This window comes from Sturnus vulgaris, unplaced genomic scaffold (genome assembly GCF_052056855.1).
Source record: "Sturnus vulgaris isolate bStuVul1 unplaced genomic scaffold, bStuVul1.hap1 Scaffold_87, whole genome shotgun sequence".
Lineage (NCBI taxonomy): Eukaryota > Metazoa > Chordata > Aves > Passeriformes > Sturnidae > Sturnus > Sturnus vulgaris.
The window spans coordinates 3,437,704-3,724,255 of NW_028276756.1; the positions used below are offsets into that span (position 1 = coordinate 3,437,704).

At 50.7% G+C, this 286,552-nt stretch overlaps 4 protein-coding genes and 2 non-coding genes across 6 annotated transcripts; 5 read left to right on the plus strand and 1 right to left on the minus strand.

Moving 5' to 3' along the window:
- The first annotated feature begins 34,332 nt into the window (after nt 1–34,332).
- Nucleotides 34,333–204,024, plus strand: LOC148217326 (olfactory receptor 14A16-like). The gene is made up of 2 exons (XM_088158733.1): nt 34,333–34,688; nt 202,933–204,024. Exon 2 carries the CDS (start codon nt 202,956–202,958, stop codon nt 203,886–203,888), a length of 933 nt encoding a protein of 310 aa, XP_088014859.1. The 5' UTR covers nt 34,333–34,688; nt 202,933–202,955; the 3' UTR covers nt 203,889–204,024.
- On the plus strand, nt 117,926–118,858 carry LOC148217327 (olfactory receptor 14I1-like). The gene has a single exon (XM_088158762.1). The coding sequence runs from the start codon at nt 117,926–117,928 to the stop codon at nt 118,856–118,858; it is 933 nt and encodes a 310-aa protein (XP_088014888.1).
- LOC148217328 (olfactory receptor 14J1-like) lies at nt 122,213–142,483 on the plus strand. The gene is made up of 2 exons (XM_088158763.1): nt 122,213–122,328; nt 141,608–142,483. Exons 1-2 carry the CDS (start codon nt 122,213–122,215, stop codon nt 142,404–142,406), a joined length of 915 nt encoding a protein of 304 aa, XP_088014889.1. The 3' UTR covers nt 142,407–142,483.
- Nucleotides 159,088–160,020, plus strand: LOC148217329 (olfactory receptor 14J1-like). Its single transcript, XM_088158764.1, has one exon. The coding sequence runs from the start codon at nt 159,088–159,090 to the stop codon at nt 160,018–160,020; it is 933 nt and encodes a 310-aa protein (XP_088014890.1).
- LOC148217330 (small nucleolar RNA SNORD45) lies at nt 179,583–179,666 on the plus strand. The gene has a single exon (XR_015801123.1). It is a non-coding gene; the product is annotated as a small nucleolar RNA SNORD45 (small nucleolar RNA).
- A 44,372-nt stretch (nt 204,025–248,396) lies between the features above and the next one.
- On the minus strand, nt 248,397–248,480 carry LOC148217331 (small nucleolar RNA SNORD45). Its single transcript, XR_015801124.1, has one exon. It is a non-coding gene; the product is annotated as a small nucleolar RNA SNORD45 (small nucleolar RNA).
- Nucleotides 248,481–286,552: the final 38,072 nt, after the last annotated feature.

Sequence of the window (286,552 nt, forward strand, 5' to 3'; positions counted from 1 at the left end):
CTTGCAAAGACAATGAACATTAAGCATTCATAGAATCATGTCACCCCCCTTCTAGTTAAAGCATCCTCTTGTATTTTTAATCTTAATACTTTAATTTTAATTTTAATTTTAATTTCCCTCTGTTTCATCATGAGTTCCCCACAGTGTTCCAGTGATCTCCATAGAAGGAAAGAATCAAGCCCCAGTGGTGCAGGGGCAGTCACCAGAGGACAAGGCCAGCCAGACTTGACAGTACTGCCAGATTTTGCCTGGGAGCAACCCTTGGATCTACAGTATTTCAGAGGTGGAATCCCAATTTCAGACATGGACACATGGAGGACATGGATGGTTCTTTTCGACAGGAAGGAAAGCACAGAACACCGATGTTTCAGGGACAGATGAAAGGCAGACATCAGAGGCCAAGGCCAGACAGGCCTGGCAGCTTTTGTCTGAAAGCAACTCTGGGATATAGGGAATTTCAGAGATGGAATCCCAATTTTGTCCATTTCTCTGTAGATTAGAAGGATGGTTCTTTTCCATTGGAAGGAAAGCACAGAGCCCCTATGTTTCAAAGGCAGATGAGAGGTGAATCCTGGGAGGCAAAGCCAGCCAGACCTGTTTGTCCTGGCAGCTTTTGTCATGGAGGAATCCTTGAATATATGGAATTTGTGAGGAGGAATCTCAATTTTGACCACAGACACCTTGAGAAGGACAGTTCTTTTCCCCTGGAAGAAAAGCCTGGAGCCCCAGTGTTTGCAAAGCAGGGGAGAGGCAGCCCCCAAGAGGCCAAGGGCAGCCTGACCTGCCTGTGCTGGCACCTTCCAGTTAACATGCCTTGGTTCCATGAGGCCCTGCAGGGTCACAATGTTCCCCTTGCTTCTGTAGTGGCACAATGGCCCAATGACACCATGAGGTCCTGCAATGTCACAATGGCTTCATTCTTCCACAGTGCCCTGATGTGTCACAATGGCTCCTCTACACTACAGGCTTCACAAGGTCAGAATGAACCCTTGGTCCTTGGGGCCCTTGAGTTTCATAAAGCTCTCCTTGATTCTATGAGGCACCAGAGTGTCAGAATGGTTCCATGAGGTTCTGCAGTGTCACCATGGTCACTGTCAGAGGCTGGATGAGATCAATGTCCCAGACATCTGGGGATGAGCTGTCAATCAGTCACACAGTGGGGTGGTGCTGACCCAGGCTCTGATTGCCCCAGCAATCACAAGCCCCACCTGGGGGAGGCCCACGAAGGCCCAGGGGCTTAAAACACAGAGCAGGCGCTCAGCCCATGGTCCATACCCTGCCTTCTCCTGGGGTCTGTGTCTCACCCACACTGGAACCCTAGGAGCTGGGAGCCATGTGTGTGTCTTTCTGTAGAGCTTCTGTCTTTCTGTCTCTCTTTCCTTCTAATGCTCTTTATATGGAACACCATTATTTTTGGGCACCGCAACGACCTAAATGTTTAAAGATTTTGAGGTTAAGTGGAAAAAGTTAATGAAGTTTCTGCTATGATAAGTGTTTTATGTTGAGTTGGATGTTATATTAAATCCTTTTCCAAAGTTCCTTGGTTTTCTATACCACTAAAATTTTGTGTCATTTTGACCTCTTGAGAATATCTGTCTGGGGTTTCTCCTGTGCACTAAACTCAAGTAAAGGAACCTTTGGTCACCCCCAGCATTTCAGTGTTCTGGGGTGTTCCAGCCCTGCAGGCTCACCATGGCCTCTTGTTTCCATCAGGCCCTGCTGTGTCACACTGGCCCTTGGTTCCATGAGCATCTGGAGTGTCACACAGCTTGATGACATTTGTCCTTGCTGCCCCTGCCATCCCACTGCCCCAGCAACAGCCCCGAGCCACCCGTGAGGGACAGGCCCTGCTGGGCCAGGCCTGGGCTCAGGCCTTGGCCTTTCTGCTTCCTCCAGCCAGCCCAGGCCTTGCTCAGCATTGCAGTTCCCTGCTCACAGCCTCGGGCTCCTGCAATCCTGCCCTCAAGGATCTGCTCTCACCAGTCCCTGGGGAGCCTTTGGCACTCCCTGCCCTCAGTGGGGCCACTGATGCTCCAAGGGACTTGGAGTTTTGCTTCTGACTCCTGGAGCAGCTTCTTCAACCTTCTCTCAGTGCCTGAGGGTCCTGCACTCAGCCCCAAATCCACTGTGAGGATGATGAAAATACAGAAAGCCTTCAGGAGCTCTTTGTCTTACTTCAGGGCTTGTGCAGCTCATTGGAGTCAGTTTGGAGTTCTGTTAAAGAGAAGATTTCAAAGTGAGCCTTATCACTTTTTTTCTTTAATCAAGTGAGTATTTTGTTTCAAATTACAGTTCAGAGAAGAGCTGATAGAAGCATTTCCCAAGTGATCTTGATGCTGAATGTCTCCTTAGGAGGTGTGGGCACACAGAAGAATGAGCCCCTTGCAGGCTGACCCTGTTTGGACAACCTGCTCCTCACCCCCAGCCTCACCATGTCTGACATCGCCCACCTGGGACTGACATCCCTGTGTCCTGCAGCAGAACCTTGTCCCCTGAGCTCTGCAGCTGGGTGTCCCTGCCCATTGCACCATGTCCCACCTGCTCTCCTCAGGGCTCTGCCTGCACACAGACCCAGGAGAAGTTTTCCTGTTTGTGAGGAAAGAATGGAAAAGCCTGAGCAGATTTCCTAAATAACAAGCCCCACTCAGGAGCCACATGCTCAGTCCAGGCTGTCTGGAATGATGTCTCCTTTCTACGAGGGACAGTGTGACCAGCAATGATCTCTGTAAGCAGAATTCTGAGTCTTTCAGCTGAATTCTCGGTCCCTGTCCTTTCCCTGGGTCTTTGTTCTAGATGGAAGCTGCTGGTGCCACCCTCACCTTTAATCTCACTTTTGAATGCAGACAGATGTTCCCAGGTGTGTTAAGCAGGATTTGCTCAATATTTATGCAAAACTTTTGTGTTCTGGTGGAGCGAAGGGGCCATTTTGACACTGAGGGGGTAACATGGAAGCAAGGAATCAGTTGTGACACTGGGGTCCCATGGAATCAGGGGCCATTTTTACTCTGCAGAACCAACACAGCTGCTGGACCTTTCCTGATTTTGGGAATCAGGACTTGACACCGAAATTGTAGAGAGTCTTGCATTGCCAGCTGGGACACATGGTGGGGATACTTCCTCCAAACCACGTGTACCTGATCAAGACAGGTTCCAGGTATAAATACACATTGATCCCACAAGCCCACACCTCCCTGCCCACCCATCTCCACCTTCTCCTGCTTTGTATTATAATTAGCTGTCACACCTCCTGGAGGTTGTGTTTGGTGGTCTTTGGGATGAAGGCTGTGTGTCTTCCTCAGTAATCGCTGTTTGAGCTCTGCTTTTGGGCAGGTGCAGTGGAGGTTTGGCTCTCCCTCAGGTCAGCTTGTCCCACTCAAAACCACCTGGCTGGTCCTGGCCTGTTTCTGGAGCCACGGTTTCTGCTTTGTTGGGTTTGTACAATAGCTAGGTCTTGCTTTGCTGAGTTTTTGCAATATATCTTCATGTTTTTTTCCTGGTACCTAAGTTCCAACGTGGTTCATTACCTACTGTTTCTGCTATGTGTTCTATTTCCCCTCCTCTTGCTTAAGCATATTATATGCTTTTAAAATTTTGAATTTTCAAAACCATATATGTTCCCCATCTCATTTCCCCCCCTTTTCTTCTAAATGATGCAAATTCTTTTGCTTTCTATGATACCTATCATACTCTTGATGACTGTCTTTACCTAATTGATTCGATAACAGGATGGGCATTGTAGCCATTCTTCGTGACTGTTTCAAATTCCAGAAAATCATAACCAAGAACAAAACTTAAACTCATCAGAACTAACAAAACTACTATCAGATGGCACAATCAGTGTAGAAACCCTGTTGCAGTAGGAGACCACCCAAAAAATACATCCCACCAGTGGTGAGATGTGTCTCCCTCCAACCTTCTATGGTCTCCTTATAGTCTGTCTCATGGTGTATTGTGATCAAGATCTTCGTTCCCATACGTCTAATTTCTTTAAGAATTTCCTGAATATCTCTGTTTTAGTAGCTCTATAACTAGAGTGAGATTCATTCTTATGGGCACAGGCAATACATCCTGCACAGTTGTCATGTTTGCCTTTATATACTGATGTGATACAACAGGTGCCCAATAGGAGAAATTGCACCCCTCAATTCTGACCAAGTTACAAATGCACAAATCAGATTGTGTTTCCTTTATAATGAGCTCATCCACTATTATGGTGGGGCATGCTGTTCTGAGGCATACACAACCCTGATCTATATATACCAGCAAGGTTGTCTGGTTGACTGAACGGATTCTGAAGAGACAGATGCTTTGTTGTGTATCCAGGCAGATATCTCGGTCATTGTTCACATTTCCTTCACATACAAACCTCAGTTGTTTTCTTGTGGCACATAGCTCTATGTTAATAATCTGCCACTTCCCTTTAACCTCTTGTGCCCACGTTCTGTGTTCAGATAGATGTAGCACAGTTCCTTCATGGTTTAATTCTAAAAGCCTTATTTTCACATCCCTGTATTTTAAACCTGAATTCAGAACAGTTAGTGAAGCATGTGTCGCAACATTCAGTACCAATTTGAATGGGTTTTATAAGTCCCTGATGGAATCCTTCCTGAACAAATGCAAATTTGCATCCCCAGACATCTTTCCCTGTCCAGACAGTTGTGTTTGATATTTGTAACATCTGCCACAGAGACTTAGGAGAGTCGAAGTCAGAAGCTTTCCCCTGACACATATAAATGCCAGTCCCATTGTATATAGGAGGTCTTGCACACATGTCTGCCATAGCCATGGCTATGATCATCAGAGCCACAACTTTCCAGCTTGCACCTGCTTGATTCTCCATGGTGACTGTGAAGCCTTTTTGATTCCAGTGTGATGTATCTGTGCTGCTTGTTCTCTGATCTTGATGGCAGTGAAGGAGGTGAGGAGCACCTGGTATGGTCCTTCCTACTGTGGTTCCAAAGTCTTTTCTGTGAGAGACTTCACATACACATAATCTCCAGGTTGTACATTATGTACTGGTCCATCCAATCCCCTACACCAGCTTCTTTATACGTCTCCTGATATTACTGAGTTGCTTCCCTAGGGCCACCATGTATTCTGTTATAGTTTCTTCCCCTATTTGTGCTGATGTTCCCTTCTGTATTGCATAAGGTCTCCCATACAGGATCTCAAAAGGAATCAGCCTTTCCTTTGCCCTTGGTTTAGTTGGGATGTGTAAAAGGGCTAAAGGAAGGGATTGAGGCCAAGGCAGATTGACGTCCTGTCCTAATTTAACAATTTGCTGTTTGATTAAATGATTCATCTTCTCCACTTGTTCACTTGACTGGGGATGATATGAAGGGCTGGAAGGAGGATCTGGGGACCTCCAGGCTTGTCAGCCTGACCTGGGTGCCTGGTGAGGTGATGGAACAGATCACCTTGAGTGCCATCACAGGGCACCTACAGGATGGCTGAGGGATCAGAGGCAGCTCTCTCAGCCTGGCCCCAGAGCAGAGGAGTTCCAGCCCTGCAAATGTCCATTGCGACACTGCAGGGCTTCATGGAACCAAGGGTTGATTGTCTCCCTGTGGAACCAAGGAGACCCTTGTGACACTGGAGTTCCTCATGGAATCAAGGGGCCACTGTGACACTGTGAGGCCCCAAGGAGAACATTGTGAGACTGTGGGGCCTCATAGAGCCATGGAATTCCATTGTACCACTAAGGGTCCTCATGGAACCAAGGAGAGCATTGTGGCATTGCAAGGGCTCATGGAATCAAGGAACCCTTGTGATACAGGGGAGCCAAGTTTCCATTGTGACATTGTGGGGCCTCAAGGAACCAAGGGGCCATTATGACACTTCAGGGCCTTGTGAAAGCAAGTGGATCATTGTGACACTCTGGGGTCTTGTATAGCCAAGGGCCAGTGTGGCACTGCAGGGTGTCATGGAAGCAAGGGCCGTTTTAAAGCTGCAAGGCCAAGCAGATCATTGGGACACTGTGGACCCTGATTGAACTGATGAGAATATTGTGACACAGTGAGATCTTATGGAAACAAGGATCCATTGTGACACTTTGGGGTCTCATGTAACCAGAAGTCCAATTGTAACGCTGCAGAGCCAAGGAGATCATTATGACACTACAGGGTCTCATGGAAGCAAGGGGCCATTGTGACACTGCGGGGCCTCATGGAACTGAGGGTCTATTGTGACGCATGCTAAAAATCGGAAAAAATAATAAAAACTGCTTAACACCAAGGGAGCAGTAAGAAGCAGCATTCTTTATTCAGCCAGAGGCACAAGGGGGGATAGCTCCTCCCAAAGATGTGCATGCTGAGTACAGGAAAGTTCCTGCTTACAGACTGTATTTTACATACCTATTCAGTGTTACACAGAAAAACCTTACATAGGATAATCCTTTCCCTGAAATCATCAACATATTTTCTCTCCCCTTCATAGATGTGTTCTTCTGTACTGGGGGTCTTCTGTACTGGTGGTTGGTGATGCCACAGTCACACCTGACTGCCTGGTGAATTGTTTAAAGTTGGATCAACTGGAGCTGGTCGCTTTCCAATTCTCCTTCTCACACAATGGGCATTGTGCAGTTCCATGGGCCAGTGGTTTTTGAAGAACAAGCATTGTGTGTGCTCCCCAGGTGGAGATGGTTTTTCATCTGGTAACACCCCCCATTTAAGGCTTGTGAAGCTTCTCTTCTCTTCAAGCCTTTCTAATCCTCACATCAGTGTCTGCTGGAATTCAATCCCCTCCCCATCCCACAGCAGCCCTGCCTTTCCCTCCTCCAGCCTTGGTCTCCAGCACAGCCATGGAGGCTCTTTGAGCTCTTGAATGTTCCTGCAGGCACAAAGGCCAGCTGAGCTCTGCCCTTGCCACAGCCAGCCCTGCCCAGCACAGGCCATGCTCAGCAATTCCTTGTGTGTGCCTGGCCTTGCTGTCAGCCCCGGCAGCGGCTCCATGGCCCCTTTGTGCCACGCTGGCCCAGCCATGGTGGCCCAGCCCCTGTGCAGGCCCAGCCCAGGACAGGAGCATTGCGGGTGGGAATGGCCCCTCTGCCGTGGTGCCGACAGCAGCCCTGGGGCTCTGTGCCCCATGGCCTCCCTACTGGGCAGCCTCTGCCAGCTCCTGCCCAGCCCGTGGCACCTGTGGGCCTGCACTGACAGCCCTGCCCCGGGCTCTGCCGGGCTCTGGGCCAGCACAGAGGCCGGGCAGGGCTGGCCATGGCTGGGAACAGGCCCTGAGCCCCGCAGGAGGATGGAGCTGGGCCACAGCCAAACTCAGCCCAGGCCAAAGCTGGGCTCAGCAGCCAGGGCTGGCAAGGGCTGGGGACAGAGGCTGGCACTGACAAATGTCCTGGGCCCCCTCCCTGCTCTGTGCATGCCACCAAGGGCACAGAGCAGCCTCCTCTCTGGGCCACTTGCCTGTTTGCAATGCCTTCCTCAGGTGCTGGCCCTGCCCCACAAGGCCTGGGCTGAGTCCTGCTCCTGCCTGCTCAGCCAGGCTGACATGGACACTGCTGCTTTCTCTGGCAGGCTCTCTCAGGCCAGCCCAGCTCCCTGCAAGCTGTGCCAGCTGCCCTGAGCTCTGTGCAGCACCAAGGGCCTCTCCCCAGCACAGCCCAGCCGGCTCTGGCCCCACAGCTCTGCTCAGGCCAGGGGGCTCTGGGCAGTGGCCCCACGGCCTCAGCCCCTGCCAAGGGCACAGCAGCAGCTGTAGCTCCGAGAGGACTCAGCCCCAGCCATGGGGAAGGTGCTTGGCCAAGGCAAAAGGAGGCTCCCTGGGTACCCTGCTCCCCTGTCCCTGAGCTCCTGAGAGCTCTGCAGCCCCTCCTGCCATGCCATCTGCCCAGGCCAGCACAACAGCCCCGGCCTTGGGGCCCTCCAGAGCTGCTCCTGCTCCAGGCCCAGGACCCATCCCAAAGCTGGGATTCGCCATTGGAATGAGCTGCCCAGAGTGAGTGTGTCACCATCCCTGGAAGTGTTTCAGGAAACACTTGATGTGGCATTGAGTGCCATGGTCTGGGTGACAAGGTGGTGTTGGGTCACAGGTGGCACTTGATGCTCTCCAAGGTCTTTTCCAGCCTGGGTGATCCCGTGATGGCTGTGACACTTCAGGGCCCTGGGGCAGCATGGGGCCTCATGGAACTGAGAGGACCAGAGTGACACTGTGTATGACGTGGCACCACAGAGCCAAGGGGCCACTGTGACACTGTGGGGCTACATGGAAGCAAGGAGTCCATGGTGACAGTCTGGGTCCTGGTGGAACCACAGAGGCCACTGTGACACTGCAGGGCCTTGTGGAACCAAGGGGCCATTGTGCCACTGCAGAACCAAGGAGAGCCTTGTGAGAGCCTGGGGACCAATGGATTCAAGGGGCCATTGTTCTATTGCAAGGTCTCTGGGAACAAAGGGAACAATTGTGACACTGTGGTGCCCCATGGAACCAAGGGTCCCTCTTGACACTGCACGATCTTGTGTAACCAGGGCTCCATTGTGACACTGCAGCACCAAAGAATTCATGGTGGCACTCACAGAGGTCATGGAACCAAAGCTCCATTGTGACAGTGCGTGGCCCAAGGATCCAAAGGACATTGGGACACCAAGCAGTGCCATGGAACCAAAGGGACATTGTGACAATGAGAGACCTCATGGAATCATGGAGATGACTGTGACACTCCAGGGCCTCATGGAACTGTGAAGACACCAAACTGGGTTTGAGTGTTGATCTGCTGTAGGGTAGGAGGGCTCTGCACAGGGACCTGGACAGGCTGGATCCAGGGTCCAAATACAACAACATGAGGTGTAAGAAGACCATGTTTCAGGTCCAGCAGTTTGGCCACAAGAACCGCTGCAGTGCTCCAGGCTGGGGAAAGAGTGGTGGGACAGCAGCCAGGCAGAAAGGGACCTGGGGACACTGATGGACAGCAGGCTGGACAGGAGCCAGCAGTGTGCCCAGGTGGCCAAGAAGGCCAATGGCTCCCAGCCTGGATCAGGAATGGTGTGGCCAGCAGGAGCAGGGCAGTGATTGTTCTCCTGTGCTCAGCATTGCTTCGGCAACAAGGCTGGTGAGGGGTCTGTAGCACAAGTCATGTGAAGAGTGATTGAGGGAGCTGGGGATGTTTATCCCGGAGAAGAGGAGGTTTAGAGGGGACAAGGTGGTGTCAGAGCACAGGTTGGACTCAACGATTTACAAACTCTTTTCCAGCCTGGCTGATTCTGTGATTCTCTGAAACCACCCCTGGAGCAGTTGCAGGATGAGCCCTGGGCCTCCTCTTCACAAGGTCCAGCAGCCCAGGTCCCTCAGCTTCTCCACACAGCCCCAAAGCCCATCCTGTCAGTCCTGCAGAGCCTCTCCAGCCCCTCCTCATTGCCCACAACAGGGAGCCCCACACCCAGACACAGCAGCCCAGATGTGCCCCCCTGGCCTGTGGTGCCTCTGGCAAGGGAGCAGCACGAGGAACTGCAGGACCCTGCAGACAATTCCTGAAGCACTTGGAGGATGATCCTGCTTCCCAAGTGATGTTCCCATGGTGCCAGATCAGGAACTGAAATGGTGAGTGGGGCCAGAGAGGAAAGGGCAAACAGGGATGGGCTGTTTGCAAGGGAGGGGACAGGGATGGGCAAGAGGAAAAAATCTGGATCAAGAAAGAGGAAAGAAAGCAAAGGAGAAGCCAAGGAAATGCTCAGGGCATTTTAGGGGTGGCTGCCAGGCAGCCCTGGCTCTGAGCAACAACATCTGCAGTGGGACAGGAAACTCACAGCTGATGGGAACAAAGTTTCTGGCTGACTTCAGAGGCCACGACAAAGCTGAGTGGTTTCCCTGCTGTCCCCCAGCCCTTGCTGGCCCCAGGGGCTGATGGCATTTGTGCTCACTCAGCTCCATGTCCCCACAGCAGCACCATGGGGGTGCTGAGCCTGCTGTGTGCAATGCAAACAGGGGCTCCTGAGCCAGTGCTGCCGTGTGTGTGCCTGCAAGGATGCGGCTCCTGTGTGAGCTGGGGGAGAGGCCAGGGCTGCAGAGGGGGGATGTTGTTGGCAGGTGCATGAGGACGCTCTGGGACGCTGCCCTGGGGTGTCCAGTGCAGTGGGGATGGATCAGCCCCTGCTCTGCTGCTCCTTGCCAGGGTGTCCCCCTTGCAGGGAGCTTGCAGAGCACCAGCCATGCTCTTTGCCCCCAGCCTGCCCACGGCCAGCCTGGGGCTGCTCCCGGGGCTTTTCTGTGCTCAGCATTGGCCTGGCCAAGTGTTGTGGAGAGAGCCTGACCAAGGAGCCTGGAGCCCCCAGGCCCTGGCCTGAGGCATCAGCGCTGCCCCAGCAGTGCCCATGGCCTGTCCCTGCTGCAGCCCCAGCACTGCCACCCCCAGGGCTGTGCCCGGCCCCGAGAGCACTCAGGCCCTGCAGCAACACGAGGGCCAGGAGGGCAGCGGGGCAGTGGCACGGGAGCAGCACTGGCAACACCAAGTGCTGCTGCTGCTGGGCACAGCTGCTGTGCCAGCACTGATCTGCCCCAGCTCTGCACACAGACATTTCTGCTGCAGCTCCAGAGAAGGGAACAAAAGGGGCATCTCTGGAGAAAACTTTGCTGGGAGATCCTTTAGTTCATATATAGCCTCCAAGAGTGCAGCTCCTCATTGACAGAATCTGTGGCCAATGGGAAGGGTGAGAGAAACAAAATGAGAAATAACACGAGCATAGGCTTATCTTTGTGGACAATATAGAAAAACTAAAACAAAGGAAAAAGAATCCCACAACTAACAAAACAAGAACTATCAAAAATGGCTATTATTTATGTGATTTTCATTATTTTTCTGGAAGTTTAATGTCCTTGAAACCCTCCAGTCATCAGTCTCCACATTGCAGCCTTGAGCTCCTGGTTCCTCAGGCTGTAGATGAGGGGATTCAGGGCTGGAGGCACCACTGAGTACAGAACTGACATTGCCAGATCCAGGGATGGGGAGGAGATGGAGGGGGGCTTCAGGTTAGCAAACATGCCAGTGCTGACAAACAGGGAGAGCACAGCCAGGTGAGGGAGGCAGGTGGAAAAGGCTTTGTGCCGTCCCTGCTCAGAGGGGATCCTCAGCACAGCCCTGAAGATCTGCACATAGGAGAAAACTATGAACACAAAACAGCCAAAAGCTAAACAGGCACTAACAGCAATGAGCCCAAGTTCCCTGAGATTTGAGTGCGAGCAGGAGAGTTTGAGGACCTGTGGGATTTCACAGAAGAACTGGCCCAGGGCATTGCCATGGCACAGGGGCAGGGAAAATGTATTGGCTGTGTGCAGCAGAGCATTGAGAAAGGCACTGGCCCAGGCAGCTGCTGCCATGTGGGCACAAGCTCTGCTGCCCAGGAGGGTCCCGTAGTGCAGGGGTTTGCAGATGGACACGTAGCGGTCGTAGCACATGATGGTCAGGAGGGCAAGCTCTGATCCAAGGAAGAAGAATATCAGAAATACCTGTGCAGCACATCCTGCATAGGAAATGGTCCTGATGTCCCAGAGGGAATTGTGCATGGCTTTGGGGACAGTGGTGCAGATGGAGCCCAGGTCAGTGAGGGCCAGGTTGAGCAGGAAGAAGAACATGGGGGTGTGCAGGTGGTGGCCGCAGGCTACGGCGCTGATGATGAGGCCGTTGGCCAGGAGGGCAGCCAGGGAGATGGCCAGGAAGAGGCAGAAGTGCAGGAGCTGCAGCTGCCGCGTGTCTGCCAATGGCAGCAGGAGGAAGTGGCTGATGGAGCTGCTGTTGGACATTTCATCATTCTAGGCATCGTGGCCTGTTGAAAAAAAAATGGACAAGCTAGGACAGATTCCTTCTAGTCAATCATGTGCAATTAATTTTGGAAACCTCTCAAAGCTACTACTCTTCCTGTGGGGGAACTTCCATAAAATTTCATTTTTGAGATCGGACTTTTGCTGCTGATTTGTTACTGCCTTATCTTCAGCAGTGCTCTCAGTCTGAACACTGAGGAGCCCAGAGGGAAGACAGGGCTTTCTGAGCCCCAGTGCAGGCAGTCCTGCTAGTCCCACAGAGCTGCTCCTTGCTTTTCACAACTCCCTCTAACTCAGGGTGATGGCATTTAAATATTCTAGAGAAATAAAGTAGCCTTTTAGAATGATCTAATTTCAAAATAGAGAGAGGGAAACGAAGGGTTGTTCTGGCTCTCTGCTGCCTGGAGTTGTGCTTACTGGGAGCTGTTTCTCTCTATCCAAGCCTTGTCACTGCCAGTGCTGCCAGAGCCCAGCCCAGCCCTTGGGGATCAGCTCTGCCCTGCACACCCCTCCCAGCACAGGGCACTGCCCAGGACCATCTCCCTGCCAGCAGGGCCTTAAGGGCAGCTCACACAAACAGAGATGTTGCATGCCAAGGTGCTGCTGCTGCTGTCTGTAGGCACAGGAGGGTGAGGAGGCACTTTGTGAGGGAGATGGGAGGCAGATGTGCTGATGCCCAGGGGGACAGTGCAGGAGTGTCAGTGGCACAGACACACCTGACAGCCCCTTTTGCCTTGCCTTGAGGAGAAAGCTGAGAGCAGCCCTGGCCATGCAGCACCATCTCCACAGCAGGAGGAATCTGCCCTGATGGGGGTGGCTCCTTGCACCTCCAACTTCTCCCCACAGTCCATGGGGAGCTGCCAGGCAGGCTGAGAGCTGTCCCTGGCAGGTGGCACAAGAGCCCTGAGGGCTGCAGGAGCTGCTCTGCAGGACAGCCCTGGGCAGCCCTGGCTGCAGCCCCAGCTTCAGCCCCTGCAGCCGTCCCTGGCAGCAGGAGCCGTCCTGCCCTGTCCCTCTCACGGTGCCCAGGGCAGCCCCCTCTGCAGCACATCCTCCTCCTCCTCCTCCTGCTGTGCCTCAGAGAAACTGGGAGAGCCCTCCTGACACATCCCCCGGGCCGTGGGCTGTGCTGGCTCCAGGAGATCCCTCCAGGAGCACAGGGGACATTGCCCTGCACCCACACACTCACCATGTCCAGGGCTGTGAAGATGTTTCCCCAAGTGCAGTCTCAGCTCAATGTCTTCCCAGTCCTGATTGCCTTGAGCCTGTCTGTGCCTGGCTCCTGTGCCCTCAGTGCCTGCAGGCAGTGCCCTCAGCCCTGCTGGGCTGGCAGAGGAGCTGCTCCTCAGCAGAAATGTCTTTTTGAAGCTTCTCTTGGTTTACCTTGGGAGCTGCCTCTGTGCCAGGAGCCCGGCCCAGCTCAGCAGCACAGACACAGCACAAGGACTTTAATGAATCTCTTGAGGCTTTAGTTTGCTTTACATTATAATCATTCCCTGAGAGAGTGTTCAAAAAACTTTTCAAGAACTAAAATCTAAATTAAAATACTGAAGTTTCTTCAAGTTTTAATGGCTCCCACTGTGAGACATGACTATGAAAGTGTTCCCTATTTCCAGTTAGAGCAGGAAATTCGAGGCAGAGATGACAGGTGGGGACAAAGAGAAGCCAAGTCTTGGTGCCCTGGGGCACAGCAGGGTCTGTGCCACCAAGGGCTGGGAGGAGACACCTTGTCCTGAGCCACTGGGGCCTCCTGGCACAGCCCCAGCAAGGCTGGCCACTGGCACCCCTTGTGCTGCCCTCAGCATCCCCCCACATCCCAGTGGCCTCAGGGATCTGCTGGGACGAGTCCCTGGGGAGCCTTGGTCAGGAATGGCCCTGGGGGCTCCTTCATGCTCCCAGGGACTGCAGGTTTTTCAGAGCACTTTGGGTTTTGCTTTTGCCTTGAGTCTCTGAGAGCTTTGTGCAATCCTGGCCTCCAATTATCTGCTTTAATGAGTCCCTTGAGAGTCTTTGTCAGTAACAACACTCAGTGGAGCTCATTAATGCTTCAAGGTACTCAGGGTTAATTTAAATTCTACTTTTTGACACTGGGTCTCTGAGAGGTTTGTGCAGTGACAGCTTCCAATTATCTGCTTTAATTAGTCCCTTGAGAGCCTTTGTCAGTAATGATACTCAGAGGGGCTCATTAATGCTTTGAGGTACTCAGTTTTTTAAGGAACTGGGCATTTTTCTTTTGACACCAACTCTTTTAGTATTTTATGCAATGATGCCCCCAATTATCTACTTTAATTAGTCCCTCGAGAGCTTTGTTTTGACACTCAATGGGGCTCATTAATACTTTGAGATACTCAAAGTTTTAAAGGTACTTTGGATTTTCCTTTGAACACTGATTTTCTGAGAGGTTTTTGGGAAATTCTGGCCTCCCATTCTCTCCTCCAAGGAGTCCATGAGGAGCCTGTGTTAGGGATAGACCTAAGTGGGACCCATTAATGCTTTGAGACACTTTGGGTTTTTCTTCTGACTTGGACTCCTGGAAAGGTTTGTGCAATCTCCTCTCAGGCCCTGAGGTTCAAGGGCTCAGCACCAAATGCACCACGGGGCTGATTGGGATCAAGCAAGTCCTGACAAACCATGGCTCTGCCTTGATTGCCCTCTGGTCTGGGGTAGTTCATTAACAAGATTTTCAAATCCAGTTATGGAGAAATAATTTGAAGAGCTTCTTAGAAATATTTATTATTATTTTCAAGGGTGCATTTTATTACTGTTCTGTTTAGAGCAGAGGTGATTGCAGCATTCCCTGATTGGTATTGATGCAGGGTCTCTCCTCAGGAGGTCTGGCCTGCTCACAGAACCTCTGCCTTGAGGTCTGACTCAGTGTGCACAACTTGCTCCATATTGCCCAACCCCATCCTGTCTGTCCTCACTCACCTGGGACCTGCTTTGCTTGGAGAATTGACTGCACTCAGGCAAACAGTGGTTTTCCTTGTGTTTTTGGAAGCAATCTAAAACTCCTAAGTTTCCTCACTGAAAACTGACACACTCCTCAGGTGTGTGCCAAGCCCAAAGTGCCATGGAGCAGGTTCCCCTTTCCCCAGCTCAGAACCCTGCAAGGAAGGTTTGAAGCCTTTGGTCTCCTTGGTTCCACAGGGCCCTGCTGGGTCACCCTGCACTCTTGGTTCCATGAGGTTCTGTTCTGTCACAATGGAGATTTGCGTCCATGGGGCCCCACGGTGTCACAATTCTCTTTCTGGTTCCATGAGACCTTGCTGTATCACAATGGACTTTTGTTTTGTTGAGGTTCCATACTCTCAGCAATGGTCTCTGTAGTTCCAGAGTGTCACAATGGACTCTTGGTTCCATGTGGCCCCACAGTGTCACCGTGGTCTCCTTGGTTCCACAAGGCCGTGCAGTGTCACAATGGCTCACAGGTTCCATGAGGCCCCACAATGTCACAGTGGCCCCTTGGTGCCATGAGTTTCCCCAGTGTCACAATGGTTCCTTGGCTCCACGTGGCCCAGGTGTCTCACAATGGACTCTTGGTTCCGTGGGGCCCTGCAGTGTCACAGGGGTTTCCTTGGTTCTGTAGGGTCACACTGGACACTGCAGCGCCCCCTGCTGGCCGGGAGGACCTGGCACAGTGTGAGCACCTCCTGGTGGATGACCCCTGCAACTGTGAATGGCTTGTACTGGTTTGTACTGGTTTGTGCTGGGATGGGGTCCAGGGTGTGCTGGGACGGGGCTGAGGTCATTGGGTTGTACTGGGTTATACTGAGAGAGGGTGTGTGAGTGTCTGGGTGGACCTAGCACTGTGTGTACTGGTTGTACTGATTTATACTGGTTTGTACTGGGATTGGCTGCTGGGGGGCTACTGATTTGTACTGGGTTATTCTGGGATGTGGTACAAAGGGTGACTGGTTTATGCTGGGTTATACTTGGTTATACTGTGTCATACTGGGTTACACTGGTTTATATTGGATGGGGTGCTGGGGGTCACTGCGTTATACTGGGTTATACTGGTTTATATTGGGATGTGGTCCTGGGGGTGACTGGATTGTAGAGATTTATACTGGGTTATTGAGGGATATTCTGGATTTTACTGGGCTAAACTGCGGTGTCCTGGGTTATACTGGGAGGGATCTTGGGGATGCTTGGCACTCCACTGGGAGCAACTTCTGGGGATGCTGGCCTTACTGGTTTATACTGGGATGGGGTTTGAGACCTACTGGGAGTGACTTGAGTTTGGTCTGAGTTTACTGGTTTATACTGGTGCCTTCCCAGTATAAATCTGGGGGCTCCATACGAGGACCATACGAGGAACCCCTAGACTACACTGGGACTGGGTTTGGGTGCTTGAGGCCTTACTGGTTTATACTGGGATCTGCTGCCATGAGCCTCAGGAGCTCAGGAGTGGCTCCAAGTGCTTACTGATTTATACCGGTGCCTTCCCAGTCCACACCTGGGAACACTGGTAGGCACTTGCAGCCAGGCAGGACCTCAAAGCTGAGCTGGCCTTCACCAGGGCCTTGCTGAGCCGCAACTTCTCCAACTTGTCGGCCTGGCAACACTGCCTGGGGCTGCTGATGGCCACCAGGAACTACGGCAAGGGCACTGCCCCCTGGAAGGCTGAAGGAAGGTGAGGGATTCCTCAAAAAATCTCCCACAATTTTACAAGATCCCCAAAATTGTCCAGCTTCGTCCTCACCTAAAGTGGGAGCTGGTGGGTTCTTTTGGGTTGAATGGGTAGACCTGGTGTTCCTGAAACTCCATTGACTTCATTGGGTAGACCTGAACTCCTGGATACCTGGGTGTCCCCACTGAGATATTGGGGTTTCCCCTGCTGCCACCCTGAGATTCTGGGGTGCCTCCTTTGCCCACCCCAGAGCTGGAGCTGCTGCAGAATAACATCATTATCAACCCCATGGACCAAAACACCTGGCTGTACCTGCTCTGCATCCTCTCCGGAGGTAACTCAGGTCTCCCTCTCACCCCTGATGTCCTCACCTGGCGTTTTGGGGTACCCCTGAATGTGGGGGTGCCCACCGACAGCCCCGCAGCTGCCAAGGGTCATCTATGTCCATGTCGACTGGGAGGACGGTGGCCATGATGTTCTCCATAATCTGTCAGGGTGAGTCAGGGCACTTGGGTGCCCCAAAAATAGCTGGGATATCCCCAAAATTTCTCTGGGTACACCTGGATACTGCCCAAAATCACCTGGATCCCTCCCAGCAATCACCTGAGTACACCTGGGTATCCCCAGAAATCACCTGGGTACCCCACACAATCACCTGGATACACCTGGTTACCCTTTGGACACCTGGATCACCCAAAACTTATGGGGCCCCCCAGAACTGGCATCCCTAAATCCTCAATGCTCTGACTGGGTAGACCTGGTGGCCTTAAATCCCTATTGACTTTAAAGGAGAGACTTGGTGTCTGTAAATTCCTATTGAGTTCAATGAGGTAGACCTGGTGTCGTATTTATCCCCATTTATCTTTACTAATTACCTCCAGTGGTCCCAGTTATGCCCCAGGGCTCCCAATAACACCAGTGCCCCTCTTTAGGCGTTCCCGCTGCTCCCAGTTTAACCAGTAACTCTTCCTAATCAAGCCCTATCAATGGGTAGACCTGGTGTCCCTAAATCCCTGATGACTTCACAGGGGTAGACCTGATGTCCCAAAATTTTTAATACTAAAAATCCCAAATTTGCCCTTGAGCTTCCCAGGTTTGGGGCTGAAAATTGAGATTTTTGGGCTTACCTGGAGGCACAGCTCCAGCATGGAGAGCAGGTGAGGGACCAGGGATTTGGGACTGGCCTCCAGGAATTCATCCAAGACATCCAGAGCATCAGCACTGCAATCCTGGAGTGGAAATTCCCAGACTTCAGCCCAAGATTTCCCCCAAATTTACAAAAATTTCCCCATTTTAGGACCAAATTCCACCAAAATCCCATTGACTTTAATGGAAAGACCAGGTGTCCCTAAATCCCTATTGACTTTAATGGGATAGACCTGGTGTCCATAAGTGCCTATTGATTTCATTAGTCATGTCTGATGTCAAGAAAATGTGCATTGGGAGATTGATATTACAAGAGATGGGGCAACTGAGAGACGTTGTCAAAGATGGTTTATGGCCTCATGGTGTCAGTCTCATAGAAGGGTGAGACATTAAAGCTGTTACATCCAACACCAAACTATCAGAAGCCTCCTCATTCTTAGTTACAATGCCTTATGTTAATTTTTTAGCCAATCAAATAATTCTGTGAAGTTTGCCAGCATCCTTTTACACCAATCATTAATTGCTTTCCTCATGGCTTTGCAGTAATGTGTCATTTTTCAACCAATCCTATAACACTTCACAAACCTACATTGATATATCTTAAACTTCTAATTAACTTTATAACAGGTTCTATTGCTAAACTTTACAATCTTTTACTATCTTATTTAACATACTGCTTTGCTTACATATTGCATATTTCTGTTTGCTTACAACATATTTCTACTTAAACTAAAAACTTATATTTTTTATACATATTTTGCTTTTCATGCTCTGATTCCCCAAGCTTTCTCCAAGGTCTTAGGTCAAACCTTGGATCCATCTCAATCTCTGAGCCTGTATGCACCAGGCCCTGAGAGCTCTCCAAGCCTGCATTTCCCACACCACCTGTCATCTCTGCCTCCAATTTCCTGCTCTCACTGGAACCTGGGGACACTTTCTCAGTCGTGTCCCTCAGTGGGACACATGAACAGAATCAGAAAATCTAGAGTTTGATTCTAACTGAATTCTTGAAATTCAAACCAGGGTTCTGCCTTGATTTCGTAAATCTGGTGCAGTTCATTCAGTAGTTTTTTAAACTCAAGTTATGGCAGAAATAAGAAAAAGACCTTCTTAGATATTTCTATTCCTATTTTCAAGGCTGTATTTTATTACTGTTGTCTTTAGAGCAGAGGTGATTGCAGCATTCTGTGATGGATATTTGTGAGAAATGGATTTGTAAAGGAGTATCAAAGCCTGACTGAAAGCTCACACAGTCTTGTACATCTGGGTGCAAACTCTGAGATAAGGTGTGCTGACTCAGAATGGCCCTGGAATAGAGAAGACATTGCTGAGCGGGAGATTGAACTAGAAACAAGTTTCAAACAATGGCCTTGCAAAAAGACCAGATATTTTGGAGAATTAGAACATGAAAGATGCATTGTGACAAGAGCACATGGGGTAGAATACTAGGTGATTGATGTTAGAATTATTTCCACCGTTGTGTGGCAAAAGCTAATAGGCTGAAAAGCATTTCTAAGGTCTTGTAACCAAGAAAACACTTGGGTTTTGATGGCATAGCATGGAGTTTTACTCTCTTACGTTTCACCCTTCAAGGAGAATGATAATGGAAAAATTTTTTTTTTTAAAATTGCTTCTCAGTTTCCCCGTCTCTGTAGAGCTGGGATTTTCCAACAGTTCTGAGTCCCTGGACATCAGTCCCTGAGAGGGAGCTGAAGGAAAACTTCTCAAGAACTCAGTCATATTCAAACTCCAAAGTTTCTTGAAGTTTTAATGGGTCCCACTGAGGGATATGACTGAGAAAGTGTCCCCAGGTTCCAGTTAGAGCAGAACACTGGAGGCACTGATGACAGGTGGGGACAAACAAGGGAAAGGGGTCTGTGATGCTGAGCAAACCTGGATGTGTTTCAGGAATGCCAAGGGCCAAGGGCTGAGCCCCAGCCCCTGGCAAGGCAGATCCTGTCCCTCCCTCATTGCTCAGGGCTCTTCCCGGGCCACTGGGCTCTGGGCATGTGCAATGCCAAGGGCAGCACCATGGGGCGGCCCCTGCCAGGCTGCTGAGCAGGGACAAGGAGGCAATGAGGCCCCAGCACAGCAAGGCTCACTTGTCCCCTGCTGGCCTCAGGCCCAGGGCCAGCCTGCATGGCCCAAGTGCTGCAGGAGTTGGCTGTGTCAGGGCCTTTCAGCTGCTGCCCATCCCTGTGCCCTCTGCAGCCCAGGCTGTCCTACGGTGTCCATGCCCTGCGCCTCTGTCCCTGCAGGCTGTCGTCATCCCCCGGCTGCCCCACCTCGCTGGCCCCTTCCTTTGCTGACAGCTCTGCCTCCTGCCTGCCTCTGCCTGCACACACAGAGCCTTGGGCTGCTCCAGATTCCTTCTGGGGGATGTGCTGCACCCCAGCCCTACTGTGCGAGAGAAAGACCTTTCTCCTTGGGTCCAGTCTGGACCTCCCCAGCTGCTCCTGGCATTAATTCTTTCTTTTTCATGGAATTCTCTATTATTTCAAAGGGATCCACCATCCCTGAAACCGTCCTTGAAACACTCCCAGGGCTCTCCTGTGCTGTCCTCAGACTCCATTCCATTAAGCAGAGAACTTCTGTGTCCCTATACAGTGATCATGTGCTTGAGGCCATGGGTGCCTGGACAAGAAGGACAATTCTTCTCTCTAAGAAGGAAACTACAGAACCCCAGGGTTTGTGAAGGCAGATCAGAAGCACTCACCAGAGGCCAAGGCAAGCCAGACCTGTCTATCCTTGCATCTTTTGTCTGAAAGTAACTCTTGGATATTTGTGGAGTTTTGCATGTGGAATTCCATTTCAGCTGTGAGTCCCTGGATTGTAATGACAGTTCTTCTCCATGGGAAGGAAAGGGCAGACCCCCAATGTTTCAGTGGCAGATGAGAGCTGGCCCTCAGAAAGCCAAGGGAATCTGACAGCTTTTGTCTGGGAGTTATCCTTGGTTATAAGGAATTTTGGAGGCAGATTCCCAATTTTAGCCATGGACCCCTGGATGTGAAAGATGCTTTTTTCCATGGGAAGAAAAGCACAGCCTTCCAGTGTTTTAAAGGCAGATGCAAGGTGGCCCCCAAGAGACCAAGGCCAGACAGAGCTTTCTATCCTGGCAGGCTTCATACGGGAACAATCCAAGGACATAATCAAATTTGGAGGAGGAATCCCAATTTTGGCCATGAACCCCTGGATTTAAAGGACATCTCTTTCCTACAGGAAGGAAAGCATTGAATGCCAAGGTTTTAGGGGCAGATGAGAAGCGACCCTCAACATTCCAGTGTCAGCTGGACCACTCAGGTGGCCCTTAGGAGGCCAAGTCAACCAGACCTGTTCCATGTTCTTGGATCCTTGGGGCCCTGCAGCATCATGATTCTCCCTTGGTTCCATGTGGCCCCATAGTATCACAACAGATCTTTGTTTCCATGAGGCCCAGTAATATCACAATGTTCTCTTTGGCTCCACAGTGGCACAATGGCCCCTTGCTTCCATGAGGCTTTGCAGTGTCAAAATGGTTTCCTTGGTTCCATGGGACTGCACAATGCCAGAATGACCCCTTGGTTCCACAAGGCCTGGCTGTGTCACTGTCCTCTTGCTTCCATGGATACCCAGAGTGTCACACTGGGCCCTTGTGTCCATGAGACCCTGCAGTGTCACAATGGTTGCCTTGGTTCCATGAGGCCCTGCGGTGTCACAATGGCGTCTTTATCCATGGGCCCCAGAGTGTCAGAATGGTCTCCAGAATTCCATGAGGCCACACAGTGTCACAATGGCCCCTTGGTTCCATGGTGCCACACAGTGTCACAATGGCTCCTTGGTTCCGTGAGGCCCTGTGATGTCACAATGGTCTCATTGGTTCCATGAGGCCCTGCAGTTCCACAATGGCCCTTTGGTGTCACAATGTGTAACAATGGTACCCTTGGTTCCACAGAGTCAGAATGTCCCCGTGGTCTCATGGAGCCCCACAGTGTCACTACGATCCCCTTGATTCCATGAGGCCCTGCTGTGCTAAAATGACCCCTGTGTTATACCAGGCCCTGCATTGTCACAATGGCCCCTTGGTTCCAATGGGTCCTGAAGCGTCATAATGGTCTCCATGGCTCCCTGAGGCCCCACAATGTCACAATGGGCTTTTGGTTCCACGAGCTTTTGTACAACCACCAACGATCTCCTCGGTTCTACGGTGTCACAATGGACCCTTTGTTCCATGAGGTGCCTGGCCTCCCACAGCCCCTCACAGTCTCCCACAACCCTTCATAGCCCCTCATGGCTCCTCAGAGACCCTCATGACCCCTCACTGCCCCTCACAGCTCTTCACAGCCCCTCAGGACCCCTCACAACCCTTCATGGCCCCTCACAGTCCCTCATGGCTCCTCCCAAAGGAGAAGGGGTCGGGCCCTGCTTGTTCCCCTTTTATTTTGGTCCCTTCAGAGCGATGAGTAAAGAAAGGCTGAAATGGAGCCTTTCCCCAGCGTTTCCCTCGGGGTTCATTGCAGGCTGAAGCTCTGTGCTGGCGCTGCCCCAGCACCAACATCCCTGCAGCCCCCAAGGCCTTTGCTGTCCCCTCGTGTCCATTCCCTGTCCCCGAGTCCCGCCCGGCTCTGGCAGCAGCAGCAGCCGCAGCGCAGTGGGCGCCGGCCCGGCCCAGCCGGGGCTCCCGGGCAGGAGCAGCAGCAGCGCTGGCCCCTTCCCACCTGCTCCTGCCTCGGCTTCCAAGGCCTTTGTCCAGGGCAACTCTGGAGTACAGCAACAATCACCCACACACAGCCCTGATTCCTCAGGGCCCGCCTGTGCTGCCCTGACCCAGCCTGCAGAGACAGAAATGATCGGGTTCCAGCGCTGCTTTCAGACCTGTTTTACACACCCTGAGCTGACAGCAGGAGGCTGTTGTTGCCTTTGCCTTGGGAATTGTAGTTCATGGCTGCTCTTGACCCTCTTCTGTTTGCCACTTGAATTTTATCCTTAATACTGCAATTGCCTTTTTCGATCAGTGCTATCCAGAGTGCTTTTGTGATGGGGAACTCGGGCTGTTCGTTGCAGCCATCATGAGTAGCACATCTTGTATTGCTCACAAGTCCATGAGCACAAAGTCAAGGAGAATTAAAGCCACACAGGCCACATTTGCAGCACTCAAACACAGCCCTGTTGCTGGTGCTGCTAAAATAGAAGCAGCTGACAGAAGCCATCACAGAAATTGCCATGGAGTGTCAAATAAAATGAAAAATCCAGCAGGACAAAGAGAAACCAGACCTCTTCAACTCGCTTCATTGTTCCTTCTGAGCAGCAGCATGAAATGGAGATGCCCAGAGGTATTTCCAGCTGCTGCTGATGCCAGTGGGAGCCCAGCCTGCTGCCCAGCCCCAGCGGGATCCTGAGCCCAGCCCGGGCAGCTCCCGCAGTGTCGGGAGCTCAGCGCACGCGGGGCCAGGCCCAGAGCCCCGGGCACGGCCGCCCATTGCGGGGCAGCGGCGCAGGCGGAATGTCCTGAGCCCAAACCTCCTGCTCCTGCCACACAGCGCCCAGCCTTCTCCCCCTGCTCCTCCTCTCCCAGCACGGCACAAATTCCAGCTCTGAGGAGGCTTCCCCACACAGGCCTCAGGCTCCTCTTTCAGCCTGAGTGTCCCTGCAGAGGAACACGGCATCTCTCAGGCACTTCCACAAGCTCAGGGTTCTCATTTCATGGGGAATCTGGGATGGAAATCCCTTGCTAAAAAGGACAAAAGCAGAGGGAATGAATTGGAAATTATGAGGAAAAAATGACCCTTCTTACAGACTGTAAGGGTCGGTCCGAAGTTCCCCTCAATTTTGCCTCCCGACCATCACAAGGAGACCTCGAGGACCCCCACCCAGGCTGACTCCAAACAATGGTTTCCTGGCCTGGCCAAGGTGGATGCTCATGACTGTGTGCTGGTGTATTGTGTTCATTGGACTGTGCTGTTGTGGCACCAACCAGAGGTTGTGTTGTACCAACTGAGGACTGCTTGACCGTACCTGTCTCCTGCAGCACCACACAATGGTCCATAAATCTTCCCACCTCTTGGCCAGAGGCCACTCGCTTTGGAGAAGGACTATAAAAGAGCGACCCTCTGGAAAAGACCCTTTGAGATTTCTCCACTGATGAAGACCCGTCTACCCCCTGCAGAAAACCCCTGAGATCTCTCCACGGATGAAGACTCGTCTATCGGATGACCCATGAGGACGCCCGTCTCGTCTGTTGGTAGCTCTTTTCCCATCCCCTTCTTTTCTTCCTCTCTCCCTATACTTTGTTTCCTATACCTCTCCCCTTTACCGTAACTCAGTTGTTGGCATTTGATGAAATGCATTGCTGTTGTTGAATAAACTGATTTTCTGCTGTTGAATAAACTGATTTTGTCTCCTGCATTTTGCCTGTTTGCACTTTTAAGATCAAAAGAACCATCATGACCCCCGCTCTGCATTAATAGGGGATCGTGACACCTTCCCTGCGCCCTAAAAAGCCCGGTTAGACCTCCCCAAGTTCCCCCAGAGTGCTCCCGAACCGTTCACGTTCTCTCCTGAGGACCTCAAATCGCGGCTTGGATGCAAAAGTATCCCCGAATTGCCTTCCCGGGCCCCCAAACACCGAGCTACTTCCGGGACTACAGCTCCCATCATGCTCCGCGGTACCCGTAGCGTGCCATTGCAGCCGTGATGTCATCTCCTGTCATGCCCCACCCCTCACTGAGACACTTTGGAGCTGCGCCTACAACTCCCATGGTGCTCCTCAGCTCCTTTGAACCATGTTATACCTGTGATTACAACTCCCATGAACCCCAGCGCCCCAGAGAGCCCCGTTAGAGCCTCCCAAGTGGCCGCCCGGATCCCCAAGTGTCCATCAGAATCCCTCAGTGCCGCATCGAATTCCCACCCGGCTCCCCCAGAGTGGCCCCTTTTACCCTGTCTGAGAAAACGATTAAAAAAAGCAGCACTAAAGGAGTAAAAATAGGACTTATAAACATAGAGGGAGGAATCAATACCCAATAGTGGTTGAGAGGAATGTTGAATTTGTCTTTACAAATGAGTTGTGGATCAGCCTGTAGATAAGGCTAGCACTGAGAGATAAAAGAAACAATGGGATGGATTCCACTGATTGATGAATGGAAAGAGATATTTGCCTTTACAAACAAAGTGTAGGGCTGCTGATAAATGAAATTGGATATCGAAAGATGAAAGAAGCAACGGGGGGAAAACTATGAATTCTATAAGAATTAAAAATTAAAAGGCAGGGTTATACATTAGAGGGGAATTTCAGGTATCAGGCGTTCCGGGAAGTCTGTGCCTCTCAAGTACCTCAGCCAATGGGGAAAGAGAGAGGGAAATGAGGCCGGGAAAATAGGATAAAAAGGAGGCTGCGTCCTCTGAAAATTTGAGAGATCCCAGGGGAATGTCCCATGGCCTCTCCCTTTATTCGAATAAAGCAAAAAGGACTCCTCTGTCTCCTTTTTGGACATAAACCTCTGGTGTTTGTGGATTAATTTTCCTGACAATTTGGGGGCTCGTCCGGGATCTTTCCACCGTCCGGGGTGGCGGGCGGCGAGCGGAGCTGAAGGCGCCTCACCCAGTTTCGGTGATCAGCTCCCCTTGGTGCCGGCCGGCACCGGGCGATTGATTGGGTTCCCGAGACTGTCCAGGAGACAGGCGAGTGGCGGACCAGGGGGGTCCGTGAAGAGTCCGTAGGGAGGGACTACTGAAAATCTCACCGGTGAGTAAAATGGGATCTTCGGGGAGCAAACCTGGGAGGGCACCCATGGAGGGTAGCACAGGTAAAACGGGGCACCCAGAGAGGGTTGGAAAGGTGAAGCCGCGAAGGGGCCCCGGCAAATGGGATGACAATCCCATAATACCCCCGGAGAGTCCCTTGGGGTGAATGCTGAGGTCTTGGGAGAGATTGTATATTCACCCAGAAGTAACTATGGAAATGATGGTAAAATATTGTTATTTTGTGTGGCCAGAGTATAAGTTGGCAAGGGGACTTATATGGCTACTTATGGAACAGATAAAATTCATTTGTGTCGAATTTTCTGAAGGTATTTAGAGGAAAGTGGTGAGGATTGGAATGTTTTTCAGCACCTTCCCCCGTCTTGTCCTCCAGTGTTGCTAGCTGACCCAGAGCCAGCTGCAGGTCGTCTGTATCCTCAACTTTCAGAGCAAGGGGATCAGGGAAATGTTATTCCTACAGCCCCACCTGAGAAGGATAATGGTGTAGGGGGAGGGGAGCAGCATGTTGTATCACCCCCCAGAACTAGAAGAGGAACTCAGTTTAGGGCATCAGAAGCCCCCCAAGAGACAGGGGTACACCAGATGCCACTCTGTCAAGTTCCTTTGGGGGGTCAAGGGGGAGGATTTGGGTTTGTAATTGTACCACTCACTACCCAGGATATAAGAGGGTTGAAAAAAGAATTACCCCCATATTTGGATGATCCCATAGGGGTGGGGGAAAAGATAGAGGAATATTTGGGAAATGCGGATTATACATGGAAGGATTGGGATTTTCTTTTGGGAATTTTGTTTGAGTCATCAGAGAAACGAATGATTTTGCTGAAAGCTCGGCAGCTGTGGGAGGATGAACACCCACAAGCAGCAGGGGGGGCTGGACCCAATGCACCTACGGTGGGTGATGCCATCCCCCAGGCAGACCCCCAGTGGGACCCAAATAACCAGGCCAGTCTGGCTCACCGTGATTGCCGTGCTTATTTGATCAGGGCAATCAAGTCAGTGGCTCCCAGAACGAACAACAGAGCTAAGGCTCTGTCGTTAGAACAGGAGAAACAGGAAAGCCCTCATTGGTTGGAGAGGATTAGGGATGCCTTGAGGAAGCACGGGGGGATGGATCCTGAAGGGCCAGCCTTCAACACATTGCTTAAGGTGCAATTTGTTACTAAAGCCTGGCCTGATATAAGGAAAGGGGTACAGAAAGATGAAGAGTGGCAGAATAAGCCTCTAAAGGAATTGGTTAGAAAACCGCAGCAGATATGTGTAAGAAGGGATGAGGAAAAGGCAGAAGCTAAAGCAAAGATAATGGCAGAGTTTTTGCAGCCCCAGAGGAATAAACCGCAGGGTCCAAGGGGTCCCCAGGGACAGAGGGGACGGGGTCGGCCACAAGGAAGTGGCAGAGGGATTCCCTCCTCGGCAGGGGACAGCCGACCCAAACAGCGGCTGGGGAAGAACCAGTGTGCTGTCTGCAGGGCAGAAGGGCATTGGAAAAACGAGTGTCCGCAAAAACAACTGGACCCTCAGGAGGAGGAAGTCCAGAGAATAATAGAAATGGATTGTTAGGGGTGTCAGGGGCTCCTATTATACCAAAGACCCACCACTCAAGAGCCCTTGATAACTTTTAAGGTGGGTCCGGATCGAGAGGAGGTGTGTTTTTTGGTAGACACGGGGGCGTCTCGGTCCACCTTAAATTTTATACCTAAGGGGGGGAAATTGTCAAAAAGATCCTTGGTTATTCAAGGAGTAAGCGGGAAGGATGAGCGAGTGCATTTTATTCAACCGCTGTTAATAGATGTGGGGGACAGATTTGAACTGCATGAATTCTTGTTTGTTCCTAATTGTGATTGTAATTTACTGGGAAGAGATTTGATGGCTAGAATGGGAATGCAAATTAGTATTGTACGAAGTGACACGGAGTCTGAAACTGTGATATCTTTGTGTAAAATGTCTGAAAAGGCTTATGCTAAAATAAATCCAGAAGTATGGGCAGCTCCAGGGAAATATGGGAAACTGGACATAGAGCCTCTCCAAATTACTTTGAAGCAACCAGGACAAGTGGTGTCTAAAAAGCAATACCCTCTTTCAAGGGAGGGAAAGAAGGGGTTACAGCCTGTTATTGAGTCCCTGCTAAAAGCAGGTCTTTTAGAGCCGTGTATGTCTCCCTATAACACTCCTATCCTGCCGGTTAAGAAACCAGATGGAACCTACAGAATGGTGCAGGATTTAAGAATAATAAATGAGATTGTCAAACCAAGGCATCCCACAGTTCCAGATCCATACACAATCCTAAATCAAATCCCTTCTTTACATCAGTATTATTCTGTACTGGATTTGAAGGATGCTTTCTGGGGGTGTCCAATCACAGAAGATAGTAAACAGTATTTTGCTTTTAAGTAGGAACAGGAGGAAGGAAGGAAAATGATAAAACAACAATTGACATGGACAGTACTCCCTCAAGGATATACAGAGTCACTAGTTCTGTTTGGGCAAGCTTTGCAGAAAATATTAAGAGAGTTTACTCCACCCTTAGGAGTCAAGTTGTTGCAGTATGTAGATGATTTGCTCTTATCAGGGGAACAGGAAAAGGTGGTTGAAGAGGCTACTGTAAAGCTGCTTAATTTTCTTGCAAAAAAGGGACTTAGAGTATCCAAAAAGAAAGCACAGTTAGTAGAAAAGAAGGTCAAATATTTGGGACACATTCTGTCCGAAGGGTTACGGTGTATTGATCCAGAAAGGATACAAGGGATTTTACAGGTACCATTACCCCAGACTAAAAAGGAGTTACGGCAGTTTTTAGGGTTGGTGGGGTACTGTAGAGCATGGATCGAGGATTTTTCTGTGGTGGCCAGACCTTTATATAACTTTTTAACTCAAAACAGTCCTAATGTTGTGGTATGGACACCAGAAGGAGAAAAAAGCTTTAAGAAATTAAAAGACAAATTGGTTAAGGCCCCAGTCTTGGCTCTTCCAGACGCAGAAAAAGAATTTCAGCTATATGTGGATGTCAAACAGGGTCATGCTAAAGGAATTTTGGTGCAAGAGCATGGGGGAACACGGAGGCCTGTTGCCTATTTCTCTAAGTTGTTAGACCCGGTGGCCAGAGGCTGGCCCCATTGTCTGCAGAACTGTGCAGCCACAGCTCTGATGGTGGCTGAAGCCCGAAAGCTGACAAGGGGAGGGGATCTCATTGTTAAAGTCCCACATCAGATTAAAGCTTTGTTAACTGAGAGAGCCTCTAAGTGGATGACGAGTGCTCGATTATTACAGTATGAATCTTGTTTAATGGAACAGGAGGATTTAGAATTTAAAGGTGGGGAAATTTTTAATCCAGCCTCTTATTTAAATGGACCTGGAGAAAAGGGGGGCCAGAAAGAAATCCATGATTGTATCCAGGTTATAGACCTCCAGACACGGGCTAGGGAAGATTTACGGGATATTCCCTGGCCTGAGGGAGAGAATGTGTTCATTGATGGGTCCTCCAAGGTGGTAGAAAGGAAACGATTTACAGGATACTCTATCGTGAATGGGAAGCAATTAAAGGAAGGGGGGAGGTTACCACACACCTGGTCAGCTCAGACAGCAGAGCTGTACGCGCTTGTGAGAGCCTGTGAATTATACCAGGACAAGACAGTAAATATATTTACTGATTCTAAATATGCATATGGGGTAATACATGCATTTAGAAAACTATGGGAAGAAAGAGGTTTATTAAGCTGCAGAGGAAAGACATTAGCTCACGAGAACTTAATCTCTCGCCTATTGGAGGCAGTGAATTTACCAAAAAAGGTGGCGATAATCCACATTAAGGGGCATCAGGCAGGATGGTCGGAGGAGGCAATAGGAAACCGACTGGCTGATGAAGAAGCTCTCAAAGCTGCATTGTTGCCAGAAGTCTCTAAGATCCTGCCTATGCTCCCAGTAACTGCACCGCTGCCAGAGAAACTCTCTTTTCCACCAGAGGAACTTGAGATAATTAAAAAGAGTGGGGCAGAGAAAAGAGAAAATAATTGGTTTACAAGGGATGGTAAGCAGTGGATACCAAAAGCTCTAGCCTTACAATTGTTAAAACAACTTCATGAAGGGAGTCATTGGGGCTCCCGAGGACTGGCAGAAGCCTTCCTCAAAATGAACGCTGCTGTTGGTCTCTTTAGCCTGGCAAAGCGAGCCACTGAAGGGTGTTTGACTTGTGCTAAAGCCAACAACAAAGTTACAAAGAAACTGGCCAGGGGAGGGAGGCGTTGGGCAGTACGTCCCTTCCAGAGATGCCGGGTGGATTTTACTGAAATGCCTCGAGTGGCAAGATTTAAATATCTTCTGGTAATAGTATGTCAATTAACCAGGTGGCCAGAAGCATTTCCAACTGTGTCAGCAACTACAGGATCAGTTGTTAAAATATTTTTGGAACAAAAAATTCCAAGATATGGGATGGTGGGAGTGATAGATTCAGATAGGGAAACTCATTTTACAGGAAAAATTCTTCAAGGAGTTATGACTGCTTTAGGAATACGGTGGAACCTCCATACCCCCTGGCACCCACAAAGTTTGGGCCAGGTTGAGAGGATGAATGGAGAAATAAAGAAACATCTCCTGAAGCTGGTGATAGAAACTAAAATGCCGTAGGTACGGCTCCTGCCCCTGGCTTTAGCAAGGATAAGAGCCAGACCCAGGGGAGATATTAAATTATCTCCCTTTGAATTGATCTTTGGAATTCCTTACCCTTGTAATTCTCAGCCGAGTGGGGGGATAGAGATAAGTGATGTGTATTTGAAACAATATGTGGCTCGGATACTGTCTCTTGTGAAATCTCTTCGACAGGAAGCTCAGCTGGCACAGACCCTGCCTTTGGACTTTGCTGTTCACAACATCCAACCAGGACACTGGGTCCTGGTTAAGGAGTGGGAAGAAGCACCACTGGTGGCGAAGTGGCGTGGACCTTTCCAGGTGTTGCTGAGCACAGACACAGCCGTCAAGACAGCTGAACACGGGTGGACCCATCACACTCGGGTCAAGGTCTCTGCAGCCCCAGAGATTTGGACATCTCAGCTGGAGGAGAAGGACGGGAAGCCGCGACTGACACTCGGCAGGAGTGGACTGGAGCAGCAGCCAGTGCGTCGACATCGGGGGAAGCCTCGTGTGCCCACCCACAGAGTGCCTGCTAAAATAGTCTGTGTGGGCATCCCTCCTCTCAGATCTCCAGTCACTGGGGGCCAACCCTTGCTGTCATTGTTTTCTTTATGTTAAGCCGTTTCTGTGCCTTCGCTCGCCACAGGTGGTGTGAAAGACAAAGTGAAAGTAAAAATTAAGTTAGGAAATTAGATTACACAATCAGAATGTTTCTCTTAATAATGTTACCTTTATATTATCAGTTAGGTTGGGGCCAAGAATGGGAAAATAATTTTTTGAACTTAGGAGAAGAAGTAGCAAAAACCTTTAACCTTATCAATTGTTGGGTCTGTGGAGGGCCAGGGGGATCTGAAAACTGGCCATGGGTGGCCAGCCCAGTTGAACCTAAATGGTGGATTAGCACCCTGAGTGAGGTCCGTAATGGAACAGGATTTTGGGATGAAGAAGGAAGTCCATGGCGGCTTCATTCTTCTGAAAGAGGCACTTACTGTCTAAATAGGGCAGGAAGCATATATATGGGAAAAAGCGTTTGTGACTGGACTTTATCTTTAGGTTTAGATTGTTGGACCCCCAACTGCCTTCCTTATGATTGTTCCAGATATCAAGGCAGATGGAATCAAACGCATGTTAAGCTCACAAATGGTAGCTGGGTAAAATGCTCCTATCATAATTACCAGAAAGATTTAAAAGGCTGTAAAGCAGTGGGGAAGGATAAGTTTTTTGATCCCTTATTTTTAAGCTGTCCCCGAGATAATTCCACAAGTAGCACACATGTTATCCGTGACTACCAGTGGAAATGGCAACATCGAAATGGAACTCGAACCCTTTTTAATAGGTTCTGGTCCAAATCTAACAAAACAGATCTGGGATGTAACTGCAGGTGGAAACCTCATGTGGGAGCTTGGAAATGCAACTACTGTGATTCTTATGGTGGGGCGACCATTGTTGGGGGACCACTGGGCCCAGGGAGTAAGCTGTATTTTGACTCTCCAATTGACCATGAAAATTGGGAAGGTCCCTTTGCCAATGGGACCTGGGCCTTAAAGGGGCATTACTGGATTTGTGGCCAACATGCATATCGCAGGTTACCCCCAAACTGGTCAGGAATATGTTATGTGGGGTATATCAGACCACTGTTCTTTCTGCTACCACAGGTTCAGGGAAATCACTTAGGAATCAAGGTATATGATGATCTAATTAGAGAAAAGCGGTCAATTGATGTATCCCTGGCTGGAGGGAGCACCCAAAGATGGGGTGATGATGAATGGCCACCTGAACGAATCATACAACACTACGGACCAGCCACTTGGAATCCTAATGAATTCATATCAGGTGCCAGAGAACCCATTTATAATCTAAACCGGATAATTAGGTTACAAGCTGTCTTTGAAATAGTAAGTAACCAGACAGCTACAGCTCTTGACCTTCTTGCTGACCAGGCTACTCAGATGAGAACTGCAATATTTCAACACCGAATGGTATTAGACTATTTATTAGCAGAAGAAGGGGGAGTGTGTGGCAAATTTAACGACTCAAACTGCTGTTTGCAAATAGGTGACAATGGAAAGGTGGTGAAGCAAATAGCAAAAGAAATAAGAAAATTAGCTCATGTGCCAGTCCAAACATGGAAAGGATGGGAATGGGACATGTTTTCTTGGCTACCTGGTGGACTATGGGTTAAACAACTACTTTTTTTTCCTCTTATGTGCTGTAGCAACTCTAATATTTTTACCATGCATGATCCCTTGCTTAGTACAACTTATTCAACATGTGATCAAAGGGATGCAGGTAATAGCCACGCCTACTGATCCAGAGATGGTTACAAAAGGACAGAAATTGATGTCACTCCAAATAATTACAAAACCAAAAAGAACTCAGGAACAAGAAATTAAGTCAATGATAGCTAAAGTTTGTAAAGACAATTATTAAACAAATAAAAGAGGAGGGATTGAGAGGAATGTTAAATTTGTCTTTACAAATGAGTTGTGGATCAGTGTATAGATAAGGCTAGCACTGAGAGATAAAAGAAACAATGGGATGGATTCCACTGATTGATGAATGGAAAGAGATATTTGCCTTTACAAACAAACTGTAGGGCTGCTGATAAATGAAATTGGATATCGAAAGATGAAAGAAGCAACGGGGGGAAAACTATGAATTCTATAAGAATTAAAAATTAAAAGGCAGGGTTATACATTAAAGGGGAATTTCAGGTATCAGGCGTTCCGGGAAGTCTGTACCTCTCAAGTACCTCAGCCAATGGGGAAAGAGAGAGGGAAATGCGGCCGGGAAAATAGGATAAAAAGGAGGCTGCGTCCTCCAAAAATTTGAGAGATCCCAGGGGAATGTCCCATGGCCTCTCCCTTTATTCGAATAAAGCAAAAAGGACTCCTCTGTCTCCTTTTTGGACATAAACCTCTGGTGTTTGTGGATTAATTTTCCTGACAGCACCACTGGGAAATGGGAACCCCCTGGATGTGCATGGCTGCACCCAGTTTGCAAATACAGCCAAGGACAGTGACACTGTGACTGCCTGGGAAATTATTCCGGGTGTGATGGCCCCTGACAGGGCCACCCCAGAGGCTGCAGGGCTGGACCTTCATGCATAGGAATTAATTAGGATAAATCAGGAGCAAATGAGAGTTATAAATACTAGAATAGGAATTCAGCTTCCTCCAGGACACTTTGGTTTGATGATTGCTCACTCAAGCTTGGACATGAGATTGTTCATGTCATGGGAGGAGTACTTGGTGCAGATTATCAAGGAGAAATTAAAGTAATTCTGTTAAACAGAAGTGAACAATTGGATTATTCAACCCCATATTCAATTGTGGAATTATATCAATTATTGATATTGCAGTTTTTAAAACAACTGTGAGAAAAGGACATCCCCCTCAAATCACTGCTGTTGATGGAGATAAAGGGTTTGGATGCACCAGTCCTAATAATGGAGCCAGAGTGTGGGTGCAGAGGCCCAATGGCCCTCCCAGGCCAGCTGAAGGAACAGCTCTGGGCAAAGACAACACTGTTTGACTCCTGAAACCTGGGTGAGAACAATGGGAATGTGTCCCTGCAGCCAAGTGTTCTGTGCCAGAACAAGTGGATGTTATGGGATATTGTTTTACAGATCCTGCCAGACCAAATCTCCCTGTTTGCCCCAACAGCTCTTTGGAAAATGATCCATGGGGCTCCATGTGAAGGCTGATGTGACACTGAGGATGTGGAATTCCACACGAATTCCAGCCAGGAGCCTGGGTGTCCTCAGGGACTGGGACCTGGCACCTCTCCAGCCAGAGGGGAAAGGAGCCCACCAAGCCTTGTCAGCCACAGACAGCACAGTAGAGCTGAACAGCAAAGGACCTTGGGGACATTATTCTGGAATTAAAAAGGCATCAGCTCTGTGGGCAACAGAATTATTGTTCCTAACCCAAATGAGACTGAGAAAAAAGAATGAAGAGCCGTGTCACTAAAGAACTAAAATCTTGAGTATCTCAAAGTATTAATGAGCCCCACTGAGTGTCAATACAAAGCTCTCAAGGGACTAATTAAAGCAGATAATTGGAGCCATGATTGCATAAACTACTGAAAGAGTTGGTGTCAAAAGGGAAACTCCAAGTACCTTAAAAAAACTGAGTACCTTGAAGCATTAATGAACCCCACTGAGTGTTGTTACTGACAAAGGCTCTCAAGGGACTCATTAAAGCAGATAATTGGAGGCCATGATTGCACAAAGCTCTCAGAGACTCCAAGGCAAAAGCAAAACCCAAACCTTGAGTATCTCAAAGTATTAATGAGCCCCACTGAATGTCAATACAAAGCTCTCAAGGGACTAATTAAAGTAGATAATTGGGGGCATGATTCTATAAACTACTAAAAGAGTTGGTGTCAAAAGGGAAAGACTTGACATTTCTTTGTCCTCACCTGTCATCTCTGCCTCGAATTTCCTGCTCTAACTGGAACCTGGGGACATTTTCTCAGTTGTGTCCCTCAGTGGGACCCCTTAAAATTTCGAGAAACTTCAGCATTTTAATTTGAGTTCTTGAGAAGGTTTGGAACACTCTCTCAGGGAATGATTATGATGTAAACAGAACCAAAGCCCCGAGAGATTAAATAAAATTCTTGTGCTGTGTCTGTGCTGATGAGCTGGGCTGGGCTCCTGGCAACGAAGGAGAGTTTCAAAAAGACATTGCTACTGAGGAGCAGCTCCTACCTGAGAGGAGTGAACCAGACAGAGGCTTAAAGCAACTGCAAGGACAATTCTGAGTTTATTCATGGAGAAATCTTCACCTCTTCTGACACAGTAAGTCTCTGGCTGCAGGGATCTCCTAAAGCTGATCCATGAAAGCACTGACATGAATGTAAGGATGGTTCTGCTGCTATTTCTGGTTTGGGGAGGATGTGCTGCAGAGGGGGCTGCCCTGGGCACCGTCAGAGGGACAGGGCAGGACGGCTCCTGCTGCCAGGGACGGCTGCAGGGGCTGAAGCTGGGGCTGCAGCCAGGGCTGCCCAGGGCTGTCCTGCAGAGCAGCTCCTGCAGCCCTCAGGGCTCTTGGCCAGCCCAGCCCATGTGCCACCTGCCAGGGACAGCTCTCAGCCTGCCTGGCAGCTCCCCATGCACTGTGGGGAGAAGTTGGAGGTGGAAGGAGCCACCCCCATCAGGGTAGATTCCTCCTGCTGTGGAGATGGTGCTGCATGGCCAGGGCTGCTCTCAGCTTTCTCCTCAAGGCAAGGCAAAGGGGCTGTCAGGTGTGTCTGTGTCACTGACACTCCTGCACTGTCCCACTGGGCATCAGCACATCTGCCTCCCATCTCCCTCACAAAGTGCCTCCTCACCCTCCTGTGCCTACAGACAGCAGCAGCAGCACCTTGGCTTGCAGCATCTCAGTTTGTGTGAGCTGCCCTTAAGGCCCTGCTGGCAGGGAGATGGCCCTGGGCAGTGCCCTGTGCTGGGAGGGGTGTGCAGGGCAGAGCTGAGCCCCCAGGGCTGGGCTGGGTTCTGGCAGCACTGGAAGGGGACAAGGCTTGGATAGAGAGAAACAGCTCCCAGTTAGCACATCTCCAGGCAGCAGAGAGCCAAACCAACTCTGGAGGAACTCCCTCCTCAGATGTGTAGAGAAAGAGACAAGGGTTTAAAGACACTGACTTTTAAAATGGAGTTTTCAAAAAGTTAACTTAATTTTTCCAGAACATTTAAAATGTGATGACCCTGAATTAGAGGGGGGGCAGTGATAAGCAAGGTGCAGCTGTGTGAGACCAGCAGGTCTGACTGCACTGGGACACAGGGAGCCCAGTTTTCTCTCTGAGATCCTCAGTGTTCTGGCTGAAAGGAATGCTGAAGATGAGGCAGGAACTCAGGAGCAGTAAAAATTTGAATTTAAAAATGAAATTTTTAATGAAGTTCCCCCACAGGAAGAGAAGCAGTTTTGAGAGGATTTGTAATTTAATTGCACATGATTGACTGGAGGAAACCTATCTCAGTTTGTCAATGTATTTTTTTTTATTCAACAGTCCATGATGCCCAGAGTGCAGAAATGTCCAACAGCAGCTCCATCAGCCACTTCCTCCTGCTGCCATTGGCAGACACGCGGCAGCTGCAGCTCCTGCACTTCTGCCTCTTCCTGGCCATCTCCCTGGCTGCCCTCCTGGCCAACGGCCTCATCATCAGCGCCGTAGCCTGCGGCCACCACCTGCACACCCCCATGTTCTTCTTCCTGCTCAACCTGGCCCTCAGCGACCTGGGCTCCATCTGCACCACTGTCCCCAAAGCCATGCACAATTCCCTCTGGGACATCAGACACATCTCCTATGCTGGATGTGCTGCACAGGTCTTTTTTTATATGTTCTTCATGTCAGCAGAATATTTTCTCCTGACCATCATGTGCTACGACCGCTACGTGTCCATCTGCAAACCCCTGCACTACGGGACCCTCCTGGGCAGCAGAGCTTGTGCCCACATGGCAGCAGCTGCCTGGGCCAGTGGCTTTCTCTACTCTCTTCTGCACACAGCCAATACATTTTCCCTGCCCCTGTGCCAGGGCAATGCCCTGGGCCAGTTCTTCTGTGAAATCCCACACATCCTCAAGATTTCCTGTTCCAAATCCTATCTCAGGGAACTTGGGCTTCTTGCAGTTACTGTCTGTATAGTACTCGGGTGTTTTGTGTTCATTGTTTTCTCCTATGTGCAGATCTTCAGGGCTGTGCTGAGGATCCCCTCTGAGCAGAGAAGGCACAAAGCCTTTTCCACCTGCCTCCCTCACCTGGCTGTGGTCTCCCTGTTCCTAAGCACTGCAGTGTTTGCCTACCTGAAGCCCCCCTCCATCTCATCCCCATCTCTCGATCTGGCCCTGTCTGTTCTGTACTCAGTGGTGCCTCCAGCCCTGAACCCTCTCATTTACAGCCTGAGGAATCAGGAGCTCAAGGCTGCAGTGTGGAGACTGAACACTAGATGGTTTCAGAAACAGTAAACTGCCGGCCAATTTCTGAAAATCATTTGTAATAAAAGTCACCTTTGATTCTTCTTGTTGGTTTGCTTGTAGGTTTGTTCTTTCCTTTCCTTTCCTTTGTTTTAGCTTTTCAATATTGTCCACAAAGAAATGTCATTATTTGTGCTGTATTTCCTTTTGATTTTCTCCATCTTTTCTGTGACCCAGAGACTGTGTCAAAGAGGGGCTGCGCTCTTGGTAACTTTAAATAAAATAAAATAAAGGATCTCCCAGCAAAGATTTCTCCAGAGATACCCATTTTCTTCCCTTCTGTGGAGGTGCAGCAGCAATGTCTGTGTGCAGAGCTGGGGCAGATCAGTGCTGGCACAGCAGCTGTGCCCAGCAGCAGCAGCACTTGGTGTTGCCAGTGCTGCTCCCGTGCCACTGCCCCGCTGCCCTCCTGGCCCTCGTGTTGCTGCAGGGCCTGAGTGCTCTGGGGGCCGGGCACAGCCCTGGGGGTGGCAGTGCCGGGGCTGCAGCAGGGACAGGCCATGGGCACTGCTGGGGCAGCGCTGACGCCTCAGGCCAGGGTCTGGGGGCTCCAGGCTCCTTGGCCAGGCTCTCTCCACAACACTTGGCCAGCCCAATGCTGAGCACAGAAAAGCCCCGGGAGCAGCTCCAGGGTGGCCGTGGGCAGGCTGGGGGCAAACAGCATGGCTGGTGCTCTGCAAGCTCCCTGCAAGGGGGACACCCTGGCAAGGAGCAGCAGAGCAGGGGCTCATCCATCCTCAGTGCACTGGACACCCCAGGGCAGCGTCCCAGAGCGTCCTCATGCACCTGCCAACAACATCCCCCCTCTGCAGCCCTGGCCTCTCCCCCAGCTCACACAGGAGCCGCATCCTTGCAGGCACACACACGGCAGCACTGGCTCAGGAGCCCCTGTTTGCATTGCACACAGCAGGCTCAGCACCCCCATGGTGCTGCTGTGGGGACATGGAGCTGAGTGAGCACAAATGCCATCAGCCCCTGGGGCCAGCAATGGCTGGGAGACGGCAGGGAAACCATTTCGGTTTGTTGTGGCCTCTGAAGTCAGCCAGAAAGTTTGTTCCCATCAGCTGTGAGTTTCCTGTCCCACTGCAGATGTTCTTTCTCAGAGCCTGGACTACCTGGCAGCCACCACCAAACTGCCCTGAGCATTTCCTTGGCTTCAGCTTTGCTTTCTTTCCTCTTACCTTCTCAAGATTTCTTCCTCTTGCCCATCCCTGTCCCTCCCCTGCAAACAGCCCATCCCTGTTTGCCCTTTCCTCTCTGGCCTCACTCCCTATTTCAGTTCCTGAGTTGGCACCATGGGAACATCCCTTGGGGAGCAGGATCATCCTCCAAGTGCTTCAGGAACTGTCTGCAGGGTCCTGCAGTGCCTCGTGCTGCTCCCTTGCCAGAGGCACCACAGGCCAGGGGGGCACATCTGGGCTGCTGTGTCTGGGTGTGGGGCTCCCTGTTGTGGGCAATGAGGAGGGGCTGGAGAGGCTCTGCAGGACTGACAGGATGGGCTTTGGGGCTGTGTGGAGAAGCTGAGGGACCTGGGCTGCTGGACCTTGTGAAGAGGAGGCCCAGGGCTCATCCTGCAACTGCTCCAGGGGTGGTTTCAGAGAATCACAGACTCAGACAAGTTGGATAAGACCCTGGAGATCATCCCGTCTATCCTGTGCCCTGACACCACCTTGTCTCCCCTGAGCCCTTTGTTCTCCAGGATCAACAACCCCAGCTCCCTAAACCACTACTCAAAGCACTTCTATTCTAGACCCCTCACCAGGATTTTTGCCCTTCTCTGGACACACTCCACACCCTCCATGTCCTTCCTAAACTGGGGAGGCCAGGAACTGGACACAAGACTCAAGGTCCAGTGTCAGCAGTGCTGAGCACAGGTGAAGAATCACTGCCCTGCTCCTGCTGGCCACACCATTCCTGATCTCATCCAGGTGCCATTGGCCTTCTTGGCCACCTGGGCACACTGCTGGCTCATGTCCAGCCTGCTGTCCATCAGTGCCCCCAGGTCTCTTTCTGCCTGGCTGCTGTCCACCCACTCTGTCCCCAGCCTGTAGCCCTGCAGGGGTTGTTGTGGCCAAATTGCCGGACCTAACATTTGCTCTTGTAAAACTTCACCTTGTTGGATTTGGGCTTTGGATCCAGTCTGTCCAGGTCCCTGTGCAGAGCCCTTCTACCCTCCAGCAGATCAACACTCCCAGCCTACTTGGTGTCACCACCGTTCCATGAGGCCCTAGAGTGTCACAATGATCTCCATGATTCCATGAGGCCTCCCAGTGTCAGTGTCCCTTTGGTTCCATGGGAGCCCTTGGTGTCACAAAGTCCCTTGGATCCTTGGGCCTCAGAGTTTCACAATGGCACCTTGATCCCCCAAGCCCCTGCAGTGTCACAGTGGATCCTTGGTTCCATGAGGTCTCTCAATGCAGCAATGCTCTCCTTCTTCCACAGTGTCACAATGGTCTCTTGGTCCCAAGGGGCACCACAGTGCCAAATATGTTTCCTTCATTCCAGGAGTCCCTGAGGAGAAACACTGGCCCCTTGGTTCCATGGAACCCTGCAGTGTCACAATGGCCCCATCATTACACGAGGTCCCACTCTGTCACAATGCTCTGCATGGTTCCCCAAGGCCCTGCAGTGTCACAGTGACCTCTTGGTTCCATGAGGGCTCCGAGTGCCACCATGAATTCCTTGGTGCTGCAGGGTCACAATGGAGCCCTGGTTACACAAGATCCTGCAGTGTCACCAGGGACCCTTGGTTCCATGGGGCACCACAGTGTCACAATTGTTCCCTCAGTTCCCAAAGTCCTTGCAATGGAAAAATGGCCCCTTGATTCCATTGGTCCCCAGGCTCTCACAAGGCTTTCCTTGGTTCTGCAGTGGCACAATGGCCCCTTGGTTCCACAAGGCCCTGCAGTGTCACAGTGGCCTCTGTGGTTCTACCAGGACCCAGACTGTCCCAATGGACTCCTTGCTTCCATGTAGCCCCACAGTGTCACAGTGGCCCCTTGGCTCTGTGGTGCCATGTCGTACACAGTGTCACTCTGGTCCTCTCAGTTCCACGAGGCCCTGCAGTGTCACAATGGCCCCTTGCTGCCCCAGGGCCCTGCAGTGTCACAATCATCACAGAATCACCCAGGCTGGAAAAGACCTTTGAGAGCATCAAGAGCAACCTGTGACCCAACACCACCTTTTCACTCAGACCATGGCACTCAGTGCCATCTGCAGTCTTTCCTTAAACACTTCCAGGGACAATGACACACTCATGTCCCTTGGCAGCTCATTCTAATGCCCAATCACCCTTTTTGTGAAGAATATTTCCTAATGTCCAGCCTAAACATCCCTTGGTGCAGCTTTAAGCCTGTGTCCTCTTGTCCCGTTGCTGTTCCCTGGGAGAAGAGCCCGATCCCAGCCTGGGTCGTCAAGAGCGCTCCTTTGTAGAGATGTTGTGAAGTCTTCAGGACTCGTCCAAGTTAGTAGCATATCCCGGAAAACAGAGACAGAGTCAGACAAAGAAAGAATAAGGGAGAGGAAAAGGAAAAGAAGAGAGAAAGAGATAAAACAAAACAAAACAAATAATAAATTCTCAAAATATACATTCAATTTTGATTACAAAGAAATAAGCAATTTTGCAATTTTTTGATTACAAAAGAATAAGTAACTGATTTTGATTGCAAAAATACCACACAATCAAAAAATAAGCAATTTCAGTCAATAGTTCATCTTGTGTCAATAACTTTAGGGATGTCAACAGTGACCGATTTGGGTATATCTATCACAAATGCCAATTGTGCTAACTGTTTCATCATTCTCCAATTCATAATGTATAGGATTGCTGATAAAACAAAACCAATTAAAACCAAAATCAAGACAACAATGGTGGGATGACACAATTTGTTCAGGACACCTGTAGCAGTAGGTGACCATCCAAATAGAGTATCCCACCACCTGTGTTCAGCATCTGTCTTTACTCTTTCCAAAACACGATGTATTTTTTCCACATTGTGATGAACAGCTATTAGAATTTTCTGTCCGTTTTTCTTGATCCTCTCCAAAATTTCGATCAGATCTTGGTGGAGCAACAATTGCTTCACCAGAGAGATGTTAATTCCAATTGGAGTGGGCAATAGATGGTGGATCAGTGTGTAATTTGACTGCAAAAGGTGGTAAGAAGTAACTGGAGCTACATAGGAAAAATCACATCCTGCAATTCTAGTAAAGTTGCAAACACAAAGATTAGAATGATTTTTAGTATCCACTACCAAATTTTCTATAAAAACACTATCACAAGCAGTTCTAAAGCATGCACATCCATTGCCTATATATACCAGTACTGTTTCAGGAATCATGTTTGGATGAATTTCAAAATTGCAAACATTCTGTTCTGTGTCCAAGCAGATATCTTGAGCTCTGATTGCATTACTTTCACAGATAAACCCTTGTTGTTCCCGGACAATGCAAGTTTCCAAATTGACAGTTTGCCACTTCTCATCAATTTGACAGGCCCATTCCCTATGCTCTAAAGGATAGAGAATGGCTCCATCATGGTTCAACCCCAGTGCAATGATGGGGAATATTGAATGCACTGAAGCATTACGAATTGTCAGTACAAAGGCTGTGGCAGTGTTTGTGCTGGGCTCATAGGTAAAATTTACTAAGTTCCACCAGGACTGGAATTCTCTTTCAAAATCGGTGGCACTGTCCCAGACTATTTTTTGAATTTCAGTGGGAAAAGTGCCTTCCTCACCTTCTCTTCTATTTGAAGGAGCAATCGACTGTATCCACAACTGGGCCTGGATACAGCTGAGACACAGAGAGATGTTATTTTGAGTAGCACCAAGTGCATCGATTATCAATTTGTGGTCATTTACGTTTACCTTTTCCCAACTTGGTAATATGTTTGATAACAACCATTGTTGGGTTCCCAAAGCTGTTAAGGCTGTTTGCAGGGGCTGTTGTAATTTGGTTACATCTCCAGCTGTGGTAGCCAATTTATTCATTAGTACTTCTGAATCGATGCTATTCAAAATTCCCAATCCTGTTCCCACAACACCGGTTATGTCTCTTGCCATTCGTTTTTTAGAAGGATTCTGTTTCCACAGCCAGGTTATCCATCCCTGAAAAGAAGTCTGTAGAAAGGGTGAACAAGCTGGCTGAACTTCTGAGACATTATCTAATTAGATAAGGTCCAAATTGAAAAATTGTAGGGCTCAACACAACTGGTGGTTGGGTAGTAGGTGTTACAACATTAACATCAAGTTCCCCCCAGTATTTTGTATCATTTTTTCCACACACGATTTTATAGGAAAATTGTATAGCAGTTAAGTTTAACCAACAGTCCTAATGATGAATTTCACAATATAAAACACGGCCATAAAGTCCTGTGCCATAACTGTATGCAGGTTCGGTGAGGGATCCAGCCACTAATTTACAAGTTATTGTGACATCATCACCTTGTGTCACCATGAAAGGAGGAAAAACCTTGTTTTTGTCATCCAACACTAAGGGGGTGCTTCTTCATGTCCCTTGGTGTTCTTCTGTGAAAAGTAAACACAAACAGAGTCTGCCTCCAGGAGGCAGGAGATTAAAATGATGGAACTATCCAGTGTGTAGCACGGACTGGAATTCTGTTAACTTCCCAATCATTTTGCTGCTGAGAAGGAGGCCACTCTGTACCTCCTTTAAACACAGCAAAAGGAGGCCACTCTGTACCTCCTTTAAACACAGCATAGGAGTCAGTGTAGATGTAAACAAGAGAGATATTCTGTACCTCAAGTCAGAAAACACTCCAAACAACTGTCAGCTCCCCAGCCTGAGAGCTGCCTTCTCGCTCAGTAAAAATTTGTTCACCAGCAGAAGTGGGGAGGGCTACTGCCCTGTATTTCCCCACCTTTCCCTCTCGTTTGGCAGAAGCATCAGTGAACCAAGAATTTGCTGATTGTTCAGGGGAGAAATGAGTGGCTACTTTAATTACCAAGGCAGGTTTGTCATGGCTATTAGCCAAGCTCTCAGTTTCTTGTATTGCCAGATTTTTTACAGCTCTTTCTATCACTGAGAAGATGTTACAGTAATGTTTTATCTGGGCATACCACTTCCCAACTGAGGATCTCTGGGCCACCCCGTCACGGGGAGGGGTCTCAATAGTGACTGCGATGTGTTTTCTCCAGAACACTAATAATTCTAGAGCCTGTTGGATCTCTTTCCTGAATTCAGGCAATTTAATTTGATCCAGGGAGGTTAGAGTATCAGGTGGAATACATGTCATACCTCCTTTCCACCAAATTCCCCAAAACTTCACCTCCTGAGAAGGTTTTTGAATTTTCTCTGAGGAAATTTGCAAATCAGGGTTTTCCAAATGAGAGATTATTTTTTGTTGGGTATCCCCCACTACTTTTATTTCATCCCCTCCCACCAGAATATCATCAATGTATTGATAGACAGCTGTATTGTCAGGTTTGGGTATCTTTTCTAATTCCTGGGCTAAAGTGTGGTGGGCCAAAGTGGGGGAATGTTCAGACCCTTGGGAAAGCCCAGTCCAGGTGAACTGCTTTGGCTCAACTCCCAGAGCCTGTGGAGGAGATTGATTTGGTGCATTGTTCAGAACTTGTGGAGAAGTTTGCTCTGGTACACTGCCCAGAACCTGTGGAGAAGGTTGCTCGGGGGGTGCATCACTGATATAATCATATTCTATTTTAATCACAGGTTTCAAGTTGGAGCAGCAGTGTTCCCCACAATTTTTCATCAAAATTGGGTCTTTTGGAGAGTACATTGGATTAATGTGAATAGCTTCCTTCTCCTGTGTTCCTTTTGGTGAATCAGCATGCTTTGAATTTTCGTCCCATTCTTCTCTTAAGGCAGCTTTTAACAAATTATTTTCATCTCGCAACAAATGGTTCTCATTCCTTTCTTGATCTAATTGTTTTTGCAAAATTTGAACAAGATTTTGTAGAGAGTCTATAATTGTTCTTTCCTCATTTCTGCGCTCAGAGCGAGTTTCTATGGCTGCCGTAAGACAAGCTCCTAAAACCGAGCAGAGCATGGTTTTATCTTTGCCCAGTTTGAACTTTGACTCATGTTGCAGAGAATATATTCTATCAATCACATTCTCCAGATTAAAGCAATTATTGTTCGCCCATTCCTCCCCACCTTGGGACGGTCTGGCGCTATACTTAGCTAATAGAGCATAAAATGCAGTTTTATCTGTTACAGTGGAATTCTCAGTCATTTTGTGAAGGGATAAGTAAAAACCACAACAGGGAGGTCTATTGCTTAAGTTACCACACACAACGAAACAGCTTCCGCTGTGTGCCCCCCTTCGCTTCCCTGTGTGGGTGAAGAGACCAAACTACTTGGGAGGCACTCCTTAGTTACCAAAACATCAGGTTGTCTCTTCACTGCACCAAGTAGTCAAACATCATTAACAACAACAACAACAACAACAACAACAACAACAACAACAACAACAACAACAACAACAGTGTCCTGCCTTTTGCACCAGTAGATCTTTTGTGAAATTCTGACGACAGAGCCCTCAAGCGAGTCTGGGGATGCTCCACACCAAGGTGTCTGCAGTCTGCGGAAAATCAGAAAAACCACCCTTGCTTTCTAGACAGGCTCACCCATCCAAGGTGGCCAGCTAGGTGTGGGTGGAGTAAGACTTCCTTCCCCTGATACAGACTACACACAACCTTGCATCCCTTCTGTCTGCCAGAAAATCCTGTCCGTCACGCCAATTTAATGTCACGATCCGCTATTAATACAGAGCGGGGGTCGTGATGGTTCTTTTGATCTCAAAGGTGCAAACAGTCAAAATGCAGGGGACAAAATCAGTTTATTCAACAGCAGAAAATCAGTTTAATCAACAGCAGCAATGCATTTCATCAAATGCCAACAATTCAGTTACGGTAAAGGGGAGAGGTATAGGATAGGGAAAGGGGAAGGAAAGGAAGAGATGGGAAAATAGCTACCAACAGACGAGACAGGCGTCCTCACGGGTCATCTGATAGACGAGTCTTCATCTGTGAGGAGATCTCAGGGGTCTTCTCCAGGGGGTCTTCATCAGTGGAGACATCTCAAAGGTTCTTTCCAGAGGGTCGCTCTTTTATAGTCCTTCTCCAAAGCGAGTGGCTTCTGGCCAAGAGGTGGGAAGATTTATGGACCATTGTGTGGTGCTGCAGGAGACAGGTACGGTCAAGCAGTCCTCAGTTGGTACAACACAACCTCTGGTTGGTGCCACAACAGCACAGTCCAGTGAACACAATACACCAGCACACAGTCACGAGCATCCACCTTGGCCCGGCCAGGAAACCATTGTTTGGAGTCAACCTGGGTGGGGTCCTCGAGGTCTCCTTGTGATGGTTGGGAGGCAAAATCGAGGGGAACTTCAGACCGACCCTTACACTTTTAGCACTGTGGGAGCTCATGGAACAAAAATCTATTTTGACAGAGTGGGGCCACATAGAACCTCTGGTCCCTTGTGACACTGCAGGTCCAAGGACACCATTGTGGCACTGAGACACCTCATAGAACCAAAAGTCCATTGTGAGAGAGAAAGGCCTCATGGAACCAAGGGTCCATTGTTACACTGTGGGAACTCATGAAACCAAATGTTCATTGGGACATTGCAGGGCCTCATGGAACAATGGAGACTTTTATGAAACAGAATCACAGAATGAATGAGGTTGGCAAAGACCCTTGTGATCCTCAAATCCAACCTATGACCTAACATCACCTCATCAATTTAACCATGACTCTGAGTGCCAGGTCCAGTCTGTTTTTCAATGCCTCCAAGGGTAGTGACTCCAGCACCTTCTTCCCTGGGCAGAAGATTCCAGTGCCCAATCACTCTTGCAGTGAAGAATTTTTCCCTGATGTCAAACCTAAACTACCTCTGGCTCATCTTCAGACTGTGTCCTCTCATTCTGTCAGGTGCTGCCTGGGAGAAGAGACCAACCCCCACCTGACTACAGCCTCTGTTCAGGTGGTTGTAGAGAGTCTCCCTGGAGACCATTGTAGCCATTGGGGCCATTGTAGCACGGCAGGGCCTCATGGAATCAAGGGGAGCACAGTGACAGTGTGGGGCTCCATGGGACAAAGGGGCCATTCTGACACCGTGGAACCAAGGAGAACTTTGTTACAGTACAGGGCATCATGGAACCAAGGAGACAATTTTTACAATTTGAAACTATTTGAAATCAAAGGACCATTGTGGCATTTCAGGGCATTTTGGAACCAAGGGGACCCTAGTGATACTCCTGGGCTCAGTGGAACTGAGGGGCCATTGTGACACTGTGGGGTCTCATGGAATCAATGGTCTGTTGTGACACTGAAGGGCCTTATGGAATCATGGAGACTATTCTGACACTACAGGTGATGCCTTGGAGTGGCTGTCAGGAACGGAGGCTAGAAATGGTTAAGAGAATAAAGTGGGTATTTATTAAAGGCTTTCAATAGATGCACCTTCGACATTCAAAAGCCTCCCAGGGGCTACACCCAAGATGGATTGTGATGATGAGTTTTTCAGACAGATTTAAGTTTCGTCTGTTTGCATGTCAGGGGTTAATCTTCCAATTACAGCTTCAGGTAATGAAGTCATACTCCCCCAGTTTGTCCCCCTGCAATTCAATTTTGTTTATATTTTTGGGGGCCTGAGGCTGTAGGGTGTCCTTGATTTTTAGAGGAATTGATTTGTCTGACCAAAAGGTGAAGACACGTATCTAACACTTTATATGGAGTTTAGAGTTATGCCCATATGCAGTAGAGGATTTGAAAAATATAAAGTCTAAAATCTTAAGGCATCACTGGCCTCACTGAATCAAGGGGCCACTGTGACACTTTGTGACCTCATGGAACCAAGGAGTCCATTGTGACACTATGAGGCCTCATGGAAACAAGGAACCATTGTGACACTGTGGGGTCCTGTCGGGCCAAGGGGTGATTGTGTCACTGTGGGGCACCACTGAACTAAGGAGCTCATTGTGACACTAGAGGGCCCCATGGAACTGAGGATTCATGGAACAGTGCAGGACCCCATGAAACCAAAGGTCCATTGTGACATTGCAGGGTCTCATGGAATCCTGGAGGCCCTGATGACACTTTGAGGCCTCATTGAATCAAGGAGCCCTGTAGGGCCTCATGGAACCAAGGAGATCCTTCTGATACTGTGAGTCCCCATGGAACCAAGGGTCCATTGGAATACTGTGGCACCAAGGAGACCCCTGTGACACTGCAAGGCCTCATGGAAACAAGGCACCATTGTGACACTGTAGAACCCCATGGAAACAAGAGGCCAGGGTTACACAGCTGGGCCTCAAGGAACCAAGGATCCAATATGGCACAACCATTGTGGCACTGTGGGGTCCCATGGAAACAAGGGAACAGGTAACAGGTCTGGTTGGCTTGGCCTGACTGGTCCAACTGCCCTTGGCATGTCGAGGGTCTCTTCTCATGCACCCCTGAAACCCTGGGGCTCTGGGATTTTCTTTCAAATGGAAAAGAACTGCCCTTCTCATCCAGGCACCCATTGGCAAAATGAGATTTCCCTCTCCAAAATTCTCAATATCCGTGATTGCTGCCAAACAAAAGTTGCCATTTCCAACACTCTGGCTGCCCTTGGCTTCCTTAGAGCTGGGTCTCACCTGTCTTCAAACACTGGGGCTCCATGCTCTCCTTCCTCTGGAAAAAAAACATCCCTCTTGCAGAGGCACCCATGGCAAAAATTGGTGCTTTTCTTCCAGAATTCCTATCTGCAAAGGCTTCTGCCAGACAAAAGTGGCCAGGACAGATAGGTCTGGCTGGCCTTGGCCTCTGGTGCCTGCAGTTCATGAAGCCATGAAACACAGGGGATTCATGGATTCCTTCCTGTGGAGACCATGGTGACACTGTGGGGCCCCATGGAACCATGGTGACCATTGAGACACTTTGGGGCCTTCTGAAATGAAAGAGCCATTGTAATACTGTGGGGACACCATGGATCTAAGGGATTATTGTGACACTGCAGGGTACCATGGATCCAAGGGACCACTGTGACACTGTGGGGACCCCGTAGAACCAAGGACACCACTGTGGCACTGCTGGGCCCCATGGTGCCAAGGGGCCGGTGTGGAGCAGCAGGGCTTTGTGGAACCAAGAGGCCATTGTTGCATTACAGGGCCTGGTGCAGCCAAAGGGCCGTTGGGATCCTGCAGGGCACCATGGATCCATGGAGACCATTGTGGCATTGCAAGGCTCCATGGAATCATGGAGACCATTGTGACACTGTGGGGAACCAAAGGGCCATTGTGACACTGCAGGGCCTCATGGCAGCAAGGGGCCATTGTGACACTGCAGAAACAAGGAGAACATTGTGACACTCTGAAGCCCCATGGAAACAAGGTGAGAGCCCAGGAGATAAAACCCACTGCTGTCAGCTGAGCTGTGTGACTCTGCAGGGCCAGGACACGTTCCAGCAGGTGTGTGCTGCTGTGCCAGTGCCCTGGCAGGGATCTCACACAGGCAGGGGCAGCACTGAGGAGCTTGGTCTGTGGCCTTGGTGGCATGGCCAGTGTGAGAATGTGCCCCAGGGCTTTGAGCATCCCTCCAGCCTCTTCCATCAGCCATTTCCAAACCTGGACACTCTCCCCACTTTCTTGGTCTGTTTGTTCTGTGCTTATCTCCTTCCTCCTGCCCATTTCAGCACTGCTCTAGGGGCAGCATCAGCCCTGCCCGGGCTCCCTCCTCACCCAGCCCTTGGCAGAGCCCAGAGCAGGGCTCTCTGTGAACCCTGGCACGGGATGTGGGTGCTAGGACTGGACACTGAGGTGTGGAGTGGACACTCTGGTGGGGAACATTTGCCCACCCAAAACACTCCCTGTGCTGTGCTGTGTCTGATGAGGGGATGTGGGGGCTGTGCTGGCCAGGGGGGCTGTGCTGCCTCAGGGACAAATGACAGGCATGAGCCACAGCACAACGACCAGGAGGTGGAAGTGAGGACAAGGTCCAGATGAAGAATTCAGAAATCTGCCCTGAGCGTGCAAGGGACATTTTAAAGCTACAAGGCCAAGCAGGTCATTGGGACACTGTGGGGCCTGATTGAGCAGATGAGAATATCATGACACAGTGAGAATTTATGGAAACAAGGATCCATAGTGACACTTTGGGGTCTCATTTGACCAGGAGTCCAACTGTGGCCCTGCATAGCCAAGGAGATGATTATGACACTACAGGGTCTCATGGAACCAGGGGCTCATTGTGACACTGCAAGTGCCTATGGAGCCAAGGTGACCAGTGTGACACAATGAGGCCCAAAGTTCCAAGGAAATTCGTGACACCAAGGCCTCCCATGGAATCAAAAGGGATATTGTGACACTGGGAGGCCTCAAGGAATCATGGAGATAATGACGATATTCTAGGGCCGAATGGAATTGTGGTGACACCAAGTTGGTTTGATATCACCAGTGTCAATGTCCTTCCTAAACTGGGAGCCCATATCTGGACACATCACTTGAGGCACAGCCTTAACAGTGCTGAGCACAGGGGAAGAATCACTGCCCGGGTTCTGCTGGCCACACCATTCCTGTTCCAGGCCAGGTCCCTCTGCAGAGCCCTCCTACCCTCCAGCACATCCACACTCACACCCAGCTTGGTGCCATCTGCACATTTGCTGATGCTGCACTCAATGCCCTCATCCACATCATCAATGCAGATATTGAAATCCACGCTGGCTGCCTCTGATCCCTCAGCCATCCTGGAGGTGCCCTGTGATGGCACTCAAGGTGATCTGTTCCATCACCTCACCAGGCACCCAGGTCAGGCTGACAGGCCTGCACTTCCCCACATCCTCCTTCCAGCCCTTCTTGGGCATGGGCTCACATTGGCACCTCCAGTCCTCTGGCACCTCCCTGCTGAGCCAGCACTGATGAGAAATGATGGAGAGCAGCTTGGGGAGCTCATCCAGCAGTTCCCTCATCCCCCTGGGATGGATCCCATCTGTTCCAAGGGACACCTGTGAGCATCTGAGTGGCTCAGCATGTCCCCAGCTGCTTCCTCCTGGATTACAGGGGTCTGTTCTGCTCCCTGTCCCCATCTACCAGCTCAGGAGAACACTTGGCCTGAGCTCAACCTTTCTTACTGTTGAAAACTGAGGCAAGGAATGTGTTAAGTACCTCAAATTCTTCCTCATCTTTAATTACTATATTCCCAACTGCATCCAATAAAGAACTGAGGTTTTCCTTGTCCCTGCTTTGGCTATTAATATATGTATAAACATTATTTTCAGTATTTTTCAAAGAAGCAGCAACGTTAAGCTGCAATAGAGCTTTCAGCTCTCTCCTTTTCTTCCTGCAAGATTTAATAACATCCTTAAAATCTTCCTGAGTTGCCTTCCCCTTGGTCCAAAGCTGATGCACCTTCTTTTTTCCCTGAGTTCCTGGAAAAAGCTTCATGCCCAACCAGGCCAGTCATTTTCCTTGCTAGCTCAGTTTTGGCATGCAGGACAGGCTGCTCCTTCTCCTTCAAGATTTCTTTCTTGAGGTGTTTCCATCCTTCCTGAAAGCCTTTATTTTTACAGGCTGTTTCCCTCAAAGAAATCAGTACCTGATTTGGTTCTCTCCAAATCTGCATCCTGAATAGGCTGAAGTCTGCCCTCCATGATTCCACTGTAGAAGTTTAAATGATAGCTCTCCTTTTTTCACAGAATATTGAAAACTGGTTTATTTCATGGTCACTGTACCCCAAACAGCCTCTGACCACCACATCTCCCACCAGCCCTTCTCTGTTTGTGAACAGCAGGACACAGAGCTTTCCTTGGGAGTGTTCTAAATGTTCTCCTTACTCCTACTTTAGCCATTAATGTATTGAGAAAATAATTTCTGTTATCCTTCACAGAACGGGTCAGGTTAAGTCCTAATTGAGGTTTCACCTCCCAACTTTTCTTTCTGCATGATTTAACAACATCCATTAATATTTCCTGAGTTACCTGCCCCTTGGTCAAAAGGTGATGCACCTTCTTTTTTCCTTGAGTTTCTGGAAAAAGCTCCATGCCCAGCCAGATCAGTCATTTTTTCCTCGCTAGCTCACTTTTGGCACAGAGGTACAGGCTGCTCCTGCTCCTTCAATATTTATTTCTCGAAGTGTGTCCATCCTTGGATCCCTTGGATCCTGTCCATTCCTTTGTTTTTAAGGGCAGCTTCCCCTAAAAAAATCAGTACCTGATTCAGTTATCCCCAAATCCTCATCCTGAAAAGGCCAGTCTGCTCTCCATAATTCCAGTGTAGAAGTTTTGTTGATGCCCCTCTTTCTCTCACAGAATATTGAAAACTCGATTATTTCATGGTCACTCTACCCCAGGCAGCTTCTGACCACCACATCTCCCACCAGCCCTTCTCTGTTTGTGAACAGCAGGACACAGAGCTTCCCTTGGGAGTGCCAGTGTTACCAAAAATTCAGCAAAATAAACAACTCCTTAACACCAATGTAGCATTAAAAAGCAGCATTCTTTATTTGGCTGGATACACAGGGGGACAGCTCCTCCCAAAGCCGTGCATGCTGAGTACAGGAAATTTCTGTTTATATTCTGTAGTTTGCAGAATTATTCATTGACTGTCCTGGACTAAACACACAAATGATAATCATTTGCCCACAATCATGAACATATTTCTCCTCCCCTTTACCCATGGGTTCTTCTGTCCTGGGGGTCTCTCTGCTGGTCCCTGGTGGTCGTGGACCCCAATGTTCCAGTTCAGCCTGGCTGAGCTGGCAGGACACTGAGGCTGGGGAAATTCCAGTTCTCTTTCTTACACAATGAGCATTGTGAAGTTTGCAGAGGCCAGTGGTTTTGGAGAACAAGAATTGTGTTAGCTCAGCTGGGGTGGGCAATTTATCATCTGGGAACATGAGGTCACAGAGTGGCTTATGGCATCATAGACTGGGTTATGAGAGGTCATTGAACAGCTATGACATCATAGGCTGGCTGTGTGACATCACAGAGCTGACTGTGACATCACAGGGCAGAAGTCTGACATCACAGAGCAGGCTGTGACATCACTGGGCTACTTTGTGACATCACAGCAGGGGTGTGTGACATCACAGCAGGGCTGTGTGAGGTCACTGGGTTGGTCACTCTGTCCCAGCCCCCCCTCACAGTTGCCCCAGACAAGTCCAATGCTGTTCATGCCCAGCAGGGTCCCCTGTCCCCCGGGATCCCCCTGCTCCACCTGGAGCCACAGCCTCCCCCAAGGATGTTCCACAAATCAACCCCAGAGCCTGACACGGGGACAAGGGGCCAGGGCTGTGTGACCAGGACATCAAGGCCGTGGATTATCCAGGTCACTGGGGCCTGGTTTGGGTTGCCCAGGGCAGGAAAGATGTCTGTGAGCTGGAGCAGGGTGAGGGAAGGGCCTCCAAGGTGGGGCTGGAGCCCTTTGGCTGTGAGGAGAGGCTGAGGGAGCTGGGCTTGTCCAGCCCGGAGCAGGGAAGGCTGAGGGGCTCCTCATGTCAGCAAGGACAGGAGGAATTTAAATGACTCAGGCTGGTTTCAGCATTTCCTCAACACCAAAAGCAGCTTGACTTCCCTTTCTCTATCTATCAATGAAAGCTTTATAAATGGAACATTTTTCATGTTTTTTAACCACACTCCAGGCAGAGCATCCTGATGCAACAACTTGATTGTGTTTATATCATCACCTGTGCCTAAAATCGATTTTCTACGGAAATCCTCTGTGGATGGTGGCTGTGTCAGATGCTGCTGGGATGTCCAGCATTGTTCAGGGAAGAGTTTCAACCTTTATTAAATTTTATGATGTTTACATTTTTATGTTAGCAATGAAGAGAAACCTTTCCCTGCCTTTCAAGTCCTACCAGTTCCTGACCCCCAAAGGACACAAACCTGATGAGGCAGTGGGGATCAGGAAAGGGCAGAGCCAGGGATTTGGGGTGGTTGTGAGCCCAGGGCAGGAGCCAGCCCTTGGCCTTGCTGAACCTCATCCAATTGTCCTGGGCCCATGGCTCCAGCCTGTCCAGATCCCTCTGCAGAGCTTCCTGCCCTGCAGCACAGCCACACTCCCACCCAGCTTGGCCTCACCTGGACACTGACTCAGGGTGCCCTCCATGGCCTCGTGCACATCAGCAAGAAAGAGATTTCACTGCCCTGGCCCCAATCCTGAGCCCTGGGGACACCCCTGGATGTGACTCCATTGCCCAGCACTCCTTGGCCAGGACTTCTGTTTTTTATGGAGCTGTGCCTGGCTTTATTTTATTTGCTGACAAGAAATGAACATCCCTCTGTGTCTCAGGCAGCTCCTTCTCCAAGGAAAGCAGGTGGGAGTTGGTGCCAAGGAGCTGAAAGCTGCAGGCACAGCCTGGAGGGGAGGGAGCTCAGATTTGCACAAGGCTGCTCTGAGTGCCAGGGCTTGGATGGGGGAAATGGTGGGGTGGGGGTAGGGACAGAGTGTGATTGATTGTCAGCCATAAAGGGTCTTGATTTTCATCTCTGTTCAGACTGCATTAGGAGGGGCTGGGGATCAATATCAACTGGAGATTGCTGATATCAGTGCATAAAAAAGAAAATAAAAGTAAAAAAAAAGATATTCTCTCTTTTTGTCTTTAATTGAAATATATTTTGAATGGAGTGAAAGCTTAGACAAGTCCTGCCTTATGTTCAGGTTTCTGGCAGTAACTCTGTTTCAGGCGACCTGCACACCAAATTGCTTTTGCTCACAAGAGAATGGCTGATGAGGTCTATTATAAAATGAATTATTTACTGAATGGACTCAAGATTAACAGACAAGACACTTTAAATGGAATACTTACTGCACAGGATAAACAAAAGAAGCCCAGGTAGATACAAACACCGTGCACAATAAAGTTCCCTATATTACAGCTAGTGAAGGAATAGCAGAGATCAGGAGTCAATGTAACTTAGCACCAAACTGATGAGGGAGTACACATGGAGCCCTTTCACTCAGCTTCCACAAAAGGAACCACAAAGATGCATCCAGACTTGGGAGAGAAGCCCTACCTGTTTGCAGGGACTATGCAGAAGATTTCTGCTTGGTGAAAGTTCTGTGTAGCTTTTCTAGTTTGTAAAGTGAAGTGTGTGTCACTCAGAAATTCAAGGCTCATCTCCCTTCAGGCTGCTCTCAAGGCCAGATGTTCATGGTCAGCTGGGAATTCCACCTCCCTGGCACCAGAGAGAACTCAGGACAGGACAGATGCCGGGCCTGGGTTATCTCAGCAATTTCTGAGAGGGGGAAGATGCCCTGAGTGATGGCCCCAGCTGATGGACAGAAGAGATGAGCTCTGCTGGGCCATAGGGGAAGTCCTGCTGCAGGAACCTCATGGAACCAAGGGTCAGTTGTGACATTGTGATGGCTCCTGGAACCAAGGAGACCATGGTGACACCAATGAACCTCATGGAACCAAGGGGCCTTTGTGACACTGCAAGGCCTCAGGGAACCAAGGAGTGCAAAGATCTCAAATAGTCCTTGCAGGGTTCTGCCTTGGATAAAGGGGAGCCTCCTTGTTGGCACCCTGGGCATGACACACACTAATAGAAAGTGTCTGTTTGTAATGGGGAAAGTTAGGAGTTTTAGATTGCTTCGAAAAAAACAAGAAAACCCTTGTTTGCTTGAGTGCAGGCAGTTCTCCAAGCAAAGCAGGTCTCAGGTGAGTGAGGACAGACAGGATGGGGTTGGGGAATGTGGAGCAAGGTTTTGCACACTGGGTCAGACCTCAAGGCACAGCTTCTGTGAGCAGGCCAGACCTCCTGAGGAGAGACCCTGGATCAATATCAATCACAGAATGCTTCAATCACCTCTGCTCTAAAGAGAATAGCAATGAAATACACCCTTCAAAATAGGAATGGGTATTTCTAAGCAGCTTTTGGAAATATTTCTCCAGGACTACATTTGAAAATCTTCCTAATGAACGGCACCAGACCACAGGGAAATCAAGGCAGAGCCATGGTTTGTCAGGACTTGCTTGATCCCAATGAGCCCCGTGGTGCATTTGGTGCTGAGCCCTTGAACCTCAGGGCCTGAGAGGAGATTGCACAAACCTTTCCAGGAGTCCAAGGCAGAAGAAAACCCCAAAGTGTCTCAAAACATTAATGGGTCCCACTGAGGTCCATCCCCAACACAGGCTCCTCATGGACTCCTTGGAGGAGAGAACTGGAGGCCAGGATTGCCCAAAAACCTCTCAGAGAGGAAAGGAAAATCCAAACAACCTTTAAAACCTTGAGTATCTCAAAGTGTTAATGAGCCCCACTGAGTGTCAATACAAAGCTCTCAAGGGACTAATTAAAGCAGATAATTGGGGGCATCACTGCATAAACTACTAAAAGAATTCGTGTAAAAAGGGAAACTCCAAGTACCTTAAAAAAATGAGTACCTTGAAGCATTAATGAGCCCCACTGAGTATCATTACTGACAAAGGCTCTCAAAGGACTAATTAAAGCAGATAATTGGAAGCTGTCACTGCACAAACCTCTCAGACACCCAGTGTCAAAAAGTAGAACTTAAATTAACCCTGAGTACCTTGAAGTGTTAATGAGCCCCACTGAGTGTTGTTACTGACAAAGGCTCTCAAGGGACTCATTAAAGCAGATAATTGGAGACCATGATTGCACAAAGCTCTCAGAGACTCCAAGGCAAAAGCAAAACCCAAACCTCGAGTATCTCAAAGTATTAATGAGCCCCACTGAGTGTTAATACAAAGCTCTCAAGGGACTAATTAAAGTAGATAACTGGGGGCAGGATTCTATAAACTACTAAAAGAGTTTTTGTCAAAAGGGACTGACTTGACATTTCTTTGTTCCCCCCTGTCATGTCTGCTTCGAATTTCCTGCTCTAACTGGAACCTGGGGACATTTTCTCAGTTGTGTCCCTCATTGGGACCCATTAAAACTTCAAGAAACTACAGCATTTTAATATGAGTTCTTGAGAAGGTTTTGGAACACTCTCAGGGAATGATTATGATGAAAACATTTAATGAACCAAGAGATTCATTAAAGTCCTTGTGCTGTGTCTGTGCTGCTGAGCTGGGCCGGGCTCCTGGCACAGAGGCAGCTCCCAAGGTGAACCATGAGAAGCTTCAAAAAGACATTTCTGCTGAGGAGCAGCTCCTCTGCCAGCCCAGCAGGGCTGAGGACACTGCCTGCAGGCACTGAGGGCACAGGAGCCAGGCACAGACAGGCTCAAGGCAATCAGGACTGGGAAGACATTGAGCTGAGACTGCACTTGGGGAAACATCTTCACAGCCCTGGACATGGTGAGTGTGTGGGTGCAGGGCAATGTCCCCTGTGCTCCTGGAGCCAGCACAGCCCACAGCCTGGGGATATGTCAGGAGGACTCTCCCAGTTTCTCTGAGGCACAGCAGGAGGAGGAGGAGGAGGATGAGGATGTGCTGCAGAGCGGGGCTGCCCTGGGCACTGTCAGAGGGACAGGGCAGGACGGCTCCTGCTGCCAGGGACGGCTGCAGGGGCTGAAGCTGGGGCTGCAGCCAGAGCTGCCCAGGGCTGTCCTGCACAGCAGCTCCTGCAGCCCTCAGGGCTCTTGGCCATCCCGGGCCATGTGCCACCTGACAGGGACAGCTCTCAGCCTGCCTGGCAGCTCCCCATGGAATGTGGGGAGAAGTTGGAGGTGCAAGGAGCCACCCCCATCAGGGCAGATTCCTCCTGCTGTGGAGATGGTGCTGCCTGGCCAGGGCTGCTCTCAGCTTTCTCCTCAAGGCAAGGCAAAGGGGCTGTCAGGTGTGTCTGTGTCACTGACACTCCTGCACTGTCCCACTGGGCATCAGCACATCTGCCTCCCATCTCCCTCACAAAGTGCCTCCTCACCCTCCTGTGCTTACAGACAACAGCAGCAGCAGCCCCTTGGCTTGCAGCATCTCAGTTTGTGTGAGCTTCCCTTAAGGCCCTGCTGGCAGGGAGATGGCCCTGGGCAGTGCCCTGTGCTGGGAGGGGTGTGCAGGGCAGAGCTGAGCCCCCAGGGCTGGGCTGGGCTGTGGCAGCACTGGCAGGGACAACGCTTGGATAGAGAGAAACAGCTCCCAGTAGGCACAACTCCAGGCAGCAGAGCCAGACCAACACTTGGTATGTCTCTCTCTCTTGATCAGAATAGAGCAAAAAAAGAGTTTAGAGAAAAGTGTTTTGAAATTGGAGCCTTCAAAAAGGCTTCTTTATTTTTCCAGCACATTTGAAGTGTGATGACCTTGAATTAGAGAGAGGTATATTAAGCAAAGGGCAGCTGTATGGGACCAGAAGGTCAGATTGCACTGTGTCAAAGGTAGCCTTGTTTCCTTCTGGGCTCCTCAGCATTAGTGCTGAGAAAAATGCTGACAATGAGGCAGGAACTCAGCAGCAGAAACTCAAAATCAAAAATGAAAGATTTTAGTCAAGTTCCCCCACAGGATTAGAAGCAGTTTTGAGAGGATTCCTAACTTAATTTTACAGGATTGTCTCAAGGAACTGTCTCCCAGTTTGTCAATGTGTTAACAGCCCACAACGCCCAGAGTGAGAAAATGTCCAACAGCAGCTCCATCAGCCACTTCCTCCTGCTGCCATTGGCAGACACGCGGCAGCTGCAGCTCCTGCACTTCTGCCTCTTCCTGGCCATCTCCCTGGCTGCCCTCCTGGCCAATGGCCTCATCATCAGCGCCGTAGCCTGCGGCCACCACCTGCACACCCCCATGTTCTTCTTCCTGCTCAACCTGGCCCTCAGCGACCTGGGCTCCATCTGCACCACTGTCCCCAAAGCCATGCACAATTCCCTCTGGGACACCAGACACATCTCTTACACTGGATGTGCTGCACAGGTGTTTTTCTTTCTGTTCTTCATCTCAGCAGAGTATTTCCTCCTGACCCTCATGTGCTACGACCGCTACGTGTCCATCTGCAAACCCCTGCACTACGGGACCCTCCTGGGCAGCAGAGCTTGTGCCCACATGGCAGCAGCTGCCTGGGCCAGTGGCTTTCTCAATGCTCTGCTTCACACAGCCAATACATTTTCCCTGCCCCTGTGCCATGGCACTGCCCTGGGCCAGTTCTTCTGTGAAATCCCACACATCCTCAAGCTCTCCTGTTCACACTCATACCTCAGGAAATTTGCAGTTTCTGCATTCACTAGCTCCTTAGCAGTCATCTGTTTTGTGTTCATGGTTTTCTCCTATGTGCAGATCTTTAGGGCTGTGCTGAGGATCCCCTCTGAGCAGGGACGGCACAAAGCCTTTTCCACCTGCCTCCCTCACCTGGCTGTGGTCTCCCTGTTTCTCAGCACTGCAGTGTTTGCCTACCTGAAGCCCCCCTCCAGCTCCTCCCCATCCCTGGATCTGGCAGTGTCAGTTCTGTACTCAGTGGTGACTCCAGCTCTGAATCCCCTCATCTACAGCCTGAGGAACCAGGAGCTCAAGGCTGCAGTGTGGAGAATGATGACTGGAGGGTTTAACAAAGAGTAAACTCCTTGCCAATTTCTACAAATCACTTGCAATAAAGTCATCTTCGACAGAACTTGTTTGGTTTGGTGGGTGAATTTTTCTTTTCTGTCACTTGCCTTAGTATTTTATTATATTCCACAAAGAAATGTCATTTTTTGTGCATTATTCCATTTTGTTTCTTCCCATGTTTTTTGCAGACCCACATAGTGTCACTAAGGAGCTGCCATCTCAATGACTTTAAATTAATTGAAGGCTCTCTCTCCCAGTAAAGTTTTCTCCAGAGATGCCCCTTTTGTTCCCTTCTCTGGAGCTGCAGCAGCAATGTCTGTGTGTAGATCTGGGGGCAGATCAGTGCTGGCACAGCAGCTGTGCCCAGCAGCAGCAGCACTTGGTGTTGCCAGTGCTGCTCCCGTGCCACTGCCCTGCTGCCCTCCTGGCCCTCGTGTTGCTGCAGGGCCTGAGTGCTCTCGGGGCCGGGCACAGCCCTGGGGGTGGCAGTGCCGGGGCTGCAGCAGGGACAGGCCATGGGCACTGCTGGGGCAGCGCTGACGCCTCAGGCCAGGGCCTGGGGGCTCCAGGCTCCTTGGCCAGGCTCTCTCCACAACACTTGGCCAGCCCAATGCTGAGCACAGAAAAGCCCCGGGAGCAGCCCCAGGCTGGCCGTGGGCAGGCTGGGGGCAAACAGCATGGCTGGTGCTCTGCAAGCTCCCTGCAAGGGGGACACCCTGGCAAGGAGCAGCAGAGCAGGGGCTGATCCATCCCCACTACACTGGACACCCCAGGGCAGCGTCCCAGAGCGTCCTCATGCACCTGCCAACAACATCCCCCCTCTGCAGCCCTGGCCTCTCCCCCAGCTCACACAGGAGCCGCATCCTTGCAGGCACACACACGGCAGCACTGGCTCAGGAGCCCCTGTTTGCATTGCACACAGCAGGCTCAGCACCCCCATGGTGCTGCTGTGGGGACATGGAGCTGAGTGAGCACAAATGCCATCAGCCCCTGGGGCCAGCAAGGGCTGGGGGATGGCAGGGAAACCACTTGGGTTTGTTGTGGCCTCTGAAGTCAGCCAGAAAGTTTGTTCTCATGAGCTTTGAGTTTCCTGTCCCACTGCAAATGTTGTTCCTCAGAGCCAGGACTGCCTGGCAGCCACCCCCAAACTGCCCTGAGCATTTCCTTTGTTTCACCTTTGCTTTCTTTACTCCTTCCTGATCCAGCTTTCTTCCCCTTGCCCATCCTGGTCGCATCCCCTACAAACAGCCCATCCCTGTTTGCCCTTTCCTCTCTGGCCTCACTCCCTATTTCTGGTCCCATATTGCCACCATGGGAACATCCCTTGGGGAGCAGGATCATCCTCTAAGTGCTTCAGGAATTGTCTGCAGGGTCCTGCAGTCCCTCGTGCTGCTCCCTTGCCAGAGGCACCACGGACCAGGGGGGCACATCTGGGCTGCTGTGTCTGGGTGTGGGGCTCCCTGTTGTGGGCAATGAGGAGGGGCTGGAGAGGCTCTGCAGGACTGACAGGATGGGCTTTGGGGCTGTGTGGAGAAGCTGAGGGACCTGGGCTGCTGGACCCTGTGAAGAGGAGGCCCAGGGCTCATCCTGCAACTGCTCCAGGGGTGGTTTCAGAGAATCACAGAATCAGCCAGGCTGGAAAAGAACTTGGAGATCACCAGGTCCAAGCTGTGCCCTAACACCACCTTCTCTCCTCTGTGCCTCCCCTTCTCCAGGATAAACCTCCCCACCTCCCTCAGCTGCTCCTCACAGGACTTGTGTTCCACACCCCTCACCAGTCTTGTTGCCCTTCTCTGGACACACTCCAGCCCCTCCATGTCCTTCCTAAATTGGGGGCCCAGAACTGGACACAGCACTCGAGGTGCTGCCCAACCAGTGCTGAGCACAGGGGAAGAATCACTGCCCTGCTCCTGCTGGCCACACCATTCCTGATCCAGGCCAGGAGCCATTGGCCTTCTTGGCCACCTGGCCACACTGCTGGCTCATGTCCAGCCTGCTGTCCATCTGTGCCCCCAGGTCCCTTTTCTCCTGGCCACTCTCCAGTCACTCTGTCCCCAGCCTGCAGCACTGCAGGGATGGTTGTTGGTAAAGTTCAGGGCCCAGCACTTGAACTGGTTATACTCAACTTTATTGGATTTGGGCCCTGGATCTAGCTTGTCCAGGTCCCTCTGCAGAGCCCTCCTACCCTCCAGCACATCCACACTCACACCCAGCTTGGTGCCATCTGCACATTTGCTGATGCTGCACTCAATGCCCTCATCCAGATCATCAATGCAGATATTGAAATCCACGCTGGCTGCCTCTGATCCCTCAGCCATCCTGGAGGTGCCCTGTGATGGCACTCAAGGTGATCTGTTCCATCACCTCACCAGGCACCCAGGTCAGGCTGACAGGCCTGCAGTTCCCCACATCCTCCTTCCAGCCCTTCTTGGGCATGGGCTCACATTGGCACCTCCAGTCCTCTGGCACCTCCCTGCTGAGCCAGCACTGATGAGAAATGACGGAGAGCAGCTTGGGGAGCTCATCCAGCAGCTCCCTCATCCCCCTAGGATGGATCCCATCTGGTCCAGAGACACCAGTGAGCATCTGAGTGGCTCAGCAGGTCTCCAGCTGCTTCCTCCTGGATTACAGGGGGTCTGTTCTGCTCCCTGTCCCCATCTACCAGCTCAGGTGAACACTTGTCCTGAGGACAACCTGACTGACTCTTTGTTGAAAACTGAGGCAAAGAAAGGGTTAAGCATCCCAGTCTTTTCCTCATCTTTGGCAACAATATCCCACCAAAAAAATAATGGATTTTCTACTTGTCCCTCGTTTTGCCTTTAATGTTTTAATAAAATAATTTCTGATATCTTCTGCAGAAGTGGCCAGGTTATGTCCTAATTGAGGTTTCACTTCTCTTAATTTTTTTTCACTTCTCTAATTCTCTCATTGGCATGATTAAAAAATATCTTTAAACCCTTCCTGCTTTGTCTACCTCTCTGTCCAAAGCCTCTTTTTTTCCCTGAAAAAGCTCCATGCTCAGCCAAGCCACTCAGTTTTCTTGCTACCTCACTGATCACTTTTTGGCACAGATGGACAGGCTGTGCCTTCAAGATTTCTTTCTTGTAGTGTGTCCATTCTTTCTGGAATCCTTTGTTTGAAAATGCGCTTTGCCATAAAAAAATCAGTACCTGATTTAGTACTGTCAAAATCTGCATCCTGAATAAACTGAAATCTGCTGTGACTCAAGTGTAGAAGTTTTGTTGAGGCCCCTCCTCCTTTCAGAGGATATTTAAAAACTCAATAATTTTATGGTCACTGTAGCCCAAACAGCCTCTGACCACCACATCTCCCACCAGCCCTTCTCTCTTTGTGAACAGCAGGAGACAGAGCTTTCCTGGGCAGTGGGAAGAGAAGGAAACCTCCCCAAAGTGCAGCCTGGAAGGTTCAGCTTGGAGGTGAGGAAACAGAAAAGCCCCTCCCAGGGCAGAATGTTGGTGCCCGAGGTGTCCCAGCGTGAGGCTGGGCCATGCCATGGCTCTGTGTGCCAGGAGCCGGCAGCGCTGGGTGCAGGGAGCCCAGGGAGGGCACAGCAATGCTGGGCTGAGAAATGCTGGGGGGGACAGCGAGATGGGCGTGTGCAGCCGGCCAGGGCACAGGAGCAGCACGCACAGGGGGCACAGCCTGCAGGAGAGATGGCCGAGGGCTGGGCAGGGCTGGCAGGGCCAGAGGCACCCAGGCCTTTGTGCCCTGGGCTCGGGCAGGGCCTCTGCAGCCCCACAGAAGGAACTTTCCTGGCAGGGGCTGCACTTTGCTTCTGCCTCGGCCCTCCCTCAGGAGGCTGGCAGGGCTGGCAGCTTGATGACATTTGTCCTTGCTGCCCCTGCCATCCCACTGCCCCAGCAACAGCCCCGAGCCCCCCGTGAGGGACAGGCCCTGCTGGCCCAGGCCTGGGCTCAGGCCTTGGCCTTTCTGCTTCCTCCACCCAGCCCAGGCCTTGCTCAGCATTGCAGTTCCCTGCTCACAGCCTCGGGCTCCTGCAATCCTGCCCTCAAGGATCTGCTCTCACCACTCCCTGGGGAGCCTTTGGCACTCCCTGCCCTCAGTGGGGCCACTGATGCTCCAAGGGACTTGGAGTTTTGCTTCTGACTCCTGGAGCAGCTTCTTCAACCTTCTCTCAGTGCCTGAGGGTCCTGGGCTCAGCCCCAAATCCACTGTGGAGGTGATTAAAATACAGAAAGCTCTCAGGATCTCTTTGTCTTCCTTCAATTGTCTTCAAGTCTGCAGGGCTTGTGCAGCTGATTGGAGTCACTTTGGAGTTCTGTTAAGGAGGAAAATTTCGAAGTGCACCTCATGATTTTTGTTTTTATTCACTTGAGTATTTTTTTATTTTTCAGTTCATTGTAGAGGTGATAGAAGCATTCGCCAGGTGATCTTGATGCTGAATGTCTCCTTAGGAGGTCTGGGCGTGTAGAAGAGTGAGCCTGACACTGATTGGACAACCTGCTCCTCACCCCTTCAGTCACCATGTCAGACATCGCCCACCTGGGACTGAGTCAAAACATTAAAATAAAACTTATTAATTTTTACTTGGAATTAAAAGGTACCTATTAATAAAATTTTAGTAATAGTTTTTTGTTTATACTAATATTGTTCTATATTTTTCTTACTTCTATATTTATGTAAAAAAATCAATACATTTTTAGCAAGCAAAAAAGATTTTGGTCATTAGTTCTAAGTAACACTATTCCCATCATTAATTAATTTGGCAATTGACCACTATTGGGTATTGATTCCTCCCTCTTTATATTTATAAGTCCTATTTTTACTCCTTTAGTGCTGTTTTTTTTAATCATTTTCTCAGACAGGGTAAAAGGGGCCACTCTGGGGGAGCCGGGTGGGAATTCGATGCGGCACTGAGGGATTCTGATGGACACTTCGGGATCGGGGCGGCCACTTGGGAGGCTCTAACGGGGCTCTCTGGGGCGCGGGGGTTCATGGGAGTTGTAGGCACAGGTATAACACGGTTCAATGGAGCTGTGGAGCACCATGGGAGTTGTAGGCGCAGCGCCAAAGTGTCTCGGTGAAACATGGGGCATGCCCGGAGATGAGGTCATGACTACAACGGCATGCTACAGGAACCGCGGAGCATGATGGGAGCTGTAGTCCCGGAGGTAGCTCGGTGTTTGGGGGCCCGGGAAGGCATTTCGGGGACACTTTTGCGTCCGAGCCCCGATTTGAGGTCCTCAGGAGAGAACGTGAACGGTTCGGGAGCACTCTGGGGGAACCTGGGGAGCTCTAACCGGGCTCTTTAGGGTGCAGGGAAGGGCAGGAGTTTTAGGCGCCAGATTATGTTATGTGAAACTCAGAAGCCGCCGGGGATGAGAGGAGATGAATTCCCAGAAATGACTGTAACGGGAATCTGTGGTGTTGGGAGCATTCAGGGGATCTGGGGATGCTTTTAGGGGGTCCCGAATGGGTGCTGTGGAGGCACTTCAGAATCCTGGAGAATCTGGGGGACACTTAAGGGACATGTGGGGACGGATACCGGGGTTCTGTGGGGCGTGGGGCATGACGGGCGTTGTAGTCCCAGCTCCAATGGGGTTCTATCGGTCCGTGGGGCATGATGGGAGTTATAGGCAAAAAGAAAAGATGGCGCTGACACCAGGCAGCACCCCTAAGGCTCGATCCCCGGCGCTGATTGTTTGCAGGCAACGATGGGCAGAGGCGGGAGGAGCCCATTCAACCCCTCCAGTCCCTCCCAGTACAGCCCAGTTCATCCCCAGGACAGCCCAGTACAACCCCAGTGCCCCTCCAGGCCCTCCTTGTACACTTGAGTTCATTCCTATTCCCTTCCAGTTCCCCCCAGTGTCATGCATAGTATGCCTCAGTGTCCCCCAATCTTCCCAACACTGTTCCCAGTGTGATAAATGTGATTCGTGCTAATTAAATTGTAACTATATTAACAAAGTTGTATTTACATGAATAGAAGACAATTGTTACAGAGTGAGGGGGGAGATGGGTGAGACAGGACACAGGACATCTTCCAGATGTTGGGAGTCGAAGAAAGAGGTTGGAAGAAAGTCAAACAAGAATAGTAGAAGGACGTAGGTCTGACAAGCAGCATCTAGAAATAGAAAGTTTTGACCTTGAAATGGGCCAAAATGGGATGATTCCAAGCATGGGACTCAATTAAAGTCTTGTTATGGAAAACATCTGCTCAGTCACACAGTGCACCTGCGCTACCTGCAGGTCACACCTCGGTCACTGATGAAGACGATGAGCCTTCATCGGAAATAAGACCCTCAAAAGGATGAGAGACCCCCTAACCCATTATAGAGCATGCACTGTACACACAGTGACGGAGATTTTAGGAATAGAAGGTAGGAGGAGTTTTCTAGAACCTTCTGTAGCCTACAGTATATAAGTGGGATTGTTAGCCTGGATGCTTTGGTACGTGAGGAATGGGAGCCGCTCCCTGTACCCCCGGTCAGTTTTGCTTATGCTTTATATGAACCTCAATTATACTGAATTACTTACTGCCAAATTTAGTATATTCTCAAATATATGCTCTTTGATTGTATTCATCTCCAATACTTGTATTCATTTATAATGGTTACTATTAAAAATTTGCTGCCACAGTTAATCTTGTTGTTTGATAACTTGGAAAACTAGAATATCATTCATAACAGATTAAAACTCCAAAGTTTCTCTTAATTTTAGTGTGTCTCACTGATAAACATGAAGGAGAAAGTTTCCCAAAGGTTGAATTAGAGCAGAAAATTGATGACAATTATGTCAGGTAGGAAAAAATAGGGTAAGGGAGGAAAAGAAACCTCTGAAGAATTCAAAGTCAGATTCAAACCCCAAGGTTTCCTGAAGTTCTAATAGGTCTCACTGAGGGACATGACTGAAAATGTGTGTCCAGGTGCAGGTTTATTGTTTTTATGTTATAAAGTGCGGGTTTATTGTTTTCATGAAATATTTATAAAGTGTGGGCTTACTGCTTTCATATTACAATTTTGGTGAGGATTGTTTCTTTTTTCCGAATGAAGCAGAGAGACAGGACTTCTGAGTTGCTTTAGACAGTGCGATTTATTTTTTTTCTTTTCTATCCAGGCAGAAAGGGTAAGTTTGTCGTACAAATGGTCACAGCATGACTTAGAAGTCACAAAACTTATGTTTACAGGGTTTTTTCAGGATTTATTAATGAATAAAACAATGTCAACAAAGATATTTCTGTTTTTAATTCAATACTAAGATATTTCGTCTTACTGATTTATAAGACAGTGAACTTTCTTAGCAAATTATATCCTGACACAGAAACTAGCATTTCTGGCTCCACAACTCCTTGATCCCTTTGTCAGTACCTTTATTTCTTCTCTTAAATTCTAAAGCTAACCCTATATCTACTTAACTATGTTTAGTTCTAAGCTTTGCCTTACAGACCCTTGCATTTTGAATTCTAACACAGCAATAAATTGACTTTGCTCTGGATGTTGCCTGCAGCCTCCATCAGCTCCAGCTGAGCTTTGCCTTTCCTAAACACATGAACACACTCTCAGGGCAGATTTCTGAATTCCTCCTCTGTACCTTGTCCTCACTTCCACCTCCTGGTCGTTGTGCTGTGGCTCATGCCTGTCATTTGTCCCTGAGGCAGCACAGCCCCCCTGACCAGCACAGGCCCCACATCCCCTCATCAGACACGGCACAGCACAGGGAGTGTTTTGGGTGGGCAAATGTTCTCCACCAGAGTGTCCACTCCACACCTCAGTGTCCAGTCTCAGCACCCACATCCCGTGCCAGGGTTCACAGAGAGCCCTGCTCTGGGCTCTGCCAAGGGCTGGGTGAGGAGGGAGCCCAGGCAGGGCTGATGCTGCCCCTAGAGCCGTGCTGAAATGGGCAGGAGGAAGGAGATAAGCACAGAACAAACAGACCAAGAAAGTGGGGAGAGTGCCCAGGTCTGGAAGTGGCTGATGGAAGAGGCTGGAGGGATGCTCAAAGCCCTGGGGCACCTTCTCACACTGGCCATGCCACCAAGGCCAGTGACCAAGCTCCTCAGTGCTGCACCTGCCTGTGTGAGATCCCTGCCAGGGGACTGGCACAGCAGCACTAACCTGCTGGAACGTGTCCTGGCCCTGCAGAGTCACACAGCTCAGCTGACACGAGTGGGTTTTATCTCCTGGGCTCTCTCCTTGTTTCCATAGGGCTTCAGAGTGTCACAATGTTCTCCTTGCTTCTGCAGGGTCACAATGGCCCCTTGCTGCCATGAGGCCCTGCAGGGTCACAATGGTCCTTTGGTCACAATGGTCTCCATGATTCCATGGGGCCTTGCAATGCCACAATGGTCTCCATGGATCCACGGTGCCCTGCAGGATCCCAACGGCCCTTTGGCTGCACCAGGCCCTGTAATGCAACAATGGCCTCTTGGTTCCACAAAGCCCTGCTGCTCCACACCAGCCCCTTGGCACCATGGGGCCCAGCAGAGCCACAATGATGTCTTTGGTTCCACGGTGTCCCCACAGTGTCACATGGGTCTTTCATTTCAGAAGGCCTCAAAGTGTCTCAATGGTCTCCATGGTTCCATGGGGCCCCACAGTTTCACCATGGTCTCCACAGGAAGGGATCCATGAATCCCCTGTGTTTCATGGTTTCATGAACTGCAGCCACCAGAGGCCAAGGCCAGCCAGACCTGTCTGTCCTGGCCGCTTTTGTCTGGCAGAAACCCTTGCAGATAGGAATTCTGGAAGAAAAGCACCAATTTTTGCCATGGGTGCCTCTGCAAGAGGGATTTTTTTTCCATAGGAAGGCGAGCATGGAGCCCCAGTGTTTGAAGACAGATGAGACCCAGCCCTAAAGAAGCCAAGGGCAGACAGAATGGTGGAAATGTCAACTTTTCTTTGGCAGCAATCACTGATATTGAGAATTTTAGAGAGGGAAATCTCATTTTGGCAATTGATACCTGGATAAGAAGGACAGTTCTTTTCCTTTGAAGGAAGGCCCAGAGCCCCAGTGTTTCAGGGGCAAATGAGAAGAGACCCTCAACATCCCAAGGCCATTTGGACCAGTCATGCCAAGCCAACCAGACCTGTTACCTTTTCCCTTGGACCCATGAGCTCTGCAGTGTCACAGTGGTTGTGTCATATTGGATCCTTGGCTCCACGAGGCCCAGCTGTGTCACACTGGCCTCTTGTTTCCATGGGGTTGCACAGTGTCACGATGGTCCCTTGTTTCCATGAGCCCTTGCAGTGTCACAGGGTTCTCCTTGGTGCCACAGTATCCCAAAGGACCCTTGGTTCAATGGGGACTCACAATGGCAGAAGGGTCTCCTTGGTTCCACAAGGTTCTGCAATGCTCCTTGATTCAACGAGGCCTCAAAGTGCCATCATGGTCTCCAGGATTCCATGGGGCCACAAAGTGTCACAATAGACTCCATGATTCCATGAGATCCCAAAGTGTCACTATGGCCCCCTGGTTCCATGGAGCCTCAGAGTGTCACTATGGATTCCTTGGTTTCATAAGGCCCTGAAATGCTACAATGGTCTCTTTGTTTCTCACAGACTCAAATTATAAAAATGGCCTCCATGGTTTCATGAGGCTGTGCTGTGTCACAATGGAGCCTTAGGTTCCATGGTGCCCCATAGTGTCACAATGGTCTCATTGGTTCTGCAGTGTGACAATGCCCCCTTGGTCCCTTGGAGCTCTCTGTGTCACTCTTGTGCCCTTGGTTCCATGAGGCCCTGCAGTGCCACAATGGTGCTTTGGTTCTATGTGGCCTCAAAATGTCATCATCATCTCCATGGTTCCATGAGGCCATTCTGTGTCATAATGGCCTCCTTGGTTCCATGATGCCCTGTACTGCAACAAAGTTCTCCTTGGTTCCATGGTGTCAGAATGGCCCCTTTGTCCCATGGAGCCCCACACTGTCACTGTGCTCCCCTTGATTCCATGAGGCCCTGCTGTGCTACAATGGCCCCAATGGCTACAATGGTCTCCAGTGAGACTCTCTACAACCACCTGAACAGAGGCTGTAGTCAGGTGGGGGTCGGTCTCTTCTCCCAGGCAACCACTGACAGAAGGAAAGGACACAGTCTGAAGATGAGCCAAGGGTACTATAGCTTTGACATCAGGAAAAAATTCTTCACTGAAAGAGTGACTGGGCACTGGAATCTTCTGCCCAGGGAAGTGGTGGAGTCATGGTCCCTGGCAGCCAAAAAAAGTCTGTATGTGGCTCTCAGAGCCCTGGTTTAGTTTTTGAGGTGATGTTAGGTCACAGGTTGGATTTGAAGATTTCATAATAGTCTCCATTGTTCCATGAAGCCCTGCAATGTCACAATGGACCTTTGGTTCCATGAGTCCCCACAGTGTAATCACAAAGCCTTGGTGCCAAGAGGTTTCTGAGTGTTGCAATGACCCTTTGGTCACAATGAACTTCTGGTTCCATGAGCTTTCATACACTCAGCAACAGCTCTGCAATGTCACCATGGACCCTTTGTTCCATGAGGTTCTGTAGTATAACATGGTCATCTTGGTTCTGTGAGGCCCTGCAGTGTCACAATGCACCCATGGTTGCAGGAGGTTCCACAGTGTCACCATGGCCTCCTTGGATCTGCAGTATAACAATGGACCATTGGTTCCATGAGGCCTTTCTAGGTCACAATGGACTTTTGGTTCCATGAGGTTTCTCAGTGCCACAATGGTCTCCTTGGAGCTGCAGTGTCAGAAGGGACCAAAGGTTCCATGTGGTCCCACTCTTTCAAAATGGATTTTTGCTCCATGAGCTCCCACAATTTCAAAAGGCCCCTTTGTTCCTTGAGGTTCCATAGTGTCACAGTTGACTCCTTGGTTCTGTGAGGCCCCACTGTCACCAAATCAACAAAATATCAGAATATGACACTTTTAAAAGTACTTTGGTTCTAAAAAGGGCATCATTTCTTTCAGACCTCAGGTCCAATGTGGAATAACTACTAAACTTATGTAGACACATGATAATACAAGTGTGTTGCTTATATTCAGTGACTACATGTGTATTACAATTTACCCATTTCCATAAAACCCACCCCAAGTTACCAGGTTGTGTCCTTGTTTGTTCTGTCACTCCACCTTTGAGCCAGATATTTTCTTCTTCTCTTCCAACCATCCTGGCTGGGAAAGCAGCCCCTGCATGCCTTGTTCCTGTGCTAAAAATTCACAGGCACAGTAAAAATGGAATGAACTCTTTTTGGTGTCAAGGCCAAGGTTCTGTGCGTCCAGGCAGAGGCAGGCAGGAGGCAGAGCTGTCAGCAAAGGAAGGGGCCAGCGAGGTGGGGCAGCCGGGGGATGACGACAGCCTGCAGGGACAGAGGCGCAGGGCATGGACACCGTAGGACAGCCTGGGCTGCAGAGGCCACAGGGATGGGCAGCAGCTGAAAGGCCCTGACACAGCCAACTCCTGCAGCAAGGGCTCCTTCCCTTTTCTGGAAGAGGCCTCTCTCATCCATCCTGTTTGCACATTCTTGCCCCTCTATCTGATCTTGTAGCCTTGCTCTTTCCTCGTGTTCTTGCAAAGACAGCGAATTTTAAGCATTTATAGCATCTTGTCAACTCCCTTCTAGTCAAAGCATCCACCTCTATTTTTAAATTTTACTCTTTTATTTCAATTTTTATTCCCCTTGTTTCAGTGTCACAATGACTCCTTGGTTCTACAGGCCCCACAGCTTCATCACTGACCCTTGGTTCCATAGGGGTCCTGAGTTTCACAATGGTCCCCCTGATTCCATGAGGCATCAGAGTGTCACAATGGTCTCTTTGGGTCCATGAGGTTCCATGGTGTTTCCATGGTGTCTTTGGATCTGCTGCAGTCCTTGTCACAACTGACCCTTGGTTCCATGAGGTTCAGCAGTGTCACCATGGTCGCTGTCAGAGGCTGGATGAGATCAATGTCCCAGACACCTGGGGATGAGCTGTCAATCAGTCACACAGTGGGGTGGTGCTGACCCAGGCTCTGATTGCCCCAGCAATCACAAGTCCCACCTGGGGGAGGCCCACGAAGGCCCAGGGGCTTAAAACACGGAGCAGGCGCTCAGCCCATGGTCCATACCCTGCCTTCTCCTGGGGTCTGTGTCTCACCCACGCTGGAACCCTCGGAGCTGGGAGCCATGTGTGTGTCTGTCTATAGAGCTTCTGTCTTTCTGTGTCTCTCTTTCCTTCTAATGCTCTTTATATGGAAGAGTTTAGGGTACCTCAACAATGTAAGTGTTTAAAGGTTTCTAAGGTAAAATGGGAAAAGTTAATGAAGTTCCTGCTATAATAAGTTTTTTATGTTGACTAGATGTTGTATTAAATCCTTTTCCAAAGTTCCTTGATTTTCTATACTTTGCCAGCAAAACTTTTATGTCATTTTGACCGCTTGAGAATATCTGGCTGGGGTTTCTCCTGTGCACTAAACTCGAGTAAAGGAACCTTTGGTCACCCCCAGCATTTCAGTGTTCTGGGGTGTTACAGCCCCCCAGGCTCACCATGGCCTCTTGTTTCCATCAGGCCCTGCTGTGTCACACTGGTCCTTGGTTCCATGAGCATCTGGAGTGTCACACAGCTTGATGACATTTGTCCTTGCTGCCCCTGCCATCCCACTGCCCCAGCAACAGCCCCGAGCCACCCGTGAGGGACAGGCCCTGCTGGCCCAGGCCTGGGCTCAGGCCTTGGCCTTTCTGCTTCCTCCACCCAGCCCAGGCCTTGCTCAGCATTGCAGTTCCCTGCTCACAGCCTCGGGCTCCTGCAATCCTGCCCTCAAGGATCTGCTCTCACCAGTCCCTGGGGAGCCTTTGGCACTCCCTGCCCTCAGTGGGGCCACTGATGCTCCAAGGGACTTGGAGTTTTGCTTCTGACTCCTGGAGCAGCTTCTTCAACCTTCTCTCAGTGCCTGAGGCTCCTGGGCTCAGCCCCAAATCCACTGTGGAGGTGATTAAAATACAGAAAGCTCTCAGGATCTCTTTGTCTTCCTTCAATTGTCCTCAAGTCTGCAGGGCTTGTGCAGCTGATTGGAGTGAGTTTGGAGTTTTCTTAAGGAAGCAATTTCAAAGTGTATCTCATGATTTTTTTTTTTTTAGTCAAGAGAATATTTTTTTACTTTTCAGCTCAGAGAAGAGGTGGTTGAAACATTCCCTGGGTGACCTTGATGATGAATGTCTCCTTAGGAGGTGTGGGCACACAGAAGAATGAGCCCCTTGCAGGCTGACCCTGTTTGGACAACCTGCTCCTCACCCCCAGCCTCACCATGTCTGACATCGCCCACCTGGGACTGACATCCCTGTGTCCTGCAGCAGAACCTTGTCCCCTGAGCTCTGCAGCTGGGTGTCCCTGCCCATTGCACCATGTCCCACCTGCTCTCCTCAGGGCTCTGCCTGCACACAGGCCCAGGAGAAGTTTTCCTGTTTGTGAGGACAGAATGGAAAAGCCTGAGCAGATTTCCTAAATAACAAACCCCACTGAGGAACCACATGCTCAGTCCAGGCTGCCTGGAATGATGTCTCCTTTCTACGAGGGACAGTGTTACCAGCAATGATCTCTGTAAGCAGAATCCTGAGTCTTTCAGCTGAATTCTCTGTCCCTGTCCTTTCACTGGGTCTTTGTTGTAGATGGAAGCTGCTGGTGCCACCCTCATCTTTAATCTCACTTTTGAATGCAGACAGATGTTCCCAGGTGTGTTAAGCAGGATTTGCTCAATATTTATGCAAAACTTTTGTGTTCTGGTGGAGCGAAGGGGCCATTTTGACACTGAGGGGGTAACATGGAAGCAAGGAGTCAGTTGTGACACTGGGGTCCCATGGAATCAGGGGCCATTTTTGCTCTGCAGAACCAACACAGCTGCTGGACCTTTCCTGATTTTGGGAATCAGGACTTGACACCGAAATTGTAGAGAGTCTTGCATTGCCAGCTGGGACACATGGTGGGGATACTTCCTCCAAACCACGTGTACCTGATCAAGACAGGTTCCAGGTATAAATACACATTGATCCCACAAGCCCACACCTCCCTGCCCACCCATCTCCACCTTCCCCTGCTTTGTATTATTATTAGCTGCCACCCCTCCTGGAGGTTGTGTTTGGTGGTCTTTGGGATGAAGGCTGTGTGTCTTCCTCAGTAATCGCTGTTTGAGCTCTGCTTCTGGGCAGGTGCAGTGGAGGTTTGGCTCTCCCTCAGGTCAGCTTGTCCCACTCAAAACCACCTGGCTGGTCCTGGCCTGTTTCTGGAGCCACGGTTTCTGCTTTGTTGGGTTTGTACAATAGGTAGGTCTTGCTTTGCTGAGTTTTTGCAATATATCTTCATGTTTTTTTCCTGGTACCTAAGTTCCAATGTGGTTCATTTCCTACTGTTTCTGCTGTGTGTTCTATTTCCCCTCCTCTTGCTTAAGCATATTATACACTTGTAAAATTCTGAATTTTCAAAACCATATATGTTCCCCATCTCATTTCCCCCCCTTTTCTTCTAAATGATGCAAATTCTTTTGCTTTCTAAGATACCTATCATACTCTCTATGACTGTCTTTACCTAATTGATTCGATAACAGGATAGGCATTGTAGCCATTCTTCGTGACTGTTTCAAATTCCAGAAAATCATAACCAAGAACAAAACTTAAACTCATCAGAACTAACAAAACTACTATCAGATGGCACAATCAGTGTAGAAACCCTGTTGCAGTAGGAGACCACCCAAAAAATACATCCCACCAGTGGTGAGATGTGTCTCCCTCCAACCTTCTATGGTCTCCTTATAGTCTGTGTCATGGTGTATCGTGATCAAGATCTTCGTTCCCATACTTCTAATTTCTTTAAGAATTTCCTGAAATCTGTGTTTTAATAGCTATATAACTAGAGTGAGATTCATTCTTATGGGCTCAGGCAATACATCCTGCACAGTTGTCATGTTTGCCTTTATATACTGATGTGATACAACAGGTGCCCAATAGGAGAAATTGCACCCCTCAATTTTGACCAAGTTACAAATGCACAAATCAGATTGTGTTTCCTTTATGATGAGCTCATCCACTATTATGGTGGGGCATGCTGTTCTGAGGCATACACAACCCTGATCTATATATACCAGCAAGGTTGTCTGTTTGACTGAATGGATTTTGAAGAGACAGATGCTTTGTTGTGTATCCAAGCAGATATCTTGGTCATTGTTTACATTTCCTTCACATACAAACCTCAGTTGTTTTCTTGTGGCACACAGCTCTATGTTAATAATCTGCCACTTCCCTTTAACCTCTTGTGCCCACATTCTGTGTTCAGATAGATGTGGCACAGTTCCCTCATGGTTTAATTCTAAAAGCCTTGGTTTCACATCCCTCTATTTTAAGCCTGAATTCAGAACAGTTAGTTAAGCATGTGTCACAACATTCAGTACCAATTTGAATGGGTTTTATAAATCCCTGATGGAATCCTTCCTGAACAAATGCAAGTTTGCATCCCCAGACATCTTTCCCTGTCCAGACAGTTGTGTTTGATATTTGTAACATCTGCCACAGAGACTTAGGAGAGTCGAAGTCAGAAGCTTTCCCCTGACACATATAAATGCCAGTCCCATTGTATATAGGAGGTCTTGCACATGTCTGCCATAGCCATGGCTATGATCATGAGAGCCACAGCTTTCCAGCTTGCACCTGCTTGATTCTCCATGGTGACTGTGAAGCCTTTTTAATTCCAGTGTGATGTCTCTATGCTGCTTGTTCTCTGATCTTGATGGCAGTGAAGGAGGTGAGGAGCACCTGGTATGGTCCTTCCTACTGTGGTTCCAAAGTCTTTTCTGTAAGAGACTTCACATACACACAATCTCCAGGTTGTGCATTATGTACTGGTCCATCCAATCCCCTACACCAGCTTCTTTATACATGTTTCCTGATATTACTTAGTTGTTTCCCTAGGGCCACCATGTATTCTGTTATAGTTTCTTCCCCTCTTTTTGCTCATGTTCCCTTCTGTATTGCATAAGGTCTCCCATACAGGATCTCAAAAGGACTCAGCCTTTCCTTTGCCCTTGGTTTAGTTGGTATGTGTAAAAGGGCTAAAGGAAGGGATTGAGGCCAAGGCAGATTGACCTCCTGTCCTAATTTAACAATCTGCTGTTTGATTAAATGATTCATCTTCTCCACTTGTCCACTTGACTGGGGATGATATGGGGTATGTAATTGCCAATCTATACCTAAAGCATTACTAACCTGATGTACCACCTTTGCAATAAAATGGAGCCCTCTATCTGAAGAAATGGCAGCTGGAACCCCAAATCGTGGTACTATCTCTTTTACTAATGTCTTGACCACTTTTATGGCCTTGGCTGTTCTAGCAGGGAAAGCCTTAGGCCATCCTGAAAAGATATCAGTTAATACCAGTAAATAACGAAACTCTTGGGAGTTCTGTGAAGTCTCTTTGCCATAATTGGTCAGGTACATTTCCCTTCGCAATTTAACCCATTTCCAGCTTTGTTTTTAGGATTAGTCTGGAGGCAGAGATCACATTGTTGAGTTACCTGCTTCACTGTAGTGTATCAATTTCTAGCCATGATGTTTTGATTTAAGTGTTCATACACAGTCTCTGGTCCCCAGTGTCTTTTCCTATGCTCCTCCTTTATTACAAACCATATTAGATGGCCAGGTATGATTACCCTTCCTTCTGGGCTAGGGGCCCACCCCTCTTTACTGTATGTCTCATCCAAATTTGTAATTAGCTTCAGATCCTCTTTGTCATAATTTGGTTTACCCTCAAGGGAGATTTTCCTGTCTGGGATTAGAGTTCCTTCCAATTGTACCTCTCTTTTGGCTGCTTCTTTTGCCTCCCTGTCTGCCAGCTCATTTCCTTTTTCTGATTCCAAGTATGCCTTTTAATGTGCTCTGATGTGCATAATTGCTATATTCTTTGGGAGCTGTACTGCCTCCAGCAATTTCAGAATTTCTTATGCATGTTCAGTGTTTTTCTTTTGAGAGTTCAGTAGCCCTCTTTCCTTTCAGATTGCTCCATAAGCATGCATAGCCCCAAAAGTGTTCTTTGGATCCAAGTCTATGTTCACATTCTCACATTGGGTCAATTCCAAGGCTCGGGTCAAGGCGATTTTCACATTTTGTGCAGAGGTATTGACAGGCAATGGTTCTGACTCTGTTACCTCATGGCTGATGGAGATGCCATATCCTGCATGCCTTTTGCCATTCAGGACACTGCTACTTCTGTCCGTGAACCAGTCCTCTGCATCTTCCATAGGAACATCCTTCAAATCCAGGCAGCTTGAGGATGTTGCTTCAATGGTTTCCAAGCAGTCCTGGTGTACTGGTTCTCCTGTGTTTCCACTGAGGAAAGAAGCTGGATTGACAATGTTAGTGATCACAATCTCCACATCATCCTGTTCTACCAGTATGGATTGGTATTTCAGGAACCTCTGTGGAGAAAGCCACTACCTGCCCTTCACTTTAAATACTGCAGACACTGTATGGGACACCAACACAGTCATTTTTTTGTCCCAAAGTGAATTTTCAAGCTTCTTGGATATTTATAACTACTGCTGCTACCACATCCAGGCAACCTGGCTATCCTTTTGCAGTCACATCCAATTGCTTGGAGATGTAGGTGACTGCTCTGTGATATCTAAATCTAAATCTTGTGCCAATACTCCCAGGGCGATTCCCTGTTTCTCATGAGAAAACAAAAAGAAAGGCTTACCCAGTTCAGGGAGTCCCAGAGCTGGAGCTGATATCACGGCCTTTTGCAGTTGTTCCAAGGCTCATGTGGCCTGTTTGTCCCATTGCAGATGCTTCTGTTCAGAGTTGATCAGTGCATACAGGGGTTTAACAAGCAACTCGTAATTATAGATCCAAAGGTGACACCGCTCAGTCATTCTGAGGAAAGTTCTCAATTCTTTCACAGTCTGTGGTTTTGCTATTTGGCATAGAGCCTCTTTTCAGGCTTGCCCCACAATTCTTTGCCCCACATTAATTTCATATCCCAGGTAAGTGACTTCCTGCTGCATTTCCTGGACTTCCTTCTTAGACACTCGATGCCCTTGGAGCCCCAAAGAGTTTTAGAGACTCACCGTCCAAGGCATGCAAGTGTCTTCTGTCTCAGTGGTGATCAGGATGTCATCTCTGTATTGTAGCAGTCTCCCCTTCCCGGGTGGGGTTTCCCAAGACTCGAGATCCTTGGCGAGTTGGTTGCCAAATATGGTGGGGAAATTCTTGAATCCTTGAGGCAGTACAGTCCAAGTGAGCTGGGTCCTTTGTCCACTTTTCCATTCCAAGGCAAATAACTTTTGGCTGGCTTCATGGAGAGGGAGGCAAAAGAAAGCATCTTTCAAATCTAAACCAGTAAACCAGGTTAGTTAAGGTGTCAACACTGTAAACAAAGTGTATGGGTTTGCTACTACAGGACATAAATCCTCTGCTATTCTATTGACTGCTCTTAAATCCTGGACTACTCTGTACGTTCCATCAGGTTTGTGAACTGGTAATATGAGAGTGTTAAAATCAGATTCACATTCCCTTAACAGACCCCATTGCAAGAATTTTTCTATTACCAGCTGGATTCCTTCCCTACCCTCTCTTTTTAAGGGATATTGTTTTATCCTTACTGGTCATTGTCCCTCTTTAAGCTTTACCTCTACTGGTGATGCATTCTTAGCTCTTCCTGGCTTCTCAGTGGCCCACACACCAGGGTACACCTGGTTGATGATATCTTCACCGATTTTTCCTTCTATGGGAACCTCATTATTTGAATATATTCTTGAGTATCCACCTCCAGAGTAATCTCCCCTTTTTCAAATCTGATGGTTGCATTCAATTCTTCAAGCAAATCTCTTCCAAGGAGTGCATGTGGTGAATTAGGCATGTATGAGAATTTATGCAAGCCTTAGTGTTCCACAAAAATAAGCCTTTTCAGCTTGGCCAGTGGCTCCCTTAACCATAATATAATCTTCCCCCACCTGAGTTAAAGCTGTGTTTAAAATCGAACACATTGCCCCTGTATCAATTAAAAATTTTATTTGCTTTTGGTATTTTCCTTCCCCTGGCTTCATTATAACCAAGGGATCAGCTAGGGAAGATCCCCCTGGTTCCTGTCAGTCTTCATTTACATTTGCCACTACCCGTGCTCGTTTGTTTCCCTTTCCTCGGCATTCTGGGCATTCATTTTTTCAGTGGCCTAATTGCTCACATAGAGCACATTCTTTTCTTCCTAGGCACAGAGGGGGAAGCCCCTTTCTAAAATTTTCATCTTCCTTTTTAACTACTGCCATCATCCTTCCTTGTTTCCCCTTATTCCCTTCTTCTCGATTGTTAAACACCCTCCAGGTTTCATCCAATAATATTTCTAAGTTTCTTCCTTCAGTGGGTCAGAATTGCTGAAGTTTACATCTCTTATCACCGGTGGATTTGCCTAGAAATAATGACACTAACAGCTGTATCCCGATATCTGATCTGGGTCCAAAGGTGTGCTATGACACATTGTGTCTCAGCCTGTCTAAGAACTCAGGTGGTGACTCAAAGGGACCTTGTTTAATAGCATATAAAGCTGAGCAGTTAATAGATTCGGGGATGGCTTTCTCTATTCCCTTTGCAATCCACTCCTGATATTCTTGTACCTTCTGTCTTCCTGCCATTCTATTCACATCCCACTTTGGGTCCTGAGGGGGAAAGAATTCCTTTACATCCTCTCCCATGTCTTACAGTGCTCCTGGGCCAAATCCCAGGGTACCTTTGGGATCAGCTCTTTCTCTGTTTCTGTCATTGCATGTAACAGTAACTGTATAGCATTCCCATCCGGGTTATGTGATTTCACTATTAACCAAAAGTGTCCAGCTATACTTAGAGGGTCCTTTCTGTAATCCTTTACATTCCTTTTCCAAATTTCCAAATCATTGGTATTGAAGGGAACCTTTAGTAGCATCTGTTCCATCAGGTCCCACTTCTTCTCTAAGAGGTGCCTGCAAACCTACTGGTGGTTCCCTGGCTTTGCCCTTGTATGGGAGGATGCTGGACTTCCCAGGGGTGTTGGAGTTTGATCTGGTGCCCTTCCTGGGCTCCCACCCAACTCTAGTGATTGAGGAGGGGAGATCATCCAGATCAGAGTCTTCTTCCTTATATACCTTGTTGTTTTTAGTGCACTTCTGACCAAGACTACAGGCTGAGCAGCATCATTTTAATATATGTGAGACCCTTCTGTTTTCTCTTTCCATTGCTAGGATCAGTGGGTCTTGTGGAGGGTTAATACCACAATCCCTTTGCCATTCTGGGTGGTTCTGTAAGATGAAAAATCATCTGCATATGGTGCCTCATCCCATATTCCTACCCACCTTAAAAACAACATTAACTTTAACATGGTGTTACAGTCCCATGTTCCATTTAATGGCCACTTTGCCCCATCTTCTGATTTATAGAGAGGCCACCATTGATTAGAGTATTGGATGAAAACCCTTTTGCTCTCCGTTTCTCCTGTCCCCACAACTTCCTTCCAGTGGGTTAGTATGCATCCTAAAGGGCTCCTCCTAGGCACCTCTTTATTTTGCTGGGTCCCCATGATTTCTTTCACTTCCTCCCAGTGGTCATTGAAAACGTGTCAATCCTTGGGAACCGAATGACTCTTTGCACAGATCAAATTCACAATCTCACACTCAACCTGTATTAATTCCTGAATATGATGCCATGGGTCCGGGGTACACCTGGGGCGTGTAGGCGTCCACCTCCTAGATCTGCAGTGCCACTTCCTCTTGCACCAATGACACTGTAGGAGGTCCCAGGCTGGAGGCCACCCAGGTGTCCAAGTTGCTGGTCCACATGCAAAGCAAGGAATTGGTCTAACCCTTCTAGGTTTCCTTTCGATTAGAGGTTGCTCCCAATCCAAACCCAGATAACTATCTATGGAATCTGAGAATATTCCTCCCAAGTGTACCTTCTCTAGTCCCCTGTCCTCCCGTACCAACAGTACAAGTTTCCCTTGATCCCTCAAGAAATCCGGGGGCTCAGTCTGGAGCCACCTAGAAACGGCTCCCTCCTTGCTTGGTCGAGCCCTCCCCACTCACTCCCAGCTTCCACCACCTTTTTAACTCTGACAGTTTCCAAAAAAATCACTGACCTGTCATTGACAGTTACAGACACAAGAGGGCAGCATTACATCAGAAACAATAGAATCTCATGCCTCAGAAAAGACCAGAAATCTTAACTTGTTGCAATTACAGTTAATAACACAACAGGGCAGTGTTACACCAGATAATGCAGAGATCGACTACAGAAAACATAGACGACATTACCCAAAATCCAAAATCTCCACCACCAAAATTAGAGTGAGGCAAACACAAAACACCAACAACCATATAAAATACTTCCTTCTATCACCCTACAACAAACAACAAGCACAAATTATGGCAGTTACGGTTATAGCAGTGAGTTATGCTGTTAATAATATTGATAACACTGTAGTTCCTGCTCAAGTTACCCCCAAACTTGCTAGTGGCCACCCTATGGGGTCAGCAGAAACCCCTTTGCCAGCTTCCAAATACCTTCCCCAAACCTGTCAGCTCTGTGTGTCGGATGTCTCTGACACACTGTTAGCCATGTGCAGGCATCCCTAGTGTCTCACAGGCTCACCTTACATTGGGCCTCCCCCAAAACATTTTGGTAAAACGTAACTCTAGGCCATATAGGAGGTTGGTTGCTCGTCCCTGCAGAGAGTGACCGGGGAGCAGAGGTCAGCTCCAGAAAAAGTCCGGGGTGCACTGGGATGTTGACGTCCCCTGTGCTCCAGCAGACAGACGAAGACCTTCTGGCTGGCTCAACAACTGATTTCGAGAATCAGCACTTGACACTGAAAGTGTAGAGAGTGTTTCATTGGCAGCACATGGGGGGATATTTCTTCCAAACCACGTGTACCTGGTCAAGACAGGTTCCAGGTATAAATACACATTGATCCCACAAGCCCACGCCTCCCTGCCCACCCATCTCCACCTTCTCCTGCTTTGTATTATAATTAGCTGCCTTCCCTCCTGGTGGTTGTGTTTGGTGGTCTTTGGGATGAAGGCTCTATGTCTTCCTCAGTAATCGCTGTTTGAGCTCTGCTTTTGGGCAGGTGCAGTGGAGGTTTGGCTCTCCCTCAGGTCAGCTTGTCCCACTCAAAACCACCTGGCTGGTCCTGGCTGGTTTCTGGAGACACAGGTTTCTGTTTTGTTGGGTTTGTACAATAGCCAGGTCTTGCTTTGCTGAGTTTTTGCAATATATGTTATCTTAAAGCTTTTTCCTGGCAAATAAGTTCCTCTATGGTTTGTTACATACCGTTTCTGCTATGTGATCTATTTCCCCTCTACCTGCTTAAGCACATCATAGACTTCTAAAGTTCTGAATTTTCAAAACCGTGTATGTTCCCCATCTCACTAGACCACACTGGGAGCAGGTTTGGGTGCATCAACCCTTACTGGTTTATACTGGCAGCTGCTGCCACAGGACTCAGGGGCTAAGGGGTGGCTTCCAGTGCTTACTGGTTTATACTGGTGCCCTCTCAGTCTATGCCTAGGAACACCAGTGGGTGCTGGCGGGCAGGCAGGACCCTGAGGCCAAGCTATCCTTTCTGGGGAACTGCTCAGCCGTGACTTCTCCAACTTCTCAGCCTGGCACCACTGCCTGCAGCTGCCAGGGACTCCAGAAAGGGCGAGGCTGGGGCACTGCCCCACAAAAGGTTGTAGGAATGCGAGAAATTCCCCAGAAAAATTCCCACAATTTCACAGGATCCCCAAAATTTTCCAGCCCCTCCCTCACCTAAAGTGGAAGGTGATGTGTCCTGTTGGGTTGAATGAGTAGATCTGGTGTCTCTAAATCCCCTTTGACTTTAATGGGTACACCTGAACTCTAGTACACTTGAGTATTCAGATATTGGGGTGTCCCTCACTGCCACGTAGAGATTTTGGGGTGCCCCCTTTGCCCCCCCCCAGAGCTAGAGCTGGTGCAGAACACTGTCTTCAGCAACTCCACGGACCAAAGCACCTGGGTGTACCTGCACTGCATCCTCTCCTGAGATAATTCACGGCTCCCTCTCACCCCTGATGTCCTCACCTGGAGTTTTGGGGTACCCCCTGAATGTTGGGGTGCCCCCCAACAGCCCCTCAGCTGCCAAGGGTCATCTGTGTCCACGTCGACTGGGAGGACGGTGGCCATCATCTTCTCCTGGCCCATCAAGGTGAGTCAGGGCACTTGGGTGCCCCAAAAATAACCTGGAGTTTGTGAGAAATACACATTTCCATTTTAAAAAGTTGTAATTTATTACTCTCGTTATAAATGACATGTTATTTGTCCAATTTTATCAAACAATAAGATTAAATTTAGGAGCATTTTTTAATAGCAAAAATTGTATATAAAGGAATACAAATCAAAGTATCTTAGATACATATATTTGAGCATATAGAAAATTTGGCAGTGAGTAATTCAGTATAATTGAGGTTTGTGTAAAGCAGAAGCAAAACTGACCGGGGGTACAGGGAGGGGCTCGCCCTTCCCCACGTACCAAACAATCAAGGCCAAAAATCCCACTGATACACTGTATGCTAATATGGATTAATACAGAATTTTCTGGAAAGCTCCTCCCAGTTTCCATTCCTAAAATCTATGTCACTGTGTTGTGTGGAGCATTCTCTGTTAATGGTTAGGGGGTCTCTCATCCTTTTGAGGGTCTTATTTCCGATGAAGGCTCTTTGTCTTCATCAGTGTCTGCTGTGTGACCTTGCAGGCAGCACAAGTGCACTGAGCTTGGGGTTGTGTAGCTCAGCATAAGTTCCCACAATAAACCTTATTCAAGTTCATGCCTGGAATCGCCCCAATTTGGCCCATTCCAAGGTCGAAACTTTTTATTTCTAGATGCTGCTTATCAAACCTGTATCCTTCTACTACTCCCCCCTAACATCTGGAGTCTGCTTTGTCTCATCATTTCTTTTGCTTTCTAACAATTATTTTCTATTGATATAAGTACAATTTTGCTAATATAGTTAAAATCTAGTTAGCACGAACCACATTTATCACATCTTTAATATTAAAAGTATTTTTTCTTACTTATTAGTATTCTATATTTTTATAATCTATTTTTCATATTGATATGTAAAAGCTTTACATTATTAGTAACCAAAAAAATTATTGGTCATTGGTTCTAACTAACACAATTCTTTTCATTACATAAATAAGCTTTACTGGTTATTTATTTCTCCATGTGTAAAATATTTCATAATAGTTGTAGTCATTTTGTCATCTTTATTATCATCTTTTTCTCTAACAGGGTCAAGGTGGGTGCTTCAGGGTCCAGGGAGACATTTCTGGGGCACATTTGAGGCAATTTTGGGTCTGGGGAAAGAATTTAGAAGGAAGTTGAGGACGGGAGGACACTTGGGGGCCTCGAGTGGGCACGGAGAGAGAACTTAGGGATCCTGGGGGAAAGTCTGGGTTTCAGAGTGTCACTTGGGGGTCCAGGAGGGCACCTGGAGGTCAGGGAGGAGAATCTGGGGCCATTCGGGGTCCGGGCGGGCTCTTGGGGGGCTCTAACGGGGCTCTCCGGGCCGCGGGGGATGATGGGAGTTGTAGGCACAGGTATAATACGGTTCAAGGGGGCCGTGGAGCATCATGGGAGTTGTAGGCGAAGCTGCAATGTCTCTCGGTGGGTGCGGGGCATGACGGGAGATGAAGTCAGAGCTGGAATGGCGTTTAACTGGAACCGCGGAGGTTCATGGGAGCTGTAGTCCCGGAAGTGGTCCTTACAGAGCTTTTGGGGGTCTGGGAAGGCACTTAGGGGACAGTTTTCCCTCTGAGCGGAGACTTCAGGTCCTCAGCGGGGAACGTATACGGGTCGGGAGAACTTGGGGGGAGCCTGGGGAGCTCTAACCGGGCTCTTTAGGGCGCGGGGCAGGGCAGGAGTTTTCGGCTCGGGACTGGGTTATGAGGTGCTCTGAGCTCGCGGGGGATGGCAGGAGATGAATTCCCAGAAATGGCTGCAAGGGGAATCTATGGGGTTGGGAGCATTCAGGGGATCTGGGGACGTCTTTGGGTGGTCAAGAATGGGCCCTGAGGGGGCAATTCCGGATCCTGGAGGGTCCTGGGACACGTATGGGGCAGATGGGGAGCGGATCCCGGGGGTTCTGTGGAGCGCGGGGCATGACGGGCATTGCAGTCCCAGCTCCAGTGGGGCTCTATGGGGCCGCGGGGCATGATGGGAGTTAGAGGCAGAAAGGAAAGATGGCGCCGACTGCAGGCACCGCCCCCGAAGCCCCGATCCCTAAAGCTGAACCCCCTTGGTGGCACCTTGGACTGAAACACACTAATGGAAGGTGTCTGTATTTAGTGGGGAACATTAGGAGTTTAAAATTTCTTCAAAACCAAAAAAAAAAGAAAAAACCCTGATTGTCTGAGTGCAGCCAGTTCTCCAAGCAAAGCAGGTCCCAGGTGAGTGAGGACAGACAAGATGGGGTTGGGCAATGTGGAGCAAGGTTGTCCACACTGGCTCAGACCTCAAGGCACAGCTTCTGTGAGCAGGCCAGACCTCCTGAGGAGAGACCCTGCATCAACATTAATCACAGAATGCTGCAATCACCTCTGTTCTAAACAGAACAGGAATAAAATACACCCTTGAAAATAGGAATGGATATTTCTAAGAATCTCTTGGAAATATTTCTCCATACCTGGAGTTGAAAACCTTCCTAATGAACTGCACCAGACCAGAGGGAAATCAAGGCAGAGCCATGGTTTGTCAGGACTTGCTTGATCCCAATGAGCCCCTGTGTGCATTTGGTGCTGCAAAGGAGCTCCAAATAATATTTTGGAAATATTAGCTCTGTCTCTGCAGTGCTGCCTTTGCCAGGAACCCAGCCCAGCTCAGCAGCACAGACACAGCACAAGGACTTTAATGACCCTCTCAGAGTTGGGGATGAGTCCCTGAAAATCAGTCCCTGAGAGGGAGTTGAAGAAACCTCTCAAGAATTCAAAGTCAGATTCAAACTCCAAAGTTTCTCTTATTTTAATGAGTCCTACTAATAAATGTGAAGGAGCTTTCCCATGGATTGAATTAGAATAGGAAAAGAAACCTCTCAAGAACTCAAAGTCATATTCAAAGTCCAAAGTTTCCTGAAGTTCTAATGGGCCCCACTGAGGGACATGACAAAGAAATTGTCTCCAGGTGCTGGTTTGTTGTTTTTACGTTATATTTTCAGAATGTGTGTTCATTGTATTTATTATATATTTTTAAAGTGTGGCCGTATTTTTTTATGTTGTAATTTTTGGTGGGGTTTTTTGCTTTTCCAAATGAAGCAGAGAGAAGGGACGGTTCCTTTAGAAAGTGTGATTTATTTTTTTTTTTTTTTTTCTATCCAGGCAGAAATGGTAAGTTTTTCTTACAAATGGTCACAGCATGGCTTAGAAGTCACAAGACTTATGGTTACAAGGTCTTTTAAGGATTTATTAACCAATAAAGCACTGTCAACAGAGATATTTAGGTTTCTAATTCAATGCTAAGATATTTCGTCTTACTGACTCATACCACAGAGTGAACTTTCTTAGCCAATTATATCCCAACACACAAAACTTACATGGCTGCACTCTGAAACTTCTTCTTCCCTTTGTAAGTACCTTTATTTCTTCTAGGTCTTAAATTCTAAAGCTAAACTTGTGTTTAGTTCTAAGCTTTGGCTTACAGACCCTTGCATTTTGAATTCCAACACAGCAATGAATTGACTTTGCTCTGGATGTTGCCTGCAGCCTCCATCAGCTCCAGCTGAGCTTTGCCTTTCCTAAACACATGAACACACGCTCAGGGCAGATTTCTGAATTCGTCCTCTGGACTTTGTCCTCACTTCCACCTCCTGGTCGTTGTGCTGTGTCTCATGCCTGTCATTTGTCCCTGGGGCAGCACAGCCCCCCTGGCCAGCACAGGCCCCACATCCCCTCATCAGACACGGCACAGCACAGGGAGTGTTTTGGGTGGGCAAATGTTCCCCACCAGTGTCCACTCCACACCTCAGTGTCCAGTCCCAGCACCCACATCCTGTGCCAGGGGTCACAGAGAGCCCTGCTCTGGGCTCTGCCAAGGGCTGGGTGAGGAGGGAGCCCGGGCAGAGCTGATGCTGCCCCCAGAGCAGTGCTGAAATGGGCAGGAGGAAGGAGATAAGCACAGAACAAACAGACCAAGAAAGTGGGGAGAGTGCCCAGGTCTGGAAGTGGCTGATGGAAGAGGCTGGAGGGATGCTCAAAGCCCTGGGGCACCTTCTCACACTGGCCATGCCACCAAGGCCACAGACCAAGCTCCTCAGTGCTGCACCTGCCTGTGTGAGATCCCTGCCAGGGCACTGGCACAGCAGCACACACCTGCTGGAACGTGTCCTGGCCCTGCAGAGTCACACAGCTCAGCTGACACGAGTGGGTTTTATCTCCTGGGCACTTCTCAGTCTAGCCCAGCTTCTGCCCAGCTCTGCCCACTTCCCCTGCCCTCACCCAGCCCAGCCCATTCTGGCTGAGCCCCATGGCAGTGCCTGCTCTGGGGTGCTCCAGCACTGGGGGCACTCACCCCACAGCCCTGGCCCCTTGAAGGGCTCAGCAGCTGCTGAGGGGCAGAGAGGGAGCTCAGCCTCCACATCAGCCCCAGGACTGGAGCTCCCCATGGCAGAGGAAATGGAGCTCAGGGACAGTGCAGAACTGCTGGTCCTGGCTCCAGGAGATGCCCAGCACAGGCTGCCTCTGCCTGCTCAGTGCCAGCCCCTCTCTCTCCCCAGGCCAGCAGAGCAGCCCTTGGCAGGGGACAGAGGGGCCTGGCCAGAGCTGGTGCCTGCAGCAGCAGCAGCTTCCTCTGCATTCCTCCCTGCAGACACAGAAACGCTCCCTTGCTCCTCTCCCTGCACATCCCTTTCCCCAGCTGAGCGTGTCCTGCCTGGCCGGGCTGGTTTGTCCTGCTGGCCCAGCCCCTGCTCCCCACAGGGCCCTGAGCTGGCCCTGCTGCTCGGGACACACCAGGTTCTGCTGCTGTCCACGGCCGGGGCTGCAGGGAAGCAGCAGCTCCAGGGGGAAGGTTGCAGAAAGGCTTTGGGCAGGGAGGCTGAAAGGGGCACCCCAGGGTCTGCAAGGTCTCTGTGTGGGAGCTGAGCTTGTGACCCCTTGAGCCCTGCCAAGTGCTGGGGCTGCACCTGCAGCTCCAGAGGAGATGTGACAGCTGGGAGCAGAGGCAAATAATTCCTGCTGGATTCTTTAGTGTGTTTGCTTCTACAGGTGACCTGCATCCATATGTAGAGGAGGTGTTTTGTGTCAGATAACACTGGTAGAGTGATTAGAATGATATTTTTTATTCTTATGAAATATTAAAAATTAAAATATATTGTATCATATTTTAATATAAAAATAATATTAAAATTATACATTATAATAATATAGAAAAATAATATTTTGTGCATAATCCACAATGAGAAAAAAATATATATATGATCTGAAGAGCATCTGAGCTTTTCAGTGGATGAGAGAATCATTGATATTCCAGTAGTCAAACCTGTTCAAATACTTTCCTTAGACCTTCCTTGAGATGAGAGGTGACCACCAGTGGGAAAGGCCATCCAGAGCTCTCCATCCTGTCCTGGCAACTTTTGTCTGGGAGAACCCTTGCATAAAGGGAATTTTTTAGAGAGAGTACCAATTTCAGCCTTGGGCACCTGGGAAGACCCAGTGCTCCAGGGTCTGATGAAAGGCAACCCTCAACATTCCAAGATCAGCCAGACCTGTCAGGTGGCCCCCAGGAAGGGAAACCATGCAGATCTGTTCCATCTCCCCTTGCTTCCATGAGGCCCTGCAGGGTCACAATGGCCCTTTGGTTCCATGGGGTCCCACAGTGTCACAGTGGCCCCTTCATTTCAGAAGGCCTCCAAGTGTCACAATGCTCTCCATGGTTCCATGGGGCCCCACAGTGTCCCCATGGTCTCCACAGGAAGGGAACCACAGAGCTCCAGTGTTTCAGGGGCTGATGAGCTGCAGTCACGAGAGGCCAAAGTCAGCCAGACCTGTCTGCAATGGCAGCTTTTGTGTAGGAGCAATCTTGGGATCTAGGACTTTTGGAGCTGGAATCACAATTTCAGCCATGAGTGCCAGGAGAAGGATTTTGTTTGTTTCCATAGGATGGAAAGCACAGAGCCCCAGTGTTTCAGGGTAGAATAGAGATGGCCAGCAGAGGCTAAGGCCAACCAGACCTCAGTGTCCTGGCAGCTTTTATTCCTTGCAGATAGGAATTTTGGAGGAAAAGTTCCAAATATGACCATCAGTGCCTGTGCAGGAAGAAACGTTCTTTTCCATAGGAAGGAATACACCGAGTCCCAGTGTTTGAAGGCAGGGTGAGAGCTGGCCCTCAGGAAGACAAGGGCAGCAGGACTTGTTGGAAATCGCAGCTTTTGTCTGGGAGCAATCCCTGGATATTGGGAATTTTGGAGGGGAAATCCCATTTTGGCTAGGGATGATTGAATGAGAGGGACAATTATTTTCCATTTGAAGGAAAGCCCAGAGCCCCAGTGTTTCAGGGGCATATGAGAAGAGAACCTCAACATGCCAAGGTCAGTTGGACCAGTCAGGCCAAACCACTAGACCTGTTACCTGTTCCCTTGTTTCCATGGGGCCCTGCAGTGTCACACTGGTTCCAGGAGGCCCAGATGTGTCACACTGGACTCTTGTTTCCTTGGGGCTCCACAGTGTCACAATGGTCCCTTGTTTCCATGAGCCCTTGCAGTGTCACAATGGACTCCTTGGTTCCATGGGGCCACAAAGTGTCACAGTGGCCCCTTGGATCAGTAAGGCCTGTGATGCCTTAAGATTTTAACCTCTATATTTTTGAAAACCTGTACTGCATTTTGGCATAACTTTAAACTCCATATAAAGTGTTAGTTAACTTTCTTTACATTTAGGATAGACAAAACAATTCCTCTAGGCCTGAAACTCAAGGACACCCTAAAGCCTCAGGCTCTGAAAAGTATAAACAAAAGTGAATTGGGGAGAGGGAGCAAACTGGGGGAATATGACTTCAATACCTGAAGCTGTAATTGGAGGATTAACCCCTGATATGCAAACAGACCAAACTTAAATATGTCTGAAAAACTTGTCACCCCTGTCCATCTTGGGTGTAGCCTCTGGGAGGCTTTTGACTGTCCAAGGTGAATCTATTGAAGGCCTTTAATAAATACCCACTTTATTCCCTTAACCTTGTCTAGCCTCTGTTCCAGATAGCCACTCCAAGGCATCACCTGTAGTGTCAGAATTGTCTCCATGATTCCATAAGGCCCTGCAGTGTCACAACAGACCATTGATTCCATGAGACCCCACAGTGTCACAATGGCCCCTTAGTTCCACTGAGCCCAGGAGTATCACTAGGGTCCCCTTGGTTCCAAAATGCCCCAAAATGCCACAATGGCCCTTTAGTTTCAGAAAGCCTCAAACTGTAAAAATGGTCTCCTTTGTACCATGATGCCCTGTACTGCAACAAAGTTCTCCTTGGTTCCATGGTGTCAGAATGGCCCCTTTGTCCCATGGAGCCCCACACTGTCACTGTGCTCCCCTTGATTCCATGAGGCCCTGCCGTGCTACAATGGCCCCAATGGCTACAATGGTCTCCAGGGAGACTCTCTACAACCACCTGAACAGAGGCTGTAGTCAGGTGGGGGTTGGTCTCTTCTCCCAGGCAGCACCTGACAGAATGAGAGGACACAGTCTGAAGATGAGCCAAGGACAGATTAGGTTTGATATCGGGAAAAAATTCTTCACTGAAAGGGTCATTGGGCACTGGAATCTTCTGCCCAGGGAAGTGCTGGAGTCACCATCCCTGGAGGCATTAAAAAAAACAACCTTGGATATGGCACTCAGAGCCATGGTTTAGTTGATGAGGTGATGTTAGGTCATAGGTTGGACTTGAGAATCTCAAAGGACTTTACCATCCTCATTCATTCTCTGATTCTGTTTAATAGTAGTGTCCATTGTTCCATGAGGGCCTGCAGTGTCACAATGAATGTTTGGTTTCATGAGTCCCCACAGTGTAATAACGGACCCTCAGTGCCAAGAGGTTTCACAGTGTCACAATGGTATTTTGGTTACAATGAACTTATGGTTCCATGAGCTTTCATAGACTCATCAACAGTTCTGCAGTGTCATAATGCACCCATGGTTTCAGGAGGTTCCACAGTGTCACCAGGGCCTCCTTGGATCTGCAGTATAACAGTGGGCCTTTGGTTCCATGTGGCCCCACTCTGTCAAAATGGATTTCGGTTCCATGAGCTCCCACAGTGTCAAAAAGCCCCTTTGGTCCTTGAGGTTCCATAGTGTCACAGTTGATTCCTTGATTCAGTGAGGCCCCGCTGTCACAAAATCTCCAAAATATCAGAATAAGACTCCTTAACACTAATTTCGTGCTAAAGAGGGCATCATTTATTCAGGCCTGAGGTCCAGCAGGGGAAAACACCAAACCTTACATAGACATGTGATGCTAAAAGCATGTTGCTCATGTACAATTGCTACATGTGTATTACAATTTATCCATTACCATAAAATCAACCCCAAGTTCCCAGTTCACTCCTTGCTTTTTCTATCACTGCACCCTTGAGCCAGCTGTCATTTTCTTTTGCAACCATCCCTACCAGGAAAAGAATCCCTCAATGCCTCGTTTCTCTAATTAAAGTCCAAACACAGTAAAAATTGATTGAAACCTTTTGACATCAAGCCCAAGGCTTTGTGTGTGCAGGCAGAGGCAGGCAGGAGGCAGAGCTGTCAGCAAAGGAAGGGGCCAGCGAGGTGGGGCAGCCGGGGGATGACGACAGCCTGCAGGGACAGAGGCGCAGGGCATGGACACCGTAGGACAGCCTGGGCTGCAGAGGGCACAGGGATGGGCAGCAGCTGAAAGGCCCTGACACAGCCAACTCCTGCAGCACTTGGGCCATGCAGGCTGGCCCTGGGCCTGAGGCCAGCAGGGGACAAGTGAGCCTTGCTGTGCTGGGGCCTCATTGCCTCCTTGTCCCTGCTCAGCAGCCTGGCAGGGGCCGCCCCATGGTGCTGCCCTTGGCATTGCACATGCCCAGAGCCCAGTGGCCCGGGAAGAGCCCTGAGCAATGAGGGAGGGACAGGATCTGCCTTGCCAGGGGCTGGGGCTCAGCCCTTGGCCCTTTGCATTCCTGAAACACATCCAGGTTTGCTCAGCATCAGAGACACCTTTCCCTTGATTGTCCCCACCTGTCATCAGTGCCTCCAGTGTTCTGCACTAACTGGAACCTGGGAACACTTTCTGAGTCGTGTCCCTCAGTGGAATCCATTAAAACTTCAGGAAACTTTTGAGTTTGAATATGATTTTGACTTCGGAGAAGTTTTCCTTCAGGTCCCTCTCAGGGACTGATGTCCAGGGACTCAGCACTGTTGAAATATCCCAGCTCTACAGAGATGGGGAAACTGAGAGGCACTTTTTAAAAAAGATTTTTTTCCATTTTCAGTCTCCTTGAAGGGTGAAACATAAGAGGTGTAAAACTCCATGCCATTCTACCTGAAGCCAACTTATTTCCTCATTATAAAACCTTAGAAATATTTCTTAGGCTATTCTCTTTTGCCACACAATGGTGCTAATAATTCTAATACCAATCATCTATTATTTTACAACACACGATCTTGCCAGAATGCATATTTAACAGTTCTAATTCTCAAAAATATCTGATCTTTTTGCAAGGCCATTGTTTGAAACTTGTTTCTAGTTCAATCTCCCTCTCAGCAATGTCTTCTCTATTCCAGGGCCATTCTGAGTCAGCACACCTTATCTCAGAGTTTGCATCCAGATGTACAAGACTGTGTGAGCTTTCAGTCAGGCTTTGAGAATCCTTTACAAATCCATTGCTCACAAATATCAATCACAGAATGCTGCAATCACCTCTGCTCTAAAGAGAACAGTAATAAAATACATGCTTCACAATTGGAATGGATATTTCTAAGGAGGTCATTGTCATATTTCTCCATAACTGGAGTTGAAAATCTTCTGAAAGAATTGGATCAGACCAGATGGAAAGCAAGTCAGAACCGTTGCTTTCAAGGAAACCTCTGAAGAATTAAGTATTATTCGAACTCCAAAATTTCTGATATTGTTCATGTGTCCCACTGAGGGACACGACTGAGAAAGTGTCCCCAGGTTCCAGTGAGAGCAGGAATTTGGAGGCAGAGATGACAGGTGGTGTGGGAAATGCAGGCATGGAGAGCTCTCAGTGCCTGGTGTATACAGGCTCAGAGATTGAGATGGATCCAAGGTTTGACCTAAGACCTTGGAGAAATCTTAGACAATCAGAGCATTCAAAGTACAATAGATATAAAACAGGAATATAAATTTTTATTATAACTAGATCTATATTTTAGAGCAAACAGAAATATGCATTATGTAAGGAAAGCAGTATGTTAAGTAAGATAGTAAAAGATTGTAAAGCTTAGCAATAGAACTTATTATAATGTTAATTAGAAGTTTTAAGATATATCAGTGTAGGTTTGTGAAGTGTTATAGGATTGGTTGAAAAATGACACATTACTGCAAAGCCATGAGAAGCAAAGCAATCAGTGATTGGTGTAAAAGGATGCTGGCAAACTTCACACAAGTATTTGATTGGCTAAAAAACTAACATAAGGCATTGTAACTAAGAATGAGGAGGCTTCTGATAGTTTGGTGTTGGATGTAACAGCTTTAATGTCTCACCCTTCTATGAGACTGACACCATGAGGCCATAAACCATCTTTGACAACGTCTCTCAGTTGCCCCATCTCTTGTAATATCAATCTCCCAATGCACATTTTTTTGACATCAGACATGACTAATGAAATCAATAGGGACTTATGGACACCAGGTGTATCCCATTAAAGTCAATAGGGATTTAGGGACACCTGGTCTTTCCATTAAAGTCAGTGAGATTTTTTAGGAAATTTGGCCCTAATATAGGGAAATTTGAGTAAATTTGGAGGAAATCTTAGGCTGAATTCTGGGAGTTTCCACTCCAGGATTGCAGTGCTGATGCTCTGGATGTGCTTGATGAATTCCTGGAGGCCAATCCCAAATCCCTGATCCTTCACCTGCTGTCTATGCTGGAGCTGTGTTCCCAGGTAAGCCCAAAAATGTCCATTTTCATCCCAAAAGCTGGGAATTCCAAGCCCAAAATTGGTATTTTTAGCGCCAAAAGTTTTTGGACATCAGCTCTGCCCACTGAAGTCAAAGGGGATTGAAGGACATCAGGTCTACCCATTGATAGGGCTTGATTGGGAAGAGTTACTGTTTAAACTGGGAGCACTGGGAAGGGCTGAGAGGGGACACTGGGGTGACTGGGAGCACTGAAGCAAAAGTGAGACCAGTCGGAGCGATTTGTAGAGATAAATGGAGATAAACAGGACTCCAGGTCTAACCCATTGAAGTCAATAGGAATTTAGGGACAGCAGGTCTACCCTTTAAAGGCAATGGGTTTTAGGGGCACCAGGCCTACCCAATCAAAGCAATGAGGATGTTTGAGACACTCGTTTTCGGGGGTCCCAAGGGGTTTTTTGGTGATCCAGGGATCCAAGGGGTAACCAGGAATATCCTGGTGATTTCTGGGGGTATCCAGGTGATTTTTGGGGATAGCCAGGTGTACCCAGGTGATTGCTGGGAGGGATCCAGGTGATTTTGGGCAGTATCCAGGTGTACCCCGATAATTTTCAGGGATATTCAGGTTATTTTTGGGGCACCCAAGTGCCCTGACTCACCCTGACAGGCCAGGAGAAGATGATGGCCACTGTCCTCCCAGGCGACGTGGACAGAGATGACCCTTGGCAGCTGTGGGGCTGTCAGGGTGCACCCCAACATTCAGGGGTGCCCCAAAACTCCAGGTGAGGACATCAAGGATGGGAGGGGGCCCTGAGTTACCTCAGGAGAGGATGCAGTGCAGGTACAGCCAGGTGCTTTGGTGCATGGGGTTGGTGAAGATGGTATTCTGCAGCAGCTCCAGCTCTGGGGTGGGCAAAGGGGGCACCCCAAAATATCAGGGGGGCAGCAGGGGAAACCCCAATATCTCAGTGGGGGCACCCAGGTATCCAGGAGTTCAGGTCTACCGAGTAAAGTAATTCGGGATTAAGGGAAACCAGGTCTACCCATTCAACCCAACAGAACCCACCAGCTCCCACTTTAGGAGAGGGAGGGGCTGGAAAACTTTGAAGATTCCACAAAATTGTTGGAGTTTTTTGGGGAATCCCTCACCTTCCTTCAGCCTTCCAGGGGGCAGTGCCCTTGCTGTAGTTCCTGGTGGGCATCAGCAGCCCCAGGCAGTGTTGCCAGGCTGACAAGTTGGAGAAGTTGCAGCTCAGCAAGGCCCTGGTGAAGGCCAGCTCGGCCTTGAGGTCCTGCCTGGCTGCAAGTGCCTACCAGTGTTCCCAGGTGTGGACTGGGAAGGCACCAGTATAAACCAGTAAGCACTTGGAGCCCCTCTCGAGCTCCTGAGGTCTGTGGCAGCAGCTCCCAGTAGAAACCAGTCAGGTCTCATGCACCCAAACCCATTCCCAGTGTAGTCTAGGGGCCCCTAGTGTGGTCCTGGGGCTCCCACGTTTATACTGGGAGGGCACCAGCATAAACCAATAAACACTGTGAGCCACCCCTGAGCCCATGAGCCCATGGCAGCAGCTCCCAGTATAAACCAGTAAGGCCAGCACTACCTGAAGTCACTCCCAGTAGGTCACAAGCCCCATCCCAGTATAAACCAGTAAGGCCAGCATCCCCAGAAGTTGATCCCAGTGGAGTGCCAAGCATCCCCAAGCTCCCTCCCAGTATAACCCAGGACACCCTAGTTTAGTACAGTAAAATCCAGAATATCCCTCTATAACCCAGTATAAATCTCTACAATCCAGTCACCCCCAGGACCACATCCCAATATAAACCAGTATAACCCAGTGACCCCCAGCACCTCATCCCAATATAAAACAGTACAACCCAGTATAACTCAAAGTCAGCCACCAGGTCCTCCCAGCCAGCAGAGGACACTCACACACCCCTGCCCCCTTTCTCTGTAGAACTCAGTAGAAACCAGTAACACCCCAGCACCCCATCCCAGCACAAACCAGTACAAACCAGTACAAGCCATTCACAGTTGCAGGGGTCATCCACCAGGAGGTGCTCGCACAGTGCCTGGTCCTCCCGGCCAGCAGGGGGCGCTGCAGTGTCCATTCTGACCCTACAGAACCAAGGAAACCCCTGTGACACTGCGGGGCCCCACGGAACCAAGAGTCCATTGTGAGACACCTGGGCCACGTGGAGCCAAGGAACCATTGTGACACTGGGGAAACTCATGGGACCAAGGGGCCACTGTGACATTGTGGGGCCTCATGGAACCTGTGAGCCATTGTGACACTGCACGGCCTTGTGGAACCAAGGCGACCACGGTGACACTGTGGGGCCACATGGAACCAAGAGTCCATTGTGACACTCTGGAACTACAGAGACCATTGCTGAGAGTATGGAACCTCGAGGAACAAAAGTCCATTGTGACAGATCAAGGCCTCATGGAACCCAAAAGAGCATTGTGACACCCATGGACCCAAATCTCCATTGTGACAGAACTGAACCACACAGAACCAAGGGGCATTTGTGACACTGCAGGGTCTCAGGGAACCAAGGAGTCCAAAGGTCTCAAACATTCCATACAGGATTCAGAGTTGGGAAAGGGGAACCTCCTTGGTTGCACCCTGGCTGGCAGACACTAAGAGAAGGTGTCTATTTTCATTGAGGAAATTCAGGAGTTTTAGATTGTCTCAAAATTAAAAAAAAAATGGGGGAGGGGAAATTCGTTTTGGCCTGAGTGCAGCCAATTCTCCAAGCAAAGCAGGTCCCAGGTGAGTGAGGACAGACAGGATGGGGTTGGGCAATGTGGAACAAGGCTGTCCACACTGGCTCAGACCTCAAGGCACAGCTTCTGTGAGCAGGCCAGACCTCCTGAGGAGAGACCATGCATCAACATCAATCACAGAATGCTGCAATCACCTCTGCTCTAAACAGAACAGTAATAAAATACACCCTTCAAAATAGGAATGGATATTTCTAAGAAGCTCTTGGAAATATTTCTCCATGACTGGATTTGAAAATCTTCCTAATGAATGGCACCAGAGCAGAGGGAAATCAAGGCAGAGCCATGGTTTGTCAGGACTTGATTGATCCCAATCAGCCCCGTGGTGCATTTGGTGCTGAGCCTTGAACCTCAGGGCCTGAGAGGAGATTGCACAAACCTTTCCAGGACTTCAATCAGAAGAACCCAAAATGTCTCAAAGCATTAATGGGTCCCACTGAGGTCCATCCCCAACACAGGTTCCTCATGGACACCTTGGAGGAGAGAACTGGAGGCCAGGATTACCCAAAAATCTCTCAGAGACTCAGAGAAGAAAGGAAAAGGAAAGTACCTTAAACAGGCGACCTACCTTGAAGCTCCACTGAGTGTTGTTACTTACAAAGACTCTCAAGGGACTAATTAAAGCAGATAATTGAAGGCCCTGATTACAGAAAGCTCTCAGAGACTCCAAGGCAAAAGCAAAACCCAAAGTGCTCTGAAAAACCTGCAGTCCCTGGGAGCATGAAGGAGCCCCCCAGGGCCATTCCTGACCAAGGCTCCCAAGGGACTCATCCCAGCAGATCCCTGAGGCCACTGGGATGTGGGGGGATGCTGAGGGCAGGACAAGGGGTGCCAGTGGCCAGCCTTGCTGGGGCTGTGCCAGGAGGCCCCAGTGGCTCAGGACAAGGTGTCTCCTCCCAGCCCTTGGTGGCACAGACCCTGCTGTGCCCCAGGGCACCAAGACTTGGCTTCTCTTTGTCCCCACCTGTCATCTCTGCCTACAATTTCCTGCTCTGATGAGAACCTGGGAACACTTTCTCTGTTGAGTCCCTCAGTGGGACCCATTAAAACTTCAGGAAACATTGGAGTTTGATTCTGACTTGGAGTTCTTGAGAGGTTTCTTCATCTCCCTCTCCGGGACTGATGTTCAGGGCTTCAGCACAAACCCCAAGAGGGTCATTAAAGTCCTTGTGCTGTGTCTGTGCTGATGAGCTGGGCTGGGCTCCCTACGCAGAAGGTGATCCTGGCAACCAAGATGAGCTTCAAAAACACATTTCTCTTCATGAGCAGCTCTTCTCCCAGCCTAACAGGGCTGGGGCACTGCCTGCAGCCACCCCAGGCACAGCACAGAGGCACAGAGAGCTTCAGTCAGTCAGGGCTGGGAAGATGCTCAGAAGGGACTGGGGCAGAATCACTCCCAGCCCTTGACACAGGAAGCCTCTGGCTGCAGGACAATGCAGCTGCAGCTCCTGCAGTGATCTCCTAAAGCTGCAACATCCCAATGCCTGCCGACTGTGTGAGTACATTCTCTGATGATCTCTTGTGTAGAGCAGCCAGGGGTGCCCAGGGCTGTCATGAAGAGCAGGGTCCTGCAGCCCAGGGCGCTGTGCTGGGGCAGGGACTCTGCTGCCTGCCAGGGACAGCTCTCAGCCAGCCCTGGGAGCTGCTCCCAACACTGGGGGACAAGGTCTGGGTGGAAGGAGACAGCTGGTGAGGCTTGGAAGTGTTCTCCTTGTGTGATGAGGATGCTGCATTGTTCAGGACTGCTCCCAGCAAAACATTTAACTGCAGAATATTTCTAGGTAGATTACACAGGGAGCACAGTGAGGCAAGTTCTACACAAAAGGGAAAATTCTGCTTTTTAAATCTACTGCTCTGAGTTCCTTAGATGGGAAATTGCAGTCAGTGACAGAAATCAGTACAGGGTCCCTCACAGGCTGCATCAGTGTTGGTTTTCCAGTCTCCTCAGGGTTGCTGCGATGTTGCCATCAGAGCCTGCAAAGGCAGAGCTGACCCTGGGCAGTGCCCTGTGCTGGGAGGGGTCTGCAGGGAAGAGCTGAGTCCCCAGGGCTGGGCTGGGCTCTGGCAGCACTGGCAGGGCCCAGCCCTGGGCACAGGGACGCTTCAGGCAGCAGAGCCCTGGGCAGACAGTGGGGGGAAAGTGCCACCAAGCTGGGCTGGGATATTTACAGTCCTCTCCAAACTGAACTATTCCATGATTACTTTTTTACAGATTCACATGCCGAGACACAGCAAATGTCCAACAGCAGCTCCATCAGCCACTTCCTCCTGCTGCCATTGGCAGACACGCGGCAGCTGCAGCTCCTGCACTTCTGCCTCTTCCTGGCCATCTCCCTGGCTGCCCTCCTGGCCAACGGCCTCATCATCAGCGCCGTAGCCTGCGGCCACCACCTGCACACCCCCATGTTCTTCTTCCTGCTCAACCTGGCCCTCAGCGACCTGGGCTCCATCTGCACCACTGTCCCCAAAGCCATGCACAATTCCCTCTGGGACACCAGACACATCTCCTACAAAGGATGTGCTGCTCAGCTCTTTTTCTTTGTGTTCTTCATCAGTGCAGAGTATGTTCTCCTGACCATCATGTGCTACGACCGCTACGTGTCCATCTGCAAACCCCTGCACTACGGGACCCTGCTGGGCAGCAGAGCTTGTGCCCACATGGCAGCAGCTGCCTGGGCAAGTGCCTTTCTCACTGCTCTGCTTCACACAGCCAATACATTTTCCCTGCCCTTGTGCCATGGCAATGCCCTGGGCCAGTTCTTCTGTGAAATCCCTCACATCCTCAAGCTCTCCTGCTCCAAATCCAACCTCAGGGAAATTGGGCTCCTTGCTGTTAGTATTTGTTTAGCTTTTGGCTGTTTTGTGTTCATTGTTTTCTCCTATGTGCAGATCTTCAGGGCTCTGCTGAGGATCCCCTCTGAGCAGGGACAGCACAAAGCCTTTTCCACCTGCCTCCCTCACCTGGCTGTGGTCTCTCTGTTTCTCAGCACTGACTTCTTTACCTACCTGAAGCCCCCTTCCATCTCCTCCCCATCTCTGGATCTGGGACTGTCAGTTCTGTACTCAGTGGTGCCTCCAGCCCTGAACCCTCTCATCTACAGCCTGAGAAACCAGGAGCTCAAGGCTGCAGTGAAGACATTGATGACTGGATGGTTTTAGAAACAGTAAACTGCTTCCCAATTTCTGGAAATCACTTGCAATAAAAATCGTCTTTGATAACACTTCTTTGGTTTGGTTATTGAATTGCTCTTTTATTTCCTTTTCTTTAGTATTTTAACATATTCCAATTAGAAATGCCATTCTTTTCGCCATATTTCATTTTGTTTCTCCCCATGATTTCTATGGCCACAGACTAGGTCAGTAAGGGAATGCAGTCTCACTGGCTTTAAAGGAACCTAAGTATCTCTCCCAGCAAAGTTTTCTCCAGATCTCCCCCTTTTGTTCCCTTCTCTGGAGCTGCAGCAGCAATGTCTGTGTGCAGAGCTGGGGCAGATCAGTGCTGGCACAGCAGCTGTGCCCAGCAGCAGCAGCAGCACTTGGTGTTGCCAGTGCTGCTCCCGTGCCACTGCCCCGCTGCCCTCCTGGCCCTCGTGTTGCTGCAGGGCCTGAGTGCTCTCGGGGCCAGGCACAGCCCTGGGGGTGGCAGTGCCGGGGCTGCAGCAGGGACAGGCCATGGGCACTGCTGGGGCAGCGCTGACGCCTCAGGCCAGGGCCTGGGGGCTCCAGGCTCCTTGGCCAGGCTCTCTCCACAACACTTGGCCAGCCCAATGCTGAGCACAGAAAAGCCCCGGGAGCAGCCCCAGGCTGGCTGTGGGCAGGCTGGGGGCAAACAGCATGGCTGGTGCTCTGCAAGCTCCCTGCAAGGGGGACACCCTGGCAAGGAGCAGCAAAGCAGGGGCTGATCCATCCCCACTGCGCTGGACACCCCAGGGCAGCGTCCCAGAGCGTCCTCATGCACCTGCCAACAACATCCCCCCTCTGCAGCCCTGGCCTCTCCCCCAGCTCACACAGGAGCCGCATCCTTGCAGGCACACACACGGCAGCACTGGCTCAGGAGCCCCTGTTTGCATTGCACACAGCAGGCTCAGCACCCCCATGGTGCTGCTGTGGGGACATGGAGCTGAGGGAGCACAAATGCCATCAGCCCCTGGGGCCAGCAAGGGCTGGGGGATGGCAGGGAAACCACTCAGTTTTGTAGTGGCCTCTGAAGTCAGCCAGAAAGTTTGTTCCCATCAGCTGTGAGTTTCCTGTCCCACTGCAGACGTTGTTGCTCAGAGCCAGGGCTGCCTGGCAGCCACCCCCAAACTGTCCTGAGCATTTCCTTGGCTTCACCTTTGCTTTCTTTCCTCTTACCTTCTCAAGATTTCTTCCTCTTGCCCATTCCTGTCCCCTCCCTTGCAAACAGCCCATCCCTGTTTGCCCTTTCCCCTCTGGCCTCACTCCTTATTTCAGTTCCTGAGTTGGCACCATGGGAACGTCCCTTGGGGAGCAGGATCATCCTCCAAGTGTTTCAGGAATTGTCTGCAGGGTCCTGCAGTGCCTCCTGCTGCTCCCTTGCCAGAGGCACCTCAGGCCAGGGGGGCACATCTGGGCTGCTGTGTCTGGGTGTGGGGCTCCCTGTTGTGGGCCATGAGGAGGGGCTGGAGAGGCTCTGCAGGACTGACAGGATGGGCTTTGGGGCTGTGTGGAGAAGCTGAGGGACCTGGGCTGCTGGACCTTGTCAAGAGGAGGCCCGGGGCTCATCCTGCAACTGCTCCACGGGTGGTTTCAGAGAATCACAGAATCAGCCAGTCTGGAAAAGACCTTGTAAATTATCAGGTCCAGCCTGTGTCCTGACACCACCTTGTCTCCCCTGAGCCTTCTCTTCTCCAGGATAAACAACTCCAGCTCCCTCAGCCTCTCCTCACAGGACTTGTGTTCTAGACCCCTCACCAGCATTGTTGCCCTTCTCTGGACATGCTCCAGCCCCTCCATGTCCTTCCTAAATTGGCATCCCAGAACTGGACACAGTACTCGAGGTGCTGCCCAACCAGGGCTGAGCACAGGGGAAGTATCACTGCCCTGCTCCTGCTGGCCACACCATTCCTGATCCTGGCCAGGAGCCATGGACCTTCTTGGCCATCTGGACACACTGCTGGCTCATGTCCAGCCTGCTGTCCATCAGTGCCCCCAGGTCCCTTTCTGCCTGGCCACTGTCCAGCCAATCTGTCCCCAGCCTGTAGCACTGCAGGGGTTGTTGTTGCCAAAGTGCAGGAGCCAGGATTTGGTCTTGTTAAACCTCTCATTGGATTTGGACCCTGGATCCAGCCTGTCCAGGCCCATGTATAGAGCCCTCCTACCTTCTAGAAGATCCACACTCACACCCAGCTTAATGTCAGCATGATTCCATAAGGTCCTAGAATCTCACAATTTCATGAGGCCTCCCTGTGTCACAATGTACCTTTGGTTCCATGGAGCCTCAGGGTGTCACAAAGTCCCTTGGATCCTTGTACCCTGCAGTGTCACAATGGATCCTTGGTTCCATGAGGTCTCACAGTGCAGCAATGCTCTCCTTGGTTCAACAGTGTCACAATGGCCTCTTGGTTATACAAGGTCCAGCAGTATCACAGTGGTCTCCTTGTTTCCACAAGGACAAAAAGTGTCACAACTGTCTTCTTGATTTCATGAGGTCGCATGGAGTCACAGGGACCCCCGAATTCCATAAGGCTCCACAGTGCCACAATGGACTCCTTGTTCGCACGGTGCCACAATGGACCCCTGCTGACACAAGATCCTGCAGTGTCACAATGGTTTCTTGGTGCCATGACACCATGCAGTGTCAGTGTCACAGTGGTGTCTGAGTCCCTCTGCAGAGCCCTCCTGCCCTCCAGCACATCCACACTCACACCCAGCTTGGTGCTATCTGCACATTTGCTGATGGTGCACTAAATCCCCTCATCTAGATCATCAATGCAGATATTGAAATCCAGGCTGGCTGCCTCTGATCCCTCAGCCATCCTGGAGGTGCCCTGTGATGGCACTCAAGGTGATCTGTTCCATCACCTCACCAGGCACCCAGGTCAGGCTGACAGGCCTGCACTTCCCCACATCCTCCTTCCAGCCCTTCTTGGGAATGGGCTCACATTGGCACCTCCAGTCCTCTGGCACCTCCCTGCTGAGCCAGCACTGATGAGAAATGATGGAGAGCAGCTTGGGGAGCTCTTCCAGCAGCTCCCTCATCCCCCTAGGATGGATCCCATCTGTTCCCAGACACACCAGTGAGCATCTGAGTGGCTCAGCAGGTCCCCAGCTGCTTCCTCCTGGATTACAGGGGGTCTGTAGTTCTCCCTGTCCCCATCTACGTGCTCAGGAGAACACTTGTCCTGGGGACAACCTGTCTTATTGTTGAAAACTGAGGCGATGAAGGGGTGGAGTACCTCAGCCTTTTCCTCATCTTTAGTTACTATATTACCCACTGCATCAAATAAAGAGTAGAGGTTCTCCTTATCCAACAGTTTTCAATTAATTTATTTACAGAAATACTTTCTATTATTTTTTCACAGAAGTGGCCAGGTTAAGTCCTAATTTAGCTTTCACTTCTCACATTTTCTTTCTGCATGACTTAATAACATCCTTAAACACTTCCTGAGTTGCCTGCACCTCTTTCCAAATATGATGCACCCAAATTTTTCCCTGAGTGCCTAGAAAAATCTCCATACCCAGCCGGGCCAGTCATTTTCCTCACTAGCTCACTTCTGGCACACTGGGACAGGCTCTTTCTGCTCATTCATGATTTCTTTCTTGAAGTGTCTCTATCTGTAAGGGTAGGTCTGATGTTTCCCTCGATTTTGCCTCCCGACCGTCGCAAAGAGACCTCGAGGACCCCCACCCAGGCTGACTCCCAACAATGGTTTCCTGGCCTGGCCAAGGCGGATGCTCGTGACTGTGTGCTGGTGTATTGTGTTCACTGGACTGTGCTGTTGTGGCACCAACCAGAGGTTGTGTTGTACCAACTGAGGACTGCTTGACTGTACCTGTCTCCTGCAGCACCACACAATGGTCCATAAATCTTCCCACCTCTTGGCCAGAGGCCACTCGCTTTGGAGAAGGGCTATAAAAGAGTGACCCTCAGGAAAGACCCTTTGAGATCTCTCCACTGATGAAGACCCGTCTACCCCCTGGAGAAGACCCCTGAGATCTCCCCACAGACAAAGATTCTTCTATCGGATGACCCGTGAGGACGCCCGTCTCGTCTGTTGGTAGCTATTTTCACATCCCCTTCTTTCCTTCCTCTCTCCCTATACTTTGTTTCTTATACCTCTCCCCTTTACTGTAACTGAATGGTTGGCATTTGATGAAATGCATTGCTGTTGTTGAATAAACTGATTTTCTGCTGTTGAATAAACTGATTTTGTCCCCTGCACTTTGGCTGTTTGCACCTTTAAGATCAAAAGAACCATCACGACCCCCGCTCTGCATTAATAACGGATCATGACACTACATTAATATCTACCTTTCGTTTGAAAGACAAAAACATTCAAGGGGTCTGTTCCCTGTGCATTTAAATAAAAACAAGTGCATGCTTCGTCCTCTGTACTGAGGATCCTTCCTGAGCCCTTCTCTGTCTCTGCAGGGCAGTGCCTGTGGGCAGAGGTGGAGGGAAGAGACTCCCAGCACAGCAGCACAGCCAGGGACAATGGCCCTGGCTCTTCCCACATCTGCTCTTCCCAACTCCCTCCTCTCCTTGCCAGCCCTTCTGTGGCTGTGAGGCCGCAGTGCTCTGGCAGCTTGGTCACTGTCCTGCTGCGTGTCCGTGCTGTGCCCACAGGCAGGGACAGGCCATGGGCACTGCTGGGACACAGCTGGGCTCCAGCACAGCAGCTCCATCAGCAAAGGGCATCTCCTGAGGGCAGGGCAGGAAGGCTTTGCTCTCCTCCAGAGCTGCTGTCAGCAATGTGCTCCAGGAATGCCCTGGCCAAGCACAGCCCAGTGCCTGGGGCAGAGGGGCAGTGTGCAGGGGGCACACAGCAGTGTCCTGGCACAGCCAGAGCTCCTGGGATGGACCTGAGGGAGCAGCAGAGCAGGGCCTGGGCTGTGTCTTTGTTCTGGGCACAGCCTGGGAAGGTGCCCCAGGGCGATTGTCCCACACCAGCCCCTGCAATCACCACACCCAGCACTGGCCTCTCCCCCAGCTGCACGAGGTTGTTTGTCACTGCATGGAGGGACACCAAGTGACCAGGCCAGCAGGCCATGTTTGCTCTGTACTGAGGAGATTTCAGCAGTGCATCGTGTGTGTGTGGGGAGATGAACCCGAGTGAGCACAAACACCATCATCAGCACTCGGGGGTGGCACAGTTCTGGTGGCACAAACAGTGCCTTGAGGCCACTACACTCTGGGAAATCACCTGAACTCATTACTGGGCTGTGGTTAGGATTGCATAGAAAGAAACATTCTGGCAGGGATGTTCCAGGAAAAAATATTCAAGGCAGCTAAGGACTGCATAAAGAGACCATTGGAATGGTAGGTTTTTGGGAAGAAATGAGAGCTGCCTCCCTTCTGAACCACCCTGAGGACCTGGACAGGGTTGTGCTGTGCTCTGGGCACTGACCAGGAGCTGAGGGATGTGGAAAAGGCCTTTGGAGTCAGGGATGCTGACAAGGCTGGGCAGTGTCACTGTGAGACCTCTCTCAAACCCCTTAGAAAGGCCAGAGCCATCCCAGAGGGTCCTGGGCACTTGGGAAGGGCAGACATGGAACCAGTCTGCAAACAGAGCATGGAGGGGCACTGGGACAGTCACAGACTGGTCAGGCTCAGCAGGGAAGGGCAGGTGGCAAATCCTCCTGCAGCCATTCCAGGCACTGGCAGCACAAGGCAGGGATTGCAGAACCCCCGTGGGAGGGAAAAGAAGGGGATGTTGTGTGCCCAGACTTTAGCCAGGCCTGGGACATGGTCTGCTGTGCTCTCCTCAGAGCCAGATTGGAGAGAGCTGGGCTGCAGGAGAGGAACATGGGGTGGGTGGGAATTTGGCTGAACAATGAGGGCCAAATGTCATCCATGGCACAGAGTCCTCTTGGCAGCCACTCCCTGGTGACATCCCTCAGTGACCAGCCCTTGACCACCAGTGTGGAACATTTCTATTATCTCTACATTGGCATGAAATGCACTTTCAATTCTTTCGTGGATGCTGCCAGGTTGCAGGGAGTCTGTGACCGTATTCATCTGGTTAATGGTGACTGCAAAATGTAATTTGGCAAAATGACTGAGTTGGGTAAATTTCTCTTGCCATCAGGTGTCAACCAAGCCACAAAAAAAGGTTGAATTTTGTATCAAAAAAAAAGGCAGTTCAATACCCGAAATCAAACCCAAACAAAAAAAACAAAGCAAGACCCACCTGCAACAACAAAAACCCCACAAACCAAGCAACCACAAAAAGCAAAGGCCATACACAGAAGCAAAGCAAATCCACAGGAAATCTCCTAGCAGCAGAAAATACTTAACCATATTGTAGCAGGAGTGGATTCTGTATGTGTAGGTGCTGTTTTGAATAAAAATGTTCTTAAAAAAGAAATCAAATCCCTACACCCCTTGCCCATCGCTTCTCTCAGTTTATTGCTGATCATGATGTGCCATGGAATGGAACATCCCTTGGGTCATCCAGCCCAGCTGTCCCATCCCTGTTCCCTCAGGAACACTTGCCCACCCCAAGCCCATGGCTTGGAGGGGCTAGCAGACACACCTCGTGGGATGAGCACTGTGACAAGGACAGGAGAACAGAACAACATTTACACTGATCAAGGGCAGAGAACAGAACAGCACAGCCTTGGAGAAACAGATAAAGGATGTAGCTGAGGAAAACAGAAGTCATACAAAATGCAAGGAAGATGCCAGATTAGGTCTACAAGGCTGATAAAGCAGAAAGTATAAAAAACAATAATATTGCCCTCACTCAAAAGTGGAGGTTGAGAAGAAGCTCCCTGAAAAGGGCACTGGATGTTGAAGACAGACCCCAAAGAACCATATAAGGACTTGTGATAAGGAGTGTAACCATGTCCAGTAAATTCAAAGAAAGTGGGGATAGCTAAAGTGTATGTAACCAGTGTGTGTGATAAAACCTCTGTTCATTCAATGCTCAGTGCACTCGAATGGAGGAAGTTTTGCCACAGTGACTACCATGATCTAATAAAGAATATTTGTTTTCAGATATTCAAAACTGTGTTCAAAAGTTTCTGTCCTGTGGGTTTCAGTGTCAGTGCTGTCCTTGACTCCATTATGACCCTTGCACAGTTTCACAATGGCCCCTTGGTTCCATGGGGCCCTGCTGTGTCACAATAAACCCTCAGTGCCAAGAGATTCTGGAGTGTCACAATGGTCTCCCTGGTTCAAACACGCCCTGGAGTGTCACAATGGCTGCTTGGTTCCATGAGCTTCCATAGTGTCACAATGGTCTCCTTGTTTCTGCAGTGTCATAGTGGACCCTCGGTTCCATTAGGTTCCTAAATGTCACACGTCTCCTTGGTTCCATGTAGCCCTGCTGTGTCACCACAGCTCCTTGGTTCCATGAGTTTCTGTGCTGTCAACAGTGGTTCCTTTGTTCCAATGAGGCACTGCTATGTCACAATGGACTCTTGGTTCCATGAAGATCTTCATTGTCACAATATCCCCTTAGATCCATGGCCTCCTTGGATCTGCTTTGTCATAATGGACAATGCAGCCCCAATATGTCACAGTGGCCCCTTGGATCCATGAGGCCCTGCTGTTTCACAATGGATCCTTGGTTCCATAGGTTTTGTAGTGCAATAATGGACTCTTTAGTTCTATGAGTTACCCTGCTTTTAGCAGTGCTTTCCTTAGTTCCAAAAAGACCCTGCTGTGTCTTGATGCACCCTTGGTTCCATTAGAATCTCAGGTATCACAAAGGCTCCTTGGTTCCATGAGGCCCTGCTGTGTCACACTGGTGTCACTCTGTACCAGGTGGCCCTACAGAATCACCATGGACCCTTGGTTCTATGAGGTTTCATAGCATCCCAATGGTTGCCATGGTTACATGAGTTTCCTTAGTGTCACAGTGGTCTCCATGGGTGCATTAGGCCCTGCTTTGACACAATGGTCCCCTTGCTTCCATCGAGGTCCTGCTGTGCCACAAAGGACCCTTGGATCCATGAGGCCCTGCTGTGTCAGAATGGATTGATTTCTCCATTAAGTTCCTTAGTGTCAAAATGGTCTCCTTGGTTCTATGAGGCACCATTGTCTCACACTGGACCTGTGGTTCCAGGAGGTTCCATAGTGTCACCATGGTCTCCTTCAATCAGCAGTGTAACAATGGATCATTGGTTCCATGTGACATTGCTGTGTCACCATGGTCTGCTGGGTTCCATGATTGCCCTCAGTGTCACAATGGAGCCTTGTTTCTGTGAGGCTCTGAACTGTCACAATTGTCTCCTTGGTTCCATCAGCCCCCACTGTGTCACAAGGGTCCCCTTGGTTCCGTGAGGAATACAAACTTTTTGCATAAACATTGAGCAACATCTGCTTAACACCTGGGAACATCTGTCTGCATTCAAACACGAGGTTAAAGGTGAGAATGGCACCAGCAGCTTCCATCTGCAACAGAGATCCAAGGAAAGGACAGGGACAGAGAATTCAGCTGAAAGACTCAGAGAATTCTGCTTACAGAGATATTTTCGGGTCACAAATGTCATCAAGCTGTGTGACACTCCAGATGCTCATGGAACCAAGGACCAGTGTGACACAGCAGGGCCTGATGGAAACAAGAGGCCATGGTGAGCCTGCAGGGCTGGAACACCCCAGAACACTGAAATGCTGGGGGTGACCAAAGGTTCCTTTACTTGAGTTTAGTGCACAGGAGAAACCCCAGACAGATATTCTCAAGAGGTCAAAATGACACAAAATTTTACTAGTAAAGTATAGAAAATCAAGGAACTTTGGAAAAGGATTTAATACAACATCCAACTCAATATAAAACACTTACCATAGCAGGAACTTCATTAACTTTTCCCACTTAACCTCAAAACCTTTAAACAATTAGGTTGTTGCAGTGCCCAAAACTCTTCCATATTAAGAGTATTAGAAGGAAAGAGAGACAGAAGGACAGAAGTTCTATAGACAGACACACACATGGCTCCCAACCCCCAGGGTTCCAGTGTGGGTGAGACACAGACCCCAGGAGAAGGCAGGGTATGGACCATGGGCTGAGTGCCTGCTCTGTGTTTTAAGCCCCTGGGTCTTCGTGGGCCTCCCCCAGGTGGGACTTGTGATTGCTGGGGCAATCAGAGCCTGGGTCAGCACCACCCCACTGTGTGACTGATTGACAGCTCATCCCCAGGTGTCTGGGACATTGATCTCATCCAGCCTCTGACAGTGACCATGGTGACACTGCTGAACCTCATGGAACCAAGGGTCAGTGTCACGATCCGCTGTTAATACAGGTGAGATTCGTGAGAGTTTGTTTTTGATCTCAAAGGTGCAAAAGACAACGTCAGGGGACAAGTCAGTTTGCTCAAAGCAGAAATGCACTTTTATTGAGTGCCAACAACTCTGTTTTGCAATCACAGGAGAGTTAAAGGAAACAAAGTAAAGAGAGAGAGAGAAAGAGGGGGATAAGGAATAGCTACTGAGAGATGAGATGGATGTCCTCGTGGTCTGGCCCAACAGACTCCGGTGTCCTCGTGGTCCCAGCCAATAGACTCATCTTCTGTGGGGAGATCTCAAAGGCTTCTCCAGAGGTCACTTTCTTATAGTCCTTTTCCAAAGCGAGTGGAGTCTGGCCAAGAGGTGGGAGATTTATGGGCCATTGTGAGGTGCTCGAGACAGAACATGCAGTGGTGCTCCGAGAAGCAGCTGTAGGTGCAGTACCTGTTCAAAGGCTCTGTACTGTGGACAGCACAGCAAGCACAGAGCACCAGCAAACAGTCCCTTGGCCAGCATCCACCTCGGCCAGGCCAGAACTCCTGTCCAGAAGCGGGTGGGGGCCCTTGGGACAGCCTCTATCCTCGCGACAGTCGTGAGGCAAATGAGGGAAACTCCAGACCAACTCTTACAGGAGCCTTTGCTCCCCATTTTTCTCTTCTGTCACAATGGTCTCCAGCGCTCTATGAGGCTGCAACATGAAACATGAAACAATGGATATTTGCTTCCATGTGATTCCACGGTGTCACAATGGTCTCCTGGCTTCCATGAGGCCCTGCTGTGTTTACAATTGACACCTGATTCCCCAAGATTCCATGGTGTCACTGTGCTCTCCTGTGATTCATGAGGCTGTGCTGTGTCACAATGGACACTTGCTTCCTCCAAGGCCGGAGAAGTCCCAGTGGCACTGGGTTTCCATCAGGCCACTCTTTGTAACAATGGGGCCTTGGTTCCATGAGAATCCATTGTATCACAATGGTCTCCTGGGTGCTATGAGGATGTTCTTTGTCACAGTGGAGCCTTGCTTGCACGAGCCTTGGCAATGACCCAGTGGCACATGGGTGCTATCAGGCCTTGCTGTGTCACAGTGGACACTTGCTTCCATGAGATTCCATTCTTTCACAGTGCTCTCCCATATCCCATGAGGCCTTGTTCTGCCACCGTGGAGTCTTGTTTCTACTAGGCCTGGCAATATTTCCATGGCTCTTGTGTTCCGTGTGGCCCCTCTCTGTCACAATTGACCCTTGGTTCCATTGCATCCCTATGTTTCCATGACCTGCCCTGTGTCCCAATGGACACTGGATTCCACAAGAGCTGGCAGTGTCCCAGTGGCACCTGTCTCCTATTCAGTCCCATTTTGTCAAAATAAAGCCTTGGTTCCATGAGATTACACTATATTACTCTGTTCTCCTTAGTTTCCTGAGCATCTGATGTGTTCACAACTGACCCTTGGTTCCTTGAGATTCTACTGCCTCCTTGGTTTCATAAAGCCCACATTTGTCACAACAGTTCCAGGATATTCAATTGCATCACAATGGTCTCCACCCCTCTATAAGGCTGCACTGTGAAACAGTGGGCACTTGGTTCCATGAGATTCCATTGGGTAACAATGTTCTCCTGTGTTCCATCAGGCCTGGCTCTGTCACAATGGACACTTGCTTGCATGAGCCTTGGAAATGTCCCATTGGCACCTGGGTTCCATCAGGCCCTGCCCTCTTGAAAATTTACCTGTTGTTCCAGAACATTCCATTGCCTCACAATGGTCTCCTTGGTTCCATGAGGCCCCTCTGTGTCACAATGCAGCCTTGGTTTCTTGAGATTTCCTTGTGTCACAATGATCTCCTGTGCTCCATTATGCTCCATTAGTGTCACACTGGACACTTGGTTCCATGAGCAGTGGCAGTGTCCCAGTGGCACCTGTGTTCCATGACACCCTGCTGTGTTAAAACTTCCAGTTTGTTCCATGAGATTCCATGGAGTCACAATGGTCACTTGGGTTCCATGAGGCCCTGCTGTTCTGACAATTGACACTTGGCTCCACCAGATTCCGTTGCCCCACAATATTCTCCTGGGTTCCAAGAGGCCCCATTTTTTGTGACTTGATCTGTCTCAATGGACTTTAGGTTCCATGAGGTTCATTGGTGTCACCATGGTCTCCTTGGTTCCAGGAGCCATCACAATGTCACAACAGAGCCTTGGTTCCATGAGGTTCCTGCAGCAGGACTTCCCCTATGGCCCAGCAGAGCTCATCTCTTCTGTCCATCAGCTGGGGCCATCACTCAGGGCATCTTCCCCCTCTCAGGAATTGCTGAGATAACTGTGATAGGTTGACTTAGGAAGAAGAAACTCAGAAGAGATTCTTCCTAAGGGAATTTCCTCTGTGGGGGTTGGGATACCTGCAACAGCCAATTAGAGAAAGTTAGTTTGCTCCGTGAACACACATTTTGAGGAAGGTAATCCGGAACTGACTCTCTTTGTCTTCCGGCGGCTGAGCAGGTAACATCAAGGTAACATCAACCCGAGCTTCCCCCTCCCTCATGTGGGGGGGGAGGCTCGGGAGGCCGCTTGGGCCCCGTTTGCCAACGAGGGGGACCCGATGGCCGGGGGGAGGAAAAGTTGTGTGATGAGACCTTCACGGCTTCCTCCTCCCCGGGCCTGCAGCTCTGGCGTGGGGGGGAGGCCGACTCTTGCTGCTGCCGGCCGGGCCGGGGCTGCCCAGGTGGCCATGAGCAGTGTGGGGCTGCAGCCCAGCCCCAGAAAGGCTGATTGACACCTCAGCCGCCCCCCCAGCACGGCCTGAGCTTGGCCCAACTCTTGTAGTTGTGTTAAACTTTAACTCTTTAGTGCTCAGATAAGATTTGCAAAGCCTCCAGCCTTTCCTTTGAATATGAAAGGGAATAAGAAGATTTCTGAAGTCAGTGATGTAAAAGCTAAGTTTTTAAGATGGAAAGAGAATGAGAAGATGCTGAAATGGCTGAAAATCTCTTTTGTGAAATTGTAGGAATGAACTGATGTACTGAATATTCCTATAAACCATGGAAAGAGACATGGGGGGATGGAAATGTTCCATTTAATAGATGATTTGACTAAAGAGCACCTGTGTTGAGAATTTCTGTCCTGAGAAAAGAAGGGGATTTTGGTTTTCTGAAGATGAAGCCTGAGCAGAGATAAAGGAGACAAAGAGAATCTTTGCAGTTGAACATTTCATTCTTAAAAGTAATACCCCATGGGACAAACATGGCCCACATCTACAACTTTGGGACGGCTGTAGAGTTGGGAGGAGCGTCACGGTTGCAGGTTCCCGGGCGGATGCAAATCGTGAAAGATAAAACCACAAGAGAACTGGTTTTTTCCTTCTTGTGGGAAAAATCCCTACAACTTCAACAAGAAGAAGCTTCTCTCTCCAGAAGTGAACTGAGAAAGACTAAATTGGGCACTGACCGAAGTATTTGTTATATGTCTGTTTTGTTGTTATGAAGATTGGGAGAGGGAAGGAAGGAGTGATCTAAAAAATTTTATTCTGAATTTTTTTTTCCCTCTCTTTATGTTTGTGTAGTTAATAAATTTTCTTTTATACTCTCTCAAGTTTTAAGCCTGCCTTGCTCTTTTGCTCCTGGTTCTGTCTCACAACAAGAAAAATAAGTTTATTCAAATTGGCAACTCAAACTCAAGACATTAATTTGGTGCGTTGGCCGGGAAAGTCAAAATTAAACCAAGACACCAGGGACTCAGCACTGTTGAAAAATCCCAGCTCTACAGAGACGGGGCAACTGAGAGGCTTTTAAAATATTTTCTTCCATTATCAGAAGGATGAAACATAAGAGGTGTAAAACTCCATGCCATTCTATCAGAAGCCAACTTATTTCCTCGTTATTAAACCTTAGAAATGTTTCTTAGCCTATTACCTTTTGCCACATAATGGTACTAATAATTCTAATACCAATCACCTATTATTTTACAACACATGATCTTGCCAAAATGCATCTTTCACAGTTCTAATTCTTCAAAATATCTGATCTTTTTGCAAGGCCATTGTTTGAAACCTTTTTCTAGTTCCATCTCTCTCTCAGCAACGTCTTCTCTATTCCAGGGCCATTCTGAGTCAGCACACCTTATCTCAGAGTTTGCATACACATGTACAAGATTGTGTGAGCTTTCAGTCAGGCTTTGAGAATCCTTTACAAATCCATTTCTCACAAATATCCATCACAGAATGCTGCAATCATCTCAGACAACAGTAATAAAATACATCTTTGAAAATAGGAATGGATATTTCTAAGAAGGCCTTTGTCATATTTCTCCATAACTTGGTTTGAAAACATTCCAAATGAACTGCATCAGACCAGAAGGAAATCAAGGGAGAATTGTGTCTTGCTGGAAAACCTCTGAAGAATTCAGTCAAAATCGAACTCCAAAGTTTCTGATACCATTTATGGGTCCCACTGAGGGACACAACTGAGAAAGTGTCCCCAGGTTCCAGTGAGAGCAGGAAATTGGAGGCAGAGATGAAAGGTGGTGTGGGAAATGCAGGCATGGAGAGCTCTCAGGGCCTGGTGCATACAGGCTCAGAGATTGAGATGGATCCAAGGTTTGACCCAAGACCTTGGAGAAATCTTGGACAATCAGAGCATTAAAAGTAAAATAGATATAAAACAAGAATATAAGTTTTTAGTTTAAGTAGAACTATGTTTTAAGCAAACAGAAATATGCATTATGTAAGCAAAGCAGTATGTTAAGTAAAATAGTAAAAGATTGTAAAGCTTAGCAATAGAACCCGTTATAAATTTAGTTAGAAGTTTAAGATATATCAGTGTAGGTTTGTGAACTGTTATAGGATTGGTTGAAAAATGACACATTACTGCAAAGCCATGAGAAGGAAAGCAATTAATGATTGGTGTAAAAGGATGCTGGCAAACTTCACAGAAGAATTTGATTGGCTAAAAACTAACATAAGGCATTGTAACTAAGAATGAGGAGGCTTCTGATAGTTTGGTGTTGGATGTAACAGCTTTAATGTCTCACCCTTCTATGAGACTGACACCATGAGGCCATAAACCATCTTTGACAACGTCTCTCAGTTGCCACATCTCTTGTAATATCAATCTCCCAATACACATTTTTTTACCTCAGACATGACTAATGAAATCAATAGGGAATTATGGACACCAGGTCTATCCTATTAAAGTCAATAGGGATTTAGGGACACCTGGTTTATCCATTGAAGTCAATGGGCTTTTGCTGAAATTTGGTCCTAAAATGGAGAAATTTGAGGAAAATATTGGGCTGAATTCTGGGAGTTTCCACTCCAGGATTGGAGTGCTGATGCTCTGGATGTGCTGGATGAATTCCTGGAGGCCAATTCTAAATCCCTGATCCCTCACCTGTGGTCCATGCTGGAGCTGGGCCTCCAGATAAGCCCAAATATTTCCATTGTCAGCCTGAAATCTGGGAATTCTAAGCCCAAAATTGGTAATTTTACCATCCAAAATGTTGGAACATCAGCTCTGCCCACTGAAGTCAAAAGGGATTGAAGGACACCAGGTCTACCCTTGTGAAGTCAACAGGGATTTAGGGACACCAGGTCTACCCATTGATAGGGCTTGATTGGGAAGAGTTACTCTTTAAACTGGGAGCACTGGGAAGGGCTAAGGGGGGGACACTGGGGTAACTGGGAGCGCTGAAGCAAAAGTGAGGCCACTGGGAGGGATTTGTAGAGATAAATGGAGATAAACAGGACTCCAGATCTAACCCATTGAAGTCAATAGGAATTTAGGGACAGCAGGTCTACACTTTAAAGGCAAAGGAGTTTAGGGGCACCAGGTCTACCCAGTCGAAGCAAAGAGGATGTTTTTAGGGACCCCAGGAGCTTTTGGTGATCCAGGAATCCAAGGGGTAACCAGGAATATCCTGGTGATTTCAGGGGGTATTCAGGTGAGTTTTTGGGGATAACCAGGTGTAGTCTGGTGATTGTTGAGGGGGATCCAGGTGATTTTGGGCAGTGTCCAGGTGTACCCTGATAATTTTCAGGGATATCCAGGTAATTTTTGGGGCACGCAAGTGCCCTGACTCACCCTGACAGGCCAGGAGAAGATGATGGCCACTGTCCTCCCAGTCGATGTGGACACAGATGACCCTTGGCACTTGTGGGGCAGTCGGGGTGCACCCCAACATTCAGGGGTACCCCAAAACACCAGGTGAGGACATCAGGGGTGAGAGGGAGCCCTGAGTTACCTCGGGAGAGGATGCAGTGCAGGTACAGCCAGGTGCTTTGGTGCATGGGGTTTGTGAAGATGGTATTCTGCAGCAGCTCTAGCTCTGGGGTGGGCAAAGGAGGCACCCCAAAATCTCAGGGGGGCACCAGGGGAAACCCCAATATCTCAGTGGGGGCACCCAGGTATCCAGGAGTTCAGGTCTACCCAATGAAGTCATTGGGGATTTAGGAACACCAGGTCTACCCACTCAACCTGACAGAACCCACCAGCTCCCACTTTAGGTGAGGGAGGGGCTGGAATATTTTGGGGATCCTGCAAAGTTGTTGGAGATTTTTTGGGGAATCCCTCCCCTTCCTTCAGCCTTCCAGGGGGCAGTGCCCTTGCCGTAGTTCCTGGTGGGCATCAGGAGCCCCAGGCAGTGTTGCCAGGCCAAGAAGTTAAAGAAGTTGTTGCTCAGCAGGGCCCTGGTGAAGGCAAGCTCGGCCTTGAAGTCCTGCCTTGCTGCAAGTGCCCACCAGTGTTCCCAGGTGTGGACTGGGAAGGCACCAGTATAAACCATTAATCGCTTGGAGCCACTCCCGAGCTCCTGAGGCCTGTGGCAGCAGCTCCCAGTATAAACCAGTAAGGTCTCATGCACCCAAACCCATTCTCAGTGTAGTCTAGGGGCTCCTAGTGTTGTCCTGGGGCTCCCAGGTTTACACTGGGAAGGCACCAGTATAAACCAGTGAGCACTGTGGGGCACCCCTGAGCCCGTGAGCCCATGGTGGCAGCTCCCAGTATAAATCAGTAAGGCCAGCATCCCCAGAAGTTGCTCCCAGTGGAGTTCCAAGCATCTCCAAGACCCCTCCCAGTATAATCCATTACACCCCAGTTTAACCCAGTAAAATCCAGACTATCCCAGTATAACCCAGTATAAACCACTACAACCCACTCATCCCCAGCACCCCATCCCAGTATAAACCTGTATAACCCAGTATAACTCACAGTCGGCCACTAGGTCCTCCCAGTCAGCAGGGGGCACTCACACACCCCTTCTCCCTTTCTCATTGGAACCCAGTACAAACCACTAACACCCCAGCATCCCATCCCAGCACAAACCAGTACAAACCAGTACAAGCCACTCACAGTTGCAGGGGTCGGCCACCAGGAGGTGCTCGCACAGTGCCAGGTCCTCCCGGCCAGCAGGGGGCGCTGCAGTGTCCAGTGTGACCCTACAGAACCAAGGAAACCCCTGTGACACTGCGGGGCCCCACGGAACCAAGAGTCCATTGTGAGACACCTGGGCCACGTGGAGCCAAGGAACCATTGTGACACTGGGGAAACTCATGGCACCAAGGGGCCACTGTGACATTGTGGGGCCTCATGGAACCTGTGAGCCATTGTGACACTGCACGGCCTTGTGGAACCAAGGAGACCACGGTGACACTGTGGGGCCACATGGAACCAAGAGTCCATTGTGACACTCTGGAACTACAGAGACCATTGCTGAGAGTATGGAACCTCAAGGAACAAAAGTCCATTGTGACAGATCAAGGCCTCATGGAACCTAAAAGAGTATTGTGACACCGTGGGACCCCATGGACCCAAATCTCCATTGTGACAGAACTGAACTGCACAGAACCAAGGGGCCTTTGTGACACTGCAGAGTCTCAGGGAACCAAGGAATCCGAAGGTCTCAACTATTCCATACAGGGTTCAGAGTTGGGAAAGGGGAACCTCCTTGGTTGCACCCTGGCTGGCACACACTAAGAGAAGGTGTCTATTTTCATTGAGGAAATTCAGGAGTTTTAGATTGCTTCAAAATTAAAAAAAAATGGGGGAGGGGAAATTCGTTTTGGCCTGAGTGCAGCCAATTCTCCAAGCAAAGCAGGTCCCAGGTGAGTGAGGACAGACAGGATGGGGTTGGGCAGTGTGGAGCAAGGTTGTCCACACTGGCTCAAGACACAGCTTCTGTGAGCAGGCCAGACCTCCTGAGGAGAGACCCTGGATGAACATAAATCACAGAATGCTGCAATTACATCTGCTCTAAACAGAACAGTAATAAAATACACTCTTCAAAATAGGAATGGATATTTCTAAGAAGCTCTTGGAAATATTTCTCCATAACTGGATTTGAAAATCTTCCTAATGACTGGCACCAGACCAGAGGGAAATCAAGGCAGAGCCATGGTTTGTCAGGACTTGCTTGATCCCAATCAGCCCCGTGGTGCATTTGGTGCTGAGCCTTGAACCTCAGGGCCTGAGAGGAGATTGCACAAACCTTTCCAGGACTTCAATCAGAAGAACCCAAAATGTCTCAAAGCATTAATGGGTCCCACTGAGGTCCATCCCCAACACAGGCTCCTCATGGACACGTTGGAGGAGAGAACTGGAGGACAGGATTGCCCAAAAATCTCTCAGAGACTCAGAGAAGAAAGGAAAAGGAAAGTACCTTAAAAAGCCGACCTACCTTGAAGCATTATGAGCTCCACTGAGTTTTGTTACTGACAAAGGCTCTCAAGGGACTAATTAAAGCAGATAATTGGAGGCCAGGATTGCACAAAGATCTCAGAGACTCCAAGGCAAAAGCAAAACCCAAAGTCCTCTGAAAAACCTGCAGTCCCTGGGAGCATGAAGGAGCCCCCCAGGGCCATTCCTGACCAAGGCTCCCCAGGGACTCATCCCAGCAGATCCCTGAGGCCACTGGGATGTGGGGGGATGCTGAAGGCAGGACAAGGGGTGCCAGGGGCCAGCCTTGCTGGGGCTGTGCCAGGAGGCCCCAGTGGCTCAGGACAAGGTGTCTCCTCCCAGCCCTTGGTGGCACAGACCCTGCTGTGCCCCAGGGCACCAAGACTTGGCTTCTCTTTGTCCTCACCTGTCATCTCTGCCTCCAATTTCCTGCTCTGATGAGAACCTGGGAACACTTTCTCTGTTGGGTCCCTCAGTGGGACCCATTAAAACTTCAGGAAACTTTGGAATTTGATTCTGACTTGGAGTTCTTGAGAGGTTTCTTCATCTCCCTCTCCGGGACTGATGTTCAGGGCCTCAGCACAAACCCCAAGAGGGTCATTAAAATCCTTGTGCTGTATCTGTGCTGATGAGCTGGGCTGGGCTCCCTACGCAGAAGGTGATCCTGGCAACCAAGAAGAGCTTCAAAAACACATTTCTCTTCATGAGCAGCTCTTCTCCCAGCCCAGCAGGGCTGAGGCACTGCCTGCAGCCGCCCCCGGCACAGCACAGAGGCACAGAGAGCTTCAATCAGTCAGGGCTGAGAAGATGCTCAGAAGGGACTGGGGCAGAATCACTCCCAGCCCTTGACACAGGAAGCCTCTGGCTGCAGGACAATGCAGCTGCAGCTCCTGCAGTGATCTCCTAAAGCTGCAACATCCCAATGCCTGCAGACTGTGTGAGTACATTCTCTGATGATCTCTTGTGTAGAGCAGCCAGGGGTGCCCAGGGCTGAGCAGAGCAGGGTCCTGCAGCCCAGGGTGCTGTGCTGGGGCAGGGACTCTGCTGCCTGCCAGGGACAGCTCTCAGCCAGCCCTGGGAGCTGCTCCCAGCACTGGGGGACAAGGTCTAGGTGGAAGGAGACAGCAGGTGTGGCTTGGAAGTATTCTCCTTGTGTGGTGAGGATGCTGCATTGTTCAAGACTGCTCACAGCATGACATTTAACTCCAGAATATTTCTAGGTAGATTACATAGGGAGCACAGAGAGGCAAGGAGTGCATAAAAAAGATAATCCTGATTTTATATTCTATTGCTCTGTGTTGCTTAGATGGGGAAATTGCATATAGATATTGATCTCTCAGTTCATGTTGGGAAAAACTTTTTTTTTTTATCTCGGATCTTAATAAAGCAGGCAGTGACAGAAATCAGCACTTCCAGGCAACACCAGTGTCATTTTTCCAGCCTCCTTAGGTTGGTGTGATGTTGCCACCAGAGCCTGCACAAGCAGAGCTGACTCTGGGCAGTGTCCTGTGCTGGGAGGGGTCTGCAGGGCAGAGCTGAGTCCCCAGGGCTGGGCTGGGCTCTGGCAGCACTGGCAGGGCTCGGCCCTGGGCACAGGGAAGCAGCTGCTGGCAGGGACAGCTCCAGGCAGCAGAGCCCTTGGCAGGCAGTGGGGGGAAAGTGCCACCAAGCTGGGCTGGGATATTTAAAGTCCTCTCCAAACTGATCTATTCCATGATTACTTTTCTTACAGATTCCCATGCCAAGACACAAGAAATGTCCAACAGCTGCTCCATCAGCCACTTCCTCCTGCTGCCATTGGCAGACACGTGGCAGCTGCAGCTCCTGCACTTCTGCCTCTTCCTGGCCATCTCCCTGGCTGCCCTCCTGGCCAACGGCCTCATCATCAGCGCCGTAGCCTGCGGCCACCACCTGCACACCCCCATGTTCTTCTTCCTGCTCAACCTGGCCCTCACTGACCTGGGCTCCATCTGCACCACTGTCCCCAAAGCCATGCACAATTCCCTCTGGAACACCAGAAGCATCTCCTACAAAGGATGTGCTGCTCAGGCCTTTTTCTTTGCCTTTTTCACTTCAGCAGAGTTTTCCCTCCTGACCATCATGAGCTACGACCGCTACGTGTCCATCTGCAAACCCCTGCACTACGGGACCCTCCTGGGCAGCAGAGCTTGTGCCCACATGGCAGCAGCAGCCTGGGCCAGTGGCTTTCTCAATGCTCTGCTGCACACAGCCAGTACATTTTCCCTGCCCCTGTGCCATGGCAATGCCCTGGGGGGATTCTTCTGTGAGGTACCTCAGATCCTCAAGCTCTCCTGCTCTAAATCCTATTTTAGGGAACATGGGCTTCTTGCTGTAGGTGCCTGTTTAGCTTTTGGCTGTTTTGTGTTCATTGTTTTCTCCTATGTGCAGATCTTCAGGGCTGTGCTGAGGATCCCCTCTGAGCAGGGACGGCACAAAGCCTTTTCCACCTGCCTCCCTCACCTGGCCGTGGTCTCCCTGTTTCTCAGCACTGCCTTATTTGTGTACCTGAAGCCCCCCTCTATCTCCTCCCCATCCCTGGATCTGGCAATGTCAGTTCTGTACTCAGTGGTGCCTCCAGCCCTGAATCCCCTCATCTACAGTCTCAGGAACCAGGAGCTCAAGGCTGCAATGTGGAGACTGATCGCTGGAGGGTTTCAGGGACATTAAACTTCCAGAAAATAATGAAAATCACATAAATAAAAGCCATTTTATAGTTCTTGTTTGGTTAGTTGTGGGATTCTTTATCCTTTGTTTTAGTTTTTCCATATTGTCCATAAATATAAGCCTTTGCTCATGTCATTTCTCATTTTATTTCTCTCACCCTTCCCATTGGCCAGAGACTCTGTCAATGAGGAGCTGCACTCTTGGTGTCTATATATGAAAGGATCTCCCAGCAAAGTTTTCTCCAGAGATGTCCCTTTTGTTCCCTTCTCTGGAGCTGCAGCAGCAATGTCTGTGTGCAGAGCTGGGGCAGATCAGTGCTGGCACAGCAGCTGTGCCCAGCAGCAGCAGCACTTGGTGTTGCCAGTGCTGCTCCTGTGCCACTGCCCCGCTGCCCTCCTGGCCCTCGTGTTGCTGCAGGGCCTGAGTGCTCTCGGGGCCGGGCACAGCCCTGGGGGTGGCAGTGCCGGGGCTGCAGCAGGGACAGGCCATGGGCACTGCTGGGGCAGCGCTGACGCCTCAGGCCAGGGCCTGGGGGCTCCAGGCTCCTTGGCCAGGCTCTCTCCACAACACTTGGCCAGCACAATGCTGAGCACAGAAAAGCCCCGGGAGCAGCCCCAGGCTGGCCGTGGGCAGGCTGGGGGCAAACAGCATGGCTGGTGCTCTGCAAGCTCCCTGCAAGGGGGACACCCTGGCAAGGAGCAGCAGAGCAGGGGCTGATCCATCCCCAGTGTGCTGGACACCCCAGGGCAGCGTCCCAGAGCGTCCTCATGCACCTGCCAACAACATCCCCCCTCTGCAGCCCTGGCCTCTCCCCCAGCTCACACAGGAGCCGCATCCTTGCAGGCACACACACGGCAGCACTGGCTCAGGAGCCCCTGTTTGCATTGCACACAGCAGGCTCAGCACCCCCATGGTGCTGCTGTGGGGACATGGAGCTGAGTGAGCACAAATGCCATCAGCCCCTGGGGCCAGCAAGGGCTGGGGGACGCCAGGGAAACCACTTGGGTTTGTCGTGGCGTCTGAAGTCAGCCAGAAAGTTTGTTCCCATCAGCTGTGAGTTTCCTGTCCCACTGCAGACGTTGTTGCTCAGAGCCAGGGCTGCCTGGCAGCCACCCCCAAACTGCCCTGAGCATTTCCTTGGCTTCACCTTTGCTTTCTTTGCTCTTTTCAAATCAAGATTTCTTCCTATTGTCCATCCCCATCCTCTCCCCTGTAAACAGCCCATCTGTGTTTGCCCTTTCCTCTCTGGCCCCACTCCTCCTTTTAGTTTATGGTTTGGTACCATGGGAAGACCCCTTGGGGTGCAGGATCATCCTACAGGTGCTTCAGGAATTATCTTCAGGTTCCAGACCCCTCACCAGCCTTGTTGCCCTTCTGTGGACACTCTCCAGATCTTCCATGTCCTTCCTAAATTGGGAGGCCCAGAACTGGACATGGCACTCGAGGTGCTGCCCAAACAGTGCTGAGCACAGGGGAAGAATCACTGCCCTGCTCCTGCTGGCCACACCATTCCTGATCCAGGCCGGGAGCCATTGGCCTTGTTGGCCACCTGGGCACACTGCTGGCTCATGTCCAGCCTGCTGTCCATCAGTGCCCCCAGGTCCCTTTCTGCCTGGCTGCTGTCCAGCCACTCTGTCCCAGCCTGGAGCACTGCAGGGGTTGTTGTGGTCAAAGTGCAGGACCTGAAACCTGGTCTTCTTAAACCTCTTGTTGTTGTCTTTGGGCCCTGGATCCAGCCTGTCCAGGTCCCTCTGCAGAGCCCTCCTACCCTACAGCAGATCAACACTCAAACCCAGTTTGGTGTCTTCACAGTTCCATGAGGCCCTGGAGTGTCACAGTCATCTCCATGATTCCATGAGGTGTCTCAGTGTCACAATGTCCCTTTGGTTCCATTACACTGCTTGGTGTCCCAAAGTCCTTTGGATCCTTGGGCCACGCACTGTCACAATGGAGCTTTGGTTCCATGACCTCTGTGAGTGGCACCATGAATTCCTTGGTTCTGCAGTGGCACAATGGCCCCTTGGTTCCACAAGGCCTTGCAGTGTCACAGTGGCCTCTGTGCTTCCACCAGGAACCAGACTGTCACCATGGACTCCTTGCTTCCATGTAGCCCCACAGTGTCACAGTGGCCCCTTGGCTCTGTGGTGCCATGTCATACACAGTGTCACTCTGATCCTCTCAGTTCCACGAGGCCCCGCAGTGTCACAATGGCCCCTTGCTGCCCCAGGGCCCTGCAGTGTCACAGCCATCAGAGAATCACCCAGGCTGGAAAAGACCTTGGAGAGCATCAAGTGCCACCTGTGACCCAACACCACCTTGTCACCCAGACCATGGCACTCAGTGCCACATCTATTCTTTCCTGAAACACTTCCAGGGATGGTGACACACTCACTCTGGGCAGCTCATTCCAATGCCGAATCCCAGCTTTGGGATGGGTCCTGGGCCTGGATCAGGAGGAGCTCTGGAGGGCCCCAAGGCAGGGGCTGTTGTGCTGGCCTGGGCAGATGGCATGGCAGGAGGGGCTGCAGAGCTCTCAGGAGCTCAGGGACAGGGGAGCAGGGCACACAGGGAGCCTCCTTTTGCCTTGGCCAAGCACCTTCCCCCATGGCTGGGGCTGACTCCTCTCGGAGCTGCAGCTGCTGCTGTGCCCTTGGCAGGGGCTGAGGCCGTGGGGCCACTGCCCAGAGCCCCCTGGCCTGAGCAGAACTGTGGGGCCAGAGCCGGCTGGGCTGTGCTGGGGAGAGGCCCTTGGTGCTGCACAGAGCTCAGGGCAGCTGGCACAGCTTGCAGGGAGCTGGGCTGGCCTGAGAGAGCCTGCCAGAGAAAGCAGCAGTGGCCATGTCAGCCTGGCTGAGCGTGCAGGGGCAGGACTCAGCCCAGGCCTTGTGGGGCAGGGCCAGCGCCTGGGGAAGGCATTGCAAACAGGCAAGTGGCCCAGAGAGGAGGCTGCTCTGTGCCCTTGGTGGCCTGCACAGAGCAGGGAGGGGGCCCAGGACATTTGTCAGTGCCAGCCTCTGTCCCCAGCCCTTGCCAGCCCTGGCTGCTGAGCCCAGCTTTGGCCTGGGCTGAGTTTGGCTGTGGCCCAGCTCCATCCTCCTGCGGGGCTCAGGGCCTGTTCCCGGCCATGGCCAGCCCTGCCCGGCCTCTGTGCTGGCCCAGAGCCCAGCAGAGCCCGGGGCAGGGCTGTCAGTGCAGGCCCACAGGTGCCACGGGCTGGGCAGGAGCTGGCAGAGGCTGCCCAGCAGGGAGCCCATGGGGCACAGAGCCCCAGGGCTGCTGTGGGCACCACGGCAGAGGGGCCATTCCCACCCGCAATGCTCCTGTCCTGGGCTGGGCCTGCACAGGGGCTGGGCCACCATGGCTGGGCCAGCGCGGCACAAAGGGGCCACGGAGCCGCTGCCGGGGCTGACAGGAAGGCCAGGCACACACAAGGAACTGCTGAGCATGGCCTGTGCTGGGCAGGGCTGGCTGTGGCAAGGACAGAGCTTAGCTGGCCTTGGTGGCTGCAGGAACACTCAAGAGATCAAAGAGCCTCCATGGCTGTGCTGGAGAGCAAGGCTGGAGGAGGGAAAAGCAGGGCTGCTGTGGGATGGGGAGGGGATTGAATTCCAGCAGACACTGATGTGAGGATTAGAAAGGCTTGAAGAGAAGAGAAGCTTCACAAGCCTTAAATGGGGGGTGTTACCAGATGAAAACCATCTCCACCTGGGGAGCACACACAATGCTTGTTCTTCAAAAACCACTGGCCCATGGAACTGCACAATGCCCATTGTGTGAGAAGGAGAATTGGAAAGCGAACAGCTCCAGTTGATCCAACTTTTAACAATTCACCAGGCAGTCAGGTGTGACTGTGGCATCACCAACCACCAGTACACAAGACCCCCAGTACAGAAGAACACATCTATGAAGGGGAGAGAAAATATGTTGATGATTTCAGGGAAAGGATTATCCTATGTAAGGTTTTTCTGTGTAACACTGAATAGGTATGTAAAATACAGTCTGTAAGCAGGAACTTTCCTGTACTCAGCATGCACATCTTTGGGAGGAGCTATCCCCCCTTGTGCCTCTGGCTGAATAAAGAATGCTGCTTCTTACTGCTCCCTTGGTGTTAAGCAGTTTTTATTATTTTTTCCGATTTTTAGCATGCGTCACAATAGATCCTCAGTTCCATGAGGCCCCGCAGTGTCACAAAGGCCCCTTGGTTCCATGAGACCCTGTAGTGTCATAATGATCTCCTTGGCTCTGCAGCATTACAATTGGACTCCTGGTTACATGAGACCCCAAAGTGTCACAATGGATCCTTGTTTCCATAAGATTTCACTGTGTCACGATATTCTCATCAGTTCAATCAGGGTCCACAGTGTCCCAATGATCTGCTTGGCCTTGCAGCTTTAAAACGGCCCTTGCTTCCATGACACCCTGCAGTGCCACACTGGCCCTTGGCTATACAAGACCCCAGAGTGTCACAATGATCCCCTTGCTTTCACAAGGCCCTGAAGTGTCATAATGGCCCCTTGGTTCCTTGAGGCCCCACAATGTCACAATGGAAACTTGGCTCCCCTGTATCACAAGGGTTCCTTGATTCCATGAGCCCTTGCAATGCCACAATGCTCTCCTTGGTTCCATGAGGACCCTTAGTGGTACAATGGAATTCCATGGCTCCATGAGGCCCCACAGTCTCACAATGTTCTCCTTGGGGCCTCACAGTGTCACAGTGGCCCCTTGATTCCATGAGGCACTCCAGTGTCACAAGGGCCTCCTTGGTTCCACAGGGTGACAATCAACCCTTGGTTCCATGAAGCCCTGCAGTGTCGCAATGGACATTTGCAGGGCTGGAACTCCTCTGATCTGGGGCCAGGCTGAGAGAGCTGCCTCTGATCCCTCAGCCATCCTGTAGGTGCCCTGTGATGGCACTCAAGGCGATCTGTTCCATCACCTCACCAGGCACCCAGGTCAGGCTGACAAGCCTGGAGGTCTCCAGATCCTCCTTCCAGCCCTTCATATCATCCCCAGTCAAGTGGACAAGTGGAGAAGATGAATCATTTAATCAAACAGCAAATTGTTAAATTAGGACAGGAGGTCAATCTGCCTTGGCCTCAATCCCTTCCTTTAGCCCTTTTACACATCCCAACTAAACCAAGGGCAAAGGAAAGGCTGAGTCCTTTTGAGATCCTGTATCGGCGACGTCATGCAATACAGAAGGGAACATCAGCACAAATATGGGAAGAAACTATCACAGAATACATGGTGGCCCTAGGGAAGCAACTCAGTAATATCAGGAGACGTATAAAGAAGCTGGTGTAGGGGATTGGATGGACCAGTACATAATGTACAACCTGGAGATTGTGTGTATGTGAAGTCTCTCACAGAAAAGACTTTGGAACCACAGTAGGAAGGACCATACCAGGTGCTCCTCACCTCCTTCACTGCTATCAAGATCAGAGAACAAGCAGCATAGATACATCACACTGGAATCAAAAAGGCTTCACAGTCACCATGGAGAATCAGGCAGGTGCAGCCTGGAAAGCTGTGGCTCTGATGATCATAGCCATGGCTATGGCAGACGTGTGCAAGACCTCCTATATACAATGGGACTGGCATTTATATGTGTCAGGGGAAAGCTTCTGACTTTGACTCTCCTAAGTCTCTGTGGCAGGTGTTACAAATATCAAACACAACTGTCTGGACAGGGAAAGATGTCTGGGGATGCAAAGTTGCATTTGTTCAGGAAGGATTCCATCAGGGACTTCTAAAACCCATTCAAATTGGTACTGAATGTTGTGACACATGCTTAACTAACTGTTCTGAATTCAGGTTTAAAATAGAGGGATGTGAAACCAAGGCTTTTAGAATTAAACCATGAGGGAACTGTGCTACATCTATCTGAACACAGAACGTGGGCACAAGAGGTTAAAGGCAAGTGGCAGATTATTAACATAGAGCTATGTGCCACAAGAAAACAACTGAGGTTTGTATGTGAAGGAAATGTAAACAATGACCGAGATATCTGCCTGGATACACAACAAAGCATCTGTCTCTTCAGAATCCATTCAGTCAACCAGACAACCTTGCTGGTATATATAGATCAGGGTTGTGTATGCCTCAGAACAGCATGCCCCACCATAATAGTGGATGAGCTCATTATAAAGGAAACACAATCTGATTTGTGCATTTGTAACTTGGTCAGAATTGAGGGGTGCAATTTCTCCTATTGGGCACCTGTTGTATCACATCAGTATATAAAAGCAAACATGACAACTGTGCAGGATGTATTGCCTGTGCCCATAAGAATGAATCTCACTCTAGTTATAGAGCTACTAAAACACAGATCTTCAGGAAATTCTTAAAGAAATTAGAAGTATGGGAAAGAAGATCTTGATCACAATACACCATGACACAGACTATAAGGAGACCATAGAAGGTTGGAGGGAGACACATCTCACCACTGGTGGGATGTACTTTTTGGGTGGTCTCCTACTGCAACAGGGTTTCTACACTGACTGTGTCATCTGATAGTAGTTTTATTAGTTCTGATGAGTTTAAGTTTTGTTCTTGGTTATGATTTTCTGGAATTTGAAACAGTCACGAAGAATGGCTACAATGCCTATCCTGTTATCGAATCAATTAGGTAAAGACAGTCATCAAGAGTATGATAGGTATCATAGAAAGCAAAAGAATTTGTATCATTTAGAAGAAAAGGGGGGGAAATGAGATGGGGAACATATATGGTTTTGAAAATTCAAAATTTTAAAAGCATATAATATGCTTAAGCAAGAGGAGGGGAAATAGAACACATAGCAGAAACAGTATGTAATGAACCACGTTGGAACTTAGGTACCAGGAAAAAACCATGAAGATATATTGCAAAAACTCAGCAAAGCAAGACCTAGCTATTGTACAAACCCAACAAAGCAGAAACCTGTGGCTCCAGAAACCAGCCAGGACCAGCCAGGTGGTTTTGAGTGGGACAAGCTGACCTGAGGGAGAGCCAAACCTCCACTGCACCTGCCCAAAAGCAGAGCTCAAACAGCGATTACTGAGGAAGACATACAGCCTTCATCCCAAAGACCACCAAACACAACCTCCAGGAGGGGTGGCAGCTAATTATAATACAAAGCAGGAGAAGGTGGAGATGGGTGGGCAGGGAGGCGTGGGCTTGTGGGATCAATGTGTATTTATACCTGGAACCTGTCTTGACCAGGTACACGTGGTTTGGTGGAAATATCCCCCCATGTGTCCCAGCTGGCAATGAAAGACTCTCTACAGTTTCGGTGTCAAGTCCTGATTCCCAAAATCAGGAAAGGTCCAGCAGCTGTGTTGGTTCTGCAGAGCAAAAATGGCCCTGGTTCCATGGGACCCCAGTGTCACAACTGACTCCTCGCTTCCATGACAACCCTCAGTGTCAAAATGGCCCCTTCGCTCCACCAGAACACAAAAGTTTTGCATAAATATTGAACAAATCCTGCTTAACACACCTGGGAACATCTGTCTGCATTCAAAAGTGAGATTAAAGGTGAGGGTGGCACCAGCAGCTTCCATCTACAACAAAGACCCAGGGAAAGGACAGGGTCAGAGAATTCAGCTGAAAGACTCAGAATTCTGCTTACAGAGATCATTGCTGGTAACACTGTCCCTTGTAGAAAGGTGACATCATTCCAGACAGCCTGGACTGAGCATGTGGTTCCTCAGTGGGGTTTGTTATTTAGGAAATCTGCTCAGGCTTTTCCATTCTTTCCTCACAAACAGGAAAACTTCTCCTGGGTCTGTGTGCAGGCAGAGCCCTGAGGAGAGCAGGTGGGACATGGTGCAATGGGCAGGGACACCCAGCTGCAGAGCTCAGGGGACAAGGTTCTGCTGCAGGGCACAGGGATGTCAGTCCCAGGTGGGCAATGTCAGACATGGTGAGGCTGGGGGTGAGGAGCAGGTTGTCCAAACAGGGTCAGCCTGCAAGGGGCTCATTCTTCTGTGGGCCCAGACCTCCTAAGGAGACATTCAGCATCAAGATCACTTGGGAAACGCTTCTATCAGCTCTTCTCTGAACTGTAATTTGAAACAAAATACTCACTTGATTAAAGAAAAAAAGTGATAAGGCTCACTTTGAAATCTTCTCTTTAACAGAACTCCAAACTGACTCCAATGAGCTGCACAAGCCCTGAAGTAAGACAAAGAGCTCCTGAAGGCTTTCTGTATTTTCATCATCCTCACAGTGGATTTGGGGCTGAGTCCAGGACCCTCAGGCACTGAGAGAAGGTTGAAGAAGCTGCTCCAGGAGTCAGAAGCAAAACTCCAAGTCCCTTGGAGCATCAGTGGCCCCACTGAGGGCAGGGAGTGCCAAAGGCTCCCCAGGGACTGGTGAGAGCAGATCCTTGAGGGCAGGATTGCAGGAGCCCGAGGCTGTGAGCAGGGAACTGCAATGCTGAGCAAGGCCTGGGCTGGCTGGAGGAAGCAGAAAGGCCAAGGCCTGAGCCCAGGCCTGGCCCAGCAGGGCCTGTCCCTCACGGGGGGCTCGGGGCTGTTGCTGGGGCAGTGGGATGGCAGGGGCAGCAAGGACAAATGTCATCAAGCTGTGTGACACTCCAGATGCTCATGGAACCAAGGGCCAGTGTGACACAGCAGGGCCTGATGGAAACAAGAGGCCATGGTGAGCCTGCAGGGCTGTAACACCCCAGAACACTGAAATGCTGGGGGTGACCAAAGGTTCCTTTACTTGAGTTTAGTGCACAGGAGAAACCCCAGACAGATATTCTCAAGAGGTCAAAATGACACAAAATTTTAGTGGTATAGAAAACCAAGGAACTTTGGAAAACGATTTAATATAACATCCAACTCAACATAAAACACTTATCATAGCAGAAACTTCATTAACTTTTTCCACTTAACCTCAAAATCTTTAAACATTTAGGTTGTTGCGGTGCCCAAAAATAATGGTGTTCCATATAAAGAGCATTAGAAGGAAAGAGAGACAGAAAGACAGAAGCTCTATAGACAGACACACACATGGCTCCCAGCTCCTAGGGTTCCAGTGTGGGTGAGACACAGATCCCAGGAGAAGGCAGGGTATGGACCATGGGCTGAGCGCCTGCTCCGTGTTTTAAGCCCCTGGGCCTTCGTGGGCCTCCCCCAGGTGGGACTTGTGATTGCTGGGGCAATCAGAGCCTGGGTCAGCACCACCCCAGTGTGTGACTGATTGACAGCTCATCCCCAGGTGTCTGGGACATTGATCTCATCCAGCCTCTGACAGTGACCATGGTGATACTGCAGAACCTCATAGAACCATGGGCCAGTTGTGACAATGCAGATCCAAGGACACCATGGAGACACTTTGGAACCTCATGGATTCATTCTGAGACTTTTGTGCCTCATAGAGTCAAGAAGAGCTTTATGAAACTCAAGGGCCCCAAGGACCAAGGGTTCATTCTGACCTTGTGAAACTCAAAGTGTCATGGAGCAGCCCTTGTGACACAGTGAGAGCACGTGGAGCCGAGGGGCCATTGTGACACATCAGGGCACTGTGGAAGCATGAAGTCATTGTGACATTGCAGGACCTCATGGTGTCATTGGGCCATTGTGCCACTACAGAAGCAAGGGGAACATTGTGACCCTGCAGGGCCTCATGGAACCAAGGCATGTTAACTGGAAGGTGCCAGCACAGGCAGGTCAGGCTGCCCTTGGCCTCTTGGGGGCTGCCTCTCCCCTGCTTTGCAAACACTGGGGCTCCAGGCTTTTCTTCCAGGGGAAAAGAACTGTCCTTCTCAAGGTGTCTGTGGTCAAAATTGAGATTCCTCCTCACAAATTCCATATATCCAAGGATTGGTCCATGACAAAAGCTGTCAGGACAAACAGGTCAGGCTGGCTTTGCCTTCCAGGATTCACCTCTCATCTGCCTTTGAAATGCTGGGGCTCTGTGTTTTCCTTCCAATGGAAAAGAACCATCCTTCTAATCTACACAGAAACGGACAAAATTGGGATTCCACCTGTGAAATTCCTTAAATCCAAGAGTTGCTTTCAGACAAAACCTGCCAGGCCTGTCTAGCCTTGGCCTCTGATGTCTGCCTTTCATCTGTCCCTGAAACATCGGTGTTCTGTGCTTTCCTTCCTATCGAAAAGAACCATCCATGTCCTCCATGTGCCCATGTCTGAAATTGGGTTTCCACCTCTGAAATACTGTAGATCCAAGGGTTGCCCCCAGGCAAAATCTGCCAGTACTGTCAAGTCTGGCTGGCCTTGTCCTCCTGTGACTGCCCCTGCACCACTGGGGCTTGATTCTTTCCTTCTATGGAGATCACTGGAACACTGTGGGGACCTCATGATGAAACAGGGGGAAATTAAAATTAAAATTAAAGTGTAAAGATTAAAAATACAGGAGGATGCTTTAACTAGAAGGGGGGTGACATGATTCTATGAATGCTTAATGTTCATTGTCTTTGCAAGAACAGGAGAACAGAGCAAGGCTACAAGATAAGATGGAACAAGAATGCATAAACAGGGTGGAAGAACGAGGCCTCTTCCATATAAGGAGGTTTCCTCAGACCCCTGAGCAAGTGAAAACTGGTATCAAGGTCTGGAAGGTGAGGAAAAGCTAATACACATGTGCAAAGAAGGCAAGGTGAAAAGTTCAACTGAGAGGAAGACTGTTTACTTCATCCCAAGGACCTCCAGACGATGACCAGAGCGACCAACAAGGAGCAGTGTGCAGTCACAAAGAGGCGTGGAGTTAATTATAATACCAAGAGGGGACAGGCAGGGTTAGGAAATGAATATGTATTAGGTGCGTTGTGCAATTCTAACTTGTAGAGAATAGAAAGAGAGGCACAAGTCACCAAAGGTGTGCATGTTTTTGAAGGAGCTATCCCCCATGCACCTCAGTGCTGAATAAATTATTCATACCTACTTTTCAACTTGTACGAGTTGTGGAGTTTTTCTGTGCTTCATTATTGGCAAGCCAGCCAGGAGATCTGTCTGGCTGAGGGAGCACCACCAGGGCAGACACCCTGAGGGGTGTCCCGGGATTTTTTCCTGGAGGGATCCTGAACCTTGGCTCACTCACCGCGGGGACAGACAACGACCTGCTGGCACTGTGGATAAAACACTATGTAATAAATATTTATAACAGGGCTGCTGGTGAGTCGTACAGAGACGTCTGACACTCAGCACAGTCTCAGTGGGCTTGCAAGCTGCTGGCCAAGGGGGCCAGAGACAGAGGGAGAGGGGTCGATCCCCGGCTGATAACGCCACTGACAGAGGGGTCTCACTGAGCTGATAGAGCAGCCCGCTAGCGACTCTGGGGTGAGTTGAGTGAACCCTTGATTTTGCTGCTGTTTTGTGTGACTGTTAAGTCCGGACATGTTGAGTTGTTGAGTGTGTCAGTGAGTGAATGAGCGAGTGTGGAGCTCTGTGTGCCTTTCCAGCCTCGGGTGACTGAGGCAGCCGGAGAAAAGCGAAGGAGTGGGGTCAGTGTGGGGCCAGTGCAAGTGAGAACAGAGGAGTGTTGTGATTGAACACAGAGTGGTTAGTGTTTGTTTCAAGAGTAGATCAACAAATTGAAAGAGTCTCTCCTCAGCAGTGGTTTGAACTTGATAACTGGGAATATATTGATCCAGTAAATCATTGGATAGAAAGAGGGAAGGAACAGGTCTGTCTAGGAGGGATATACGGAGCCTCTGTGGGAAGATTTGTAGCCTTAGACTGGGAACAACCTGCAGTAGAGATTCCAGAAGGGGTGAACAGGATAATTTGTCTTTGTGGGAGATTTAGAGCTGTCAGAGGATCAAGGGGCTGGCATCTGGCGTGGGGTTTATTACAGTGTAGAGATTGTGAAATACATTGGTATTGTTGCTCTGATAACCAGCAGTGTGCATGCCCCAAGAGTATATTGAAAAATAACCCTAATCAAATCGATGCTGAACCTAAAATTCTGAAATTAGTATGTGGAAAGTAATATTGGATGCCCGCAAATTGGGGTTGTGTGTGGGAAGAAAACTGGGAAAACACAATGAAATTGTGTGAGGAAAAGTTTGGGTGGAAACAAGACAAGACAAGGAGAAGATAATGGGAACTGGACAAAGTAAAGAGAGGCCAGTCCATTAGGCTGTGTTATTGCACATTGGAAAAACGTTGCTGCACAAGGAGGCCCAGAAAACAAGAGAGATCTTATTAGATTCTGCAAGGACTGGTGGCCTTTATATAAATCAGACAATGGAGTGAAGTGACCACCCAGTGGAACTTTGGATTTTAACACGCTATTACAGCTCATGCTATTTCTTGGGAGGAAAGTGGACAGATGTATCATGTGCAGATATGATTTCTCCCTTCAAAATCACCCCGAATGGCAGAGGGACTGTGGGCTCAGGGCTCCATCTGACCCTCTGGTATTGGCCCTAGAGAAGGAGAATAAGAGAGGAAAGCTCAAGCAGTGTTGTTCAGTGTGTAGTATAGGGCAAAGATGCACAAAATCTGATAAGGTTTACCAGACTGTGGCCCAGGAACAAGATCTGGCAGACGATTTTCTGAGGTCCCCCCAGGTAAAACAGGAAAGGGATGAGGACTCAGAGGATGGAGACCCCCTTCTGATCACACACCAGACTAGACAACAGATGTTGGAGTCTGCAAGTCAAGTGTCTCTGAATTCTTCAGAGAGAAATCAGAGTGCAGGGATTGAATTAAAACCTTTGGATGGATTCAAGTATATTAAGCCACTCACACATAAAGTAGAGGTGTAAGTTTAAGTTTTAGAATAAGGAAGAAAGTAAGAATAAGTTTTAAGTGCTTTTAGAGAGTAAAGATCTCAGAGACCAGTGTAGAAGCATGAGCTCTAGTGAGGGTTGAAAAATATAGCCTTAGATACAAGTGTTTCTGTGGAGGCTCCAGGAACATAGTTTTAGACATAATAAAACTATACTAAGAATATTGCTTACATTTTTTTAGATAGAACAAGATAGAACATATATGTAGTTTATAAATAGCTGGTGTGCTAAGAAACTAGAACTAGGTTTGAGTTTGTGTCTTTAGCTTGTTGGGAAGTTTGGATATAAGAATCTATGCACTGGGGAGAGACTCACCTTTTGCTTCTTGCCTTTTGATTTTGTTCCTGCTCTCTCACTTCTCTCCTCACCACCACCATCATCACCTAAAGATGACAGGAGCTGCCCCAGCAACATTGGCCTTTCAGGACCTTCGGGAGCAGCTTCTGCTTCTGACTGGGACTTTACCTATTTAGGACTCTATACCAAAACTTTAGCATGGACTTGAACGTTTGTGACCCTTTGCCTTTTGAGACTGATGTGCCTTTGCAATAAACAACTTTATAGCAACCATTAGCTGCTTGGCTCTTTAAAGAGAACAATCACAACTCAGCTAACAGGCACACATATTACAGGCATCTCTGTGAGAGGCAGGGGGACCAGAGGGAGGAATGGTATTGGTTAAAGTTCCCTTCTCCACAATCGACTTGGAGGCATGGGAAAAGGTTGCTAAAAATTACCACAGTGATCCAGTTAACATAGCTAAATGTCTGTGATTTATAATAAAATAACATAATCCAGATTGGAAGGATATGCAATTATTATTGGATGCACTGACTGAGACAGAGAAACAATTAATTATAAAAATGTCAGGGGATTTGGCAGAAGGTTATTATGAAAAGCAACAATTGGATGTTAAAGATTATTTCCCACTCCAAAATCCACAGTGGGACCCAAACAGATCAGCAGAATTGAGAAAGTTGAAAAGCTATCAGGAGTGGATTGCAAAGGGAATGGAAAAAGCCATTCCCAAAACTACAAAATGGTCAGTGTTGTATGAAATTAAGCAGGGGCCCTCTGAGCCACCATCCAAATTCCTCGATCGATGAAGGGATGCAATGGCTGCCACACACCACTGGAGCCTGGGTCTGACATAGGGACACAGCAGCCAGTCAGTTTATTCCTGGGGCAACCTACGGGTGACATAAGATGGAAACTTCAAAAGATACGGGGGGTGGATTGGAGGAACTTAGAGACTGGTGGATGAGGCGTGGAGAGTCTTTAGGAACAGGGAAGAAGGATATAAACAAGGAATGAGGAAGTTTGTGGCTGTCATGAGAGGGAGAGAGGAAGACACGGACAGGGACCACCTAGACAAGGCCCATCCCAGCTGGGCAGAGACCAGTGTGTGATCTGTAAGAAATATGGTCACTGGAAAAATCAATGCCCAGAACGAAGACGTGGTGGCCCTCAGGAAAAGGGAGAACTAATTGCACACGTGACAGAAGACTGAGGAGGACCAGTAGATCGCACCCCAGGAGATCCACTGGTTATAAAATTGAAGCTGGGGGAAAAAGACAAAGAGGTGAAACTTCTGGTTGACACAGGGGCAACATATTTGGCTTTAACTATAGCACCTGTGGGGAAGGATTATGTTACAGTAATAGGAGCAACTGACCAACCTGAAAAAGCATATTTTTGTAAACCATTGAAGTATAGGCTTGGAAAGCAATGGAGCATTCATAAATTTCTATACCTGCCCAGTTCCCCAAGGCATGTTTTGGGGAGAGACTTGGAACAATTACAAATAACCATTAAATTTACAATTGGGGAGGTTATTCTGGAGGTAAATGATGAACAGCACATAGAGGCATTAAGTTTATTATTAAGAGCTGTTCAAATGGAGGGAGAAATTAGTGAAGAAATAATAAATCAAGTATTTCTTGGAGTGTGAACTTCTAATGTAGCAGGGTGGAAGAAAAATGCATCTCATCTAATAATTAAACTGAAGGAATGAAAGCAACCAGTTAGAATTAAACACTACCCCTTGAAAAGAGAGAACAGGGAAGGAATTAGCCCAATAGTTGAAAACTTTTTGCAATTAGGGTTCTTAAAAGAATGTCAATCTGAGTTCAATAGTCCCATCTTACAGGTCCGAAAACCTGATGGGTCATATTGGATAGTACAGGGTCTAGGAGCTGTTAACAGAATAACTGAAGATCTCTATCCTGTGGTAGCAAATCCATACATTTTGCTAACATGCCTAACACCAGAGCTAACTTGATTTACTGTTCTAAACTTGAAAGATGCCTTCTTTTGCCTCCCTCTCCATGAAGACAGCCAGAAAATATTTGCATTTAAATGGGAAAACCAGCTCACATGGATGGTGTTGCCTGAGGGATTTAAAAACTCTCCTACTCTGTTTGGAGAGCAACTCGCCAAAGATCTGGAATTCTGGGAGGCTCCCCCAGAAGAAGGAAAGCTACTGCAGTACATGGAATGATCTCCTCATAGCCACCTGGATGAAAGAGGCATGTGCAGCCTGGACAGTAACCCTCCTAAACTTTCTAGGAGTTGAGGCATACAGGGTATCAAAGAAAAAGGCCCAGGCAGTGAAGTGAAAGGTAATTTATCTGGGTTATGAAATTAGTGTGGGACATCAGACTGTAGGGCAAGATTGCAAGGAAGAGATCTGCAAAACCCCAAAGCCTCAAACAGTGAAGGAACTGCAAACATTCTTAGGAATGGCAGGGTGGTGCCAATTATGGATTTATAATGATGGTGTACTTATGAAACCCCTGTACGTGCTCATTACAAATGGGAACAGAGAACTCCAGGGGACAAAAGAGGCCACTCGGGCCTTTCACCAGCTGAAGAATGCTCTAATGTCAGCTCTGGCTCTCAGACTCACAGATGTGAGTAAACCATTCTTTCTGTTTTCCCATGAGAAGCAGGGAATTGCCCTGGGGATACTGGCCCAGGACCTGGGTCCATACCAGAGAGCAGTTGTTTGCTTCTCCAAACAACTGGACACAACAGCCAAGGGATGGCTGGGATGCCTCAGAGCCCTTGCAGCAGTGGTGCTGAATATTCAAAAGGCACACAAATTCACCCTGGGCCAGAAAATGACTGTATTGGTGTCTCACACAGTGTCTGCAGTGCTGGGAGTAAAGGGTGGGCACTGGCTCTCCCCACAAAGGTTCCTAAAATACCAAGCCATCATGGTAAAACAAGACAATGTAGAGATAATTGTGACTAACATTATCAACCCAGCTTCTTTTCTTAGTGGAAATCAAGAAAAGTGATTTTTTTACACCATGACTGCCTGGAGACTATCAAAGCCTCCTACTCCAGCTGCCCAGATCTGAAGGACACCGGTTTGGATGACACCCAAACCTGGTTCACTGATGGAAGCAGCTACGTTGTCAGTGGAAAGTGACATGGTGGGTATGCAGTTACCACCTGCAAAGAGGTAACAGAATCTGGAGCCTTGCCAGTAGATACCTCTGCACAAAAAGCTGAGATAATTGCTCTAACCTGCACCTTAGAGATCATGAAAGGAAAGAAAATAAATATTTATAGTGACTCAAGATATGCATTTGGGGTTGTACACACACACATGGAGCCATCTGGAAAGAAAGGGGACTGTTAAACTCACAAGGGAAAAACATCAAACATGCACAGGAAATATTGCAGCTACTGAAAGCAGTTCAGCTACCTGAGCAGGTAGCAATTATGGACATTAAGGCACACCAGAATGTGAGCTCAGAACTGGAGGAAGGAAATGAGCTGGCAGACAGAGAGGCAAAAGAAGCAGCAAAAGGTGAGATGACGATTGAGGGAGCTTTAATTCCAGATGGACTGTTCTCCCTTGAAGGTAAGCCAGTATATACCAGAAGGGATAGAAAACTAATTAAGGATCAAGGAGGAATGTATAACCAAGAGGGATGGGCTGTTACTGCAGAAGGGACAATGGTCATCCCTTCTCACCTGTTATGGTCATTAGTAAGGGAAGAGCACCAGAAAACACACCAGGAAACAGATGCCCTGTATAGCTATCTAATTGAAAAGATTACTGCCAGAAATTTATACTCTATTATCGTTCAGGTAGCCCAGCAGTCTGACATTTGGCTCCAGACCAAACCCAAGAATATCCCCAACCCAAAACTTGGTCAAATTGGAAAAGGCCATGGTCTTGGGCAACAGTGGCAAATTGACCTTTCAGAACTCCCATAAAAAGGGGGGTATCGATATTGGCTGGTGTTAACAGACACCTTTTCAGGGTGGCCAGAGGCTTTTCCCACCAGAACTGACAAAGCCTGAGAGGTAACCAGGGTATTGTTACAAGAGATAATCCCACGCTTCAGAGTTCCAGCCACAATATCTTCAGATGGAGGGCCACATTTTATTTCAAAAATAGTACAACAAATCAATCGTCATTTGGGCATAGACTGGGAGCTCCATACTCCATGTCATCCCCAGTCAAGTGGCCAAGTTGAAAAAATATATCATTTAATTAAGCTAGGACAAGAAGCTAATTTACCCTGGCCTCAATCTCTCCCACTGGCATTGCTGTGGATCCAAACCAAGCCTAGAGCCAAAGAAAATCTAAGTTCCTTTGAAATGATTTATGGGAGACCATAGGAGTGCAAAAGGGATTGTCTACCCAAGTGGGGGAAGAGAGGCTGCCTGCCTATACAATAGCCTTAAGTAAGCAACTCAGAGAAATTGAGAAAAATGTGGCTGGAACTCGGGGCAGAGGGCTGGATGGATCAGTGCATGACATACAGCCTGGAGATTATGTATATGTTAAGTTTCTTACAGAAAAACTTTGTAGCCACAGTGGGAAGGACCATTCAGGTGCTTCTCACCACCTTCATTGCAGTTATGATCAAGGAGCAGAGTGTCTGGATTCACCATTCTTGAGTGAAAAAGGCTCCAGAAGCCCCTTGGAAAGTAACACTGGGTGACAATGAAATGAAATTAAAACTTACTTGAGCAAAATGAGTACATTGTGGTTGGGAATATTCAGTAATTTAGTTTGCAGAAATCTAGTCAATAGAAGAGTTTTGTTTGTTTTGCTTGTAGTCATAAGCGTAATCCAAGAATTGGAAAGCACCTCTAGCCAGAATAATGCTGAATGGCCTTGGTCCCAAGCTTTCATTCAGTACACTGGATCCATGGGAAAGTGTTCTGATAGAAAAGATTTAAACCTATCAACTGTGGTCATGCACAAAAACCGGGTATATGAAAAGCAGGAATGGCAAAAACAAAGGTCGTGGTCCCTTCAAGGGACTATAGGAGAAGCAATCAGAATAGGGTCCCGAATGATTAGTGGGACTCAGCATGAGAACACAATTCAAATTAGTGTTTCAACTTCTCCCACAGACAAGCACCTGGAGATTTGCAATGGTCTAAGTAAATTAGATTGTTGGTATAATTTTACGTTAGTACAGACTGTGGATGTGGCCTTTGGAGCCATGACACTACTGGGCTCTCATTTAAATTTAAATTAAAGGCAGTGCCTATTACAACAATTGAATCTACTGTAACCTATGTTAGTACCCAAGCCCAGACCACACCACCTAAGATTGAACCTAAAATTTATGAATTTGGCCCCTATGTAATAAGGAACACAGGCCAACAACCACTGTTATTTAACCCCGAGTGGTCTCTCAAGCCTGTTGAATGACTAATGCAAACTAATATCCCTGAAATTCAGCCAGCCTGCTCCTCTTTCCTAAAGACATCCTTTGAGGGCTGGGCAACATGGTTACAAAAGCAAGTACAATTCAGGGGCAGAATACGAAGAGCTTTAACTGGAATATGAGGAGCAGGATTGAGAGTCTCAAATGGAATCGATTCAGAAATATTAATGAATAAGTTGGGCACTGCAACAAGTGATTTGACAAAGTTACAATAGCCCCTACAGTCATCTTTGCTGGCATTAGGAACTAGTCAATGGCAGGTTTTAAAAGTGTTACCTTTGTGACTCTGAGGGACCCCATGGAACCAAGGGAACATGGAACAGCTCTGGCTGGCCTGGCCTCCCAGGGGCTGCCTGAGAGGTTCAGCTGACCTTGGCACAGCTGGGGCTGCTTCTCTTCTGCCTGTGGAGCTCTGGGGCTCTGTGCTTTCCTTCCTATAGAACAGAGCTGTCCTTCTCCTCCAGGTCCCATGGCCAGAATTGGGATTTGGCCTCCAAAATTCCATATATCCAAGGATTGTACTCAGATGAAACCTGCCAGGAAAGATAGATCTGCCTGGCTTGACCTCCCAGGGACCAGATCTCATTTGCCTTCAAAACACTGGGCCTTTGTGCTTTTCTTCCTATGGAATTAAACATATTTTATGTCCAGATGCCCATGGCCAATATTAAGACTCCATCTCCAAAATTCTGTATATCCAAGGATTGTTCCAAGACACAAGATGCTATGAGAGATGAATGGCTGGCCTCGCTTACGGTGGCCACCTCTCATCTTCCAAAACACTTGGACTTTCTGCTTTTCTTTCATATGGAAAAACCCATCCATTTTGACATGGTGTCCATGGCCAAAATTGGGATTCCTCCTCCCAGATTCCATATATCCAAGGATTGCTCCCAGACAAAAGCTGCCATTCTGTCAAGACTGGCTGGCTCTACCTCCTGAGGGCCAGCTCTCACCTGCCTTCCAAACACTGGGGCTCCATGCTTTCCTTTCTATGGAAAAGACTCATCCTGCTTGTCCAGGCACAAATGGCCAAAATTGACATTCCACATTCAAAATTCTCTATATCCAAGTGTTACTCCCAGACAAACCTGCCAGGACAGACAGATGTGGCTGGCCTTGGTCTCTGGTGCTTGTGTCTCATCCTCCTCTGAACCACTGGGCCTCGGTGCTTCCCTTCCCATGGAGACCATTGTGACTCTGCGTGGGCTCATGGAAGCCAGGGGCCATTGTGACACTGCAGGGCTTGTGGAACCAAGGGGACCACAGGGGTCCTGTGGTGTTCCATGGAACCAAGGGGACACTGTGGCACTGCTGAGCCCCAAGGAACCACAAGGCTTTTGTGACACGGCACGGCCCCATGGAACCAAGGGAACATGGAACAGCTCTGGCTGGCATGGGTTCCTGGGGGCTGCCTGAGAGGTTCAGATGACCTGGGCATGGTGAGAACTTCTCCTCCAATGGACCTGGAGCAATGGGGCTCTGTGCTTTCCTTCCCATGGAACAAAACTGTCCTTCACTTCCAGCCACAAATGGCCAAAATTAGGATCCCTCCTGCAACATTCTGTATATCCAAGTATTGTTCCCATATGAAACTTGCCAGGACAGACAGCTTTGGCTGGCCTTGGCCTCTTGGGGGCCACCTCTCATCTGCCTTTGAAACACTTTGGGGCTGTGCTTTTCTTCCCATGGAAAATAATCATTCCAGTCCAGGCATCCAAGGCCAAAATTGGGAATTCATCTCCAAAATTCTATCGATCTAACTATAGCTCCGAGACAAAATCTGCCTGGACTGACAAGTTTAACTTCCCTTGGCTTCCTGAGGGCCACTCTCAGCTGCATTGAAACACAGGGGCTGTGCTTTCCTTCCTATGGAAAAGAACTATCCTTCTCTTCCAGGTACCCATGGTAAAAATTAGAATTTGGCCTCAAAAATTCTATCTATTGAAGGATTGCTCCCAGACAAATGCAGCCAAGACAAACAGGTCTGGCTGACCTTGGCATATGGTGAACGCCTTTCCTCTTTTAATTTTGGGATTCTGTGGTTTCCTTCCCAGAGAAAAGAACCATACCTCTTGTCCAAGTGCCCATGGACTCAAGCACTTGACCACTGTATAGGGACAAAGAAGCTAAGTGGAGTGGAGACTGAGGACAATAGAGGAGAGCCCTGGGAGGGATTGAAGATCAGTTTCAGAGATGGTGGATCCTTTTGACATAGAGGAAAAGAGCCACAGAAAGAAAGAATTAATGCCAAATGCAGCTGGGGTGGTCCAGAGTTGAAAAAAGGAGAAAGGAATTTCTCTCACAGGGCAGGGCTGTGGTGCAGCACATCCCCCAGAAGGTGTCTGGAGCAGCCCAAGGCTCTGTGTGTGCAGGCAGAGGCAGGCAGGAGGCAGAGCTGTCAGCAAAGGAAGGGGCCAGCGAGGTGGGGCAGCCGGGGGATGACGACAGCCTGCAGGGACAGAGGCGCAGGGCATGGACACCGTAGGACAGCCTGGGCTGCAGAGGGCACAGGGATGGGCAGCAGCTGAAAGGCCCTGACACAGCCAACTCCTGCAGCACTTGGGCCATGCAGGCTGGCCCTGGGCCTGAGGCCAGCAGGGGACAAGTGAGCCTTGCTGTGCTGGGGCCTCATTGCCTCCTTGTCCCTGCTCAGCAGCCTGGCAGGGGCCGCCCCATGGTGCTGCCCTTGGCATTGCACATGCCCAGAGCCCAGTGGGCCGGGAAGAGCCCTGAGCAATGAGGGAGGGACAGGATGTGCCTTGCCAGGGGCTGGGGCTCAGCCCTTGGCCCTTTGCATTCCTGAAACACATCCAGGTTTGCTCAGCATCAGAGATACCTTTTCCCTCCTGTCATCACTGCCTCCAGTGTTCTGCTCTAACTGGAACCTGGGGACACTTTCATGTGAGTTGTGTCCCTCAGTGGAGTCCATTAAAACTTCAATGAACTTTGGAGTTTCAATTTAATTTTGAGTTATTAAGTACTTATTTGAACACTTTCTCAGGGACTCAGGGACACATCCAAACCCTCAAGAGGGTCATTAAAATCCTTGTTCTCTGTCTATGCTTCTGAGCTGGGTCTCATGGCAACCAAGAGGAGTTTCAAAAACATATTTCTCCTGAAGGGCAGCTCCTGTGCATAGCCCGGCAGGGCTGGGACACTGCCTGCAGCCACCCCAGGCACAGCACAGAGGCACAGAGAGATTCAATCAGTCAGGGTTGGGAAGATGCTCAGACGTGCCTGGGGCAGAATCACTCCCAGCCCTTGACACAGGAAGCCTCAGCTGCAGCTGCAGCTCCTGCAGTGATCTCCTAAAGCTGGAACATCCCAATGCCTGCAGACTGTGTGAGTACATTCTCTGATGATCTCTTGTGCAGAGCAGCCAGGGGTGCCCAGGGCTGTGGTGCAGAGCAGGGTCCTGCAGCCCAGGGCGCTGTGCTGGGGCAGGGACTCTGCTGCCTACTAGGGACAGCTCTCAGCCAGCCCTGGGAGCTGCTCCCAGCACTGGGGGACAAGGTCTGGGTGGAAGGAGACAGCTGGTGAGGTTTGGAAGTGTTCTCATTGTGTGGTGAGGATGCTGCATTGTTCAGGACTGCTGCTCCCAGCATGACATTTAAATCTAGAACATTTCCAAACAGATTATACGGGGAGCAGAGTGAGGCAGGGGCTGCATAAAAAGGAAAATCCTGATTTAAAAATCTACTGCTCTGTGTTGCATAGATGGAGAAATTGCATTTAGATATTAAATTCTCAGTTCAGGTTGGAAAAAGTAATTTTTTTTTCTCTCGAATCTTAATTAAGCAGGCAGTTAGAGAAATCAGCACTTCCAGGCAATATCAGTGTCACTTTTCCAGCCTCCTCAGGGTTGCTGTGATGTTGCCATCAGAGCCTGCACAGGCAGAGCGGACCCTGGGCAGTGCCCTGTGCTGCGAGGGGTCTGCAAAGCAGAGCTGAGCCCCCAGGGCTGGGCTGGGCTCTGGCAGCACTGGAAGGGCTCCGCCCTGGGCACAGGGATGCAGCTGCTGGCAGGGACAGCTCCAGGGAGCAGAGCCCTGGGCAGGCAGTGGGGGGAAAGTGCCACCAAGCTGGGCTGGGATATTTAAAATCCTCTCCAAACTGAACTATTCCATGATTACTTTTTTTACAGATCCCTATGCCAAGACACAAGAAATGTCCAACAGCAGCTCCATCAGCCACTTCCTCCTGCTGCCATTGGCAGACACGCGGCAGCTGCAGCTCCTGCACTTCTGCCTCTTCCTGGCCATCTCCCTGGCTGCCCTCCTGGCCAACGGCCTCATCATCAGCGCCGTAGCCTGCGGCCACCACCTGCACACCCCCATGTTCTTCTTCCTGCTCAACCTGGCCCTCAGCGACCTGGGCTGCATCTGCACCACTGTCCCCAAAGCCATGCACAATTCCCTCTGGGACACCAGACACATCTCCTATGCAGGATGTGCAGCACAGGTATTTCTGATATTCTTCTTCCTTGGATCAGAGCTTGCCCTCCTGACCATCATGTGCTACGACCGCTACGTGTCCATCTGCAAACCCCTGCACTACGGGACCCTCCTGGGCAGCAGAGCTTGTGCCCACATGGCAGCAGCTGCCTGGGCCAATGCCTTTCTCAATGCTCTGCTGCACACAGCCAATACATTTTCCCTGCCCCTGTGCCATGGCAATGCCCTGGGCCAGTTCTTCTGTGAGGTACCCCACATCCTCAAGCTCTCCTGCTCCAAATCCTACCTCGGGGAACTTGGGCTTCTAGCTTTTAGTGCCTCTTTGGTGTTTGGCTGTTTCGTGTTCATGGTTTTCTCCTATGTGCAGATCTTCAGGGCTGTGCTGAGGATCCCCTCTGAGCAGGGAAGGCACAAAGCATTTTCCACCTGCCTCCCTCACCTGGCTGTGGTCTCTCTATTTGTCAGCACTGCAGTGTTTGCCTACCTGAAACCCCCCTCCATCTCCTCCCCATCCCTGGATCTGGCACTGTCAGTTCTGTACTCAGTGGTGCCTCCAGTCCTGAACCCTCTCATCTACAGCCTGAGGAACCAGGAGCTCAAGGATGCCCTGAGAAAATTGATGACACTGTATTTTCTGAAGCATTAACTTTTCTGCTGCATAATCTTCTGAATGTAACTTTCTAAAAGCTCACCTTTTTTTTTTCCCCACATTTGTCCATTTTTTTCTACAGTATCTTTTTCTATTTTTTTAATATTTCTAACAAAATACTCTAGTGTTACTCTTTCCATTTCTACATGACTATCTACCTTTCATTGAAACACAAAGACATGCAAGAGGTCTTTCTGCTGTGCATTTAAATAAAACAAATGCTTGCCCTGCCCTGTGTGTCCAGGATCCTTCCTCAGCCCTTCTCTGTCTCTGCAGGGCAGTGCCTGTGGGCACAGGTGGAAGGAAGAGACTCCCAGCACAGCAGCACAGCCAGGGACAATGGCCCTGGCTCTTTCCACATCTGCTCTTCCCAACTCCCCCCTCTCCTTGCCAGCCCTTCTGTGGCTGTGAGGCCGCAGTGCCCTGGCAGCTTGGTCCCTGTCCTGCTGCGTGTCCGTGCTGTGCCCACAGGCAGAGACAGGCCTTGGGCACTGCTGAGACACAGCTGGGCTCCAGCACAGCAGCTCCATCAGCAAAGGGCATCTCCTGAGGGCAGGGCAGGAAGGCCTTGCTCTCCTCCAGAGCTGCTGTCAGCAATGTGCTCCAGGAATGCCCTGGCCAAGCAAAGCCCAGTGCCTGGGGCAGAGGGGCAGTGTGCAGGGGGCACACAGCAGTGTCCTGGCACAGCCAGAGCTCCTGGGATGGTCCTGAGGGAGCAGCAGAGCAGGGCCTGGGCTGTGTCTTTGTTCTGGGCACAGCCTGGGAAGGTGCCCCAGGGCAATTGTCCCACACCAGCCCCTGCAATCACCACACCCAGCACTGGCCTCTCCCCCAGCTGCACGAGGTTGTTTGTCCCTGCATGGAGGGACACCGAGTGACCAGGCCAGCAGGCCATGTTTGCTCTGTACTGAGGAGATTTCAGCAGTGCATCGTGTGTGTGTGGGGAGATGAACCCGAGTGAGCACAAACACCATCATCAGCACTCGGGGGTGGCACAGTTCTGGTGGCACAAACAATGCCTTGAGGTCACTACACTCTGGAAAAACACCTGAACTCATTACTGGGCTGTGGTAAGGATTGCATAGAAAGAAACATTCTGGCAGGGATGTTCCAGGAAAAAATATTCAGGCAGCTAAGGACTGCACAGAGAGACCATTGGAATGGTAGGTTTTTGGGAAGAAATCAGAGCTGCCTTCCTTCTGAACTACCCTGAGGACCTGGACAGGGTTGTACTGTGCTCTGGGCACTGACCAGGAGCTGAGGGATGTGGAAAAGGCCTTTGGAGTCAGGGATGCTGACAAGGATGGGCAGTGTCACTGTGAGACCTCTCTCAAACCCCTTGGAAAGGCCAGAGCCATCCCAGAGGGTCCTGGGCACTTGGGAAGGGCAGACATGGAACCAGTCTGCAAACAGTGCAAGGAGGGGCACTGGGACAGCCACAGACTGGTCAGGCTCAGCAGGGAAGGGCAGGTGGCAAATCCTCCTGCAGCCATTCCAGGCACTGGCAGCACAAGGCAGGGATTGCAGAACCCCCGTGGGAGGGAATAGAAGGGGATGTTGTGTGCCCAGACTTTAGCCAGGCCTGGGACATGGTCTGCTGTGCTCTCCTCAGAGCCAGATTGGAGAGAGCTGGGCTGCAGGAGAGGAACATGGGGTAGGTGAGAATTTGGCTGAACAATGAGGGTCAAATGTCATCCATGGCACAGAGTCCTCTTGGCAGCCACTCCCTGGTGACATCCCTCAGTGACCAGCCCTTGACCACCAGTGTGTAACATTTCTATTATGTCTACAATGGCATGAAATGCACTTTCAATTCCTTTGTGGATGCTGCCAGGTTGCAGGGAGTCTGTGACCGAATTCATCTGGTTAATGGTGACTGCAAAATGTAATTTGGCAAAATGACTGAATTGGGTAAATTTGTCTTGCCATCAGGTGTCAACCAAGCCACAAAAACAGGTAGAATTTATATATCAGAAAAAAAGGCAGTTCAATAGGGGAAAATCAAACCCAAACAAAAAAAAAAAAAAAAAGCAAGACCCACCCACAACAACAAAAACCCTACAAACCAAGCAAGCACAAAAAGCAACGGCCATACACAGAAGAAAAGCAAATCCACAGGAAATCTCCTAGCAGCAGAAAATACTTAACCATATTGTAGCAGGAGTGGATTCTGTATGTGTAGGCGCTGTTTTGAATAAAAATGTTCTTAAAAAAGAAAGCAATTCCCTACGCTTCTTGCCCGTCGCTTCTCAGTTAATTTCTGATCATGGTGTGACATGCAATGGAACATCCCTTGGGTCATTCAGCCCAGCTGTCCCATCCCTGTTCCCTCAGGAACACTTGCCCACCCCAAGCCCATGGCTTGCAGGGGGTTGCAAACACGCCTCATGTGGGGCGAGCATTGTGACAAGGACAGGAGAACAGAACAACATTTACACTGATCAAGGGTAGAGAACAGAACAGCACAAGCCTTGGAGAAACAGATAAAGGATGTAGCTGAGGCAAACAGAAGTCACACAAAATGCAAGGAGGATGCCAGCTCAGCTCTGCAAGGCTGATAAAGCAGAAATTATAAAAAAAAATAATATTGCCCTCACTCAAAAGTGGAGGTTGAGAAGAAGCTCCCTGAAAAAGGCACTGGATGTTGAAGACAGACCCCAAAGAACCATATAAGGACTTGTGATAAGGAGTGTAACTGTGTCCAATAAATTCAAAGAATGTGGGGATAGCTAAAGAGTATGTAACCAGTGTGTGTGATAAAAACTCTGTTCATTCAATGCTCAGTGCACTTGAATGGAGGAAGGTTTGCCACAGTGACCACCATGATGTAATAAAGAATATTTGTTTTCAGATATTCAAAACTGTGTTCAAAACTTTCTATCCTGTGGGTTTCAGTGTCAGTGGTGTCCTTGACTCCATTATGGCCCTTGCACAGTTTCACAATGGCCCCTTGGTTCCATGGGGCCCTGCTGTGTCACAATAAAACCTCAGTGCCAAGAGATTCTGGAGTGTCACAATGGTCTCCCTGGTTCAAACAGGCCCTGGAGTGTCACAATGGCTGCTTCATTCCATGAGCTTCCATAGTATCACAATGGTCTCCTTGTTTCTGCAGTGTCATAGTGGACCCTCGGTTCCATTAGGTTCCTAAATGTCACAGGTCTCCTTGGTTCCATGTAGCCCTGCTGTGTCACCACAGCTCCTTGGTTCCATGAGTTTCTGTGCTGTCAACAATGGTTCCCTTGTTCCAATGAGGCACCGCTGTGTCACAATGGACCCTTTGTTCCATGAAGATCTTCATTGTCACAATATCCCCTTAGATCCATGGCCTCCTTGGATCTGCTTTGTCATAATGGACAGTGCAGCCCCAATATGTCACAGTGGCCCCTTGGATCCATGAGGCCCTGCTGTTTCACAATGGATCCTTGGTTCCATAGGATTTGTAGTATAACAATGGACTCTTTAGTTCTATGAGTTACCCTGCTTTTAGCAGTGGTTTCCTTGGTTCCAAAAAGACCCTGCTGTGTCTCGATGCACCCTTGGTTCCATTAGAATCTCAGGTATCACAAAGGCTCCTTGGTTCCATGAGGCCCTGCTGTGTCACAATGGTGTCACTCTGTACCAGGTGGCCATACAGAGTCACCATGGACCCTCGGTTCTATGAGGTTCCATAACATCCCAACGGTTGCCATGGTTACATGAGTTTCCTTAGTGTCACAATGGTCTCCATGGGTGCATTAGGCCCTGCTTTGACACAATGGTCCCCTTGGTTCCATCGAGGTCCTGCTGTGCCACAAAGGACCCTTGGATCCATGAGGCCCTGCTGTGTCAGAATGGATTGATTTCTCCATCAGGTTCCTTAGTGTCAAAATGGTCTCCTTGGTTCTATGAGGCACCACTGTCTCACACTGGACCTGTGGTTCCAGGAGGTTCCATAGTGTCACCATGGTCTCCTTCAATCAGCAGTGTAACAATGGATCATTGGTTCCATGTGACATTGCTGTGTCACCATGGTCTGCTGGGTTCCATGATTGCCCTCAGTGTCACAAAGGAGCCTTGTTTCTGTGAGGCTCTGAACTGTCACAATTGTCTCCTTGGTTCCATCAGCCCCCACTGTGTCAGAAGGGTCCCCTTGGTTCCATGAGGATACAAAAGCTCTGCATAAACACTGAGCAGCACCTGCTTAACACACCTGGGAAAATCTGTCTGCATTCAAAAGAGGGATTAAAGGTGACAATGGCACGAGCAGCTTCCATCTGCAACAGAGACTCAGGGAAGGGACAGAGACAGAGAAGTCATCTGAAAGACTCCAAAAATTCTGCTTCCAGAGATAATTTCTGCTCACTTTGTCCCTTGTAGAAAGGCAACATCATTCCAGACAGCCTGGACTGAGCATGTGGTTCCTCCGTGGGGTTTGTTGTTCAGGAAACCTGCTCAGGCTTTTCCATTCTTTCCTCACAAACAGGAAAACTTCTCCTGGGCCTGTGTGCAGGCAGAGCCCTGAGGAAAGCAGGTGGGACATGGTGCAATGGGCTGGGACACCCATCTGCAGAGCTGAGGGGACAAGGTTCTGCTGCAGGGAACAGGGATGTCAGTCCCAGGTGGGCGATGTCAGACATGGTGAGGCTGGGGGTGAGGAGCAGGTTGTCCAAACAGGGTCAGCCTGCAAGGGGCTCATTCTTCTGTGTGCCCACACCTCCTAAGGAGACATTCAGCATCAAGGTCACTTGGGAAACGCTTCTATCAGCTCTTCTCTGAACTGTAATTTAAAACAAAATACTCACTTGATTAAAGAAAAAAAGTGATGAGGCTCACTTTGAAATCTTCCTCCTTAACAGAAATCCAAACTGACTCCAAGCAGCTGCACAAGTCCTGGAGTAAGACAAAGAGTTCCTGAAGGCTTTCTGTATTTTGATCAGCCTCACAGTGGACTTAGGGCTGAGCCCAGGACCCTCAGGCACTGAGAGAAGGTTGAAGAAGCTGCTCCAGGAGTCAGAAGCAAAACTCCAAGTCCCTTGGAGCATCAGTGGCCCCACTGAGGGCAGGGAGTGCCAAAGGCTCCCCAGGGACTGGTGAGAGCAGATCCTTGAGGGCAGGATTGCAGGAGCCCGAGGCTGTGAGCAGGGAACTGCAATGCTGAGCAAGGCCTGGGCTGGGTGGAGGAAGCAGAAAGGCCAAGGCCTGAGCCCAGGCCTGGCCCAGCAGGGCCTGTCCCTCACGGGTGGCTCGGGGCTGTTGCTGGGGCAGTGGGATGGCAGGGGCAGCAAGGACAAATGTCATCAAGCTGTGTGACACTCCAGATGCTCATGGAACCAGGGGCCAGTGCGACACAGCAGGGCCTGATGGAAACAAGAGGCCGTGCTGAGCCTGCAGGGCTGGAACACCCCAGAACACTGAAATGCTGGGGGTGACCAGAGGTTCCTTTACTTGAGTTTATTGCACAGGAGATACCCCAGCCAGATATTCTCAACATGGTCAGATGCACAGAAGATTCTTGGTAGGAAGGGACCCACAAGGATCATCAACTCCAGCTCTTGAGTGAATGACCCACACAGGGACTGAACCCACAACCTCAGTGATACCAGCACCCTGCTCCAACCAACTGAGCTAAGAGGTCCAAATGACACAAAATTTTACTGGAAAGATATAGACAATCAAGGAGCATTTGCAAAGAGTTTAATACCAGATCCAATCCAAAATAAGTGTCAAATCATATCATTAACTTCACTGATGTGATTTAACCTAGAAACCTTTAACCATTAAGATGCTAAGCTATCCAAAAATGTTCCAGGTAAGCAGGATTAGAAGGAGAAGAAATAGAGAACAACACCAGGAGAGAAGGTCGATAAAAAGAGAATCTGGGCTGGGATAAGATCACCCCTATGGTGTGATTGACAGCTTGGCCAATCAGAGCTGGGTTAGCACCACTCCTGCTGTGTGATTGATTGACAGCTCGGCCAATCAGAGCTGGGTTAGCACCACCCCTGCTGTGTGATTGATTGACAGCTTGGCCAATCAGAGCTGGGTTAACACCACCCCTGCTGTGTGATTGATTGACAGCTCGGCCAATCCGAGCTGGGTTAGCACCACCCCTTCTGTGTGATTGATTGATTGACAGCTGTGCCAGTCACAGGCTGGGGCTGGGGCTCTGTCCCACCACAATCCCAGGCCGGACCCGGCCCTGGCCCCACACGGGTATTCCAAGCATCCTGAGGTGTCTGGGACATTGATCTCATCCAGCCTCTGACACCCAACATGGTGACACTGTGGAACCTCATGGAACCATGGGTCAGTTGTGACAATGCGGGTCCAAGGACACCATGGTGACACCGTGGTGCCTCATGGAACCAAGGAGACCATTGTGACACCCAAGGGCCCCAAGGAACCAAGGGTTTATGGTGACCTTGTGGAGCCTGTAGTGTTACAGCGGAGCCATTGTGACACAGTGAGTGCTCATGAAGCCAAGGGGCCATTGTGACACTTGAAGGCTTTGTGGAACCAAGAACCCACAGTGACATTGCAAGGTGTCATGGCAGCATGGGGTCATTGTGACGCTTCAGAAGCAAGGAGAACATTGTCACACTGCAGGGCCCCAAGGAACCAAGGGAACATTGAACAGGTCTGGCTGGGCCTCCTGGGGGCCACCTGGCAAGTCCAGCTGATCTTGATATGTCCAGGGCCACTTCTCATCTGCCCCTGAAGCACTGGGGCTCAGTGCTTTCCTTCCTATGGGAAAGAACTCCTCCAGGTGTCCAGTGCCAAAATTGGTATTTGTCCTCCAAATTTCCGTATATTCAAAGATTATTCCCAGATGAAATCAGCCAGGAGAGACAGAGCTGGCTGGCCGTGGCTTCCTGAGGGCTGGCACTCATGTGCCTTTGAAAAACTGGGGCTCTGTTGCAAGGTCCAGCAGTGTCACAGGGGTCTCCATGGTTCCACAAGACCCCAAAGAGTAACACTGGACTTTTGGTTCCATGGGGCCCTGCAGTGTCACCATGGCCCCATTGTTCCATCAGGTTCCACAGTGTCACAATGGACTTCATGTTTCCACGAGGCCAAAAAGTGTCACAACTGTGTTCTTGATTTCATGAGGCCCCACGAAGTCACAGGTGCCCTCAAATTCCATAAGGCTCCAGAGGTCCACAATGGAATCCTTGATTGCACAGTGTCACAATGGAGCCCTGGTGACACAAGAGCCTGCAGTGTCACAATGGATTCTTGGTTCCATGACACCCTGCAGTGTCAGTGTCCCCGTGGTGTCTGAGTACATGAGGCCCTGCAGTATCACAGTGGGCCCTTAGTTCCAGGGGTCACCCAGGTGTCAAAATTGTTCCCTCAGTTCCACCAGTCCCCACAGTGTAACAATGGCCCCTTGGTTCAACAAAGCCTGCTGTGTCACTGTGGCCTCTGTGGTTCCACAATGACCCAGAGTCACCAATGGACCTTGGTTCCATTTAGCCCAGCGGTGTCACAATGGGACCTTGCTTCTTCAGAGCCCTGCAGTGTCACAATCATCACAGAATCACAGAATCACCCAGGCTGGAAAAGATCTTTGAGAGCATCAAGCCTAACCTGTGACCCAACACCACCTTGTCACCCAGACCATGGCACTCAGTGCCACATCCAGTCTTTCCTTAAACACTTTCAGGAACGATGACTCACCCACCTCCCTGGGCAGCCCATTCCAATGCTCCATCACCCTTTTTGTGAAGAACATTTCCTAATGTCCAGCCTAAACCTCCCTTGGAACAGTTTAGGGCTCTATCCTCTTGTCCTGTCACTGCTCCCTGGGAAGAAGAGTCCAACCACCCCCTGGCTGTACCCTGTGGAGAAGCAGTGGGGGATATAAGAATAAAAAAATTGTCAAATGGTTTGAGTGAGAAGAGACCAAAAAAAGCCTCTGGTCCAACTCCCAGTCCATTACCCAGGGACATCTTCATTCATTCAGGTAATACAAAGCCCCTGACCTTGGACACTTCCAGGGATGGGGTTTCTATTCAGAGGGCAATAACCTGTGCCAGTGTCCAGCCAACCTCATCATAAATATTTAATCGGTATGGAAAATCTAAATCTGCCCTCATTAAGTTTAAAGATATTCTCTATTATTCTGGCAATAAAACCTTAAGAAAAAAGGTTACTCAGCCATTGCTGGACTTAAATCACAAAATCTCCAAGGCTGAACACCTTTGGGAGGGCCCACAGATCTCCCAGGACATGGTTTAGAGGCCCCAAGGAAATGATCACTCTATGGGAGCTAGGAAGTCTTTGGCTAGGTTGCATGGAGACTGAGGACAGAACAAAAATAGACCATGAGGATTACAAACGTGGATTCAAATATACTGGACCTGTTTTCCGAGTGGAAATGAGCCTGAGATGGGGAAACTGAGAGGCACTTTTTAAAAAAGATTTTATTCCATTATCAGTCTCATTGAAGAGTGAAACATAAGAGATGTAAAACTCAATGCCATTCTATCTGAAGCCAAGTTATTTCCTTGTTACAATACCTTAGAAATGCTTTTCAGCCTATTAGCTTTTGCCACACAATGGTGCTAATACTTCTAACACCAATCACCGAGTATTCTACTCCACATCCTCTTACCACAATGCATCTTTCACAGTTCTAATTCTTTAAAAAATTCTGGTCTTTTTGCAAGGCCGTCATTTGAAACTTGTTTCTAGTTCAATCTGTCTCTCAGCAAGGTCTTCTCTATTCCAGGGCCATTCTGAGTCAGCACACCTTATCTCAGAGTTTGCATCCAGATGTACAAGACTGTGTGAGCTTTCAGTCAGGCTTTGAGAATCCTTTATAAATCCATTTCTCACAAATATCAATCACAGAATGCTGCAGTCACCTCTGCTCTAAAGAGAACAATAATAAAAATACACCCCAGAAAATTGGAATGGATATTTCTAAGAAGCCCTTTGTCATATTTCTCCATAACAGGGGATGAAAACCTTCCTGATGAACTGCGCCAGACCAGAGGGAAATCAAGACAGAACGGTGGTTTGCTAGGAAACCTCTGAAGAATTCAGTCAAAATCGAACTCCAAAGTTTCTGATGCCATTCATGGGTCCCACTGAGGGACACAACTGAGAAAGTGTCCTCAGGTTCCAGTGAGAGCAGGAAATTGGAGGCAGAGATGACAGGTGGTGTGGGAAGTGAAGGCATGGAGAGCTCTCAGGGCCTTGTGCATACAGGCTCAGAGATTGAGATGGATCCAAGGTTTGACCTAAGACCTTGGAGAAATCTTGGGGAATCAGAGCATGAAAAGTAAAATAGATATAAAACAAGAATATAGTTATAATTATATAGTATAATATACATACATCATATAGTTATAATTAGTTTAAGTAGAAATATGTTTTAAGCAAACACAAATATGCATTATGTAAGCAAAGCAGTATGTTAAGTAAGATAGTAAAAGATTGTAAAGCTTAGCAATAGAACCTGTCATAAAGTTATTTAGAAGTTTAAGATATATCAATGTAGGTTTGTGAAGTGTTATAGGATTGGTTGAAAAATGACACATTACTGCAAAGCCATGAGAAGGAAAGCAATTAATGATTGGTGCAAAATGATGCTGGAAAACTTCACAGAAGTATTTGATAGGCTAAAAAACTAACATAAGGCATTGTAACTAAGAATGAGGAGGCTTCTGATTTTATGGTGTTGGATGTAACACCTTTAATGTCTCACCCTTCTATGAGACTGACACCATGAGGCCATAAACCATCTTTGACAACGTCTCTCAGTTGCCCCATCTCTTGTAATATCAATCTCCCAATGCACATTTTTTTGACATCAGACATGACTAATGAAATCAATAGGGACTTATGGACACCAGGTTTATCCCATTAAAGTCAATAGGGATTTAGGGACACCTTGTTTATCCATTGAAGTCAATGGGATTTTTCTGAAATTTGGTCCTAAAATGGAGAAATTTGTGTAAATTTGGGGGAAATCTTGGGCTGAATTCTGGGAATTTCTGCTCCAGGATAGTAGTGCTGATGCTCTGGATGTGCTGGATGAATTCCTGGAGGCCAATCCCGAATCCCTGATCCCTCACCTGCGTGCCATGCTGGAGCTGTGACTCCAGATAAGTCCAAAAATGTTCATTTTCAGCCTGAAATCTGGGAATTCCAAGCCAATAACTGGGATCTTTAGCAGCAAAAATGTTGGGACATCAGCTCTGCCCACTGAAGACAAAGGGGATTGAAGGACACCAGGTCTACCCCTGTAAAGTCAATAGGGATTTAGGGACACCAGGTCTACCCATTGATAGGGCTTGATTGGGAAGAGTTACTCTTTAAACTGGGAGCACTGGGAGGGGCTAAGGGAGGACACTGGGGTGATTGGGAGCACTGAAGCAAAAGTGAGGCCACTGGGAGGAATTTGTAGAGATAAATGGAGATAAACAGGACTCCAGATCTAACCCATTGAAGTCAATAGGAATTTAGGGACAGCAGGGCTACCCTTTAAAGGCAATGGGGTTTAGGGGCACCAGGTCTACCCAGTCGAAGCAAAGAGGATGTTTTTAGGGGCCCCAGGAGCTTTTGGTAATCCAGGAATCCAAGGGGTAACCAGGAATATCCTGGTGATTTCAGGGGGTATTCAGGTGAGTTTTTGGGGATAACCAGGTGTAGTCTGGTGATTGTTGAGGGGGATCCAGGTGATTTTGGGCAGTATCCAGGTGTACCCTGATAATTTTCAGGGATATTCAGGTAATTTTTGGGGCACCCAAGTGCCCTGACTCACCCTGACAGGCCAGGAGAAGATGATGGCCACCGTCCTCCCAGTCGATGGGGACACAGATGACCCTTGGCAGTTGTGGGGCTGTTGGGGGGCACCCCAACATTCAGGGGTACCCCAAAACTCCAGGTGAGGACATCAGGGGTGAGAGGGAGACATGAGTTACCTCAGGAGAGGATGCAGTGCAGGTACAGCCAGGTGCTTTGGTGCATGGGGTTGGTGAAGATGGTATTCTGCAGCAGCTCCAGCTCTGGGGTGGGCAAAGGAGGCACCCCAAAATCTCAGGGAAGCAGTGGGGGAAACCCCAATATCTCAATGGGGGCACCCAGGTATCCAGGAGTTCAGGTCTACCCATTGAAGTCAATGGGGATTTAGGAACACCAGGTCTACCCACTCAACCTGACAGAACCCACCAGCTCCCACTTTAGGTGAGGGAGGGGCTGGAATATTTTGGGGATCTTGCAAAATTGGGGGAGATATTTTGGGGAATCCCTCACCTTCCTTCAGCCTTCCAGGGGGCATTGCCCTTGCCATAGCTCCTGGTGGGCATCAGCAGCCCCAGGCAGTGTTTCCAGGCCAAGAAGTTGGAGAAGTTGCGGCTCAGCAAGGCCCTGGTGAAGACCAGCTCGGCCTTGAGGTCCTGCCTGGCTGCAAGTGCCTACCAGTCTTCCCAGGTGTGGACTGGGAAGGCACCAGTATAAACCAGTAAGCACTTGGAGCCCCTCTTGAGCTCCTGAGGCCTGTGGCAGCAGCTCCCAGTAGAAACCAGTAAGGTCTCATGCACCCAAACCCATTCCCAGTGTAGTCTAGGGGCCCCTAGTGTGGTCCTGGGGCTCCCAGGTTTATACTGGGAAGGCACCAGTATAAACCAATAAACACTGCGAGCCACCCCTGAGCCCATGAGCCCATGGCAGCAGCTCCCAGTATAAACCAGTAAGGCCAGCACTACCTGAAGTCACTCCCAGTAGGTCCCAAGCCCCATCCCAGTATAAACCAGTAATGCCAGCATCCCCAGAAGTTGCTCCCAGTGGAGTGCCAAGCATCCCCAAGCCCCCTTCCAGTATAACCCAGTACACCTCAGTTTTGCCCAGTAAAATCCAGAACATCCCTCTATAACCCATCACAACGCAGTCAACCCCAAAACCACATCCCAGTATAAACCAGTATAACCCAGTGACCCCCAGCACTCCATGCCAATATAAACCTGTATAACCCAGTATAACTCACAGTCAGCTACTAGGTCCTCCCAGCCAGCAGGGGGCACTCACACACAGCCCTGCTCCCTTTCCCAGTAGAGCCCAGTACAAATCAGAAACACCCCAGCACCTCATCCCAGTACAAACCAGTATAACCTTGTACAACCAGTACACACAGTGCTAGGTCTTCCCGAAAACTCACACACGCTCTCCCAGTACAACCCAGTATAACCCAGTGACCCCAGCCCCATCCCAGCACCCCCTGGACCCCATCCCAGCACAAACCAATACAAACCAGTACAACCCACTCACAGTTTCAGGGGTCGGCCACCAGGAGGTGCTCGCACAGTGCCAGGTCCTCCCGGCCAGCAGGGGGCACTGCAGCATGGCCGAGCACCCAGCCCTGGTGGTGCCACACCCCGTAGGATTTGGGGTTCACCCCCAGGCACTGCCCAATGAATGACAGCTCCAACAGCACCCTGAAACCTGTATAAACCAGTCTGGACCAGTATGGGCCAGTATAAGTGGTAAAAAAACAGTAAAAAAACCGTAAACAACAGTGTAATGCAAACCAGTAGTAACCAGTAGAAACCAGTATGTACAAGAAAGAACAGTATGGACCACGCCAAACCAGGAAAATAGGTAAAAACCAGTACAAACCAGTGAAAACCCTTGTCTGTGTCAGGAGCCAAGCTGGCTGGGCCCGGTAACAAACCTGCTGCCCAAAGTCAGTAGAAATGTTACAACCCATTTCAAACACCTTAACACCCATCCCTGCACCCACCAAATGATTTGGAAAGACATGAGCACACATCTTTCCTCTCACATTGATGGTTCCTGTGCTGGTGACAGTCTTTTAAACCCAGCCTTCAGCCTGAGCTCTCTGCTGTTGCAGTTCCATGCACAGAGGTTGTTGTCTCTCAGCCCTTCCATGGGCAGGCCGGTGTTCAGCCATCTCCAGGACAGCAGGGCCCCAGCCCACGTCACTGTGCCCTGGGGAGACAAAAACCATCACTCCAAATGTCCCCTTCTCCTTCTTCTTCCCAGGCATTTGGGCCTGCCAGTGGGGTTTGCTGCTGGTTGCCACAGGGAAAAGGAGACCCCTGTGACACTGTGGGGCCCCATGGAACCAAGAGTCCATTGTGACACAGCAGGGCCATGTGGAGCCAAGGAACCATTGGGACACTGGGGAAACTCATGGGACCAAGGGGCCACTGTGACATTGTGGGGCCTCATGGAACCTGTGAGCCATTGTGACACTGCACGGCCTTGTGGAACCAAGGAGACCACGGTGACACTGTGGGGCCACATGGAACCAAGAGTCCATTGTGACACTCTGGAACTACAGAGACCATTGCTGAGTGTATGGAACCTCAAGGAACAAAAGTCCATTGTGACAGATCAAGGCCTCATGGAACCCAAAAGAGCATTGTGACACTGTGGGGCCCCATGGACCCAAATCTCCATTCTGACAGAACAGAACCTCATGGAACCAGGAGTGCATGGTGACCCAGCAAGGCCTTGTGGAACCAAGGAGTCCAAAGGTTTCAAACATTCCTTGCAGGGTTCTGACTTGGAGAAGGGGAACCTGTTTGGTGGTACCTTGGGCTGGCACACACTCATAGAAGGTGTCTGTTTTCAATGAGGAAATTCAGGAGTTTTAGAATGCTTCAAAACAAAACGAAAAAAAGGCAAGAAACTACTTTTGGCCTAAGTGCAGGCAGTTCTCCAAGCAAAGCAGGTCCCAGGTGAGTGAAGACAGACAGGATGGCGTTGGGCAATGTGGAGCAAGGTTCTCCACACTGGCTCAGACCTCAAGGCACAGGTTCTCTGAGCAGGCCAAAGCTCCTGAGGAGAGAACCTGGATCAATATAAACCACTGAATACTGCAATCACATATGTATAATGAGAAGAGCTATAAAACACTCTCTTTAAAATAGGAATTCATATTTCATAGAAGCTCTTTGAAATATTTCTCTCTAACTGTAGTAGGAAATCTTCCTAATGAACGGCACCAGACCAGAGGGAAATCAAGGCAGAGCCATGGTTTGTCAGGACTTCCTTGATCCCAATCAGCCCCGTGGTGCATTTGGTGCTGAGCCCTTGAACCTCAGGGCCTGAGAGGAGATTGCACAAACCTTTCCAGGAGTCCAAGGCAGAAGAAAAACCCAAAGTGTCTCAAAGCATCCATGGACCCCACTGAGGTCCATCCCCAACACAGGCTCCTCATGGACACTCTTTGGAGGAGAGAATGGGAGGCCAGGATTGCCCAAAAATGTCTCAGAGACTGAGAAAAGAAAGGAAAAAGGAAAGTACCTTAAAAAACTAAAGTTCCTTGAAGTATTAATGAGCCGCAGTGAGTGTCAATACAAAGTTCTCTCAAGGGACTTGTTAAAGCCGATAATTGGGGGCATCACTGCATAAACTACTAAAAGAGTTGGTGTAAAAAGGTAAACTCCAAGTACCTTAAAAAAACTTAGTACCTTCAAATATTAATGAGCCCCAGTGAGTATCATTACTGACAAAGGCTCTCAAGGGACTAATTAAAGCAGATAATTGGAGGCCATCACTTCACAAACCTCTTAGAGACTCAGTGTCAAAAAGTAGAACTTAAATTAACCCTGAGTGTCTTGAAGCATTAATGAACCCCAGTAAGTGTTTTAACTGACAAAGGCTCTCAAGGGACTAATTAAAGCAGATAATTGGAAGCCATGATTGCACAAAGATCTCAGAGAACTCCAAGGGAAAAGCAAAACCCAAAGTCCTGTAAAAAACCTGCAGTCCCTGGGAGCATGAAGGAGCCCCCCAGGGCCATTCCTGACCAAGGCTCCCCAGGGACTCGTCCCAGCAGATCCGTGAGGCCACTGGGATGTGGGGGGATGCTGAGAGCAGGACAAGGGGTGCCAGTGGCCAGCCTTGCTGGGGCTGTGCCAGGAGGCCCCAGTGGCTCAGGACAAGGTGTCTCCTCCCAGCCCTTGGTGGCACAGACCCTGCTGTGCCCCAGGGCACCAAGACTTGGCTTCTAGTTGTCCCCACCTGTCATCTCTGCCTCCAATTTTCTGCTGTGACTGGAACCTGGGGACACTTTCTCAGTCATGTCCCACAGTGGGACCCATTAAAACTTCAAGAAACTTCAGTCTTTTAATTCACATATTAGTTCTTGAAAAGTTTTTTGAACACTCTCTCAGGGAATGATTCTGATGTAAACATTTAATGAACCAAGAGATTCATTAAAGTCCTTGTGCTGTGTCTGTGCTGCTGAGCTGGGCCGGGCTCCTGGCACAGAGGCAGCTCCCAAGGTAAACCAAGAGAAGCTTCAAAAAGACATTTCTGCTGAGGAGCAGCTCCTCTGCCAGCCCAGCAGGGCTGAGGGCACTGCCTGCAGGCACTGAGGGCACAGGAGCCAGGCACAGACAGGCTCAAGGCAATCAGGACTGGGAAGACATTGAGCTGAGACTGCACTTGGGGAAACATCTTCACAGCCCTGGACATGGTGAGTGTGTGGGTGCAGGGCAATGTCCCCTGTGCTCCTGGAGGCATCTCCTGGAGCCAGCACAGCCCACAGCCTGGGGATGTGTCAGGAGGACTCTCCCAGTTTCTCTGAGGCACAGCAGGAGGAGGAGAAGGAGGAGGAGGAGGAGGAGGAGGAGGATGTGCTGCAGAGCGGGGCTGCCCTGGGCACCGTCAGAGGGACAGGGCAGGACGGCTCCTGCTGCCAGGGACGGCTGCAGGGGCTGAAGCTGGGGCTGCAGCCAGGGCTGCCCAGGGCTGTCCTGCAGAGCAGTTCCTGCAGCCCTCAGGGCTCTTGGCCAGCCCAGCCCATGTGCCACCTGCCAGGGACAGCTCTCAGCCTGCCTGGCAGCTCCCCGTGGGCTGTGGGGAGAAGTTGGAGGTGCAAGGAGCCACCCCCATCAGGGCAGATTCCTCCTGCTGTGGAGATGGTGCTGCATGGCCAGGGCTGCTCTCAGCTTTCTCCTCAAGGCAAGGCAAAGGGGCTGTCAGGTGTGTCTGTGTCACTGACACTCCTGCACTGTCCCCCTGGCCATCAGCACATCTGCCTCACATCTCCCTCACAAAGTGCCTCCTCACCCTCCTGTGCCTCCAGACAGCAGCAGCAGCCCCTTGGCTTGCAGCATCTCAGTTTGTGTGAGCTGCCCTTAAGGCCCTGCTGGCAGGGAGATGGCCCTGGGCAGTGCCCTGTGCTGGGAGGGGTGTGCAGGGCAGAGCTGAGCCCACAGGGCTGGGCTGGGCTCTGGCAGCACTGGCAGGGACAAGGCTTGGATAGAGAGAAACAGCTCCCAGTAGGCACAACTCCAGGAAGCAGAGAGCAAGAACAACCCTTGGTTTCCCTCTCTCTATTTTGAAATTAGATCATTCAAAAAGGCTACTTTATTTCTCTAGAATATTTAAGTGCCATCACCCTGAGTTAGAGGGAGGTGTGAAAAGCAAGGAGCAGCTCTGTGGGACTAGCAGGACTGCCTGCACTGGGGCTCAGAAAGCCCTGTCTTCCCTCTGGGCTCCTCAGTGTTCCGACTGAGAGCACTGATGAAGATAAGGAAGTTACAAATCAGCAGCAAAGTCCGATCTCAAAAATGAAATTTTACGGAAGTTCCCCCACAGGAAGAGTAGTAGCTTTGAGACGTTTCCAAAATTAATTGCACATGATTGACTAGAAGGAATCTGTCCTAGCTTGTCCATTTTTTTTTCAACAGTACACGATACCTTGAATGATGAAATGTCCAACATCAGCCCCATCAGCCACTTCCTCCTGCTGCCATTGGCAGACACGCGGCAGCTGCAGCTCCTGCACTTCTGCCTCTTCCTGGCCATCTCCCTGGCTGCCCTCCTGGCCAACGGCCTCATCATCAGCGCCGTAGCCTGCGGCCACCACCTGCACACCCCCATGTTCTTCTTCCTGCTCAACCTGGCCCTCAGCGACCTGGGCTCCATCTGCACCACTGTCCCCAAAGCCATGCACAATTCCCTCTGGGACACCAGACACATCTCCTATGAAGGATGTGCTGCTCAGGTATTTTTCTTTGCCTTTTTCTTTGCAGCAGAATTTTCATTTCTCACCATCATGTGCTACGACCGCTACGTGTCCATCTGCAAACCCCTGCACTACGGGACCCTCCTGGGCAGCAGAGCTTGTGCCCACATGGCAGCAGCTGCCTGGGCCAGTGGCTTTCTCAATGCTCTGCTGCACACAGCCAATACATTTTCCCTGCCCCTGTGCCAGGGCAATGCCCTGGGCCAGTTCTTCTGTGAAATCCCCCAGATCCTCAAACTCTCCTGCTCACACTCAAATCTCAGGGAAATTGGGCTCATTGCTGTTAGTGCCTGTTTAGCTTCTGGATGTTTTGTGTTCATGGTTTTCTCCTATGTGCAGATCTTCAGGGCTGTGCTGAGGATCCCCTCTGAGCAGGGACGGCACAAAGCCTTTTCCACCTGCCTCCCTCACCTGGCTGTGGTCTCCCTGTTTCTCAGCACTGCAGTGTTTGCCTACCTGAAGCCCCCCTCCATCTCCTCCCCATCCTTGGATCTGGCAATGTCAGTTCTGTACTCAGTGGTGCCTCCAGCCCTGAATCCCCTCATCTACAGTCTCAGGAACCAGGAGCTCAAGGCTGCAATGTGGAGACTGATGACTGGAGGGTTTCAGGGACATTAAACTTCCAGAAAAATAATGAAAATAACATAAATAATAGCCATTTTTGATAGTTCTTGTTTTGTTCGTTGTGGGATTCTTTTTCCTTTGTTTTAGTTTTTCTATATTGTCCACAAAGATAAGCCTATGCTCGTGTTATTTCTCATTTTGTTTCTCTCACCCTTCCCATTGGCCACAGATTCTGTCAATGAGGAGCTCCACTCTTGGAGGCTGTATATGAAATAAAGGATCTCCCAGCAAAGTTTTCTCCAGGGATGCTCCTTTAGTTCCCTTCTCTGGAGCTGCAGCAGCAATGTCTGTGTGCAGAGCTGGGGCAGATCAGTGCTGGCACAGCAGCTGTGCCCAGCAGCAGCAGCAGACTTGGTGTTGCCAGTGCTGCTCCCATGCCACTGCCCCACTGCCCTCCTGGCCCTCGTGTTGCTGCAGGGCCTGAGTGCTCTCGGGGCCGGGCACAGCCCTGGGGGTGGCAGTGCCGGGGCTGCAGCAGGGACAGGCCATGGGCACTGCTGGGGCAGCGCTGACGCCTCAGGCCAGGGTCTGGGGGCTCCAGGCTCCTTGGCCAGGCTCTCTCCACAACACTTGGCCAGCCCAATGCTGAGCACAGAAAAGCCCCGGGAGCAGTCCCAGGCTGGCCACGGGCAGGCTGGGGGCAAACAGCATGGCTGGTGCTCTGCAAGCTCCCTGCAAGGGGGACACCCTGGCAAGGAGCAGCAGAGCAGGGGCTGATCCATCCCCACTGCGCTGGACACCCCAGGGCAGCGTCCCAGAGCGTCCTCATGCACCTGCCAACAACATCCCCCCTCTGCAGCCCTGGCCTCTCCCCCAGCTCACACAGGAGCCGCATCCTTGCAGGCACACACACGGCAGCACTGGCTCAGGAGCCCCTGTTTGCATTGCACACAGCAGCCTCAGCACCCCCATGGTGCTGCTGTGGGGACATGGAGCTGAGTGAGCACAAATGCCATCAGCCCCTGGGGCCAGCAAGGGCTGGGGGACGGCAGGGAAACCACTCAGCTTTGTCGTGGCCTCTGAAGTCAGCCAGAAAGTTTGTTCCCATCAGCTGTGAGTTTCCTGTCCCACTGCAGATGTTGTTGCTCAGAGCCAGGGCTGCCTGGCAGCCACCCCCAAACTGCCCTGAGCATTTCCTTGGCTTCACCTTTGCTTTCTTTGCTCTTTTCAAATCAAGATTTCTTCCTATTGCCCATCCCCATCCCCTCCCCTCTAAACAGCCCATCTCTGTTTGCCCTTCCCTCTCTGGCCCCACTCGTCATTCCAGTTTACGATTTTGTACCATGGGAAGATCCCTTGGGGTGCAGGATCATCCTCCAAGTGCTTCAGGAATTGTCTGCAGGTTCCAGACTCCTCACCAGCCTTGTTGCCCTTCTTTGGACACACTCCAGCCCCTCCATGTCCTTCCTAAATTGGGAGGCCCAGAACTGGACACAGCATTCGAGGTGCTGCCCAACCAGTGCTGAGCACATGGGAACAATCACTGCCCTACTCCTGCTGGCCATACCATTCCTGATCCAGGCTGGGAGCCATTGGCCTTCTTGGCCACCTGGGCACACTGCTGGCTCCTGTCCAGCCTGCTGTCCATCAGTGCCCCCAGGTCCCTTTCTGCCTGGCTGCTGTCCAGCCACTCTGTCCCCAGCCTGTAGCACTGCAGGGGTTGTTGTGGTCAAAGTGCAGGACCTGAAACCTGGTCTTCTTAATCCTCTTGTTGTTGTCTTTGGACCCTGGATCCAGTCTGTCCGGGTCCCTCTGCAGAGCCTCCTACCCTACAGTAGATCAACACTCAAACCCAGTTTGGTGTCTTCACAGTTCCATGAGGCCCTGGAGTGTCACAGTCATCTCCATGATTCCATGAGGTCTCTCAGTGTCACAATGTGCCTTTGGTTCCATTACACTGCTTGGTGTCCCAAAGTCCTTTGGATCCTTGGGCCACGCACTGTCACAATGGATCTTTGGTTCCATGACCTCTGTGAGTGCCACCAGGAATTCCTTGGTGCTGCAGGGTCACAATGGAGCCCTGGTTACACAAGATCGTGCAGTGTCAAGAGGGACCCTTGGTTCCATGGGGCACCACAGTGTCACAATTGTTCCTTTAGTTCCCAGAGACCTTGCAATAGAACAATGGCCCCTTGAATCCATTGGGCCCCAGGCTCTCACAAGGCTCTCCTTGGTTCTGCAGTGGCACAATGGCCCCTTGGTTCCACAAGGCCCTGCAGTGTCACAGTGGCCTCTGTGGTTCTACCAGGACCCAGACTGTCACCATGGACTCCTTGCTTCCATGTAGCCCCACAGTGTCACAGTGGCCCCTTGGCTCTTTGGTGCCACGTCATACACAGTGTCACTCTGGTCCTCTCAGTTCCACGAGGCCCTGCAGTGTCACAATGGCCCCTTGCTGCCCCAGGGCCCTGCAGTGTCACAGCCATCACAGAATCACCCAGGCTGGAAAAGACCTTGGAGAGCATCAAGTGCCACCTGTGACCCAACACCACCTTGTCACCCAGACCATGGCATTCAGTGCCACATCCAGTCTTTCCTGAAACACTTCCAGGGATGGTGACGCACTCACTCTGGGCAGCTCATTCCAATGCCGAATCCCAGCTTTGGGATGGGTCCTGGGCCTGGAGCAGGAGCAGCTCTGGAGGGCCCCAAGGCCGGGGCTGTTGTGCTGGCCTGGGCAGATGGGATGGCAGGAGGGGCTGCAGAGCTCTCAGGAGCTCAGGGACAGGGGAGCAGGGCACCCAGGGAGCCTCCTTTTGCCTTGGCCAAGCACCTTCCCCATGGCTGGGGCTGAGTCCTCTCGGAGCTGCAGCTGCTGCTGTGCCCTTGCAGGGGCTGAGGCCGTGGGGCCACTGCCCAGAGCCCCCTGGCCTGAGCAGAGCTGTGGGGCCAGAGCCGGCTGGGCTGTGCTGGGGAGAGGCCCTTGGTGCTGCACAGAGCTCAGGGCAGCTGGCACAGCTTGCAGGGAGCTGGGCTGGCCTGAGAGAGCCTGCCAGAGAAAGCAGCAGTGTCCATGTCAGCCTGGCTGAGCGGGCAGGGGCACGACTCAGCCCAGGCCTTGTGGGGCAGGGCCAGCGCCTGGGGAAGGCATTGCAAACAGGCAAGTGGCCCAGAGAGGAGGCTGCTCTGTGCCCTTGGTGGCATGCACAGAGCAGGGAGGGGGCCCAGGACATTTGTCAGCGCCAGCCTCTGTCCCCAGCCCTTGCCAGCCCTGGCTGCTGAGCCCAGCTTTGGCCTGGGCTGAGTTTGGCTGTGGCCCAGCTCCATCCTCCTGCGGGGCTCAGGGCCTGTTCCCGGCCATGGCCAGCCCTGCCCGGCCTCTGTGCTGGCCCAGAGCCCGGCAGAGCCCGGGGCAGGGCTGTCAGTGCAGGCCCACAGGTGCCACGGGCTGGGCAGGAGCTGGCAGAGGCTGCCCAGCAGGGAGGCCATGGGGCACAGTGCCCCAGGGCTGCTGTCGGCACCACGGCTGCACTTCAACCTTCCAAGGAGATGGGACAGATGGGAGCAGAGACAAATAATTCCTACTGGATTCTTTAATGTGTTTGCTTACGCAGGTGACTGCATCAATATGTTGAGGAGGTGTTTTATTGCACATAAGACTGGTAGAGTGATAAGAATAATATTTTTTAGCTGAAAAAATAATTTCATGCATAATACAAATTGAGAAAGAAAGGACACATATGATCAGAAGAACATCTGAGTTTTGCAGATTATGAAAGACTCATTGATATTCCTGTAGTCAAACCTGCTCAAACACCTTCCTCAGGGTTTCCTTGAGGTGATGAATAGAGGCCAAGGCCAGACAGAGCTCTCTGTCCTGGAAGCTTTTGACTGGGAGAGCCTATGCATATAGGGAATTTTTCAGGGGAAATATCACTTTTGGCCATGGGCACATGGAAGGATGGATGGTTCTTTTCCATAGGAAGGAAAGCACAGGGTCTCAGTTCTCTAGCAGCAGATGAGAGGCAGACCTCAACATTCCAAGGTCAGCTAGACCTGCTGGTGGCCCTGGGGAAGGAAAACCACCCAGATCTGTTCCATCTCCCCTTACTGCTCCCCTGGTGTTAAACATTCTTCTGTTTTTTCCAATTTTTAGTAGCATTGTTGCAATGGACCCTCGCTTCCATGGGGCCCTGCAGTGTCACAATGGCCCCTAGGTTCCATCATGCCCCATCATTTCACAATGGATGCCTTAGTTCCATGGGGACCCCAAAGTGACACAATGGCCTCTTGATTTGATGAGACCCTGTAGTATCATAATGATCTCCTTGGCTCTGCAGTGTCACAACTGGAGTCCTGGTCACATGAGACCCCAAAGTGTCACTATGGATCCTTGTTTCCATAAGGTCTCGCTGTGTCACCATATTCTCATCAGTTCAATCAGGCCCCTCAGTGTTCTAAAGGTCTGCTTGGCTCTGCAGCTTTAAAATGGTCTTTGGTTCCTTGAGGCCCTGCATTGTAACAGCAGACACTTGGCTCCATTGGCCTCCCCTGTGTCACAAGGGTTCCTTCATTCCATGAGCCCTTGCAGTGCCACAATGCTTTCCTTGCTTCCACAGTGCCCTGCAGAATCAAAACAGCCCTGTGGTTCCATGGGCCCCACAGTGTCACAATGGTCTCCATGATTCCATGGGGCCTTGCAATGCCACAATGGTCTCCATGGATCCCAATGGCCCTTTGGCTGCACCAGGCCCTGGAATGCAGCAATGGCCTCTTGGTTCCACAAAGCCCCACTGCTTCACACCGGCCCCTTGGCACCATGGGGCCCAGCAGTGCCACTGTGATGTCCTTGGTTCCACGGGGTCCCCACAGTGTCACAATGGCTCCTGGGATCCATGATACCCTGCAGTGTCACAATGGTCTCCATGGTTCCATGGGGTGCCCACAGTGTCACAATCGTGTCCACAGGAAGGAAGCCACAGAGCCCCAGTGTTTCTGGGTCTGATGAACTGCAGTCATGAGAGGCCAAGGCCAGGCAGACCTCTCTGTCCCGGCAAGTTTCTCTGGGAGCAACCCTTGGATATACAGAATTTTGTCAGTTGCACCCCAATTTCAGCCATTTGTGCCTGGAGGAGAAGGCCAGTTCTTTTGCATAGAAAGGAAAGCATGCAGCCCCAGTGTTTGGAAGGCAGGTGAGAGCCAGCCCTCAGGAGACAAAAGCCAACCAGACCTGTCTGGAAAGGCAGTTTTCGTCAAGAAGCAGTCTTTGGATCTAGGACTTTTGGAGGTGGAATCCCAATTTCGGCCATGAGCACCTGCAGAAGAAGAATGGTTCTTCTCCACTGGAAGGGAGCCATAGACCCCTGGTGTTTCACAGGCAGATGAGGAGTAGCCACCAGAGGCAGCCAGACCCATATGTCCTGGTGGCTTCTGTCTGGGAGCAATCCTTGGTTATACAGACTTTTGGAGGCAGAATCCCAATTTCAGCCATAAGTGCCTGAAGAAAGATGGTTCTTTCCTGTAGGAAGGAAACCATGGAGCCCCAATGTCTCAGGGCAGATTAGAAGCAATCACCAGAGGCCAAGGCGAGGCAGACCTGTCTGTCTTATCAGCTTGTTCCATCTAGGGGTAACTCTTGCAGATAGGAAATTTCGGAGTAAAAGTACTAATTTTGGCTATGGCTGCCTGGGCCAGAGGGACGGTTCTTTTCCATAGGAGGGATTGCACTGAGCCCCAGTGCTTGAGGGCAGGTGAGACCCAACTCTCATGAACCCAAGGTCAGCCAGACTTCTTAGAAATGACAGCTTTCCCCAGGGAGCAATCCCTGGGTATTGGGAATTTTGGAGGCAGAATCCTCTTTTGGCTATGGGCCCTTGGATAATAACGACAGCTCTTTTCCATTTGAAGGAAAGCTCAGACCCCCAGTGTTTCAGGAATACATGAGAAGAGACCCTTGACATGCCAAGGGCAGTTGGACCAGTCAGGCCAAGCCAAGCAGACCTGTTACCTGTTGCCTTGGATCTGTGGGGACCCTCAGTGTGATAGTGGCCCTATGTTTACATGGGGCTCCGCAGTGGAATGGTAGCAAAAAATGGACAATGGTCCTTTGCTCCCATGAGGACTTGCAGTGTCACAGGGGTCTCCTTGGTGCCACAGTATCCCAATGGACCCTTGGTTCCATAGGGACTCACAGTATCAGAAGGTTCTCCTTGGTTCCATGAGGTCCTGAAGAGCCCCTTGATTCAACGAGGCCTCAAAGTGTCATCATGGCCTCCTGATTCCATACAGTCCCACAATGTCACAATGGACCTTTGGTTCCATGAGGTCCCAAACTGTTCCATGAATCCTCAGTTCCATGGGGCCCTGTAGTGTCACAATGGACTCCTTGGTTCAATGGTGCCACACAGTGACACAATCACCCCTTGGCCCAACAAGACCCCAGAGTGTCACAATGGCTCCTTGCTTCCATGAGGCCTTGCAGCGTCACAATGGACTCCTTGGTTCCATGGGGCCACAGTGTCACAGTGGCCCCTTGGTTCAGTGAGGCCTGTGATGCCTTAAGATTTTAGCCTTTATATTTTTCAAATTCAGTACTGCATTAGTGCATAGCTCTAAACTCCATGTAAAGTATTATCTAACTCTCCTTACATTTCTGTCAGACAAATCAATTCCCCTATGCCTGAAACTCAAGGACACCCTACAGCCTCAGGCTCTTGAAAGTATAAACAAACCTGAATTGGGGGAGTGAACTGGCTGAATATTACTTCATTACTTGAAGTTGTAATTGGAGGTCTAACCCTTGATGTGCAAACAAACTAAGCTTATATGTGTCTTAAAAAGTTGTGACCACTGTCCATCTTGGGTGTAGCCTCTGGGCCCTTTTTGATTGCCCAAGGTGAATCTATTGAAGGCCTTTATTGAGGTGATGAGCCCTATTGAGGTGATGTCAGGTCCTAGGTTGGACTTAATGATCTCAAATGTCTTTTCTAACCTAAGCCATGATGTGATTCTGTTTCATAATTGTCTCCATTGCTCCGTGGGGCCCTGCAATATCACAATGGACCTTTGGTTTCCTGAGTTCCCACAGTGCAACAATGGACCCTTGGTTCCATGCCATTCCTCAGTGTCACAATGGCCCCTTGGTCACAATGGACTTCTGAGCTTTCAGATTCTCATCAAATGTTTTGCAATGTCACCATGGACACTTTGTTCCACGAGGTTCTGTAGTATAACATGGTCACCTTGGTTCTCTGAGGTTCTGAAGTGCCACAATTGACTCCTTGGTTCTGGGAGGCCCTGCAGTGTCACAATGCACCCATGGTTGCAGGAGGTTCCACAGTGTCACCATGGCCTCCTTGGATCTGCAGTATAACAATGGACCATTGGTTCCATGTGAACCCACTCCATCAAAATGGATTTTGGTTCCATGAGCTCCCACAGAGTCTCATCTTTGATGAGAAAGCAGGCCCTGCATGCCTTGTTCCTGTGCTAAAAGTTCACAGGTGCAGGTAAAATTGAATTAAACTTTTGACATCTAGGCCAAGACTTTGTGTGTGCAGGCAGAGGCAAGCAGGAGGCAGAGCTGTCAGCAAAGGAAGGGGCCAGCGAGGTGGGGCAGCCGGGGGATGACGACAGCCTGCAGGGACAGAGGCGCAGGGCATGGACACCGTAGGACAGCCTGGGCTGCAGAGGCCACAGGGATGGGCAGCAGCTGAAAGGCCCTGACACAGCCAACTCCTGCAGCACTTGGGCCATGCAGGCTGGCCCTGGGCCTGAGGCCAGCAGGGGACAAGTGAGCCTTGCTGTGCTGGGGCCTCATTGCCTCCTTGTCCCTGCTCAGCAGCCTGGCAGGGGCCGCCCCATGGTGCTGCCCTTGGCATTGCACATGGCCAGAGCCCAGTGGGCCGGGAAGAGCCCTGAGCAATGAGGGAGGGACAGGATGTGCCTTGCCAGGGGCTGGGGCTCAGCCCTTGGCCCTTGGCATTCCTGAAACACATCCAGGTTTGCTCAGCATCAGAGACATCTTTGCCTTGTTTGTCCCCACCTGTCATCACTGCCTCCAGTGTTCTGCTCTAACTGGAACGTGGAAACATTTTCTGAGTCATATCCCTCTGTGGGACCCATTAAAATTTCAAGAAACTTTGGAGTTTGAGTATGTCATTGAGTTCTTGAGAAGTTTTCCTTCAGCTCCTTCTCAGGGACTGATGTCCAGGGACTCAGCACTGCTGGAAAATCCCAGCTCTACAGAGATGGGGAAACTGACAAGGGTTTTAAAAAGATTTTTTTCCATTATCAGATTACTTGAAAGGTGAAACATAAGAGGTGTAAATCTCAATGCCATTCTATCAGAAGCCAACTTGTTTCCTGGTTATAATATTTTATAAATGTTTTTCAGCCTATTATCTTTTGCCACACAATGGTGCTAATATTTCTAACACCAATCACCTAGTATTTTACTCCACAATTTTACTCCACATAGTCTTGCCACAATACATCTTTCACAGTTCTAATTCTCCAAAATAGCTGATCTTTTTGGAAGGCCATTGTTTGAAACCTGTTTCTAGTTCAATCTCTCAGCAATGTCTTCTCTATCCAGGGCCATTCTGAGTCAGCACACCTTATCTCAGATTTTGCATCCAGATGTACAAGACTGTGTGAGCTTTCAGTCTGACTTTGAGAATTCTTTACAAATCCATTGCTCACAAATATCAATCACAGAATTCTGCAATCACCTCTGCTCTAAAGAGAACAGTAATAAAATACACCCTTGAAAATTGGAAAGGATATTTCTAAGAAGGTCATTGTCATATTTCTCTATAAATGGAGATAAAAAACTACTGAAAGAACTGGACCAGACCAGAGGGAAATCAAGCCAGAATCGTTGCTTTCAAGGAAACCTCTGAAGAATTCAGTCAGAATCAAACTCCAAAATTTCTGATACTGTTCATGTGTACCACTGAGGGACACAACTGAGAAAGTGTCCCCAGGTTCCAGTGTGAGCAGGAAATTGGAGGCAGAGATGACAGGTGGTGTGGGAAATGCAGGCACAGAGAGCTCTCAGGGTCTTGTGCATACAGGCTCAGAGATTGAGATGGATCCAAGGGTTGACCTAAGACCTTGGAGAACGCTTGGGGAATCAGAGCATTAAAAGTAAAACAGATATAAAACAAGAATATAAGTTTTTAGTTTAAGTAGAACTATGTTCTAAGCAAACCGAAATATGCATTATGTAAGCAAAGCAGTATGTTAAGTAAGATAGTAAAAGATTGTAAAGGTTAGCAATAGAACCTGTTATAAATTTAGTTAGAAGTTTAAGATATATCAGTGTAGGTTTGTGAAGTGTTATAGGATTGGTTGAAAAATGACAAATTACTGCAAAGCCATGAGAAGGAAAGCAATTAATGATTGGTGTAAAAAGACACTAGCTAACTTCACAGAATTATTTGATTGGCTAAAAACTAACATAAGGCATTGTAACTAAGAATGAGGAGGCTTCTCATAGTTTGGTGTTGGATGTAACACCTTTAATGTCTCACCCTTCTATGAGACTGACACCATGAGGCCATAAACCATCTTTGACAACGTCTCTCAGTTGCCCCATCTCTTGTAATATCAATCTCCCAATGCACATTTTTTTGACATCAGACATGACTAATGAAATCAATAGGGACTTATGGACACCAGGTCTATCCCATTAAAGTCAATAGGGATTTAGGGACACCTGGTTTATCCATTGAAGTCAATGGGTTTCTGGTGAAATTTGGTCCTAAAATGGGGAAATTTGGGGGAAATCTTGGTCTGAATTCTGGGAGTTTCCATTCCAGGATTGCAATGCTGATGCTCTGGATGTCCTGGATGAATTCCCGGAGGCCAATCCCAAATCCCTGATCCCTCACCTGCTGTCCATGCTGGAGCTGTGCCTCCAGCTAAGCCCAAAAATGTCCATTTTCAGCCTGAAATCTGGGAATTCCAAACTCAAAATTGGGATTTTTAGCAGCAAAAATGTTAGACATCAGCTCTGCCCGCTGAAGTCAGAGGATTGAAGGACACCAGTTCTACCACTGTGAAGTCAATAGGGATTTAGGGACACCACGTCTACCCATTGATAGGGCTTGATTGGGAGGAGTTACTGTTTAAACTGGGAGCACTGGGAAGGGCTAAGGGGGAGACACTGGGGTGACTGGGAGCACTGAAGCAAAATTGGGACCTCAGGGAGGGATTTGTAGGAATAAATGGAGATAAACAGGACTCCAGGTCTAACCCGTTGAAATCAATAGGAATTTAGGGACAGCAGGTCTACCCTATAAAGGCAATGAGATTTAGGGGCACCAGGTCTATCCAGTCAAAGTAATGAGGATGTTTGAGACACTAGTTTTGGGAGGCCCCAGGGGTTTTGGTGATCCAGGTGTCCAAGGGGTACCCAGGTATATCCGGGTGATATCTGGGGGTGTTACCGTATGGACTAGAAATCCTGAATATTGGAATATAAAGTGTATAAACCATAATAGTAGTAGTAATGCTAAGGCTTGAAGACTGCAGTCCCCAGAGTAGGCCCTGGGAAACCAACTTAAGAATGTGCTGTGCTAAGAGCATGCAGAACCGTTAGTGATAAGGTTAAAGTATAAACATAAATAAAGTACTGGTGGTGGGCAGTGGCATAAGAGAGAGATTGAGGAGGAGAACACTATAGTCCTAAGATAAGCAACCATGTAAGATTTATGACGCCAAAATGCTATCTTCAAGGTGAATGTATCTACAGAAGAATGTGTACTTCTGCACATAAACCATTTGTAAAAAGGGTATAAAAAAACCCTCTAAAAAGGGAACCAGTGGGATCCTGACTTAGGACGCGAGTCCGCAGGTCCCCGGGCCCTGAATAAAGCACCGCATAAACTGACACTCTGTTAGTTTGTGTTTTACTTGGGGTTTCGGGCAGCACCAGTGAGCATCTGAGTGGCTCAGCAGGGCCCCAGCTGCTTCCTCCTGGATTACAGGGGTCTGTTCTGCTCCCTGTCCCCATCTGCCAGCTCAGGAGAACACTTGTCCTGAGCTCAACCTTTCTTACTGTTGAAAACTGATGCAATGAATGTGTTAAGTACCTCAAATTCTTCCTCATCTTTAATTACTATATTCCCAACTGCATCCAATAAAGAACTGAGGTTTTCCTTGTCCTAGCTATAAATATATGTATAAAAATTATTTTCAGTATTTTTCAAAGAAGCGGCAAGGTTAAGCTGCAATAGAGCTTTCACCTCTCTCCTTTTTTTTCTGCAAGATTTAATAACATCCTTAAAATCTTCCTGAGTTGCCTTCCCCTTGCTCCAAAGCTGATGCACCTTCTTTTTTCCCTGAGTTCCTGGAAAAATCTCCATGCCCAGCCAGGCCAGTCATTTTCCTTGCTAGCTCAGTTTTGGCATGCAGGACAGGCTGCTCCTTCTCCTTCAAGATTTCTTTCTTGAGGTGTGTCCATCCTTCCTGAAAGCCTTTATTTTTACAGGCTGTTTCCCTCAAAAAAATCAGTACCTGATTTGGTTCTCTCCAAATCTGCATCCTGAATAGGCTGAAGTCTGCCCTCCATGATTCCACTGTAGAAGTTTAAATGATGGCCCTCCTTTTTTCACAGAATATTGAAAACTGGATTATTTCATGGTCACTGTACCCCAAACAGCCTCTGACCACCACATCTCCCACCAGCCCTTCTCTGTTTGTGAACAGCAGGAGACAGAGCTTTCCTTGGGAGTGTTACCAAACATCGGGTAAAATAATAAACTGCTTAACATCAATGTAACCTTAAAAAGCAGCATTCTTTATTTGGCTGGATACACAGGGGGACAGCTCCTCCCAAAGCCGTGCATGCTGAGTACAGGAAATTTCTGTTTATATTCTGTATTTTGCAGACTTATTCATTGACTGTCCTGGACTAAACACACAAATGATAATCATTTGCCCACAATCATTAACATATTTCCCCTCCCCTTTACCCATGGGTTCTTCTGTCCTGGGGGTCTCTCTGCTGGTCCCTGGTGGTCATGGATCCCAATGTTCCAGTTCAGCCTGGCTGAGCTGGCAGGACACTGAGGCTGGGGAGCTTCCAGTTCTCTTTCTCACACAATGAGCAGTGTGCAGTTTCCAGAGGCCAGTGGTTTTGGAGAACAAGAATTCTGTTAGCTCAGCTGGGGTGGGCAATTTATCATCTGGGAACATGAGGTCACAGAGTGGCTTATGGCATCATAGACTGGGTTATGAGAGGTCATTGAAAAGCTATGACATCACAGGCTGTGTGACATCATAGAGCTGACTGTGACATCACAGAGCAGGCTGTGACATCACAGCAGGGGTGTGTGACATCACAGCAGGACTGTGTGAGGTCGCTGTGTTGGTCACTCTGCCCCAGCACCCCCTCACAGTTTCCCCAGACAAGTCCAATGCTGTTCATGCCCAGCAGGGTCCCCTGTCCCCCGGGATCCCCCTGCTCCACCTGGAGCCACAGCCTCCCCCAAGGATGTTCCACAAATCAACCCCAGAGCCTGACACGGGGACAAGGGGCCAGGGCTGTGTGACCAGGACATCAAGGCCGTGGATTATCCAGGTCACTGGGGCCTGGTTTGGGTTGCCCAGGGCAGGAAAGATGTCTGGCAGCTGGAGCAGGGTGAGGGAAGGGCCTCCAAGGTGGGGCTGGAGCCCTTTGGCTGTGAGGAGAGGCTGAGGGAGCTGGGCTTGTCCAGCCCGGAGCAGGGAAGGCTGAGGGGCTCCTCATGCCAGCAAGGACAGGAGGAGTTTAAATGACTCAGGCTGGTTTCAGCATTTCCTCAAAATCAAAAGCAGCTTGACTTCCCTTCCTCCATCTATCAGTGAAAGCTTTATAAATAGAACATTTTTCATGTTGTTTTAACCACACTCCAGGCAGAGCATCCTGATGCAACAACTTGATTGTGTTTATATCTATCACAGCATAACCTGCGCCTAAAATCGATTTTCTACAGAAATCCCCTGTGGATGGTGGATGTCTCAGATGCTGCTGGGATGTCTCACATTGTTCAGGGAAGAGTTTCAAGGTTTATTAAATTTCATGATGTTTACATTTTCATATTAGCAGTGAAGAGAATCCTTTTCTTACCTTTCAAGTTCTACCAGCTCCTGACCTCAAAAGCACAGAAACCTGATGAGGCAGTCGGGATCAGGAAAGGGCAGAGCCAGGGATTTGGGGTGGTTGTGAGCCCAGGGCAGGAGCCAGCCCTTGGCCTTGCTGAACCTCATCCAATTGTCCTGGGCCCATGGCTCCAGCCTGTCCAGATCCCTCTGCAGAGCTTCCTGCCCTGCAGCACAGCCACACTCCCACCCAGCTTGGCCTCACCTGGACACTGACTCAGGGTGCCCTCCATGGCCTCGTCCACATCAGCAAGAAAGAGATTTCACTGCCCTGGCCCCAATCCTGAGCCCTGGGGACACCCCTGCATGTGACTCCATTGCCCAGCACTCCTTGGCCTGGACTTCTGTTTTTTATGGAGCTGTGCCTGGCTTTATTTTATTTGCTGACAAGAAATGAACATCCCTCTGTGTCTCAGGCAGCGCCGTCTCCAAGGAAAGCAGGTGGGAGTTGGTGCCAAGGAGCTGAAAGCTGCAGGCACAGCCTGGAGGGGAGGGAGCTCAGATTTGCACAAGGCTGCTCTGAGTGCCAGGGCTTGGATGGGGGACATGGTGGGGTAGGGACAGAGTGTGATTGATTGTCAGCCATAAAGGGTCTTGATTTTCATCTCTGGTCAGACTACATTAGGAGGGGCTGGGGATCAATATCAACTGGAGATTGCTGATATCAGTGTATAAAAAAGAAAATAAAAGTAAGAAAAAAAGATATTCTCTCTTTTTGTCTTTAATTGAAATATGTTTTGAATGGAGTGAAAGCTTAGGCAAGTCCTGCCTTATGCTCAGGTTTCTGGCAGTAACTCTGTTTCAGGCGACCTGCACACCAAATTGCTTTTGCTCACAAGAGAATGGCTGATGAGGTCTATTATAAAATGAATTATTTACTGAATGGACTCAAGATTAACAGACAAGACACTTTAACTGGAATACTTACTGCACAGGATAAACAAAAGAAGCCCAGGTAGATACAAACACCGTGCACAATAAAGTTCCCTATATTACAGCTAGTGAAGGAATAGCAGAGATCAGGAGTCAATGTAACTTAGCACCAAACTGATGAGGGAGTACACATGGAGAACTTTCACTCAGCTCCCAGAAAAGGAACCACAAAGATGCATCCAGACTTGGGGGAGAAGCCCTACCTGTTTGCAGGGACTATGCAGAAGATTTCTGCTTGGTGAAAGTTCTGTGTAGCTTTTCTAGTTTGTAAAGTGAAGTGTGTGTCACTCAGAAATTCAAGGCTCATCTCCCTTCAGGCTGCTCTCAAGGCCAGATGTTCATGGTCAGCTGGGAATTCCACCTCCCTGGCACCAGAGAGAACTCAGGACAGGACAGATGTCGGGCCTGGGTTATCTCAGCAATTCCTGAGAGGGGGAAGATGCCCTGAGTGATGGCCCCAGCTGATGGACAGAAGAGATGAGCTCTGCTGGGCCATAGGGGAAGTCCTGCTGCAGGAACCTCATGGAACCAAGGGTCTGTTGTGACATTGTGATGGCTCCTGGAACCAAGGAGACCATGGTGACATTAATGAACCTCATGGAACCAAAAGTCCATTGTGACTGATCAAGGCCTGATGGAACCAAAAAGAGCATTGTGACACTGTGGGGCCCCATGGACCCAAATCTCCATTGTGACAGTGCAGAACCTCATGGAACCAAGGGGCCTTTGTGAACCCTGCAAGGCCTCAGGGAACTAAGGAGTGCAAAGCTCTCAAACCTTCCTTGCAGGGTTCTGCCTTGGGGAAGGGGAAACTCCTTGGTGGTACCTTGGCCTGGCACACACCAGAGGAGTGTGTCTGTTTTCAATATAGAAAGTAAGGAGTTCTTGATTGCTTAAAAAAAACCCCAAACCAAACAATTTCCTGAGTGCAGGCAGTTCTCCAAGCAAAGCAGGTCACAGGTAAGTGAGGACAGACAGGAAGGGTTGGGAAATGTGGAGCAAGGTTGTGCACACTGGGTCAGACCTCAAGGCACAGCTTCTGTGAGCAGGCCAGACCTCCTGAGGAGAGATCTTGGATCAATATCAATCACAGAATGCTGGAATCACCTCTGCTCTAAAGAAAAACAATAATAAAATAAACCCTTTAAAATAGGAATGTTGGTGCCCGAGGTGTCCCAGCGTGAGGCTGGGCCAGGCCATGGCTCTGTGTGCCAGGAGCCGGCAGCGCTGGGTGCAGGGAGCCCAGGGAGGGCACAGCAATGCTGGGCTGAGAAATGCTGGGGGGGACAGCGAGATGGGCGTGTGCAGCCGGCCAGGGCACAGGAGCAGCACGCACAGGGGGCACAGCCTGCAGGAGAGATGGCCGAGGGCTGGGCAGGGCTGGCAGGGCCAGAGGCACCCAGGCCTTTGTGCCCTGGGCTCGGGCAGGGCCTCTGCAGCCCCACAGAAGGAACTTTCCTGGCAGGGGCTGCACTTTGCTTCTGCCTCGGCCCTCCCTCAGGAGGCTGCCAGGGCTGGCAGCTTGATGACATTTGTCCTTGCTGCCCCTGCCATCCCACTGCCCCAGCAACAGCCCCGAGCCACCCGTGAGGGACAGGCCCTGCTGGGCCAGGCCTGGGCTCAGGCCTTGGCCTTTCTGCTTCCTCCACCCAGCCCAGGCCTTGCTCAGCATTGCAGTTCCCTGCTCACAGCCTCGGGCTCCTGCAATCCTGCCCTCAAGGATCTGCTCTCACCACTCCCTGGGGAGCCTTTGGCACTCCCTGCCCTCAGTGGGGCCACTGATGCTCCAAGGGACTTGGAGTTTTGCTTCTGACTCCTGGAGCAGCTTCTTCAACCTTCTCTCAGTGCCTGAGGCTCCTGGGCTCAGCCCCAAATCCACCGTGGAGGTGATTAAAATACAGAAAGCTCTCAGGATCTCTTTGTCTTCCTTCAATTGTCTTCAAGTCTGCAGGGCTTGTGCAGCTGATTGGAGTCAGTTTGGAGTTCTGTTAAGGAGGAAAATTTCGAAGTGCACCTCATGATTTTTGTTTTTATTTAGTTGAGCATTTTTTTATTTTTCAGTTCATTGTAGAGGTGATAGAAGCATTCGCCAGGTGATCTTGATGCTGAATGTCTCCTTAGGAGGTCTGGGCGTGTAGAAGAGTGACCCTGACACTGATTGGACAACCTGCTCCTCACCCCTTCAGTCACCATGTCAGACATCGCCCACCTGGGACTGAGTCAAAACATTAAAATAAAAATTATTAATTTTTACTTGGAATTAAAAGGTGCCTATTAATGAAATTTTAGTAATAGTTTTTTGTTTATACTAATATAGTTCTATATTTTTCTTACTTCTATATTTATGTAAAAAAATCTATACATTTTTAGCAAGCAAAAAAGATTTTGTTCATTGGTTCTAAGTAACACTATTCCCATCATTAATTAATTTGTCAATTGACCACTATTGGGTATTGATTCCTCCCTCTTTATGCTTATAAGTCCTATTTTTACTCCTTTAGTGCTGGGTTTTTTTTAATCATTTTCTCAGACAGGGTAAAAGGGGCCACTCTGGGGGAGCCGGGTGGGAATTCGATGCGGCACTGAGGGATTCTGATGGACACTTGGGGATCCGGGCGGCCACTTGGGAGGCTCTAACGGGGCTCTCTGGGCCGCGGGGGTTCATGGGAGTTGTAGGCACAGGTATAACACGGTTCAATGGAGCTGTGGAGCACCATGGGAGTTGTAGGCGCAGCTCCAAAGTGTCTCGGTGAAACATGGGGCATGACCGGAGATGACGTCACAACTGCAATGCCATGGTACGGGAACTACGGAGCATGATGGGAGCTGTAGTCCCTTAGGTAGCTTGGGGTTTGGGGGCCCAGGAAGGCATTTCGGGGACACTTTTGCGTCCGAACTGCGATTTGAGGTCCTCAGGAGAGAACGTGAACGGTTCGGGAGCACTCTGGGGGAACTTGGGGAGCTCTAACCGGGCTTTTTAGGGCTCAGGGAATGGCAGGAGTTTTAGGCGCCAGATTATGTTATGTGAAATTCAGAAGCCGCCGGGGATGAGAGGAGAAGAAATTCCCAGAAATGACTGTAACAGGAATCTGTGGTGTTGGGAGCATTCAGGGGATCTGGGGATGCTTTTAGGGGGTCCCGAATGGGTGCTGTGGAGGCACTTCAGAATCCTGGAGGATCTGGGGGACACTTAAGGGACATGTGGGGACGGATACCGGGGTTCTGTGGGGCGCGGGGCATGACGGGCGTTGTAGTCCCAGCTCCAATGGGGTTCTATCGGTCCGCGGGGCATGATGGGAGTTATAGGCAAAAAGAAAAGATGGCGCTGACACCAGGCAGCCCCCCTAAGCCTCGATCCCCGGCGCTGATTGTTTGCAGGCAACGATGGGCAGAGGCGGGAGGAGCCCATTCAACCCCTCCAGTCCCTCCCAGTACAGCCCAGTTCATCCCCAGGACAGGCAGTACAACCCCAGTGCCCCTCCAGGCCCTCCTTGTACACTTGAGTTCATTCCTATTCCCTTCCAGTTCCCCCCAGTGTCATGCATAGTATGCCTCAGTGTCCCCCAGTCTTCCCAACACTGTTCTTCCCAGTGTGATAAATGTGATTCGTGCTAATTAAACTGTAACTATATTAACAAAGTTGTATTTAGATGAATAGAAGACAATTGTTACAGAGTGAGGGGGGAGATGGGTGAGACAGGACACAGGACATCTTCCAGATGTTGGGAGTCGAAGAAAGAGGTTGGAAGAAAGTCAAACAAGAATAGTAGAAGGACGTAGGTCTGACAAGCAGCATCTAGAAATAGAAAGTTTTGACCTTGAAATGGGCCAAAATGGGATGATTCCAAGCATGGGACTTAATTAAAGTCTTGTTATGGAAAACATCTGCTCAGTCACACAGTGCACCTGAGCTACCTGCAGGTCACACCTCGGTCACTGATGAAGACGATGAGCCTTCATCGGAAATAAGACCCTCAAAAGGATGAGAGACCCCCTAACCCATTATAGAGCATGCACCATATACACACAGTGACGGAGATTTTAGGAATAGAAACTAGGAGGAGTTTTCTAGAACCTTCTGTAGCCTACAGTATATAAGTGGGATTGTTAGCCTGGATGCTTTGGTACGTGAGGAATGGGAGCCACTCCCTGTACCCCCGGTCAGTTTTGCTTATGCTTTATACGAACCTCAATTATACTGAATTACTTACTGCCAAATTTTGTATATTCTCAAATATATGCTCTTTGATTGTATTCATCTCCAATACTTTAATTGTCATCTCCAATACTTTGATTGTATTCGTTTTTGTTACAATTTAAAAATCTACTATTAAATTTAATCTTGTTGCTTGATAAATTGGAAAAATAGAACATCATTCATAACACCAGGTAAGCAGTGGTGGTCGAATAAACGTCCTTATCCCAATTCACAAACTCTGCGGAGACAGTCAGTCTCACAGATAACCGTCTGGTCCTTGTAGATAACCACCAGTGAAATCTGGAAGTCTGCTCCTTGAGATTGGCAGCACTGATCAAACAAAGGCAGGAAGGGCTATCGGGAAGACTGATATTGCAAGCTGGTAGTCCATGCAGCTTACTTGGAAAACATAACATAGCATAATATAACAAGGTGATTTTAAACAGAACTATTTAATCATATCATTTCTTTTATCTAGTGTCCATGCTTCAGTTCAGAGCTTAGTATTCTGGTTTATACAAGCCCCAATGCTTTTGTGATTAACACGGATCTTTTATGGATGGTCCCAGGATGGAGGCAGAGGGGATGGAGCCGGCTGGGGTGGAGAAGGATGCCCCGAGAGTGGAGGGGGATGGGGATGGAGGCGGGGGAGATGAGGGTGGATCCAGGGCAAGGCGGGCACGGCCCGGGAGCGGATCCTGGCGGCGGCTCCTCCTCCCGGGGCAGCGCGGGCGGATGATCCTGGGGAGCGGCCGCGGGGTGCGGGACGGGACCGGGAGAACGGGGGGATAGCGGGGAACGGGGGGGATAGCGGGGAACGGGGGGGATAGCGGGGATTGGGGGGATAGCGGGGATTGGGGGGATAGCGGGGAACGGGGGGGATAGCGGGGAACGGGGGGGATAGCGGGGATTGGGGGGATAGCGGGGAACGGGGGGATAGCGGGGAACGGGGGGGATAGCGGGGAACGGGGGGATAGCGGGGATTGGGGGGAGAGCGGGGAACGGGGGGGATAGCGGGGATTGGGGGGATAGCGGGGAACGGGGGGGATAGCGGGGAACGGGGGGATAGCGGGGAACGGGGGGGATAACGGGGATTGGGGGGATAGCGGGGATTGGGGGGATAGCGGGGAACGGGGGGATAGCGGGGAACGGGGGGATAGCGGGGAACGGGGGGGATAGCGGGGATTGGGGGGATAGCGGGGATTGGGGGGATAGCGGGGAACGGGGGGATAGCGGGGATTGGGGGGATAGCGGGGAACGGGGGGGATCCTCTGTGTGGGTGCCGGTGCCGGGGCTGTGGAAGGAAGGGGAGGAGGAGGAGGAGGAGGCGCTGGCCGGCCCGGGATGAGCGCTGGCATGTATTATCTGAGGCGAGCTGATGTCTCTCACCGCTTTAGCTCTAGAATTACTCTGAGGCCCGGCCATCCCTCCCTCCCTCCCTCCCTCCGGCAGCGCAGCTTTTGCCCGCGGTGCCATCGAGTCCCCGGGCCGGGCTCTGAGCCCGGAGCTCTGCTCAGGCCGGCCCTAAAGCCGCAATGTTTTGTGCTTCCCGCAGGTGTGTGGTTAAAGCCGGGACATTCCAGGCCCGGTGTCTGATGCAGCGTTTTGGAGAGTGCCCAGAGCTGCAGGTGCCAGTGGCACAGGTGAGGTTTGGGGTGACCCAGGCGCTCCCAAGGCTTTGGATGTGCAGCCCCTGGGAAGGCTCCCTGGGCCTGTGCTGGGCTCCTGTCAGCTCCCCAGGCATGGGTTTGTGGGCAGGGAAAGGAAAGGAGCCAGGGCCTCGTGTTCATCTGGGTCCTTTTGTATCTAAAGTCCAGATTTGGCTTCTGGTGCTGTATTTTCTACTGCAATTTAAACATTCTGTTTTTAATAAAACTATTTTTGGTGTCGTTTTCGTGTCCCTGGAGACACAATGGTCATCGTGTGGGGAGGAGGGAGAGCTCAGGAAGGAGAAAGGATGGGGGAAAGGTGCTTGTAATTTTACTTCTCAATGTCCTCTGATTTTTTGGGCAATAACTTCAGGTCATTCTCCTCCATGGAGTGTGTTTGGCCAGTGATCAGGGCGAGGTTTCTCCCCATTCTTATCCCAGGGCAGGAGCCTTTCAGCGTGGGCTCTGTGCCACTGGGTGGCCTCGTGGTTTTCTGTCTCTTGTGATCGCTGTGTGCATCTCCAGGGAGGCAAACGAGGCCATGCTGAGCCTCGAGATGCAAAATGTTCCCATTTGCCAGGGAAATGTTCGTGTTGGCCAGGCTGGGAACATCTCAGCATGTCCAGGGCCGGTGAGGGATGGGGTCCAGCACTCCAAGTGACGCTGGGACCAGAACCACAAGGACCATTTGGAGCCACACTTGAGCCTGGGGATGACCTTGACCTCAGCCTGACGCTGCTTCACCCCAGGACAGGAGAGCCACCATCAGCTTTTATTACCCACCCATAAAAGCTTCACCTTTGAACCTCCCCAAATCCCATCTGGGACCCCCCTACGGGACCCCCCCAAACTCTGGGACCCCCCTCCAGCCCCCTCAGCCACGCTGTGGCCGCAGCTTCATCTCAGTGAAGGGGATGGAGACGTTGAAGCCTTTCCAGGGGAACCAGTGGATGCCCTGTGGGGGAGCTGGGGGGTCAGAACCCTTGGAGAGTTCCAGAGACCCCCATAAATCCCCATAGAGACCCCACAGTCGCTCCCCAGATTCCTATGGGCACTCATGGACCCTTAGGGATCCCCATAGACACCCCAGAGACCACAGAGATCCCTACAGGCCCTACAGGACCACACAGGCCCTATAGATCCCACAGACCCTTTTTCCACAGGGCCCTATGGAACCCTATGGACTCCCACAGACCCCTATGGACCCTCAGAGAACCCCATGGACCCTCCCAAAGATTCCCTCATACACCCCCAGACCCCTCCATAGTCCTATAGCCCACCCTAGACCTCCTGTGGGGGGATATGTCAGGGACCCCCAAACTCAGCAGGAGCCACCAAAACCCACCCGAAACCCCAATACCCCCAGGGACCCCACAGACCCTGCCAACCAATGAACCCCAAACCCCCAGGGATCCCAAATCCCATCAGGACCCCACAGAATTCCCCAAATACCCCATGGACCCCAAAACGCACCAGGAAACACCCAGGAATCCCAAAACCACCAGGAACCCCAAAACCTACCAGACATTCTCAAAACCCACCAGGGACCCCAAAACCCACCAGGGACCCCACAGACCCCTGTCAGCCAGTGAACCCCAAAACCCCCAAGGATCCCAAATCCCAGCAGGACCTCACAAAACTCCCCAACACCCCAGGGATCCCCAAACCCACCAGGGACTCCCAAAACAACCCAGGGACCCCCAAACCCACCAGGAACCACCAAAACTCAGCAGAAACCCCAAAATACCCCAAGGACCCCGAAACTTATCAGGCACCCCCAAATCCACCAGAAACCCCAAAACCACCAGGGACCCCCAGGGACCCCAAAACCCACCAGCGACTCCACAGTCCTCTGCCATCCAGTGAACCCCCGAACCCCCCATGGATCCCAAATCCCATCAGGACTCCCAAAAATTCCACCCCAAACCCCCCCGGAACCCCCCCCGGCCCCGGCGGTGCCGCTGAACGCTCCCACGCGGAGCCGGTACCGCTCCTGGGCGCTGCCCACGGCCAAGTCGCGATAGATCGCCAAGGCCGAGTCGCGACCGGCCCGCAGCTCCACGCGCAGCTCCGTGGGGGTCGCGGCCGTCGGCTCGTGCAGCGCCTCGTTCCCTGCACCCCAAAAATCCTCCGGTACCCCCAGGACTCCTGCGGGGTCCCCTCGAGTTCCCCCGTCCCCCCCCCCAGTGCTCTCCCTGAAATATTGGGGACCCCCAAACTGCTGGGGAGTCCAAATGTGCCCCATGAACTCCTGGAGACCCCCCAAATCCTTCCCGGACCCCAAAACCGGATTTGAATGTTTGGGGACCCCAGAAGTGTCCCCTGATCTCCTGGAGACCCCCCAAATCCTTCCCGGACCCCCAAACCAGATCTGAATATTTGGGGGGACCCTCCCTGGATCCTACGAGTTCCCCCCTCGGACCCCTGGGGATCCCCCAAATTTTGGGGTCCCACCGAGTACCCCCTGCTGCCGCCCCAGGCTCTCCTCAAAGTTCCCCCAAACCCTGGCAGTGCCTCCCAGTCGCCCCAGATATTTTTATAGGTCCCCCCCAAAATCCCCAGGGCCCCCCCAAATCCCCAGGGCCCCCCGGCCGAGCCAGAATTCGCCGCTGACGTTGCCGAAGCCGCGGGCGTACGAGTCCCACCCCCTCCAAAACCCCAAAACCCCTCTGATCCCCCAAACCCCAATTTCCATCCCATAAACCCTAGAGAACCCCTCCAGTCCCTCCCAGTGCCCCCCCAGTCCCCTCCCAGTGCCTTTCCAGCACCCCTCAACCTCTCCAATGCCCTCCAACACCCCCTGCGGGACCCCCCCAATTACCCCAAACCCCCTCATTTCCCCCCATAAACCCTGTAGAGCCCCCACCCCCTCCCAGTATCCCAAAGTTCCCTCTCAGTGCCCCCCAGCACCCCTCAACCTCCCCAACACCCCCTGCAGGACCCCCAAGTGCCCCCAAACCCCCTCAGGACGCCCCAGTTGCCCCCACACCTCCAAATTTCCGCCCCAAAAACGCCATAAATCCTCCTCTAAACCCCTGTAGGACCCCCCAGCATTGCTCCCAGTGCTCCCAGTGCTCCCAGTCGCACCAGGCAGCCGCCGCCGTCCGTGTCCATGTCACAGAAGACGCGGAGGGGCCGGGCCGGGTCCCCCCCGAGGAAGATGAGGGTGTCCCGGGAGGGTCCCGGCCCGTTCCGCTGCTCCTCGGCGCAGTCCCGGGGATGGGGGTGCGGGAGTGGGGCTGGGGGGAGCATTGGGGTCACCTCAGACACCCCAAAAAGTTTCTGGGAATTCAGGGGTGACCCCTCCCCAAAATGACACAGGCACCCCCCAATGCCTCCATTCGAAATTTGGGGGTCTGGGTGACACCCCCAGGATCTGAGACCCCCCTAAGATGATCCAGGGGTGGAGCTGTCCCCCCAAAAGACACAGATCTCCCAAAAAAGCACCCAGGGGTACAGCTGTCCCCCCTCAAAGGACACAGTCCCCCCAAAAAAGGGCCCCAAATAACCCCCAAATGACTCCCAAAATCCCAAATAACTCCCAGAAACCCCAAATAACCCCCAAACCCCCAAAATAACCCTCAAATCACTCCCTAAACCCCAAATAACCCAAATTAACACCCCAAAAACCCAAAAAACCCTAAATAACCCCAAATAACCCCCAAATACCCCCCACTTCCCCCAATAACCCTACCCCCATTTTTGGGGGTCCAGGTGCCCCTCCCTCCCCCATAGCTCCCCCCACTCACGAGTGTCAAAGGAGGCCTCCAGGGGGGCACTTTTGGGGTGTCCCCCTCGGCCCCACAGCCGCACCCCATAGCGCCCCGCGGGCTCCAGCCCCCAGAGCTGCTGCGATGTCGCCTCGGGGGGCAGCCACAGGGTCTGGGGGGGCACGGGGGGTTTTGGGGTACCCCAATGGGGACAGCGGGGTCCCCAGGGGGGGTATTGGGGTCTCAAAGGCATTATTGGGGTCCCCCAGAGCTGTATTGGGGTTCCCAGAGGGTCAATGGGGTCCCTCAAGGAGATATTGGGGTGCCATTACCAAAGGAGGGTAATGGGATACCCCGAGGTGTTACTGGGGTCCCAAGCAGATATTGGGGGACACCCGGGCGTTTTAGGTTCCTTTTGGGGGGTCGTTACCTGCTGGGGCCCCCCGGGGGGGCCGTACTCCAGCTCGTAGCCATCGGGGGGGCGCGGGGGGGGTCCCAGTGCAGCCGGGCACTGCGGGGTCACAGCGAGCCCACCCACAGGGTCCCTGGGCCACCTGGGGAAGGACACACTGCTGACATCTACAGCAGCCCCAAATCCCCTTCTGATACCCCAAAAATCACTGTGGTCACCCCAAACCCCCCACCCCCGCACCCCAAACCCTCCCATGGGCCCCCCAGCCCTGCCCTCACACCGTGTCCGATGGACATGGCCCAACTCCCCCAAATTTTCCCCCAAAGACCCCCCCAGTCACCCTCTGCCCCCAGTTTCCCCCAATGCCTGCCAGACCTGTTCCCTCCAGGACCTCCCAGTCCCCTGAATTCTTCCCAGTTTCCCCCAGTCCTCTCCAGTCCCCAACTCCACCCCAATTCCCCCCTGACTCAGTTTCCCCTCATTCTCCAATTTCCTCCCCATTCCCAGTTCACCTCGATCTCCACCAGTCCCTTCAGTCCCCAGTTCCCTCCAGTTCCTCCCAGTCACCCCCAGGCCTCAGAGCCCTCAGTTGCCATCAGTTCACCCCAGTCTCCTGTTTCCCCCAGTTCTCCAAACCTCCCAGTTATCCCCAGTTCCTCCAGTTCCCCCAGTCCCCAGTTCCCTCCAGTTCCTCACAGGCCCAGTTCCCCCAGTTTCCCAAACCCCCCAGTTGTCCCAAGTTGTCCCCAATTCCTCCAGTTCCCCCAGTTCTCCTGCCAGTTGCTCCCAGTGCTACATTGCCCCTAATCACCAGTTTCCCCCAGTCCTCTGGCTACCCCCAGCTCCCAGTTTTCCCAGTTCTCCCAAGTACCCTCAGTCCCAGTTGCTCCCAGTCCCCCTCTAATCCCACTGTTCTCCCTGGTCCCTGAGCTGTCCCAATCCCCCTAAAACTGTTCCCAGTCACCCCAATAACGAATCCCTCATATTCCTCCAGTTTCCCCAAGTCCCTCCCAGTTCACCCCCAGTACCCCCCAAATCCTCCCCAGTGCCCAGTTTCCCCCAGTCTTTGCCAGTCCTCAGCTCCACCCCAGTTTGCCCCAGTTTGCCCCAGTTCCACGCAGTTTCAGCCAGGCCCCACATGACCCCAGACCCCATTTCCAACCTGTCCCCCTTAGCTTATCCCAGTTCCTCCCAGTCCCCAGGTGATCAGAGTCCCTCCAGGAGTTACACTCCCCCAAATCTCCACTCCCCTCCAATCCCTGCTCTCACTTTCCCCTGAATCCCCAAGTCCTCAGTGCCCTCCGAGCTGCCCCTGGGCCCCACTCCCAGCCCTGTCCCCACTCCAGCTCCATTCCCAGAGGGGTCCTGGGGGAATCCCCGCAGCCCCTCACCAGTGGTGGCCTCACTAGAGACGTGGTCGCTCCTTTTGCCTCCCCTCAGCCCATAGAGGTGGAAGCGGTACCGGCGGGACGGGGACAGCCCCGGCACCGTCACCGAGCGGGACTCGCCATCGATGGGCAGGGCCTGGGGCTGGCCCTGGGCATCCCGGTACTGCAGCACAAAGGAGTCAAAGGAGCCCTTGGGGACGCTCCACTGCAGCCCCACAGAGCCTGGGGTGATGCTGGAGACCCTCAGCTCCTCCAGCACCGGCTGTGCCCGAGCGGCCTCAGATGGGGGGTGGGCTCTGTTTTGGGGTCTTCTGAGGGCCAGGGCAGCTCCTCTGGCATGGCTGCAGCTGTGATGGAGAGGGAATAGTGATGGGCCTGGGCAACTGCTTGTCCATCAACAAGTCCATCTATCATCCACCCAATCACCCATCCATCTGTCATCTACCCATCCATCCATCCATCATCCATCCATCCATCATCCATCCATCCATCCATCCATCCATCCATCCATCCATCCATCCATCCACTCATCCATCCATCCATCCATCCACTCATCCATCCAAGCCATATCCATCCATTCCTTCAATCATGTGTCTTTCCATGAAACTTTTGGTTCAACTGCATCTTTTACTTCTCCATCCATTGGATCATCCAACCATCAAATGACTGATCTGATCCTCAAAACCACCGATAAACTGCCCCAACACCCATCATCCATCCATCCATGCATCCATGCATCCATCCATCCATCCATCCATCCATCCTCCATCCACTGTCCATCCACTGCCATTCCATTGTCCATCCATCATCCATTGTTCATCCATCTTCCATCACCCATCATCATCATCCATCCATCTGTCTTGGGGTGACTGTATGATGCCTGTATCCCCAAATCGTCTGTTCTGTTGGTGTTGAATATTAAATTCTGCAACTTTAAGACTGGTTCCAGGAGTGAAGGGGGAAAAGAAGAAGTGCAGAGTTTGTCATCAGAGACTGCACGGGCTCCCCCACATTCCTGCTCACAGACTGTGTTGTCTGCAGTGGACAGAGAGAGAGAGAGAGCTCTCCTTTGCTCTTGGTTAGTTTTTTGGCTAGCTGAGGCAGAGAAACTCCCCGGATTGGTTTTTTTTTTCCTTTTTATTTTTTCCTGGAACTGTTTGAACCGGCTCTGGACTGAAAACCCAGAAGAGCACCGGGAGCTCACACCTGTGGCCCACCAGGCCTGGCCTGGGCATTCCCCAGCACAGGAGGGTCTGAGAACAGACTGAGTGAGCTGGGCAGCCACGGAAAGAACTCTTCTAAATCTGTCATCTCCTCGGAACGGAGAGAGGTTTTGCTGTTTGATATTGTTCATTGTTGTGCTGGGAGGTGTGTTGCCTGTTGAATAAACAGTTTTCTTTTTTTCCACTTCTCTCCAATTTTTTTTTCCTTTTTCCTAGAGAGACCTCATTCAGAGGTTTCCTCCCAGATTTGTACTAAACCAGGACAGGGGGAAATGAAACAAAATTTTGGGCTTTTTCCCACCAAAAATTGGGACTTTTCAGCCCTGAAATTGGCACTTTTAACCCAAAACTTTTTGGACATCAGGTCTACACATTACAATGAATTGAGGTTTTCTTGGAAGTCTTTAAAATCAATGGAGATTTTTAGGGACACCAGGTCTAGCCAAATAAATGCAACAGGGATTTAGGGACACCAGGTCTACCCTATTGAAGTGAAAAAGGGTTTTGGAACAGCAAGTCTGTCCATTAAAGTCAATGGGCATTTTGCAGAAATTTGGGGCTAAAATGGGGAAATTTGGGTAAATTTGAGGGAAATATTGGTCTGAATTCTGGGAATTTCTGCTTAAGGATTGCAGTGCTGACACTCTGGAAGTCTTGGATGAATTCCTGGAAACCAATCCGGAATTCCTGATCCAATACCTGTGACCTGGGGTGGAGCTGTTGCCACCAGATAAGCCGAAAAATCTCAGTTTTCAGCCCAAAGTGTGGGAATTCTGAGTCTAAAAGTGGGATTTTTAGCACCAAGAATTTTGAGACATCGGGTTTACACACTGCAATCAATGGGGATTTAAGGACACCAGGTCTAGCGATTCAACCCAGCAGAGCCACCACCTTCCACTTTAGGCAAGGAGGGACTGGAAAATTTTGAGAATGCCGTGAAATTGTGGGAATTTTTCCTGTGAATCCCTCACCTTCCTTCAGCCTTTCAGGGGGCAGCATCCCAGCCTCGCCCTTCCCAGAGCTCCTGGTGGGCACCAGCAGACGGTGGTGCCAAATGGAGAAGTTGGAGATGGCACAGCTCAGCAGGGCTCTGGCAAAGGTCAGCTTGGCCTCGGGGTCCTGCCTGGCTGCCAGCTCCCAGTGTTGTTCCCAGGCCAGGACTGGGAGGGCACCAGTATAAACCAGTAAGCACTGGGAGCCACCCCTGAGCTCCTGAGGCCTGTGGCAGCAGCTCCCAGAATAAACCAGTAAGGGTAAATGCACCTGCTCTCAGTGCGATCTAGAGGCTCTCAGTGTGGTCTGGGGGCTCCCAGGTTTATACTGGGAGGGCACCAGTATAAACCAGTAATGCCTCATGCACACAAACCCAGTCTCAGTGCAATCTCGAGGCTCCCAGTGCAGTCTCAGTGCTCCCAGGATTATACTGGTTGATCCCCAGGACTACATCCCAATCTAAACCAGTATAACCCAGTATAAACCAGTGACCCCCAGGACCACATCTGTAGAAGTCGGTCCGGAGTTTCCCTCATTTGCCTCACGACCATTGCAAGAAGACCCCGAGGCCCCCCACCCAATTGTGGCCTGGCCAAGGTGGATGCTTGCCAAGGGACTGTGTGCAGGTGCTCGCTGTGCTCCATGGTACACTGCTCTCGAGCAGGCACTAGCTGGAGCAGCAGGTTCTGTACACCTGTTTATTGCAGCAACCCTCACAATGGTCCATCAATCTCCCCACTCCTTGGCCAGAGGCCACTTGCTTTGGAGAAGGACTATAAAAGAGTGGCCCTCTGGGGAAGACTCCTGAGATCTCCCCACGGATGAAGACTCATCTCTTGGCTGGCCCGTGAGGACGCCCGTCTCGTCTGTTGGTAGCTCTTTTCCCATTCCCCTCTTTTTCTCTCTATACTTTGTTTCCTATATCTTCCCCTCTATTGCAACTGAGTTGTTGGCATTCAATAAAAATGCTTTGCTGTGAATAAACTGATTTTGTCTCCCACTGTTTGCCTTTTTGCACCTCTGAGATCAAACGAACCATCATGACCCCCGCCCTGTATTAACAGCGGATCGTGACAACATCCCAGTATAACCCAGTGCAACCCAGCAACCCCCAGCACCCAATCCCAGTAAAAAACAGTTCAACCCAGTAACCCCAGTAACTCCAAGCACCCCCAGCACCCCATCCCAGTATAAGCCAGTGCAACCCAGTATAACTCACAGTTGGCCACCAGGTCCTCCTGGCCAGCAGGGGGCGCTTACACACCCCCATTCCTTCTCCCAGTTCAAGCCAGTAACCCCCAGCATCCCATCCCACTATGATCAAATGTAAACCAGTACAACCAGTACACACAGTGCCAGGTACTCCTGGCCAGCAGGGGATGCTCACACACTCTCTCCCAGTTTAATCCAGTACAACCCAGTGACCCCAGCCCCATCCCAGCACGTCCTGGACCCCATCCCAGCACAAACCAGTACAAACCAATACAAACCAGTACAAACCACTCACAGTTGTGGGGATCAGGCGCTAAGAGGCACTCACACAGCACCAGGTCCTCCTGGCCAGCAGGGGGCACCATGGTGCAGCCCAGCACCCAGCCCCAGTGGTGCCGCTCCCCATAGGATTTGGAATTCACCCCCAGGCACTGCTCCATGAACAAAAGCTCCAACGGCACTCTGAAACCTGTATAAACCAGTATAAACCAGTACAGCCCAGAATGGACCAGTATAAGTTATAAAAAACAGTGAATAACAGTAAAAATCAGTGTAAGGCAAACCAGTATAGACTATTATAGGCCATTACAGACCAGTGCTACCAGTATAAGCCAGTGTTGACTGATACAAACCAGTATAAGTAGTGAAAACCAGTAAAAAACAGTGTAATGCAAAGCAGTAGAGACCAGTAAAAAGCAATATGGACCAGTAAAAAGCAGTATGGACCAGTACAAACCAGTATAAGTGGTGGAAATCAGTACAATGATTCAGGGGGCAGCGCCCCGGCCTTGCCCTTCCCAGAGCTCGTGGTGGGCACCAGCAGCCACAGACGGTGGTGCCAGGAGGAGACGTTGGAGACATCGCAGCTCAGCAGGGTCCTGGCAAAGGTCAGCTTGGCCTTGGGGTCCTGCCTGGCTGCCAGCTCCCACCGTGTTCCCAGGCGTGGACTGGGAGGGCACCAGTATAAACCAGTAAGCACTGGGAGCCACCCCTGAGCTCTTGAGGCCTGTGGCAGCAGCTCCCAGTATAAACCAGTAAGAGTTGATGCAGCCAAACCTGCTCTCAGTGCGATCTAGAGGCTCCCAGTGCGGTCTGGGGGCTCCCAGGTTTATACTGGGAGGGCACCAGTATAAAGCAGTAATGCTTCATGCACCCAAACCCACTTCCAGTGCGGACTAGAGGCCCCCAGTGCAGTCTCAGGGTTCCCAGGTGTCTCGGTTTGAAAGACAGGTATGGTCTAAGGAAAGGCAGGAGCCCCTTTTCTGCGATGCAGAGTGCAACCCCCCTCCCTTTTAATTATTTTAGGTCCAATTCAGACACCTTCAGGCAGGAGATATGGGGATGAGAATAACAGTTCTTTACTGGTATTTAACAAAGCAGAAAAAACAACAACAGCTATAAAAATTGGCAATAGAAACAGTCTAGCTCCGCTCCAGTCCCTTCTGGCCGCAGGCCGTCTCCCTGTGCTGTTACCGGTGCTGTGGGGGCAGGGCAGGTCCCGCGCAGTTGAAGAGGGCTGGGTGATGGCGGCCGCGGCCCAGGGGAGAGAGGGGATGGGGAAAGTTACTCCCCCCTCACGGTGTCGGTCGTGGTGCTCAGCAGAGTGTCCGGAGGTAGTAGGGTGAGCTGGGAGAGCAGCGGAGCGATGTCCAAAGGCAGGGAGCGTGGATCTCAGTGCTGGGATGGCAGGGGAAGATGCCAGAGCAGAGCCCAGGTTGTCTTCCCACTCCAGGAGCCAAGCGAGAGAGAGTCCCCCGCTCCAGACCCCCCTATCCCACCTTTCCTTTTCCGGTTCCCCCCCCCTCCCCCTCCAGCCACCCCCCTACGAGAGAACATTATCTGTCGTTTTAAGGTGTAGCCACAATTACTTAGCATAACAATGGGAGAAAATTCCACAGAAAGAAAAGCGAAGCATTCAACCCCCAGCATTATCCACCCCTGAATTTCTCCCATACTAATATGCTATATCAAATTAAACTGTTACATTATATATACATACATGCAGTTAGAGACATAGGCACAGTACTATAGGTATTTCACCCTAAAACAAGGTCTACTTGGGGTATGCATCTGGTCTCTCCATTCTTTTGCATCACCCACCAGGTGCAACCTGGTCCTTGAGCAAATACAACTCCATGGATGGGATTGTCTTTGCTGGAGGCAGGATTCACCCAAACAGTTTTTTCTAGCATACCTCTCATGTGTACCACTGGAACCTTATCTCCATTCGATATTCCCAAGGGCTCAGATTGGGCAGGGCCTGCTCGGTTAGTGGAACCTCGGGTGTTCACTAACCAGGTGGCCTTTGGTAGATTAATCTCCCAGTTCTTGAAAGTTCCCCCACCCAGTGCCTTCAAGGTGGTTTTAAGCAGGCCATTGCACCGTTCAACTTTCCCTGCAGCTGGTGCATGGTAGGGGATATGGTACACCCACTCAATGCCATGTTCTCTAGCCCAGATGTTTATAAGGCTGTTCTTGAAATGAGTCCCATTGTCTGACTCAATCCTCTCAGGGGTACCATGCCTCCAAAGGACCTGCTTTTCCAGGCCCAGGATGGTGTTCCGAGCAGTGGCATGAGGCACAGGGTAGGTCTCCAACCATCCAGTGGTGGCTTCCACCATGGTCAGTACATAGCGCTTGCCCTGGCGGGTTTGAGGCAGTGTGATGTAGTCAATCTGCCAGGCCTCTCCATACTTATATTTGGACCATCGCCCCCCATACCAGAGGGGCTTCACCCGCTTGGCTTGCTTGATGGCAGCGCATGTCTCACAGTCATGGATAACTTGAGAAATACTGTCCATGGTTAGATCCACCCCTCGGTCTCGTGCCCACTTATATGTGGCATCTCTGCCCTGATGACCTGAGGCATCATGGGCCCATCGTGCTAGGAACAACTCTCCCTTGTGCTGCCAGTCTAAATCTATCTGCGACACCTCTATCTGTGCAGCCTGGTCTACCTGCTCATTGTGTCGGTGTTCCTCATTAGCCCGACTCTTGGGGACATGGGCATCTACATGACGGACTTTCACAGGCAGCTTCTCTACCCGGGTGGCAATGTCTTTCCATTCATTGGCAGCCCAGATTGGTTTTCCCCTACATTGCCAGTTAGCCTTTTTCCACCTTTCCAGCCATCCCCACAGAGCATTGGCTACCATCCATGAATCAGTGTAAAGGTAGAGTTTTGGCCACTTCTCTCTTTCAGCAATGTCCAGGGCCAGCTGAACAGCTTTGAGTTCAGCAAGTTGACTCGATCCACCTTCTCCTTCGGTAGCTTGTGCAACCTGTCGTGTGGGGCTCCATACGGCTGCTTTCCACTTCCGGTTCATCCCCACGATGCGGCAGGAACCATCAGTGAAAAGAGCATAGCATGTTTCATCTGCTGGCAGTTGGTTATATGGTGGGGCTTCTTCGGCCCGGGTCACCTGTTCCTGTTCCTCTTCGTCGGCAAGGCCAAAGTCTTCCCCTTCCGGCCAGTTGGTAATTATCTCCAAAATCCCAGGGCGATTCGGGTTTCCAATACGGGCACGTTGTGTGATGAGGGCAATCCATTTACTCCATGTGGCGTCAGTGGCATGGTGGGTTGAGGGAACCTTTCCTTTAAACATCCAGCCCAGCACTGGCAGTCGGGGTGCCAGGAGGAGTTGTGTTTCTGTGCCAACCACCTCTGAGGCTGCTTGGACCCCTTCATAGGCGGCCAAGATCTCCCTCTCCGTCGGAGTGTAGTTGGCCTCGGACCCTCTGTAGCTTTGGCTCCAGAACCCCAGTGGTCGGCCTCGCGTCTCACCAGGCACCTTCTGCCAAAGGCTCCAGGACAGACCATGGTTCCCGGCGGCAGAGTAGAGCACGTTCTTCACATCTGGTCCCGTCCTGACTGGGCCAAGGGCTACTGCATGAGCAATCTCCTGCTTGATCTGGGCAAAGGCTTGCTGCTGCTCAGGGCCCCAGTGGAAATCGTTCTTCTTGCGGGTGACCAGGTAAAGAGGGCTCACAATCTGGCTGTACTCAGGAATGTACATTCTCCAAAAGCCTATGGCACCTAGGAAGGCTTGTGTTTCCTTCTTGCTGGTTGGTGGAGACATTGCAGTGATCTTATTGATGACCTCACTGGGGATCTGGTGCCGTCCATCTTGCCACTTTACTCCCAGGAACTGGATCTCTTGGGCAGGCCCTTTGACTTTGCTCTTTTTAATGGCGAAGCCGGCTCCCAGCAGAATCTCAATGATCTTTTCTCCTTTCTGAAATACCTCCATTGCCGTATCCCCCCACACAATGATGTCATCAATGTACTGCAGATGTTCTGGAGCTCCACCCTTCTCCAGTGTAGCCTGGATCAGCCCATGACAGATGGTGGGGCTGTGTTTCCACCCCTGGGGCAGTCGGTTCCACATGTATTGCACACCCCTCCAGGTGAAAGCGAACTGAGGCCTGCACTCTGCTGCCAGAGGAATGGAGAAGAATGCATTGGCGATGTCAATGGTGGCGTACCACTTTGCTGCCTTGGACTCCAGCTCGTACTGCAGTTCCAGCATGTCCGGCACGGCAGCACTCAGCGGTGGAGTCACCTCATTCAGTGCACGATAGTCCACTGTCAATCTCCATTCTCCTTCCGATTTACGCACAGGCCAGATGGGGCTGTTGAAGGGTGAGTGGGTTTTGCTGACCACCCCTTGGCTCTCCAGCTCACGGATCATCTTGTGGATGGGGATCACAGCATCTCGATTCGTCCGGTACTGCCGGCGGTGCACTGTTGAGGTAGCAATTGGCACCTGTTGTTCTTTCACCCTGAGGAGTCCCACTGCAGATGGATTTTCTGATAGCCCAGGCAGGGTGTTCAACTGCTTAATGCCCTCTGCTGCCACAGCAGCTATTCCAAAAGCCCACCTGAGTCCCTTTGGGTCTTTGTAATAGCCATTCCTGAGGAAGTCTATGCCTAGGATACATGGTGCCTCTGGGCCAGTCACAATTGGATGTGTCTGCCACTCTTTCCCAGTCAGGCTCACCTCAGCCTCCAGCAGAGTCAATTCCTGAGATCCCCCTGTAACCCCAGCAATTGAAACAGGTTCCTTCCCGACATGTCCTGCTGGTATTAATGTACATTGTGAACCAGTGTCAACCAATGCTCTGTGTTCCTGTGGCTCTGATGTGCCAGGCCATCGGATCCACACCGTCCAAAAGATCCGGTTTTCCCGTGCCTCTCCCTGGCTAGAGGCAGGGCCCCTCTAGCCCTGGTTATTATTTCTCTCCTGGGCATACATACTGGAGGTTCCTTCAAGGGGATCTGACAGATCATCCTCCCTTCTGTAATACCCTGCACCTCCATGGGAGGCTGAGGCTACCCTCACTTTAGTGGAGTTCCCTCTGTTGGTGTTCCCCTCCCTGATTTGGCGCACCCGTGCTGCCAGGACAGAAGTGGGTTTCCCATCCCACCTTCTCATGTCTTCCCCGTGGTCACGTAGAAAAAACCACAGGTCAGCACGTGGGGTGTACCCTCTCTCCCTAGCTGGGGGGCCTTGGGCTCTACTTTTGGGGTCCATGACTCGCACTGGTGCTGCACTGATCTTCCTCACCTCTTCCCTTATCTCCTTCATCTCCTCCTTAAACTCCTCTCTGAGGTCCTTAGCCACAGCAGAGACATGAGCCTGCACTGGGCCAGCCATCATACTCTGATAATTCCCGAGCCTGTTGGCAACACAACCCACTGTCACTTGGTTGGTATCAGCATCAATCATTGCAATAAAGGGGGTATATTGAGATGGGCCCAGGTTTGCCAGATTCCACAACATCTGCCCTGTGCACCTGACCTTGTCAGGGTCATTGTCATGCTGTCCATCCCTCCCAAAGAGCACCTCCATTACTGCCACTTCTCTCAGCTTTTGGATCCCTTCCTCAAGGGTATTCCAACGTGTTCTCTGGTGGTACTCCTGCATTCTTTCCCTGTGGACAAATCTCTCTCTCACACTCATTAAAAGTCGCTCCCAGAGGGAAAGGAGACCTGTCTCCCTTACAAATACCTGGTCCACACCTGAGTCCTGGGTCAAGGCTCCCAAATTCCTTGCCTCAGTACCATCCAGTTGCACACCTGTACCCATAAGGTCCCGCAGTAAGCAGGTTGTAAAAGGCTCACGGCCCCGTCGTACAATGTCTTTTCGCAGGTTACGGAGACTCTCGTATGACAGGGACTCGGTGATGATCTCAACTTCTGGCTCCCCTGCTGGTTGTGAGGGGCCCCCTTCCTGACCCTTATTATCTAGGTGCCTTGTTTTCATCTTAGACTTCCTAGTTTCCACAGGGGCAACTGCTGCTGGCTGTGAGTGCCCTTGCAGTTCAGCTGGAACCTGGACAGATGTAACATCTGTGGGTCCCACTGCTGCACCACCAGAGTCTCCCTCTTTAAGGCAGGGGGAGGGTTTCTCACCAGCTGGGGAGAGGTACTCCTTCAGCATCTGGCCCATCTCACGTATCTCCTTTGCTAGCACCCCCACCCATTCTGGGTGGTTCCTTTCCGAGGTGGGCTGTGGAGCAGGGTCAAACTCTGGGGTAATATCCCTAGTCTCTGGGACAAGATCAGGCTCTGGGGTAACCTCCCTAGTCTCTGGGACAGGATCAGGCTCTGGGGTAACATCACTAATCCCTGGGGTAGGTATCAGGGTTGTTATCCAAGTCAATCTCCCCTTATCTCTGAATGTTAGATAGAACAGGTTTAACAGGGATATAAGCAACACTAGCCACAATATAATGTCATTAGCATTTAAAGTGGATTGGAACCCCTTGAAGACTGGTGGGGTGAACTTCAAAAACCCTGTGATGGGTTGAGAAAAAATTTCACCCGCTGCCACTTCCTCACAGTAAGTACCATTATTGAAGTAGCCCCAGAAACACACACTTAGAGTGTGATAGCTCTGAATCCATGTGGCCATCTTCCAGAGAAAATTAAAAATCCATGAATTCCTCAACTGATCAACCCACATAATAAACTGGATAATAGCCACAGTAACCTTGGTTATGAAACTCATGTTTAAAAAAGGGCTTGCAAATGGGAGAGATATAGCAGTGACCACATGGAGGCCAATCCAGGGTAAGCTGGACAGCATGGTGTCACCTACCACAAGCTTGGGTAATTTAAGAACTGTTATCCCCTTTTCTACCCCTCTATCAATGCCCTCAGGCAATGCCCCACGTTCCGGGCGCCAAAATCTGTCTCGGTTTGAAAGACAGGTATTGTCTAAGGAAAGGCAGGAGCCCCTTTTCTGCGATGCAGAGTGCAACCCCCCTCCCTTTTAATTATTTTAGGTCCAATTCAGACACCTTCAGGCAGGAGATATGGGGATGAGAATAACAGTTCTTTACTGGTATTTAACAAAGCAGAAAAAACAACAACAGCTATAAAAATTGGCAATAGAAACAGTCTAGCTCCGCTCCAGTCCCTTCTGGCCGCAGGCCGTCTCCCTGTGCTGTTACCGGTGCTGTGGGGGCAGGGCAGGTCCCGCGCAGTTGAAGAGGGCTGGGTGATGGCGGCCGCGGCCCAGGGGAGAGAGGGGATGGGGAAAGTGACTCCCCCCTCACAGTGTCGGTCGTGGTGCTCAGCAGAGTGTCCGGAGGTAGTAGGGTGAGCTGGGAGAGCAGCGGAGCGATGTCCAAAGGCAGGGAGCGTGGATCTCAGTGCTGGGATGGCAGGGGAAGATGCCAGAGCAGAGCCCAGGTTGTCTTCCCACTCCAGGAGCCAAGCGAGAGAGAGTCCCCCGCTCCAGACCCCCCTATCCCACCTTTCCTTTTCCGGTTCCCCCCCCCTCCCCCTCCAGCCACCCCCCTACGAGAGAACATTATCTGTCGTTTTAAGGTGTAGCCACAATTACTTAGCATAACAATGGGAGAAAATTCCACAGAAAGAAAAGCGAAGCATTCAACCCCCAACACCAGGTTTATACTGGAGGAGCACAAGTACAAACCAATAAGCACTTGGAGTCACCCCCGAGCCCCTGAGGTCCATGGTGGCAGTTCCCAGTATAAACCAGTAAGGGCAGCACAACCTGAAGTCACTCCCAGTAGGTCACAAGCTCCATCCCAGTATAAACCACTAAGGCCAGCATTCCCAAATGTCACTCCCATTATAAACCAGTAAGGCCAGCTCCCCCAGAAGTTGCTACCAGTGGTTACTAAGTGTCCCCAAGATCCCTCCCAGTATAACCCAGTAAAATCCAAAATACCCCAGTATAACTCAGTAAAAACCAGTATAACCCAGTCAGCCCCAGGACCACATCCCAGTATTAACTAGTATAATCCAGTACAAACCAGTGACCCCCAGCACCCCATCCCAGTATAAAACAGTTCAGCCCAGTAACCCCAGTAACTCCCAGCACCCCCAGCACCCCATCACAATATAAACCAGTATAACCCAGTATAAGTAACAGTTGGCCACCAAGTCCTCCTGGCCAGCAGGGGGCGCCATGGTGCAGCCCAGCACCCCGCCCTGGTGGTGCCACTCCCCATAGGATTTGGGATTCACCCCCAGGCACTGCTCCATGAACAAAAGCTCCAATGGCACCCTGAAACCTGTATCAACCAGTATAAACCAGTATGGACCAGTATAAGTTATAAAAACCAGTAATAAACAGTAAAATCCAGTCTAAGGCAAACCGGTAGAGACCAGTAAAAAGCAGTATGGACCAGTAAAAAGCAGTATGGACCACTGCAAAGAAGTATAAGTGGTAAAAACCAGTACAAAGCAGTGAAAACCAGCATAAACCAGTGAAAAATAAGGCAAACCAGTATAGGCCAGTGTAGCCCAACATAAACCAGTATGAACCAGTACAAACCAGCAAAACCATTAAAACCAGGAACAACCAGTAAAAACCAGTATGAATCAATAAAAATCAGTATAAGGCAAACCAGTATAGACCAGGATAGCCCCGCATAAAGCAGTAAAAACCAGTACAGACCAGTATGGACCTGAACAGACCAGTCAGGGCTCTCCCACTCCCTCCCAGTCCCTCTTTAACCCTTCCCAGTGCCCTCCCAGTATAAACAGTTATAAACCAGTATAAACCAGTAACCACAGACTCCCTTTTAACCCTTTTTTACCCCCTCTAGACCCCTCCCAGTGCCCTCCAGTCCCAACCAGTGCCCTTCCGGCCCCTCCCAGTCAAAACCAGTATAAACCAGTACAAACCAGTATAAACCAGTACACACCAGTCCCCTCCCAGTGCTCCCAGTGCTCGTCTCTGCAGGCTCAAGCAGGTGACCACGTCGGGATTGGCCGCCAGGACTGACCCTGTGAGGGACAGCACCTGGGTGGGCAGCGCCCCCTGCTAGCCAAGTGAATCCCAGTATAAACCAGTATGAACCAGTATAGACCAGTATGAACCAGTATAAATCAGTAAATCCCAGTTTCTTCCCAGTAACTTCCAGTTCCAATAAGAGATAACACCTGGGCATGAGGTGCTCCCTGCTGGTCAGGTAACTCCCAATTCAAACCAGTATAAACCAATATGAACCAGTATAGGCCCAGTAAATCCCAGTGCCCTCCCAATCCCTTCCCAATCCATCCCAGTATATCCCAATAACCCTCCCATGGACTTCTCAGTTCATCCCAGTAACTCTCACTTACCTCCCAGTATGGCCCAGTCACCCTCCCAGTTCAAACCAGTAACTCCCAGTTCAAACCAGTTCCCTCCCATTAACCCCTCAGTTCAAACCAGTGACTCTCCAGTATAAACCAGTAAAGCCCAGTGACCTCTCAGTGACCTCCCAGTATAAACCTGTATAAATCAGTGACCTCCCAGTCCCCCCAATCCCCTCCCAGTTTGTCCCAGTCCATCTCAATCCCTCCCAGTACACACTAGTCCCAAAACAGCTAAAAACCAGTATAAACCAGTACAAACCAGTATAAGCCACTACAAAAATCACCCTTCAACCCAGAGTTCTCCCTCTTCTTAACCCTTGAATCCCATCCCAGTTCCTCCCAATCCCCCCCAGTCCCCTTCCAGTACAAACCAGTACCCCCAGTAAGGCGTCCGTGGCCTCCCAGTACTGCCTCAGTTTCTCCTCCCGCTGCCGGTGCAGGGCTGGTTCCATGAGTTTCCATTCCATCAGGATGATCTCCTGCATTCCATGAGGCCCTGCAGTGTCACTGGGGAGCCTTTGTTCCGTGTGTTCCCATTGTGACACAATGGTCTCCAGCGCTCTGTGAGGCTGAGCCCTGAAACTGTGGACACTTGGTTCCATGAGATTCCCTGTTGTCACTGCCAGGAGAATCCACAAACACCAGAGGTTTATGTCCAAAAAGGAGACAGAGCAGTCCTTCAACTTTATTTGAATAAAGGGAGAGAGTTCACCAGGGCACAATCCCCTGGGGTTTTGTCTCTCCAGGTTTCAGAGGGCGCAGCCTCCTTTTATCCTGAGCTCCCGGCTGCACGTTGCCCTCTTCCTTTCCCCACTGGCCGAGGCACTTGGAAGGTAAAGCCTTCCTGAACATCCTGCCCCATAACCCCCTTGAACCTGGCATTTCCCCCCAAAGTTCAGGAGTTCAGCCTTGTGCAGAGCCTTGTCTGTGTCAGGAGCCAAGCTGGCTGGGCCCGGTAACAAACCTGCTGCCCAAAGTCAGTAGAAATGTTACAACCCATTTCAAACACCTTAACACCCATCCCTTCACCCACCAAATGATTTGGAAAGACATGAGCACACATCTTTCCTCTCACATTGATGGTTCCTGTGCTGGTGACAGTCTGTTAAACCCAGCCTTCAGCCTGAGCTCTCTGCTGTTGCAGTTCCATGCACAGAGGTTGTTGTCTCTCAGCCCTTCCATGGGCAGGCTGGTGTTCAGCCATCTCCAGGACAGCAGGGCCCCACCCCACGTCACTGTGCCCTGGGGAGACAAAAACCATCACTCCAAATGTCCCCTTCTCCTTCTTCCCAGGCATTTGGGCCTGCCAGTGGGGTTTGCTGCTGGGTGCCACAGGGAAAAGGAGACCCCTGTGACACTGTGGGGCCCCATGGAACCAAACATCCATTGTGACACTACAGAACCTCACAGATCCAAGACTGCATGGTGACACTGCAAGGCCTCAGGGAGCTGAGGGTGTCCAAAGGTCTAAAGCAGTTCATGCGTGGCTCAGCCTTGAGAAGAGAAACCTCCCTGGGGGCAGCTTGGGCTTGGCACACAATTAAGAAGGGCGGTTTTTGTAATGGGGAAACTCAGGAGTTTTAGATTCCTCCAGAAAAAGAAAAGGAAGAAAACCATCTCTTTTCCTGAGTGCAGCCAGTTCTCCAAGCAAAGCAGGTCCCAGGTGAGTGAGGACAGACAGGATGGGGTTGGGCAATGTGGGGCAAGGTTGTCCACACTGGCTCAGACCTCAAGGCACAGCTTCTGTGAGCAGGCCAGACCTCCTGAGGAGAGACCCTGCATCAATATCAATCACAGAATGCTGCAATCACCTCTGCTCTAAACAGAACAGTAATAAAATGTACCCTTGAAAATAATAATAAATATTTCTAAGAAGCTCTTGGAAATATTTCTCCATAATGGGATTTGAAAACCTTCTTAATGAACTACCCCAGACCAGAGGGAAATCAAGGCAGAGCCATGGTTTGTCAGGACTTTCTTGATCCCAATCAGCCCCGTGGTGCATTTGGTGCTGAGCCCTTGAACCTCATGGCCTCAGAGGAGATTGGACAAACTTTTCCAGGAGTCCAAATCAGAAGAAAAACCCAAAGTGTCTCAAAGCATTAATGGGTCCCACTGAGGTCCATCCCCAACACAGGATCCTCATGGACTCCTTGGAGGAGAGAACTGGAGGCCAGGATTGCCCAAAACCTTCTCAGAGACTAAGAGAGGAAAGGAAAATCCAAAGTACCTTTAAAACCTTGAGTATCTCAAAGTATTAATGAGCCCCACTGAGTGTCAATACAAAGCTCTCAAGGGACTGATTAAAGCAGATAATTGGGGGCATCACTGCATAAACTACTAAAAGAGTTGGTGTCAAAAGGGAACCTCCAAATACCTTAAAAAACTGAGTACCTTGAAACATTAATGAGTCCCACTGAGTGTTGTTACTGACAAAGGCTCTCAAGGGACTAATTAAAGCAGATAATTGGAGGCCATGATTGCACAAAGATCTCAGAGAACTCCAAGGCAAAAGCAAAACCCAAAGTCCTCTGAAAAACCTGCAGTCCCTGGGAGCATGAAGGAGCCCCCAGGGCCATTCCTGACCAAGGCTCCCCAGGGAGGATGTGGGGGGATGTGGGGGGATGCTGAGGGCAGCACAAGGGGTGCCAGTGGCCAGCCTTGCTGGGGCTGTGCCAGGAGGCCCCAGTGGCTCAGGACAAGGTGTCTCCTCCCAGCCCTTGGTGGCACAGACCCTGCTGTGCCCCAGGGCACCAAGACTTGCCTTCTCTTTGTCCCCACCTGTCATCTCTGCCTCCAATTTCCTGCTCTAACTGGAAATAGGGAACACTTTCTCAGTCATGTCTCACAGTGGGACCCATTAAAACTTCAAGAAACTTCAGTCTTTTAATTTAGATTTTAGTTCTTGAAAAGTTTTTTGAACACTCTCTCAGGGAATGATTATAATGTAAAGCAAACTAAAGCCTCAAGAGATTCATTAAAGTCCTTGTGCTGTGTCTGTGCTGCTGAGCTCGGCTGGGCTCCTGACACAGAGGCAGCTCCCAAGGTAAACCAAGAGAAGCTTCAAAAAGACATTTCTGCTGAGGAGCAGCTCCTCTGCCAGCCCAGCAGGGCTGAGGGCACTGCCTGCAGGCACTGAGGGCACAGGAGCCAGGCACAGACAGGCTCAAGGCAATCAGGACTGGGAAGACATTGAGCTGAGACTGCACTTGGGGAAACATCTTCACAGCCCTGGACATGGTGAGTGTGTGGGTGCAGGGCAATGTCCCCTGTGCTCCTGGAGGCATCTCCTGGAGCCAGCACAGCCCACAGCCTGGGGATGTGTCAGGAGGACTCCCCCAGTTTCTCTGAGGCACAGCAGGAGGAGGAGGAGGATGTGCTGCAGAGCGGGGCTGCCCTGGGTACCGTCAGAGGGACAGGGCAGGACGGCTCCTGCTGCCAGGGACTGCTGCAGGGGCTGAAGCTGGGGCTGCAGCCAGGGCTGCCCAGGGCTGTCCTGCAGAGCAGCTCCTGCAGCCCTCAGGGCTCTTGGCCAGCCCAGCCCATGTGCCACCTGACAGGGACAGCTCTCAGCCTGCCTGGCAGCTCCCCATGCAATGTGGGGAGAAGTTGGAGGTGCAAGGAGCCACCCCCATCAGGGCAGATTCCTCCTGCTGTGGAGATGGTGCTGCATGGCCAGGGCTGCTCTCAGCTTTCTCCTCAAGGCAAGGCAAAGGGGCTGTCAGGTGTGTCTGTGTCACTGACACTCCTGCACTGTCCCCCTGGGCATCAGCACATCTGCCTCACATCTCCCTCACAAAGTGCCTCTTCACACTCCGGTGCCTACAGACAGCAGCAGCAGCAGCACCTTGGCTTGCAGCATCTCAGTTTGTGTGAGCTGCCCTTAAGGCCCTGCTGGCAGGGAGATGGCCCTGGGCAGTGCCCTGTGCTGGGAGGGGTGTGCAGGGCACAGCTGAGCCCCCCGGGCTGGGCTGGGCTCTGGCAGCACTGGAAGGGACAAGGCTTGGATAGAGAGAAACAGCTCCCAGTAGGCATAACTGCAGGCAGCAGAGAGCCAGACCAACATTTGGTATGTCTCTCTCTCTCAATCAGTATAGGGTAAAAAAAGAGTTTAGCGAAAAGTGTTTTGAAATTAGAGCCTTCAAAAAGGTTTCTTTAATTTTCCAGCACATTTGAAGTGTGATGACCTTGAATTAGAGAGAGGTATATTAAGCAAAGGGCAGCTGTATGGGACCAGAAGGTCAGATTGCACTGTGTCAAATATAGCCTTGTTTTCCTTCTGGGCTCCTCAGCATTAGTGTCGAGAAAAAAGCTGACGATGAGGCAGGAACTCAGGAGCAGAAAATCAAAATCAAAAATAAAAGTTTTTAGTCAAGTTCCCCCACAGGAGGAGAAGTAGTTTTGAGAGTATTCCTAATGTAATTTTACAGGATTGTGTCAAGGAACTGTCTCCCAGTTTGTCAATGTGTTCTTTTAACAGCCCACAATGCCCAGAGTGAGGAAATGTCCAACAGCAGCTCCATCAGCCACTTCCTCCTGCTGCCATTGGCAGACACGCGGCAGCTGCAGCTCCTGCACTTCTGCCTCTTCCTGGCCATCTCCCTGGCTGCCCTCCTGGCCAACGGCCTCATCATCAGCGCCGTAGCCTGCGGCCACCACCTGCACACCCCCATGTTCTTCTTCCTGCTCAACCTGGCCCTCAGCGACCTGGGCTCCATCTGCACCATTGTCCCCAAAGCCATGCACAATTCCCTCTGGGACACCAGACACATCTCTTACATAGGATGTGCAGCTCAGCTCTTTTTCCTTCTATTCTTCATTGGTGCAGAGTATTATCTCCTGACCATCATGTGCTACGACCGCTACGTGTCCATCTGCAAACCCCTGCACTACGGGACCCTCCTGGGCAGCAGAGCTTGTGCCCACATGGCAGCAGCTGCCTGGGCCAGTGGCTTTCTCACTGCTCTGCTTCACACAGCCAATACATTTTCCCTGCCCCTGTGCCATGGCAATGCCCTGGGGGGATTCTTCTGTGAAATTCCTCAGATCCTCAAGCTCTCCTGCTCACACTCCAACTTCAGGGAAGTTGGGATCCTTGCTGTTAGTGTCTGTTTAGCTTTTGGTTGTTTTGTGTTCATTGTTTTCTCCTATGTGCAGATTTTCACGGCTGTTCTGAGGATCCCCTCTGAGCAGGGGCAGTACAAAGCCTTTTCCACCTGCCTCCCTCATCTGGCCGTGGTATCCCTGTTTGTTACGACTGGCTTTTTTGACTACTTGAAGCCCCCCTCCATCTCCTCCCCATCCCTGGATCTGGCACTGTCAGTTCTGTACTCGGTGGTGCCTCCAGTCCTGAACCCTCTCATCTACAGCCTGAGGAACCAGGAGCTCAAGGCTGCAGTGTGGACACTGATGACTGGAGGATTCAAGAAAGTGTAAACTGATGGTCAATTTCTGCAAATCATTTGTAAAAAAGTCACCTTTGATAATTCTTGTTGGTTTTATTTTGGAGATTGTTGTTTTTGTTTCACTTTTTTACTATAATCCATTAAAAAATTGCATTGTTCATGCCATTTCTCATTGTCTTTCGACCCACTTTCCCTGTGGCCACAGACTGTAAATAAGGTGCTGTGCTCTTAGTGGATTTAAATGAACTAGTGAACTTAGTGGATTTAAATGAACTAAAGGATCTCTCTCCCAGCAGAGTTTTCTCCAGAGATGCTCCTTTTGTTCCCTTCTCTGGAGCTGCAGCAGCAATGCCTGTGTGCAGAGCTGGGGCAGATCAGTGCTGGCACAGCAGCTGTGCCCAGCAGCAGCAGCAGCACTTGGTGTTGCCAGTGCTGCTCCCGTGCCACTGCCCCGCTGCCCTCCTGGCCCTCGTGTTGCTGCAGGGCCTGAGTGCTCTCGGGGCCAGGCACAGCCCTGGGGGTGGCAGTGCCGGGGCTGCAGCAGGGACAGGCCATGGGCACTGCTGGGGCAGCACTGACGCCTCAGGCCAGGGCCTGGGGGCTCCAGGCTCCTTGGCCAGGCTCTCTCCACAACACTTGGCCAGCCCAATGCTGAGCACAGAAAAGCCCCGGGAGCAGCCCCAGGCTGGCCGTGGGCAGGCTGGGGGCAAACAGCATGGCTGGTGCTCTGCAAGCTCCCTGCAAGAGGGACACCCTGGCAAGGAGCAGCAGAGCAGGGGATGATCCATCCCCAGTGCACTGGACACCCCAGGGCAGCGTCCCAGAGCGTCCTCATGCACCTGCCAACGACATCCCCCCTCTGCAGCCCTGGCCTCTCCCCCAGCTCACACAGGAGCCGCATCCTTGCAGGCACACACACGGCAGCACTGGCTCAGGAGCCCCTGTTTGCATTGCACACAGCAGGCTCAGCACCCCCATGGTGCTGCTGTGGGGACATGGAGCTGAGTGAGCACAAATGCCATTAGCCCCTGGGGCCAGCAAGGGCTGGGGAACGGTAGGGAAACCCATCAGCTTTGTCGTGGCCTCTGAAGTCAGCCAGAAAGTTTGTTCCCATGAGCTGTGAGTTTCCTGTCCCACTGCAGATGTTGTTGCCCAGATCCAGGGCTGCCTGGCAGCCACTCCCAAACTGTCCTGAGCATTTCCTTGTCTTCAGCTTTCCTATCTTTACTCTTGCTAGAAATATTTCTAGATTTCTTCGTCTTGCCCATCCCTGTACCCTCCTCTGCAAACAACCCATCTCTGCCCTTTCCTCTCTGGCCTCACTCCTCATTTCAGTTCCTGAGTCGGCACCATGGGAATGTCCCTTGGGGAGCAGGATCATCCTCCAAGTGCTTCAGGAATTGTCTGCAGGGTCCTGCAGTGCCTCGTGCTGCTCCCTTGCCAGAGGCACCACAGGCCAGGGGGGCACATCTGGGCTGCTGTGTCTGGGAGCGGGACTCCCTGTTGTGGGCAATGAGGAGAGGCTGGAAAGGCTCTGCAGGACTGACAGGATGGGCTTTGGGGCTGTGTGGAGAAGCTGAGGGACCTGGGCTGCTGGACCTTGTGAAGAGGAGGCCCAGGGCTCATCCTGCAACTGCTCCAGGGGTGGTTTCAGAGAATCACAGAATCAGCCAGGCTGTTAAAGACCTTGGAGATCATTAAGTCCAACCTGTGCCCTGACACCACCTTGTCTCCCTGAGCCTCCTCTTCTCCAGGATAAACAATTGCAGCTCCCTCAGTCACTCCTCACATGACTTGTGTTCCAGACCCGTCACCAGCCTTGTTGCCCTTCTCTGGACACGCTCCAGCCTCTCCATGTCCTTCCTAAATTGGGGACCCAAAACTGGACACAGCACTCGAGGTGCTGCCCAACCAGTGCCGTGTACAGAGAAGATTCACTGCCCTGCTCCTGCCGGCCACACCTTTCCTGATCCTGGCCAGTTGCCATGGACTTTCTTGGCCACCTGGGCACACTGCTGGCTCATGTCCAGCCTGCTGTCCATCAGTGCCCCCAGGTCCCTTTCTGCCTGGCTGCTGTCCAGCCACTCTGTCCCCAGCCTGCAGCACTGCAGGGTTTGTTGTTGCCAAAGTGCAGGAGCCTTGATTTGATCTTGTTAAACCTCTGATTGGATTTGCGCCCCGGATCCAGCCTGTCCAGGCCCGTGTATAGAGCCCTCCTACCTTCCAGAAGATCCACACTCACACCCAGCTTAATGTCAGCATGATTCCATACGGTCCTAGAGTCTCACAATTTCATGAGGCCTCCCAGTATTACAATGTTGCTTTGGTTCCATGGAGCCCCAGGGTGTCACAAAATCCCTTGGATCCTTGTACCCTGCAGTGTCACAATGGATCCTTGGTTCCATGAGGTCTCACAGTGCAGCAATGCTCTCCTTGGTTCCAGTGTCACAATGGCCTCTTGGTCCCATGGGGCACCATGGTGTCATAATTGTTTCCTTCAGTCTATGAGTCCCTGCAGTGTCACACTCTTGATTATACAAGGCCCAGCAGTATCACAGTGGTCTCCTTGTTTCCACAAGGACAAAAAGTGGCACAACTGTCTTCTTGATTACATGAGGTCTCATGGAGTCACATGGACCCCCGAATTCCATAAGGGTCCACAGTGCCACAATGGACTCCTTGTTCGCACGGTGCCACAATGGACCCCTGCTGACACAAGATCCTGCAGTGTCACAATGGTTTCTTGGTGCCATGACACCATGCAGTGTCAGTGTCACAGTGGTGTCTGAGTCCCTCTGCAGAGCCCTCCTACCCTCCAGCACATCCACACTCACACCCAGCTTGGTGCTATCTGCACATTTGCTGATGGTGCACTAAATCCCCTCATCCAGATCATCAATGCAGATATTGAAATCCACGCTGGCTGCCTCTGATCCCTCAGCCATCCTGGAGGTGCCCTGTGATGGCACTCAAGGTGATCTGTTCCATCACCTCACCAGGCACCCAGGTCAGGCTGACAGGCCTGCACTTCCCCACATCCTCCTTCCAGCCCTTCTTGGGCATGGGCTCACATTGGCACCTCCAGTCCTCTGGCACCTCCCTGCTGAGCCAGCACTGATGAGAAATGATGGAGAGCAGCTTGGGGAGCTCTTCCAGCAGCTCCCTCATCCCCCTAGGATGGATCCCACCTGTTCCCAGAGACACCAGTGAGCATCTGAGTGGCTCAGCAGGTCCCCAGCTGCTTCCTCCTGGATTACAGGGGTCTGTTCTTCCCCCTGTCCCCATCTACCAGCTCAGGAGAACACTTGTCCTGAGGATATCCTGTCTAATTGTTTGAAACTGTGGCAATGAATGGGTTAAGTAGCTCAGCCTTTTTCTTGTCTTCAGTTTCTCTATTCCCCACAGCATCCAATAAAGAGCTGAGATTCTCCTTGTCTGCCAGTTTACTAATAACTTATTTATAGAAATATTTTCTATTATTTTTCACAGAAGTTGCCAGGTTAAGTCCTAATTGAGTTTTCACTTCTCACATTTTCTTTCTGCATGACTTAATAACATCCTTAAACACTTCCTGAGTTGCCTGCACCTCTTTCCAAATATGATGCACCCAAATTTTTCCCTGAGTGCCTAGAAAAATCTCCATACCCAGCCAGGCCAGTCATTTTCCTCACTAGCTCACTTCTGGCACACTGGGACAGGCTCCTTCTGCTCATTCATCATTCCTTTCTTGAAGTGTCTCCATCTGTAAGGGTCAGTCTGAAGTTCCCCTCGATTTTGCCTCCCGACCGTCACAAGGAGACCTCGAGGACCCCCACCCAGGCTGACTCCCAACAATGGTTTCCTGGCCTGGCCAAGGTGGATGCTCGTGACTGTGTGCTGGTGTATTGTGTTCACTGGACTGTGCTGTCATGGCACCAACCAGAGGTTGTGTTGTACCAACTGAGGACTGCTTGACCGTACCTGTCTCCTGCAGCACCACACAATGGCCCATAAATCTTCCCACCTCTTGGCCAGAGGCCACTCGCTTTGGAGAAGGGCTATAAAAGAGCGACCCTCTGGAAAGAACCCTTTGAGATCTCTCCACTGATGAAGACCCGTCTACCCCCTGGAGAAGACCCCTGAGATCTCCCCACGGATGAAGACTCCTCTATCGGATGACCCATGAGGACGCCCGTCTCGTCTGTTGGTAGCTATTTTCCCATCCCTTTTCTTTCCTTCCCCTCTCCCAATACTTTGTTTCCTATACCTCTCCCCTTTACCGTAACTGAATTGTTGGCATTTGATGAAATGCATTGCTGTTGTTGAATAAACTGATTTTCTGCTGTTGAATAAACTGATTTTGTCCCCTGCACTTTGGCTGTTTGCACCTTTAAGATCAAAAGAACCATCACGACCCCCGCTCTGTAGTAATAGCGGATTGTGACACCATCGTCCTTGGCTCAGGCAGTCTCAGAATACCAAATCCTCCTGAATATTGCCCTGAACCCCAAATTCATGCTCAAATGCCAGTAAAATGATTCAGCTTGAGATCTCTTTGCTTGATCTCTTTATTGGTACTCCAATTCTGGGTGTTTTGATGGGATTGACATGGGAATTATTCAGGTAGGAAAAGATCTCCAAGATCATCCAGCATTGCTTGATGCCACCAGAAGAAACAACTGGACAGAGCAGATGAGATTTTTTGGGCTGTAAAGTCAAAAAATCATCTCCTCAATTAATTTCCAATGTTGATCTGAGTCCCCATGGATGTTCCTGCCCCAGGGTTCATCCAGGTGCCCATGGGGATCCAGGAGGACTTGAAGAGCACCAGCCAGGTGTCATCCCAACCTGGATCACCAGGGATGTGGGCCACCAGGGCTCTGCCCAACCAGCGTGGCTCCTGTGATGGGGGATGAGGTTGGAGATACACACGAAGCTCTTCCCACTGTTGGAGCACTCACAGGGCTTCCCTTACTGGTGCCTGCGTTGGTGTTTGGCCAAGAGAGAGCTCTGGGTGAAGCTCTTCCCACACTGGGGACACTCCTATGGCCTCTCCCCAGTGTGGATGCTCCGGTGCCTGATGAGGGTGGAGTTGCAGCTGCAGCACTTCCTGCAGTCAGGGAAGCAGAAGGGCCTCTCCTCTCTTACAGCAGAGGACAGCAGACCTGTTCTGAAACCTCTTCAAACACTCGGGATGCTCAGACGGCCTTCCCTGGTGTGAGTCCTCTGCTACTGGATCACATTGTTGCTCCACCCAAAGCTCTTCCCACATTCCCCACCCTCATAGGGCCTTTCCCCAGTGCAGAGGCACTGGTGGGTGATGAGGTTGGAGCTGCAGTTGAAAACCTTCCCACACTTGTAAAGCCATTCCATGGTATGGATCATTTGGTGCTTTATCAGGTAAAATCTCTCACTGATACTCCTCCTGTGGAGGCTCAGACACTTTGTGACTTCAGCCCTGGAGGGACAACAACAGGCAAGGACAAACACCCCTCTAGATCATGGCGAGATGTTCCTCCCTCCCATAGGCCTTTGTAGGCACATGTGAATTCCTTCAGTTCTATTGGTTATTGTAGTTGATGTCACCAATGTTCACCCCAGCTCTGTGAGAATTGGATTTGTGAAGGATTCTCAAAGCCTGACTGAAAGCTCACACAGTCTTGTACATCTGGATGCGAACTCTGAGATAAGGTGTGCTGACTTAGAAAGGCCATGGAAGAGAGAAGACATTGTTGAGAGAGAGACTGAACTAGAAACAAGTTTCAAACAATGGCCTTGCAAAAAGACCAGATATTTTGGAGAATTAAAACTGTGAAAGATGCACTGTGGCAAGACCACGTGGGATACAATAATAGGTGACTGGTGTTACAATTATTAGCACCATTGTGTGGCAAAAGCAAATAGGCTGAAAAGCATTTCTAAGGTATTGTAACCAGGAAATAACTTGGCTTCTAATAGAATTTTACACGTCTTATGTTTCACCCTTCAACAAGACTCATAAAGGAAGAAAATCTTAAAAAAACAAGAAGCCACTCAGTTGCCCCATCTCTGTAGAGCAGGGATATTCCAACATGCAGGCAGGGCTCCAGCCCTTCTGGGCTGGGAGAGGAGCGGCTCATCCAGAGAAATGTTTTTGAAATTGTTCTTCATTGCCACAGTCACCCTCTGGGCCAGAAGCCTGGCCCAGCTCAGCAGCACAGACACAGCACAAGGACTTTAATGACCCTCTCTGGGTTTTGGGGCTATTTACATCAGAATCAGTCCCTGAGAGTGTCTTCAGAAAACTTCTCAAAACTTCAATTAAAATTCCAAAGTTTCTTGAAGTTTTAATGGATTCTTCTGAGGGTCACAACTCACATGAAAATGTCCCCAGGTTCCAGTTAGAGCAGAACACTGGAGGCACTGATGACAGGTGGGGACAAACAAGGCAAAGGTGTCTCTGATGCTGAGCAAACCTGGATGTGTTTCAGGAATGCAAAGGGCCAAGGGCTGAGCCCCAGCCCCTGGCAAGGCAGATCCTGTCCCTCCCTCATTGCTCAGGGCTCTTCCCGGGCCACTGGGCTCTGGGCATGTGCAATGCCAAGGGCAGCACCATGGGGCGGCCCCTGCCAGGCTGCTGAGCAGGGACAAGGAGGCAATGAGGCCCCAGCACAGCAAGGCTCACTTGTCCCCTGCTGGCCTCAGGCCCAGGGCCAGCCTGCATGGCCCAAGTGCTGCAGGAGTTGGCTGTGTCAGGGCCTTTCAGCTGCTGCCCATCCCTGTGCCCTCTGCAGCCCAGGCTGTCCTACGGTGTCCATGCCCTGCGCCTCTGTCCCTGCAGGCTGTCGTCATCCCCCGGCTGCCCCACCTCGCTGGCCCCTTCCTTTGCTGACAGCTCTGCCTCCTTCCTGCCTCTGCCTGGACACACAGAGCCTTGGGCTGCTCCAGACTCCTTCTGGGGGATGTGTTGTACCCCAGCCCTGCCCTGGGTGAGAAATTCCTTCCTCCTTATGTCAATTCTGGACCACCCTAGCTGCACTTGGCATTAGATCTTTCTTTCTGTGGCTGTTTTCCTCTATGTCAAAAGGATCCACCATCTCTGAAACTGATCTTCAATCCCTCCCAGGGCTCTCCTCTACTGTCCTCAGTCTCCATTCCACTGAGCACAGAGCTCCTTTGTTCCTATACAGTGGTCAAGTGCTTGAGTCCATGGGCACCTGGACAAGAGGTACGGTTCTTTTCTGTGGGAAGGAAACCACAGAATCCCAGAATTGAAAGGCCAAAGATGTTCATCAGTGGCCAAGGTCAGCCAGACCTCTTTGTCCTGGCTGTGTTTTTTGGGAGCAATCCTTCAATAGATGGAATTTTTGAGGCCAAATTCTAATTTTTACCATGGGTACCTGGAAGAGAAGGATAGTTCTTTTCCATAGGAAGGAAAGCACAGCCCCTGTGTTTCAATGCAGCTGAGAGTGGCCCTCAGGAAGCCAAGGGAAGTTAAACTTGTCAGTCCAGGCAGATTTTGTCTCGGTGCTATAGTTAGATCGATAGAATTTTGGAGATGAATTCCTAGCTTTGGCCTTGGATGCCTGGACTGGAATGATTTTTTTTCCATGGGAAGAAAAGCACAGCCCCAAAGTGTTTCAAAGGCAGATGAGAGGTGGCCCCCAAGAGGCCAAGGCCAGCCAAAGCTGTCTGTCCTGGCAAGTTTCATATGGGAACAATCCTTGGATATACAGAATGTTGGAGGAGGGATCCCAGTTTTGGCCATTTGTGGCTGTAAGTGAAGGACAGTTTTGTTCCATGAGAAGGAAAGCACGGAGCCCCATTGCTCCAGGTCCATTGGAGAAGAAGCTCTCACCATGCCCAGGTCATCTGAACCTCTCAGGCAGCCCCCAGGAGCCCATGCCAGCCAGAGCTGTTCCATGTTCCCTTGGTTCCATGGGGCCGTGCCGTGTCACAAAAGGCCTCGTGGTTCCTTGGGGCTCAGCAGTGCCACAGTGTCCCCTTGGTTCCATGGAACACCACAGGACCCCTGTTGTCCCCGTGGTTCCACAAGCCCTGCAGTGTCACAATGGCCCCTGGCTTCCATGAGCCCACGCAGAGTCACAATGGTCTCCATGGGAAGGGAAGCACCGAGTCCCAGTGGTTCAGAGGCAGATGAGACACAAGCACCAGAGACCAAGGCCAGCCACATCTGTCTGTCCTGGCAGGTTTGTCTGAGAGTAACACTTGGATATAGAGAGTTTTGAATGTGGAATGCCAATTTTGGCCGTTTGTGCCTGGACAAGCAGGACGAGTCTTTTCCATAAAAAGGAAAGCATGGAGCCCCAGTGTTTGGAAGGCAGGTGAGAGCTGGCCCTCAGGAGGTAGAGCCAGCCAGTCTTGACAGAATGGCAGCTTTTGTCTGGGAGCAATCCTTGGATATACGGAATTTGGGAGGAGGAATCCCAATTTTGGCCATGGACATCACGTCAAGATGGATGGGTTTTTCCATATGAAAGAAAAGCAGAAAGTCCAAGTGTTTTGGAAGATGAGAGGTGGCCACCGTAAGCGAGGGCAGCCATTCATCTCTCATAACATCTTGTGTCTTGGAACAATCCTTGGATATACAGAATTTTGGAGATGGAGTCTTAATATTGGCCATGGGCATCTGGAAATAAAATATGTTTAATTCCATAGGAAGAAAAGCACAAAGGCCCAGTGTTTTGAAGGCAAATGAGATCTGGTCCCTGGGAGGTCAAGCCAGGCAGATCTATCTTTCCTGGCAGGTTTCATCTGAGTACAATCCTTGGATATATGGAATTTTGGAGGCCAAATCCCAACTCTGGCCATGGGACCTGGAGGAGAAAGACAGCTCTGTTCTATAGGAAGGAAAGCACAGAGCCCCAGAGCTCCACAGGCAGAGGAGAAGCAGCCCCAGCCGTGCCAAGGTCAGCTGAACCTCTCAGGCAGCCGCTGGGAGGCCAGGCCAGCCAGAGCTCTTCCATGTTCCCTTGGTTCCATGGGGTCCCTCAGAGTCACAAAGGTAACACTTTTCAAACCTGACATTGACTAGTTCCTAATGCCAGTAAAGATGACTGTAGGGGCTGTTTTAACTTTGTCAAATCACTTGTTGCAGTGCCCAACTTATTCATTAATATTTCTGAATTGATTCCATTTAAGACTCTCAATAGTGCTCCTAATATTCCAGTTAAATCTCTTTGCATTCTGCCCCTGAATTGTACTTGCTTTTGTAACCATGTTGCCCAGCCCTCAAAGGATGTCTTTAGGAAAGAGGAGCAGGCTGGCTGAATTTCAGAGATATTAGTTTGCATTAGTCATTCAACATGCTTGAGAAACCACTCAGGGTTAAATAACAGTGGTTGTTGGCCCGTGTTCCTTATTACATAGGGGCCAACTTCATAAATTTTAGGTTCAATCTTAGGTGGTGTGGTCTGGGCTTGGGTACTAACATAGGTTACAGTAGATTCAATTGTTGTAATAGGCATGGCCTTTAATTTAAATTTAAATGAGAGCCCAGTAGTGTCATGGCTCCAAAGGCCACATCCACAGTCTGTACTAACGTAAAATCATACCAACAATCTAATTTACTTAGACCATTGCAAATCTCCAGGTGCTTGTCTGTGGGAGAAGTTGAAACACTAATTTGAATTGTGTTCTCATGCTGAGTCCCACTAATCATTCGGGACCCTATTCTGATTGCTTCTCCTATAGTCCCTTGAAGGGACCACGACCTTTGCTTTTGCCATTCCTGCTTTTCATATACCCGGTTTTTGTGCATGACCACAGTTGATAGGTTTAAATCTTTTATATCAGAACACTTTCCCATGGATCCAGTGTACTGAATGAAAGCTTGGGACCAAGGCCATTCAGCATTATTCTGGCTAGAGGTGCTTTCCAATTCTTGGATTACACTTATGACTACAAGCAAAACAAACAAAACTCTTCTATTGACTAGATTTCTGCAAACTAAATTACTGAATATTCCCAACCACAATGTACTCATTTTGCTCAAGTAAATTTTAATATCATTTCATTGTGACCCAGTGTTACTTTCCAAGGGGCTTCTAGAGCCTTTTTTACTCAAGAATGGTCAATCCAGGCACTCTGCTCCTTGATCTTAACTGCAATGAAGGTGGTGAGAAGCACCTGAATGGTCCTTCCCACTGTGGCTACAAAGTTTTTCTGTAAGAGACTTAACATATACATAATCTCCAGGCTGTATGTCATGCACTGATCCATCCAGCCCTCTGCCCCGAGTTCCAGCCACATTTTTCTCAATTTCTCTGAGTTGCTTACTTAAGGCTATTGTATAGGCAGGCAGCCTCTCTTCCCCCACTTGGGTAGACAATCCCTTTTGCACTCCTATGGTCTCCCATAAATAATTTCAAAGGAACTTAGATTTTCTTTGGCTCTAGGCTTGGTTTGGATCCACAGCAATGCCAGTGGGAGAAATTGAGGCCAGGGTAAATTAGCTTCTTATCCTAACTTAATTAAATGATCTATTTTTTCAACTTGGCCACTTGACTGGGGATGATATGGAGTATGGAGCTCCCAGTCTATGCCCAAGTGATAACTGATTTGTTGCACTATTTTTGAAATAAAATGTGGCCATCCATCTGAAGGTATTGTGGCTGGAACTCTGAAGTGTAGGATTATCTCTTGTAACAATACCCTGGTTACCTCTCAGGCTTTGGCAGTTCTGGTGGGAAAAGCCTCTGGCCACCCTGAAAAGGTGTCTGTTAACACCAGCAAATATTGATATCCCCCTTTTTTTGGGAGTTCTGAAAAGTCAATTTGCCACTGTTGCCCAAGACCATGGCCTTTTCCAATTTGACCAAGTTTTGGGTTGGGGATATTCTTGGGTTTGGTCTGGAGCCAAATGTCAGACTGCTGGGCTACCTGAACAATAATAGAGTATAAATTTCTGGCAGTAATCTTTTCAATTAGATAGCTATACAGGGCATCTGTTCCCTGGTGTGTTTTCTGGTGCTCTTCCCTTACCAATGACCATAACAGGTGGGAAGGGATGACCATTGTCCCTTCTGCAGTAACAGCCCATCCCTCTTGGTTATACGTTCCTCCTTGATCCTTAATTAGTTTTCTATCCCTTCTGGTATATACTGGCTTACCTTCAAGGGAGAACAGTCCTTATGGAATTAAAGCTCCCTCAATCGTCATCTCACCTTTTGCTGCTTCTTTTGCCTCTCTGTCTGCCAGCTCATTTCCTTCCTCCAGTTCTGAGCTCACATTCTGGTGTGCCTTAATGTCCATAATTGCTACCTGCTCAGGTAGCTGAACTGCTTCCAGTAGCCGCAATATTTCCTGTGCATGTTTGATGTTTTTCCCTTGTGAGTTTAACAGTCCCCTTTCTTTTCAGATGGCTCCATGTGTGTGTACAACCCAAATGCATATCTTGAGTCTCTATAAATATTTATTTTCTTTCCTTTCATGATCTCTAAGGTGCGGGTTAGAGCAATTATCTCAGCTTTTTGTGCAGACATATCTACTGGCAAGGGTCCAGGTTCTGTTACCTCTTTGCAGGTGGTAACTGCATACCCACCATGTCACTTTCCACTGACAACGTAGCTGCTTCCATCAGTGAACCAGGTTTGGGTGTCATCCAAACGGGTGTCCTTCAGATATGGGCGGCTGAAGTAGGAGGTTTTGATAGTCTCCAGGCAGTCATGGTGTAAAAAAATCACTTTTCTTGATTTCCACTAAGAAAAGAAGCTGTGTTGATAATGTTAGTCACAATTATCTCTACATTGTCTTGTTCTACCATGATGGCTTGGTATTTCAGGAACCTTTGTGGGGAGAGCCAGTGCCCACCCTTTACTTCCAGGACTGCAGACACTGTGTGAGACACCAATACAGTCATTTTCTGTCCCAGGGTGAATTTGTGTGCCTTTTGAATATTCAGCACCACTGCTGCAAGTGCTCTGAGGCATCCCGGCCATCCCTTGGCTGTTGTGTCCAGTTGTTTGGAGAAGCAAGCAACTGCTCTCTGGTATGGACCCAGGTCCTGGGCCAGTATCCCCAGGGCAATTCCCTGCTTCTCATGGGAAAACAGAAAGAATGGTTTACTCACATCTGGCAGTCTGAGAGCCAGAGCTGACATTAGAGCATTCTTCAGCTGGTGAAAGGCGCGAGTGGCCTCTTTTGTCCCCTGGAGTTCTCTGTTCCCATTTGTAATCAGCACGTACAGGGGTTTCATAAGTACACCATAATTATAAATCCATAATTGGCACCACCCTGTCATTCCTAAGAATGTTTGCAGTTCCTTCACTGTTTGAGGCTTTGGGGTTTTGCAGATCTCTTCCTTGCAATCTTGCCCTACAGTCTGATGTCCCACACTAATTTCATAACCCAGATAAATTACCTTTCACTTCACTGCCTGGGCCTTTTTCTTTGATACCCTGTATCCCTCAAGTCCTAGAAAGTTTAGGAGGGTTACTGTCCAGGCTGCACATGCCTCTTTCATCTGGGTGGCTATGAGGAGATCATTCCATGTACTGCAGTAGCTTTCCTTCTTCTGGGGAGCCTCCCAGGATCCCAGATCTTTGCATGTTCTCCAAACAGGGTAGGAGAGTTTTAAATCCCTGAGGCAACACCATCCATGTGAGCTGGGATCTGCGCCCGCTTTTAGGGTTTTCCCATTCTAATACAAATATTTTTGTCTGTCTTCATGTAGAGGGAGGCAAAAGGAGGCATATTTCAAGTTTAGAACAGTAAACCAAGTTAGCTCTGCTGTTAGGCATGTTAGCAAAGTGTATGGGTTTGTTACCACAGGATAGAGATCTTCAGTTATTTTGTCAACAGCCCTTAGACCCTGTAGTATCTGATATGACCCATCAGGTTTTTGGACCAGTAAAACGGGAGTGTTAAACTCAGATGGACACTCTTTTAATAACCCTCTTTGCAAAAGGTTTTCAACTACTGGAATAATTCCCTCCCTGTTTTCCCTTTTCAAAGAGTAGTGTTTAATTCTAACTGGTTGTTTTCCTTCCTTCAGTTTAATTACTATAGGAGATGCATTTTTCGCCCTTCCTGGTTCAATAGAAGCTCACACTCCAGGAAATACTTGATTCATTATTTCTTCACTAACTTCTCCCTCCATTTGAATGGCTGTTAACATTAAACTTAATGCCTCTATGTGCTGGTCATCATTTACTTCCAGAATAAATTCCCCATTTTTAAATTTAATGATTATTTGTAATTGTTCTAACAAGTTTATCCCCAAATGATGTCTCGGGGAACTAGGCAGGTATAGAGATTTATGAATACCCCATTGCTTTCCAAGCCTATACTTTTGTTTGTAAAAATATGCTTTTTCAGGTTGGCCAGTTGCTCCTATTACTGTAACATAATCCTTCCCCACAGGTGCCAGTGTTTTATTCAGAGCTGAATATGTTGTCCCAGAGTCAACCAGGAATTCCACCTCTTTCTCTTTTTCCCCCAGCTTCAATTTTATAACCAGTGGATCTTCTGGGGTGAGATCTACTGGTCCTCCTCAGTCTTCTGTCACATGTCCAATCACTTTTCCCTTTCCCTGGTCTCCCTTTACCTGAAGGCCAGCCCATCTTTGTTCTGGGCATTGATTTTTCCAGTGACCACAATTCTTACAGATCACACACTGGTCTCTGCCCAACCAGGATGGGCCTTGTCTAGGTGGTCCCTGTACGTGTCTTCCTCTCTCCCCCTCGCTTATGACAGCTACAAACTTCCTTCTTCCTTCTTCCCAGTTACTAAAGATGTTCCACACCTCATCCACCAGAGTCTCTAAGTTCCTCCAATCCACCCCCCATATCTTTTGAAGTTTCCATCTTATGTCACCCGTAGGTTGCCCCAGGAATAAACTGACTGGCTGCTGTGTCCCCATGTCAGACCCAGGCTCCAGTGGTGTGTGGCAGCCATTGCATCCCTTCATCGATCGAGGAATTCGGATGGTGGCTCAGAGGGCCCCTGCTTAATTTCATACAACACTGACTATTTTGTTGTTCTGGGAATGGCTTTTTCCATTCCCTTTGCAATCCACTCCTGATAGCTTTCCAACTTTATCAATTCTGCTGATCTGTTTGGGTCCCACTGTGGATTTTGGAGTGGGAAATAATCTTTCACATCCAATTGTTGCTTTTCATAATAACCTTCTGCCAAATCCCCTGCCATTTGTATAATTAATTGTTTCTCTGTCTCAGTCAGTGCATCCAATAATAATTGCATATCCTTCCAATCTGGATTATGTTATTTTATTATAAATCTCAGACATTTAGCTGTGTTAACTGGATCACTGTGGTAATTTTTAGCAACCTTTTCCCATGCCTCCAAGTCGATTGTGGAGAAGGGAACTTTAACCAATACCATTCCTCCCTCTGGTCCCCTTGCCTCTCACAGAGATACCTGTAATATGTGTGCCTGTTAGCTGAGTTGTGATTGTTTTCTTTAAAGAGCCAAGCAGCTAATAGTTGCTATAAAGTTGTTTATTGCAAAGGCACATCAGTCTCAAAAGGCAAAGAGTCACAAGCATTCAAGTCCATGCTAAAGTTTTGGTATAGAGTCCTATATAGGTAAAGTCCCAGTCAGAAGCAGAAGCTGCTCCCAAAGGTCCTGAAGGGCCGATGTTGCTGGGGCAGCTCCTCTCTTCTTTGGGTGATGATGGTGGTGGTGAGGAGAGAAGTGAGAGAGCAGGAACAAAATCAAAAGGCAAGAAGCAAAAGGTGAGTCTCTCCCCAGTGCATAGATTCTTATATCCAAACTTCCCAACAAGCTAAAGACACAAACTCAAACCTAGTTCTAGTTTCTTAGCACAGCAGCTATGTATAAACTACATATATGTTCTATCTTGTTCTATCTAAAAAAATGTAAGCAATATTCTTAGTATAGTTTTATTATGTCTAAAACTATGTTCCTGGAGCCTCCACAGAAACACTAGTATCTAAGGCTATATTTTTCAACCCTCATTAGAACTCATGCTTCTACACTGGTCTCTGAGATCTTTACTCTCTAAAAGCACTTAAAACTTATTCTTACTTTCTTCCTTATTCTAAAACTTAAACTTACACCTCTACTTTATGTGTGAGTGGCTTAATATACTTGAATCCATCCAAAGGTTTTAATTCAATCCCTGCACTCTGATTTCTCTCTGAAGAATTCGGAGAGACCCTTGACTTACTGACTCCAACATCTGTTGTCTAGTCTGGTGTGTGATCAGAAGGGGGTCTCCATCCTCTGAGTCCTCATCCCTTTCCTGTTTTACCTTGGGGGACCTCAGAAAATCGTCTGCCAGATCTTGTTCCTGGGCCACAGTCTGGTAAACCTTATCAGATTTTGTGCATCTTTGCCCTATACTACACACTGAACAACACTGCTTGAGCTTTCCTCTCTTATTCTCCTTCTCTAAGGCCAATACCAGAGGGTCAGATGGAGCCCTGAGCCCACAGTCCGTCTGCCATTCGGGGTGATTTTGAAGGGAGAAAAACATATCTGCACATATCTGTCCACTTCCCTCCCAAGAAATAGCATGAGCTGTAATAGCGTGTTAAAATCCAAAGTTCCACTGGGTGGTCACTTCACTCCATTGTCTGATTTATATAAAGGCCACCAGTCCTTGCATAATCTAATAAGATCTCTCTTGTTTCTGTGCCTCCTTGTGCAGCAATGTTTTTCCAATGTGCAATAACACAGCCTAATGGACTGGCCTCTCTTTACTTTGTCCAGTTCCCATTATCTTCTCCTTGTCTTGTCTTGTTTCCACCCAACTTTTCCTCACACAATTTCATTGTTCTTTTCCAGTTTTCTTCCCACACATTACCCCAATTTGCGGGCATCCAATATTACTTTCCACATACTAATTTCAGAATTTTAGGTTAAACGCTGACTTGGTTAGGATAGTTTTGCAATTTGCACTTGGGGCATACATCCTGCTGGTTATTAGAGCAACAATACCAATGTATTTCACAATCTCTACACTGTAATAAACCCCATGCCAGATGCCAGCCCCTTGATCCTCTGACAGCTCTAAATCTCCCACAAAGACAAATTATCCTGTTCACTCCCTCTGGAATACTCAGAGTCCCTACTGCAGGTTGTTCCTAGTCCAAGGTTACCAATCTCCCTGCAGAGGTTTCTTATATCCCTCCTAGGCAGGCCCATTCATTCCCTCTTTCTATCCAATGATTTACTGGACCAATAAATTCCCAGGGATCAAGTCCAAACCATGGCTGAGGAGAAACTCTTTCAATTTGTTGATCTACTCTTGAAACAAACACTAACCACTCTGTGTTCAATCACAACACTCCTCCTTTCTCACTTGCACTGGCCCCACACTGACCCCGCCCCTTCGCTTTTCTCCGGCCGCCTCAGTCGCCCGAGGCTGGAAAGGCACATAGAGCTCCACACTCGCTCATTCACTCACTGACACACACAACAACTCAACATGTCCCGAGTTAACAGTCACACAAAACAGCAGCAAAATCAAGGGTTCACTCAACTCACCCCCAGAGTCGCTAGCGGGCTGCTCTATCAGCTCAGTGAGACCCCTCTGTCAGTGGCGTTATCAGCCGGGGATCGACCCCTCTCCCTCTGTCTCTGGCCCCCTTGGCCAGCAGCTTGCAAGCCCACTGAGACTGTGCTGAGTGTCAGACGTCTCTGTACGACTCACCAGCAGTCCTGTTAAAGATATTTATTATATACTGCTTCATCCGCACTGCCAGCAGGTCGTTTGATGTCCCCAAGGCAAGCGAGCCAAGGTTCAGGATCCCTCGAGGAAAAAATCCCGGGACACCCCTCAGGGTGTCTGCCCTGGTGGTGCTCCCTCAGCCAGACAGATCTCCTGGCTGGCTCGCCAATAATGAAGTGCAGGAAAACTCCACAACCCGTAAAAGTAGGTATGAATAATGTATTCAGGGCTGAGGTGCATGGGGGATAGCTCCTCCAAAAACATGCACACCTTTGGTGACCTGTGCCTCTCTTTCTATTCTCTACAAGTTAGGATTGCACAATGCACCTAATACATACTCATTTCCTAACCCTGCCTGTCCCCTCTTGGTATTATAATTAATTCCACGCCTCTTTGTGAGTGTGCACTGCTCCTTGTTGGTTGCTCTGGTCATCATCTGGGGGTCCTTGGGATGAAGTAAACAGTCTTCCTCTCAGTTGAACTTTTCACCCTGCCTTCTTTGCACATGTGTATTAGCTTTTCCTCACCTTCCAGACCTTGATACCAGTTTTCACTTGCTCAGGGGTCTGAGGAAACCTCCTTTTATGGAAGAAGCTTCGTTCTTCCACCCTGTTTATGCATTCTTGTTCCATCTTATCTTGTAGCCTTGCTCTGTTCTCCTGTTCTTGCAAAGACAATGAACATTAAGCATTCATAGAATCATGTCACCCCCCTTCTAGTTAAAGCATCGTCCTGTATTTTTAATCTTTACACTTTAATTTTAATTTTAATTTCCCTCTGTTTCATCATGAGGTCCCCACAGTGTTCCAGTGATCTCCATAGAAGGAAAGAATCAAGCCCCAGTGGTGCAGGGGCAGTCACCAGAGGACAAGGCCAGCCAGACTTGACAGTACTGGCAGATTTTGCCTGGGAGCAACCCTTGGATCTACAATATTTTAGAGGTGGAATCCCAATTTCAGACATGGACACATGGAGGACATGGATGGTTCTTTTCAATAGGAAGGAAAGCACAGAACACCGATGTTTCAGGGACAGATGAAAGGCAGACATCAGAGGCCAAGGCCAGACAGGCCTGGCAGCTTTTGTCTGAAAGCAACTCTTGGATATAAGGAATTTCACACGTGGAATCCCAATTTTGTCCATTTCTGTGTAGATTAGAAGGATGGTTCTTTTCCATTGGAAGGAAAACACAGAGCCCCAGCATTTCAAAGTCAGATGAGAGGTGAATCCTGGAAGGCAAAGCCAGCCAGACCTGTTTGTCCTGGCAGCTTTTGTCATGGACCAATCCTTGGATATATGGAATTTGGGAGGAGGAATCTCAATTTTGACCACAGACACCTTGAGAAGGACAGTTCTTTTCCCCTGGAAGAAAAGCCTGGAGCCCCAGTGTTTGCAAAGCAGGGGAGAGGCAGCCCCCAAGAGGCCAAGGGCAGCCCGACCTGCCTGTGCTGGCACCTTCCAGTTAACATGCCTTGGTAACATGCAGGGTCACAATGTTCCCCTTGCTTCTGTAGTGGCACAATGGCCCAATGACACCATGAGGTCCTGCAATGTCACAATGGCTTCATGCTTCCACAATGCCCTGATGTGTCACAATGGCCCCTTGGCTCCACGTGCTCTCACTGTGTCACAAGGGCTGCTCCATGACACTTTGAGCTTCACAAGGTCAGAATGAACCCTTGGTCCTTGGGGCCCTTGAGTTTCATAAAGCTCTCCTTGATTCTATGAGGCACCAGAGTGTCAGAATGAATCCATGAGGTTCCAGAGTGTCACCATGGTCACTGTCAGAGGCTGGATGAGATCAATGTCCCAGACACCTGGAGATGAGCTGTCAATCAGTCACACAGTGGGGTGGTGCTGACCCAGGCTCTGATTGCCCCAGCAATCACAAGTCCCACCTGGGGGAGGCCCACGAAGGCCCAGGGGCTTAAAACACAGAGCAGGTGCTCAGCCCATGGTCCATACCCTGCCTTCTCCTGGGGTCTGTGTCTCACCCACACTGGAACCCTAGGAGCTGGGAGCCATGTGTGTGTCTGTCTATAGAGCTTCTGTCTTTCTGTATCTCTCTTTCCTTCTAATGCTCTTTATATGGAAGAGTTTTGGGTACCTCAACAATGTAAGTGTTTAAAGGTTTCTAAGGTAAAATGGGAAAAGTTAATGAAGTTACTGCTATAATAAGTTTTTTATGTTGACTAGATGTTGTATTAAATCCTTTTCCAAAGTTCCTTGATTTTCTATATTTTGCCAGCAAAACTTTTATGTCATTTTGACCTCTTGAGAATATCTGGCTGGGGTTCCTCCTTTGTACCAAACTCAATAAAGGAACCTTTGGTCACCCTCAGCATTTCAGTGTTCTGGGGTGTTCCAGCCCTGCAGGCTCACCATGGCCTCTTGTTTCCATCAGGCCCTGCTGTGTCGCACTGGCCCTTGGTTCCATGAGCATCTGGAGTGTCACACAGCTTGATGACATTTGTCCTTGCTGCCCCTGCCATCCCACTGCCCCAGCAACAGCCCCGAGCCACCTGTGAGGGACAGGCCCTGCTGGGCCAGGCCTGGGCTCAGGCCTTGGCCTTTCTGCTTCCTCCACCCAGCCCAGGCCTTGCTCAGCATTGCAGTTCCCTGCTCACAGCCTCGGGCTCCTGCAATCCTGCCCTCAAGGATTTGCTCTCACCAGTCCCTGGGGAGCCTTTGGCACTCCCTGCCCTCAGTGGGGCCACTGATGCTCCAAGGGACTTGGAGTTTTGCTTCTGACTCCTTGAGCAGCTTCTTCAACCTTCTCTCAGTGCCTGAGGCTCCTGGGCTCAGCCCCAAATCCACCACGGGACTGATCAAAACACAGAAAGCCCACAGGAGTACCTTGTCTTCCTTCAATTGTTGCCAAGTCTCCAGGGCTTTTTGCAGCTGTTTGGAGTCAGTTTGCATTTCTGTTAATGAGGAAGATTTCATAGTGGACCTCATGATTTTTTGTTTTTAATTAATGGAATTTTTTTTTAACTTTTCAGCTCAGAGAAGAGGTAATTGAATCATTCTCCAAGTGATCTTGATGCTGAATGTCTCCTTAGGAGGTGTGGGCACACAGAAGAATGAGCCCCTTGCAGGCTGACCCTGTTTGGACAACCTGCTCCTCACCCCCAGCCTCACCATGTCTGACATCGCCCACCTGGGACTGACATCCCTGTGCCCTGCAGCAGAACCTTGTCCCCTGAGCTCTGCAGCTGGGTGTGCCATTGCACCATGTCCCACCTGCTCTCCTCAGGGCTCTGCCTGCACACAGGCCCAGGAGAAGTTTTCCTGTTTGTGAGGAAAGAATGGAAAAGCCTGAGCAGGTTTCCTGAACACCAAACTCCACTGAGGAACAACATGCTCACTCCAGGCTGCCTGGAATGATGCCACCTTTCTACTAAGGACAGTGTGATCAGTAATGATCTCTGTAAGCAGAATTTTCTGAGTCTTCCAGCTGAATTCTCTCTCCCTGTCCTTTCCCTGGATCTCTGTCTCAGATGGAAGCTGCCGGTGCCATTCTCACCTCTAACCCCTCTTTTGAATGCAGACAGATGTTCCCAGGTGAGTTAAGCAGGTGCTGCTCAATGTTTATGCAAAGCTTTTGTATCCTCATGGAAGCAAGGGGACCCTTGTGACACAGGGGGGGCTCATGGAACCAAGGAGACAATTGTGACAGTTCAGAGCCTCACAGAAACAAGGCTCCATTGTGACACTGAGGGGAATTAGGGAATCAAGGAGACCATTGTGAAACAGCCAGGCCACATGGAACCAATGGGCCATTGTGACAATGCAGATCCAAGGAGACCATGGTGACACTCTGTGACCTCATGGATCCAAGGGGTCATTGTGACACTGAAGAACTTCATGGAACCCAAGGTCCATTTTGACACTCCAGGGCCTCGTTGAACCAGGGAGACCATTGTGACACTCAGAACCTCATGGCACTGAGGGTTTATTGTGACAAAGCACAGTCCCATGGAACCAATTGTCCATTGTGACAATGTGGATCCCAAGAGACCATGGTGACACTATGGAACCTCATGGAACCAAGGGTCCATTGTGACACTCCACGGCCTCGTGGAACCAAGGAGATCATTGTGACATAATGGAAGCTCGTGGAACCAAGGGTCCATTGTTACAGTCCAGAACCAAGAAGACCATTCTGACAGTCCAGAACCTCATGGGACCAAGATTCCATTTTTATACAGTGGGGCTTCATGGCACCAAGGAGCCACTGAGACACATCAGGGCCACATGGAACCAGTGGTCCATAGTGATACTGCGGATCCAGGGAGACCATGGTGATACCACAGAGCCTCATGGAACCAAGAGTACAGTGTGCCACAGCAGAACCTCTTGGAATCAAGGCAACCATGTTAGGCTATGGAACCTCATGGAACCAAGAGACCATGGTGACATTGCAGGGCTTCATTTGAACAAAGGACATGGTTGATGGGACAGAAGTTCATGGAAACAATGGGACATTGTGACATTGCAGAGCCTCATGGAACCAAGGAGACCACTGTGACACTGAGGAACCTCATGGAACCAAGCAGCCATTTTCACACTGCGGACCCAAGGATAGCATTGATAACAGTACAAAACCTCATGGAACTGAGGGGCCATTGTTATCCAGTGAGGCCTCGTAGAACCAAGGGGCCATGGTGAAACTGTGGGGCCTCATGAACCAAATATTCATTGTGACATTGCAGGGCTGCTTTACCAATTGTCCATTGTGATACTGCGGATCCAAGAGACCGTGGTGACACTCTGGCAGTTCATGGAACCAAGGGGCTGTTGTGACACACCAAGACCTAGCGGCACCAAGGAGAGCATTGTGGCAGTGCAGAACCAAGGAGGCCATTTTGACAGTACAGACCCAAATGGAACCAAGGGATCCATTGTTATACAGCAGGGCCTCATGGAAACACGGGGCCATTGTGAAACTGTGCAAGGGCCATAATGGAGACAAGGACAGCACTGACACTGAAACCCACAGGATAGGAAGTTTTGAACACAGTTTTGAATATCTGAAAACAGATATTCTTTATTACATCATGGTAGTCACCGTGGCAAACCTTCCTACATTCGAGTGCATGGAGCATTGAATGAACAGAGTTTTTATCACACACACTGGTTACATACTCTTTAGCTATCCCCACTTTCTTTGAATTTATTGGACATAGTTACACTCCTTATCACAAGTCCTTATATGGTTCTTTGGGGTCTGTCTTCAACATCCAGTGCCCTTTTCAGGGAGCTTCTTCTCAACCTCCACTTTTGAGTTAGGGCAATACTATTTTTTTTTATAATTTCTGCTTTATCAGCCTTGCAGAACTGAGCTGGCATCCTCCTTGCATTTTGTTTGACTTCTGTTTGCCTCAGCTACCTCCTTTGTCTGTTTCTCCAAGGCTGTGCTGTTCTGTTCTCTGCCCTTGATCAATGTAAATGTTGTTCTGTTCTCCTGTCCTTGTCACAGTGCTCACCCCACAAGGCGTGTTTGCAACCCCCTCCAAGCCATGGGCTTGGGGTGGGCAAGTGTTCCTGAGGGAACAGGGACGGGACAGCTGGGCTGGACTGACCCAAGGAATGTTCCATTCCATGGCACATCATGATCAGCAATAAACTGAGAGAAGCGACGGGCATGGGGCATAGGGAATTGATTTCTTTTTTAAGAACATTTTTATTCAAAACAGCACCTACACATACAGAATCCACTCCTGCTACAATATGGTTAAGTATTTTCTGCTGCTAGGAGATTTCCTGTGGATTTGCTTTGCTTCTGTGTATGGCCTTTGCTTTTTGTGCTTGCTTGGTTTGTGGGATTTTTGTTGTTGCGGGTGGGTCTTGCTTTGTTTTTTGTTTGGGTTTGATTTTCCATATTGAACTGCCTTTTTTTCTGATACATTAATTCAACCTTTTTTTGTGGCTTGGTTGACACCCGATGGCAAGAGAAATTTACCCAACTCAGTCATTTTGCCAAATTACATTTTGCAGTCACCATTAACCAGATGAATTCGGTCACAGACTCCCTACAACTTGGATGCATCCACAAAGGAATTGAAAATGCCTTTCATGCCATTGTAGACATAATAGAAATGTTCCACACTGATGGTCAAGGGCTGTTCACTGAGGGATGTCACCAGGGAGTGGCTGCCAAGAGGACTCTGTGCCATGGATGACATTTGACCCTCATTGTTCAGCCAAATTCCCACCCACCCCCATGTTCCTCTCCTGCAGCTCAGCTCTCTCCAATCTGGCTCTGAGGAGAGCACAGCAGACCATGTCCCAGGCCTGGCTGAAGTCTGGGCACACAACATCCCCTTCTTTTCCCTCCCATGGGGGTTCTGCAATTCCTGCCTTGTGCTGCCAGTGCCTGGAATGGCTGCAGGAGGATTTGCCACCTGCCCTTCCCTGCTGAGCCTGACCAGTCTGTGACTGTCCCAGTGCCCCTCCATGCTCTGTTTGCATACTGGTTCAATGTCTGCCCTTCCCAAGTTCCCAGCACCCTCTGGGATGGCTCTGGCCTTTCCAAAGGGTTTGAGAGAGGTGTCACAGTGACACTACCCAGCCTTGTCAGCATCCTTGACTCCAAAGGCCTTTTCCACATCCCTCAGCTCCTGGTCAGTGCCCAGAGCACAGCACAACCCTGTCCAGGTCCTCAGGGTGGTTCAGAAGGGAGGCAGCTCTGATTTCTCCCCACAGACCCCCACCGCAATGGTCTCTCTGTGCAGTCCATGGCTGTCCTGAATATTTTTTTCCTGGACCCTCCCTGCCTGGGATGTTTCTCCTATGCAGTCGTAACCACAGCCCAGTAATGAATTCAGGTGATTTCCCAGAGTGTAGTGGCCTCAAGGCACTGTTTGTGCCACCAGAACTGTGCCACCCCCGAGTGCTGATGATGGTGTTTGTGCTCACTCGGGTTCATCTCCCAACACACACATGATGCACTGCTGAAATCTCCTCTGTACAGAGCAAACGTGGTCTGCTGGCCTGGTCACTCGGTGTCCCTCCATGCAGGGACAAACAACCTCATGCAGCTGGGGAGAGGCCAGTGCTGGGTGTGGTGATTGCAGGGGCTGGTGTGGGACAATTGCCCTGGGGCACCTTCCCAGGCTGTACCCAGAACAAAGACACAGCCCAGGCCCTGCCCTGCTGCTCCCTCAGGTCCATCCCAGGAGCTCTGGCTGTGCCAGGACACTGCTGTGTGCCCCCTGCACACTGCCCCTCTGCCCCAGGCACTGGGCTTTGCTTGACCAGGGCATTCCTGGAGCACATTACTGACAGCAGCTCTGGAGGAGAGCAAGGCCTTCCTGCCCTGCCCTCAGGAGATGCCCTTTGCTGATGGAGCTGCTGTGCTGGAGCCCAGCTGTGTCCCAGCAGTGCCCATGGCCTGTCCCTGCCTGTGGGCACAGCACAGACACGCAGCAGGACAGTGACCAAACTGCCAGAGCACTGCGGCCTCACAGCCACAGAAGGGCTGGCAAGGAGAGGTTGGAGTTGGGAAGAGCAGATGTGGGAAGAGCCAGGGCCATTGTCCCTGGCTGTGCTGCTGTGCTGGGAGTCTCTTCCCTCCACCTCTGCCCACAGGCACTGCCCTGCAGAGACAGAGAAGGGCTGAGGAAGGATCCTGGACACACAGGGCAGGGCAGGCACTTGTTTTTATTTAAATGCACAGCTGAAAGACCTCTTGCATGTCTTTGTGTTTCAAAAGAAAGGTAGATAGTCATGAAGAAATGGAAAGAGTAACACTACAGTATTTTGTAAGAAATATTAAAACAATAGAAAAAGATACCGTATAAAAAACAGACAAATATAGGAAAATAAAAAAAAGTGAGCTATTAGAAAGTTACATTCAGAAGATTATGCAGCACAAAAGTTTAATGCTTCAGAAAATATAGATTTATCAATTTTCTCAGGGCATCCTTGAGCTCCTGGTTCCTCAGGCTGTAGATGAGAGGGTTCAGGGCTGGAGGCACCACTGAGTACAGAACTGACAGGGCCAGATCCAGGGATGGGGAGGAGATGGAGGGGGGCTTCAGGTAGGCAAACACTGCAGTGCTGACAAATAGAGAGACCACAGCCAGGTGAGGGAGGCAGGTGGAAAAGGCTTTGTGCCTTCCCTGCTCAGAGGGGATCCTCAGCACAGCCCTGAAGATCTGCACATAGGAGAAAACAATGAAAAAAAAACAACACAAAGATGAAGAGGCACTAACTGCAATAAGCCAAAGTTCCCTGAGATAGGATTCAGAACAGGAGAGCTTGAGGATGGGTGGGATTTCACAGAAGAACTGGCCCAGGGCATTGCCCTGGCACAGGGGCAGGGAAAATGTATTGGCTGTGAGAAGCAGAGCATTGAGAAAGCCACTGGCCCAGGCAGCTGCTGCCATGTGGCCACAAGCTCTGCTGCCCAGGAGGGTCCCGTAGTGCAGGGGTTTGCAGATGGACACGTAGCGATCATAGCACATGATGGTCAGGAGATACAACTCTGCTGACATGAAGAACACAAAAAAAAAAAACCTGTGCAGCACATCCAGCATAGGAGATGTTTCTGGTGTCCCAGAGGGAATTGTGCATGGCTTTGGGGACAGTGGTGCAGATGGAGCCCAGGTCAGAGAGGGCCAGGTTGAGCAGGAAGAAGAACATGGGGGTGTGCAGGTGGTGGCCGCAGGCTACGGCGCTGATGATGAGGCCGTTGGCCAGGAGGGCAGCCAGGGAGATGGCCAGGAAGAGGCAGAAGTGCAGGAGCTGCAGCTGCCGCGTGTCTGCCAATGGCAGCAGGAGGAAGTGGCTGATGGAGCTGCTGTTGGACATTTGCTGTGTCTTGGCATGGGGATCTGTAAGAAAAGTAATCATGGAATAGTTCAGTTTGGAGAGGACTTGAAATATCCCAGCCCAGCTTGGTGGCACTTTCCCCCCACTGCCTGCCCAGGGCTCTGCTGCCTGGAGCTGTCCCTGCCAGTGCTGCTTCCCTGTGCCCAGGGCTGGGCCTTGCCAGTGCTGCCAGAGCCCAGCCCAGCCCTGGGGGCTCAGCTCTTCCCTGCACACCCCTCCGAGCACAGGGCACTGCCCAGGGTCAGCTCTGACTCTGTAGGCTCTGATGGCAACATCACAGCAACATTGAGGAGGCTGGAAAAGTGACTTTGATGCTGCCTGTGAGGGACGTTCTGCTGATTTCTGTCTCTGCCTTCTTTATTAAGATCCGAGAAAAAAAAATTATATTTTTCCCAACCTGAACTGGGAGATTAATATCTATATGCAATTTCCTATCTACGCAAGACAGAGCAGTAGATTATAAAATCACGATTTTCCTTTTTATGCAGCCCCTGCCTCTCTGTGCTCCCTGCATAATCTGTTTGCAAATGTTCTAGATTTAAATGTCATGCTGTGAGCAGTAGTCCTGAACAATGCAGCATCCTCACCACACAAGGAGAACACTTCCAAGCCTTACTAACTGTCTCCTTCTACCCACACCTTGTCCCCCAGTGCTGGGAGCAGCTCCCAGGGCTGGCTGAGAGCTGTCCCTGGCAGGCAGCAGAGTCCCTGCCCCAGCACAGCACCCTGGGCTGCAGGACCCTGCTCTTCACCACAGCCCTGGGCACCCCTGGCTGCTCTACACAAGAGATCATCAGAGAATGTACTCACCGAGTCTGCAGGCGTTGGGATGTTGCAGCTTTAGGAGATCACTGCAGGAGCTGCAGCTGCATTGTCCTGCAGCCAGAGGCTTCCTGTGTCAAGGGCTGGGAGTGATTCTGCCCCACTCCCTTCTGAGTATCTTCCCAGCCCTGACTGATGGAAGCTCTCTGTGTCTCTCTACTGTGCCTGGGGTGGCTGCAGGCAGTGCCCCAGCCCTGCTGGGCTGGGAGAAGAGCTGCTCATGAAGAGAAATGTGTTTTTGAAGCTCTTCTTGGTTGCCAGGATCTCCTTCTGTGCCAGGAGCCCAGCCCAGCTCATCAGTACAGACATAGCACAAGGACTTTAATGACCCTCTTGGGGTTTGTGCTGAGGCCCTGAACATCAGTCCCTGAGAGGGAGATGAAGAAACTGCTGAAGAACTCCAAGTCAGAATCAAAATTCAAAGTTTCTTGAAGTTTTAATGGGTCCCACTGAGAGAGACAACTGAGAAAGTGTCCCCAGGTTCCAGTGAGAGCAGGAAATTGGCGGCAGAGATGACAGGTGGGGACAAAGAGAAGCCAAGTCTTGGTGCCCTGGGGCACAGCAGGGTCTGTGCCACCAAGGGCTGGGAGGAGACACCTTGTCCTGAGCCACTGGGAACTCCTGGCACAGCCCCAGCAAGGCTGGCCACTGGCACCCCTTGTCCTGCCCTCAGCATCCCCCCACATCCCAGTGGCCTCAGGGATCTGCTGGGACGAGTCCCTGGGGAGCCTTGGTCAGGAATGGCCCTGGGGGGCTCCTTCATGCTCCCAGGGACTGCAGGTTTTTCAGAGCACTTTGGGTTTTGCTTTTGCCTTGGAGTCTCTGAGAGCTTTGTGCAATAATGGCCTCCAATTATCTGCTGTAATTAGGCTCTTGAGAGCCTTTATCAGTTAAAACACTGATTGGGGATCATTAATGCTTCAGGGTAGTTCAGTTTTTTAAAGTACTTTCCTTTTTCCTTTCTTCTCTGACTCTCTGAAAGTTTTTTGGCAATCATGGCCTCCCATTCTCTCCTCTAAGCAATCCGTGAGGAGCCTGTGTTGGGAATGGACCCATTAATATCTGAAGACACTTTGGGCTTCCCTTTTGACTTTGATTCTTGGAAGGGTTTGTGCAACCTCCTCTCAAGCCCAGAGGTTCAAGGGCTTAGCCTCAAATGCACCACAGGCATGACTGGGATCAATCAAGTCCTGACAAACCATGGATCTGCCTTGATTGCCCTCTGGTCTGGTGCAGTTCAGGAGAAGGTTTTCAACTCCAGTTATGGAGAATTATGTCAAAGAGCTTCTTAGACATATCCGTTCGTATTTCAATGGATGTATTTTATTACTGTTCTCTTTAGAGCAGAGGTGATAGCAGCATTCTGTGATTGATATTGATGCAGGGTCTCTCCTCAGGAGGTCTGGCCTGCTCACAGAAGCTGTGCCTTGAGGTCTGACCCCGTGTGGACAACCTTGCTCCACATTCCCCAACCCCATCCTGTCTGTCCTCACTCACCTGGGACCTGCTTTGCTTGGAGAACTGCCTGCACTTAGGAAAAGAGATGGTTTTCCTTTTTTTTTTTCAATATAAAACTCCTGAATTTCCTCATTGAAAACAGACACCTTCTATTAGTGTGTGCCAGCCCAAGATTCCACCATTGAAGTTCCCATTTCCCAAGGCAGAACCATGCAAGAACTGTTTTAGACCTTTGGACTTTTTGGTTCTATGAGGCCTTGCTGTGCCACCATGCAGTCTTGGTTCTGTGAGGTTCTGAATTGTCACATGGACTTTTGGTTCCTTTGCTTTCCATATCCTCAACAATGGTCTCTGTAGTTCCAGAGTGTCACAATGGACTCTTGGTTCCATGTGGCCCCACAGTGTCACCATGGTCTCCTTGGTCCCACAAGGCCATGCAGTGTCACAATGGCTCACAGGTTCCATGGGGCCCCACAATGTCACAGTGGCCCCTTGGTCCCATGAGTTTCCCCAGTGTAACAATGGTTCCTTGGCTCCACGTGGCCCAGGTGTCTCACAATGGACTCTTGGTTCCGTGGGGCCCCGCAGTGTCACAGGGGTCTCCTTTTCCCTGTAGCACCCAGTAGCAAACCCCACTGGCAGGGGTGAGGAGGAGGACATTTGGAGTGATGCTTTCTGTCTTCCCAGGGCACAGTGACGTGGGCTGGGGCCCTGCTGTCCTGGAGATGGCTGAACACCGGCCTGCCCATGGAAGGGCTGAGAGACAACAACCTCTGTGCATGGAACTGCAACAGCAGAGAGCTCAGGCTGAAGGCTGGGTTTAACAGACTGTCACCAGCACAGGAACCATCAATGTGAGAGGAAAGATGTGTGCTCATGTCTTTCCAAATCATTTGGTGGGTGAAGGGATGGGTGTTAAGGGGTTTGAAATGGGTTGTAACATTTCTACTGACTTTGGGCAGCAGGTTTGTTACCGGGCCCAGCCAGCTTGGCTCCTGACACAGACAAGGCTCTGCACAAGGCTGAACTCCTGAACTTTGGGGGGAAATGCCAGGTTCAAGGGGGAATATGGGGCAGGATGTTCAGGAAGGCTTTACCTTCCTATTGCCTCGGCCAGTGGGGAAAGGAAGAGGGCAACGTGCAGCCGGGAGTTCAGGATAAAAGGAGGCTGCGCCCTCTGAAACCTGGAGAGACAAAACCCCAGGGGATTGTGCCCTGGTGAACTCTCTCCCTTTATTCAAATAAAGTTGAAGGACTGCTCTGTCTCCTTTTTGGACATAAACCTCTGGTGTTTGTGGATTCTCCTGGCAGTGACAACAGGGAATCTCATGGAACCAAGTGTCCACAGTTTCAGGGCTCAGCCTCACAGAGCGCTGGAGACCATTGTGTCACAATGGGAACACACGGAACAAAGGCTCCCCAGTGACACTGCAGGGCCTCATGGAATGCAGGAGATCATCCTGATGGAATGGAAACTCATGGAACCAGCCCTGCACCGGCAGCGGGAGGAGAAACTGAGGCAGTACTGGGAGGCCACGGATGCCTTACTGGGGGTACTGGTTTGTACTGGAAGGGGACTGGGGGGGATTGGGAGGAACTGGGATGGGATTCAAGGGTTAAGAAGAGGGAGAACTCTGGGTTGAAGGGTGATTTTTGTAGTGGCTTATACTGGTTTGTACTGGTTTATACTGGTTTTTAGCTGTTTTGGGACTAGTGTGTACTGGGAGGGATTGAGATGGACTGGGACAAACTGGGAGGGGATTGGGGGGACTGGGAGGTCACTGATTTATACAGGTTTATACTGGGAGGTCACTGGGCTTTACTGGTTTATACTGGAGAGTCACTGATTTGAACTGGGGGGTTAATGGGAGGGAACTGGTTTGAACTGGGAGTTACTGGTTTGAACTGGGAGGGTGACTGGGCCATACTGGGAGGTCAGTGGGAGTTACTGGGATGAACTGAGAAGTCCATGGGAGGGTTATTGGGATATACTGGGATGGATTGGGAAGGGGTTGGGAGGGCACTGGGATTTACTTGGCCTGTACTGGTTCATATTGGTTTATACTGGTTTGAATTGGGAGTTACCTGACCAGCAGGGGGCACCTCATGCCCAGGTGTTATCTCTTATTGGAACTGGAAGTTACTGGGAAGAAACTGGGATTTACTGATTTATACTGGTTCATACTAGTCTATACTGGTTCATACTGGTTTATACTGGGATTCACTTGGCTAGCAGGGGGCGCTGCCCACCCAGGTGCTGTCCCTCACAGGGTCAGTCCTGGTGGCCAATCCCGACGTGGGCACCTGCTTGAGCCTGCAGAGATGAGCACTGGGAGCACTGGGAGGGGACTGGTGTGTACTGGTTTATACTGGTTTGTACTGGTTTATACTGGTTTTGACTGGGAGAGGCCGGAAGGGCACTGGTTGGGACTGGAGGGCACTGGGAGGGGTCTAGAGGGGGTAAAAAAGGGTTAAAAGGGAGTCTGTGGTTACTGGTTTATACTGGTTTATAACTGTTTATACTGGGAGGGCACTGGGAAGGGTTAAAGAGGGACTGGGAGGGAGTGGGAGAGCCCTGACTGGTCTGTTCTGGTCCATACTGGTCTGTACTGGTTTTTACTGATTTATGCGGGGCTATCCTGGTCTATACTGGTTTGCCTTATACTGATTTTTATTGATTCATACTGGTTTTCACTGGTTGTTCCTGGTTTTAATGGTTTTGCTGGTTTGTACTGGTTCATACTGGTTTATGTTGGGCTACACTGGCCTATACTGGTTTGCCTTATTTTTCACTGGTTTATGCTGGTTTTCACTGCTTTGTACTGGTTTTTACCACTTATACTGGTTTGCAGTGGTCCATACTGCTTTTTACTGGTCCATACTGATTTTTACTGGTCTCTACTGGTTTGCCTTACACTGGATTTTACTGTTTATTACTGGTTTTTATAACTTACACTGGTCCATACTGGTTTATACTGGTTGATACAGGTTTCAGGGTGCCATTGGAGCTTTTGTTCATGGAGCAGTGCCTGGGGGTGAATCCCAAATCCTATGGGGAGTGGCACCACCAGGGCTGGGTGCTGGGCTGCACCATGGCGCCCCCTGCTGGCCGGGAGGACTTGGTGGCCAACTGTTACTTATACTGGGATATACTGGTTTATATTGTGATGGGGTGCTGGGGGTGCTGGGAGTTACTGGGGTTACTGGGCTGAACTGTTTTATACTGGGATGGGGTGCTGGGGGTCACTGGTTTATACTGGATTATACTAGTTAATACTGGGATGTGGTCCTGGGGATGACTGGGTTATACTGGTTTGTACTGAGTTATACTGGGGTATTTTGGATTTTACTGGGTTATACTGGGAGGGGTCTTGGGGACACTTAGTAACCACTGGTAGCAACTCCTGGGGGTGCTGGCCTTACTGGTTTATAATGGGAGTGACATTTAGGGATGCTGGCCTTAGTGGTTTATACTGGGATGGACCTTGGGACCTACTGGGAGTGACTTCAGGTTGTGCTGCCCTTACTGGTTTATACTGGGAACTGCCACCATTGACCTCAGGGGCTCGGGGGTGACTCCAAATGCTTATTGGTTTGTACTGGTGCTCCCCCAGTATAAACCTGGGAACCCTGAGACTGCACTGGGGGCCTCTAGTCCGCACTGGAAGTGGGTTTGGGTGCATGAAGCATTACTGGTTTATACTGGTGCCCTCCCAGTATAAACCTGGGAGCCCCCAGACCACACTGAGAGCCTCTAGATCGCAGTGAGAGCAGGTTTGGCTGCATCAACTCTTACTGGTTTATACTGGGAGCTGCTGCCACAGGCCTCAGGAGCTCAGGGGTGGCTCCCAGTGCTTACTGGTTTATACTGGTGCCCTCCCAGTCCACGCCTGGGAACACGGTGGGAGCTGCCAGCCAGGCAGGACCCCGAGGCCAAGCTGACCTTTGCCAGGACCCTGCTGAGCTGCGATGTCTCCAACGTCTCCTCCTGGCACCACCGTCTGTGGCTGCTGGTGCCCACCACGAGCTCTGGGAAGGGCAAGGCCGGGGCGCTGCCCCCTGAATCATTGTACTGATTTCCACCACTTATACTGGTTTGTACTGGTCAATACTGCTTTTTACTGGTCCGTCTCTACTGCTTTGCATTACACTGTTTTTTACTGGTTTTCACTACTTACACTGGTTTGTATCAGTCAACACTGGTTTATACTGGTAGCACTGGTCTGTAATGGCCTATAATAGTCTATACTGGTTTGCCTTACACTGATTTTTACTGTTATTCACTGTTTTTTATAACTTATACTGGTCCATTCTGGGCTGTACTGGTTTATACTGGCTCATACAGGTTTCAGAGTGCCGTTGGAGCTTTTGTTCATGGAGCAGTGCCTGGGGGTGAATTCCAAATCCTACGGGGAGCAGCACCACCGGGGCTGGGTGCTGGGCTGCACCATGGTGCCCCCTGCTGGCCAGGAGGACCTGGTGCTGTGTGAGCGCCTCTTGGCGGCTGATCCCCACAACTGTGAGTGGTTTGTACTGGTTTGTATTGGTTTGTGCTGGGATGGGGTCCAGGACGTGCTGGGACAGGGCTGGGGTCACTGGGTTGTACTGGATTAAACTGGGAGAGGGTGTGTGAGCATCCCCTGCTGGCCAGGAGTACCTGGCACTGTGTGTACTGGTTCTACTGGTTTACATTTGATCATAGTGGGATGGGATGCTGGGGGTTACTGGCTTGAACTGGGAGAAGGAATGGAGCGGGTGTGTAAGCGCCCCCTGCTGGCCAGGAGGACCTGGTGGCCAACTGTGAGTTATACTGGGTTGCACTGGCTTATACTGGGATGGGGTGCTGGGGGTGCTTGGAGTTACTGGGGTTACTGGGTTGAACTGTTTTTTACTGGGATTGGGTGCTGGGGGTTGCTGGGTTGCACTGGGTTATACTGGGATGTTGTCACGATCCGCTGTTAATACAGGGCGGGGGTCGTGATGGTTCGTTTGATCTCAGAGGTGCAAAAAGGCAAACAGTGGGGGACAAAATCAGTTTATTCACAGCAAAGCATTTTTATTGAATGCCAACAACTCAGTTGCAATAGAGGGGAAGATACAGGAAACAAAGCATAGAGAGAAAAAGAGGGGGATGGGAAAAGAGCTACCAACAGACGAGACGGGCGTCCTCACGGGCCAGCCAAGAGATGAGTCTTCATCCGTGGGGAGATCTCAGGAGTCTTCCCCAGAGGGTCACTCTTTTATAGTCCTTCTCCAAAGCAAGTGGCCTCTGGCCAAGGAGTAGGGAGATTGATGGACCATTGTGAGGGTTGCTGCAATAAACAGGTGTACAGAACCTGCTGCTCCAGCTAGTGCCTGCTCGAGAGCAGTGTACCATGGAGCACAGTGAGCACCTGCACACAGTCCCTTGGCAAGCATCCACCTTGGCCAGGCCACAATTGGGTGGGGGGCCTCGGGGTCTTCTTGCAATGGTCGTGAGGCAAATGAGGGAAACTCCGGACCGACTTCTCCAGATGTGGTCCTGGGGGTCACTGGTTTATACTGGGTTATACTGGTTTAGATTGGGATGTGGTCCTGGGGATCAACCAGTATAATCCTGGGAGCACTGAGACTGCACTGGGAGCCTCGAGATTGCACTGAGACTGGGTTTGTGTGCATGAGGCATTACTGGTTTATACTGGTGCCCTCCCAGTATAAACCTGGGAGCCCCCAGACCACACTGAGAGCCTCTAGATCGCACTGGGAGCAGGTGCATTTACCCTTACTGGTTTATTCTGGGAGCTGCTGCCACAGGCCTCAGGAGCTCGAGGGTGGCTCTCAGTGCTTACTGGTTTATACTGGTGCCCTCCCAGTCCAGGCCTGGGAACACCAGTGGGAGCTGGCAGCCAGGCAGGACCCCGAGGCCAAGCTGACCTTTGCCAGAGCCCTGCTGAGCTGTGCCATCTCCAACTTCTCCATCTGGCACCACCGTCTGCTGGTGCCTGCCAGGAGCTCTGGGAAGGGCGAGGCTGGGATGCTGCCCCCTGAAAGGCTGAAGGCAGGTGAGGGATTCACAGGAAAAATTCCCACAATTTCACGGCATTCCCAAAATTTTCCAGTCCCTCCTTGCCTAAAGTGGCAGGTGCTGGGCTCTGCTGGGTTGAATGGGTAGACCTGGTGTCCTTAAATCCCCATTGATTCCAGTGTGTAAACCCGATGTCTCAAAATTCTTGGGGTAAAAATCCCACTTTTAGACTCAGAATTCCCACACTTTGGGCTGAAAACAGATTTTTTGGCTTATATGGAGGCAACAGCTCCACCCCAGGCCACAGGTATTGGATCAGGGATTCCGGATTGGTTTCCAGGAATTTATCCAAGACTTCCAGAGTGTCAGCACTGCAATCCTTAAGCAGAAATTCCCAGAATTCAGCCCAATATTTCCCTCAAATGTACCCAAATATCCCCATTTTAGCCCCAAATTTCTGCAAAATGCCCATTGACTGTAATGGATAGACTTGGTGTTCCAAAACCCTTTTTCACTTCAGTTAGGGTAGACCTGGTGTCCCTAAATCCCTGTTGCATTTATTTGGCTAGACCTGGTGTCCCTAAAAATCTCCATTGATTTTAAAGACTTCCAAGAAAACCTCAATTCATTGTAATGTGTAGACCTGATGTCCAAAAAGTTTTGGGTTAAAAGTGCCAATTTCAGGGCTGAAAAGTCCCAATTTTTGGTGGGAAAAAGCCCAAAATTTTGTTTCATTTCTCCCTGTCCTGGTTTAGTACAAATCTGGGAGGAAACCTCTAAATGAGGTCCCTCTAGGAAAATGGAAAAAAAAATTGGAGAGAAGTAGAAAAAAAGAAAACTGTTTATTCAACAGGCAACACACCTCCCAGCACAACAATGAACAATATCAAACAGCAAAACCTCTCGCCGTTCCGAGGAGATGACCGATTTAGAAGAGTTCTTTCCGTGGCTGCCCAGCTCACTCAGTCTGTTCTCAGTCCCTCCTGTGCTGGGGAATGCCCAGGCCAGGCCTGGTGGGCCACAGGTGTGAGCTCCCAGTGCTCCTCTGGGTTTTCAGTCCAGAGCCGGTTCAAACAGTTCCAGGGAAAAAAAAAAAAACAAACCAAAAAACAAAAAAACAAAAAACAAAACAAAACAAAAAAAAAAAAAAAAAAAAAAAAAAAAAAAAACAAACCAATCCAGGGAGTTTCTGTGCCTCAGCTAGCCAGAAAACTAACCAAGAGCAAAGGAGAGCTCTCTCTCTCTCTGTCCACTGCAGACAACACAGTCTGTGAGCAGGAATGTGGGGGAGCCAGTGCAGTCTCTGATAACAAACTCTGCACTTCTTCTTTCCCCCCCTTCACTCCTGGAACCAGTCTTAAAGTTGCAGAATTTAATATTCAACACCAACAGAACAGACGATTTGGGGATACAGGCATCATACAGTCACCCCAAGACAGATGGATGGATGATGATGATGGGTGATGGAAGATGGATGGACAATGGATGATGGATGGACAATGGAATGGCAGTGGATGGACAGTGGATGGAGGATGGATGGATGGATGGGTGGATGGATGGATGGATGGATGGATGGATGATGGGTTTGGGGCAGTTTATCGGTGGTTTTGAGGATCAGATCAGTCATTTGATGGTTGGATGATGCAATGGATGGAGAAGTAAAAGATGCAGTTGAACCAAAAGTTTCATGGAAAGACACATGATTGAAGGAATGGATGGATATGGATTGGATGGATGGATGGATGGATGGATGGATGGATGGATGGATGGATGAGTGGATGGATGAGTGGATGGATGGATGGGTAGATGACGGATGGATGGGTGATTGGGTGGATGATAGATGGACTTGTTGATGGACAAGCAGCTGCCCAGGCCCATCACTATTCCCTCTCCACCACAGCTGCAGCCATGCCAGAGGAGCTGCCCTGGCCCTCAGAAGACCCCAAAACAGAGCCCATCCCCCATCTGAGGCCGCTCCGGCACAGCCGGTGCTGGAGGAGCTGAGGGTCTCCAGCATCACCCCAGGCTCTGTGGGGCTGCAGTGGAGCGTCCCCAAGGGCTCCTTTGACTCCTTTGTGCTGCAGTACCGGGATGCCCAGGGCCAGCCCCAGGCCCTGCCCATCGATGGCGAGTCCCGCTCGGTGCCGGTGCCGGGGCTGTTCCTGTCCCACCAGTTCTGCTTCCACCTCTATGGATTGCAAGGTGGGAAAAGGATTGACCATGTGTCCACTGATATCATCACAGGTGAGAGAGGGGCTCAGGACCCATCTGCCCCTGTGGTGCATCCAAGCCCTCAGATGGTCCTTCAAGCTTGGGGAGTCTGAGAAATGCTTCTGGGGCTTGAGATGGGGGTGAGAATGTGGAGGCCAGAGGGATGGCGAGTAGAGGGATATGTAGACCCATGGGTGGATGATGGATGATGATGGGTCAATGGATGATGGATGATAGATGATGTTTGATAATGGGTTGATGGATGACAGATGATGGTGGGCTGTTGGTCAATAGGTTGGTGGAAGGATCAATGACTGAACAGTCATTGTTTGGGGACTACTGGGATCCATCCATCCATCCATCCATCCATCCATCCATCCATCCATTTATATTTTCTCCCCAGACATTCCTCTGTCCATCCATTAATTGTCCCTTCAAGTGTTCAATCATCACCCAAAGCAACCATCTCCTTCTGGACACCCCACTGTCCTTCCTTCCTTCCTTCCTTCCTTCCTTCCTTCCTTCCTTCGATCCACACATCCTGTCTCCATCACATTTTGATCCTCTCTCCGTTCCAGCTCCATCCATACTTCCCCACATTTCATGGTTGCACCAATAGCACCTTTCCACCATCCCATTAGCACCTGGGTTGAGTAAACCCTGACACTGGCACCATCACATCAATCATTGACCCTTCTAATGACACAGTGACTCTGTCATCCTCCATCATCAGCATCCATCATCCATCATCCATCATCCATCTAACATCCATCACCCATCACCCATCATCCATCATCCATCATCCATCATCCATCATCCATCTCATCCATCATCCATCATCCATCATTCATCATCCATCTCATCCATCATCCATAATCCATCATCCATCTCATCCATCATCCATCATCCATCATCCATCATCTATCATTCATCAGCCATCATCCATCATTCATCAGCCATCAGCCATCATCCATCACCCATCATCCATCTCATCCATCATCCATCATCCATCATCCATCATCCATCATCCATCATCCATCTCATCCATCATTCCTGCTATGCTCCCCCCCCATCCTACATCCCAGAGTTGAGGAATTGGAAGGAGCTCAGGGTAGGAGTGATGGCAAATGGGTGTTGGATGATGAGGATGGAGGGGTGATGGATCAGTGGATGAGGGGCTCCTGGGTGCCTTGGATGGATTGGTGATGAATACACAGGTGGCCAGATGGGAGCACGTGTGGTTGAACCTGTGGCTGGTTTGTGTCCTGGGTAAGGGTAAGGGTGTTGGGGTGAGGCTTGGGAGGTGAGGGCAATTAAGGGGGTTGGAGAATGAATTTAAGGACTGGCTGAAGGAAAAGGGATGGGTAAAGGATGGAAGAATAATGGATGGAGGATGGATGAATGATGATGATGACGATGACGATGATGAGTGTTGGGGCAGGTGTTTTGACAGATCCAATCGCTTGATTGTTCAATGATCCAATAAAGGGAGAAGCTGATGAATCAGTTGTAGGAAAAGCCACATTGAAAGCCATGTGGTTGGACTAAGGGATTGTGGATGATGGATACTGGAATGAATGATCCAGGAGATGAAAGTCTGGATGGATGGATGGATGGATGGATGGATGGATGGATGGATGGATGGATGATGGATGGATGGATGATGGATGGATGGATGATGGATGGATGGATGGATGGATGGATGGATGATGGATGGACAGATGAATGAATGATGGATGAATGCATGGCTGGATGATGGATGATGGATGGATGGATGATGGATGATGGATGGATGGATGATGGATGATGGATGATGGATGGATGGATGATGGATAGATGGATGATGGATGGATGGATGGATGATGGATGGATGATGGATGATGGATAGATGGATGATGGATGGACAGATGAAGGAATGATGGATGAATGCATGGCTGGATGATGGATGATGGATAGATGGATGGATGATGGTGGATATTGGAGAAATCAGGATGATGGATAATGTTGATTATGATGATGATGAAGATGGTGGATGATGGCAGATGCTGGTCAGTAAGTCCATGGAAGAGTCAGTGGTTGATTGGATGGGCTGGGGTCATTGGGTGCTCAGTGATGGGTGAGGAGGGAATGGTGAGAAGGGACTGGGAGGAGATGGTGCATGATGGATAATGGATAGTTGGGTGGATGATGGATGGACAAATGGATGGACATACCAATGCCCACACCCATCAGTGTCCCCTCTCTGTTGTTGCTGCAGCCGACCCCGAGGATCTGCCCTCACCCTCAATGGACACCTCAACTGAGGGCCCCAGAGCTGACGTTCTCCAAACTGCACATCCCCAAACTGAGGCCCCTCCATCTGAGGCCCCCTTGGCACAGGCAGTGCTGGGAGAGCTGAAGGTCTCCAGTGGCAGCCCCAACTCTGTGCAGCTGCAGTGGAACATCCCTGAGGGCTCCTTTGACTCCTTTGTGCTGCAGTACCGGGATGCCCAGGGCCAGCCCCAGGCCCTGCCCATCGATGGCGAGTCCCGCTCGGTGACGGTGCCGGGGCTGTCCCCATCCCGCCGGTACCGCTTCCACCTCTATGGGCTGAGGGGAGGCAAAAGGAGCGACCACGTCTCCAGTGAGGCCACCACTGGTGAGGGGCTGCGGGGATTCCCCCAGGACCCCTCTGGGAATGGAGCTGGAGTGGGGACAGGGCTGGGAGTGGGGCCCAGGGGCAGCTCGGAGGGCACTGAGGACTTGGGGATTCAGGGGAAAGTGAGAGCAGGGATTGGAGGGGAGTGGAGATTTGGGGGAGTGTAACTCCTGGAGGGACTCTGATCACCTGGGGACTGGGAGGAACTGGGAAAAGCTAAGGGGGACTGGTTGGAAATGGGGTCTGGGGTCATGTGGGGCCTGGGTGAAACTGCGTGGAACTGGGGCAAACTGGGGCAAACTGGGGTGGAGCTGAGGACTGGCAAAGACTGGGGGAAACTGGGCACTGGGGAGGATTTGGGGGGTACTGGGGGTGAACTGGGAGGGACTTGGGGAAACTGGAGGAATATGAGGGATTTGTTATTGGGGTGACTGGGAACAGTTTTAGGGGGATTGGGACAGCTCAGGGACCAGGGAGAACAGTGGGATTAGAGGGGGACTGGGAGCAACTGGGGCTGAGGGTACTTGGGAGAACTGGGCAAAACTGGGAGCTGGGGGTAGCCAGAGGACTGGGGGAAACTGGTGATTAGGGGCAATGTAGCACTGGGAGCAACTGGCAGGAGAACTGGGGGAACTGGAGGAATTGGGGACAACTTGGGACAACTGGGGGGTTTGGCAAACTGGGGGAACTGGGCCTGTGAGGAACTGGAGGGAACTGGGGACTGGGGGAACTGGAGGAACTGGGGATAACTGGGAGGTTTGGAGAACTGGGGGAAACAGGAGACTGGGGTGAACTGATGGCAACTGAGGGCTCTGAGGCCTGGGGGTGACTGGGAGGAACTGGAGGGAACTGGGGACTGAAGGGACTGGTGGAGATCGAGGTGAACTGGGAATGGGGGGGAAATTGGAGAATGAGGGGAAACTGAGTCAGGGGGGAATTGGGGTGGAGTTGGGGACTGGAGAGGACTGGGGGAAACTGGGAAGAACTCGGGGGACTGGGAGGTCCTGGAGGAAACAGGTCTGGCAGGCATTGGGGGAAACTGGGGGCAGAGGGTGACTGGGGGGGTCTTTGGGGGAAAATTTGGGGGAGTTGGGCCATGTCCATCGGGCACGGTGTGAGGGCAGGGCTGGGGGGCCCATGGGAGGGTTTGGGGTGTGGGGGTGGGGGGTTTGGGGTGACCACAGTGATTTTTGGGGTATCAGAAGGGGATTTGGGGCTGCTGTAGATGTCAGCAGTGTGTCCTTCCCCAGGTGGCCCAGGGACCCTGTGGGTGGGCTCGCTGTGACCCCGCAGTGCCCGGCTGCACTGGGACCCCCCCCGCTCCCCCCCGATGGCTACGAGCTGGAGTACGGCCCCCCCGGGGGGCCCCAGCAGGTAACGACCCCCCAAAAGGAACCTAAAACCCCCCGGGTGTCCCCCAATATCTGCTTGGGACCCCAGTAACACCTCGGGGTATCCCATTACCCTCCTTTAGTAATGGCACCACAATATCTCCTTGGGGGACCCCAGTGACCCTCTGGGAACCCCAATACAGCTCTGGGGGACCCCAATACCCACCTGGGAACCCCAATAACACCTCGGGGTCTCTCATTACCCTCCTTTGGTAATGGCACCCCAATAGAGCTTTGGGGGACCCCAATAATCCCTTTGAGACCCCAATACCCCCCCTGGGGACCCCGCTGTCCCCATTGGGGTACCCCAAAACCCCCCGTGCCCCCCCAGACCCTGTGGCTGCCCCCCGAGGCGACATCGCAGCAGCTCTGGGGGCTGGAGCCCGCGGGGCGCTATGGGGTGCGGCTGTGGGGCCGAGGGGGACACCCCAAAAGTGTCCCCCTGGAGGCCACCTTTGACACTCGTGAGTGGGGGGAGCTATGGGGGAGGGAGGGGCACCTGGACCCCCAAAAATGGGGGTAGGGTTATTGGGGGAAGTGGGGGGTATTTGGGGGTTATTTGGGGTTATTTGGGTTATTTGGGTTTTTGGGGTGGTTTGGGGGGTTAATTTGGGATTATTTGGGGTTATTTGGGGGATATTTGGGGTTTATGGAGTGATTGGAGGGTTATTTTGGGGGTTTGGGGGTTATTTGGGGTTTCTGGGAGTTATTTGGGATTTTGGGAGTCATTTGGGGGTTATTTGGGGCCCTTTTTTGGGGGGTCTGTGTCCTTTGAGGGGGGACAGCTGTACCCCTGGGTGCTTTTTTGGGAGATCTGTGTCTTTTGGGGGGACAGCTCCAGCCCTGGGTCCTCTGAGGGGGTCTCAGATCCTGGGGGTGTCACCCAGACCCCCAAATTTCGAATGGAGGCATTGGGGGGTGCCTGTGTCATTTTGGGGAGGGGCCACCCCTGAATTCCCAGAAACTTTTTGGGGTGTCTGAGGTGACCCCAATGCTCCCCCCAGCCCCACTCCCGCACCCCCATCCCCGGGACTGCGCCGAGGAGCAGCGGAACGGGCCGGGACCCTCCCGGGACACCCTCATCTTCCTCGGGGGGGACCCGGTCCGGCCCCTCCGCGTCTTCTGTGACATGGACACGGACGGCGGCGGCTGCCTGGTGCGACTGGGAGCACTGGGAGCACTGGGAGCAATGCTGGGGGGTCCTACAGGGGTTTAGAGGAGGATTTATGGCGTTTTTGGGGCGGAAATTTGGAGGTGTGGGGGCAACTGGGGCGTCCTGAGGGGGTTGGGGGCACTTGGGGGTCCTGCAGGGGGTGTTGGGGAGGTTGAGGGGTGCTGGGGGGCACTGAGAGGGAACTTTGGGATACTGGGAGGGGGTGGGGGGCTCTACAGGGTTTATGGGGGGGAAATGAGGGGGTTTGGGGTAATTGGGGGGGTCCCGCAGGGGATGTTGGAGGGCATTGGAGAGGTTGAGGGGTGCTGGAAAGGCACTGGGAGGGGACTGGGGGGCACTGGGAGGGGCTGGAAGGGTTCTCTAGGGTTTATGGGATGGAAATTGGGGTTTGGGGGATCAGAGGGGTTTTGGGGTTTTGGAGGGGGTGGGACTCGTACGCCCGCGGCTTCGGCAACGTCAGCGGCGAATTCTGGCTCGGCCGGGGGGCCCTGGGGATTTTGGGGGGCCCTGGGGATTTTGGGGGGGACCTATAAAAATATCTGGGGGGACTGGGAGGCACTGCCAGGGTTTGGGGGAACTTTGAGGAGAGCCCTGGGGCGGCAGCGGGGGGTACTCGGTGGGACCCCAAAATTTGGGGGATCCCCAGGGGTCCGAGAGGGGAACTCGTAGGATCCAGGGGGGGTCCCCCCAAATATTCAGATCTGGTTTTGGGGTCCGGGAAGGATTTGAGGGGGTCTACAGGAGTTCACTTTTGGGGTCTCCAGGAGTTTGGGGTCTCCCCCAAATATTCAGATCTGGTTTGGGGGTCCGGGAAGGATTTGGGGGCTCTCCAGGAAATCAGGGGACACTTTTGGGGTCCCCAGCAGTTTGGGGGCCCCAATATTTCAGGGAGAGCATTGGGGGGGGACGGGGGAACTCGAGGGGACCCCGCAGGAGTCCTGGGGGTACCGGAGGATTTTTGGGGTGCAGGGAACGAGGCGCTGCACGAGCCGACGGCCGCGACCCCCACGGAGCTGCGCGTGGAGCTGCGGGCCGGTCGCGACTCGGCCTTGGCGATCTATCGCGACTTGGCCGTGGGCAGCGCCCAGGAGCGGTACCGGCTCCGCGTGGGAGCGTTCAGCGGCACCGCCGGGGCCGGGGGGGGTTCCGGGGGGGTTTGGGGTGGAATTTTTGGGAGTCCTGATGGGATTTGGGATCCATGGGGGGTTTGGGGGTTCACTGGATGGCAGAGGACTGTGGGGTCGCTGGTGGGTTTTGGGGTCCCTGGGGTATTTGGGGAATTCTGTGGGGTCCTGATGGGATTTGGGATCCCTGGGGGTTTGGGGTTCATTGGTTGACAGGGGTCTGTGGGGTCCCTGGTGGGTTTTGGGGTCCCTGGGGGTACTGGGGTTTCGGGTGGGTTTTGGTGGCTCCTGCTGAGTTTGGGGGTCCCTGACATGTCCCCCCACAGGAGATGCCCTCTCCTACCACTCGGGCAGCCCCTTCTCCACACGGGACCGGGACTCCCGGGACCCTCGGGACCCCTCGGGCCGCCCCCACCACCCCCCCCACCCCGCGGCCTCCGGGGGAGCCTGGTGGTACCGAAACTGCCACTGTGCCAACCTGAACGGACCCCCGGGACCACCAGGTACCCACCTGGGCCGGGGGGGGCACGGGGTGGGGGATTGGGGGGGTCTGCGGGGGATTTCGGGGGGTCTGGGAGGGATTTAAGGGGGTATGGGGAGCTATGGGGGGAATTTGTGGGGTCTGGAGGAGATTTGGGGGGAGTCTGGAGGGGATTTTGGGGGATATGGAGGGGATCTGGGGGTCTTTGCAAGGGGCATTGGTTATTTTAAGGGGGCTAGGGGAGGTCTAGGGTGGGCTATAGGACTATGGAGGGGTCTGGGGGTGTATGAGGGAATCTTTGGGAGGGTCCATGGGGCTCTCTGAGGGTCCATAGGGGTCTGTGGGAGTCCATAGGGTTCCATAGGGCCCTGTGGAAAAAGGGTCTGTGGGATCTATAGGGCCTGTGTGGTCCTGTAGGGCCTGTGGGGATCTCTGTGGTCTCTGGGGTGTCTATGGGGATCCCTAAGGGTCCATGAGTGCCCATAGGAATCTGGGGAGCGACTGTGGGGTCTCTATGGGGATTTATGGGGGTCTCTGGAACTCTCCAAGGGTTCTGACCCCCCAGCTCCCCCACAGGGCATCCACTGGTTCCCCTGGAAAGGCTTCAACGTCTCCATCCCCTTCACTGAGATGAAGCTGCGGCCACAGCGTGGCTGAGGGGGCTGGAGGGGGGTCCCAGAGTTTGGGGGGGTCCCCTGGGGGGGGGTCCCAGATGGGATTTGGGGAGGTTCAAAGGTGAAGCTTTTATGGGTGGGTAATAAAAGCTGATGGTGGCTCTCCTGTCCTGGGGTGAAGCAGCGTCAGGCTGAGGTCAAGGTCATCCCCAGGCTCAAGTGTGGCTCCAAATGGTCCTTGTGGTTCTGGTCCCAGCGTCACTTGGAGTGCTGGACCCCATCCCTCACCGGCCCTGGACATGCTGAGATGTTCCCAGCCTGCCCAACACGAACATTTCCCTGGCAAATGGGAACATTTTGCATCTCGAGGCTCAGCATGGCCTCGTTTGCCTCCCTGGAGATGCACACAGCGATCACAAGAGACAGAAAACCACGAGGCCACCCAGTGGCACAGAGCCCACGCTGAAAGGCTCCTGCCCTGGGATAAGAACGGGGAGAAACCTCGCCCTGATCACTGGCCAAACACACTCCATGGAGGAGAATGACCTGAAGTTATTGCCCAAAAAATCAGAGGACATTGAGAAGTAAAATTACAAGCACCTTTCCCCCATCCTTTCTCCTTCCTGAGCTCTCCCTCCTCCCCACACGATGACCATTGTGTCTCCAGGGACACGAAAACGACACCAAAAATAGTTTTATTAAAAACAGAATGTTTAAATTGCAGTAGAAAATACAGCACCAGAAGCCAAATCTGGACTTTAGATACAAAAGGACCCAGATGAACACGAGGCCCTGGCTCCTTTCCTTTCCCTGCCCACAAACCCATGCCTGGGGAGCTGACAGGAGCCCAGCACAGGCACAGGGAGCCTTCCCAAGGGCTGCACATCCAAAGCCTTGGGAGCGCCTGGGTCACCCCAAACCTCACCTGTGCCACTGGCACCTGCAGCTCTGGGCACTCTCCAAAACGCTGCATCAGACACCGGGCCTGGAATGTCCCGGCTTTAACCACACACCTGCGGGAAGCACAAAACATTGCGGCTTTAGGGCCGGCCTGAGCAGAGCTCCGGGCTCAGAGCCCGGCCCGGGGACTCGATGGCACCGCGGGCAAAAGCTGCGCTGCCGGAGGGAGGGAGGGAGGGAGGGATGGCCGGGCCTCAGAGTAATTCTAGAGCTAAAGCGGTGAGAGACATCAGCTCGCCTCAGATAATACATGCCAGCGCTCATCCCGGGCCGGCCAGCGCCTCCTCCTCCTCCTCCTCCCCTTCCTTCCACAGCCCCGGGACCGGCACCTACACAGAGGATCCCCCCCGTTCCCCGCTATCCCCCCCAATCCCCGCTATCCCCCCAATCCCCGCTATCCCCCCCAATCCCCGCTATCCCCCCCGTTCCCCGTTATCCCCCCAATCCCCGCTATCCCCCCAATCCCCGCTATCCCCCCCGTTCCCCGCTATCCCCCCCGTTCCCCGTTATCCCCCCAATCCCCGCTCTCCCCCCAATCCCCGCTATCCCCCCGTTCCCCGCTATCCCCCCAATCCCCGCTATCCCCCCCGTTCCCCGCTATCCCCCCGTTCTCCCGGTCCCGTCCCGCACCACGCGGCCGCTCCCCAGGATCATCCGCCCGCGCTGCCCCGGGAGGAGGAGCCGCCGCCAGGATCCGCTCCCGGGCCGTGCCCGCCTTGCCCTGGATCCACCCTCATCTCCCCCGCCTCCATCCCCATCCCCCTCCACTCTCGGGGCATCCTTCTCCACCCCAGCCGGCTCCATCCCCTCTGCCTCCATCCTGGGACCATCCATAAAAGATCCGTGTTAATCACAAAAGCATTGGGGCTTGTATAAACCAGAATACTAAGCTCTGAAGTGAAGCATGGACACTAGATAAAAGAAATGATTAGATTAAATAGTTCTGTTTAAAATCATCTTGTTGTATTATGCTATGTTATGTTTTCCAAGTAAGCTGCATGGACTACCAGCTTGCAATATCAGTCTTCCCGATAGCCCTTCCTGCCTTTGTTTGATCAGTGCTGCCAATCTCAAGGAGCAGACTTCCAGATTTCACTGGTGGTTATCTACAAGGACCAGACGGTTATCTGTGAGACTGACTGTCTCCACAGAGTTTGTGAATTGGGATAAGGACGTTTATTCAACCACCACTGCTTACCTGGTGTTATGAATGATGTTCTATTTTTCCAATTTATCAAGCAACAAGATTAAATTTAATAGTAAATTTTTAAATAGTAATAAAAGGAATACAATCAAAGTATTGGAGATGACAATTAAAGTATTGGAGATGAAACAATCAAAGTGCATATATTTGAGAATATACAAAATTTGGCAGTAAGTAATTTAGTATCATTGAGGTTCGTATAAAGCATAAGCAAAACTGACCGGGGGTACAGGGAGTGGCTCCCATTCCTCACGTACCAAAGCATCCAGGCTAACAATCCCACTTATATACTGTAGGCTACAGAAGTTTCTAGAAAACTCCTCCTAGTTTCTATTCCTAAAATCTCCGTCACTGTGTGTACGGTGCATGCTCTACTAATGGGTTAGGGGGTCTCTCATCCTTTTGAGGGTCTTATTTCCGATGAAGGCTCATCGTCTTCATAAGTGACCAAGGTGTGACCCACAGGTAGTGCAGGCGCACTATGTGACTGAGCAGATGTTTTCCATTACAAGACTTTAATTGAGTCCCATGCTTGGAATCATCCCATTTTGGCCCATTTCAAGGTCAAAACTTTCTATTTCTAGATGCTGCTTGTCAGACCTACGTCCTTCTACTATTCTTGTTTGACTTTCTTCCAACCTCCTTCTTCGACTCCCAACATCTGGAAGATGTCCTGTGTCCTGTCTCACCCATCACCCCCCTCACTCTGTAACAATTGTCTTCTATTGAGCTAAATACAATTTTGTTAATATAGTTACAACTTAATTAGCATGGATCACATTTATCACAGTGGAAACAAGACAAGACAAGAAGGAGAAGATAATGGGAACTGGACAAAGTAAAGAGATCCCAAAGGCCAGTCCATTAGGCTGTGTTATTGCACATTGAAAGATGCTGCTGGCCATGGGGGCACAGAAATCAATAGAGACCTTGTTAGATTTAAAGGAGTGGTGGCCTTTATATAAATTGGACAATGGAGCAAAGTGACCACCCAGTGGAACTTTGGATTTTAGCACCCTATTACAGCTCGTGCTATTTTTTGGGAGGGAAGGGAAGTGGACAGATGTATCATGTGCAGATATGTTTTTCTCACTTAGAAATCACCTCGAATGGCAGAGGGACTGTGGGCTCAGGGCTCCATCTGACCCTCTGGTATTGGCTCTAGAGAAGGAGAATAAGACTAAGAGAGGAAAGCTCAAGCAGTGTTGTTCAGTGTGTAGCATAGGGCAAAGATGCACAAAATCTGATAAGGTTTACCAGACTGTGGCCCAGGAACAAGATCTGGCAGACGATTTGCTCAGGTCTCCACACATAAGACAAGAAAGGGATGAGGATGAGGATGCAGACTCAGAGGTACCATCAGCCCCAGCCCATTCATCCCCTCCAATCGCACACTGGACTAGACAGCAGACACACATATTCCAGGCACCTCTGTGAGAGGCAAGGGGACCCGAGGAAAAATGGGTATTGGTTAAACCTCCCTTTGCCTCAATTGACATGGAAGCATGGGAAAATGTTGCTAAAAATTATTGCAGCAATCCAGTTAGCACGGCTAACCATCTGTGATATATAATAAAATAACATAATCCAGATTGGAACGATATGCAATTATTATTGGATGCACTGACCAAGACAGAAAGACAAATAATTATAAAAATGGCAGGGGATTTGGCAGAAGTTTATTATAAAACCTGACAGCTGTATGTGAAAGATTATTTCCCACTCCAAAATCCCACAGTGGGACCTAAACAGATCAGCAGAATTGAGAAAGTTGGAAAGCTATCAGCAGTGGATTGCAAAGGGAATGGAAAAAGCCATTTCCAGAACTACAAAATAGTCAGTGTTGTATGAAATTAAGCAGGGGCCCTCTGAGCCACCATCCGAATTCCTCGATCGATGAAGGGATGCAATGTGCTGCCACACACCACTGGAGCCTGGGTCTGACATAGGGACACAGCAGCCAGTCAGTTTATTCCTGGGGCAACCTACGGGTGACATAAGATGGAAACTTCAAAAGATACGGGGGGTGGGTTGAAGGAACTTAGAGACTCTGGTGGATGAGGTGTGGAACATCTTTAATAACTGGGAAGAAGGAAGTTTGTAGCTGTCATAAGCGAGGGGGAGAGAGGAAGACACGGACAGGGACCACCTAGACAAGGCCCATCCCAGCTGGGCAGAGACCAGTGTGTGATCTGTAAGAATTGTGGTCACTGGAAAAATCAATGCCCAGAACAAAGATGGGTTGGCCTTCAGGAAAAGGGAGACCAGGGAAAGGGAAAAGTGATTGGACATGTGACAGAAGACTGAGTAGGACCAGTAGATCTCACCCCAGAAGATCCACTGGTTATAAAATTGAAGCTGGGGGAAAAAGAGAAAGAGGTGGAATTCCTAGTTGACTCTGGGGCAACATATTCAGCTCTGAATAAAACATTGGCACCTGTGGGGAAGGATTATGTTACAGTAATAGGAGCAACTGGCCAACCTGAAAAAGCATATTTTTACAAACAAAAGTAGAGACTTGGAAAGCAATGGGCTATTCATAAATCTCTATACCTGCCTAGTTCCCCGAGATATCATTTGGGGATAAACTTGTTAGAACAATTACAAATAATCATTAAATTTAAAAATGGGGAATTTATTCTGGAAGTAAATGATGAACAGCACATAGAGGCATTAAGTTTAATGTTAACAGCCATTCAAATGGAGGGAGAAGTTAGTGAAGAAATAATGAATCAAGTATTTCCTGGAGTGTGAGCTTCTATTGAACCAGGGAGGGCGAAAAATGCATCTCCTATAGTAATTAAACTGAAGGAAGGAAAACAACCAGTTAGAATTAAACAGTACCCTTTGAAAAGGGAAAACAGGGAGGGAATTATTCCAATAGTTGAAAACCTTTTGCAGAGAGGGTTATTAAAAGAGTGTCCATCTGAGTTTAACACTCCTGTTTTACTGGTCCAAAAACCTCATGGGTCATATCAGATACTACAGGGTCTAAGGGCTGTTGACAAAATAACTGAAGATCTCTATCCTGTGGTAACAAACCCATACACTTTGCTAACGTGCCTAACACCAGAGCTAACTTGGTTTACTGTTCTAAACTTGAAAGATGCCTCCTTTTGCCTCCCTCTACATGAAGACAGCCAAAAATATTTGCATTAGAATGGGAAAACCCTAGAAGTGGGTGCAGATCCCAGCTCACATTGATGGTGTTGCCTCAGGGATTTAAAACTCTCCTACCCTGTTTGGAGAACATGCAAAGATCTGGGATCCTGGGAGGCTCCCCAGAAGAAGGAAAGCTACTGCAGTACATGGAATGATCTCCTCATAGCCACCCAGATGAAAGAGGCATGTGCAGCCTGGACAGTAAGCCTCCTAAACTTTCTAGGACTTGAGGGATACAGGGTATCAAAGAAAAAGGTCCAGGTAGTGAAGTGAAAGGTAATTTATCTGGGTTATGAAATTAGTGTGGGACATCAGACTGTAGGGCAAGATTGCAAGGAAGAGATCTGCAAAACCCCAAAGCCTCAAACAGTGAAGGAACTGCAAACATTCTTAGGAATGTCAGGGTGGTGCCGATTATGGATTTATAATGATGGTGTACTTATGAAACCCCTGTACGTGCTCATTACAAATGGGAACAGAGAACTCCAGGGGACAAAAGAGGCCACTCAGGCCTTTCACCAGCTGAAGAATGCTCTAGTGTCAGCTCTGGCTCTCAGACTCCCAGATGTGAGTAAACCATTCTTTCTGTTTTCCCATGAGAAGCAGGGAATTGCCCTGGGGATACTGGCCCAGGACCTGGGTCCATACCAGAGAGCAGTTGCTTGCTTCTCCAAACAACTGGACACAACAGCCAAGGGATGGCCGGGATGCCTCAGAGCCCTTGCAGCAGTGGTGCTGAATATTCAAAAGGCACACAAATTCACCCTGGGCCAGAAAATGACTGTATTGGTGTCTCACACAGTGTCTGCAGTCCTGGAAGTAAAAGGCAGGCACTGGCTCTCCCCACAAAGGTTCCTAAAATACCAAGCCATCATGGTAGAACAAGACAATGTAGAGATAATTGTGACTAACATTATCAACCCAGCTTCTTTTCTTAGTGGAAATCAAGAAAAGTGCTTTTTTTACACCATGACTGCCTGGAGACTATCAAAGCCTCCTACTTCAGCCGCCCATATCTGAAGGACACCCCTTTGGATGACACCCAAACCTGGTTCACTGATGGAAGCAGCTACGTTGTCAGTGGAAAGTGACATGCTGGGTATGCAGTTACCACCTGCAAAGAGGTAACAGAATCTGGAGCCTTGCCAGTAGATACCTCTGCACAAAAAGCTGAGATAATTGCTCTAACCCGCACCTTAGAGATCATGAAAGAAAAGAAAATAAATATTTATAGAGACTCAAGATATGCATTTGGGGTTGTACACACACATGGAGCCATCTGGAAAGAAAGGGGACTGTTAAACTCACAAGGGAAAAACATCAAACATGCACAGGAAATATTGCAGCTACTGAAAGCAGTTCAGGTACCTGAGCAGGTAGCAATTATGGACATTAAGGAACAGCAGAATGTGGGCTCAGAACTGGAGGAAGGAAATGAGCTGGCAGACAGAGAGGCAAAAGAAGCAGCAAAAGGTGAGATGACGATTGAGGGAGCTTTAATTCCATAAGGACTGTCCTCCCTTGAAGGTAAGCCAGTATATACCAGAAGGGATAGAAAACTAATTAAGGATCAAGGAGGAACGTATAACCAAGAGGGATGGGCTGTTACTGCAGAAGGGACAATGGTCATCCCTTCCCACCTGTTATGGGCATTGGTAAGGGAAGAGCACCAGAAAACACACCAGGGAACAGATGCCCTGTATAGCTATCTAATTGAAAAGATTACTGCCAGAAATTTATACTCTATTATTGTTCAGATAGCCCAGCAGTCTGACATTTGGCTCCAGACCAAACCCAAGAATATCCCCAACCCAAAACTTGGTCAAATTGGAAAAGGCCATAGTCTTGGGCAACAGTGGCAAATTGACTTTTCAGAACTCCCAAAAAAGGGGGGTATCAATATTTGCTGGTGTTAACAGACACCTTTTCAGGGTGGCCAGAGGCTTTTCCCACCAGAACTGCCAAAGCCTGAGAGGTAACCAGGGTATTGTTACAAGAGATAATCCCACGCTTCAGAGTTCCAGCCACAATATCTTCAGATGGAGGACCACATTTTATTTCAAAAATAGTACAACAAATCAGTTATCACTTGGGCATAGACTGGGAACTCCATACTCCATATCATCCCCAGTCAAGTGGCCAAGTTGAAAAAATATATCATTTAATTAAGTTAGGATAAGAAGCTAATTTACCCTGGCCTCAGTCTCTCCCACTGGCATTGCTGTGGATCCAAACCAAGCCTAGAGCCAAAGAAAATCTAAGTTCCTTTGAAATTATTTATGGGAGACCATAGGAGTGCAAAAGGGATTGTCTACCCGAGTGGGGGAAGAGAGGCTGCCTGCCTATACAATAGCCTTAAGTAAGCAACTCAGAGAAATTGAGAAAAATGTGGCTGGAACTTGGGGCAGAGGGCTGGATGGACCAGTGCATGACATACAGCCTGGAGATTATGTATATGTTAAGTCCCTTACAGAAAAACTTTGTAGCCACAGTGGGAAGGACCATTCAGGTGCTTCTCACCACCTTCATTGCAGTTAAGATCAAGGAGCAGAGTGCCTGGATTCACCATTCTTGAGTGAAAAGGGCTCCAGTGCCCCTTGGAAAGTAACACTGGGTCACAATGAAATGAAATTAAAATTTACTTGAGCAAAATGAGTACATTGTGGTTGGGAATATTCAGTAATTTAGTTTGCAGAAATCTAGTCAATAGAAGAGTTTTGTTTGTTTTGCTTGTAGTCATAAGCATAATCCAAGGATTGGAAAGCACCTCTAGCCAGAATAATGCTGAATGGCCTTGGTCCCAAGCTTTCATTCAGTACACTGGATCCATGGGAAAGTGTTCTGATAGAAAAGATTTAAACCTATCAACTGTGGTCATGCACAAAAAACAGGTATATGAAAAGCAGGAATGGCAAAAACAAAGGTCGTGGTCCCTTCAAGGGACTATAGGAGAAGCAATCAGAATAGGGTCCCGAATGATTAGTGGGACTCAGCATGAGAACACAATTCAAATTAGTGTTTCAACTTCTCCCACAGACAAGCACCTGGAGATTTGCAGTGGTCTAAGTAAATTAGATTGTTGGTATGATTTTACGTTAGTACAGACTGTGGATGTGGCCTTTGGAGCCATGACACTACTGGGCTCTCATTTAAATTTAAATTAAAGGCCATGCCTATTACAACAATTGAATCTACTGTAACCTATGTTAGTACCCAAGCCCAGACCGCACCACCTAAGACTGAACCTAAAATTTATGAAGTTGGCCCCTATGTAATAAGGAACATGGGCCAACAACCACTGTTATTTAACCCCGAGTGGTTTCTCAAGCATGTTGAATGACTAATGCAAACTAATATCTCTGAAATTCAGCCAGCCTGCTCCTCTTTCCTAAAGACATCCTTTGAGGGCTGGGCAACATGGTTACAAAAGCAAGTACAATTCAGGGGCAGAATGCAAAGAGATTTAACTGGAATATTAGGAGCAGGATTGAGAGTCTTAAATGGAATCAATTCAGAAATATTAATGAATAAGTTGGGCACTGCAACAAGTGATTTGACAAAGTTAAAACAACCCCTACAATCATTTTTACTGGCATTAGGAACTAGTCAATGTCAGGTTTTAAAAGTGTTACCTTTGTGACTCTGAGGGACCCCATGGAACCAAGGGAACATGGAAGAGCTCTGGCTGGCCTGGCCTCCCAGGGGCTGCCTGAGAGGTTCAGCTGACCTTGGCACGGCTGGGGCTGCTTCTCCTCTGCCTGTGGAGCTCGGGGGCTCTGTGCTTTCCTTCCTATAGAACAGAGCTGTCCTTCTCCTCCAGGTCCCATGGGCAGAACTGGGATTTGGCCTCCAAAATTCCATATATCCAAGGATTATACTCAGATGAAACCTGCCAGGAAAGATAGATCTGCCTGGCTTGACCTCCCAGGGACCAGCTCTCATTTGCCTTCAAAACACTGGGCCTTTGTGCTTTTCTTCCTATGGAATTAAACACATTTTATGTCCAGATGCCCATGGCCAATATTAAGACTCCATCTCCAAAATTCTGTATATCCAAGGATTGTTCCAAGACACAGGATGCTATGAGAGATGTCTGGCTGCCCTCGCTTATGGTGGCCACCTCTCATCTTCCAAAACACTTGGACTTCCTGCTTTTCTTTCATATGGAAAAACCCATCCATTTTGACATGGTTTCCATGGCCAAAATTGGGATTCCTCCTCCCAAATTCCATATATCCAAGGATTGCTCCCAGACAAAAGCTGCCATTCTGTCAAGACTGGCTGGCTCTACCTCCTGAGGGCCAGCTCTCACCTGCCTTCCAAACACTGGGGCTCCATGCTTTCCTTTTTATGGAAAAGACTCGTCCTGCTTGTCCAGGCACAAATGGCCAAAATTGACATTCCATATTCAAAATTCTCTTTATCCAAGTTGTGATGGGTTGACTTAGGAAGAGGAGACTCAGGGGAGATTCTTCCTAAGGGAGTTTCCTCTGTGGGGGTTGGGATACCTGCAACAGCCAATTAGAGGGGGTTGGTTCGCTCCGTGAGCACACATTTTGAGGGGGGTGGTCCGGAACTGACTCTCTTTGTCTTCCGGCGGCTGAGCAGGTAACATCAACCCGAGCTTCCCTCTCCCCCGTGCGGGGGGGGGGGGGAGGCTCGGGAGGCCGCTTGGGCCCTGTTTGCCAACGAGGGGGACCCGATGGCCGGGGGGAGAAAAAGTTGTGTGATGAGATCTTCACAGCTTCCTCCTCCACGGGCCTGCGGCTCTGGCGTGGGGGGAGGCCGACTCTTGCTGCTGCCGGCCGGGCCGGGCCTGCCCGGGTGGCCGTGAGCAGTGTGGGGCTGCAGCCCAGCCCCAGAAAGGCTGATTGACACCTCAGCTGCCCCCCCCCAGCACGGCCTGAGCCTGGCCCAACTTTAGTAGTTGTGTTAAACTTTAACTCTTTAGTGCTCAGATAAGATTTGCAAAGCCTCCAGCCTTTCCTTTGAATATGAAAGGGAATAAGAAGATTTCTGAAGTCAGTGATGTAAGAGCTAAGTTTTTAAGATGGAAGGAGAATGAGAAGATGCTGAAATGGCTGAAAATCTTTTTGTGAAATTGTAGGAATGAACTGATGTACTCAATATTCCTATAAACCATGGAAAGAGACATGGGGGGATGGAAATGTTCCATTTAATAGATGATTTGACTAAAGAGCACCTGTGTTGAGAATTTCTGTCCTGAGAAGAGAAGGGGATTTTGGTTTTCTGAAGATGAAGCCTGAGGAGAAAAAAAGGAGACAGAGAGAATCTTTGCGGTTGAACATTTCATTCTTAAAAGTAATACCCCATGGAGCAGACATGGCCCACATCTACAGCTTTGGGACAGCTGTAGAGTTTGGGAGGAGCGTCATGGTTGCAGGTTCCCGGGCGGATGCAAATCGTGAAAGATAAAACCACAAGAGAACTGTTTTTTTTCCTTCTTGTGGGAAAAATCCCTACAACTTCAACAAGAAGAAGCTTCTCTCTCCAGGAGTGAACTGAAAAAGACTAAATTGGGCACTGACCGAAGTATTTGTTATATGTTTGTTTTGTTGTTATGAAGATTGGGAGAGGGAGGGAAGGAGTGATCTAGAAAATCTTATTCTGAAATTTTTTTTCTTCTCTCTTTTTGTTTGTGTCGTTAATAAATTTTCTTTTATACTCTCTCAAGTTTTAGGCCTGCCTTGCTCTTTTGCTCCTGGTTCTGTCTCACAACATGAAAAATAAGTTTATTCAAATTGGTAACTCAAACTCAAGACATTAATTTGGTGCATTGGCCGGGAAAGTCAAAATTAAACCAAGACACAAGTGCTACTCCCAGACAAACCTGCCAGGACAGACAGATGTGGCTGGCCTTGGTCTCTGGTGCTTGTGTCTCATCTGCCTCTGAACCACTGGGACTTGGTGTTTCCCTTCCCATGGAGACCATTGTGACTCTGCATGGGCTCATGGAAGCCAGGGGTCATTGTGACACTGCAGGGCTTGTGGAACCAAGGGGACCACAGGGATCCTGTGGTGTTCCATGGAACCAAGGGGACACTGTGGCACTGCTGAGCCCCAAGGAACCACGAGGCCTTTGTGACACGGCACGGCCCCATGGAACCAAGGGAACATGGAACAGCTCTGGCTGGCATGGGCTCCTGGGGGCTGCCTGAGAGGTTCAGATGACCTGGGCATGGTGAGAGCTTCTTCTCCAATGGACCTGGAGCAATGGGGCTCCGTGCTTTCCTTCCCATGGAACAAAACTGTCCTTCACTTCCAGGCACAAATGGCCAAAACTGGGATCCCTCCTCCAACATTCTGTGTATCCAAGGATTGTTCCCATGTGAAACTTGCCAGGACAGACAGCTTTGGCTGGCCTTGGCCTCTTGGGGGCCACCTCTCATCTGCCTTTGAAACACTTTGGGGCTGTGCTTTTCTTCCCATGGAAAAAAATCTTTCCAGTCCCGGCATCCAAGGCCAAAGCTAGGAATTCATCTCCAAAATTCTAAGTATAGCACCGAGACAAAATCTGCCTGGACTGACAAGTTTAACTTCCCTTGGCTTCCTGAGGGCCACTCTCAGCTGCATTGAAACACAGGGGCTGTGCTTTCCTTCTTATGGAAAAGAACTATCCTTCTCTTCCAGGTACCCATGGTAAAAATTAGAATTTGGCCTCAAAAATTCCATCTATTGAAGGATTCCTCCCAGACAAATGCAGCCAAGACAAACAGGTCTGGCTGACCTTGGCATCTGGTGAACGCCTTTCATCTTTCAGTTTTCGGATACTGCGGTTTCCTTCCCACAGAAAAGAACCGTACCTCTTGTCCAGGTACCCATGGACTCAAGCACTTGACCACTGTATAGGGACAAAGGAGCTCTGTGCTCAGTGGAGTGGAGATTGAGGACAGCAGAGGAGAGCCCTGGGAGGGACTGAAGATCAGTTTCAGCGATGGTGAATTTGACATAAAGGAAAACAGCCACAGAAAGAAAGAATTAATGTCAAGTGCAGCTAGGGTGGTCAAGAGTTGAAACAAGGAGAAAGGAATTTCTCTCTCAGGGCAGGGCTGGGGTGCAACACATCCCCCAGAAGGAGTCTGGAGCAGCCCAAGGCTCTGTCTGTCCAGGCAGAGGCAGGCAGGAGGCAGAGCTGTCAGCAAAGGAAGGGGCCAGCGAGGTGGGGCAGCCGGGGGATGACGACAGCCTACAGGGACAGAGGCTCAGGGCATGGACATCGTAGACAGCCTGGGCTGCAGAGGGCACAGGGATGGGCAGCAGCTGAAAGGCCCTGACACAGCCAACTCCTGCAGCACTTGGGCCATGCAGGCTGGCCCTGGGCCTGAGGCCAGCAGGGGACAAGTGAGCCTTGCTGTGCTGGGGCCTCATTGCCTCCTTGTCCCTGCTCAGCAGCCTGGCAGGGGCCGCCCCATGGTGCTGCCCTTGGCATTGCACATGCCCAGAGCCCAGTGGCCCGGGAAGAGCCCTGAGCAATGAGGGAGGGACAGGATCTGCCTTGCCAGAGGCTGGGGCTCAGCCCTTGGCCCTTTGCATTCCTGAAACACATCCAGGTTTGCTCAGCATCAGAGACACCTTTCCCTTGTATGTCCCCACCTGTCATCAGTGCCTCCAGTGTTCTGCTCTAACTGGAAACTGGGGACACTTTCATGTGAGTTGTGACCCTCAGTGGAATCCATTAAAACTTCAATAAACTTTGGAGTTTCAATTTAATTTTGAGTTATTGAGTACTTTTTTGAACACTCTCTCAGGGACTCAGAGACACATCCAAACCCTCAAGAGGGTCATTAAAATCTTTCTTCTCTGTCTATACTGCTGAGCTGGGTCTCCTGGTAAACAAGAAAATTTTCAAAACCACATTTCCCCTGAAAAGCAGCTCCTGTGCACAGCCCGGCAGGGCTGGTGCACTGCCTGCAGCCACCCCAGGCACAGCACAGAGGCACAGAGAGCTTCAATCAGTCAGGGCTGGGAAGATGCTCAGAATGCCTGGGGCAGAATCACTCCCAGCCCTTGACACAGGAAGCCTCTGGCTGCAGGACAATGCAGCTGCAGCTCCTGCACTTATCTCCTAAAGCTGCAACATCCCAATGCCTGCAGACTGTGTGAGTACATTCTCTGATGATCTCTTGTGTAGAGCAGCCAGGGGTGCCCAGGGCTGTGGTGCAGAGCAGGGTCCTGCAGCCCAGGGCGCTGTGCTGGGGCAGGGACTCTGCTGCCTGCCAGGGACAGCTCTCAGCCAGCCCTGGGAGCTGCTCCCAGCATAGGGGACAAGGTGTGGGTGGAAGGAGACAGCAAGTGAGGCTTGGAAGTGTTGTCCTTGTGTGGTGAGGATGCTGCATTGTTCAGGACTGCTCCCAGCATAACATTTAACTGCAGAATATTGCTAGGTAGATTACACAGGGAGCACAGTGAGGCAAGGGCTGCATAAAAGGGAAAATTCTGTTTTTTTCGTCTACTGCTCTGGGTTCCTTAGATAGGAAATTGCAGTCAGTGACAGAAATCAGTACAGGGTCCCTAACAGGCTGCATCAGTGTTGCTTTTCCAGCCTCCTCAGGGTTGCTATGATTTTGCCATCAGAGCTTGCAAAGGCAGAGCTGGCCCTGGGCAGTGCCCTGTGCTGGGAGGGGTCTGCAGGGCAGAGCTGAGCCCCCAGGGCTGGGATGGGCTCTGGCAGCACAGGCAGGGCCCAGCCCTGGGCACAGGGAAGCTCCAGGCAGCAGAGCCCTGGGCAGGCAGTGGGGGAAAGTGCCACCAAGCTGGGCTGGGATATTTCAAGTCCTCTCCAATCTGAACTACTCCATGATTACTTTTTTACAGATTCACATGCCAAGACACAGGAAATGTCCAACAGCAGCTCCATCAGCCACTTCCTCCTGCTGCCATTGGCAGACACGCCGCAGCTGCAGCTCCTTCACTTCTGCCTCTTCCTGGCCATCTCCCTGGCTGCCCTCCTGGCCAACAGACTCATCATCAACGCCGTAGCCTGTGGCCACCACCTGCACACCCCCATGTTCTTCTTCCTGCTCAACCTGGCCCTCTCTGACCTGGGCTCCATCTGCACCACTGTCCCCAAAGCCATGCACAATTCCCTCTGGGACACCAGACACATCTCCTACACTGGATGTGCTGCTCAGTTCTTTTTCTTTGCCTTTTTCATTTCAGCAGAGTTTTCCCTCCTGACCATCATGTGCTACGACTGCTACGTGTCGATCTGCAAACCCCTGCACTACAGGACCCTCCTGGGCAGCAGAGCTTGTGCCCACATGGCAGCAGCTGCCTGGGCCAGTGCCTTCCTCAATGCTCTGCTTCTCACAGCCAATACATTTTCCCTGCCCCTGTGTCAGGGCAATGCCCTGGGCAAGTTCTTCTGTGAAATCCCACACATCCTCAAGCTCTCCTGCTCACAATCCTACCTCAGGGAACTTGGGTTCATTGTGATAAGTGCTGTTCTATATTTTGGTTGTTTTGTGTTCATTGTTTCCTCCTATGTGCAGATCTTCAGGGCTGTGCTGAGGATCCCCTCTGAGCAGGGAAGGCACAAAGCCTTTTCCACCTGCCTCCCTCACCTGGCTGTGGTCTCCCTGTTTGTCAGCACTGCAGCGTTTGCCTACCTGAAGCCCCCTTCCATCTCCTCCCCATCTCTGGATCTGGCAATGTCAGTTCTGTACTCTGTGGTGCCTCCAGCCCTGAATCCCCTCATCTACAGGCTGAGGAACCAGGAGCTCAAGGCCACAGTGTGGACAATGATAACTGGATAGCATCAGAAACCTTAAACTGCTGGCCAATTTCTGCAAATCACTTGTAATAAAAATCGGCTTTGATACTTCTTGTTGATTTAATTTTGCTGATTTTTTGCTTTGTTTTAATTTTTAATATTCTACACAAATAAATATCACTGTTTGGACCATGACTCATTTTGTTTCTCTCCACCTTTGCTGTGGTCACTGACTGTGTAAATGAGCATCTGTGCTCTTGGTGCCTTTAAACGAACTAAAGTATCTTTGTCCCTGCAAAGATTTCTCCAGAGATGTCCCTTTTGTTCCCTTCTCTGGAGCTGCAGCAGCAATGTCTGTGTGTAGATCTGGGGGCAGATCAGTTCTGGCACAGCAGCTGAGCCCAGCAGCAGCAGCACTTGGTGTTGCCAGTGCTGCTCCCGTGCCACTGCCCCACTGCCCTCCTGATCCTCGTGTTGCTGCAGGGCCTGAGTGCTCTCGGGGCCGGGCACAGCCCTGGGGGTGGCAGTGCCGGGGCTGCAGCAGGGACAGGCCATGGGCACTGCTGGGGCAGCGCTGATGCCTCAGGCCAGGGTCTGGGGGCTCCAGGCTCCTTGGCCAGGCTCTCTCCACAACACTTGGCCAGCCCAGTGCTGAGCACAGAAAAGCCCCGGGAGCAGCCCCAGGCTGGCCGTGGGCAGGCTGGGGGCAAACAGCATGGCTGGTGCTCTGCAAGCTCCCTGCAAGGGGGACACCCTGGCAAGGAGCAGCAGAGCAGGGGCTCATCCATCCTCAGTGCACTGGACACCCCAGGGCAGCGTCCCAGAGCGTCCTCATGCACCTGCCAACAACATCCCCCCTCTGCAGCCCTGGCCTCTCCCCCAGCTCACACAGGAGCCGCATCCTTGCAGGCACACACACGGCAGCACTGGCTCAGGAGCCCCTGTTTGCATTGCACACAGCAGCCTCAGCACCCCCATGGTGCTGCTGTGGGGACATGGAGCTGAGTGAGCACAAATGCCATCAGCCCCTGGGGCCAGCAAGGGCTGGGGGACGGCAGGAAAACCACTCATCTTTGTCATGGCCTCTGAAGTCAGCCAGAAAGTTTGTTCCCATCAGCTGTGAGTTTCCTGTCCCACTGCAGATATTGTTTCTCAGAGCCAGGGCTGCCTGGCAGCCACCCCCAAAATGCCCTGAGCATTTCCTTGGCTTCTCCTTTGCTTTCTTTCCTCTTTCTTGATCCAGATTTTTTCCTCTTGCCCATCCCTGTCCCCTCCCTTGCAAACAGCCCATCTCTGTTTGCCCTTTGCTCTCTGGCCTCACTCACCATTTCAGTTCCTGATCTGGCACCATGGGAACATCCCTTGGGGAGGAGTATCATCTTCCAAATGCTTCAGGAATTTTCTGCAGGGTCCTGCAGTTCCTCGTGCTGCTCCCTTGCCAGAGGCACCACAGGCCAGGGGGGCACATCTGGGCTGTTGTGTCTGGGTGTGGGGCTCCCTGTTGTGGGCAATGAGGAGGGGCTGGAGAGGCTCTGGAAGACTGACAGGATGGGCTTTGGGGCTGTGTGGAGAAGCTGAGGGATCTGGGCTGCTGGACCTTGTGAAGAGGAGGCCCGGGGCTCATCCTGCAACTGCTCCAGGGCTGGTTTCAGAGAATCACAGAATCATCCAGGCTGGAAAAGACCTTGGAGATTGTCAGGTCCAGCTTGTGCCCTGACACTACCTTGTCTCCCCTGAGCCTTCTCTTCTCCAGTATAGATAACTCCAGTTCCCGCAGCCTCTCCTCACAGGACTTGTGTTCCACACCCCTCACCAGCCTTGTTGCCCTTCTCTGGACACACTCCAGCTCCTCCATGTCCTTCCTAAACTGGGGGACCCAGAACTGGACACAGCACTCGAGGTGCTGCCCAACCAGTGCTGAGCACAGGGGAAGAATCACTGCCCTGCTCCTGCTGGCCACACCATTCCTGATCCAGGCCAGGAGCCATTGGCCTTCTTGGCCACCTGGGCACACTGCTGGCTCATGTCCAGCCTGCTGTCCATCTGTGCCCCCAGGTTCCTTTCTGCCTGGCTGCTGTCCCACCCCTCTTTCCCCAGCCGGTAGTACTGCAGGGGTTGTTGTGGCTGAAGTTCAGGACCCAGCGCTTGGCCTTGTTAAACCTCACCTTGTTGGATTTGGGCCCTGGATCCAGCTTGTCCAGGTCCCTCTGCAGAACCCTCCTACCCTCCAGCACATCCACACTCACACCCAGCTTGGTGCCATCTGCACATTTGCTGATGGTGCACTCAATGCCCTCATCCAGATCATCAATGCAGATACTGAAATCCACGCTGGCTGGCTCTGATCCCTCAGCCATCCTGGAGGTGCCCTGTAATGGCACTCAAGGTGATCTGTTCCATCACCTCACCAGGCACCCAGGTCAGGCTGACAGGCCTGCAGTTCCCCACATCCTCCTTCCAGCCCTTCTTGGGCATGGGCTCACATTGGAACCTCCAGTCCTCTGGCACCTCCCTGCTGAGCCAGCACTGATGAGAAATGATGGAGAGCAGCTTGGGGAGCTCATCCAGCAGCTCCCTCATCCCCCTAAAATGGATCCCATCTGGTCCCAGAGACACCAGTGAGCATCTGAGTGGCTCAGCAGGTCCCCAGCTGCTTCCTCCTGGATTACAGGGGTCTGTTCTGCTCCCTGTCCCCATCTACCAGCTCAGGAGAACACTGGTACTGAGGACAACCTGACTGACTTTTTGTTGAAAACTGAGGCAAAGAAAGGGTTAAGTATCCCAATCTTTTCCTCATCTTTGTTAACCATATCGTCCCCAGTATGGAATAAAGATTCTCCTTACTCCTACTTTAGCCATAATGTATTGAGAAACTCGTTGTTATCATTCACAGAACTGGTCAGGTTATGTCCTAACTGAGCTTTCACCTCTCTAGTTTTCTTTCTGCATGATCTAAAAACATCCATTAATATTTCCTGAGTTACCTGCCCCTTGGTCAAAAGGTGATGCACCTTCTTTTTTCCTTGATTTCCTGGAAAAGCCCCATGTACAGCCAGGCTAGTCAATTTTCCTCACTAGCTCACTTTTGGCACAGAGGTACAGGCTGCTCCTGCTCCTTCAAGATTTATTTCTTGAAGTGTATCCATCCTTCTTGGATCCCTTGGATCTCGTCCATCCCTTTGTTTTTAAGGGCCGCTTCCTTTAAAAATATCAGTACCTGAATCAGTTATCCCCAAATCTTCATCCTGAAAAGGCCTGTCTACTCTCCATAACTCCAGTATAGAAGTTGTGTTGATGCCCCTCTTTCTTTCACAGAATATTGAAAACTCGATTATTTCATGGTCTCTGTAGCCCTGGCAGCCTCTGACCACCATATCTCCCACTAGCCCTTCTCTGTTTGTGAACAGCAGGAGACAGAGCTTCCATTGCAAGTGGGAAGAGAAGGAAACCTCCCCAAAGTGCAGCCTGGAAGGTTCAGCCTGGAGGTGAGGAAACAAAAAAGTCCCTCCCAGGGCAGAATGTTGGTGCCCGAGGTGTCCCAGCGTGAGGCTGGGCCAGGCCATGGCTCTGTGTGCCAGGAGCCGGCAGCGCTGGGTGCAGGGAGCCCAGGGAGGGCACAGCAATGCTGGGCTGAGAAATGCTGGGGGGGACAGCGAGATGGGCGTGTGCAGCCGGCCAGGGCACAGGAGCAGCACGCACAGGGGGCACAGCCTGCAGGAGAGATGGCCGAGGGCTGGGCAGGGCTGGCAGGGCCAGAGGCACCCAGGCCTTTGTGCCCTGGGCTCGGGCAGGGCCTCTGCAGCCCCACAGAAGGAACTTTCCTGGCAGGGGCTGCACTTTGCTTCTGCCTCGGCCCTCCCTCAGGAGGCTGGCAGGGCTGGCAGCTTGATGACATTTGTCCTTGCTGCCCCTGCCATCCCACTGCCCCAGCAACAGCCCCGAGCCACCTGTGAGGGACAGGCCCTGCTGGCCCAGGCCTGGGCTCAGGCCTTGGCCTTTCTGCTTCCTCCACCCAGCCCAGGCCTTGCTCAGCATTGCAGTTCCCTGCTCACAGCCTCGGGCTCCTGCAATCCTGGCCTCAAGGATCTGCTCTCACCACTCCCTGGGGAGCCTTTGGCACTCCCTGCCCTCAGTGGGGCCACTGATGCTCCAAGGGACTTGGAGTTTTGCTTCTGCTCCAAGGGACTTGGAGCAGCTTCTTCAACCTTCTCTCAGTGCCTGAAGCTCCTGGGCTCAGCCCCAAATCCACGTGGGGATCATTAAAATACAGTAAGACTTGAGGAGCTCATTGTCTTCCTTCAATTGTCTTCAAGTCTCCAGGGCTTGTGCAGCTCATTGGAGTGAGTTTGGAGTTTTGTTAAGGAAGCAATTTCAAAGTGTATCTCCTGATTTTTGTTTTTAGTCAAGAGAATATTTTTTTACTTTTCAGCTCAGAGAAGAGGTGGTTGAAACATTCCCTGGGTGATCTTGATGATGAATGTCTCCTTAGGAGGTCTGGGCACCCAGAAGTACGAGCCCCTTGAGGGATGACCTTGTTCGGACAACCTGCTCCTAACGCCCAATATCAGCATGTCTCAAATCACCCACCTGGGACTGACATGCCAAAAAAAAGATTATTCATTTACAAAATTAAAATCATATATTTTTCATAATAATACTATTCTATATTTTTATTACCTTAATTTTCTATTTATATTAAAAAATCCATACGTTTTTGGCAACCAAAAATTTTTTTGGTCATTGGTTCAAAGTAACACAATTCTTTTCATTAATAAGTGACCACTATTGGCTATGGATTTCTCCAGCTTTATGATTATTAATTCTATTTTTAATAACATTGTCATATTTTTTATCATTTTCTCAGATGGTATAAAAGGGACCCATTTGGGATTCATGGAGGCATTTCTGGGGTACATTTGAGGCAGTTTTGTGTCTGGAGAGGGAATTTAGACAGAACTTTAGAGTCTGGAGGAAACTTGGGAGACCTGAGTGGGCATTAGGAGGGGCACTGAGAGATTGTGATGGACACTTCAGGGCCTGGGGGTGCTCTTGGGGATCCAGGAGGACACTTGGAGGTCAGGGAGGAGAATCTGGGGCCATTTGCGGTACAAGTGGGCACTTGGGGGGCTCTAACGGGGCTCTCTGGGGCGCGGGGGATGATGGGAGTTGTAGGCACAGGTACAATATGGTTTGATAGAGCTGTGGAGCATCATGGCAGTTGTAGGTGCAGCTACAATGGCTCTCAGTGGGGCGTGGTGCATGATGGGAAATGAAGTCACAGCTGCAATAGCACTCTGTCCCTCCGGGTCTTCGGTCCTTGCGAAGCTCTATGTACTGCGAGCGCTGCTACTTGCAGCTGAGAAGGACCGTGGGGCTAGCGGCGAATTCGGAGAGCGCTAAGCACGTAGTCAAGAAGCGAGACGTGTCCCTGCAATGCGGTGCTAAAAGCAGCTTCCTGGCGGCGGGGGCGAGCTCCAGCTACAAGTCATTCTCGTCCTGGCAACTGATCTCTGTGAAGGGCGTAGGCGAAAAGCTTTTGTTTTCCATTCGAAGTGCGAGAGAGGCAGACTGTTGCACGGAGCTCTGAGAACAAAGGCGCACGCCCTAGGTGGGCTTGGGCAGAAGCAGCGTTCTCGAGCTCTTGGCTGCAGGCACACTGCTGGCTATGTGGCGCCCCTGCAGCGGCTTCTGGCCGCCGGCAAGTGAAAGCGGAGCAAGGCGAGGGCGAGGGCGAGGGCGGTGAACTAAGCGGCACAAGAGCCATGCTTGTGTGCACCACGTTAGAGGCTACTAGGAGAGGAAGGTGGTTGACTCTCGCTTGCCTTCCCAAGTGCCTTTAGCAGTCGGAAGGAGCAAGCTGAAGCACTGCTGCTTGTGCTGCTCCTTGGTTCCCTTGCAGCCCGCTGTGAAAGCATTGGCTGTCACTTCCAGGCGCCGAGTAGCACACAGCACCACGATAAGTGCCGCGGAGAACGGAAATCCAGAGTGCAGCGAGGAGCTGGACGTGGCTTACGTGCAGTAAGGAGAAGGTGAACCTAGGCACTGCCTCTTCAATCTGGCCGCCTCTGCTCTGGTAACAACTTTTGCAAGTCGGCAGAGGGAGCCGCGAGTATGTAGAACGGAGGGCAGCCAGACGCCGTGTGTGATGCGCTCTTTCAGGACTGCTGACAGTGGGCTACTTTAAGAAAGCCTTCTTCTTCCTCGCGTCCTTGTCGCTTCGCTCTAGCTGCATGGAGTACAGCACAGCGAAGGAGTGAGGACGGGCGCTGCCCGAGATTTTGCCCAGGCGTGCAACGGCTGTGTGCTGCTTTTCCAAGCAGCAAGAGCAATGAGAAGTGAAAGCGATTGTGAAGGAGCTCTTTGGCTGCTCGTGTGCTCTTCGCTGCACTGCGCCGCTCGCAAGCGACTTCGTTCTTCGCTTTCTACCGTCCGGAGGGAGCTGAACTCCAGCGGTCAATTTCAGCTCTGCCCAACAGCGTGCTCTCAGTTCTGCGGACAAGCACGCCCTGTTGCCTCGGCTCCGAGTGCAAAGTCCTTAGCGAGCACTCAGTGCAATGCACCCAGAAAGACGCTCTCGCTCGTCTTTCAAGGAGCGATTCTTAACAGCAGAAGCAGCAGAGGCACAAACTGGATGACGAGAAATGACCATGTAGAATAACGTCTCTCTCCTGCCAGAGTTTCGTGTGCGATATGTCCCTCCGGGTCTTCGGTCCTTGCCAAGCTCTATGTACTGCGAACGCTGCTACTTGCAGCTGAGAAGGACCGTGGAGCTAGCGGCGAATTTGGAGAGCGCTAAGCACGAAGTCAAGAAGCGAGACGTGCCTCTGCAATGCGGTGCTAAGAGCAGCTTCCTCTCGGCAGAGTTGAACTCCGGCCACAAGACATTCTTGTCTGACCACGTATCTCTGCGAAGGGCGTAGGCGAAAAGCTTTCGTTTTCCATTCGAACTGCGAGAGACGCAGGCTGTTGCACGGAGCTCTGAGAACAAAGGTGCACGACCTAGGCGGGCTTGGGCAGAAGCAGCGTTCTCGAGCTCTTGGCTGCCGGCACACGGCCGGCTGCGTGGTTCCCCTGCAGCGGCTTCTGGCAGCCGGGAAGTGAAAGCGGCGGCAGGCGAGGGCGACGGCGAGGGCGGTGAACGAAGCGGCACAAGCGCCGTGCTTGTGTGCACCACGTTACAGGCTACGAGGAGAGGAAGGTGGTTGACTCTCGCTTGCCTTCCCAAGTGCCCTTTGCAGTCGCAAGGAGCAAGCTGAAGCACTGCTGCTTGTGCTGCTCCTTGGTTCCCTTGCAGCCCGCTGTGAAAACATTGGCGGTCTCTTCTATGCGCCGAGGTGCCCCGACAGAGCGCCACGGTGAGTGCCGCGGAGAAGGGAAATCCAGAGTGCAGCGAGGAGCTGGACGTGGCTTACGTGCAGTAAGGAGAAGGTGAACCTAGGCACTGCCTCTTCAATCTGGCCGCCTCTGCTCTGGTAGCAACTTTTGCAAGTCGGCAAAGGGAGCCGCGAGTATGTAGAACGGAGGGCAGCCAGACGCCGTGTGTGATGCGCTCTTTCAGGACTGCTGACAGTGGGCTACTTTGAGAAAGCCTTCTTCTTCCTCGCGTCCTTGTCGCTTCGCTCTAGCTGCATGGAGTACAGCACAGCGAAGGAGTGAGGACGGGCGCTGCCCGAGATTTTGCCCTGGCGTGCAACGGCTGTGTGCTGCTTTTCCAAGCAGCAAGAGCAATGAGAAGTGAAAGCGATTGTGAAGGAGCTCTTTGGCTGCTCGTGTGCTCTTCGCTGCACTGCGCCGCTCGCAAGCGACTTCGTTCTTCGCTTCCTGGCGTCCGGAGGGAGCTGAACTCCAGCGGTCAATTTCAGCTCTGCCCAACAGCGTGCTCTCAGTTCTGCGGACAAGCACGCCCTGTTGCCTCGGCTCCGAGTGCAAAGTCCTTAGCGAGCACTCAGTGCAATGCACCCAGAAAGACGCTCTCGCTCGTCTTTCAAGGAGCGATTCTTAACAGCACAAGCAGCAGAGGCACAAACTGGATGACGAGAAATGACCATGTAGAACACGTCTCTGTCCTGGCACATTGTCGTGTGCGATATGTCCCTCCGGGTCTTCGGTCCTTGCCAAGCTCTATGTACTGCGAACGCTGCTACTTGCAGCTGAGAAGGACCGTGGAGCTAGCGGCGAATTTGGAGAGCGCTAAGCACGAAGTCAAGAAGCGAGACGTGCCTCTGCAATGCGGTGCTAAGAGCAGCTTCCTCTCGGCAGAGTTGAGCTCCGGCCACAAGACATTTTTTTCTGACAACGTATCTCTCTGAAGGGCGTAGGCGAAAAGCTTTCGTTTTCCATTCGAACTGCGAGAGAGGCAGGCTGTTGCACGGAGCTCTGAGAACAAAGGTGCACGCCCTAGGCGGGCTTGGGCAGAAGCAGCGTTCTCGAGCTCTTGGCTGCCGGCACACGGCCGGCTGCGTGGTTCCCCTGCAGCGGCTTCTGGCAGCCGGGAATTGAAAGCGGCGGCAGGCGAGGGCGACGGCGAGGGCGGTGAACGAAGCGGCACAAGCGCCGTGCTTGTGTGCACCACGTTACAGGCTACTAGGAGAGGAAGGTGGGTGACGGTCACTTGCCTTCCCAAGTGCCCTTAGCAGTCGGAAGGAGCAAGCTGAAGCACTGCTGCTTGTGCTGCTCCTTGGTTCCCTTGCAGCCCGCTCTGAAAGCATTGGCTGTCACTTCCAGGCGCCGAGTAGCACACAGCACCACGCTAAGTGCCGCGGAGAACGGAAATCCAGAGTGCAGCGAGGAGCTGGACGTGGCTTACGTGCAGTAAGGAGAAGGTGAACCTAGGCACTGCCTCTTCAATCTGGCCGCCTCTGCTCTGGTAGCAACTTTTGCAAGTCGGCAGAGGGAGCTGCGAGTATGTAGAACGGAGGGCAGCGAGATGCCGTGTGTTATGCGCCCTTTCACGGCTGCTGCTAGGGGTCTTCTTTAAGAACGTCGTCTTCATCTTCCTCGCGTCCTTGTCTAGCTGCATGGAGTACAGCACAGCGAAGGAGTGAGGACGGGCGCTGCCCGAGATTTTGCCCTGTCGTGCAACGGCTGTGTGCTGCTTTTCCAAGCAGCAAGAGCAATGAGAAGTGAAAGCGATTGTGAAGGAGCTCTTTGGCTGCTCGTGTGCTCTTCGCTGCACTGCGCCGCTCGCAAGCGACTTCGTTCTTCGCTTTCTACCGTCCGGAGGGAGCTGAACTCCAGCGGTCAATTTCAGCTCTGCCCAACAGCGTGCTCTCAGTTCTGCGGACAAGCACGCCCTGTTGCCTCGGCTCCGAGTGCAAAGTCCTTAGCGAGCACTCAGTGCAATGCACCCAGAAAGACGCTCTCGCTCGTCTTTCAAGGAGCGATTCTTAACAGCAGAAGCAGCAGAGGCACAAACTGGATGACGAGAAATGACCATGTAGAATAACGTCTCTCTCCTGCCAGAGTTTCGTGTGCGATATGTCCCTCCGGGTCTTCGGTCCTTGCCAAGCTCTATGTACTGCGAACGCTGCTACTTGCAGCTGAGAAGGACCGTGGAGCTAGCGGCGAATTTGGAGAGCGCTAAGCACGAAGTCAAGAAGCGAGACGTGCCTCTGCAATGCGGTGCTAAGAGCAGCTTCCTCTCGGCAGAGTTGAACTCCGGCCACAAGACATTCTTGTCTGACCACGTATCTCTGCGAAGGGCGTAGGCGAAAAGCTTTCGTTTTCCATTCGAACTGCGAGAGACGCAGGCTGTTGCACGGAGCTCTGAGAACAAAGGTGCACGACCTAGGCGGGCTTGGGCAGAAGCAGCGTTCTCGAGCTCTTGGCTGCCGGCACACGGCCGGCTGCGTGGTTCCCCTGCAGCGGCTTCTGGCAGCCGGGAAGTGAAAGCGGCGGCAGGCGAGGGCGACGGCGAGGGCGGTGAACGAAGCGGCACAAGCGCCGTGCTTGTGTGCACCACGTTACAGGCTACGAGGAGAGGAAGGTGGTTGACTCTCGCTTGCCTTCCCAAGTGCCCTTTGCAGTCGCAAGGAGCAAGCTGAAGCACTGCTGCTTGTGCTGCTCCTTGGTTCCCTTGCAGCCCGCTGTGAAAACATTGGCGGTCTCTTCTATGCGCCGAGGTGCCCCGACAGAGCGCCACGGTGAGTGCCGCGGAGAAGGGAAATCCAGAGTGCAGCGAGGAGCTGGACGTGGCTTACGTGCAGTAAGGAGAAGGTGAACCTAGGCACTGCCTCTTCAATCTGGCCGCCTCTGCTCTGGTAGCAACTTTTGCAAGTCGGCAAAGGGAGCCGCGAGTATGTAGAACGGAGGGCAGCCAGACGCCGTGTGTGATGCGCTCTTTCAGGACTGCTGACAGTGGGCTACTTTGAGAAAGCCTTCTTCTTCCTCGCGTCCTTGTCGCTTCGCTCTAGCTGCATGGAGTACAGCACAGCGAAGGAGTGAGGACGGGCGCTGCCCGAGATTTTGCCCTGGCGTGCAACGGCTGTGTGCTGCTTTTCCAAGCAGCAAGAGCAATGAGAAGTGAAAGCGATTGTGAAGGAGCTCTTTGGCTGCTCGTGTGCTCTTCGCTGCACTGCGCCGCTCGCAAGAGACTTCGTTCTTCGCTTCCTGGCGTCCGGAGGGAGCTGAACTCCAGCGGTCAGTTTCAGCTCTGCCCAACAGCGTGCTCTCAGTTCTGCGGACAAGCACGCCCCGTTGCCTCGGCTCCGAGTGCAAAGTCCTTAGCGAGCACTCACTCAGTGCAATGCACCCAGAAAGACGCTCTCGCTCGTCTTTCAAGGAGCGATTCCTAACAGCAGAAGCAGCAGAGGCACAAACTGGATGACGAGAAATGACCATGTAGAACACGTCTCTCTCCTGCCACAGTTTCGTGTGCGATATGTCCCTCCGGGTCTTCGGTCCTTGCCAAGCTCTATGTTCTGCGAACGCTGCTACTTGCTGCTGAGAAGGACCGTGGAGCTAGCGGCGAATTTGGAGAGCGCTAAGCACGAAGTCAAGAAGCGAGACGTGCCTCTGCAATGCGGTGCTAAGAGCAGCTTCCTCTCATCAGAGTTGAGCTCCGGTCACAAGACATTCTTTTCTGACAACGTCTCTCTCTGAAGGGCGTAGGCGAAAAGCTTTCGTTTTCCATTCGAACTGCGAGAGAGGCAGGCTGTTGCACGGAGCTCTGAGAACAAAGGTGCACGCCCTAGGCGGGCTTGGGCAGAAGCAGCGTTCTCGAGCTCTTGGCTGCCGGCACACGGCCGGCTGCGTGGTTCCCCTGCAGCGGCTTCTGGCAGCCGGGAATTGAAAGCGGCGGCAGGCGAGGGCGACGGCGAGGGCGGTGAACGAAGCGGCACAAGCGCCGTGCTTGTGTGCACCACGTTACAGGCTACTAGGAGAGGAAGGTGGGTGACGGTCACTTGCCTTCCCAAGTGCCCTTAGCAGTCGGAAGGAGCAAGCTGAAGCACTGCTGCTTGTGCTGCTCCTTGGTTCCCTTGCAGCCCGCTGTGAAAGCATTGGCTGTCACTTCCAGGAGCCGAGTAGCACACAGCACCACGATAAGTGCCGCGGAGAAGGGAAATCCAGAGTGCAGCGAGGAGCTGGACGTGGCTTACGTGCAGTAAGGAGAAGGTGAACCTAGGCACTGCCTCTTCAATCTGGCCGCCTCTGCTCTGGTAGCAACTTTTGCAAGTCGGCAGAGGGAGCTGCGAGTATGTAGAACGGAGGGCAGCGAGACGCCGTGTGTTATGCGCCCTTTCACGGCTGCTGCTAGGGGTCTTCTTTAAGAACGTCGTCTTCATCTTCCTCGCGTCCTTGTCGTTTCGCTCTAACTGCATGGTGTACAGCACAGCGAAGGAGTGAGGACGGGCGCTGCCCGAGATTTTGCCCTGGCGTGCAACGGCTGTGTGCTGCTTTTCCAAGCAGCAAGAGCAATGAGAAGTGAAAGCGATTGTGAAGGAGCTCTTTGGCTGCTCGTGTGCTCTTCGCTGCACTGCGCCGCTCGCAAGAGACTTCGTTCTTCGCTTCCTGGCGTCCGGAGGGAGCTGAACTCCAGCGGTCAATTTCAGCTCTGCCCAACAGCGTGCTCTCAGTTCTGCGGACAAGCACGCCCTGTTGCCTCGGCTCCGAGTGCAAAGTCCTTAGGGAGCACTCAGTGCAATGCACCCAGAAAGACGCTCTCGCTCGTCTTTCAAGGAGCGATTCTTAACAGCAGAAGCAGCAGAGGCACAAACTGGATGACGAGAAATGACCATGTAGAACACGTCTCTCTCCTGCCAGAGTTTCGTGTGCGATATGTCCCTCCGGGTCTTCGGTCCTTGCCAAGCTCTATGTACTGCGAACGCTGCTACTTGCAGCTGAGAAGGACCGTGGAGCTAGCGGCGAATTTGGAGAGCGCTAAGCACGAAGTCAAGAAGCGAGACGTGCCTCTGCAATGCGGTGCTAAGAGCAGCTTCCTCTCGGCAGAGTTGATCTCCGGCCACAAGATATTCTTTTCTGACAACGTATCTCTGTGAAGGGCGTAGGCGAAAACTTTCGTTTTCCATTCGAACTGCGAGAGAGGCAGGCTGTTGCACGGAGCTCTGAGAACAAAGGTGCACGCCCTAGGCTGGCTTGGGCAGAAGAAGCGTTCTCGAGCTCTTGGCTGCCGGCACACTGCTGGGTATGTGGCGCCCCTGCAGCGGCTTCTGGCCGCCAGCATTTGAAAGAGGAGCCAGGCGTAGGCGAGGGCGAGGGCGGTGAACGAAGCGGCTATGTGCCGTGCTTGTGTGCACCACGTTAGAGGCTACTAGGAGAGGAAGGTGGTTGACTCTCGCTTGCCTTCCCAAGTGCCCTTAGCAGTCGGAAGGAGCAAGCTGAAGCACTGCTGCTTGTGCTGCTCCTTGGTTCCCTTGCAACCCGCTGTGAAAACATTGGCGGTCACTTCTAGGCCCCGTGTAGCACACAGCACCACGCTAAGTGCCGCGGAGAAGGGAAATCCAGAGTGCAGCGAGGAGCTTGACGTGGCTTACGTGCAGTAAGGAAAAGGTGAACTTAGGCACAGCCTCTTCAATCTGGCGGCCTCTGCTCTGGTAACAACTTTTGCAAGTCGGCAGAGGGAGCCGCGAGTATGTAGAACGGAGGGCAGCGAGACGCCGTGTGTTATGCGCCCTTTCACGGCTACTGACAAGGGGCTACTTTAAGAACGCCTTCTTCGTCTTCGCGTCCTTCTCGCTTCGTTCTAGCTGCATGGAGTACAGCACAGCGAAGGAGTGAAGACGGGCACTGCCCCAGCTTTTGCCCTGGCGTGCAACGGCTGTGTGCTGCTTTTCCAAGCAGCAAGAGCAATGAGAAGTGAAAGCGATTGTGAAGGAGCTCTTTGGCTGCTCGTGTGCTCTTCGCTGCACTGCGCCGCTCGCAAGCGGCTTCGTTCTTCGGCGTCTGCCGTCCGGAGAGAGCTGAACTCCAGCGGTCAGTTTCAGCTCTGCCCAACAGCGCGCTCTCAGTTCTGCGGACAAGCACGCCCTGTTGCCTTGGCTCCGAGTGCAAAGTCCCTAGCGAGCACTCACTCAGTGCAATGCACCCAGAAAGACGCTCTCGCTCGTCTTTCAAGGAGCGATTCCTAACAGCAGAAGCAGCAGAGGCACAAACTGGATGACGAGAAGGGACAATGTAGAACACGTCTCTGTCCTGGCACATTGTCGTGTGCGATACGTCCCTCCGGGTCTTCGGTCCTTGCCAAGCTCTATGTACTGCGAACGCTGCTACTTGCTGCTGAGAAGGACCGTGGAGCTAGCGGCGAATTTGGAGAGCGCTAAGCACAAAGTCAAGAAGCGAGACGTGCCTCTGCAATGCGGTGCTAAGAGCAGCTTCCTCTCATCAGAGTTGAGCTCCGGTCACAAGACATTCTTTTCTGACAACGTCTCTCTCTGAAGGGCGTAGGCGAAAAGCTTTCGTTTTCCATTCGAACTGCGAGAGAGGCAGGCTGTTGCACGGAGCTCTGAGAACAAAGGTGCACGCCCTAGGCGGGCTTGGGCAGAAGCAGCGTTCTCGAGCTCTTGGCTGCCGGCACACGGCCGGCTGCGTGGTTCCCCTGCAGCGGCTTCTGGCAGCCGGGAATTGAAAGCGGCGGCAGGCGAGGGCGACGGCGAGGGCGGTGAACGAAGCGGCACAAGCGCCGTGCTTGTGTGCACCACGTTACAGGCTACTAGGAGAGGAAGGTGGGTGACGGTCACTTGCCTTCCCAAGTGCCCTTAGCAGTCGGAAGGAGCAAGCTGAAGCACTGCTGCTTGTGCTGCTCCTTGGTTCCCTTGCAGCCCGCTCTGAAAGCATTGGCTGTCACTTCCAGGCGCCGAGTAGCACACAGCACCACGCTAAGTGCCGCGGAGAAGGGAAATCCAGAGTGCAGCGAGGAGCTGGACGTGGCTTACGTGCAGTAAGGAGAAGGTGAACCTAGGCACTGCCTCTTCAATCTGGCCGCCTCTGCTCTGGTAGCAACTTTTGCAAGTCGGCAGAGGGAGCTGCGAGTATGTAGAACGGAGGGCAGCGAGACGCCGTGTGTTATGCGCCCTTTCACGGCTGCTGCTAGGGGTCTTCTTTAAGAACGTCGTCTTCATCTTCCTCGCGTCCTTGTCGCTTCGCTCTAGCTGCATGGAGTACAGCACAGCGAAGGAGTGAGGACGGGCGCTGCCCGAGATTTTGCCCTGTCGTGCAACGGCTCTGTGCTGCTTTTCCAAGCAGCAAGAGCAATGAGAAGTGAAAGCGATTGTGAAGGAGCTCTTTGGCTGCTCGTGTGCTCTTCGCTGCACTGCGCCGCTCGCAAGAGGCTTCGTTCTTCGGCGTCTGCTGTCCGGAGAGAGCTGAACTCCAGCGGTCAGTTTCAGTTCTGCCCAACAGCGTGCTCTCAGTTCTGCGGACAAGCACGCCCCGTTGCCTCGGCTCCGAGTGCAAAGTCCTTAGCGAGCACTCACTCAGTGCAATGCACCCAGAAAGACGCTCTCGCTCGTCTTTCAAGGAGCGATTCCTAACAGCAGAAGCAGCAGAGGCACAAACTGGATGACGAGAAATGACCATGTAGAACACGTCTCTCTCCTGCCAGAGTTTCGTGTGCGATATGTCCCTCCGGGTCTTCGGTCCTTGCCAAGCTCTATGTACTGCGAACGCTGCTACTTGCAGCTGAGAAGGACCGTGGAGCTAGCGGCGAATTTGGAGAGCGCTAAGCACGAAGTCAAGAAGCGAGACGTGCCTCTGCAATGCGGTGCTAAGAACAGCTTCCTCTCGGCAGAGTTGAGCTCCGGCCACAAGACATTCTTTTCTGACAACGTATCTCTGTGAAGGGCGTAGGCGAAAACTTTCGTTTTCCATTCGAACTGCGAGAGAGGCAGGCTGTTGCACGGAGCTCTGAGAACAAAGGTGCACGCCCTAGGCGGGCTTGGGCAGAAGCAGCGTTCTCGAGCTCTTGGCTGCCGGCACACGGCCGGCTGCGTGGTTCCCCTGCAGCGGCTTCTGGCAGCCGGGAAGTGAAAGCGGCGGCAGGCGAGGGCGACGGCGAGGGCGGTGAACGAAGCGGCACAAGCGCCGTGCTTGTGTGCACCACGTTACAGGCTACGAGGAGAGGAAGGTGGTTGACTCTCGCTTGCCTTCCCAAGTGCCCTTTGCAGTCGCAAGGAGCAAGCTGAAGCACTGCTGCTTGTGCTGCTCCTTGGTTCCCTTGCAGCCCGCTGTGAAAACATTGGCGGTCTCTTCTATGCGCCGAGGTGCCCCGACAGAGCGCCACGGTGAGTGCCGCGGAGAAGGGAAATCCAGAGTGCAGCGAGGAGCTGGACGTGGCTTACGTGCAGTAAGGAGAAGGTGAACCTAGGCACTGCCTCTTCAATCTGGCCGCCTCTGCTCTGGTAGCAACTTTTGCAAGTCGGCAAAGGGAGCCGCGAGTATGTAGAACGGAGGGCAGCCAGACGCCGTGTGTGATGCGCTCTTTCAGGACTGCTGACAGTGGGCTACTTTGAGAAAGCCTTCTTCTTCCTCGCGTCCTTGTCGCTTCGCTCTAGCTGCATGGAGTACAGCACAGCGAAGGAGTGAGGACGGGCGCTGCCCGAGATTTTGCCCTGGCGTGCAACGGCTGTGTGCTGCTTTTCCAAGCAGCAAGAGCAATGAGAAGTGAAAGCGATTGTGAAGGAGCTCTTTGGCTGCTCGTGTGCTCTTCGCTGCACTGCGCCGCTCGCAAGCGACTTCGTTCTTCGCTTCCTGGCGTCCGGAGGGAGCTGAACTCCAGCGGTCAATTTCAGTTCTGCCCAACAGCGTGCTCTCAGTTCTGCGGACAAGCACGCCTTGTTGCCTCGGCTCCGAGTGCAAAGTCCTTAGCCAGCACTCAGTGCAATGCACCCAGAAAGACGCTCTCGCTCGTCTTTCAAGGAGCGATTCTTAACAGCAGAAGCAGCAGAGGCACAAACTGGATGACGAGAAATGACCATGTAGAATAACGTCTCTCTCCTGCCAGAGTTTCGTGTGCGATATGTCCCTCCGGGTCTTCGGTCCTTGCCAAGCTCTATGTACTGCGAACGCTGCTACTTGCAGCTGAGAAGGACCGTGGAGCTAGCGGCGAATTTGGAGAGCGCTAAGCACGAAGTCAAGAAGCGAGACGTGCCTCTGCAATGCGGTGCTAAGAGCAGCTTCCTCTCGGCAGAGTTGAACTCCGGCCACAAGACATTCTTGTCTGACCACGTATCTCTGCGAAGGGCGTAGGCGAAAAGCTTTCGTTTTCCATTCGAACTGCGAGAGAGGCAGGCTGTTGCACGGAGCTCTGAGAACAAAGGTGCACGACCTAGGCGGGCTTGGGCAGAAGCTGCGTTCTCGAGCTCTTGGCTGCCGGCACACTGCGGGCAGCGTGGCGCCCCTGCAGCGGCTTCTGGCAGCCGGGAATTGAAAGCGGCGGCAGGCGAGGGCGACGGCGAGGGCGGTGAACGAAGCGGCACAAGCGCCGTGCTTGTGTGCACCACGTTACAGGCTACGAGGAGAGGAAGGTGGGTGACGGTCACTTGCCTTCCCAAGTGCCCTTAGCAGTCGGAAGGAGCAAGCTGAAGCACTGCTGCTTGTGCTGCTCCTTGGTTCCCTTGCAGCCCGCTGTGAAAGCATTGGCTGTCACTTCCAGGCGCCGAGTAGCACACAGCACCACGATAAGTGCCGCGGAGAACGGAAATCCAGAGTGCAGCGAGGAGCTGGACGTGGCTTACGTGCAGTAAGGAGAAGGTGAACCTAGGCACTGCCTCTTCAATCTGGCCGCCTCTGCTCTGGTAACAACTTTTGCAAGTCGGCAGAGGGAGCCGCGAGTATGTAGAACGGAGGGCAGCGAGACGCCGTGTGTTATGCGCCCTTTCACGGCTGCTGCTAGGGGTCTTCTTTAAGAACGTCGTCTTCATCTTCCTCGCGTCCTTGTCGCTTCGCTCTAGCTGCATGGAGTACAGCACAGCGAAGGAGTGAGGACGGGCGCTGCCCGAGATTTTGCCCAGGCGTGCAACGGCTGTGTGCTGCTTTTCCAAGCAGCAAGAGCAATGAGAAGTGAAAGCGATTGTGAAGGAGCTCTTTGGCTGCTCGTGTGCTCTTAGCTACACTGCGCCGCTCGCAAGAGGCTTCGTTCTTCGGCGTCTGCTGTCCGGAGAGAGCTGAACTCCAGCGGTCAGTTTCAGCTCTGCCCAACAGCGCGCTCTCAGTTCTGCGGACAAGCACGCCCTGTTGCCTTGGCTCCGAGTGCAAAGTCCCTAGCGAGCACTCAGTGCAATGCACCCAGAAAGACGCTCTCGCTCGTCTTTCAAGGAGCGATTCCTAACAGCACAAGCAGCAGAGGCACAAACTGGATGACGAGAAGGGACAATGTAGAACACGTCTCTGTCCTGGCACATTGTCGTGTGCGATACGTCCCTCCGGGTCTTCGGTCCTTGCGAAGCTCTATGTTCTGCGAACGCTGCTACTTGCAGCTGAGAAGGACCGTGGAGCTAGCGGCGAATTTGGAGAGCGCTAAGCACGAAGTCAAGAAGCGAGACGTGCCTCTGCAATGCGGTGCTAAGAGCAGCTTCCTCTCGGCAGAGTTGAGCTCCGGCCACAAGACATTTTTTTTTGACAACGTATCTCTCTGAAGGGCGTAGGCGAAAAGCTTTCGTTTTCCATTCGAACTGCGAGAGAGGCAGGCTGTTGCACGGAGCTCTGAGAACAAAGGTGCACGCCCTAGGCGGGCTTGGGCAGAAGCTGCGTTCTCGAGCTCTTGGCTGCCGGCACACGGCCGGCTGTGTGGTTCCCCTGCAGCGGCTTCTGGCAGCCGGGAAGTGAAAGCGGCGGCAGGCGAGGGCGACGGCGATGGCGGTGAACGAAGCGGCAAAAGCGCCGTGCTCGTGTGCACCACGTTACAGGCTACTAGGAGAGGAAGGTGGGTGACGGTCGCTTGCCTTCCCAAGTGCCCTTAGCAGTCGGAAGGAGCAAGCTGAAGCACTGCTGCTTGTGCTGCTCCTTGGTTCCCTTGCAGCCCGCTGTGAAAGCATTGGCTGTCACTTCCAGGAGCCGAGTAGCACACAGCACCACGATAAGTGACGCGGAGAAGGGAAATCCAGAGTGCAGCGAGGAGCTGGACGTGGCTTACGTGCAGTAAGGAGAAGGTGAACCTAGGCACTGCCTCTTCAATCTGGCCGACTCTGCTCTGGTAGCAACTTTTGCAAGTCGGCAGAGGGAGCTGCGAGTATGTAGAACGGAGGGCAGCGAGACGCCGTGTGTTATGCGCCCTTTCACGGCTGCTGCTAGGGGTCTTCTTTAAGAACGTCGTCTTCATCTTCCTCGCGTCCTTGTCTAGCTGCATGGAGTACAGCACAGCGAAGGAGTGAGGACGGGCGCTGCCCGAGATTTTGCCCTGTCGTGCAACGGCTGTGTGCTGCTTTTCCAAGCAGCAAGAGCAATGAGAAGTGAAAGCGATTGTGAAGGAGCTCTTTGGCTGCTCGTGTGCTCTTCGCTGCACTGCGCCGCTCGCAAGCGACTTCGTTCTTCGCTTTCTACCGTCCGGAGGGAGCTGAACTCCAGCGGTCAATTTCAGCTCTGCCCAACAGCGTGCTCTCAGTTCTGCGGACAAGCACGCCCTGTTGCCTCGGCTCCGAGTGCAAAGTCCTTAGCGAGCACTCAGTGCAATGCACCCAGAAAGACGCTCTCGCTCGTCTTTCAAGGAGCGATTCTTAACAGCAGAAGCAGCAGAGGCACAAACTGGATGACGAGAAATGACCATGTAGAATAACGTCTCTCTCCTGCCAGAGTTTCGTGTGCGATATGTCCCTCCGGGTCTTCGGTCCTTGCCAAGCTCTATGTACTGCGAACGCTGCTACTTGCAGCTGAGAAGGACCGTGGAGCTAGCGGCGAATTTGGAGAGCGCTAAGCACGAAGTCAAGAAGCGAGACGTGCCTCTGCAATGCGGTGCTAAGAGCAGCTTCCTCTCGGCAGAGTTGAACTCCGGCCACAAGACATTCTTGTCTGACCACGTATCTCTGCGAAGGGCGTAGGCGAAAAGCTTTCGTTTTCCATTCGAACTGCGAGAGACGCAGGCTGTTGCACGGAGCTCTGAGAACAAAGGTGCACGACCTAGGCGGGCTTGGGCAGAAGCAGCGTTCTCGAGCTCTTGGCTGCCGGCACACGGCCGGCTGCGTGGTTCCCCTGCAGCGGCTTCTGGCAGCCGGGAATTGAAAGCGGCGGCAGGCGAGGGCGACGGCGAGGGCGGTGAACGAAGCGGCACAAGCGCCGTGCTTGTGTGCACCACGTTACAGGCTACGAGGAGAGGAAGGTGGTTGACTCTCGCTTGCCTTCCCAAGTGCCCTTTGCAGTCGCAAGGAGCAAGCTGAAGCACTGCTGCTTGTGCTGCTCCTTGGTTCCCTTGCAGCCCGCTGTGAAAACATTGGCGGTCTCTTCTATGCGCCGAGGTGCCCCGACAGAGCGCCACGGTGAGTGCCGCGGAGAAGGGAAATCCAGAGTGCAGCGAGGAGCTGGACGTGGCTTACGTGCAGTAAGGAGAAGGTGAACCTAGGCACTGCCTCTTCAATCTGGCCGCCTCTGCTCTGGTAGCAACTTTTGCAAGTCGGCAAAGGGAGCCGCGAGTATGTAGAACGGAGGGCAGCCAGACGCCGTGTGTGATGCGCTCTTTCAGGACTGCTGACAGTGGGCTACTTTGAGAAAGCCTTCTTCTTCCTCGCGTCCTTGTCGCTTCGCTCTAGCTGCATGGAGTACAGCACAGCGAAGGAGTGAGGACGGGCGCTGCCCGAGATTTTGCCCTGGCGTGCAACGGCTGTGTGCTGCTTTTCCAAGCAGCAAGAGCAATGAGAAGTGAAAGCGATTGTGAAGGAGCTCTTTGGCTGCTCGTGTGCTCTTCGCTGCACTGCGCCGCTCGCAAGAGACTTCGTTCTTCGCTTCCTGGCGTCCGGAGGGAGCTGAACTCCAGCGGTCAGTTTCAGCTCTGCCCAACAGCGTGCTCTCAGTTCTGCGGACAAGCACGCCCCGTTGCCTCGGCTCCGAGTGCAAAGTCCTTAGCGAGCACTCACTCAGTGCAATGCACCCAGAAAGACGCTCTCGCTCGTCTTTCAAGGAGCGATTCCTAACAGCAGAAGCAGCAGAGGCACAAACTGGATGACGAGAAATGACCATGTAGAACACGTCTCTCTCCTGCCACAGTTTCGTGTGCGATATGTCCCTCCGGGTCTTCGGTCCTTGCCAAGCTCTATGTTCTGCGAACGCTGCTACTTGCTGCTGAGAAGGACCGTGGAGCTAGCGGCGAATTTGGAGAGCGCTAAGCACGAAGTCAAGAAGCGAGACGTGCCTCTGCAATGCGGTGCTAAGAGCAGCTTCCTCTCATCAGAGTTGAGCTCCGGTCACAAGACATTCTTTTCTGACAACGTCTCTCTCTGAAGGGCGTAGGCGAAAAGCTTTCGTTTTCCATTCGAACTGCGAGAGAGGCAGGCTGTTGCACGGAGCTCTGAGAACAAAGGTGCACGCCCTAGGCGGGCTTGGGCAGAAGCAGCGTTCTCGAGCTCTTGGCTGCCGGCACACGGCCGGCTGCGTGGTTCCCCTGCAGCGGCTTCTGGCAGCCGGGAATTGAAAGCGGCGGCAGGCGAGGGCGACGGCGAGGGCGGTGAACGAAGCGGCACAAGCGCCGTGCTTGTGTGCACCACGTTACAGGCTACTAGGAGAGGAAGGTGGGTGACGGTCACTTGCCTTCCCAAGTGCCCTTAGCAGTCGGAAGGAGCAAGCTGAAGCACTGCTGCTTGTGCTGCTCCTTGGTTCCCTTGCAGCCCGCTGTGAAAGCATTGGCTGTCACTTCCAGGAGCCGAGTAGCACACAGCACCACGATAAGTGCCGCGGAGAAGGGAAATCCAGAGTGCAGCGAGGAGCTGGACGTGGCTTACGTGCAGTAAGGAGAAGGTGAACCTAGGCACTGCCTCTTCAATCTGGCCGACTCTGCTCTGGTAGCAACTTTTGCAAGTCGGCAGAGGGAGCTGCGAGTATGTAGAACGGAGGGCAGCGAGACGCCGTGTGTTATGCGCCCTTTCACGGCTGCTGCTAGGGGTCTTCTTTAAGAACGTCGTCTTCATCTTCCTCGCGTCCTTGTCGTTTCGCTCTAACTGCATGGTGTACAGCACAGCGAAGGAGTGAGGACGGGCGCTGCCCGAGATTTTGCCCTGGCGTGCAACGGCTGTGTGCTGCTTTTCCAAGCAGCAAGAGCAATGAGAAGTGAAAGCGATTGTGAAGGAGCTCTTTGGCTGCTCGTGTGCTCTTCGCTGCACTGCGCCGCTCGCAAGAGACTTCGTTCTTCGCTTCCTGGCGTCCGGAGGGAGCTGAACTCCAGCGGTCAATTTCAGCTCTGCCCAACAGCGTGCTCTCAGTTCTGCGGACAAGCACGCCCTGTTGCCTCGGCTCCGAGTGCAAAGTCCTTAGGGAGCACTCAGTGCAATGCACCCAGAAAGACGCTCTCGCTCGTCTTTCAAGGAGCGATTCTTAACAGCAGAAGCAGCAGAGGCACAAACTGGATGACGAGAAATGACCATGTAGAATAACGTCTCTCTCCTGCCAGAGTTTCGTGTGCGATATGTCCCTCCGGGTCTTCGGTCCTTGCCAAGCTCTATGTACTGCGAACGCTGCTACTTGCAGCTGAGAAGGACCGTGGAGCTAGCGGCGAATTTGGAGAGCGCTAAGCACGAAGTCAAGAAGCGAGACGTGCCTCTGCAATGCGGTGCTAAGAGCAGCTTCCTCTCGGCAGAGTTGAACTCCGGCCACAAGACATTCTTGTCTGACCACGTATCTCTGCGAAGGGCGTAGGCGAAAAGCTTTCGTTTTCCATTCGAACTGCGAGAGAGGCAGGCTGTTGCACGGAGCTCTGAGAACAAAGGTGCACGACCTAGGCGGGCTTGGGCAGAAGCTGCGTTCTCGAGCTCTTGGCTGCCGGCACACTGCGGGCAGCGTGGCGCCCCTGCAGCGGCTTCTGGCAGCCGGGAATTGAAAGCGGCGGCAGGCGAGGGCGACGGCGAGGGCGGTGAACGAAGCGGCACAAGCGCCGTGCTTGTGTGCACCACGTTACAGGCTACGAGGAGAGGAAGGTGGGTGACGGTCACTTGCCTTCCCAAGTGCCCTTAGCAGTCGGAAGGAGCAAGCTGAAGCACTGCTGCTTGTGCTGCTCCTTGGTTCCCTTGCAGCCCGCTGTGAAAGCATTGGCTGTCACTTCCAGGCGCCGAGTAGCACACAGCACCACGATAAGTGCCGCGGAGAACGGAAATCCAGAGTGCAGCGAGGAGCTGGACGTGGCTTACGTGCAGTAAGGAGAAGGTGAACCTAGGCACTGCCTCTTCAATCTGGCCGCCTCTGCTCTGGTAACAACTTTTGCAAGTCGGCAGAGGGAGCCGCGAGTATGTAGAACGGAGGGCAGCGAGACGCCGTGTGTTATGCGCCCTTTCACGGCTGCTGCTAGGGGTCTTCTTTAAGAACGTCGTCTTCATCTTCCTCGCGTCCTTGTCGCTTCGCTCTAGCTGCATGGAGTACAGCACAGCGAAGGAGTGAGGACGGGCGCTGCCCGAGATTTTGCCCAGGCGTGCAACGGCTGTGTGCTGCTTTTCCAAGCAGCAAGAGCAATGAGAAGTGAAAGCGATTGTGAAGGAGCTCTTTGGCTGCTCGTGTGCTCTTAGCTACACTGCGCCGCTCGCAAGAGGCTTCGTTCTTCGGCGTCTGCTGTCCGGAGAGAGCTGAACTCCAGCGGTCAGTTTCAGCTCTGCCCAACAGCGCGCTCTCAGTTCTGCGGACAAGCACGCCCTGTTGCCTTGGCTCCGAGTGCAAAGTCCCTAGCGAGCACTCAGTGCAATGCACCCAGAAAGACGCTCTCGCTCGTCTTTCAAGGAGCGATTCCTAACAGCACAAGCAGCAGAGGCACAAACTGGATGACGAGAAGGGACAATGTAGAACACGTCTCTGTCCTGGCACATTGTCGTGTGCGATACGTCCCTCCGGGTCTTCGGTCCTTGCGAAGCTCTATGTTCTGCGAACGCTGCTACTTGCAGCTGAGAAGGACCGTGGAGCTAGCGGCGAATTTGGAGAGCGCTAAGCACGAAGTCAAGAAGCGAGACGTGCCTCTGCAATGCGGTGCTAAGAGCAGCTTCCTCTCGGCAGAGTTGAGCTCCGGCCACAAGACATTTTTTTTTGACAACGTATCTCTCTGAAGGGCGTAGGCGAAAAGCTTTCGTTTTCCATTCGAACTGCGAGAGAGGCAGGCTGTTGCACGGAGCTCTGAGAACAAAGGTGCACGCCCTAGGCGGGCTTGGGCAGAAGCTGCGTTCTCGAGCTCTTGGCTGCCGGCACACGGCCGGCTGTGTGGTTCCCCTGCAGCGGCTTCTGGCAGCCGGGAAGTGAAAGCGGCGGCAGGCGAGGGCGACGGCGATGGCGGTGAACGAAGCGGCAAAAGCGCCGTGCTCGTGTGCACCACGTTACAGGCTACTAGGAGAGGAAGGTGGGTGACGGTCGCTTGCCTTCCCAAGTGCCCTTAGCAGTCGGAAGGAGCAAGCTGAAGCACTGCTGCTTGTGCTGCTCCTTGGTTCCCTTGCAGCCCGCTGTGAAAGCATTGGCTGTCACTTCCAGGAGCCGAGTAGCACACAGCACCACGATAAGTGCCGCGGAGAAGGGAAATCCAGAGTGCAGCGAGGAGCTGGACGTGGCTTACGTGCAGTAAGGAGAAGGTGAACCTAGGCACTGCCTCTTCAATCTGGCCGACTCTGCTCTGGTAGCAACTTTTG

What these genes read in the sequence shown, in the direction of transcription:
- LOC148217329 (XM_088158764.1), top strand. Translation starts at nt 159,088, where the DNA reads ATGTCCAACATCAGCCCCATCAGCCACTTCCTCCTGCTGCCATTGGCA.
- LOC148217327 (XM_088158762.1), top strand. Translation starts at nt 117,926, where the DNA reads ATGTCCAACAGCTGCTCCATCAGCCACTTCCTCCTGCTGCCATTGGCA.
- LOC148217328 (XM_088158763.1), top strand. Translation starts at nt 122,213, where the DNA reads ATGGCTGGGCCAGCGCGGCACAAAGGGGCCACGGAGCCGCTGCCGGGG. An exon ending in GCTGGGCAGGGCTGGCTGTG is followed by an intron (nt 122,329 to 141,607) that starts GCAAGGACAGAG and finishes CCTCATCATCAG; the next exon opens with CGCCGTAGCCTGCGGCCACC.
- LOC148217326 (XM_088158733.1), top strand. Translation starts at nt 202,956, where the DNA reads ATGTCCAACAGCAGCTCCATCAGCCACTTCCTCCTGCTGCCATTGGCA.